General features: G+C 38.6%; 3 protein-coding genes across 7 annotated transcripts; 2 read left to right on the top strand and 1 right to left on the bottom strand.

Annotated features, from left to right (window-relative positions):
- Window positions 1-17,148: 17,148 nt before the first annotated feature.
- UBE2Q2 (ubiquitin conjugating enzyme E2 Q2) lies at window positions 17,149-85,694 on the top strand. Of its 3 annotated transcripts, none has more exons than XM_031956787.1 (13): window positions 17,149-17,395; window positions 49,762-49,866; window positions 52,487-52,591; window positions 53,913-53,969; window positions 55,923-56,063; window positions 66,335-66,419; window positions 71,750-71,810; window positions 73,861-73,951; window positions 75,682-75,740; window positions 79,841-79,889; window positions 80,372-80,467; window positions 82,346-82,412; window positions 83,917-85,694. In XM_031956787.1, the coding sequence occupies exons 1-13, from the start codon at window positions 17,222-17,224 to the stop codon at window positions 83,946-83,948; spliced, it is 1,122 nt and encodes a 373-aa protein (XP_031812647.1). In that variant the 5' UTR covers window positions 17,149-17,221; the 3' UTR covers window positions 83,949-85,694. The 3 variants fall into 3 exon arrangements, with proteins under 3 accessions (XP_031812647.1, XP_031812648.1, XP_031812649.1); XM_031956788.1 differs by lacking the exon at window positions 17,149-17,395 and adding an exon at window positions 36,127-36,456; XM_031956789.1 differs by lacking the exon at window positions 17,149-17,395 and adding an exon at window positions 36,128-36,450.
- Window positions 85,695-94,612: 8,918 nt separating this feature from the next.
- On the top strand, window positions 94,613-118,930 carry FBXO22 (F-box protein 22). Its single transcript, XM_031956791.1, has 7 exons — window positions 94,613-94,963; window positions 96,471-96,603; window positions 104,084-104,171; window positions 104,868-104,963; window positions 107,002-107,163; window positions 113,009-113,174; window positions 117,794-118,930. Exons 1-7 carry the CDS (start codon window positions 94,833-94,835, stop codon window positions 118,206-118,208), a joined length of 1,191 nt encoding a protein of 396 aa, XP_031812651.1. The 5' UTR covers window positions 94,613-94,832; the 3' UTR covers window positions 118,209-118,930.
- On the bottom strand, window positions 118,638-172,523 carry NRG4 (neuregulin 4). Of its 3 annotated transcripts, none has more exons than XM_031956792.1 (6): window positions 172,102-172,523; window positions 171,116-171,191; window positions 167,769-167,862; window positions 136,405-136,554; window positions 125,598-125,692; window positions 118,638-121,591 (listed from the first exon to the last, which is right to left on the bottom strand). In XM_031956792.1, the coding sequence occupies exons 1-6, from the start codon at window positions 172,444-172,446 to the stop codon at window positions 121,524-121,526; spliced, it is 828 nt and encodes a 275-aa protein (XP_031812652.1). In that variant the 5' UTR covers window positions 172,447-172,523; the 3' UTR covers window positions 118,638-121,523. The 3 variants fall into 3 exon arrangements, with proteins under 3 accessions (XP_031812652.1, XP_031812653.1, XP_012395422.1); XM_031956793.1 differs by lacking the exon at window positions 125,598-125,692 and adding an exon at window positions 129,244-129,323; XM_012539968.3 differs by lacking the exon at window positions 125,598-125,692 and adding an exon at window positions 129,244-129,323 and having other exon boundaries at window positions 171,126-171,191; window positions 171,861-172,189.
- Window positions 172,524-222,108: the final 49,585 nt, after the last annotated feature.

Here is a 222,108-nt window from a genome sequence, read left to right on the forward strand (position 1 = left end):
GCATATTGCCAATGATAATTTGTCTGCAAGAAATAATAAAATGAAAGATGATGAATAGAGAAGCGTTGAAAGATTTTTATCAACTGATTCAAAATCAACAGAACTAGGAAAAGAGTTTACATGATGGCAACAATGTAAACTGAATAACAACATAACAACCAAATAGTATGAAATGATAATAATCAAGGTTATTAGTCTACATACTATCAATAGTTAGAGATCAACCTAGAATGAAGTTTTAGCCTTATTCCTTGAAATCCCCAAAGCTAACTACCATATTCCTTTACTTCTCATGATTTCCATTTGAAATTCAAAATCTGTTCAGCTCAAAGGGTCGTAGGATCCCCAAGATCAGTCACATAAGCAGTAAAGCAGCAGAACCAGCATTCACAAAAATCACAGAACTTTAGAGCTAGAAGAAACCTTAGAGGTTATCTTAGAGGTCATCACTCCAACCTTCTCATTTTACCAATGGGAAAACTATGGTTCAGAGCTCAGAAATTCTATTCTTATTAACTAATCAATTAGTCGATATTTATTAAGTGTCAATTAGAGTCAGCATAGAGCTAAACCCTGGGAAAACAAAATGAGGCAAAAACCAGTTCCTGTCCTCAAGGAACTTACAGTGTAATGGGGAAATTTACCCAGAGGGTAAAGAAGAGGCACAAGATGATGAACAGGATTAATGTTAGAGAGCAAGATTGAGAGCCAGAGAGAGCCGAGAAGAGGAGGAGAAGGAGAGAGAGAAGGAAAGAGAGAAAGAGGGAGGGAGAGGGGGCAAGAGAAAGAGAGGGAAAGAGAGAGGAGAAGAGAGAGAAAGAGAGGGGGAGAAAGACAAAAGGAGAGGGAGATAAGAAGGAAAATTAAAGAACGTATCAAAGAAATGTGCTGCATAGTCTGGGTGAGATAGGGAGACACGGGAAAGGAAGGGAGAGAAGAAGGAAAGGAAAGAAGAAGGGGAAAAGGGAGAAAAGAAGAAAGGGAGGAAGCAGAGAAGTCTATTAATCTTTTACCTGTGTTATGGATACTATCTGCATCCGGTACAATGATCACTCAGAGCCAAGAGGCTTTAAACAAAAAGTTCTTTTGTCAAAAATCATTTTCCAGTGACCTCAAGTAGAATCAGCCCTGAGATCTTCTGTGCTTTCCTCAAAAGTCTGGAAAATTATTTTATATTCATCTTGTGCAAAAGGCCCATAGCTGGCTCTTAGATCAATCCACTTGGAAGCAAAGTTACTCCAAAACTTGGCTCTTATTTATTTTAATTTTTAATTTTTTTCTAGTTGTGCATGCACCTTCATTTTAAAACATCTCCTAATGATTCATGTTGGGGGAGAAAAATCAGAACAAATGGGAAATCATGAGAGAAAAAAAAAACAGAAGAAAAAAGTGAACATAAAATGTATTGATTTACATTGTCACTGTATTTTTCTGGATGCAAATGGCATTTTCCATCCAAAGTTTATTGGAATTGCTTCGGATCACTGAACCACGAGAAGAACCAAGTCTTTCATAATTGGTCATCGTACATTCTTGTTATTATAGTATACAATGTATTTCTGGTTCTGCTTGTTTCACTCAGCATCAGTTTGTGTACATTTTTCCAGGCTTTTCTAAAATCAGCTTGTTTATCAATTTTTATAGAACAATAATATTCTATGATATTCATATACCATAACTTATTCATCTGATGGGTACCAGTCAACTTCCAGTTCCTTACCACTGCAAAAAGAGCTGCTACAAATATTTTTGCACATGCGGGACCTTTTCCCTCCTTTATGATTTCCTTGGGATACAGGGCCAATAGAAACACCACTTGGATCAAAAGGTTTGCAGAGTTTGGTAGTTCTGAATTGCTCTCCAGAATGATTAGATCCCAAATTTGTCTCTTTTCAACAATGAGTTGATTCAAGGCAATTTCAATAGACTTCTCATGGAGAGTGCTATTATCCACATCCAGACAGAGAACTGTAAAGACTGAATGTGTATTGAAGCATAGTGTTTTCACTTTCTTGTTGTTTGCTGGGTTTTTTCTTTCTTGTGTTTTTTCCCTTTTGATCTAATTTTTCTTGTGCTGCATGATGAATATAGAAATATGTTGAGAAGAATTGCATGTTTGACCTACATTGGATTGCTTGCTATCTTAGGGAAAGGGGAAAAGGGGAGAGAGGAAGAAAATTTTGGAACAAAAGGTTTAGCAAAGGTGAATGTTCAGAACTATCTTTGCATGTATTTGAAAAAATAAAATACTATATAAAAGAAAAGAAAAAAACCCAACAAAGTTAACCCCAAATGCCCAAGATCTGTGTCATAACTATCTTGAATACAATATCCCCAGGTCAGTGTGTAGGAATATGGAAGGGGGTTAGCTCCCTCCTCCTCAGTTCCATTAATATCCTGATCCATAGCAATCTAATTGGTGAAATGAAAAGTCTTATTAAACTAAGGAACAAAAGTTAGAGTCTATTTGTGTTGACTTTGCAACATAAATGAGTCTTATCTAATATTTCAGCCATGCTTTAGGATTTTTTTTTTTTGCCATAGCCTAAATCCCATGAGAAATAAAAGGTGTGAAATTCAAACATATATTTGGGAGTTCAAACATAGTATTATTTACTTTTGGTTACCAAGAGTTTTAATATCAAATTGCTACAAAGCAAAAAGGAGATTTATCTGGGCAATAGAACACAAGAGACAGGTACAGAAATTGGACAGGACCTGAGATTTCTTTGATTTAGGGAAGTCTAAACTAAAAGTCAGTTTTCCATTGCCTTTATCTTCTAGGAGAATGAGCTAGCGGAGTCATGCACATGAATGTGATGGACAGCATCGTCCATTCTCCCACCAGCAGAAGCCTCTCTAGTCATTTTAAGTGTCCTTACTTTAGTAAGTAGCATTATCTAGCCGTCTCCAACTCTAAGGAGACCTAAGTTAGAGGAGAAAGCCTTCTTACTGACCTACAACAGAACCAATGATGATAACTAAGCACATGGCCCATCTCCTTTGCCGGCTATTTAGAATTTGTCCCTCTCAATTTCAGTTGTAAAAGGTGATCTTGAGGGACTGGGAGGTCCAGGAGGAGCCCAGATTAGAGATGGGGTGGTAGAGCAGCCAGCCATCTTAGCATGAAGTCCAGAACAGCCAGAAGCCAGAGTCTGGGACTTGACCCCCTGGAAGGCAGTGGGGAGGGAGATTCAGATTGAGATCTAGAACTGGCTCTAAGGAAACCCAGTGAAGCTATGAGCCTAATTCCCTTTTCTTCCCCAGAGAATGTTGGTGCAAGGAGGATTGTGCCTTCCATGATTTTTTTTGGGGGGGTGTCTATTTGTGATTATTTTGGGAAATAGATATTCCTCTTTGCAAAAGCCCCATTCTGGTACAAGAAGAAGAAGAAGAAGAAGAAGAAGAAGAAGAAGAAGAAGAAGAAGAAGAAGAAGAAGAAGAAGAAGAAGAAGAAGAAGAAGAAGAAGAAGAAGAAGAAGAAGAAGAAGAAGAAGAAGAAGAAGAAGAAGAAGAAGAAGAAGAAGAAGAAGAAGAAGAAGAAGAAGAAGAAGAAGAAGAAGAAGAAGAAGAAGAAAGAAGAAGAAGAAGAAGAAGAAGAAGAAGAAGAAGAAGAAGAAGAAGAGAAGAAGAAGAAGAAGAAGAAGAACAGCAGCAGCAGCAGCAGCAGCAGCAAGAAAGAAGGAGGAGGAAGAGGAAGAGGAGGAAGAAAAGGAGGAGGAAGAGGAGGAATTAGATGTGATGATTTCTAATCCTACTCCTGATTTTGTTCTATGATACTTTACTTCTTTTAATTCAGGGAAACTGACAAATGTTTGACTACATCAGAATTAAAAATTATGATTTACAAAAAAAAAAAAGGGGGGGGGAGGAATGGGAGAGAATAAAAATAGTTCTGTATCAAGATTCCTCCCCTCAAAATAGAAATAGAATTCGGGAATACTTCAGGGAGGGATGTCATGGAAAGCTAAAAAAAAAGTTTATTCTAAAAGGAATCAAATTTTAAATTATTTGGAAAATATAGATTTGTACACATTCAATACCATCAGGACAAGTTTTTTTTTTTCCCCCTCTTCTGAACAAGATCCCCTGGTGGCTAATGAAAATATAGCCATCCATCCTTAGGCAGCAGGATACTTTAATACATCACCTGTTTATAATGTAGTGACTAGGGAAAGCCATCTTAAAATGCTTTCCTCCCAGGAGGGAAGACAATAATATACTTCCCATTAAAATCACATTCTTTTCCATCACCTTTCATGCATTTGACATACATGTTAGGTAAAGTAGATGCACAGTTTGACAAAGCAATTTTTTTACAAAAGTATACAACAGAAAAAAATTATTGATACTCTTGTCTGTTCCACAAATAAGACATTCTCTCTTGATTCCAAGCATTTTCTCTGGTTGTGCCCCGAGTCTGGGATATTTTCCTTCCTTAATTTACCTTAAATATACCTCCCTGGTTTCCTTTAAGTCCCAACTAAAAATCCCATCTCCTACAAGAAGCCTTCCCAAACTCCTCATAATTCTGCCTTCCCTCTGTTTATTTCCTATTTATCCTAAGGGTAGCTTATGTGATACATATTTGTATGTTGTCTCCCCTTAAGAGAGATCTTCAGCATTTAACATAGTACCCAGCACATAGCAGACACTTATTAAATGTTTTTTGAAATGGGAACAAAAATAGTACCTACTTTTTAAGGTTATTGTCCCAGGATCAAATGAGAATATTTGTAAAGTACTTTGCAAACGCTGAAGTACCATATAAATAAGTGCTATTATTATTATTATTATTACAATCTATTCAGACAAGGATAATACAAACTCTCCATTTAGCAGACTGAGTATGACCTTGATGTTTGACTTCTTGGTGGAGAGATGATGGATAATAGGTACAAAATCATACATACACTTACATTAAAATGCAAATTTATTTTGTTTGATTTTACATTTGTTGCAAATGAAGAAAACATGAATTTATTAAGGATCTACTATGTGCCAGGTACTGTAAGACTTTATGGAGGGGAAGAGATAATAGAAGAGAGCAGGGAGGAGTTAGTATGGTGATACAAAAAAGAAAAAAAAAAGAAAACATTAATAACATCTTAAAACTATAGGAGAAAAAAACAGTTCAAAGAAGTTCAGAAGAGAACAAAACCAAAAAGAATTGTTTTGGTACAACCTGATAAAAGTGACATATACATACATACAGAGAGACAGAGAAAGAGACAAAGATAGAGAGACAGACATAGAGAAAGAGCAAAGTGTTATAATGGATTCATGGTTTCACATGCAATCTTCATTTCGTGCCTTTTTTTGGATATGGTAATGTTCACGTGTATTGATCTTTCTGTTGTATAATAATTTTTAAAAACTTACCCAAACCCCCAGAAAATAAAAATAAAACACATTCCTTTGATTTCCCCAGCCTGGGTGATTTTAAATACAAGGCTTATCGGATATTTGAGTCAGAAATATCACACCTCATTTTAGGGAGGTAGCCCAGATATGGAAAGTGGCCCATCCAAGGTCACACCTGCGGCTTAGTGGCAAAGCTGGGATTCAAAAATGTTTTCTGTCCCTGAGGTAAGTCTCCTCCAGTCCACCCCAGATGCTGCCTCCCAGGCTCTGATCCTGTGGGTACCTGCATTTTGCAGGCGGTGCACTTCTATGAATCTTAAAAATAAATCCTCATCAAAGTGCTAGGTCTTTCCTGATCTCAGCCATTAAGCCGGAGAGTTTAATGGGCTCCTCTATGGTTAATCTTTCATATCTTCTAAGATGAGGCCTAATTGTGACCAAATTGACTCTTGCAGAACTCAGGAACTTTGGACATTCCAAAGACCATAATGGATTCATTGATTATGGCAGACCCTAGGTTTTGAGTCTATTCTCCCCTGCCACAAACTCCATCTTCAAACCACATCCACTTTTGCTCTACATAGCAAGGCTGGATCAGACCTTCCATCACATCTCAGTCACTCTGAAGAGAAGGGCCAGAAGCACAAGGGATGTAGCTACTATAAAGCTGCCGTGACTAGCACTGTCTATAGGATACTTTACAACCTAATCCCACAGAGCAGAGAAGCCCTCCCTCATGCTACCTCTGATTGCCCTCCTCCTTTTGCCAACATCATTGTCCTTCCAGTCACCCGGGTTTGTAATCCTTGTGTCATCCTGGACCCTTCACCCTTCGTTTCCAATAGTTACCAAGATCTGGTATCAATCCTGCCTCCACCACATTTCACAAATCCTACCTCCATCACTTCTCTTTGGAGCCATTTAGAATTGGCTCTTCAGGGCTTCTACAAGGAAACACATATTCCTCCCTTTGGGCTTTTAAGTCTTTACAAACTGAGTTCAACCTGTTTCCCCAGGTTGGTTATAATATCTCCTCAAGAACTCTGCCTTTCAGTCCAAATGGTCAACTTTCTGTTTCTCCACATTCAACTCTCTGCCTCTAGAAATTTGCCTCCAGATCAATCCCTTATGTTGGAGGGCACACTCAATTATTCTAGTAGTTCCCATCAAGGTTCAACTCCTAGAGTCACCTTAGAGGAAGCTTCTCCCAGTTACTCCAGTTGTCAACGCCCCATCCCATCCACCCTGGAAATTACTTGGCAGACATTTTTTACTTACCTATATACATGCTAATTCTCCTAAGAGGTAGCTGTTATTATTATTATTATTATTATTATTATTATTATGTCTTTTATGGAGAACTAACACAGAGCAAGCACTTTCAAGGTGGTCAGAAAAAACACAGGTTTTTCTTAAGAACTTTATAATCGATTGGATGACATGGGAGACACTGGCACAGGATCACCCAGCACGGTGTGCTCCCATCAGAGAGAAATGTCTGTGCTCTATGAACAAAGCAGAATTGAATGAGCTCCAAAAAACGTGAGATGCACAGTTAGAAAGTCCATCCCAAATGTTCCTGGGGACTATTTGTTTCCAACCTGTGGCAGAGTGTTCAGAGCTCATATTGGTTTAATCAAACACAGTCAGACACACTATAGCTCAACTCTAACATAGTGACATCATTTTGGCTGTCTTTGAGAACGAAGGACTGTCCTCCAAGAGACTGTTCATTTTTGCCTGTAAGTATTCCTGCTTCTTCTCCAAGACTTCCTTAACCCAAGGCAGTCACAGATCCAGACCTTCTGCCCATTTCTCATCATATCCTGCAAATCCCAAGTGCATACTGGCACAGTCCAGTACATAGTAGATTCTTAATAAATGTTGAATTAAAATGAAGCAGCATTGGAATCACAATCCCTGGGTTTGAATGCTGTCTCTTGTCACTTACTGTGAGACTCTGGACAAGAGACACAGTCTCTGTGGCTCGGTTTCCTTCTATAAAAAATAAGGGGACTGAATTAGCTAGCCAGTAAGAGACCTAAGAGCCCATGAATTGATATGAATTCTCAGGGGATGGATTAGTCAGTACTGACCAGGTAGATGGATTCTATCTATAGCGTAAGAATGGATAACATTTATCTTACTATATGCTTTACTTTGTGCCAACCACTAAATACCTAATAATTATTATCTCATTTGATCCTCACAACAACCCTGAGAGGGAGGTGTTATTATCCCCATTTTATAGATAAGGAAACTGAGGCAAACAGAAATTAAGTGATTTACTTAAGTTCATACATTTGAGAAGTGTCTGAGGCAGGATTTGAAGTCAGTCCCAGACAGTGTAAAAGTAGATTTTGGTAGAATCAATCAAATTATCCTCTGTCACTTACTTTAAGAAATAATATACCTAGTTTTGAAATTTACCAGTTGAGAACACATTTTTTAATTTAAAAAAATGAAGTTTGAACAAGACCTAGGCATCTGACATTTTAGCTAATTTAGTAAGAGCCAAAGGACTTGATCATGCTCTTTGAGGCTCATTTCAAAGTGAGGGTCCTTAGGTGTCAGCGTGGAGTTGAAGATTTCAGCCCAGGAGAAGAAAGAACCTGGGAATTGGGGGAAAAGGGCCCCAGCTCCAGCCCTAGCATTAGCATGGGTGTGAGAAAAGGAAGACTCAAGGTTTTGCCAACAGCCAAGCTGACATGGCAGACCGGACCTATGGTTCAAGCACAATCTTTACAAAAGCTGTTGCTTTCCCTTTTGGGGAAAGTGTGAGCTAGATTCTCTGCATCCTTGTGGAAATCTACATCACAGACCGACCTTTGGCAAATGCCTTTAAATCAAAGTTAATTGAAGTCTGACTGATTGATGGACTAACTAATGGTTATGAGCAAAACACAAGAATGTGGGATTCTGAACTTTTAGCACCAGACAAATGCCTCCCAAGCCTTTTAGATCACTCTTAGAACCCTAAAGGGAGATGGCAGCTGCTGTCTGGGGTCTAGCTAGCCTGTGGGAGTGGCTCTGGGGCCAGCTAGTCCCTGGGCTTTATGAGTTTGCTTTCAGTCACTAGTCCAAGGGTGAGTCCCAGGGTGAAGTTCTAAAACTGAGCTTATTAACTCCTTTTATGGAAGAGGGATTGTTTCTGGATGCCTCGTCCAAAAGGTCACACTATTCCAAGTAGAGAGGCTTACTATGGGCGATATGCTGGAGCCAGCTAGAAGGGTTCCAGAGAGCTAATTGGTATATTTTTCGTGTAAATGGCATTTACATCTCAGAAATAGTCAAACTCTACAAATTGCGACTTGCTTTATCTTCTTGTTGATTGTCTAGACTTAAAATGCAGGAGAAAATGTATGGTGTAAGTAGAACTTAAAAGTGTTATGTTTATTATATAACATTATTATATACAACATATATTATATATGTAATTATAATGTATGTTATAAATTATAATTATGTAACATCATTATACATCAAATTATTATATAATTATGCTTATAATTTATATATATTTATAATTACATATTGATATATTATCAATAATACTTTTAAGTTCCATTTGCATTAGATATTATATATACATATACATACCTACACATACACACATATATGTATATATTCTCCCTTGAAAACAGTACATTAAATTTACATTCACACCCTAACTTATTCTCCACATTACTAGAGACTCCTTCCATTGATGAGACTGGCATTTATAAGGGATGATAGGTTTAGAGCTGGCAGGGAACTTAAGAGATTTTCAAATCCAGGTGCTTTATTTAACAATTAGAGAAGAGGAGGCCCAGAAAGCTAAGGGGCTAATAGGAGCATGAGCTAGTGAAATGAGACTCCAGTCAGCCATGTGTCGGGTGTACATTTCCACTGATCCCCTTCTCTCCCTGACTTTTCACAGATGTTATGGAGCTTAGAGGTTATTTGGTCCAAGCCTCTCATTTTAAAGATCAGGAAACAGATTTATTCTCGTTTACAAAGACAACTGGCTCTAAGCGCCTTGGGCACAGGAGACTATTATTTAATAGTTAGTAAATAGATACAGGAGTCAAGAAGATGACTCTTCCTGAGTTCAAATTCTGTCTCAGATACTTACTATGAACCTGAGCAAGTCATTTTACCTAGACTATTTCAATTTCCCCATCTATAAAATGAGCAGGAAAATCACTCCAGTATTTTTGCCAAGTAAACCCCAAATGGGGTCAATGAAGAGGTAAACAAGACTGAAACGACAGAATAATAAACCATATTTAAATATTGACAAATATTTTAAATAACAATCATAAATAATATAGCAAACAAATGCTATTTAAATCATATCTGCTATTATTTAGTAGTGCCTATTACTTGATACTTATTAATATATTTCTTTCATATAATCATAGATTTAGAACTGAATACGGCCTCCCGGCTTATCTGGTCTAAACCCAAGCATTTTACTGATGAGGTAACTGAAGCACATGGAGATTAACCAATTTGCCCAAAGATAGTAAGGAGCAGGTACTCAAATTCCAAATGTACTTCCTGCTACATGAGGAAACTGAATATAAAAAGATAAAGGGATTTGTCCAATGTCATTTATGGAAGAATCAGGGCTAGGACCCAGTTCTCCTGCCTTTCAATACAATGCTTTTCTCACTCTCTCTCCTCTGAGTTGGCTTGACTCAAGTTAAAATTTTGAGCCCTAGAAAGTAAGTGAATAAACTGAAAAAAAAAAAAAAAAAACCTCAACAAAACAAATGGAGCCTTTCTAAGCGTTGTAACATAAAAATAGATAATTATTTATAGCATCGGCTGGCTTTACAGACTTGTCAGTAGAAAGGAAAGTGACAGCTCTTAAGTCTACTCATCTAGCCAAATTTCTAAGGCCAAAGGTTTCCTCAGAAAATTTGAGTTTAGCAAAGAGTCAAGGCAGTGGCTGAAGTTTTGACTGCAGCTGACTGGTTGAGCCATTTCTTATTAGAGAGAAGGATACTTTCCATCTTCTGTGTTTTGAATACTTGGATTTAAAGCTGAAACTAGCCATTTCTGCAACCAGTGCAAACAGCATGCAATGCTGGAGATGGGGTGGGGGAGGCAGGAAAGGAGAACCACAGCAGAGCAAGCCTGCCTATTTTAACTAATTATCTTGGTTTATTGGGTAGCAAACTCAGTTATGTCTATCCTGTCAGACTACAAGTGTTGTCAATGCTTTTAAATGGCAGTCTTCTGGGAGAAAACCCCATTCACCCTGTCCTAGTTATAGCTCCACCTATGATGATCTGGATGTATGTGACCCCAGATGGTTTTTTATATATATATATATATATATATATATATATATATATATATATATGCTTGAGATAGGCAGCTATAAATGTATATGTATATATAACTATATATGAATATATGTATGTATATACATATATGTGTATATATATATGTGCTTGAGATAGGCAGCTATAAATAAGTTATAAATATTTACTTATTTTTACATTATTAATACTTAGAAAGGACTCTTATTTTCTTTTGTCTATTCACTTGCTTCCATGAGATCTAGATACAATTAAGAGGTTTTTTTTCCAATCTGAGATTCTTTCTAGATAAGACGGCAATAGGATTTCATCCCCCAGATCTTAAAGTTGGAAAGGATCTCAGAGACTATTTCTTGTCCAACCTATATCTAAACAAGAATCTCCTCTCCAACATACTTAACAAATGGGTATCCAGACTTTGCTTCAGGATTTTATTTTATTGAGAGGCAACTACTGCCTTTCCAGACAAGTCAACAAGCATTTATTATGTATCTACAAAGTGTGTCAGCCATTATGCTAAGCCCTAAAGATACAAGGAAAGGGAAATACCAGTCCAATGGGGAAGACAACACGTAAACAATGCAAACAACTATGTACAAAGATAAATAGTTATAGAAAGAAAAAGAGAAAGAGAGATGGGAGAGAGAAAGAAGAGAGATAAAGAAGGAGGAAGGGAGATAGAGGAAGGAAAAGGGAAGGATGAGGAGGAGGAAAAAGAGGAAGAGAGACAGACAGACAGACAGACAGAGACAGAGAAGAAAAGGGGAAGGGAGGGAAGGGGAGAAAATGAAATTGTAGATGATCTCAGAAGAAAGGCAGCAGTCTTGTGGAGAATCAAGAAGAGATTTTTGTAGAAGGTAAGACTTTTAGCTTATACTTGAAAGAAACTAAGAAAACCAGGAAGCAGAAAGAATTTCAAACATGAGAGGCAACCAGGGAAAATACAGTGTCAGATCAAGAGATGGAGTGTCTTATACCAAACAAAATAAAAATGATCAGGAGATGAGTATCTTGGGAGTACAGAGACTATAAAGGGAAATACAGAAAAATGGATAGGTAGGACTTGGCTGCCAGGTGATGAGCTTTAAAAGCCAGAGGATTTCCTATTTGATCCCAGAGGTAACAAGGAACCTCTGGAGTTTATTGAATAGCAGGGTGACAAGGTTAGATCTGTGCCTTATAAAGATCAGTATGCCAGCTGAATGGAGGAGGCAGGGAGACTACTGTGCAGGCTGTGGTCCATAGTCTGGATGGGAGATGGGGGCAGTCCATTTCTCTTTGAGACAGCTTTAATTATAAGAAGCCCTTTCCTTACATCAAAGCCACATTTACCTTTCTTCAAATTCCATCCACTGCTTCTACTTTTGTCCTGTGGGGCCAAGCAAAGCAAGTGATCATTTTTCTATTATAATTAATAATCAGTTATTATATTAAGGTTGCGGTTTTTCCTTTCTTTTTCCTCATTCAGAGACCAAGCATGCATTTAGGCCAGTCAGTCTCTGAAGAACATTGCTGGTAAGATGAGGTTGCCCAAATCCTTGGGATACATGCTCTGAAATTTTGATTTGGGGTAGGACAACACCAAATTAAAAGATCTTTTAAAAATAGCCTTTTATTTTCAAAAAATATGCAAAGATAGTTTTCAACATTATCCTTGCAAAACTTTGTTCCAAATTTTTCTCCCTCTCTTTCCCCACCCTCACCCCTAGCCAGGGAGTAATCCAAAATATATTCAACGTGTACAACGTATACATAGAATTGTACATGTTCAATGTACAATTCTAGAAGATCTTTGCAAACAGAATCTAAGCTAGATGAATTCTTCTGCTTAGGAAATAAACCCACATCACTGTACCCCTTACTTAGGGAGTAGGAGAATGCAGCTTATGAAAAGAACAAACCAATCAGAGGACAGTGAATAGAGATGGATTCCTTTGTCCAGAGTGCTGGAGGAGGCTGGGTCTCTTGATCAAATCACCTTATCAGTTGGCAGAACCTCCTCATTAATATATCTACCACCTCATTAATTGTTCACCAATCAGGATTGATTTCACCTGTCAGCGCGAATTTCCTTTTCCAAAGGTATGTAAGCATTCAGAGATCTCTGTGGTTTTATTTTTCATTACCAAGAAAAACCACTCTCAATTTATTGATTATTATCTAGTCTAATTAATAAACTGATTATTAGCTACCAAGAAATTCTGTCTCTTGGGCTTTTTATTCATCTCACCTTCTACCACATAACAGCCCTTAAAGTACTGGAAGACTGTGATGGGATTCAGCTAAAAATGTAAGAATTGTATTAGATGGTCTCTGAGGTCCTTGCAGTTTTTGGTCAAGGATTCTATGAGTCGAACTAATGGGAATCCCAGAGAAACCGAACCACAGAATTACAGATAATTTAGGGAGATAACAAGAAAGCATCTAACGGTGGCTCTGGGTATGCTTTATTTTGAAGGTACAAATGAAAGAAATACTAATACATTTAAAAGAACTGTCCTTTAGAGGTCATTCTGGGAAATGTAAGCTGCTTGCGAGCAGATATGGCCTTCATTTTTTTCTATATATCCCCACTGTGCCTAACACTACTAGATAAGTAGTATTGCTTGGTGAATTGAAAGATGAGATTAAATTCATTATGTTTAGCCCTGGATAGCTGAACTAGTAGGCAACTTTGGAAGTTATAAATGGAAAGCTGAAGTGTAATAAAAAGAAAAACTTTCTAACAATTATAGCTACTCCAAGGAAAATGAGCAGCTTGGAATAGGCTCCTGCTCAGCAGAGGTACTTGTACAGGATCTTGTAGGATTTTTAAGTTGAACTGAATGGCCACTAACCCATCCCCACATGTTCTCTTTACTCTTGTACAAGACACTTCAACTTCTGATTATGAAAGTGCATTTTTACTGGTCATCTCTCATTCCTGGATCATTCCTTTTCCTCATTTTTGCCTGGCTTCCTTCAAGTCTCAACTAAAGTCCCACTTCCTACCAAAAAGCCCTATTTGGTTTTCCTTAATGCTAACCTTCACTTTCAGATCATCTCCAATTTACTCACTCTCTCTCTCTCTCTCTCTCTCTCTCTCTCTCTCTCTCTCTCTGTCTGTCTCTCTCACTCTGTCTCTATCCTTATCTCTGTCTCTTTTTGTCTGTCTGTCTATCTCTGTCTGCCTGTCTGTCTTTGTCTCTGTTTCTCTTCTCTGTCTCTCTCTCTGTCTCTTTCTGTCTCTGTCTCTCTGTCAGTGATTGTTGTGGAGTCTAGATTGGAAGCAGAATTGGTCTGGAGGATAGTGCCCTGCCTAAGGTTTATCTGGGTATGCCTATCTCTCTGTCTCTGTGTCTGTGTCTCTGTCTCTCTCTCTCCCCACCTATTACAATTCTTCTACTGTCCTACATAAAAAGTCAACCTGGCTGTATGTTCTTCTCTGCTATGTCATTTGCTGAGACTAAGCCACCAAAGGTAGAACATGCCTCATTAGAGTGTGTAAACAGGGAATTTCATTTTATTTTTTAAAGTAAACTTTTATTGAATATTCAATATTAAAGGCATTCTTTTTGTTCATCAAAAATAAACTAAAATTTAACTAAGCTTGTGTTTTTAATTAACATCTAAAATTATTTTAAAAATACAAAAAATGAGGCACGAAATGCCATTTTTGAGACACTGGGACATGTCCAGGCAGAGCTGGCACATCTTAGGCAAATGGCCATAGAAGAGACCAATAGTTAGGAGCCACTTATGAAATACCTGTGCATTTAATATTTTGAATTACAGAATCCTATAATTTTAGGGTTATAAGTGGCTTAAAATGATCATCACATACAAGCTATATTCATAAAAGAATCCCTGTTATAACATATTTGACAAATGGTCATTCTGTTTTTGCTAAAAAAAATCTCTTAGGAAAACCTGCCACCTACCAAGGTAGTCCACTTTCCTTTCGGACAGTGCTTTTAGTTTTTGTCAAATTTTGTAGGATACCTTGCCTAGTCCTCCTCAATGTACATACCTTCCCTCTGAGATTCTCTCCAACTTATCCTGTCTGTATCTTTCTGTTTTGTGCATGTAGACTCCTCCATTAGGCTGAAGACTCCTTGACAGAGGGATCATCTTTTGCCTTTCTTTGTATCCCTAGCAATTAGCAAGGTGGTGGATGCTTAGTTGGAGCTTAATAAATGTTGACAACCAAAAAAGAGCAGTTATTAAGCACTGATAAAACTGTAACATCCCTATCCTCAAGTAGATTCATGGTTTAAGTGACTTGCCTAGGGTCACAGAGGTGGTGCTTAAATCTGGATTTGAACTCGGGTCTTTCTGACTCCAGAGTGGCTGCTCTGTCCATTGTGCCCGCCGCCTCCCCCCCAGCTGCACCTATGGCTTCCATTCTAACAGAGGGGAATACCACAGACACTTTGAGTTTATATGGAGTATTTGTGTCCCGCCTCTGGTATTCCCAGCCCCTTTTGGTCTGATCAGCCACAGCTGGACACATTGTAACTCCACTCTAACATGCTGATGTCATTTTGGTCCTCTGAGAAACAAGGAGCAACCAATCAACCACTGGACAGTTTCATCTCTCTAATTCTCATTTTCCTCTTTGCTAAACGGCGATGACGTAGTCCCTACCTCCCAGAGCCGTGAGGCTCAGAGGAGATGAGGTCTGCAATGTAGTTATCAGCTTTTGTCAGTCACTTGCTCATTTTAGGGAGGAGAATGAACCCCAGGGAAGCGAACAGCCCCTTAGTGACACCCTACACACCTGCACCTGGCTGAGATCAGAAAGAAACTATGGACGCTGGACTTGGGGTTCTCTTTAGACCCCACACATGAGGAACATATTTGCACCAGGAGAAGGCACCCGCAAAGGCGCCATGCCTTCGGCACGACCCCTGCCACAAGTGTTGCCACCTGGGAAGGTGATCAGAACCCTTCTGTTCTCTTCCAGATTGCTTAGTCTTGTGCCCACCCAGGTCCTCCCCCTTCAGAACGGGAACCCTTGAGGTCAGGGGCTAGTTTTGCCTTTTTTTTGGTAAGTGGCAGGGTTTATGTAGTGCCTGGCGAGTGCTTACACAAACGCTTGTTGGTGCTGATGGAAAAGGCGGTGACCTGCAGGAGGGGGAGTCGAAGGGGACCTTTCTAAAGTGGGGGAGGGGAGAAAGGCGGGGAGCAGTCACGGGAGTGTGCGGACTCAGGGAAGTTAAACGAGAGGAAAGTGGGGAGAGCGGAGCCAGATGATGGGGAAGAGGAAGGATCCAAGGAAGTGCGCAAGCATTTGTCAGGCGCTTTTACACACTTTGCTAAACGAGGCAGCCGTGCCCTCCGAGGGCTCCCATGCTAAGGGTTTTAAAGTCCCGGAAGGAAGGGGGTCTGCTTTTGGAAGGAAAGGGGCGCGGATGGTCCAGACCAGGGAGGACCTGCGCCGAGGGAAGGGGAGAGCTCCGGAAAGGCCAGAAGGGGAAGGCTCGTAGCAACTCAGGGGCTCAAAGGGAATTAGGTTTTAAAAGGAGAGGAAGTGGAGAAGTATCATCCCAAAAAGTAGGACCATCCTACGAGTGGGTCCCTGAAAAGGGAGAGGGGCAGCCTTGGGAAAGGTCTGGTCTTGGGCGGGGCCGGCGGCGCACAAAATGGGGAGCACATTCGGAGAAGGAAGGGGGAGAAGGCGGGGGCGAGGGAAGGGGAGATAATGGGAAGGGCCAGGGGGTTGAGGAGAGAGGAGGCGTGGTTTGAAAGGTGGGGGCGGGAAGAAATGGGAGTGAGGCGGGGCGGTAGGTGCGAGGTTGAGGAGGTGGGGCTCGGAATACGTGAGGGAGGCGGGGAAGATGGGGTGGGTCAGAGGCGGAGCTTGGATGGAAGAGGACAGAGAGATAGGGCGAGCCGCAGAGGAGGCGGGACTAGAAGGGTGGGGGAGGGGAGAAATAGAACGAGACGGTGAGAGAAGGCGCGGCTTGGAAGGTGGGGGCTGGGCGGTAGGGTGAGACGGAGCTCGGAAGGTGGGGGCGGGGAGATGGAGTGAGACGAAGAGGAGGCGGGGACTAAGGAGCAGGGGTGGGGAGAGATAGGACGAGCCGGAGGGGAGGCGGGGCTTGGACGGAAGGGGGCAGCGAGATAGGGTGAGACAGAGAGGAGGCGGGGCTCGGAGTGTGGGGGGGGGGCCCGGCGAGGTGTCCGTGCGTGCCGCCCGCGCCGGGTGCGCGAGGAGCGGAGGGGGCGGGGCGGGGCGGGCTGAGGAGGGCAGGGCCGGTCGGTCCCGGGAGGGCAGGGCCGGGCTGGTCGTCGAGCTCGTCGGTCGTGCTCCGAGGCTCTCCCGGCGGCGGAGGCGGCGGCGGAGGGCGGCAGGGGCAGGCGAGGGCTCGCGCCGCGGGGTCTCTTACCTAGGCCGGCCGGTCTCGCCACCTGAGCGGCCGCCGTGGGCCGAGGCGCGGGCGCCCCCGCCATCTTCGAGGCGGCCGGGTAGGGCCGGAGGCCGGGGCGCGGGGCGGTCGCGGCGGCGGCGGTGGGCGGGACGGCGGGGCTCCCCCTGCCCATGCCCCGGAGATGAGGCGAAGATGTCGGTGTCAGGGCTCAAGGCCGAGTTGAAGTTCCTGGAGTCCATCTTCGACAAGAACCACGAGCGGTTCCGGATCGTCAGCTGGAAGCTGGACGAGCTGCACTGCCAGTTCCTGCTGCTGCCCCCGGGCAGCCCGCACCCTCCGCCGCTCACCATCCACTGCAACATCACGGTGAGCCGGGGAGGGGGGGGGGAAACCCGAGACCGGGGGGGGTGGGGCCGCGCGGACCCCCAACGGCCGCCGAGGCCTGGCTGGGGCTCTGCGGGGGGGAGGGGGGGGGGTGGGGCGGCGTTCCCCCCTCCCGCCTTACGGCTGTGACCGCGGGCTGACCCCGGGGGGTGGCGGGGGGCGCCCCGGGTCCCGTCGCCCCGCCTTCACCCTTTCTAGCCCTTTAAAACCCCGGAGGGAGCCTAGGGAGGGGGAACCGAGCCCCAGGTCTGCATTCCAGAGGGGCGGGGCCTGGGGCGGGGGCGCAGCCCCCTCCCCGAGGCCATCGTGGCCAAGAAATGCCCGAGGGACCGGCCTGGGGCTGAAACAAAAACTCGCTTGGCCTGTTGGCCCCGCGGAGGGCTCCTTTCTGATCCTTTTAAAATCGCTCCCTGTTTGTGATTTAACCGGAATCCATTTTTTCAGCACCCAACTTTTTTTTTTTTTTTTAAATAATCCCGACGAGACTTTGAGGTGAGGTGGTTGTGTGCAGACCCCAGCGGGAGTCCGGGCTGCAGTCCCCTCCGCCGCCGGAGGGGAAGGCATGACCTCTGACCTTAGAGGCTAGTTGCATTGTGTCTGTGTTCGAGTATACGTGTGTGCATGTGTGTGTGTGTACACACATGTGCACACCTGCATTTCAAGATAAACGGAGCCCGTGTTGTGTGAGAGAGGTTGTGCAGCGTGCACTCTCATAATTAAGATTTGCAAAAGTACTTGATATATTAACTCGGCTTAATCGCTACAAGCCTTTGAGTGGGTATAGCGATTTTATCCTCCGTTTATAGGTGAGAAAACCGAAGCTGAGGGCCGTCTCGGTTGGCCCGAGGCACAGTTTGGGTTTGGGTTCAGGTCTTCCTTACGCCCGAGTACAGCTCTCTGTCCCCTCGTACTAGGAGGTGAGATCTGGGTTACTAGATTTGCATTTAACAAACTTAGAAGTCACTCTGTCATCGTCATCCTATAATAAATACCCTCCAGGATATTTCTGATTCACTCAGCGACTTGACTGCCCTGCCAACATTCCACTCCACCCCCTGTCATCATCCTCATAGGGTAAGTAGCCTGGAGCTGTAGCCATCTGATCCAACTCTCATTTTACAGAGCAGGACGCTGGAGCAAGGAGGCTTTGAGCCCTGTGCAGAAGTAAGAAACAATAGGGGTCAAAGACTGAACGTAGGCAAACATATCTGCATGTAAACCTCATAAGTACTTTAAAAAGAGGATTGGGAGGCCAGAATAATTGGCAAAAAAAAGTAAATGACTTTCTGAGTCAGGAAGGGACTGGTTACATCAGTGTGAGAATCTTTTCTGAAACAGTTGTCGGTGGTCTTTTTTTTTGTCAGTTTGTTAGAGAAAATATTAGTAGCATTCCAGACATGGAAAAAAGAATAAAAATAAGACACAGAATGTAATTGAGGCAACTCCATTGAAGCAACCTGACCTATTTTATTTAACAAGCTCTTAAAGCTGGGAAATGGATTGGCACAGACTACCACCATTTCCTCAGGAAGTTTAGTCATTGTAAATCAGTTATCACAATGAGGAGACAAAATAATCATTGAAAATACTTCATCTGGCAAATGTTTTGAGTTTTGCCAAACAAACATGGCACCCAAGGGCAGTGGTGCTTTAGAATCCCTTGGAAAACTGAATAGTGATTGGGGAGGGTGATATATCACCTCTTATCACCTTAAGGTGGAGGAAGATAGAAGCTTCAGTAATGGATGGTGAGAGACCCAAGGAAGCCCACTCGTGATCCCATGAGAGTTTAAAAATGAAAATGAAGTGACAGTGACTAGAGAAAAAATGAAAATGGCATCGCTAGATTTTTTTTTAAGGCTCTTTTTTCTCTATTAGTGACAGCACAGTGATCAAATTTGGGTTCTAACATCATAATGATTGTGCTGGAAGAGAAAGCTGAAATGCACCAAGGAAAACAAAGATGGAAGGACTCAGGGGAGGGAACTAGATCAACTATGTAATGAGGAAGTCTGCCAGAGGAGACAGTTTTGAGAGCATTGAGGGATTGAAGAGAGGGACCAAAACCTTGCCAAAAAAAAAAAAAAGTCATGAATCTCCATTTAAAATAAGGGAGTGTGAAACTACCAATAGTTCTTTACCCATATTCTTGCTTAAGCATGGAGGCTATCCTTTTATGAAGGTATGAGACTGAAACAGGAAGACTCTCAGGAACTGTGACTTAAGTTCCACTTTTCTTCACACACCTCCCCTCCTCATCCTCCCCTCTTCACACATTGGAGTTCATCATCATTCTTTAGCTGTCTCACTTCTAAGAAATTGATCCCTGACTACAGACTCCTACCTTCAACTTCTCTTCATCCCTCTGTTATCATAAATTTGTTCTTTTTCCTAATTGTGACCTTGTGTCTCTTGACTCATCCCTTTCCTCAAGTCTCTTACCCCTATTTTGGCTTTGCTTTTTGTTTCTATCCATTCTTGACCTAATCATCAACCAATTTTTATTGTTTAAGAAAAATTCATTCTTCTATTCTTGAATCTCTTATTCTAGCAAGGGTTCTACCTTTTTAATACTTAACATCTATGGACTCTGTACCTGAATTGCTCAGCTGTCAGTCACAGACTTTGCTAACTACATCCATTCAACATTTGTACTATCCTCATCTTTACCCAAAAGGCTGCTTCTACTATAACTATTCCAGGCCTTTACTTAAATCCATAATTCTACTCCAACTCTTCCCCTAAATCTTTAGAAGAGGACCTCTTACTTTTTTGAAAAATTAAAGGTCATCAGATTGTGACCCTTCCCTCACCTCCCCCCACTGCTTGCTTTCTGCTATCATCCCAGATGATGAAATAGGTCATCTTCCTTGCTGAGGTTAACTTCTAAACCCATATCCTTGATTTCATCCTATCCTTCAACCATACTCTTTGTATTCATACTTTTATTCTCTTTCATCTTAGATTTGTAGATTATTAGAACTGAAAGAAGGACTATAGCAGTTTTCTTGAGACCACAGCTTAATTTTACAGATGATGAAATTGAGATCTAACAGGGTTAAATGACATGAGTAATAACATGCAATATTACTACCACCATCACCACCAGAGATTATTTGGTGCTTTAAAGTTTGAAAAACTTTATTTACATTATCTCATTTGTAGTGGGACTGGAACACAAATCTCCTGCTTCATCCAACCTTTTTTAATTGTTCCATTTTCAGTCTCTCCCCTTCTATTCAGTCATTTTCTTCTGCCTACATTTATACTTAATAGTTCACATTTGGGTATTGCTTTGAGATTACAGAGCTCTTGGTTTAATTATCTCATTTGATCCTCACAGCAATCCTGTGAAGTAGTTGCTGTTTTCTCAGTTTTACAGTTAAATAATGGATGGATGGATGGATGGATGAATGAATGAAAAAGCACTTGTTAAGTGCTTACTGCGTGCAGAGTCTTGGAGATATAAATAGAAAGGTAAGTCCCTGCCTCCAAGAAGCATACATTCTAATGGGAGAGACAACACATAGGAGCTTTTACCTGGGGGGCAGTGGGAAATGTATCATATTTACTGTAATTTCCACTGATAAAATCATATCCAAATCTAGTGTTGAATCATTCAATAGGCCAGAGACTTTGATGAGAAGTTCCTTTTCTGGGCCTTCAGTAGTTACAGCTTAGAACCCCAGAAGTTGTCAGGTTGTATCTTCACAGGACTTGTGAACAGGCTGGCTTTGAGAGCTGCTGGAAGCAGGACAATAATGTAGGGGTGCTACCATTCCCAGGGTTCTTGGGCTTCGCTGCCATCACCAATAGTTGGTCAAAGGTTGGTGTTGGCGGCAAGAACAATGGTCCCCTTTCCTACAGTTATTTCTCCTCTCAGTGATTGTTGTGGGGTCTGGATTGGAAGCAGAATTGGTCTGGAGGATAGTGCCCTGCCTAAGGTTTATCTGGGTATGAGGATGCATGATTTGCCTAGCATGTGCCATCCTCTGGATGAGGCTCAATAATGGGAGGTCACATGGCTGGTGATGAGTTGAGGCAGAAGTGGCACTTGCCCATTACCAAGCTTCTATCCTGGAAAAACAAGAGGCGAATACCCCTTCCCTGCTGTCATCTCAAGTGATTTTATTATGTTTTTCTTCTCAGACACATAGAAAAATTCCATATGTGCTGGTTGCTTTCGATTATCCGCTTTTATATCTCCCTCAGTAGATGCATAATAAATATTGAGTGTTGAGTGTTCCCAATTCCCCTTATTAGGTTGTGCTTTTTCACACCTCAAATTATCTTGTATTAACTTATTTATGTGCCTATGCAAGCTTCTTTTGGACAGTCTGTCTTGTTTTTGTTTTATTTTGGATTTTGCCTTGCATGTAGTAAGTACTTAATAACTATTTATAGAATTGAATTCTCCTTCTGTGGTTACTTTTCTGCCTTCTAGGGTCTTGCTCTAAGTTAGGTCCCTGCTTCCACTTTCCCTTCCTCCCCCCATCTGATTCCTTGCATCATCATCTCTTTTCAAATCATCTCACTTCATTCTGTCAGTTTTAGTTGATGGTTCCCAATCCTCCCAATTACCTAGGTTGTAAAATGGCCATCACCTTTGACTGTCATTTCCTAGATCTCCCTACCAGCACTGCCAAGACCTGTGAATCTGCTTTTTTTCGTCTTCCTAGTGCATTCCCCCCAACTCACTCTTGTTCAGGTTTTACTACCTGAAGCCTGCCCTTCGAATGGGCCTTACTAGGTTCTCTGCTTTCATTCTTCAGACCACTTGATTGCATGTCCTCACCTTTTGCACCTCCGTGTGCAGAATGGTTTCCTCTACTTGACAGTATTTTTCTTCCTTTAAAGCTCAGCACAGAGCTAACTGTTCCCATATAGTCTTCCTTGCTTCCTCCCTTCCTTTCTTCCCCAATAAATGAGCTTTACTGTAATGAATCCCATATCACTTATCTTAGTATTGTCATTATTAGCTTTTATGTTATAAACACCATCAAGACCGAGATTTATTTTTGTCAGTTAGGACCTTCCATTAATGTTGCTTTGAATGAATTTTTTTAAGTTTTGAGTCTCGTTTCTTTATCTGTAAAATAAGAGGATGGGAATTCCATTCCATCTAGTTAAAGTTATCTCCTAGGCAGTAACTCTCATAACAGTTGAGAAATTAAAGTAAAAATAATGTTGTGTTAGGGCAGGGGTTGTTAAATTCTATCCTACAGGTTAACTTGCTACCTATTTGTTCTTAGGCAGACTGGATTTGGATCTCAGGTTGTAGTTTGCAGTCCCTTGTCTTCACCAAAAGAGGTGAGGCAGGAGCTGGATTTAGGAAAAAATAGAGGATTTATAATGATAAATAGGAAGGGGGGGGGGGGGAGGGCCAGGAATGAGAAAAGGATGAAAATAAGGAAGATATGTTTGGTGACATGAAGGATATGGATCTAAGTTTGATATTAAATAATCATGAAAGTAGGGGGTGAGTGAATCACATCAAATAACAGGCAAAGCAGTTAGAGAATTATAGATTGTTATCGGAAGGGTGATAAATGGTATTTTAGATTGGTGCATTTGATGTAGGACCTTTCTATCAAAGATTGGCTTTATAGTAGTGAAATTGTTGGATCAAAGGGCAGAAATAGATCTTTATTTCATTTACAAGTTTATTTTTCAAAATAATTGAAACACTGAATAATTCCACCAAGAATATATTATTAGTATATCTATCTTCCCACATCCCCCTTCATCATCGACTATTTTCCCTCTTTGCCGTTTTGGTGGTTATGAAGTGAAACCTCAAAGTTTTAACATTTTCCTTATTAATTATTTGAAGGGGGGTTTTATACACTCAGTAATAGTTTTCATTTCTCTTGAAAAAAAAGTTTGTTCCTCTCTATTGACCACTTTTCTATTAGAGATTTGCTCTTAATTTATGTTGATTGACAATATATCTTGACCATCAAACTTTTAGATATTGTGAAATTTTTTTCTCTCTCCAACTACCAGTTCTTCTTTATATTATAGTTACATTGGTTTTGTTTATGTAAAAGCTTTTTATTTCAAAATGGCCTCTTTTATTTTGTCTTTTGTGATCATAACTAAACATTTCTTGTTTGATTGTGAATTTTATTGCTAAAACCATAAATATGAAAGGAATCCCCTTCTGTCTTATTTTATTTTTTATTGATGTGTTCTTTTCTGTTAAGGTTGTCTACATATCTGAAGCTTTTTGCCATGAATAGTGTGAAGTTTTGCACTAACCCTTAAGAGGCTATCTTGCTCCAGGAAGTTGGTTTGTATAGGGAACATTTGGCTATACTATGTTTGATTGTTTCTTGGTCTAAACCTTGTTTATTCCTAAACCCTTAATCTGTACACAAGGAAATTGAGGTCCAGAGAGATGAAATGTTATGCTAAATGCTACAGACCCCTGACTGCAGAGGCAGGGTTCTTTCCACTGCCCCACATTGTATCTTGTCCTTCATAGTGTTTTCCCTGTGCAAGCCATCCTTGGCAATATACTGCATCCTATTTAGTCACTGTCATATTACCTGCCATGGGAATTATTCTGAAATCGGGGTGTGCTATGATCCTCAGCCCTAGAGCATCATGGAGAGATAATTGTGCTTCAAAAGATGGGCTTTTGTGATAGGGAACAGCTTGGGATCATTGAAAGAACAGTCCAGTTCCTCACATGTGCCTTAGGCTTGTCTCATTTTAGTTCTGGGCCCTGCTGTCCATTTAGAGTGCCAATCCAAGGTAAATGTACCATGGGAGTAATCATTCTCTGTGGAATCTTAACTATTTTAAAGAAATCACCCAAACCAGGAGACGAAAATAGCTCAGAAACAGCAAAGGTGTTTTTTTTGGAAATGTGGGGAAGGAGCATTTTCATTTGATTTTCACAGCCACCTGTGAAGTACGTGTTATTATTATTCCAGTTTTACAGATGAGGAAACTAAGGGTTGAAGAAGGTAAGTGACTTATCTGAAAGGCTATAAAATTTTCAAGAGAAGGGAGGAGGTAAACAAAAGTGTGGAGCATGGGAAATCACAGACCATAGTCATAATGTCCAGGAGAAGGGAGGTGACAGTTTGGGCATGTCCCATAATGCTACTAATTTTAATTAATACAAACCTTAAATTTGTGTAACACTTTAAAAGTTTTCAAAAGAATTATCCTCAGGTATTATCTTATTTGATCTTCAACTTCGGGAGTTATACAGTATAGGTAATAAAGGAAGGACATTAAGCTGGAGTGTGTCAAGAGACTTGAAATCAAAATGGAAGGTTAGATGTAAAACTAGGGCAGGTGAGTAACAGTTAAAGTAACAGTAGAAATTTATCTTAGGAGGAATGATGGCAATCTTTAAATATGGGAAGGACAGCCATGTGGAAGAAAGATTGTTTGTTCTGCTTGGCTCCAAAGGGCAGAGATTATGAGAGACTTATTTTGGCCAAATACAAGGAATTTTCAAAAAGTAGAAAGGGCTTAAAGACCTGATGACCTAGATGAATGAATATTAGTTGGGGATGGTAGAGAAGACAGTTCTTGATTAGACTTGGTGATCTCTGATATCATGTGATCAGAAATCTATTACTTATGTCAATAAATTGCTGTACTTTGGAAAATCTAGAGATGATTATCGAAAAAGGGTATATATGAATAAATTTGGTCATCAGACCTGATAACCAAGATGACAATTCAGTTTTCATTTTTTTATTATTTGCCTAGCATAAATCCTCTTCTAAGTAAAAGATTTTACTGCCATTAGAGGAATTTTAAAAAAGTTGTTAATCAGTTTTTGTATTCTTCTGTTTTCTTTTATTTCAAGATTATGTTTTATGGAAATGTTAGCTCATTGGGTTGGTTAAGTTAGTTATCTGGGTCTCAAACCTCAGGCCAAATTTTCTTATCTCTTCTTTCATAGACTCCATTAGCAGTCTGGTAAAGCCTATGGATTCTGTATTAGAATAAATTTCAGATGTGTGGAATACATAAAGTTGAAAAGGAAAATCATCGTGTTGAAATAGAATCATTAAAATATTTTTGAAAACCAAGTTCACTGCCACCAGGTTAACAACTCTGCCTTAGGCAAAATTGTTAATGCTTGTGAGCCTTAGTTTTCTCTGTGAAATGGGAATGATGATACCTTGCCTGGTGTACCTGGTAAGATTATTTGGAGAACAGAATGAGATAATTTACATGAAAAGGCCTTTAAGAATTCAGAGAAAGTATTTATCTATTATCATGATCATTTCTAGGCATTGCCGGAGGCAGTGGAGAGTTCTCATAAGTTGTTCTAAGTGGTCAAGGAGGGATCCTCACTGAGGAATTCCTCTGTATCCTAGCTATTTGTCATTTTCCTTTTACTGCACTGTCTTCATTCTTCAGTTTTCTTGTAAACCCAAGATAAGTAGTTTCATTAGAGCCATAAAAAGGAACTAAGAGTTTGGACTCAGGAGCTCAGCTCTATAGATGGCCATGGTTTAGTCCAGAATAAATGTTTATTATGAATAGTCTAAGCAATTTAAAGGTTATACTGTATAGACATAATCCTTAGTAACTCTCCTTGGCTCTGGGGGGAGGAGATTTCTCTGAAAAGAACAGATGGCTAATACCTTTTGCTCTTTCTTATGAAAAGTGTAATTATTGGTCCATTGTGAGGTTGTCCTGATACACTGAAAAATCTAAAAAAAAAAAGAAGTGCCCCTAATAGCTTTCATTTTAGTGATTAAAAAAGAGTTCACTTCGAAATAAGACCTGCCAGTCAGTGCAGAGCTGCCTGTGCAATGGGTGGAGTAACAGGATAGACAGAGGCTGGGTCTTTTGGTTTCTAAAATAATGCATCTGATCCCTCTGGGCTTGTCTCCCAAGGTAACAGAAGGCCTAATGTTGATCATTCTTTTTTCTGTGTCCTTATTGCTTTTTCCTTGCTGCTGCTTTGGGTACCTTTCAGTTCCCATCAATGAGATTAAATTGACCCTTATTCTCTAATACTGAATATTGAAAAGTGATTTTCTTATCTTAGGCTTTGCCTAGGAAATTACAGACACATATTTTCCAAACACTTTTTATCATCTATGCTTTTGTGGTCTTTACTCATAACAGACGCTGAGTTTTTTGCCCATGTAGAATAAAATATCAGGTTTCCTAGTCCCTGGATACATCCTTTACAAATGGTTTTTTATCTGTTAAGGATCTCCTGTTAATGAGGAAGGTTTCCACTTATATACCCCACATTTGTTAGGCAGTTTGTTCTTAAATTGCCTTGCTGCAACACCTCTCTGAGCCTCATATGGCTCTGAGAGCCAAATAGAAATAGGGCTAATTCCTTTTCTACATGAAAACTCTTAAGATTTCCCCAAAACACTAGCTCTATCAAATACCAATTGGTATATCTTAATCATTATTTATTGTAGTTGAGTTGTGTACTTGACTAGACTGAGAAATAACCTGTAGACAGCACAAGTTCCACTGTTAGTCTTCTGATATCAAGAGAAAGAGAAGAACACTATTGGATGAACGTGGTAGGAGCTGGACATGGAGGAGTATGATCTGGATTCTGGAGAGAATTGTCCCACACTGAAGATGAGATATGTCCACCTATTATTTTCTTGAGCATATAATTTTAAAAGTTGTCTTTATTGCCAATAGTTTGTGAACTGATTTTTGGCTTTTTTTTTTTTTTTTTTTTTTAATTACTGAAGGGCTAATAAAAGTATCAACTGGAGTCATCACAACCCCTTTGGAAAGGTGCCAGAAATTGAGCTTTGTGCCTGGCAGTTGTGCTGATTTTTGCCGTGAGAGCAATGCATTCTTTGTTCTGAATTATTGTGCTTGGTATGTGGAAGTCTAGAGATGCTGAAATCTAGTTACTGATGTTTCCAAACCAGGTAAATCCTGCTCTCCTTAAGCTTAGAGCAGTCTGTGACCTTTCAGACATCCTGGTATTTACTCAAGTAGCCTTGAGCAATGCTTCCTCTTACTTAGGGATTCTGTATGGGTAACCTGTCAGTTCTTTAACATATAGCAGTCCTAGGCAAGAAAGGTTCTTGGACCTAAGCCCATTGACCACTTGGTCTGTCTGTGAAGGAGCCATCTGAGTTTGTTTTGGTATTTTATTATTTCATTTTTAAATTTTGTTATTATTTTAGAAATCTGCCAAGAATTTTGTCCTTTTTTTTTTTTTTTAAGGTTTTACTAGGAATTTTATAAACAACCTCAGACACATTCTTTCTCTTTTTTAAAAATTTATTTATTAAAAGCTTTTTATTTTCAAAACATATGCATGGATAATTTTTCAACATTGACCCTTGCAAAACCTTGTGTTCTAAATTTTCCCCTCCTTCCCCCCACCTCCTCTCTTAGATGGCAAGTAATCCATCCAAAATATGTTAAACATGTTAAAAATGTGTGGTAAATCCCATATATGTGTATAAATTTATATAATTATCTTGTACAAGAAAAATCAGGTCAAAAAGAAAAAAAAATGATAAAGAAAACAAAATGCAAGCAAACAACAAAAAGAGTGAAAATACTATGTAGTGGTCCACACTCAGTTCCCACAGTCCTCTTGGTTCTCTTCATCACAAAATCATTGGAACTGTCCTCAATCATCTCATTATTGAAAAGAACCATGAACATCAGATCTTGTTATTGCCATGTATAATGATCTCCTGGTTCTTCTCATTTCACTCAGCATCAGTTCATATAAATCTCTTCAAGCCTCTCTGAAATCATCTTGCTCATCATTTCTTATAGAATAATATTTCTTTTTTTTATTATAGCTTTTTATTTACAAGATATATCCATGGGTAATTTTTCAGCATTGACAATTCCAAAATCTTTTGTTCCAACTTTTCCCTTCCTTCCCCCCACCCCCTCCCCTAGATGGCAGGTTGACTAATACATGTTAAATATATTAAAGTATAAATTAAATACAAAGTAAGTATACATAACCAAACCGTTATTTTGCTATACAAAACGAATCGGACTCTGAAATAGTGTACAATTAGCCTGTGAAGGAAATCAAAAATGCAGGCAGGCAAAAATAGAGAGATTGGGAATTCAATGTAATGGTTCTTAGTCATCTCCCAGAGTTCTTTTTCTGGGCATAGCTAGTTCAGTTCATTACTGCTCCATTAGAAATGATTTGGTTGATCTCGTTGCTGAGGATGGCCTGGTCCATCAGAACTGGTCATCATATAGTATTGTTGTTGAAGTATATAATGATCTTCTGGTCCTGCTCATTTCACTCAGCATCAGTTCATGTAAGTCTCTCCAGGCCTTTCTGAAATATTCCTGTTGGTCATTTCTTACAGAACAATAATATTCCATAATATTCATATACCACAATTCTGCCATTCTCCAAATGATAAGCATCTACTCAGTTTCCAGTTTCTGGCCACTACAAAGAGGACTGCCACAAACATTCTTGCACATACAGGTCCCTTTCCCTTCTTTAAGATCTCTTTGGGATATAAGCCCATAGTAACACTGCTGGATCAAAGACTGCTGGTTATTTCTTACAGAACAATAATATTCCATAATATTCATATACCACAATTTATTCAGCCATTCTCCAATTGATGGGCATCTACTTACTCAGTTTCCAGTTTCTGGCCACTACAAAGAGGGCTGCCACAAACATTCTTGCACGTAAGGGTCCCTTTCCCTTCTTTAAAATCTCTTTGGGATATAAACCCAGTAGTAACATTGATGGGTTTCAAAGGGTAGGCACAGTGTTGATAGCTTTTTTGAGCATAGTTCCAAATTGCCCTCCAGAATGGCTGGATGTTAGAATAATATTTCTTAACATTCATAAACCATAATAATTTATTCAGCCATTCTCCAACTGGGCTCCCAAAATCTCAAAAAGAGATCTCAAAATCTCTTTGGGATATAAGTCTAATAGAAATACTGCTGAATCAAAGACTATGCAGTGTGATAATCCTTTGGGCATAATTCCAAATTGTTCTCCAGAATGATTGGATCAGTTCACAACTCTACCAACAATGTATTATTGTGTCCCAGTTTTCCCACATCCCCTCCAACATTTGTCATTATCTTTTCCTGTCATCTTAGCCAATCTGAGAGGTGTATGGTGGTATCTCAGAGTTTTGTATTTGCATTTCTCTGATTAGTAGTGATTTAGAACACCTTTTCATATGGTTAGAAATGGTTTCAGTTTGTTCATCTGAAAATTGTCTGTTCAGATCCTTTGGCCATTTGTCAGTTATGGTTTGAATTATATTTATTTGGTATATGATTTGGAATTATAAATTTGAGTCAATTCTCAATTATATTTTAGGAATGAGGCCTTTATCAGAACCCTTGAATGTAAAAATTTTTTCTCAGTTTATTGCTTCCCTTCTAATCTTGTCTGCATTGCAAATGCAAACCAGCAGCAGCTGAACTTTGTTGGTAATATATAAAAATGCTGATGATTTCTGTGAATTTATTTTGTATCCTGCAACTTTGCTAAAGTTGTGAATTGTTTCTAGTAGTTTTTTAGTTGATTCTCTAGCACAGATAATTTTCAGCATTCACCCTTGCAAAACCTTGTGTTCCACATTTTTTTCTCCCTCTCTTCCCAACCCACCCCTTCTCCTAGATTGCAATCCAATATATATTAAATATGTGTAATTCTTATACACTTTCTACAATTTCTACAATTATCATGCTGCACAAGAAAAATCAGATCAAAAGGAAAAAATAAGAAAGAAAACAAAATGCAAGCAAATTAATTTTATTATTATTATTATTATTATTATTATAGTAACTTTTTATTGACAGAATCCATGCCAGGGTAATTTTTTTACAACATTATCCCTTGCACTCACTTCTGTTCCAATTTTTCCCTCCCACCCTCCACCCCCTCCCTTAGATGGCAAGCAGTCCTATATATGTTGAATATGTCCTAGTATATCCTAGATACAATGTATGTGTGCAGATCCAAACAGTTTTCTTGTTGCATAGGGAGAATTGGATTCAGAAGGTAGAAATAACCCGGGAAGAAAAACAAAAATGCAAACAGTTATGCAAGCAAATTAAAACAAAAAAAAGTGAAAATATTATGTTGTGATCCACACTCAGTCCCCACTGCCCTCTCTTTAGATGTAGATGACTTTCTTCATCACAGGATCATTGGGACTGGCCTGAATAACCTTGTTATTGAAAAGGACCATGACCTCAAAATAGATCATCGTATAATCTTGTTGCTGTGTACAATATTCTCCTGGTTTTGCTAGCGTCAGTTCATGTAATTCTCAAAGACATTCTTGGGCTACAGACTGGGCTGCCTACCAGGAGAGACTGGAATTCAGGAGGCCTAAATTAGAGGTTCCTAAGGTTCTGACTTTTGACTCTTTTTTTCCTTCTCTCATCTATTTGCAGTTTTATTTATTTCTGTCACTTTTGTTCAAATGACTCTTAACATTTATATCTCAGGGCTCTGAGGAAATAGGCATTGTAAACATATTGTGGGTAGAGTGACAGACTGTGTTAAAAACATTTTGGACAATATTATACAGGAAGAGACAACACTGTTAATATCATTTTAACCCAGCAATTCTAATGCTGGGATTCTATCTTAAAAACTTCTTTTAAAAAAAAACACATATGCAGAAACACTCATAACTGCTGTATTTGTAGTAGCACAAAATTGGAAACAACACATATGTCCAACAATTGGAGAATAGTTGAATAATTGTGGCAAATTAACATAATGAATTATGGAATTTTAAGAATTTATTAAAATGAAACATGAGGAAATAAAGGAAAAACCTATACAAGATGATAAAAATTGAAGTCACTGGAATTATAAATGCAGTGACTACAAGTATAACTTTTAAGTAAGGGAAATGACAGGTGGCAGGGAACATTGTTGCACATAACAAAAGCATTTTATTTTTTTGCACTCTATTCACTTAATAAAGTTTTCAAGTATGGCTCAGTAGAAAGGCCACTTTGGTGGCCAAGGATTTGACTTCATATCCTGCCTTTGAGGTTTACTATTTCTCAGACCTTGAGCAAATATCTTAATTTCCCTGGGCCCCGGACTTATTCATCTGTAAAATTAGGGGATTAGTTGTCTCCAAGGTCCTTTCCAGCCATGATCATAAGGTTATTTTTTGTATGTTCATTTGATTTTTTTTTTTTTGACTGATAGAGTTCATCTCATCTGATCTATAGACCCATAGTAATTGCCTTGAGACCAAGTTCATTTAGATATTCCACCAACACAAAACCATATACACACAACTTTCTTCTTACTCTATTCAGCAATAACCAGTTGTGTCTGACTCTTCCTTCTCTCAACCCAGTTAAGGGGACAGACAGCTCATCAATTCCACCACTGAAATTCCCTCCGGGTTTTCACTCCTGTGTACTGCACATCTACTCCAGGCTTTCATTGCCATCATTCTAGATTATTGTCCTTGCAGTAATCACCTCATGGCTTTTTGTGTTAACGCTGCTCTCCCCTTGCTCAGATCCATCTTTTAGTGTTTTTTTTTTTAAACTGTTATCATAATAAACATTCTTATACATGAATTGGTTATGTTATGCTGCTAAAAAAAAAATTTGGGTTCCTTATTATTTATCAAGTAAAATTCATGATCCTTAGCATTCAAGTCCTTCCATAATCTTACTTCCTTTTTTCCTTGTCTATTCTGCCTCCCTCACATTATACCCTGTAGCAATATTGGATTCCTCTCCTGGACAGAGTTTGTACCCTCTATTCTGTAGTGCCTCTGCTCTTCTGTACTTAAGTGGACCTTCCTTTCCTGTTTATCCTTCTACAGAATGGTATTTTTAGGCATCAGCTTTCCCACCATGAGAATAAAGTATATAATATAAATGATTTCTGCCTCTAGGGTGACCCTGCTTCACATAGCTAATTTGATATAAGAAAACCTGACTAGGCAAACTAATGTTACAGAGTGCACTTATCTCTGTAAAACAGTATTGCCAGGTTTTGTGAGGTTAGAGAAGATTGTAGTGCATTAATTATTGCCAAGCTCTTAAACAGGGTAAGGGTCTCTGTCCAGAGTTTCAGATGAGTCAAAGGAACTGTGATTTTATAGCTAAAATCTGGGCTGTTGCTGAATTTCTGTCTGCCTGTTCTTTCATTCAGTTGACCAGAACCTGTTAGTCACCTCCATGAAGCTTTCCCAGAATCTTTCCCCCACCCATAAATTATCTCCCTCTTAAAGTTTCACGTTACTCATAGCAGTTTGCCTCAACTCTGGCTTTGCTACTTACTTTGGTTTGTCTTGTACCTCTCTTACATCACAAGATCATTGTTATTTGTGCAATCCTCTACCTGTCTTTCTCTTCTTTCCCCATTAGATTATGAAACTTTTGAGTCAGGTCTGTGCCTTATGTGACTTTGCATCTTCAGTACCTTGGAATAGCCCCATGTAGGTAGGTGCTGGATCCCATACATCTGGGGCTTTTAGTGAACTGCAAGCTGCAGCATGAGTCACCACTGTGATGTGGACGAGACACAAGGTGGTGTCAGCTTGGACTGTGTTAAGAGGAGCATTGCTTCGAGGGAAAAAGATGAGCCGCACTCTGCAATCTGTCTTGAGCCAGACCCAGTCTCAGTGTCCCACAGATTAGAGGGCAGGAAGGTCTTAAATACTTGTCATTGAAGCTTGAGTGAAAGAACAGGGGGTGTTGAGGAAGGAGAAGAGATGGCTGGGAGATGAAAGGGGTAGCAGCAAAGGAGGTCTGAATTCAAGTTCAAGGGGCTTTCATGTGAAGGAGAGCTTAGATTTCTTCACTCTGGCTTTAAGAGTGAGGGATGGGGGGAGAGACAAATTTGTCTTGAAGTAACTTTCTAAAAATAGCTTAGGAGGTTTGGATGATCTGCCACTTGTTAAGAATTTTATAGTGAAGATTCCGTTCAGGTGTGTTTTGGACTAGAGAATTCCTTCCTAGGATTTGAATTGTTGAATTTAACTATTTGGAACCTTACTTCCTTTCCTGGTACTTTTAAAATTTTGATTTTAATGTTATCTTACATTTACTTTAAATTATTTTCTTTGATAAATTGAGGGAAGAAATAGTCTAGTATAAAGAATGCTAGATTGAGACTAAAGAGAACGGGGGTCTAGTTATTTCTCAGTCAGTATCTAGCTGTGTGAATCCATGCAAATCCTTTGACACTTCCTCATCTGCAACATGAGGGGATTGAGGTAGATAATCTCTACAAACTGTCTCTAAAATCCCATGGATTGAGAAACTATTAATTAAGATTTGGAAGGAATCGTGAAGTTTTTCAAATCCTACCCTCTTAATTTTATAGAGTAGGAACTAGAGAGATTAAATGATACCTAAAGTCAGAGAGACAGTCCATGTGTGTCCATTGTGGTATTGTGCCTCTGATGCTCTCCATATTTCTATCTTAATCTCAGCGTCTGCATTTAACTAGAGCTAGAAGAAAAGAAGGAAACTACCATTCTTTTCCTTGATAACTCTCATTCCGGTGTCTGGGTGTTGACTGCAGCAGTAGCTCCTCTCCTGGCTTTTCTCTGTGCTCTAATTTTCAGCATCTCCTGGCTTGTGCTGCCCACAATGCTGTGGCTCTGGTACCCAGGCCAAAGAATTTGATTTTCATGGTATTTCATAGCTGTTTTCAAAGGACTTTGGATATTAAAAGATTGCAGCAGGGAAGAAGACTCAATGAAGGCTCTATAGGCCTTATTTTATTTCTTCATTCCAAAAAAACATGTGGCTAGTGAAGGTTAGCGTCACTAATAAAGAATAGTTAGCTACTTATTTGGTATGGATTTGTTAATGGTTAAGCTAATGCTTTTAGAAAGCTGAACTTGTTCATTTTTGAAGGAAAAAACCCACTAATATAAAAGAAAATCAGTTCTAATTAATGTAAGCAGTTACTTTATTGTTATTTAATTGATTATGATCCATTTTGATTGATTGGCTTTCTATGGTTAAGGGGAACAATTTTCATTCCTTTTCCACTTCAGTTGGTCTTTTGAGAAGATGGGACTCAGCCTATGTAAATTGATTCCAAAGTAAGAGACCTACAGATGGACTTTTACAAAAAGTTTTTTTTGATTATTCAGATTCTACCATAACTACCTTTGAGTCAAGTCCCATTGGATTTGGGGAGCAGTATCCTAAGTCTCCTCTTCCCATGTAGTTTGGGCTAGTTTTTTCTTAGAAGGAATTGAGACCATCCTTGGGATTTGATTGACTTAGGGGAACTAAGAATTCTGATGGTTTACATCACTTCTTTAAAATATCCATGTGGGCTTCAGCTCTTTTTGAAGTTTGACTGGCAAACCTTGAGGGGAGTTTTACTCTGCTTAATCAACTTGCAATGTCCTTGACAGGCATCCTTATGGAATATCCTCCCCTGCTATGACCAAGTAAGTCTCCTTTTGTTAATTGTTGAATGACTTATTAGTGTCTCATTTTGTCTTACTATTTTGTACCTTAACCCCTACCAGCGCATTGACCCGAGCAAACTTAGACTAGAAGACCTTGGAAAGAAGCCACATTCTCTTGCATTGACTTTTGATACCTATGTGTTCTTTAGGATCCTGGGCCTCCAAGTTTTGAAGCATTTATACCATATATGTAAATGCACTTAAATTCACCTCTTAAGGGCATCTGAAATAGATTAAAATGTAGTTTGCTTTGGGCATAATTTCTTTTTTAAGAAATAGATTTTCACTGATATTTGCAGTTTTTATGACACCTACATTTCCTTCTCTGCTCCTTCCTTTTCTTCCCAAAGTGCCATTCCTTAAATAAAAGAAGTTGTAAGAGTAAGAAAAATTTAGCAAAAACAATCAATTCTTTGAAAAGAATGTAGCATCATATGTATTGTTATAATCTATAGGCTATTCCTTCTGCTGAGGGTTTAAGGAGAGGTGTCTCTTATATCTCTCCCTGGAGACCTATTTCTTAGATGTAATAATTTTGCAGTATTTAGTTTTAATTGTTTTGTGGTTCTGTATATATCATTGTAGTCATTGTATATATTGTTTTCTGCTTATTTCACTTTGCATGAGCTCATGTATTTCTGTGCATCTTTGGTATTCATCATGTTTGTTGTTCTTATTTGATAATATTCCATATTCATGTACCAGAAAATGTTTAACCATTCTCAAATTAGTGGGTATCTACTTTGTTTTCAATTTTTTTGCTACCACAAAAAAGTAAAGTTATAAATATTTTGTTGTATACAAAGCCTTTGTTTTTTGTCATTGGGATCTTTCTTAATGATATATGCCTAATAACAGAATCTTTAGGTGAAAGGGTATGGATATTGTGGTGACTTTTCTTACATAATTCCAAATTGCTTTCCTGACTGGGTTGGATTAATAGCACCACAACCAATGTAACAACAGTATGCTTGCTTTTCTTCAGCCCTTCTAGCATTGACTAAATTTCCATCTTTTTTCATTATTGCCAATTTGCTAGATATGAAGTAAAAACCTCAGGGTTTTGATTTGCAATTCTAGAATTAGTGATGGGACATTTCTTTCATATGGTTAACAGTGTGCAGGGTCCCAGAGCTAGTAAGTAAGTGTCTGAGGCTTATAGTTGAAGTTAGGTCCTCCTGACTCCAGTGCTGGTACTCTATCTACTGCACCACCCATAGAATATGAAGAATAGAATATGAAAAGAGCTCTACTGCAGTTCCAGGTGATTATGATGAAATTTTTAAAATTCTACATGGATTCACAAATAACTTGAGGGGAAAACATCAAGATCCTTGACTAAGCTAATGTGAAAGTTATCAGAGGAAGAAAACTTTTGTGGCTGTGGTTTACTTTAAATTAAAAAAAGACATTTTCCTCTCTTGCTAGCTTGCTCTTGCCCTCCTAGTTTTGCTTTTCTCTATGGCTTGGAAGCTGAAAGGACTTGAATATGTGGCATGTAGCTCCCAAAACAGTTTTACTGAAAGAGGCATGAAGTAGCTGGAGTGCTCAGCAGAAGGAGAAACAACAGCAGCAGCCATGGTTCGAGCAGGAGCCACAGGAGCCCAAGTGGAGGTGGAAGTGTGTGGTGCTGGTGCTGGTGGTGGTGGCCCCAGGAATAATGGCAGCTCCAAGCCCCTGGCTCTGTCCAGAACAAGGGTGGTAAAGGGCATGGGATCATAGCTTCTGCCTTTATATCTAAGCCCTTTCCTTTTCTCAACCCTTTTTTTCCCTCCCACCCCTGAAGGAAAAATGGATATTGTAAGTTAGGAAGAAGAGAGTAGGTTGAGGTTCCTCTCAGAAAGTGAGTTGGGTGAAGAAGGAAAAGAACTGAACTGGTCTAGGCTGGCTTGTTTCTCTGCATTTGGAAGCCCTACTTGACCCTTTGTGGGGATTGATTAGGGAGGGATATTTGGGCTAGACACTAGAGAAATACTCCTGATGGGAAAAATTTATTTGGTACTCACTGTTTTTGCTACTTTTGAGTCTCTGGCCTCAATTAACAAGTATTAAGGTATCACTGTATTTGTACTTATTTCTAGTTCTGAGTTTTAAGGTTTTTGAGAGCATAGGCTTTCTTTCTTATTTGTTCTCGCTCTCACTTAGCAGTTGTATATTGCATATAGTGGAAACCTGATAAATGTTTACTGAATAAATATATTTTGAAGTAGTATTTGGTGTTTCACACAGGCAGTTAAGATAAGGGATGGTCGAAGAGGACCAGTAGTTTTGGAAGTCTTCCTTGCATGATGCTAAAACTTAAGTGGGTTGTACTACGATTTTATTTGTTTGTTTTGCCAGAATTTAAATATTATTAAACCTTCCCAGTCACCTCTTTTTAATTATTCTGCATAATATAAATTATTTGGCCTATCCATACTTAACTATAGTCTAATATGCTAAATTACTTTATTAGGCTTTTGTGGAAATAAAAATTGTTAACCAAAATGCTTTTTTTCTCTTCAGATTTGGTATAAGATTCTATATGATATGCTAGTATTTAATTCCATAGCTTAGTGCCCAGTAAAGCAACGGTAAGGTAAAAATGTGACTGTATATAAATAGGCTTGGTAAGAAGGAGCAAGGGGATGCACAGTACCAGCTACACACAAGATTAAAGTTCATGGACCAATGGGAATTTTTAAAGGACAAATCTAGAGGATGCAGACAAGAACAGGTTTGTGACACAATACAAAAGTGTGGCACAATTTGATTTAAAAAAAAAAAGTATCAAGGCTGCTCTGAGTATGACAAAGCAAGTGAAGAACCACAGGAAGAGGCCTATAAAGCCATACTAAGGGGAAAGAGTTTTTAGAAAAATGATTCCCTTCCCTTTTCCACCATTATTTGCTTAGGGGGCCTGGGATGGTGGTAGCTATCAATCACAGCTAGCAGCACCTTACACATGTTCTCCTATTGGATGCTTACAACAATTGATTCAGGCAAAGGTGAAATGACTTGTCCAGGGTCATACAGTTAGTACTGTAGATAGGATTTGAAATCTGGTTAGAACAAGCATTTATTAAGTACTTTCTATGGACCAAGCTTTGGAATACAAATACAAGCAAAAATAAAGACCATTTCTGCTCTTAAGAAAACACGTAAAAAGACACCTGAATAATTGGGTATTCATGAGCTATATCTGATTGCTTATCTTCTCAGGGAGAAGAGAGGGAGAGGTGGAATTTTGAACTCAAAACTTTGAATTTTTTTTTTTTTTAAACAGCTGAAGGTGGATTTTCAAGGACCAAGATGAAAAAATCCAAAGTGTGTGGATCAGGGAAATGAGTGGCTAGAACTGGCTTAGTCACTGTAGGCATAGCAGATTACAGAGAGGTCTTCCAAAGTGAACTGGATTGTCTGAAGTGTCACTGTCAGAACTAGAAGGAGGGATATAGACAGTAATTAGCACTAGTTTTACAGAATAGAACAATGCAATGGATGTCAGAATCCATAAGACTGAGGCCTAAGTGTGGTCCTGAAGAAGAAAATACTTAAACTGACTCATATTTTAAATATATTTGGAAATTGAAACCAAATGTAAGGTTTTATTAGTATTAAGAAAATCAGGAAAGATAAACCATTTTCTGATTAAGGAAAAAATAATTTGGAGAGGGAAAACAGGTAGAAAAATAACTTTGTAAAAGTTGTGTATGTGAAACCTTGAGTTTTATGTTGAAGGCTACTTTTTTTTTTTTTTTTTTTTTTTTTTTTTCTGTTAGCCTGCTTCTATCTTTTGGCACTAACTGGCACTGAAGATAGTTCTTCACGACTGACTTTTCAGAATTAATGCTTGTTAGTTAATTTGACAAGCAATTTTTTGTTGTTATAAACAGCCATTCTTTCCTCCCCTACTCCCCCAGTCTTCATTCTGCCCTCTGACTTCCTCACATTGTCCTTCCTCTACTAGACTAATACACTCTTCTAGCTTCTTACCCTGTCCCCTTGTAACACACACTCAGCCTTGTCTCCAAATTTCAAATCCTGTGAGACTGAGCTTATCTATAATTCAGACAAACAACACACTCCTCCTTAGGACCTTCAAAAAAACACTTTAAAAAACATAAGTAGAATTTTAGGCTTATTATCATGAGGCAGATTTAAAGACCTGGAAGAGAGATCAAAAGCTAGATCAGTAGATTTACTTTAACAAAATAAGAATCCATATATATATTCTGTTTCCAATAAGTGATCTGCCTGGCTTGTTCTAATTATATTTTAATGAAGAAAAGCAGAAAAATAGCCCATGTTATGTTTTTGAAAATTTCTAGAAGCTATTTTTGATAGTTTGAAAAAATCCCTGATTTCATCTGCTTGGAGTATTCCCATCTAGGAGTTAGTTTCCTTTGGACTCTCTAGACATTTGCAGCTGAGGCTTTATTATTTAACACTAAATTCCCTCTGGGTTATAAGGCCAGTGGTCTAGAACTCATTGCATATTTTTTTAAAGTTAATATCATGAATCTATTTGCAGTATAATGATCTAAATCTTTGTTTTTCTTTGCAAACAAAGACTTGTTAATCCTATTAGGGATTCATCTGAACAAAAGGACAAAGGGCTACATAGATTTCTTTTCCAGACTCTCTGCTTGTGACTAGTAATGTCCTATTTTTAATGGAATTTGTTTTCTAAAGATACACAGTATATAGATATACTCGTGATGTGGTAAGTATAGTTTAGGATTGGTTTGTCAAGTTAGTGAAGTTGGGATTTGGTTTGGTTGATTTTTATATTAGTTAATTGTAGGGAAAAGGCACTCATGGTTTTTCTTAATATGTATTAAGTTCTTTCAGAGTTTGTACCATTGCCATAAGTTTTTTTTTTTTTTTTTTCAAAATTATTTTATAATTTATTTTGTCAGTGTTCAGTAGCACAGCAGTAGGATTAGAGGATGATAGTGGACTTGGAATGTGATAGATGACTGTCAGACATAATTATTCCTAAAATTCTTCCTTACCTCCCACATATGGGCGATTTCTTCAAAATGCAGGTGAAGATCAGTTTCTCTTTCAAGTCTTTTCCAATCCTTGTTCCCTCAATAACTAGGATACTCCTTCATTAATTAATGATTTTAAAATTGTTTTATTAACCTTAATTTTTATATATCAGTTCTACATAACTTACATATTTGCAAGCATTTGTATCACCAACTCTTAGTGCAGTGTTTGATACATAAAAATTGTAAGATTTTTGATGGCAGAAAACTACTTCTATTTTGTCTATGTATCTCCAGTACTTACCATAGATCCTGACACATAGTACAACTCATACAAATGCTTCTTGAATGATTGGTTAATAACTCTTTGTCACTGAAGAAAAAGGACCAAAGGTTTCAAAAGTAGAAGAAAGCTTTTTGGCAAGGTTTTTCAGAGTCAAAACGATAACCTTGGAGAACAGAGAGCATTGCCATAAGTTTTAAACACTAGCATTTTCTGTTTTCTTTTAAGCTGAATTCAGATGCTATCTCCTCCTTACCAGATTTCTTCTCCTCCCCACCCAAGTTGGTAAATGATTTTTACTGTCTTGGACTTCCAGCACCTGAATATCCTTACCACAATACTCCCATACTTCTCTTCTGTATTTCACATAATACTTTGCACACATCAGACACTTAACATTTATTGAAATTGAACAAAAGATGAAGACTCTCGAAAATTTCTTGAGCTGCCTATGAGTGTGGACTTAACTTATTCCCTGATGATCATGATCCATGACTAAATTATTTTTAGTTCAAAGTACTTGGTATCAATGCTTGTTACCACCAAAAAGTCCTGAATTGATAAGAAGGGGGACTGCACCCTGTAAGAGTCCAGATAGAAATGTCAATAGCCATTAATGGAAGAACTAGAGTAGGCAGTAATTGTTTTCTTGTTTTTTTTTTTAATTTTATTCAATTACACATATAGTTTTCAACATTCACTTTTTTGTAAGATTTTGAATTCCAAAATTTTTCTCCCTTAAGACAGCAAACAATCTGAAAAATAGGTTAAACTTATTTCCATATTAGTCATGTTGTGAAAGAAAAATAAGAACTAAAGGGAAAAATCATGAAAGAGAAAAAAAAAAAAAAAGCCAAAAAAGTTTTAAAAGTATGCTTTAATCTGCATTCAAATTCCATAGTTCCCTCTCTGGATACAAATGGCATCCAAGTCTATTGGAATTGTTTCAGATAAATGTATTGTTGAGTAGAGCTAAGTCCATCAGATTTGATCATCCCATAATCTAGTTGCTACTACAGTTTTCTCCCGGTTCTGCTCATTTCACTCAGCATTAGCAGTTCATGTCAGTCTCCAGGCCTTTCTAAAATCATCCTGCTGATTGTTAATTACGGAACAATAATATTCCCTAATATTCATATATCATAACTTATTCAGCCTCCCTCCAACTGATGGGCATCCACTTGGTTTCCAGTTCCTTTCCACTATGAACATTTTTACCCATGTGGGTCCTTTTCCCTTTTTAATGATCTCTTTGGAACACAGTCCCAGTAGAGACAAAGCGTGTTGGATCAAAGCATGTACACAGTTTGATAGCCCTTTGGACAGAATTAGGAGTGGGCACTTGTGAGATAGCTGTGTTTGGGGGAAGACTTAAGATTGAGGCTGTGTGAGCTTTTTGTTGGCAGAGATCATGCCATTGAATCTATGTTTCTAGAGCCCAGCAGGCCTGGAGTGTTTTACTCTGCTGATTGACATGTCTTCTCTGTGCAAAGTACTGTCTTGCCAGCCGTAACATGTTACAGATAAATTGAAATACAAAGTGTCTTCCCCCTAGGAATGTTAAACTCTGTGGTCGAGAATATAAAATAGCAAACATTATAACGCACTCTAAGGTTTACTAAGAGCTGGAAATGTCACCTCATTTGATCCTCACAATAGTCCTGTGAGGTAGGTTTAGTTATATTAACCTCATTTTATAGAAGAGAATAAGTGACTTAACAAGGATCACGCAGTTTATGAGTGTCTGCAGTATTTGAACAGGGGTCTTCCTAACTCCAAACACTGTGTGATTTATATGTATTGAATTTGCAGTATGTGTGTTTGTATGAGGCACACACATAGACAAGAGAACCAGCGATCCAAGAAGTCAATTGCAGTATCAGAAAGGCTGCAGAAGGTAAAGTGGCTTAGTAGATAGAACGCCACCCCTGGAGTCAGGAGTACTTGAGTTTGAGACACTTAACTAGCCTTGTGACCCTAGGCCTGTTTGCCTTAGTTTCTTCATTTGGAAAAGGGACTGACAGACCACTCCAGAATCTTTGCCTAGAAAATCCTAAATGGGATCACGAAGAGTCTAGGATGATTGAACAACAATGGACAATGTTATGAATTACAGAAAAGAAAAAGGTCACTGAACCTCAGCAGCTGACTTCATACAAGAAATTGGACCTGAAGTTGACCTTGGAAGAATGGGTCATATTTAAAAGGTGGAGTAAAAAATGGGGTGGACACTGGAAACTTTGTTGCAGCAATAAGACTGTAGTGGGAGATATAGTTGGAAGAAAAGTAACTTGTAAGATTTTGATTCAACAAATGTTTATTAAGTGTTTACTGTATGCATGGTTTTGGACCAGACTCCAGCGATGCAGAAATGAAATGCAAACTTTTTGGAGATTGTTCTCTAGTTATAATGCAAGTAAGGGAGAAATGGGATAAAAGTGATGGATGTTAGATTAATCTGGCAGTGGGTGTGCAAGATATACTAGTATAGGGAGCGACAAGAAGCAAGAAAAAGTAATCTTTAACTTTCCATGTATCAGATAAGCTATGCTATGTGTACCTGACACTTCTAAAAGTTATGGTCTTATTTTAATATTTGATTCTGGAACTGCAATGTGTATTATTGAGGCAGGTCAAGAAAGTATGCACTTAAGAAGGGAGGTCAACTTTTTCAGATGTCAAATAGGATGCTGGGAATAAACAGAACTGTTGCAATATGAGTAAATCACAGCTAAAAGATGTGCTAATTTATGGAGTTCTTCAAATGAAAAGAATATTCAAGGTGTAACAGTATGTGCAAGTTTGGCTTTTTCTTTTTTAAAATGTATTTAGTGCTTAGTCACCCAATAAATTAAAGATATAGCCATGCTTGTGTTTTTGTCAGGAAAGATTGATTTAAAGTAACCTTTACTTGGAAATATGGATTGTTAGCTCAGAGGAGCTTTTTTGGGGTCCTGTTAGGGTGAATGTATACAAGAGGTATATAAGTAGTATTTCTTGTATTGATCCCTTCCCCCCAACTCCATTCCTAAATTCAAAATTTTAGTTACAATTTATTGTAGTTTTGAAACCTTCCTAGATTAGTATTCTGGTACTCATTGATCAGAACACCCCTGCTTCTATAATTGTCTAGTTTCTCATCTTCCTGGAATTGCATTTGCATTCAAGTTACTTTGAATTCAAAAGTGAATAGGATTTCGAAGTTAGAAGACTGAGCCTACTAATTAACTTTGTGCCAAATCAAGCCTACTAAATTACCTTTAATGCCCTTGCCAAGGGGATAGTGTTCAATGTAGTGTGAAAAGAGTTGTCGTTGGAGTCCAAAGACCTTAGTTCAAATCCTTTCTTGCTTATGCTACTTACTACTCATGTATCTTTAGATAACTTCTCTGCCTAAATTCTAGTTTTCCTAATCTATAAAGTGCAAGAGAATGGACTAGGCTTTAAAGGACCCTTCCAACTCTAAATAGATATTCATGTTTCTTTGAGATTCTTGACTTTGGTTCCAATTAAGATTATCTTAATTTCTTTCCTGATCCTCTCGGGTTTTCCAAAACTATTTGTTTGTCTCTAGTATTTCTAAAATTATGTCCAAAAAAAACCCAAAAAAAAAACAATGAGGAAAGGAGGCATCCCTTTAAATTTTTCAGGATTTTATTTTTTTTTTATTCTGAACTTCAGATATCAATAAACATTTCTATGTAAAAAGGAGAACAAGAAAAAAGGATTGTATATGAAACCATTTTTATTTCAGAGAGCATGGTTTTAAAAATTATAATAAATCAGCCTGTTAGTTCCACAGCTGACCTGTTTATGTTATCCTCAGAATTTTTGTTCCCTTCTGTGCATTATTTTCAACACTCTTCTTTTTTGGCATTTCCATCATCAGTACTTTTTTTCTTCCCCATTTCCACAGATAATAAGCTCTCTCGTTTAATGAACAAACTAAATTAAGCAAAACAAATCCATACATTGGCCATGTCTGAAAATGTATATGTCGTTCGTTCTATGTCTGTAATCCATTATTCTCCAGAGATAGTCATGCATCTTGTTATCCATCTTCTGGAGTCATGGTTGACCATTTCTGTGATTAGAATTTTTAAGGCTAAAAAAGTTTATTTTCCCTTATGGTATTATGATTATTGTATAAATTATTCTCCTATTTCTGCTTATTTCATTCTGTGTTCATGTGAGTATTGCCAGGATTTTCCAAAACATTTTCTTCCTTATTTCATAACCTGTAGCACTTTACCAATACGTATTGAAGTCATAATTCGTTTATCCATTTCTGATGGACACCTCTTTAGTTTCCAAATCCTGCTACAAGAAAAAGTAGTGCTCTTAGTATTTTTGTACATAAGGGTCCTTTCCCCTTCTTTTCTTGATTTTCTTGGGGTATATTAGCATGATGGTAGTATTGCTGGCTCTTGAGCAGTGATTCAGTGATTTTTGTAGTATACTACAAAATAGTATACTCCTAGTAGTATACTCCTTTCCAACTCCTGGGAATATTCCCAAGTAACTCTCAAGAAAACTCTCTCCAGCTCTAAGAGCTGGGGAAGAGTTTCTTGAGAGTTTTCTGGGGAACATCGACTGGGGTCGGAGACAGAGCACTCTGGAAGAAAGCCTACAAGCCCTATCTTCGAGGCAAGAAAGATTCATCGTATCTTCTACCTTGGTGATGGCTGGAGTCGGAAGGACAAACCTTTAGATTTGGAGACATTCGGGCGGAGCTCTTGGAACCAAGCAGAGATATAGGCCTCTGAGCTAACCGAGCTATATTGAAGGACACAACCAATACGTATTGAAGTCATAATTCGTTTATCCATTTCTGATGGACACCTCTTTAGTTTCCAAATCCTGCTACAAGAAAAAGTAGTGCTCTTAGTATTTTTGTACATAAAGGTCCTTTCCTCTTCTTTTCTTGATTTTCTTGGGGTATATTAGCATGATGGTAGTATTGCTGGCTCTTGAGCAGTGATTCAGTGATTTTTGTAGTATAATTCCAACTTTACTTTTAGAATGGTTGGACCATTTTAAAGAAAGCTCCAACAACACATTAGTATGTCTGTCTCTCACATCTCCTCCAACAATTGCTCTTTTCCCTTTTTGTCATCTTTGCCAATCTGATAACTATCAGCTAGAGAACCTCAGAGTTGTTTTAATTTGTATGTCTTCTAGGAGTGATCTGGTACATTTTTCTTTATGATTGTTGATAACTTGCTTTTCTTTTTGGAAGACTGTAGGGATTGGTTTTTTGTATTGAGTCCATCCTCTGTTTATCTGAGAATCCGTGCTGCAAAGATGGTTTTCCACCTGTTTCTCTTTTCATTTTAACTGCATTTATTTTATTTGAGCAATTCTTTTTTTCAAATTTATGTAAACAGAATTGTCTGTTTTCTCTTCTCTGATTCCCTCTAATCCTTGGTCAAGAACTTTCACAACAGAGTTGTGAAAAATACTTCTTCCCTGTTCCTCTGATTTGTTTTTGATGTGATCTTTTATAATTAAGTGTATCTCTCTGGTACTTAAGATAATTGATCTGGATTTAATTTCTGCCAGACTGCTTTCCAGTTTTTGGTGTATGTTCAGCCCTTCTTCCTTTTGTGAGCAAAGAAAAAGGAGTTGAAGATATAGATAGAATATGAGAGTAAGCATGAGTTGGAAAAACAAAGTGAACCTCTGTGGTTTGGAGTGCTGAATATAGCCTAGCTTTGCTTTAGAACTGGAAGGGGCTGTAGGTAGCTCAGGAAAATGTTTGCAGAGGCAGCCAGCCAGCCAGTCTGCTGTTGCTGGGGACCTAGTACACATGCCACAAAGGGAGTCACCAAAAGAATTATTTTTTTTTAAATAGCTTTTTATTTACAAAATAAATGCATGGGTAATTTTTCAGCATTGACAGTTGCAAAACCTTTTGTTCCAACTTTTCCTCTCCTTCCCTCCACCCCTTCCCCCAGATGGCTGGTTGACCAATACATATTAAACGTGTTAAAGTATAAGTTAAATACAATATATGTATACATGTCCAAATAGTTATTTTGCTGTACAAAAAGAATCAGATTTTGAAATAGTGTACAATTAGCTTGTGAAGGAAATCAAAAATAGAGGGATTGGAAATTCTATGTAGTGGCTCGTACTCATCTCCCAGAGTTCTTTCGCTGGGTGTAGCTGGTTCAGTTCATTACTGCTCCATTGGAACTGATTTGGTTCATCTCATTGTTGAAGAGGGCCACATCCATCAGAATTGATCATATAGTATTGTTGTTGAAGTATATAATGATCTCTTGGTCCTGCTCATTTCACTCAGCATCAGTTCATATAAGTCTCTCCAGGCCTCAAAAGAATTATTTAGTTGGCCTTTCTAATCTTTTGTTAGGGAGCTGGACTCACATTGAAATTGATTATCTTCAGTGATGAGACCTTCATCTCAACAAATATCTAAGTGCCATTTAAGTACCTAGCCTTCTTAGAAAAGTTAGGCCCCACTCCCAGGCTGGGTATTAATAAGAATAGTTTGAAAGCCCCCACCACCATTCACTCATTAGCAGTGGGCTCCTGCTCTTGGAACCTGTGTTTACTCATTTATAAAACTGAGAAAATATTAGCACTTATTCCTGGGTTATTGTGAGGATTATGTTTCTTTAGATATTATTTCTAAAGTGCATTCCAAACCTTTAAATTCTATCAGTGTGAGTTATTACTAATACTACCAACATCCTTTGGCAGAGATGATTAAAATGGGACCTTAACATAATATTATGCACTTAGATAGCATCTGATCTTACTTCCTTGTGGTGATTCTTTTAATATGGATTGGATTGTTTCCAATACAGAAGAGTAACATCGACAATATAATTTTGCTTAAGTAGAAACTGTCTTAATGTTTACCAATTTTATATCCTAGGTTCCTAGGCTTAGTTAATATCATTTTAAAAATATAATACTGCAGCAATCAAAATTGTCATTATAAACTGAGAAAATAAATCTCAAGAAGACATAGTTTATTTTTATTATGTTCTGTCAAAAGGTTTGGATCATTGTGAGAGTTTATTGAAGATTTGGAAATGAGGCTGATAAATATCCTATGAATCATCTAGCCATCTTTGTTTAAGATAAATGGGGTATAATCTCCTTAAATGAGATTCAGATCGCATATTGACTCTTTTTTTGTTGTTGTTGTTAAATTCCACAAATTTCTAACCACCTAGTGCAAGATGAAGGAGGCTTTATTGTCAAATGTCATTGGACATGTTAAACGAGAAGAAGCTGTTTTTTTACTCTGTATCTGTTAATAACAAAGTTTGTTGGAGGAAGTAGTTCAAATTCTACTTCTCAAAGAATATCTATGTAGAATCAGATCAAATTGTAATAAAGGTCATTCCCTGTAGTAAATATTAATTTTGCATCTATTTTTTTAAAAAAAATAATAAATACTGTATGTGTGTATATGCAAATGTATTGAGAGCCTTGCCTTTACTCTGAAACTACCACGTGCGCGTGCACACACGTATTTGTATATTGTCTCCTTCATTAAAATGTAAGCTCCTTGAGGATCTGGTCTGTTTTTTTGTTTTGATGAATTTTTTGACCTTCCCTTTTATCTCTGGCACTTAGCTCAGTACCTGGCACATAATAAATGCTTGTTGACTGATTAACCTTCATCCTTCAATTTATCTCTCTTTCCTCTCCTAATACCCAAGGGGTGGACTCAAAAGAGAGAGCTCAAAAAACTGTTTAGTAAAAGTAAGCACATGAACAAAGTGTAAGCATTGGTGTTGTATGCCATACCTCCCTCACTACTAAATTTGGTCCTTATATTTAAATAGCTTTTAGATTCCCTTTCCTTTTCCCTTTCCCTTTCCTTTGTTTTGCAATTGGGGTTGGGTTAAGTGACTTCCCCAAGGTCACATAGCTAGGAAGAAGTGGTAAGTGTCTGAGGCCAGATTTGAACTCAGGTGGTGTTTTATCCACTTCACCACCTAGCTGCCCCTGTTTGTTTTTAATCCCCCCAAATCTTTACATTTACCTTGTTGTGTTTTTATTGTTTTCCTTTAATTGGCGTCTTCAGCCTGGTTTACATTTATTGATAGATTCAGGGTGGAATTGCTCAGAGACTGTTTGCAGTTCTTAATGTAGATACTATCAAAGTTTTCTTGCTAAATATTTATTTACTTTAAAAACTTGGGTATGTTTTCACTTTCTGAAAGCTACAGCTTTTCCCCCAGAGTTTAAGTAGAATGGGGAAATGGTTATTGGATTGGGAGAAAATAAAGATAATTAGGATTAGGATTGGTTCTTCCCTTCCCCCCAGGAAAATGTCAGTTAAACTATCTCTTGCTAATTGCTTATTTTCTGAAAGAGTTCAGAAAGTTTAGTATCACATTTCTGCATCTAGTGTAGAGTAGTTAAAAAATCCCAAGCATACCTACAATTTTAAAAAATAATTTCAAATAGACCTTTCTCAAACTGAACCTTTTTTTTTTAAACGGTTCATCTAAAAGATGAAAAGCAGCACAATTAATGTAAGTCTGCTGCAGATTCATTTTTGAAGTCTGACATGGTATTTCTTCATTTTGGGAAATTCATTATATTCCTCTAGAGATATGAAAGCTCCAGCTTTGGTAAGATTAGAGTTGGAAAGATGGATTTTTAATGTTCATGGAAGTTCCAGCATGAGCGCCATCTGCCCAGTAAAGGAGAGAGGCTTGTGACCTCATGTCTCTCACAGGCCTTTTGATGTAAAAAATTATACTGCCATAAAACACTGTTTCTATGGTTACATTCTCCTGTTTGTTTTAAAAGACCAATACATGGCAAAATGTGCCATTTGATGTTCGTCAAGGAAAAGAATTATTGTTTCTGAAGCACCCTGACAGTGGTGTAGTGTTTGTGATGAGGTCCTGGAGTAATTGGGTAGGGTTGAAAGAGAAAAACTGTGAAGTACTGATAAAATTACTCCCTGAGGCAAGTAGGGCAAGGCATTGATAGGGATCATTTCTACCTTACAGTACACCCTTAATGGAGATCTTGGGTAATCCCACTTTTCTGTGTCTAGTGAGAAATCCAAGTTATGTCAAACCCATGAGCTTAAATTTTGCCTATAAATCTGTCCATGGCCCATTCCATCTTTGCTGCACTTCTTTGGGATTAGCCCCAAAGGGCTAACTTTGTGGGGTTCTACTTTGTGGTGTCTTTCTCCTCAGCCATCTGCCATGACTCACGATGTCTTTCCTCTCACCTACCCACTGTACCTCATGGTATCTGTGTGCTCTCCCAACTCTTTCATATTTACCATTCCTGGTGTCTCTTGATTCTCTTAATTTTGTAAACTCTTCTAAGTAAATCTATCTTTTTCTAGTGAGATTGGCCATTGTGAATTTGTCACATGACCAAATCCTAACATTTGGTGCCCGAGTATCAGTCTCATCATTTGGTATTCCCAGTACATCATTAATATTTGTTCAGTGTTCAAGACCAGAGCTAATTGATCAAGGACATTTGTGGGGGTAAAGAAGCTTCAGTGTATGGCCATCATGAAGAGCCCTTCTTTGAGGGTTCTCATCTGTTTACATTGACCCCTCTCCTAATTTAAGGGTGTTAGACTCTAACTGAATCCCATGATCAGGATGTAACCAAATATATTAACTGCAAATCTTTCCATAATAGGAATCCTATCCTTCTTCATCACCAATATGGTTTGTGGAATCGGATGATCCAAATTTGGCATCAGTTCTGGAACGTCTTGAAGACATTAAAAAGAGCAACACCTTGGTGAGAACCCAAACCTAGTAATTTCTCTATTCATCATGAATAGAATGCTTCTCTGTACATGTTAAGAGTTACAATGGCCTATGAGCATGGTTGGTTCATCCTGGGGGGACTGGCCAATCAGCCTTTGCTTATACAGACTTTGGTCAGAACCTTCTCCTTTTACTTTGCTACCCAGAGTATTTAAGCAAAAGGAAGAGAAGGGAGGATTCTGGCCCTATTATGTAATTCTCTGATTATGGGCCTTGACCTAAGATCTTCTTCCTCAAGATCCTTCATGTTTTATGTAATTAAATAAGTTTCTTATCTTCAGTCTCTACCCTTTTACTTCTGAAGCCATTCAGGCATTCACAATGGCCATGTTTTAAACCACAGAAAATAAACTTGGATGTAATAGAGATGAAATATAGATATCCTATAAGTAATTTTATCATCTATTTGATCTTATATTTGCAAATTACAGACTCTTACAGGTCAGGAGCTATATATATTTAATTTGATTTGTACAGAGCTTTGTACATATGGAGATTAAATGCAAACATACTTTGCTTTAAGAAAATCTGATAAAAATTTGGATATACAAAAGATATAATTAAGGGATGGCTCTTTGCTTTATAAAAGTGGTAACCATGTAATTCTTAGTAGTGGGTTTTTAAAATATTTGAAGTAGAACAAGAAGAACAGTTGTACCATTATAGTAATTTTGTCCATGAGAATAACTTTTTACTGTCATCAAAACTCAGGGAGAAAAGCATTGGACAGCCTTGGTATTGATTTTGGAGAATATTTGAAAAATGTAAAGTTGCATGATTATCAGCTGACTGACTTCTGTGTTCAGTCAACAACAAGCATATGTGTGTTTATATGTACATACACACACATAATATGAAGACAAGAAATAGAATCATTCCTGTCCTCAGGCACCATATGTTCTGCCAAGAACTCAATGTCCATTAAATAAGGGGAAAAAATGTACACAATAAATATGAGGGACAGGATGAGGGACCCTAGTGGAGGCTGAGAGAACAAAGGATCTAGAAAGGCTTCATGTAAAAGGTGGTATATGACCAACATTTTGGGAAAACAAGCAAATCTAAACAGTGAAAGTGAGGTGGGAGAACTTTCTACCTGGAAACAGTCAGTACGGAGGCAAAGAGATGAGAGGTCTGCCTTGTCACAGATAAGAAATAGCAATAAGGCTAGTTAACCTGAACTGTGGTGTTTGGAAAGGTGAAAAATATATAATAAGATTGGAAAGATAGATAGCCTTATTTTGTAAAAGGGTTTTAAAAGCCAGAAATGTTTGTATTTGATGCTAAACACTAAACACTTTGCTAAACATAGGAGCCACAGGAATTTTACGACAGGGGATAAGGACATTGTCAGACCTCCATATGGTCATCCTTTTGACAGCATTGTGGAGAACAGATTGGAGAGAAGAAAGTTGGATCAGGGAGACCAATTAGGAGATCATTCAGGGTGGTTCTCTGAGTAGATAAGAAGTGGATTGTAAGAGATAGAATGGCTAAGAATTAGTACCCGATTGACTCTTGTCAGGTAAGGCACAATGAAGGGTCAAGGGACCTGGGTGACTGGATGTGGTGGCAGATATAGGGAAACTGAGAGCAGGGGCAGGTTTTCAGGAATAGATGAATTCAGTTTCAGACTTTGAATTTGAGATATCTCTAGGATATCCAGTTTGAAATATCAGTAGACAATTGGAAATGTCTAGCTAGACTCAGGAGAGAGACTGAACTGGATTTTTAAATTTGAAATTCATCTGCATAGATTTAATCATTAACTCTATGGGAACTGATCCAGTGAGATGGTTTAGAGGGCTCTGGGCAGTTTCATATACCCACAATGAAGGGTATGATGTGGATCAGAAGGCAGCCTGATTCAGCTGGGAGTATGTTGGGTATATGTGTGTGATGTGTTGCAATAACACAATATGTCACTAAAATTTTCACAACAAAAGTATTTGATATATAAACAATCTTTCAGTAGTTTTATTAAAATAGACATAAATTCCATAAAACGGTCATAAAACACTATATATAGCTTAATCTTGCAGTAATATACTGTTAACTGATTTTTTTTAAAAGGAAAAAATCAGGAGTTAATCTGGGTGTTACCTAGAGCAGGGGTTAAAATTTCAAGGGAGGCTTGTGAATTTGGATGAAAAAAAGTAATTTGTCTTCATTTAAAAATATGATTCTTAGAAGGAGTCCTAGGCTTGAGTAGATTGCCAAAGTGTGATCCAGGACAGAAAAAAGACTAAGAAAGATTTTCTAATCCAGAGATTTTTTTTCTCAATTCTTTTTCTCTTTTTTTTCCTCCTCTTTTTATTATATCTCACATAATTCATCATATCTTTTAGAGCAAAGTCCATATTTATATATATAGTAGCCTTCTCTAGTTCACCCTAAGAAAATATTATTAAAGATCATTTTCTTTTATCTATTTAAAGAAGTTGAATTAATATTTGACCAATCATGTTAGTAATGAAAGAGAATGATTTCTGTTGAAGTAATGTTGAACTTTTATCAGAAAAGTGTTAAATTTTTCCAGGGATTTTTTTCCCAAAAAATTCTAACACTGATTTGCCAAAATGTTTTCATAGCTTCTTCAGCAACTGAAGCGGTTAATCTGTGACCTCTGCAGATTATACAACCTCCCACAGCATCCTGATGTTGAGATGCTTGATCAGCCACTGCCTTCGGGTCAGGTAAATTCCTATTCATTGAGTACTCAGAATCTAAAGGGAAACACATTGATCTCTCCAGCAAAGCTTGCATTGGTGTGTTTTGAATATGTCTTGGTAGACTAACTTGCATAGATTTTTTCCTCCTGGATTTATATTCTTGCTTATAAGTGCTGAAGAATTACCTTTTTTTGGAATAATGATGAGGTTATTTTTATCCTAGTCCTTGATTTAGAATCTCCACACATTTTTGCAATCTCAGATTTTTCAGGCAAAAAAAAATCCTCTTCTGAATAACTGGAAGATTAGTATTTTCTTTCCTCAATTGTGTTTAAATCTCTTAAATTTCCAGCTTCTAAAGTGACTTAAAAGAATGTTTAGTTTCACCTGCTTACCAAATCCTTTCATTCTGAGTCAAGATTCTCTAAGTAGCATGAATTTTTTGAGAATAATTATTTCTTGTTAGGAAAATGTTGGTCTTACATTGTTTAATGTAATTCTTTGAATTAACTAGCTTTTTGGCAAGTCAGTTAACTCTTCTGGGGTCCAAGTGTTTTCTCCTATAAAATGACACAGGGCTAGATAGATAACAGAGTTTCAACTAAGGATCCTTCCATCTATGAAACTCTTAGGACATTTGTAATTAAGGGAAATAGGAAGTCTGTGAACTAAATTTAATGCACATTATAAAAAGTTTCAAGTGGAAATGAATTAGCTTTAGGAAGACTTTATCCAGATAATAAATTAAAATAACAAGTGAGATTCTTTCGAATATAATTTTAAAGCATTGGAAAAATTCTGGAAAATATTGATATTTCAGATAGAAAAATTAGAATATTTAAGAGCTAGTAGATTAGAAATTTTTGTGATTTTTGGTTCTTTAAAGAAAATCATAAGAATTATATCTGAATAGAATTTTTTTAAAGTAAATGAAAAGGCTAGATAGCAGATTGGAGTTTTTCTGGCAGCTGATGTGGATTTTTTTTAATTTGAATAGTCATTTTTCCTTATTGTTTATTCCCAAAGCATCTAATACTATTATGCTGAAGATAATAGGTTTTTTCCTGAAGATAATAGGTTTTTTTTTTTTTAAATAGTGTTTTGTAAAAACTGGTTTTATATATATATATATATATATATATATATATATATATATATCAAAACTGAGCTTTAAAAATTAATTCAGTGAAATTTGTATTATTTGTTTAAATGATGTCTGAAACAATGTTACTGAGAATCTGTAACTGAAGCAATATCTAAACTTTCTCATGCTCAGTGGGTGCTTAGTTTAATGTAGGATATAATGGAAGAATGCAGCAATTATTGAAATGTCTGTGTATTTCAGAATGGGACAACAGATGAAGTTACTTCAGAAGAAGAAGATGAAGAAGATATGGGTGAAGTAGGTATTTTATACAGAAAGCACACTATTTTGTTAATCATCTTATTAGTAAATATCTGTGTTCATTCTATATTTAAAAATGGAAATGCTCCTTTAACCTGTTTTGATCACCTAATAGTAATCATTTCTTCCCAATTGGCAGCTAGATGGCATCATAATGCACAAAACACTAGACTTAGAATCAGGAAAAGCAGCTTCCTCCTTCCTTACTAGCTTGGTAATTCTGGACTAGGCACTTAATCTGCTTCAGTTTCCTCATCTGTAACATGGGGATAGTAATCACACCTACCTCTTGATAGACCTCTCCTGGCTTGCTATTTATATCTCTTGTCCCAGCTGTTTACTACATAGGTGCCGACCCTCCTCATCACTGCTTTCTGGCTTCCTCCAAGTGAGATAAATCCTGACTTTTGCAAGATGCATATCCCAGGCTTTCTTTCTCTTAGTATCTTTCCTCTGAGACCATACCCAACTTATTCTGTGTATGGCGTTTGAACATAGCGCAGTGCTTGACACGTAGTGTTCTGTAAATGCTTGGTGACTGCTTGAGTTGACAAAAAACTTCAAATAACTGACTGAGGAATTTCAACTTGATCTGATGGGTAATAAGGACATTCTTGAGCCAGGGTGTAATGTCTGAAAGTAGTGTTTTAAGCAGAATCATTTTATGTTGGTCAACCTAATAGATTGAAATAAGGGATGCTAGAGATAAAGAAACTACTTAGGAAAATATTTTCAGTATTTTAAGTATTTGCACTATTTAAGCATGAAGGACTAAGATGCTGGCAGTAAGAAAGCAAAGCGAATGATTTAAATGGCCCAAAAGAAAAGTAAATGAAACCTGATCCTTGGTGCCATCTTTGCCTCTCTCCTGTTTTTATTTGCCGATATCCAGAGTTTTGAATCTAGTAGACAAGAGTTTCATTGAAAGAAATGGAGAAGCTGGGACATGCATAAGAGTATATTGAGAATGATGGGATGTTGGGAGATGCTTAAAGGTGATCTATATACAGAAAGAGAGAAAAGAGCTGTCAGACAAGGGCTGAGCTATGGGGATATCAGTGCTTCTACCAAAGAGCATTTAATGAGTGCAGTTAGAGAATGAAGTCTGTACCAGGAGGATGGAGGGGAACTGAAGAGGTGGTGTTAAGAGAGTGAGGCAGAAGAGCCAATGAACAGCAACAGTTAGAGGAGAATAGTTTAGCAGGAGGAGGATGTAGGAGACTGCCGATAGGTGAGAAAGAAGGTTGGTGATAGTCTCAAAGAAATTTCAGGAGAGTTGTAGACTGAGGGTATGGTGAAGAAATACAGTGGGTCTACATTGAGGAGTCACGTGATGGAACTGAGTAGCTATGGAAAGATGAGGTAAGGCAGTGAGAGAGTATAGAGAGGCATGCTTACAAAAGTGCCCTTTGTTACTGGTAGAGTTAAGCACTGGACTCGGGTTTTTATTGATTCAGGGAGCTCTTGAGGGACAGAGAGAGAGGACAAAGCTGCCTCAAACAAAACATGCAGGCACTTTGTTTCAAACTCATAGCTTCACCGTTTCTGAGATCCTCTGAGAGGTGTCAGAGTCAGGGCTTGAATCCAAGACTTCTTGGCTTCCAGCCAGCTCACTACCCGTGACATCTTATTCCTTTTGTCCCTCTTAATCTTAGATTTGAAAGCGCTAATATTTTTTTTTTTTGCTTTGTTACCATTGCATTTTTAACACTAATAATCTGCATTATCCCCATTTTTCTAAAACTCCTAGCCCTTTTCATCTCCTTTTTAAAGAGAGGGATAAAAGACGGTAATAGTTGAGCTGAAATGAAAACAAGTATTTTGGTTAGAAATTAAAGCCAAAGACAATCTGATGGTTGTTTTTAAAAAAATCAAAATGAAAGTGTCTTTTTTCTAGTGGAGTGTTGTCTAAAAACCACCTTGAATAAAATATTTTCCATCTCCTTAAAGGACATTGAAGACTTAGATCACTATGATATGAAGGAAGAAGAACCTATTGATGGAAAGAAGTCTGAGGATGAAGGCATTGAAAAAGAAAATCTGGCAATATTAGAGAAAATTAGGAAGAATCAGAGGCAAGACCATCTCAATGTGAGTATTTGCAGACTTAAAACTCATTCACATACTAGCGAGAGGGAGAGAGAAAAATGACAATAAAATATTAGTTATTAGAGAAAGGTATGCTTACAAAAATGCTTTTTGTGGTAGGAATAAGGACCAGAGTCAGGCCTCTATTGATGTGGAGAGTTCTAAGGGATAGAGAAGACAAAGCTTGTCGTGACCAAAACAGGTGGGCACCTTCCCTGAAACTCATGACTTTAGAGTTTCTCAGAGTCACACAGGGAGTAATAGAGGCAGGGCCTGAATTCAAGACTAAATGCCTCCTCAGGCCAGCTCTATGTACCTACATCATGTAACACACAAGTGTATGTCAGTACACATATAGTATACATGTGTATACATATATGTATGTGTGTATACACACATGTAGGTACTTGAGTTCAGAGTGATGTACTTCTACATCTAAGTAAGTTGTCTGAAACTTGTGCCTTTAGGCATTTTGTTCTTTTGTTTTCATTCATTTCTTTTTATAAAAATTTCGTTATAATCCTTCCTTGGTGAGTTTAGTTCTGACTTAGTTTACTTAAGAGTTTAAATAATCATACCTTCAAGTTTATTTCTTCAGACATGAGATTTTAATAGTATCAAAAAGCTTCCCAATAATATCAGACAATTCTTCCATGGGGTGTCACATTCACAGGACAGACACTTTGCCACAGAGTATATGACACATGGGCTATCAGGGCGAGTTCTGGGAAAGAAACAGCCTCTTAGCCTACTACAATATCACAAGTAATAAAACAAGGGGAAAGGACAATGCATGTGTGTGTGTTTGCATGAGGAATTTTTTTTTTTTTAAATAAGGAATAGATAAGAGATCAGCCTAAATTTTTTTTGATATGTCTGATTTTTCTTCACAGGTTATTAATTCATTAAAACATTCATCATAGCTTTCTGGAATGGGGAGAAAATAGGGGAATGAGAAAATGTAGGCAATGTAAAAGTTAAAAGATAAAAAGGAAGGTGGGATCATGGGTCAGAAAACTTTTAGCTCTTCAAATTTCCTCTACAAAAGAGACAGAACATTGCTTGAGAGGAAATGTAGAGCAGTGGAAATAAAAGTCAGTGTAAAGCAGTTGTTCTCTTAACACAACCTAAGCCCACCCCAGGAAAGACCTGACCTCCAGGAGAAGAGGTTCTGCTTCACTGAAATATAAGCACCTCTGCAGAATCAACAAACTACAAGCCCTGGGGGCAGCTGGAGTTGGGAGGCAGCCTCAGCCTTAGAAACTTGCGTTTCAAGGGATAGTGGGGGGGGGAGGGGGGAGATGATGGCTGAGTAAGAGAATATTGTTGAGGAATGCCAAGCACAGCTATGCCGACCAAATGCATCTCATACTGGGCTGCTACTGCCAGGGGGGAGCTGCTATTACATACCTGGTTAGTGCCTTAGCAGAAGGGCAGGAACCCTGTTTGGTTATGGATACTTGCAGGAGAACAAGAGTTCCTGGTTTTAGTTCCAGGGAAGAGAAGACAACTGTAGTTTGCAGCCCATCAGATAAATTCATACAGAATAGAATAATATGATCATGAGTTCTAGCTGTGTCTTAGCAGTGGAGAGGAGATCCCATAATTGAGCTCTAAAACAGACCTCAGAAAATAATGTTAAAAAGGACCTGAGGCTTTAGGCATTATTTTCCAAACCTTGGGACTAGAATTTGATCATATTAATAGCTGCTAACAATAAAATGAAAGTAAGTAAATGAAAATGAGTAAGCAAAGGAGAAAGAACCAAATCAAAGATAGTTACTATGGAGATAGAGAATGTCAGGATTTATATTCAAAGGAATATAGTGGGGCTAAAAAAGCTATTTCTTTTTCAGTGGGACATATCATATAATCACAAACTCAGAAATATTTTTTTAGGAGAACTTTGAAAGGAATTTAAAAATTAATTAAGAGAAATTGAGGAAAATTTAGAAGAAGAAAACAATCCAAGAAAATCAAATTATGAAAATAAAGTCAACTAACTTGAAATACAGAACGAACAACTTAAGGAAGAAAATAATTCCTTGAAAACTAGAATTGGACAAAAGGAAGCTAATGACATTTTATGACACAAAGAAATATTAAAACAAAATCAAAAGAATGAAAAAATGTAAGGGAATGTGAAACATCTCATCAAAAAAGAAATTACTTTAGAGAACAGATCAAGGAGAAATAAGAGTAGAGTGCTTGAAGATTATGATTATAAAAAGAATCTTGATACTCTCTATTACAAGAAATTATCAAGGAAAATTACCCTGAAGTTCTAGAGCAAGAAGGCAAAGCAGAAATAGAAAAAAATCTACTGATCAACACCTGAAAGAGAGGAGAAAAACTTTAAGGAATATCATGGCCAAGTTTCAAAGCTGTCAGGCTAAGGAGAAAATATTGAAAGCAGCAAGGAAAAAAAAATTAAATATCATGAGGCTACAATAAGGATTACATAAGACCTAGCAGCTGCTACATTGAAGGACTGTAAGTCTTGGAATATTATATTTTTTAGAGCAAAAGAACTGAGGTTATGACCAAGGGTACATATCCAGGATTAAGTATAATCCTGAATTTAAAAAAAAAAAAAAGATACTTTATAATCTGAAAGACTATTAGGTATTTGTAACAAAAGCAACAGAATTTAAGGGAAAATTTAACATATAATATCCAGAAGAAATATAAATATTAAGGATCAAATATAAGGGGTTCAGTAAAGTCAGATCATTTACTTTTATATGAAAATATCAGTTCTTTTATGGGTACTTTTATATGGATACTTTTAAAAAAAAGAAAGGCTGAGCTGAGTATGATAGTGATTTAAAAAAAACTGTTGAGAAAGATGAAATGGAGCAATTATTTCATACAAATGAGGGGAAAAAAGGAAAGATTGATACAGAAGAAGTTAGTGAGGAGAGGATGGGTCGTGTTGAAATCTTGCTCTCTTTGGGAATGGATTAAGAATAGGTAAATTGAAGATATAAAAATCTTCTAATTCAGACAGTAATAAGAGGGCAGTAGGCTAAGGTAAGGGAGAAGATAATAGAGGGATTCTTGGAGAGATGGCTAGGTTAAGAAATAGGGCAATATAATGGGTAGAAGTAGAGGAGTGAGAAGGCCTAGGAATAGGAAGAGAAGGGTAGCAAGTGAAAATAGGAAAAAGGAAAATATGTAACAAATAAATATAACTCATGATATGAATGGAATGAATTTACCCATAAAATGGAAACAAATAGTAGATTGAAAGTTTGAATTCAACAGTATGTTGCTTTCAGGAAACATTACAAAAATGAGAAATACACACAAACATAAAATAAAGATCAGATGTAGAATTTATTATGTAAAACAGATTATAATCATGATTTCAGACAAAGTTAAAGCTAAAATAGATTTAAGCAAAAGAGAAAAATGGAGAAACTACACTATACACCAACTATATTAATAAGAATTGTTTCAGACTATTTAAAATAACTAGACAGTATAAGGTTATAATATTGCTGTGATATAGAAAGTGATAAGTCATGGATTGAGAAAAATATGGAAAGACTTAAACTTAATGCAGAGAAACAGAGGACAACTAGAAGCGTACATAGTATGGTCTTGCCCAAATGCATATGAATGTATGTTTATATGTATGGTCATAGATATCTATATAAGTATGTATATATGTGTAAGTATATAGATATCTGTGTATATACACACATATGGGTGTATGTTTGTCTTCATGCTTAATTTTAGCATTCTAGGGAAGGAAAGAAGCAAAAAATAAAATCAAAAGTGCACAGCAGAGAACTAAAGAAAACCTACAAGGAAGCAAAGATGGACAACTCTGAACACAATGTGTAATATTTATTGTATATGCTTTCTTGAAATGGAAATTTTTATTGCTTTATATTTTGAATCCTTAAGTTCTGCTGTGCAGATGGCAATTTTTTTTCTTATTTTGTATGTTTAAAAAGTAAAAGCAGACATTTGTTCAGAGCCTACTGTTATGTTATATTCAAAGAAAGATGCAGACATAAATAATACATAGTCCTTGTCTTTGGAAAATTACAGTCTTGTTGGAATGGTGGCAAAATATACTAAAATATAGTACAAGTTAAAACCTGATACAAGCATGATCCAAAACCTAAGTGTCCTTAAATTAGAGGGAGAAGAAAATGCTATAGAGATAGTAGACTGTAGGGATGGTGAGAAGACATTACGGCATCTTCTTTGGGCCTTGGAACAAACATTTAATGTAAAAAGGTAATGATTGGACAAGGAGGAAGTAAAGGCATTCAAGGTGTATGACATAGCATGAGCCAAAGCAAAGGAGGGAGAAATTATGGAAGGGGTTTTGGGAAGTTGAAGATATTCCATTGAAGGCCAAGGGACATGATTTAATTTGTTCTTCAGGATGGCTGAAGTATGGTAGATAGGAAAAAGAGGGAGACTAGGTTGATGAGCTGTCACAGTGATCTAAGTTAAAAATCATTAGCATGTGGACCAGGATGATGAAGGGGCAAGATGGAGTATAAACGGGGGGCAGAGGAGAATGATTACCTAGAAGCAGTCTCAGTCCTAAAGTCTGGGTGAATGTACAAATAATGGGAAAGCAGTACTGATCTCACAGACTAGAAGAATCAAGTTTTAGACATGTTAATTTTGTCACATCATAATTTTGATCCTCATGAGGGGCAGGAGTGCCAAATGAATCAAGAATTTTACAATTGGAGAAAATGAAGCCCAGGTTAAGTGACTTATCCAAAGTCACAAAAGACCTTTGATTTGTGTCAATTATGTAACATGCAGATTCCTTCTATAAGTGAACAGATGTTGACCACTTTACCCTTAAATGTAAATGTAGTCCCTTATTTTTTTCACTGAGTTGTAAGACTAAGAGGCCTTCTGTGTACTTGGTCTTTGTTTTATCTTCAAGGACCAATTCTAAAGCCAGGAGCAGCCATCTTTCTGTATAAAAGAAGTCTGTGATCCCCATCCACTGTTTGTTTTTTCATTTAATTTTAGTCCTTCATGGCATTTTATTAAAACAAATGGCAGTCAGGTACTTTATTTTCTTTGGCCTTCTGTTTGATGTTTAATTCAATGTGTTCCTTAAGGTATAAAAATGTTAAAAGCTGTAGTTTTACTAGAATATAACATTTTTTTTACCTTTGTTTGGTTTTCTGATAACAAAAATTAGTAGTTTTCTTTTTAGCTCATAGAACTTAAAGCTTGGTTCTGTGACCTTGCTTAAATAATTAATTAATCTTGTCAAATGAAGGAGTTGATACAGGTGACTTAAGGTCCCCTTCAGCTTTAGTTCTAAGATCTTACTGGTAATTGTTTAACTTGTAGTTATAAACATCAAAATATTGTGCTCCTCATTCAGCAAGCAATTATTAAATGCTCACAATGGGGAGGGTGCAAATAAGTATAGAATATATATATATATATATATAAAGAGAGAGAGAGAGAGAGATACAGACAGACAGAGAGTATACTATTGTATAGTTGGCCCTAGAGAGCTTACTGTCTATTTGAGGATAGAACATCTCTGTAAAGGGAACATTGAAGGAGCAGCCCATGAGGGTTAGATGATAGATGCGAACAGTCCCCCGACTGTTTTGGGGGAGTTGAGAGAAAGCAGAGATGACTGTGTGGAGCACCAACCAGGGATGGATCACTGAGAAAAGGGGCCTCTTGAAGACTGGACAGGATTTGGATTCTTGGAGAACAGGGGAATAGCTCATCAGCCAGGTGCCAAGGTGGCGCACTGCCTCAAGGGACATGGGAAGATGCTTCTGGTTGGAGTGACAGACATTAAAGTGAAGACCAGAGCATAGAAAGCAGCAGGCCAAAGAGTGATGGGCAGGAAAATCATTGAGTTCCCAAATACATGATACAGGTGAGAATCTGATCTGTTGGGATTGGGGGAGCCTCCTGGAGGAGACTGACAGCCCTGGCTTTGCTTCTTCTGCCAGCATACATTGCTGCACCCATTCTCCTGACACCTTCCTCATCTCTCTTCCCTTGGTTACCCCACCTGCATGCTGAGGCCATACTGCCATGGTGTCTGTCTGTCTGACCAGAAACTTCTTGGCTCTGATGCTCTGGCATCTTTCTTGGTGGTAGTTCTCTGCCCTTGGGTTGAATGTCCTCTTCTTTCCTGCCTCTCACATTTGCTGAATCTTCCATTTTGCCCTTTTATTCCTAGCTCCTCCCACAGTCTTCTGCATGGTAAATCTATTGGCAGTTTTGAATTGAGCTGAACTATGAACATGAATAGGATTTGGACAAGTAGAGAGAAGAAGGAAAGGGTTCAGAAATGAAAGATAGAAATGAGCACAGTGTGGCTGGAGTGGAGGATTCACATCAGTGAAGAGTGAAAGAGGTTGTGGACTTGATAGAAAGCCTGGGATCTTAGGCTTCTCTGGGTGCTTTTCATCCTACTTACTTAGTCATCCCTTTCTACTTTGGCACACCTTTAGGTGTTTTTACTTATACCAGGGCTCTATTACCTTTGCCCATTTCTTCTACATCCTGAGGCCCAAGAAAAATAAATCTAATGCCTTTTCCACATGATAGCCATCTGTGCTTCAGGTTACTCATTTTTAAAGTGAAGATACTGGACTTGGAGGCACTAAAGATCCCCTTTGACTCTAAATCTCTGATCCCATGATTTCCTCAAATACTTTTTCAGTCTGGAAAATGAGGCTCCTCAGTTCTCATATTTTATTGTATTATCTTCATCATGTTTATGTTCTTTTGTACCAACATTTTTTGTTCCGATATTTTAAATGTTTTCCCTAAAATACAAGTCAATTTTCTAGGCAAACATTTTATGAGTAGCAACAGAACTTGAGTTCCCTTAGGATTCGCCCAGCAATCTTTTATAGATGAGGAATTTGGGTACAGAGATCACACAGTAAATGAGAGAGAGAATCCAGTCCCCAGACCATGTCAAAAAACATTTATTGAGCACTCATTGAGTCATTTCAGCATCCTGGAACAAAAATCTCTATTTTTGGAATTTTTAAATGCTTCTTTCTTTATTAAGTTTCCCCTATCTTCTGATCAGTTTCTCTTCTTTGCATATAAGCCCTACAGCTCTACAGGTTTTATATTAAAAAGCACATCAGTGATCAAAGCAGTTTGAGAAAAGACAGAAAAGTGATTTTTGCAGTGATTTCTGATGCAAGATGTCATGCCGACTTCATTTTCAGGAAAGTTTGAGGGTTTTTTTGTTTTTGTTTTTGTTTTTAAAGCAAATTAGCTTTAAAAGAATAGTCCAGGAGCAGGAGCAGCTAGATATTGCAACGGATTGGCCCTGCAGTCAGGAGGACTTGAGTTCAAATCCATCTCAGACACACTTCCTTGCTGTGTGACCCTGAGCAAGTCATTCAACCTCAATTGTCTCAACAACAACCAAAAAAATTGACCAGATAAATTCCCTCTTTGTTCAGTAGTCACACACAGACTATTTTCCCCTCTTGACTGAAAATATATAATTTATATTGTATGTGTAAATATTTTTCTAAAGAAATAAGAAAAATTGGTGCTAAGGATAGAGCCCCATTCCTGGAGTCAGGAGGACTTGAATTCAAATCTAGTCATAGACATTTGACAACTTATTAGCTGGGTAACCCTAGGCAAGTCTTAATCTGATTGCCTTGCCAAAAAAAAAAAAGAAAAGAAAAGAAAGGAAAAAGAAATTAATTTATATTAAAGTGTCTGAAACTTCTTGATTTGCATGTCTACCTAGGAATTTGACACTAAAGTCAAACTAACATGGAAGCAAGGAAATGAACAGATACCTCTCTGGATTTTGCTTGAGAATTATCCCTTGGAGTAAAGCTTACAGGACTGATGTTTGAAATGCAAATGATTGAGGTAGCTTTAAGGAAAAGTTACTAGAGAGAATAGTATTCAGCTTTTCCTTGAAAAACTACCATCTAGATTTTCATAAGTACAAGGGTTTTTACCTATATATTCATTTGCTGAGGTATGATCCTGCTAACAATCATAGACTAGAATAGAAACAGACACAGTTCACTTTTTGCATATTTAGATTTTTTAATTTAAAAGCTGCTTAAAAAATCATCAAAAGGCTTTGTTTAAGCACAGAAAGAGGACCTGAATTAAGTAAAGGATTGGCTTCTCTAATGTGCTCTTGTTTGAATTCAGAGAACTGTTTTGACCAACATAAGTGAAAGAGGCCTTAACACTTAATTATCTTTTCACTAGATTCCTGCCTTTGATAAACAAGAGAGACAAGGACCAAAGTTTAATCCAAAAGAGACTCCAGGGCTTTGGCTGCAGCATAGCATGGCTGGATTTGACTGTCCAGGAGTCTGACATAGTCAGATTAATCTATGTATTTGTCCATAACTGCAGATTAAAGTAAGATGATTGGATGAGATGAAACTAGTATGAAGTAGTGAAGACACATTGATCATTTCATAGAAAGAAAGAATAAACTGGTGCTATATTTTGACTTGTTTTTTTTTTTTGAGATTTTTTTTCCTTGTTTGTTTGTTTTTTTCCTGGGGTTATAGATATGTTAATTTTTTTAAATACACATTTCTTTTATCAATCTTGTTGGGAGTGAAAAATCAGAACAAAAGGGGAAAATCATGAGAGGAAAAAAAAAAAGAAAAAGGAGAAAAAAGTGAACATAGTATGTATTGACTTACATTCAGTCTCCATAGATCTTTCTCTGGGTGCAGATAGTATTTTCTGTCCAAAGTGTGTTGGAATTGCCTTGGATCACTGAACCACTGAGAAGAAGCAAGTCTTTCATAGTTGATCATCGCCATCTTTTGACATATTTACTTAGTACAGGGGATTGACAAAGGAAGAAGGATCTCGACGTTTTTTGCTAGAAAGAGACAAAAAGAATGATATGGAGGAGAGATTATTTGACTTAACAAAATTAGAACAGTCTCCATTTTTATAGTTCTCTAGTCTAGAGACAGAGAGCCTGTCCTTCTATTCATTCATTATAGTGTTTTGTTTGATCTTTATAACCTTATGAAATAGAAGTGTTAGCCCTGTTTTACAGGTGAACAAATAGAAACTTTATTAAAAAGGTTCAGTGGGTGTTGGAGATGGATTTTGAACCCGGGTGATCAAAACTCAAAATCCAGCTCACTCTGCTTCTGATGTCTCCTCCAGGCACTGCACTCGTGAGCTGTGGGACATTGAACAAGTCTCACTAGCTCTCTTGGCTTGAGTCTCCCGATTCTGCGGAATGAGGGTGTTAGAGCTGATAAACTCCAAATTGTTGTTATCCATAGTTGTTTCTTGGAACAACTGATCGGACCAACACTGAGCATCTCTTATACTAGGGGAATTTCATGTATTTGTGAGAAAAAAGTTCAAATTATGAAAAATCTGCATTTTAATTATCTCTGTGGAGCAATGTATCAACAGTCCTCTAGTGACTGGTCACCAGGCAGCTTAGCTGGGACAGTCTTTGTAAGGAGGACAGAGGAATCTATTGCTAGACCCATGCTTGAAGCTTTATAAAGCTGTGAGCCCACAGAATGCTTGCAGAGTGTCCTGGTCACCCCCACGCCCAGGGAGGCTCTGTAAAAAACAACCTTTGGAGATAAACTGCCGTGCTTAGCATCATCGAAGTTCAAATACTGCCAGCACATATCCATATCACTCAGTTTATCCTTTGATTAGAAAGACACCTACTGTATAATATAGATAAGAGCCAGTTAAGTTTCAGTCATTCACACCCCACTATGTACAGTTTTCTTACAGTCAGTCAGGAATTGGGCTAAAATGTACACTTTTATAGTAAAAGAGTTTGCCAAATAAATTAACATTGTAAATAAAATATTTGAGGATATATCTAACTTTTTAAAAAACTTATTTTCAAGTATCTTAATACCTAAACATATAACACAGATATATTAAAAAAATGCAGTAATGATTCAAAATCCTATGGAACACAGTTGTTCAGTTTTCTGTTAGGCAACATTTTGTCACCTACTTAACTCTTAACTATATTTTTGTGTAGTTTGTAGTGTGCAAGACAGATTTGTGTCATTCTGGGCATTTGTCAGCAAATATTGGCAGAATGTTAAAGACTCCACCTTATTTCCAGGGCCAGCTTCCTATTGACATTTGCTTTGATTTCTGACTTCTTTGTTAGCATTGATCTATTCCATCTTCACATGTGCTTATGGTATGTACATTTTTGTCAACAGCCTCAAAGTGAGAATTCTGGATGATTGGTCCATATAAAGGTTGATTTTGTTTTTCTGTTTCAGGGTGCAGTGTCTGGCTCAGTGCAGGCTTCAGACAGACTCATGAAAGAGCTCAGGGATATATACCGATCACAGAGTTATAAAACAGGTAAAAAGAGTTTTATTTGACCCTTCTAGACTTCTTCACCTCACTCCTTAGCCTACTGCTCTTTCTAGTATTTATGATAAACTAATGAAGGCAGATTAGACATTTTCATTAATTTTGTGTTTAAAGCTGTGAGACCCAAGTTTTAATATTTTTCCAGCAAATATAGGTAATTGAATAGTATGAACTAAACCCTTCTGTTGTTTTCATGGTTATTGTTCCAGTGGTCTGTCTATAGCCTATCTTAATCATAACTGTTACCTGTTTTTACTCTTTGGAGGATGAAAAATTATTATGCAAAGAATGATCCTTCCATCATTGAGCAAGTAAAGCAATTATAAACTTCATTAACTTTCCATTGGTTCTGTTTTGTGTACTTTCCAAATAAGTTGACAGCTTTAGTTTTTACTCATTTTTCCATATCACTTAGAATTGTGGTATGTTGCTCATTTAGAAGAATTTAGTATTTTTCCTCTATTGTCATCATTTACAAAACAGTTCTTCCATTTTACCCAACATATTATCCAAGAAAGGTTTATAGGAGTCTACATTAGAAAATCTGTACTGGCATATTTTGCTTCTAATAAGAGATAGGAAATCTGAAAAACACATAAGGATCTGAAAGCAGAAGTGAATTGTTTGGTTTAGTTATGTAGAGAGAGATATGATTGAAACACCATTAGAAAGTTTGTGTGACCAAATATAAATCATGTCGCCTTTTGTTTAAAAATACAAAGCCTACTCAACAAAGGATCAGATCTATCACTTCTCTGGAGTTAACATTTTGAATTCACTGATCACTTTTTCTTTGGGATGCTTTATGGAGGTCTTAAAAATGCATGTTCATCCTGAGTGATCTTCCTTTTATATTTTCTAAATTAATAATCTTTATCTTGGGAAATATAAGACTTTTAATTCTTCTTAACCTTCCCCTTAAAAAAATACTTAGAAAATTGTATGCCTGAGAAACATCTGGCTTGAAATTTTTGAGCAACCTTTTTTTTTTTTTTTTTTTTTTTTTTTAAGGTTTAGATGAAGTCCAAGGAAATAAAGAAAATGCCTTTACTTACTGCTCTTTAAAAGACAGGTGTTTTATAGCTTAAGTATCATTTACATAGTTCAGTTATTTTCTCCTGAATTTCAGAGGCAAACAAGGTCTCATTGACCATCTGGTCCAAGTCATGGCTGAAAAAGAATTTCCTTTGCCTTATAGCTCACAATTGGCCATTTTTCCTGTGCCTAAGAGATCTCCAGGATGGGGAGGGAACTCATTATCCTGGAGACATCAACCTCAGGCTGTTTTCCTATTTCTAACTCCTGTCTTTGCTCTATCTTGCTCTTTGGCATTTTATATTGGTGAAGCTGATTTTTTAATATTCTTAGAAGACTTGACATGTACCCCTTTTCAACTTGATCTAACTTTGTGTAATGTTCTAAATGTTCAACATTTTAAAAAAATTATCTTTTATCACATCACATATATAGCTGCCCCTCCCAGCTTTGTTTAAACCTTTCATTTTTGCCTTTATCCTGGATGTTGACAAAAATGTTAAACAGCCCACAACCAAACACAAATCCCTGTGGCACTCTAATGGAGACCTCATCAAATACTTAAAGGCTCTTTTTTTTTTTAAAGTTTAAAAGTTAAAAGTTTTAAAAGTCTTGTCATTCAAGCAGTTTTGAATCCATTTAAACATACTATCTTCTGGCACATATTTCCATGGCTTTTTCACAAACATGATCCAAGAGACTTTTATAAAATATTTTGTTTAAATCTAAATAAATTACACGTCTATAGAATTTCCATGTTCTATTAAAATAATAACCCTGGTAAAAGGAACCGTTAAATTAGTTTGAATGGCCTGTGATAGATCAAAGGCAGTTTTTTTTAATGGATGCTTTTTATTATTATATTAAATTTCTTTTTTTTAATACTAATAATTTTTTATTTTTCAAAATACATGCAAAGATAGTTTTCAATATTAACTTTGCAAATCCTGGTGTTCCAGTTTTTTCTCACTTCTTCTCCCCTCTCCCCTCCCCTAAATAGTAAGTAATCCAATATAGGTTAAACATCTTCAGTTCTTCTAAACTTATTTCCACATTTATCATGCTGCACAAAAAAAATCAGATCAAAAAAGGGGGGAAAAAAGAGAAAGTAAAAAAAGGGAACTTTAAAAAAAAGTTAAATTACTATGTTGTGATCCACATTCAGTTTCCATAATATTATCTCTGTCTGCAGAAGACACTCTCCATCACAAGTTTATCATCAAATTTATTTCTGACTGTATCCTTTTCCTACCCAGTAAATGTTCCTTTTTAGCTTAGATTTTATAAAACAGGAAAATCAACCAATCCACTTGCCTTCATCTGACATTGTATGCAAAATTCCACACCAGAATTCTGCACTTGTGCAGTGAAGAGAAGGAGGTGCATTTTCTCAGCTCTTGTGTAGGGCCAAACTTGGTCATTTTAATTATGATATTAACTTTGAGTTTTGTGTTCTTTTCTATTTATATTGTTGTCATGTATATTGTTCTTTTTTTTGATGATTACCTCATTCCACATTAGTTCATAGAAGTCTTAGTATATTTCTCTGAGTCTTGTTGTGTTTCTTATCCAGATGCTGCTATAAATATTTTGGTGCATGTGGGACCTTTGTCTTTAATCATCTTGGGCACATTCCTGACCATGGATCTCTGGTTCACAGGCTATGACCTAGTCACATTTTTTAAAGCACAGTTCTCAAGTATTTTCCCCTGGTTGATCCAATTTAAAAATATATATATATATATATTTTATTAAAGCTTTTTATTTACAAAACATATGCATGGGTAATTTTTCAACATTGACCCTTGCAAAACTTTCTGTTCTTAATTTTTCCCTCCTTCCTCCCACCTCCTCCCCTAGATGACAGGTAGCCCAATACATGTTAAAGATGTTAAAATATATATTAAATCCAATATACGTATACATACAGTTATCTTACTGCACAAGAAAAAATCAGATCTAGGGGAAAAAAAAACCTGAGAAGGAAAACAAAAAGCAAGCAAACATCAACAGAAAGTGTGAAAATGCTATGTTGTAGTCCACATTCAGTTCCCACAGACCTCTCTCTGGGTGTAGATGACTCTCTCCATTACTGAACAGTTGGAATTGGTTTGAATCATCTCATTGTTGAAGAGATCCATGTCCATTAGAATTGATCATCATATGATCTTGTTGCCGTGTATAATGATCTCCTGGTTCTGCTCATTTCACTTAGAATCAGTTCATGTAAGTCTCTCCAGACCTCTCTGAAATCATCCTATTGGTCGTTTCTTATAGAACAATAATATTCCATAACATTCATATACCATAACTTATTCAGTCATTCTTCAGCTGATGGGCATCCATTCAATTTCCAGTTTCTAACCACTACAAAAAGGGGTGACACAAACATTTTTTGCACATGTGGGCCCCTTTCCCTAGTTTAAGATCTCTTTGAGATATAAGCCCAGAAGTAACACTCCTGGATCAAAGGGTATGCACAGTTAGATAACTTTTTGAGCATAGTTCCAAATTGTTCTCCAGAATGGTTGGATCCATTCACAACTCCACCAACAATGTATCAGTGTCCCAGTTTTCCCACATCCCCTTCAATATTCCGCATTATCTTTCCCTGTCATTCTAGCTAATCTGACAGGTGGTTGTAGTGGTATCTCAGAGTTGTTTTAATTTGAATTTCTCTGATCAATAGTGATTTGGAGCACCTTTTAATATGACTAGAAATAGTTTCAATTTCTTCATCTGAAAATTATTTGTTCATATCCTTTGACCATTTATCAATTGGAGAATGGCTTGAATTTTTATAAATTTGAGTTAATTCTCTATATATTTTTGAAATGAGACCTTTATCAGAACCTTTGAATGTAAAAATGTTTTCCCAGTTTATTGCTTCCCTTCTCATCTTGTCTGTATTAATTTTGTTTGTATAAAAGCTTTTTAACTTAATATAATCAAAATTATCTATTTTGTGATCAATAATGATCTCCTGTTCTTCTTTGGTCACAAATTCTTTCCTCCTCCACAGATCTGAGAGGTAAACTATTCTATGTTCTTCTAATGTGTTTATAATATCATTCTTTATGTCTGGGTCATGAATCCATTTCAACCTTATTTTGGTATACGGTATTAGGTGTGGGGTTGACCCAATTTGTAGGTGCACCGACAATTTTATTTGTATGCCTTGCTTCCTTTAGTATCTCAAATATAAAACTATTCCCTGCTCTTGTTATTTCTGACAATCTGCTGGGAATGAGGTGGGACCTCAGATTTGTTTTGATTTGTGTTTCTCTTATTAGTTTGGAACCATTTTTCATGTAATTGTTAATTCTATGAAATTCATCTTTTGGAATTATCTTCCTTTAATCATATTCTCTACAGTTTTTTCAGGAATTGATGTTGACTGACTCCTAATAGTTTGCTGACTGCATACTCTTTCCCCTTTTAAAAAATATCAGGGCCTTGTTTGCCATTTTTAGTTCTTTACTACTGCACTTTGCCTCTTTAGAGATCACCCACAGTGGCTCAGCAACCATATCTTCCCTATCAGTTAACATTGATGCCTAGATGCTCTATTGTCAGAAAGAATATTAGAACTATTTCTCATTATAAAGAATTGGCAATATCAATTATAATTTTAGGACCTTGGGGCCAATTGTCTTAAAATTAAACTGATAGGGGCAGCTAGGTAATGCAGTGGATAGAGCACCAGCCCTGAAGTCAGGAGGACTTGAGTTCAAATCTGGCCTTAGACACTTAACACTTTCTATCTGTGTAACCCTGGGCAAATCACTTACCCCCCAATTGCCTCAGGAAAAAAAAATTAAACTGATACTGATATTTTAGTTTCCTTAATGATTTGCAACTTTCTGATGCAATCCTAGAACCTATTCCTCAGATAAATTCTACTATTTTATAAGAATAAAAGTGTTTACAAATTAACATGGCATCAGATTGTACTTAGTATCTTTCTAGTGGAGTGCTACTATTTTGTCTGTTTTAGAAACCAAAAGACAGAAAAGAAATAAGCATGGCTATGTATTTATTCATACATTTTCTTTTCCCATTTCTTCATTTACTTGGCAATTCATTTGATAGTAGTTAAAGTTGAAAGAATACCTTCTTCATCAAATGACCTAATCACCTGTTTTATATCAGAACAGTCGTGACCAATCCTTGTTTGAATTGTAGTCTCTCAGATGTTGATGAATGTTTTCTAGTATTAGTTTCTGTCAATTGAAATAGTTTATCAGATAAAGAATCATGAATTTATTTTAATATTTCTACAGGAATTTATTCAGTGGAACTTGTAAATGACAGCTTATATGAGTGGCATGTTAAACTTCTCAAGTAAGTATTTTTGTATGGTTTTATTTGCCCAGTCAATGGCTACCCTAGATTTTATAAAACACTTAACTTATCCTTACTGCTCAACTTGTGATGTCTTATTTTTAATCATTCCAGTAAATGAACAAGTGTTTTAATAATGTTCACCCTGTGCTAGGCGGTTTCCCAAATGTGAGCAATGAAACGTCTACTCTCGAGAAGCTCATGGTCTGTGAGGAAAGACAATGTGTTTATATGTTTGTGTGTCTGTCTGTCCATTCTTCTGTACAAAGTAGGTAGAGAGAGGGAAGGCCCTAGTAATTGTTGGGGATCATGTAGAAGGCTTTATGTGGAAAGGATGATGGAGTTTGGATTTTTATCTTGAAAGGAAGGAGAGATTCTTTGAGGCAAAGGTGAGAAGGGAGTATATTCTAGGTGTGGGTAATGTGGGGATAGGAAATGCAGTACAGTGTGTGAACTGTAAGCTCCCTGAAGGCAGCAGACCATGTTTTATCTAGCTTTACATAATTCCCAGTGTCTAGTTCACTGCTCTTGGGACAAAGTAGCAACTTCAAAGTAAATGTTCATTTGATTGAATACTAAATGATAATGCTAGGTACTGTAACTTTTCATATTTAATTTTAAGGCACTATAATTTTTTTTTATTAAAGCTTTTTATTTTTTTTTTTTTTTTATTTTTTAAAACATATGCATGGATAATTTTTCAACATTGATCCTTGCAAAACTTTGTGTTCCAAATTTCCTTCTCTCCATCCCCTACCCTAGATGGCAAGTAATCCAATATATGTTAAACATGTTAAAAATATATGTTAAATCCAATATATGTATATATATTTATACAATTATGTTGCTGTGCAAGAAAAATCAGATCAAAAGGAACAATGCAAGCAAACAACAACAAAAAAGAATTAAAATGCTATGTGGTGGTCCACACTCAGTTCCCACAGTCCTCTCTTTGAATATAGATGGCTCTCTTCATCACAAGATCATTGAAACTGGCCTCATGATCTCATTGAAGGCACTATAATCTTGTAGCACCTCTCCTTAAATATTAGAACTGTGCTATATATGGAACTTGGTACTCCTTCAGATTGAAAAAAGAATTTGTTCCTCAAAATTAACCAGCAAAGTGTGAAATGATGGGGGGAAAAAAGGGGTGGAGTTGTGGACTACCTTGATAAGATTTATACTTGAGAAAGTAGACGGGAGGTGGGGCAAAGTTGAGAAACCAAAGTATGGGATCATTTGCTTTCTAATAAGAAGATAATAGGCTATAAGCAAGTGCTCTTGGAACTGGAACCCTGGCAGTTGTAGGCACTTTTAGGGATGGAAGCTGGACCTGTGATCTCAGTGCTAGAAAGATTCCCTTCCACCAATAAAAGTTTAGAGTACACATAAAAGATTGAACTTCCTCCATGGTCATAGCCTCTTTGTGGCCAAAGTACAACCCAACCAAAAATTGGCTGCTAAATATACTGTTAGGCAGCACCAGACAAAATGTAGGTAGGAAATGCTAAGGGCTTCCAGTTACTTTATGGAATTAATTTAGTTCTATAATTATAGTCTTCCTCAGACTTTTTCTTTTCACTTTTAGTCTCTGTTAGAAAGAGGAAAAGACAATTGTCATTCCTGGGTTTGTTTGTTTTTTTGGACCTAGTTTTAAAAAAAAAAAGGTACAGAAAAGCTGCATGTAAAACAATGATGTTTGACTTGTTAGTGGCTCTTAGCAGCCTTAGAGATCCTCCCATTAATCAGTAGCCCTGTTGCTGATACAGACAGAGGGGTTGACAAAACTCAAATGCTTTGTGATAGAGGCAGGAAGAATTCTTGTACTTTGGGCTTTTAAGATGACTTTTAGATAGGCTAAAAGCAGTGAGACTGACCTTGCTGGCCACAGCTTCCTCAGCAGCAAAAAGAGCAATTTGGACTTACCCTTGATGCTGTGATCACTTGTCTGAAAGAAGCTGGAAAACCAGCTCAATTAGAAGCAGCCTGGATGAGCATTAAGCTGTTCTGATTTGTCCTTACCTGAACTGTCCTGTTTTTACCTTAGGGTTGATCCTGACAGTCCATTACATCATGATCTTCAGGTCTTAAAAGAAAAAGAAGGGGTAGAATATATTTTGCTTAACTTTTCTTTTAAGGTAAGAAAATCTCACTGAAATCCAAATCAGATATCATTATTTTGATGCAAAATCGAGATAATGTTTTGCTTATGACCATGTTCTAGTCACTGATTGTTCTGACCCTGTTTACTCATTTATAAAGTGGGAATAATATTCATGCCCCTTCTGTCATAAAATGCTTGTGAGGAAAGTATTTTGTAAACCCAAAAGTTCTATGGCAGGGGTCCTCAAACTACAGCCCACGAGCCAGATGCGGCAGCTAAGGACGCTTATCCCCCTCACCCGGGGCAATGAAGTTTCTTTATTTAAAGGCCCACAAAACAAAGTTTTTGTTTTTACTGTAGTCTTTGCTTTACTGCTTTACTGCAGACTTTGGGTTGTTACTGTGTAGCTATAAAGATTTCCCAACAGATTTGTGAAGCTATCACTTGAAAATGTTGAACAGTTCTATACCCTTGACTTAACATCAAGTTGAGTTAGTTCTTTGGAACCAACATATTTTAGAGATGTATTAGCTTTTCTGACCTGCAGCAAAAATCTAAGCAGAACTTATCTTTGATTTATTTACCTTTATATTTTGTTCAATAAGATTAAACTTTTTGATAGTTTAATTTGTAGCTTAAATTCAATATATTCATCCTCTCAGAAGAGTTGATATTTATATTAATGAACTCATTGGATCCTCAGAACTTCCTGGTTAAGTTTCTAGTTCACATATTAATTTATAGTTTTTTTAAAGTTCAGAAGCACAGGAAGGTTATTGATTTGATATCATACAGCTATACATACAACAGCTAAGAGAATTCAGACCCAGGTCCTTAAGTATTTTGTACTCAGAAATTTCTGTCCCATTTTTTTCTTTTTGTTTTCAGCATGTGTTCACTTGACCGAGTGTCCACTCTGGCTCTTTCCAACTGAAATTATTTATACAGTGATATTGGATGGAGGGGTTGTAAACAGATTATTAGATTTTTCTTCTCTAGTCAAACTGTTAGCAAGATCATGGTTATTTTTAAACCTTTTTAAAACCAATTTTCCTCTTTTTATATTAATAGTCTTTGTATTTTGTGTTGAATTTTTTCTTTCAATGAACCCACCAAGTCTTAAGAAAGTGAGCTAAAGGGAAAAGAGCACTAGGAAAGCTCCATATAATAAAAAGGAGTCAGGAGGGAGATGGAACGGTGCTTGCTGAGAAAATAAAGTCTGGTCTTCACCAGAGAGGAGGGCTAACCTTCTTGTTTGACTTCCTGAGACCCCCGGAGCAAACTTCTGAGTTCTGGCCATTGTTCTCTGTACTCTTCTCTTTGGTTCCCCAGTCTTCAAATGTATGATCTGATTCAATCCTTTATTCCTGGGAGTTAAAATCATATACTCTGGAGCCGGAAATATCCTTTGGTTATCAGGGCAAACGGCTTTTTATTTTGGTTGGGAGAGGTAGCAAATAATAATTAATGACAGTGATAGAGTGGAGGGGAAAAACCTTTTCCTGTCTTGGTGCACCTTGGGCACTAGCTTCTCCCAGAGTTCAGTCCCAGTGTTAAGTAGCACTGATTTCCCTGCTACTCAGTTCATGCTGAAAACATTTTAATCTTCCCATTATTTTGTTTGACTTTCACTTACTGGAAAGTGACAAGTTTTATCAGGCTGTTTGTTGAAATTTAACAAAAAACAAAACAAAAACCTCCAGTTTACAGTGTTTGTTTCTTCAAACTGTATTGTAATCTGTGCTACTGGTGCTTTCTTTTTAGGATAACTTCCCCTTTGACCCTCCTTTTGTCAGAGTGGTGGCTCCCGTCCTCTCTGGAGGGTAAGTTGCTTTAGATTCACTTACTTCTTGGAGCTGGATTTTTTAAAGGGTTCAGAGTGTTTGTTGTGTCTATGGGTGTTTGTCAAAACTTGGTGGGCCTTCCATTTTTCACTCCTTTGTGATGGGGGGGAGAAGGGGAGGCAGAAAAAGTTGTGTGAATGAATGGCTCCCTCTTTTCCTCTCACCTAAAGAATCCTCCAGGGTACAGTGAAGAAAACTTTGAGGAATAAATGACTTCGTGTTTGTAGCCTTGGCAATTTGGTCCAAATATTTTACCTTTTCTGTGTTATAGACAGAAGTCACAGAAAGCTTATGAAAGTGACCATTCCTGAATTTACTTCTTTTAGGGACTATGTTAATGCTTTTGAAGGGTTTTCAGGAACCTAGAGAACTAATAGTCTTGTTGGCTTTGGAGAATCTACTAAATTTGTTCTGAATTGTAAACACTGCATATAATTCTTCAGGAATACCAATAATTAATTACATGAATAGGAATTAGTGTCACCTTTGCCAATTTTCTGGATGTGATTTGAATAAACTGCAGAAATGCTATGATATGCATTTCTCTCATTATTAGTGATATGGGCTATTTGTTCAGGGTTTGCCATTCTTTTTTTGAAGAACTATTTGACCTTGGACTACTTTTCCTGTCCTGAGGAAGGGCAAAGCATCAACATATTTAGGCTATTTCTTTGCTCAAAAACTTTCAGTGATTTCCCTGCTACTCGGCTCATGAGCTATGAGCCTAGTTTTCAAGGACTGCAGTCTTGATCTCTTTAGATCATTGTGTTTCTTTTCTTTTTCACCTTTTCCCCTTTCCATGCTCACACTGCAGCCAAGCTGATCTCCTGGGTCTTGGATCCTACCTCCTTCTGCCTTAGGGTCTTTGCACTCATTAACTTTGATGACAGAGCTGCCAGCCCAATACCACGTTTTAGCAGGGGGTTAGCTTCGAGTGCCTTCTCCTTGGCTCTGTGGCCAGAACTGACCCATTGTCTTAAGTCTGGCAAGTCTGCTTGATCTCTTTTCTACCTGGGATCATTGTCTATCTTGTTTTATAGTTCTGTGTGTCTATGGCTAATTCTCCTGGGACTTTAGAAGCTCCTTGTAGTCAAGGGCTATCCTCTTACATCTTTATCTCCCCAGCACCTTACTTTGGGAAGTCTGTAATATAAACGCTAATTGAATGTGCTGAATGTTAAGGTGGGGGGAGTATTGAGCTAATGCATCTTAAAGAGTTTGTAAATCAGAAGGCCCTACCCAAGTTTTGTTTCATCACTCAGTACATGAGAACAAAAACCATAAGTAAAAACTGAAGGCAGGAAGGGGCAAAATATGTACTGGAGCAGACTCTGGTTAAGTTGGAGTAGAAATATGAACAGATATACAACATAGGCAAGGGGAGAAAGGGGTATATAACATAGGCAAAGGGAGAAAGGGGTACTCAGAGCTTTGGTGGCTGGACTCAGGATTTCTGCCCATCTTTTTATATCTAGTCATGAAAGAGTTAGTGGTGGTTCTGTGCCAGGCAGTGTTGACTCTGCCACATACACTTTCTGATGACCGTGGAACACATTGTATTTTGCCTCATATTTTCCTCTTCCTCAGTTCTAAGTCAGTCACTTTTACCTTCTCTGTATGTCAGTGCACAGCTATCTCATCTTGAACTTTAAAACCTTGTCTTCGACAAACACGTTGCTGACTGATCAGAACTGTTTTTGCTACTGGCCCAGAACATGACCTGCTTTGAAGCTTGTAGCAACAATCCCTGATTCAGAACTTCGCTGCATGCTTTAGAAATATAAACTGCTCCTTACAGAGCTCATTGGAATATTGCAAAGATTATGTGACGTGTATCACCATTCAGCAGAAGAGTGCCTCACTTGGACTGGTATAAGAAAGGAGACATAGTGGGGGAGAATAGAAAGAGTTTTAGAGTAGGAGTCAGGCAGACCTGGGCTGGCTGTGCATGTGCCTCAGACACTAGCTGGGTCGTCTGGGGAAAAATCTTAGTGCCCTTCAACCTCAGTTTGCTCATCTAAAAGGAAGATAAAGACTACTTTACCTCATAGGATTAGGAGGGTCAGCTTCTAGGAGATAAAGCTGTTTTTGGCATCATTCCTGCATTGTGGTCACCTTATAATTCTCCACAGTGTAGACTATCAGAAGCTATGGGGATGACCCTTAGTGAGCCGCTGTTGGACTTGCCAAGTGGCCTGGGCCTTTGCTTCTCCTTTGGAAGACAGCACTGGGTTGAGCTGGATATAGAATAGCTCCTTGTAGCCATCTGGGGGACTGGACTTAGCCCTGTCAGTGCTAGAATATTGGTTCGAGGTTTCTATTAAGTACTCATCAAAAACCAAGGTAGTTTATCCTCTTGGTTGAGGAGCAAGGCTGACCACTTCCTCCTTTCCCCAACCATTTTCTCTTCAATGGAATGCTTGTAACTGAGCTGAGAGTCTTAGAGATGCTGCTTTTATCCTTATCGTGGTGGAGCTGTATGTGTGTTGTAGCTGACAGTGTGTTGGCACTGTCCCATAGAGGGGACAGAAGTCACAGGGAGCAACCCAGGCTTTAGCATGAGATTTTCTAATCTATCTCCCCACCACATTTTACAAATGGGAGAACTAAGACCAGGCATGGGAGAGCAATTCACTGTGAATCCTGTGGCTACAAAGTAGCCAAATTAGAGCTCAGACCTTTGGGGACATTGGCATGTATATAAGAAAGAAATCACTCAACTTAGATTCCTTAATTTTACAGAAAAGGAAACTGAGGCCCCCAAATCAGAAAACACCCAGTGGGTACATGGATACTAAGCAGTAAATTCAAACTTCTAGACACTTTTCTCCCTTTGCTATCATGCATTCCCTGTTATTAAGAAATATTGGGGTTATTTTTCTTCTTAGTAATCTCTCTTGGTTCCATTTCCTGACCAGGGAGACTTCTGCTTTAGATCTCACGTAAAACCTGTGAATTCTGAATGACATGAAATGGGAATGGGGTAGGGAGAAGAAGGGGACAAAGAAAAAAGGAGAGAGACAGAGATAAAAGACACACTTCTTGGTAATTATTCACCAGTACTGGAATGACATCTTTAATTAGCACATCTGTTTTCACAAAACAGAGCTTTTCCAAAGTTTTTAACCCTCAAAGGATGCTTCAAGTTTGTTTTTGTTTGTTTTTTCTGTTTTTTATTGGTGGAAGGCAATGAGGAATGATTGGAGCTTTTTTTCCCCCATTTGCATAAGAAACTTCCCCCTAACTAAGCTAAGTATATGCTATATATTGATTTGTTCAAGATTGTTTAAAAAAAAAAATCAGGCTTCCCATTTTGAAACTGAATTGTCCACGTGTTGAGTTCTATGACATTTATGGATGATGAACACCACAAATAGGGGTTCAGTTATTATTCTTTAGTAATAGAACATGATTCGTAGATCTTAGAGCTGGAAGGGGGCTTTATTGAAGCTAACTCCCTCACTTTTCAGATAAGGAAACTGAGGCAGAAAGAATGTAGTGATTTGCCTAGGATTACACAATTAGTAAGTGTCTGACTTAGGTTTTTCACTCAGGCCTTCCTAACTTCCAGTTTGTTGCCCTGTTCATGATGCCAGACTAATTCCTAGGGGGTGCTGGGTCAGGCTGGTTTCCTCAAGGTTTTTTTTTGTTGTTGTTGTTGTTGTTGTTGTTGCTAAAGAGTTCCTCAGGGATAGAATACACTTAAATAGGCCTAAGAGTTTGGGAAGGACAGGTCAGAAAGGAGAAAAATAACCTAAACTAGCCAAGGTAATGTGAAAGTAAGTAGAAGAGAGTGACATTGTCAAAAGCAAATGCAGTATAAGGAGAAGACAAATTGTAATAATGAAAAGGGAAGTCTGAAATTTAATTAAATAATGAGAACATTTGGCCTTACTTAAGTAAGGAAACCTTATTTAAAATGTTTTTGTTTGTCTCTTCCTAAAATTTTGATTGGGAATAATTAAGCTCTGATATAATATCAGCCTAAGTAAAAAGGGATTTTAGTGTAATTTTTTAATAAAGGCAGAAATAAATATGACAAGTCAAAAATCAAGACTGACTCTTAATCTCTCTTTAAGGTATGTGTTGGGTGGTGGTGCATTATGCATGGAACTTCTCACAAAACAGGTAAATACATTTCACGTTACATTTCTTTGTCATGAAGAGTATTAGGGTTGTAAATGATATAGCCCCAGATAAGTTCCGATGGAGTGAATGTGGGTCCATGGAACATCCTGGTGAGAGTAGAAAACCGACTTCCTGTGGTTATAGCAGTTAATCTCTGACCTCTGTGCCCTGGCTACCTGGTAGCCAAGAACAAGGAAGACCTCTTGTTTGGCCTCTGGGGCCTTAAATCTGGCCTGCCCTGGAAGCCTTCGTGTTCTTTTGTGTTGGAACAGAATGAGGCCTTTGATAAGGACCTTCATGTAGGATTGTGGGAACTTTTTAAATGTGAAAAGTTAGCTTTAAACGTGAGTTTAGTTTTCAGTTATTTATGTGTCACCTGCTTATGATAAAAAGTCGAATTTATAATAATCAGCATGTCTGTCAAATCAGATGACCAAATTGAATCGCCACATGTTTATAGATGTATCTACTTCTACTTTTAGGGCTGGAGTAGTGCCTATTCAATAGAATCTGTCATCATGCAGATCAATGCCACTTTGGTCAAAGGAAAAGCCAGAGTCCAGTTTGGAGCTAATAAGGTAATTTCATCCAGACTTGCCTTGACCTTCCCACTCCCTACCCCTATCCTCCCTCTTACATGCAGAATACAAAATGATAAACATGTTTCATGATAAACAACAAATGTAGTTCTGGAAAGTTATATATGTTGATCAAATTGTCGGTTGAATTTGGTTTTCCTTGACTTCGTTCACAACAGAGATTTTATTTCAGATTGGTTTTCTGTTGATTACTTTGTCTTAAATCAGTCAAGTAGTCAAGGTTAATCATAGTAACTTTCATTTATATATTACTTGGTTTTTCTAAGTGGTTTTTCATTGATTATCTCATTTTATCTTCAAAACAACTCAGTGAGAAAAATCTATCGTTTGATCCTCCAAACAACTCTGTGAGGAGATCTCAGTGCAGATGAAGAAACTGGAACTCAAAGAATTACCAAGTAATCTGCAGCTTGGAAATAACTCAAGCAGGATCTGAATGCAGGTCTTTTGGACTGTAAAATTTAGTGCTATCTTCACCAAGCCACAAATAAGCAATTCAGTGAGGAGGAAGTGCCCATTTAAAGTCACTTTTTAGTAAGGCCTTCTGCAAAGAGAAGAGTCTTTATGAGTCAGTCACCCTGTCTTTTAACTTTGGATTTCCATATAATGTTGTTTTGTAAAATAGGACTTCTATGACCTTTACCTTTATTTTGATTTCCTATAAATATCAGTCCAAAGAGCTATTGCTCTAATGAGCAATTTTAGACTAGACCTATGATGTCTTTGGCCTAAGGAATACCTCAGAAGAAAACTTTCCCCAGGAAGAATGGGATGCCCTGCTCTGGATTGCTTGGAGAGAATTAAAGCATTTCCTGGGCCTTGTCCAGGGAGCACACAAGCAGAACTTGAAAGCCAAGTTTCAGGCTATCTACTAGCCCACAATCTTTCTACATTTATCTTACTACCGTTTAGTCATTTTCAGCCATCTCCCGAGCCATAAAGAATAAGTATTTGAAGAGATAGAAAATTTAGTATCTTTTTCATATGTTCCCCCATTTCTTTCAGAGATTTTTTTTTTTTAACAGCAACTTGAAGTGGAAGAACAGAGTATTTTAAATGAAAAGTTCTGTTGAGTCCTTAATTTCATGAGTGCATGTACCTTCTCCACAAAGAAAACAACTTCTAATCTTTTATGTCATCATAACTCCACAGTAATCACCTTGAAGAGGATCAGCCTCCAGGTGACAAGCTGTTCTTCACATGTTAGTGAGGCCGATCCTGGCATTAGAGATGTTCAGGCCATCCCTGGGCCAGAACTTGGAACCTTTCCAACATGAAAATTTGGGCCTGCCCCTGAACTCTTCTCCTGTCCTGACTCGGGGCTTTGGAGCAGACCACGGAAGTGATGATTGGGTGACAGAGGCTGGATTTTGTGGTGAAGTGAAAGTCTAAAGACTTGGATTCAAATCCTAGCTGTGTGAACTCAGCAAAGTCACATCAACTTTTGGGACTAAGTTTTCCCATCTCTAAAATGGGGTTGATGATAGTAGTTCCACAGCCTACTTTCCAGAGCTGTTGCAGGGAAAGCATTTTCTAAAAATAGTCAAATGAGGTAGAAGTTCTTGTAAAGGGAGATCCTAAGTTGTACTCATTTTGAGGAATTAAGAGGTAGGTGAATTTGAGGGAGGAAATTATATAGCTTGTGAGCTGAGACCTCAGGTTACTAATGTTTGGAGCTATATATTCAGTCTCCTGTCTGAACCAGATAAGATATTTGTAAACATTTAAAAGCCTCTATGTGCTACCTGTTCTTTGGCGAGTGTGAGTACTCTTGGTTATATGTCATCAATTGTGTTATAATGAGTGATGCCCTAATAACTTCTTGGTCTAAAATATGTTTAAAACTCTTCCTTTCAGAATCAGTATAACCTAGCAAGAGCACAACAATCCTATAAATCCCTAGTACAGATACATGAGAAGAACGGTATGTCAAATTGTCATTTTGGAGCTATGTGTTTGTAAATATATTCTTTGTGTGAACTTTAAAATGTCCTGAAGAAATTTCAGCAAACCTCCTAACTCAGACTGTGGCAGTTTTGTAGTTCTGGTAATCAGGATAACTTTGAGCCATTGTTTACCTTTGTAGACAAAAAAAAGCATTTGTTAGGTACATTAATGATAGAGGCAAAATTCCCTTCTTCATACACTAAGGTGTTGGATGCGCTTCAAGGATAGAAAGAAAAAGGAGAAGCCTTCAGAGAGTTTCTCTGTTCCTGAAGGTCACAGTATGCCATTTTCAGAGGACTGAGTGCAGATTCTAACTCTGCTATGTAAAACTCTTTCCTTCTCTTCTTTAAAATGGAAAGAGTAAGATTAACAAAATGCTGTATAAATGGGGGGTGTCAGTTATTGTCGCTTACTCCCTGTGTGACTTGGGGCAAACCCTTTCTCCTTTTTGAACATGGACTCGCTACTTACCTCCTCAGATCCCCAGGTCTTCTAATCCTAATTAAGTGAACAAATTAATTTAAAACTCTGAGATGTGTAAGTTTCTATGTAACTCAGTCCTTTTACAGATTCGGGTTGGTCTTAGTCTAAGTGAGAATTGTTTAGTATTTACAAAAGAAACTATTTTATTTTCATATATTACTTGTTTTTAATGGCTCCTAAACAAAAGCCAAGGCTTTTCTGATCAGAGTAAAATGACTGTGGTAAGAAGTGACATCTCAAGTGTCACACCAATGTTACCTATCGTGATCTTTCTCTACATACTGATTGGTCGTCCTATAGAAAATAAGACTAAACATATAGTACTATTTTGTAATTGAAGAAACTTTTTAGGTTAGGAAGGAGCCTCAACTACCAGCTCTTAACACCCACCAGCTAACACAAAAAATGTCTGTCCTGCCTACCACCACTCCTGGCTCCCCAAAATCCCAGTTCCGATGACTCCATTCCTCCCAAATTTTGTATTTGTACACCTCAAAAATCTTGCATTTTGCTACAGTTGTGATCCAATAGTAATATTCTGGCACAATGGGCATTCTTAACTTTTATTGGTGGGTATGAAATTAATAGCAATAAAGATGAGTTCTAGAAAGCACACTGTATTTATTATCGCTGATGAGTTGAAAGCCCATGGGGGGGCGGGGTGGATAGGTATGAAACTCAGTAGCAGTGGGACAACAGTGGAGAGACTCTGGGCTGAGAAATGAATATTGTAGAAGTTTTATTTTCCATTATAATTTACAATCAGTTGATAATAACTCTTTTATAGTCTGTAGGCATTGCATTGCTTTTGTTATCAATATGGGCAATGGTTTCTACAAGTTTTATAGCAAGTTTAAACAGTAATAGTGTTTAGATAAAATGTGATAAAGTGAAAGATAAAGGTGGCGGTTAAGCTTTCCTTTCTGAAAAACTAAACAGAAGCCTGGATTTTTTTCAAATCACCAGCTCATCAAAACTTTTGTTTTCCCCTTTCCCAGGCTGGTACACACCTCCAAAGGAAGATGGTTAAGTGGATGGACCGTTCTTTGCCTGGACTGATGTCACTCTAATGAAATTTCCTGCCAGCGGATAATAAGCTACAAGTGCCCCTATAAACAGTCATACTGAAGACTTTAGTTATTAAATTTGTTAGTGGATAAAAAATTATTTGACATCCAGTGTAGGTTACAGCCTTTCTATTCTGCTCATCATAGGTATCTTGAACTGAGCAGTTTGGGACCTTTATTGGTCCATTTCTTCCCACCTCCCTTTCATTGAAAGTGAAACCTCCAAAGCAGGCAAGTCAGCATTAAATTATACACACACAACTTGTACACATGCACACATACACTCTTACACATACATACACACACAGCACATATACATACACACAGCACACGCACACACACACACACACACACAAGAGTTCGATGAGTTGCAATGGGGTTTGAGATTCTTACCTTTCATAGGATAATGGACTACAAAGACTTGCAATATATGGTTTCATTTAAAACCAGTAAAGCTTCAATCATTGTTTAATACTGTTTTAGAGATTTCAGGTCTTGTAAAATCACAGGTTTGGGGGTCTTTTTCTGGTCTAAAATGAAAACATTTGTAGTATTGCCAAATTAATGACATAGGAAACCCCACATATATGTTGTCAATTACACTTTTTAAAAATGGCTACATGAAGATATGAACTGTGTCTCAAAGAGATACTTATAATTGGATTATGTTGTATTTGAGCAGAGCAAGGCTGTGCCAATTAAAAACTTAGAACTTCTACTGGGGCCTGTCTTGCTGGGCTGTACCTGCTACTTGTTGGTTCAATTTACCTTATAAAGAGGAACCACAGTTTAAAGCTTGAAGTTATTTAAAATACTAAAAGCCGTTGGGGGCGTTCCATTTATTAACGGGGTGTTGCAATCATTTGTAAACTAATGAACTTCTAAAGTGATTGGCAAAATAAAACTTAAGTCCTTGAGCAAAATCTCTCATTCATCAGAGAACAAAAAGGCATCACTTCTGAAGAAACTTAAAATAATGTTGCCAGAGTCATAGCCGTGGGTTTGATGTTGAAAGACTGATGGAAATACATACATGATGTGAACGCTTTTTTCTCTTTCTTAGAAGATGGTATGGATTGGTGTAATGTCTTCATTTTATTGCCTTACTTGAACCAGTTCTATTTGGTTACTAACAGACCTTTTATACCCCAGGTTTAAACTAAAGGTATAATTTAAGTATTAAGCACTTTTTAAAAGAAACCCAGGAGCAGCACATCTTCGTATTCCATACCTGTCAGTGAAAACATAAAATGGTTTTTTTCTTATCAGGCATTTGCTTTAAGATCCAATTTTTAGCTTTGAAAACCACATTGGAAAGACTTGGCACTACTTCTGATAACTTGTTTTTAATTACCTTTTAGGTTGTTTGTTGTGTTCTTCATTTTAAATTAAAGGTAGTTGAAGATGTCCTAGCCTCCTTGCTTTTTTGGTTCTATTTGTATAAAGTCCTGATATCTTGTTGCTCAGATAACAGCCTTAAGTGTTAAGGCAGATCTCTTTTTAAGCATTTTAAAGTTCCTTAAACCTGAGGCTAAAATATTGAATACATTATTGAATTCTTTAATACTCAGATGGATAACAGGTTGACAGCTGTGCATTTGGCATGCTTAGTTTTGGATTTCATTTTTCATTGCAGAATTATTTGGCAATGTAAAGTCAATTTGTAAACTTGCATCAAGTTTATGAATAAAGAACCATTTTAAAAATGACATGTGTCTTCATTTATGCTTCAGAAGATACTCTGCTTTATGCAAGGCTGAGTTCACGATAAAGGTAAACTTAAGTCAGTCTTCATATGTGACATTTCAAGGCCATTAACCACAATGTACCTGCCTTTCAAATTTCAATACTGCATACTCAGGTAGAATAATGTAGTTATGTGGTAATATATATCTCTCAAATACTCATTGATTCTCCCTGAGTTACAAAATATCTTTTTCTAATTTTAGACTATAGTATGTTAAATTTATTTATATAAGGGGTAAACTTTTTTTTTTGGATGAGGTAATTGTGAATAAGTGACTTGCCCAGAGTCACACAGCTAGGAAATATTGTCTGAGACCAGATTTGAACTCGGGACACAGCTAGGAAATGTTAAATATTTGAGGCTGGATTTGAACTCTTCTGACTCCAGGGTCAGTGCTCTATCCACTGTATCATCTAGCTTCCCCAAGGGGGGATTCTTATGTCTGGAACTCTCAAATCTTGGACCAAGATAGAAGAATATCATACAGTTGCTGTATCAAAAATGTAGCTTACACTTCCTCAGAAAGGTCATATAAAAGGGTCATGTTCCTCTTCTCCAGTGCCGTGGGGAGATGCCAGACTTAGGGGACACACGGATACCTGAAGGTTGATTCACCAGAACAGACAGAAAAAGATGCATGTCAGGGAAACTTTGTGAAGATCAAAATTTCCATGCCCTTCCAGAAGCTGGGAGCTTTCCTGAATCTGCCCCACAACCAAGCTACTTCAATAGCTAATGAGCATTTGTTAACCATCTGCCAAGTGCCAGTCACTACTGGAGACACTGATGACATCAGGGTAGTGGAAGCAAACCTTTCCCTAGAGGAGAGATAGCTCATATATATGAGCATATGTTAAATATACATAAGGTAATTTGGGAGGGGAGATCACTAGCACATGGTAGAATGTGGCATACTAGAAATGCTAAGGGATGGGGGTGAGGAAGGATCACCCCTCAGACAAGGATGGTTGCCTATGTAAGGACATCCAGCCAGCTGTGTTACAATCTTGGAAAGGTTAATATTGACCCAGTTTGTGAAGAACTTTAAATGCTACACAGAGGAATCAGTGTTTGATCTTAGGCTTGCCATGATCAAACTTCAGGGTGGTCACAGCAGATGGATCATATTAACTACATGCCTCCCCATTCCTAGGATGGCAAGGGATTTGCCAAAGCGTCAGCCTGCTTGCAGTGTTCACTGGCCATGGTGCTGATCATGTCTTAAGATTCTGAAGTGCTCTCCTCTGCATATACAGAGAACGATGACCAGAAGGCAGCATAAACTGACCAAAAGGAAGACATCTCTATAGCAGTGTACATAAAAGAAAGCTACTTCTGACTGTAATACTGCCTACACCTGTTAGTCTCATCCTGCAGAGAATATATAATTGTAAGTATTTTTAATAATGTAATCAATAACTGGGCTTTTCTTACACTATAACAAAGAAAAAGCTGAGCAGAATTTACCAAAATAGCCACTAGATCTGGCAGAATGTGCAGTTTTCTTCACCTGTCTTCTCAAACGTGACTGATAACAAGTTGAACAAAACTTGAACAATTTGATAGTTTTTTTCCATATTACAAGTAAATGGTACTGTTTACAATTCAACATGCTTTCAAAAAGCATTTATTAATGACCTGTTATGTACTACTATCTGGATACAAATTCAAAAAACACATTTGAAGACTCCTGTTGTGAAAATTTTGTGTAGTGCATCATAAGTCTTTTTGTTAAACCCAGATATTTGAATAATAAGCTTGCTTGAAGTGAGATAACACCTACAGTCACTCTGCAATTGCTACCTTACTAGATTTTGATTGGCCAGAATCTAACAGCGTATTGTCTAGCTTCCATCTCCCCTCAAATCCTATGCCATTCTCGGTTCATATCCACAGATTTTCCTACTTTCACAGACTCACAGAACATAAAAGGCCAAATCTTTATGATATAACTGTTTTAGTCCAGTCTCATTTTGTAGATGAGGAAAACGACCCCTAGAGAGGTAAAGGGAGTACAGTAAATAAACTGAAATCAAATTTGAATCCAGGGCTAGTGCACTCAATACCCAGAGAAAAGTCTCTGTAAAACATATCTAACAAACCAAACAGACTTTGCTTAAAGATGGCTGCTGAAGAAAAACCTGTCTCCTCCTGTGTCAGTCCCTTCCTTAATGGACAGTTCTGCTAGAAAATTGTTTTCACTCCTAGGTCTGCCCTCAGAGGCAGAGAACAGATCTAATCCCACTTGCCTTGGATATTCCCTTCAAATAGGCAAAACCACCAGACACACTTGCCTAAGATCACACAGCTAATGTGTTTGAGGTCAAATTTGAACTCAGATCCTCCTGACTATAGGGCTGGTGCTCTATCCACTTCATCATCTAGTTGCCCCTACATGGTTTATTCTTGAACTCCATCATCCTCACTGCCGTTCTGTGGAAAATCTTGATATTGTGTGCTGCCTAAAATGTGACAAACGGTCTCAACACATTATTACACATGTGGGCTGACAGCCAGCTGAGGGCAGTGGGCTTAATTCCTTTGGCTTAAATGATAGGCCTCTCATAATAAAGCTGAAGGCTTTGGTTGCCATAGCACATTGCTGATTCATTCCGGTCTCAATGCACTCTGGGTAAGTGAGTTGAGGATCTCAAGTACAGCACAGGGACTGCAGAGAAAGGCAATCAAGCCAGCTTTTTATGTGCAGAAAAGAGAGTTGGAAGGATGAGAATAGTTAAATACACATGTAGATATAAATAGATTTTATCAGGTGTTATTGATGAAACTCTTCATAAGGGCTGTTTCTAATCAAAAAATCTGTTACTTTTTTTTTATCCGATAGAAGATACATGTTTTTGTGTTGAACCAGATTTTCTAGGAAGAGCATAAAATACTTTTTCGTTAAATGGAATGTTTTTAAACTTGTCTGACTTAACTCAAATCTTCACCTAAAGATTTATGCTTTCCAGTACCAATCTTTAAATTTTCCAAAACTCTTATGCATAATACATTTAATTTTTTCTTCTTCTATATGTGAGTTGATCTTTTTTTTACAGTATGGTGGAAAGTAATGAAAATTCCTCAAGTCATTAAAACAAGGTCCTATAAGAAATTAATATTAGCTAATCTCTTTACCAAACCAGAAGAATAAAGAAAATTCATATGTAATTCAGATTATGTACGCCACATAGCAGTACACATGCCACCTCTCTGGGTTCAAGGACTTGATCAATTTGAATAATTTCAAGTTCTTTTTAACTACAGTGTTTAATTCAGTTTTGTTTGTATTACTTTGGTAATAAAGAATGAATTTTGTCCAGAAATAGCTTAAAAATCAATCAACTTTTCTTTACTTACAATGTCAGTCAACAAATGTCTACTATGTGCCAAACACTGTGCTAAGCACTGGGGTGCAGACAGGAAAAAGTATATAGCCCCTTGTCTTGATGGAACTTACAATCTAATGAGGAAAGACAACACACAAAAAGCTTAAGATAGATTGGGAAGAGAAGGTACCCAGCATGAAGACAAAATGGAAAAGCCCAAAGGAGTACAGCTGAATGGACAATGAAGAGATGGCTGATCTGTATACCTACCTTAAATGGAAATTTTGGGAAAGAGCTCTCCAGCTCCCCAATCAGGAGGGTCCAGGAAGACTGGATGATGGGTGAGTATCAGGGCTGATGCAATCTTGCAAGATGATGAGGTTCCAGGGATCATGATGGAAAAATCCAAAGGAAATGTAGGCAGATTGAAAATGAAGAGGATATCTTGAATACTGAATCATGCAAAAGATAATTGCAATTGATGATTTTAACAATGCCAAATGATGATTTGGAGAAAAATTTCTAACTCTGTAGCTATTCCAGACTTTTCTTCCCAATATTGTGTTAATACCATGAGAATAAAATGCAATTAAGTTTGCTTTCAAATATTACTAAAGCTACACTCATTTGAAGTAGACAGTAATATATTGAAATATGTTCCCATGGTTGACAGCAATTCTGAAATAACAGCTGATCAAATTCTACTACAGAGAAATCATTAGAATACTTCAAAATTGTAGATGCTTCATCAATTATGATACAAATGTTAGTGTTCTCTTTCATAATATTCTTAGATTTTATCTTTATATTAATTTCTTTTGTGATATGTTCTTGCTATTGAACTTATGTCATGTATGTAAACAAACTCTTAATTTAGTATGGGCTTTAGAAACATCATGTTCTGTATTTTTCTCCCAGAGAAGTTGGCCTGATAGTTTTATTCCTGCCACTTGATAACCATAGTGTTATCAAACCTATCCTCCATTCCTGAGACACTTTGGCATGTTTCTCTACTATGACTCTTAAATGCTGACCTGTCAAACAATCCTTATATCCTGTATTGTTCTGTAAAAAGAAAAGATTATTTTTCGTTCCAGTAATCTGGAAGTGAAACTATTTCTTCCTTTGGGAGACACTGAAGAGGGAGGGAAACTGTTCCCTTTACTGAAGCTGTGTTCCCTTTAAGATTTCCTTTATTGTGTCTCCTGTTTTATCTGAGAGATCAGGATCTCCCAGGCTCCAAGGAGTCTAGAGAAGGCTCTTCTTCCCAAGATGAGAGAAGCAATACTATTCAAGGGCAAATCAACTCTCATAGATCTTTTGGAAATTCTAAATTCTCATTCGGTTGAGAAATCCTGGCCCGATCAGCTCAGGCTGTCCCAGCCCCCTCTCTCCCCCCAAGATACCCATATAACAAGCTTCCTTCAGCTAAACTCCTTGCAAAAGGCCCAAGCATTTGCCTAGGACTCTTCTGCTTACTGAGAAAGTATTCTCAGTGCCAAATTCCATTTCCCCAATAGGACTCTGCCACTATAGAAGTTGGTCTCTTAGGAAACTAGTTCCTATCCAACAATAAACTTTCATTTTGCAATTAACAATTCAGGAATAAGTGAATTCTTTCACTGAGGCCAATTAAAAGGGCATTTTTAACAACTTATTGCCACTAACCTCATCACCACCAGGAATTGAGGGGATTCAAACCTCATCAACATAATGAGTTTTCTTAGATGATTGTTCAATAGATTAAAAATGTGGTTCTATTAATTTGGGCACTCCATTGTTATTTTTGTTCTTACTTTCTGTGCCTATTTTTATTTTCTTCATATTTAAAAATCCCAACAGATTATACTACCTACAATTGGCTTTTTAGGGAACACAATATGAAAAAATCAAATTTTAACTTGGAATGTTGCAATTTTTCAGTTTATACCTATACTTTCAGTATTATTTGGAATTTCTTGAAAAATCCACCATCAGTGACACAGTACATTTGAGTGGAAAATGAATAGTGTCACAAATCAGACTAACCATAAATGTTTGCTTGCTAGATTCATTTCAGCAGAACAGCCACTTGAGTAGTTTTTCCATTTTTAAACAAAGTTTTATTGCATTTTAAATTGTAGTGTTAGTTCCCTGAGTTGCATACAAACAGGCTGGGTCAACCCCTGGTCTAGACAATAAATCAAGTCTTGTTTTGTGGCATTTACCAGTAAATATTTCCACTAAAGTGGATTTCAATCTACCAATGAAGGCAAAATTGAGAAAAGATGCATAGTAACATTATCATCTAGTATTTACACTATGCAAGTACAGTGAACATGATGCTGTTTGAGTGGTCTAGATCTAGAGATGAGTGGCTATAAGAGAGTTGTTAAGAATCCCCTTTAAATGAGCCGCAGGTTTTAGGAGTAAAAGAATTCACTCATTCCTGAAATATTAGTTGCAAAATGAAAGTTTATTGTTAAATAGAAATCACTTTACCAAAAGACTGACTTTTATAGTGGCAGATCTATTGGAAAATGGAATTTTGCACTGAGAATGCAGTTCTCAGTGGACAGAAGGTCCTGGCAGTAAAGGGAGCTACCAAGGTCCATCTGCAAAGGACTTTAGTTGATTGGAAGCTATTATATTGGGTGTCTTGGTGGGGGGGTGAGACAGCCCGAGCAGAACAGATCAGACTGGGTTGGGGCTGGGATAGCCATGATCTCTTATTGGAATTAACACTTCAAAGGATTCAAAAAATCCTTGACCAGGATTTGTAATTGAATCAAAGGCTCTGGCATCTTGGAAAGATAACTTATCTAGGGAGGCTATGCCTCAGCCTGGAGGGACTGAGAATCTGAAAGGGATCACAGATCAATGGGAAATAATTTCTTAAAGGGATCACAACCTACTTCAGACATAAATCACTTCGAGAATATAGATAATAGTAAAACTAGGAAGTGATTTGATTATCTTTATTTTAATATAATTTACTTAATTATAAATTTAAGTTTAAATAATGACTGTATTTAAGAAATGGCTCAGAGGCAGCTAAGTGGTGCAGTGGATAGAGCAGCAGCTCTGAAGTCAGAAGGACCTGAGTTCAAATCTGATCTCAGACACTTAACACTTCCTAGCTGTGTGACCCTGGGCAAGTCACTAAACCCCAATTGCCTCAGGAAAAAAAGAAGTGATAGCTCACAAAAATCCTTTAAAATTTAACTGGCTCCAGCATAGACACTGCTTTTAGTCCATCTAATAGTTATGAAAAGGAAGTCTACTTAGTCTTAGTAAAGAGAAAATATTTAACAAGAATTCAGTGTTGGTTCAGTTGGGTATGGATTCCCTATCTCTTAAATTGTCCATGCTCAGAGACCAGTGCTGGAGGGAAAGCTCTTCCCTGACTTTTTTTTTTTTTTTTTTTTTTTTTTTTTTTTACTTAAGACACAAGCAAATTATTATATCAGTAGTCCAAGCCTTAACTTTTTGAAACAAAGGCAGTTTCAATACTTCTTAAGGAAAGTATACCTTTAGGGCAGTGGTTAAATAATTGTGATCTTGGGATACAAGAATCTTTTGGAAGAAGACAATGAAAAACCAAAACAGAGACAGCAGACCAGTAAAAAAAAAAAAAAAAAAAAAACCTAAAACAAATAAACAAAGAAGTGCTATACCCCTATGATGGAGTGACAGAATGAGGGGAACCAGAAATTTCAGGTTTCATTCACCTCCCCCCTTCAGAAAGCACCAAGCCCAGAATCATGCTGCTAAATCTTTGTACTTCATGCTGTCATTGATGGGGCCTGAGTCCTCTTCTCTGTTGGCCAAGTCCTGCCAGCTGCCACTATTGAGGCAAGTCCCTTGTGCTGGGGCTCCTCAGTGACTCCTAGATCTCTATATCTAATCTCATCTCTCTATAATTTCACATAACCCACTGCCTTTTGAATATCTTGAAAGTTAAAAGAGTGATGATGAGCAAAAACAGCACCTGGGATACCACATGGATTACGGCCCTTCTCACATGGAATCAGGATCATCAAGATCACTAAGAGGTGCAATACCCAGAATTGCCACACTTGGTTGATTGTTCCCTGCCATTGTCCTCCATCTCTTCCCCCTTTTCCGGCTAAAGTCTGTGATACAGCCACATTTATGGAAGCCTCTACTTCCTTTGCTCTTACCCCTTCTTAATTCTCTGCTGTCTACTTCTGACAGCATGATTCAACTGAAACCTCTCTCTGGTTACCAATGGTCCATTGAAACTGCCAATTTTAATCCACCCTCATCCTTTTTGACTTTTGTGACCTCTGAAATGGCTGCTTATCCAATTCTTCTTCATACTCTCTTGTCTAGGGATTTGAGACCCTGCTCTTTTCTGGTACTTCCCTTCTCTGACTGCTTCTTCTCAGTTGTCTTTGCAGGATCTTCATCCAGGCAATATCCAATAACTATTGCTATCCTCTTCAAGTTCTGTCCTGGGCCCTCCCCTCTCTATACTGTTTCACTTAATGGTTGCATTATCTCGCATGGGTTCAATTGTCATTTCTATGAAAATAATTCTGATTTGTTGATCCAGTCCTAATCTCATGCCTCCTAACATTTTATTCAGAACCTTGAGTTCTAACATTAAAGAATAATATCATGCCATGAGCAAAAAAAGGTTTGGAAACCCTGCCCTAATCTCAGTTTAGCAATCATCACTTTCAGAGTTCTCATCAGGACCCTCTGCTGTAAACGTGCTAGGAAAGGGGCTTTCCCGGGAGCACAGAAATGTCTCCTACCTACCACACCCTGCTATTTACCCACTTGCCCCTAGATTCCAGAGTCTGGATTCCAGTTCTTGGCATCCACTGGTTCCATTAACATGGCATGTTTAAAAATTAAATGTCAGTAAAGGATGAAAGCCATGGTGAGTGGGGAAGTGAGGGCTGCGGAGACCCGGACAGGAGATGTGACCCTGGACAGACCCTTTCTGCCCTCAGCAGTCCCCAGAGTTAGAAAGGATCTGGATGACGGACTGACTGGTGGCAGGGTAGTGGATAGCGGTGGAAAGCCCAGGGGGCAGGGGCTGCCTTAGCAGTGGGAGGGGTCCCACATTAAAGCCCTTTCAGTCACACACCCGGATCCGGGTTCACTAGCACAGGTGGTTCCCAAAGGGGCAGTTGCAGATAGGGTGACCAGCTGTGAGGTCCAAGTGGGAGCCGGGCTCACTGCCAGCTGAGAGGGGCGCCCGAGGGCCTGTGCCCCAGGGATGAACAAGGTGCCCGCGGCACAGAGGACTCTTCCCCGTGGGCAGCCTTCTGCACGCGACCCCGCGCCCCTCTGCCACTGCTCGTGAGCGGCTAGCAGCTTCCAGGACAAAGTGTGCCCGGCATGAATGTCTGCCCGGCCTCTGGACAAGCGTTATCCCATCGAGGGATATGCTGCCAGGATCGTCCCTACTCTACAGGCGAGGAAAGTTCGGGAAGTGAGGGTCACCCGGGTATAAGGGTCTGAGGCTGGATTTGGGCCAAAAAGCAGCCAAGGAGCCACCCCTGGGGGTGCTGAAGGCAAGGGGGGCCCCGGGCGGGAGGACAAGAGGAAGGGACACGTGGCGCAGCCTAGACTTCACACCGGAAGTGAGCGGCTGGGGGGCGGGCCCTCCGTGCGCGTCCCCGCCGGGCCCCGCCCCCCGCGGGCGCTAGCGGAAGTGGCGTGGATGCGCGCTGGGCGTTCAAAGCGGTGCGTTGGAACGCTGGCATTTGCCGTTGTTGCGGCGGGACTGACCGAGGGCCGGCAACAGGGAGGCAGCGATGGAGCCGGCGGGGAGCAGCAGCTCCTCCTCCGTGGACTCTCAGGCCGCCTTCGTGCTGAGTAACCTGGCCGAGGTGGTGGAGCGCGTCCTCGCCTTCCTGCCCACCAAGTCGCTGCTGCGGGTGGCCGGGTGAGGAGCTCCGGGGGGCACGGGGAGGGACGGGCCCGCGCGGCGGCGGCCTCTGTCCTCCCCGGCGAGCCCGCAGGGTCCGGGCCCGGCCGCCGCCTACTCTTCTGGAGCAGGCGCGGAGCCCCCGCCGGGCTGCACCTGCCCCGCCCCCCATCCGATCCGCCGCTGTTGCCGCCGCGCTTGCGCACCGGGCGCAACCGCCGTATCCCCTCCCCCACCCGCTCTGGGCTCTAGGCCCGACTCTGTGAGTGTGGGGATGCCCGCGGGGGGAGGGGAAAGAACGCTGTGCCCCACGTGATCCGTGGCCTGAGGCCCGGCCCTCGTGCCTCCCGCGCTCCTGGAACGCCTTGACATCCACTTTCTCCTGTGCCCCGGGAGGTGTTCCCCGCCCATTTTCACCTTAATCGGAACCACTCTCATTTTTGTGGAGCTTAAAGCGCTTTGCAAATATCCCGCACCCCCGCCACATTTTACAGATGAGAACCTTGAATCTGACAGATGCTCCCCATAGGTGAAAAGGCAGGTGGGGCCTCCCTGGTTCAGGGCCTCGGTGTTCTTAACCAAGAACTTCGAGCTGCAGGAGGCTGGAGATGGCGTCCTGAGCCCAGGAACCTGGGATCCTGGGGGGGGGAAGGGGGAGCGGGAGAGGAGCTGACACACAAGTATGACCCTAGTGCTAGGGGATAAGCCATACCCCCGGGAAGCGTTCCCGGGAGCCATAGGGGTGGGCTGGGCTGGGCTGTCCTCTCCTGTCCTGGGCTGAGCTGGGCTGTCCTAGGCAGCCTAAGGGAGGCTGGGCTGGGCAGGGAACAGAGAGTCCTGTACAAAACAGAGTGATGGGAAATAGACTGGAAGGATACATTGTGTCCCTACTGGGGAGTGCTTGGAGTGCGCCAGCCTGAATCTTTGATGCACTGCGTGGTAGATAAGGAGAGCCCTGCAAAGAGGAGCAATGAAGCAAGATCAGTGATGTAGATTTCATTTTCTGAGGGGAGATTCCGGAGGCAGCAAATATAGTAAAGAGGTTGTGGTTGCATTTTTATTAGGTAAATGCTAAGAAAACCTAGAGGAGGTGTTAGCAGCGTTTGTGGAGAGACAGGGCCAGAGGTGATGTACTGACACAATCTGAAGCCTTGGCATTTGAATGGAGGGAGAAAGGGAAGAGTTGATGCTGAGTCAAGAACTGGTGATTGGGAGAGTGATTGGTGTTCTCATCCAGACACACAGAGAAGTTAGGTTGGAAAACAGTTTTGGGAGAAAGAATAGCAATGGTGATAAGTTCTGTTTATATAGTGCTTGAGTACTCTACAGTTTTCATATGATACCCGCCCTGGGAATTACTTGTGTTGTTAGTTACCATTTTACAGATGAGTGAATTTTTGGATGCCGTGGTCACTTTTGAGTTAGAAATACCAACCTGATACTCGGGTGATAGAAATTTCCAGAAAGCAGTTGAAAATGTGGTATTGGGATCCATTTGGAACCTGTCATGATTTTCTTTTTCCAGTGTATCCCGGTTATGGAAGGAATGTGTGCGTCGAACCCTGAGGACCCAGCAGAGCGTGGCCTGGATCTCCACAATGGAGCCTGGGCCCCCAGAGATGCACTCGCTGGTCCAAGTGTTAGCCAAGGAACTTGAGGCAAGTGATGGTCAGCCAGTAATGAAGCACTGCATTTTCCTATGGTGTCAGTCTTTAATAGACTGAGCAGTCATTCTCCTAAGATCATGGCATCTTCCTTGGGATGGTTGTGCTTAAACTTTGTCTCATTTCTTTTTGATGTGTTTGTGACATGGTCACTATTAGTTACGTTATTAATCTTTATGGAAATGTTTCCACTAGCTAAACTTAATATACCTATATACAGATCATTAAAGTACAAACTCTTTCAGGGAATTCTTAGTGATACATTTCCAATTAAGTTTTATTGGTCTGAACACACTTTTAAAATGACACAGTGATGACTTGGTAATAGTTTCTGTAGAAATTGGGCCAAAAAAAAAAAAAGTAAGTGAATTAACTTTTTAAAGTCCTAAAGCATGAGAAGATGGGGATCTGTTCAGAAGCAGTAGAGAGTAGAAACACTCCAATGGGACTCAGTGTACCACTTTGAAAGAAGCATCTCTAAACTTCCTCATCCTATCCAACCCCGGAAACCATTGTGAGGAGATGTAGACAAGCTGAGTTAGGACTAGGGTGGAGTAGAGGCAATTCTCAGAGACTTCAGGCTAGTCCATCATTCCCAGCCTTTCCCTGAAGTCAGTGGCTGTGGGAGCATCTTCAGGGCAGCTGTGAGAAAGACCCTAAATAAAATTCAGCCTGAGCAGTCTCTGAAGCTTGTGGAAGGACCCCCAGTTAAAGTTTATAGCAGTGAGAGGTCCTAGAATCCTGTCACAAGTGGCATTCCCCCTTCTTCCCTTCTCTCTATCCATTTCACCTCCTCTCAGCCCATTAGAGCAGCTCTCAAGTCCCTTAAAAGAAGGGCCTAACCATGCCATTTTTTGGTGGAGCTTGACCCAAATGTAGCACCCTTCACTTCTCATCCTTCAGCCTAAATACTGAACTGTTGAGCACTTCAAGGTAAAAACTAAAAATATCAAGAGGAAAATAACCTTGGCTTAAGAGATATACATGTAAGGCCCAAGGAAAGTGGCAGCTCAACATATATAAGATAAAGCTTGGAAAATCTTTCTTAGCTATAGGGACTGCAGCAGTACCAGGAAGAAGAAATAAAATGATATATAGAATAGAAAAGGGAAAGAGGAAAGAATGGTAAGGAAAATTGACATAGAGATGGTAGAAATTCATGCCCTAGATGTGCTGAAAATTAGGATAGGCCTCACAGAAAACAAGGACTGATTTAAGACAAGAATTAGGCAGACCCAACCAAAGAACTGAAAATAAAATGTAAGAAATGTAATATCAAAAACATCTGGTTTAGAAACCTGATAAAGAAGGAAAAAAACCCTTAAAAATTATATCTGAAGACCATGATGGGGGGGGGGGGGGGGGGGGGGGAATCTATATGGATACTATAATAGAAATAATAACAATAAAAAACAGCAAATCAATCCAGAACGCTCAGGACCACATGGAAAAAAGAAAACAGAAACCCAATATGGCCTCCTCTGGAAGGAAACCCCAAATGAAAAACCCAAAAAAATTATAGCCAAAATTCAGAGCTTCCATCAAAGAAAAAAATACTACAAGCAGTTGAGAAGTCCCAAGTACCAAGGAACCACAAGACTGCTAAGAGGAGAATTTGGAATACAGTATAAAAGTCAAGAGATAGAAGGTTTATAATCCAAAAAAGAAGTTTCCTAGAAAACTGTCTATAATCAAATGGGAAAGGGTTGGTGAATGCATCTTTAATGACATAGAAGTTTTCCAAGCCAAAACTAAGTTTGTAGATATTTTTAAATAGAATTCAGGTTCCAAGAAAAATAAAGATGGAAAGGGAATATTTGATGATGAATTATTTCATTACATAGGGGAACAAGAAATGTCTGGTCAGAATTGTAATATTTTTAAAGGTTTGTAAAGAAAGAGTAAAATGATAAGAAGGTCTATGAGTGATTTTCTTCTAAAAAATCCTAGAAAACAAAAATGGGAGAGACAGAATTCTATTGGGGATGAAAGAACTTGTAAGGGAAGGAAAATTCCATAAAAGAGATGACATAAGATGAAGATTGTATAGTTATGAAGAAAGGTGTTGGGGAAATGGCATCCTATGAAAATATCAGTTTCAGCTGAACATGATAAAAGAATATAGAAGGCATTATACCCATACATAAACAGATCCTCTTAGAGAAATACATTAAAATCAAAGGGTAAATAGAAGATAGGGAGAAGGGGAGGGAAAGAAAGATCTAAGAAGGAGGGCAGGGTAGACAAGGGAGCAATCATAAGCAAAACAGACTTGGAATATTAGAGACTAAAAGGAAAGGAAGAAATAAAAATTTAACATCAGAATTGAAGACCAAGAGAAGAGCTTCATTATAGGGTGTTGCACATAACACATATGAGATGACAAGCATCAGACAAATTCCCTTCTACATTTTAAAGAGGTAGGTAGGGACAAAGAAGAAAAAGTACAAGACAAATTAGAGGGAAATAACTAATCATAACTGAGCTAAAGTTGTACATAAATCGCAAAAGGCTAGCATGATACAGAAAATAAAATCTTAAATCTTATAGCAAACATTTGGAACACTAGGATTCATGTAGGGTTGAAATGAAAATCTGGAGCAAAATCTAATGCTTGAGCTGAATTAAAAAGTTAAAAAGAGAAAAAACATTTTACATTGATGATAATGTGTTGATATTCATATCTGCATGGCTATATTTTTAATTTTTTATCTTCCTTTTTTCCCTTTTTAAAAATTGAAGCTTTTTATTTTCAAAACATATGCAAGGATAATTTTTCACCATTGACTCTTGCAAAACCTTATGTTCCAATTTCCCCCCATCCCCTCTCCTAGTTGGCAAGTAGCCCAATATATGTTAAACATGGTAAAATATATGTAAATCCAATATAGGCATGCATATTTATAGAATTATCTTGCTGTACAAAAAGAACCTGATCAAAAAGGGGGGAAAAATGAGAAAGAAAATAAAATTAAAGCAAACAACAAAAGAAGTGAAAATCTATGTTGTGATCCACATTCATTTCCCACAGTCCTCTCTCTGGGTCCCACGCATGTCTTCATAAACTAAAAGTAGAGAAGGCATTAAGATGCCCCTTCTGAACCTAGACAAATCTAACCAAAAAATAAATGGGAAAGACATTAAGAATCTGAATAGAATTCTCTTGTGGTGAATGAATGGGATTAAAATGGAATTAACATACTTTTCAGGAGTACCAGGCACCTTAAAATTTGGCTATGAATTGGGAGGCATAAAAACAAACAAACAAAAACTAAATACATTTACAATTCAATTAAAAATTATATTAAGTAAATTGGTGAATTAGGAAATTAGATTTGACTACTGGATCAAAGCAAATTACAATTTCACCCAAAAAAAAAGACAAACCTAAAATTTATGCAACATAAGTAAATCAGTTTTGAGGGGAAATTTTATATCTAAAAGCTTTCAGCAACAGAAGAGGAAAATAAGTAAATCGGAAACACACATATAAAACTTGAAATGGCAGGTCAAAACTCTTCAACTAATGCAAAATAGAAATTGTGAAAATTAAAGAGAAAATTTAAAGTAAAAACTATTAGGTTGATAAAGTTACTTTAAAAAACTAATCTGATGATTTAAAATGGAAAAAAAATATATTTGTATCAAAAGTAGAAAACTTAAAAATTTAACAGAATGAACAAAATGCCAAAAACCATTTTATTCAATTTTATGCTAACAGAACTAATAAAAGAAATAGATGAATACTTATTTTTTTAAAATCCAGACAAATAAATAGACAACTTATTAAATAATATCAGAAAAAGAAGATGAATACTTATTTTTTTAAAATCCAGACAAATAAATAGACAACTTATTAAATAATATCAGAAAAAGAACCTGAGTGAATCATAAACACCTCAAGGAAAAAACTCCAGTAGCACATGAATACAAACATTCAAAGAATAATTAGTCCCAATACTATGTAAACTGCAATAGTAAGGCACTTTCTTTTTTTTGTATATGCAAGTATGATATTGATACCTAAATGGAGAAGAAACAAAAATAACAGACCAATAGCACCAATCAATCGATGCAGACAGTTTAAGCAAAGGAACATACAAACTGTAATATTTTATGAATATTGACCCCAAAATGTTAACTATCAGGTAGATTGTAACATATTTGAAACCTAGGTAATGAGCAGGTTTTATATGATGAGTACAGGCTTGATTCACTTTAAGGAAGACTATAAATATAATAATCCATTTTAATAATTTGTAAAAATTAACAACCATATAATTATGTCAGTGCTGAAAATTTCCAACAAAAATCCAAAATTTGTTTCTATTTAAAAATCTAAATCATGGAATAGACCTCAGTATAATAAAGTGTATCTTAACTGCAAGAGTGTAAGACAAGGAAAAAAAAAATTGAATCTATAACAGGCAAAAACGGAACAGAATACTTTTTGCAGGTTAGATGGTGTGCTTGAAGAATCCTAGACAGTCAACCAAAATTAATTGAAGCTGCAAGATACAAGGATATGTGATACATTCATTTAAGTCATCAGCATTCCTACATGTAATTAATAGAAGACATCAGGTAGAGCTTAAAAGAGAAATTTCATTCAAAATAATTACAGAAGCTGTGAAATTTTGGGGAATATGCTGGGATTCGTGCAGAGACTATAGGAAACTCAATTCTATAACATTGTAGAAATACAGACCTAAATAAGCAAAATGTTATAAATATGTATAGGTAGGAAAAGATAATGTAATAAAAATGGCTATATTTTCAAAAATTTTCTCAGTGTTGTACCAGAGAGGAAGATTTTTAGAGAATTAGCAATAATAATTTATATGGCAGAAGAAAAAATTAATCTGAAGGGCAGTGATGAAAAAAAGCATGAAGGAAGTATTATTATCATTACCAAATCTCAGTATGCTACAAAGTAATTAAAGTGATTTGGTACTCATTTTAAAAATTAATGGAGTAGATTTAGGCATATGGAATATTATCAGTCAGATAATCTATTTGATAAGCCTAAATCCAAAGACTACAGTTACTGGGAAAAGGACTCGGTATTTGACAAAAACTTCTGGGAAAACTAAGCATCAGCTAGCAAAAATTGAATAAACCAATTGTTGCATACTAAGATAACTCCCAATAGATACATGCCTTAAACACAAAAGGTAACATAAATTAGAAGAATAAAGAAGTGAACTTTTAAAATCTCTGGAAAGGGGAAGAGTTTATGAATAAGCTAGTGATAGGATGATGTCAGACATATTAGTTTTATTTAAATTTTTTTCACAAATTGTAAAAACTGGGGGGAAATCTTTAAAACAAATTTCTCTGATGAAGATGCTATATTTAAGTTTGAAATCAACTTTTATAAGATTAAAGCATTTATACAATTAAAAATTATTCTCCAAAGATAAATGATTAAAGGATATGTGCAAGTAATTTTCAGAGGAAAAGGAGAGACTTAAGCTAGGTACACTAGTATGTTTATTGTTGGTACAGCTGTGATAAATCTAGCTATGTATTGTGGAAAAAATTTAGAACTATGCTTAAAAAGTTCTTCACCTGTGCATATTGTTTGGTCCATTTATACAACTTCTAGGTCTATATACCAAAGAAGAATATGGAAAAAGGTGTCTACATATAAAAATAATTCATAGAAGCTCTTTTCCTGATGGCCAAAGATTGGAAAGTGAGGTGGCCCCCTATTGGGATTAACAGTTGAAACAAATTGAAGTATGTGAATTAATAGAATCTTAATGTGCCATAAGAATTGATGAAATGCTTATACATATGGGGGGAAGGGGGCATGCATCAGCATTGTAGAAAAAGATAGCTTTGAAGAAAAGTATCCAAGAGACTGAAAATGAAGATTGTTCTCTTTCCTAACAAAGGAAAATCATGAATTTCAAAGAGACATAGGTTTCTGGACTTGGCCAAGTGTGAGAATTTGTTTTTACCAAATCATGCAGTGATGTGTTGAGAATGGGGATAGAATTGCTATTGATATTACTGTTCCTAGGATTAAAAAAGAAGTTAAATGAAAAGTGTAAATTTAAGAATTTAGAATAAATGCTATTTGTATTTTTAAATCTTGGTATTGCTATGAAAATAGAAATAGTTTTTTTTAAAAAACTAAAGTCCTCAATCAGCTTTTTAAAATGGCATATCAGTACATTAAAAAAACCAAAAAAGATTAATGGAGTAGATTAGACATATAGCATATTATCTATCAAAGCCTAAATCCAAAGACTTCAGTTACTTGGGAAAGGATTCAATATTTGACAAAAGGTTCCAAATCATGGATTTCTGACTGTTGACTGCATATGCCTGTGGGAGCTTAAAGTCAATATTTATTAATGACTTTTTTAGTATGATATAGCAAAATAAAATGTTAGAAATACTTGGAAAACCTGGTATAGTTTTCTAAAATATTTTTCTTAGAATTTTTGGTTAAAGAGAAAGCTCTTTGAGCTTCTAGTTCCTGAAAGCCTTGTTTTGAGCAACATATAAAGAATAATGTTAAGTGTAAATATTGTATAGTGTGAAGATTAAGATGAGAAATAAGTGGATAATTTTCCATTTTTCAGATTTGGTCTTTCCCTTTCTCTGTGAAATGTGAGTTTATGAAGATGCTCACCCAAGCATTCTCTCTTTCTCTGTCTTTTTGTCTGTGTATCTGCAAAAACTATAAAAACATCCTGTCACCAAATTTTATATTTTGAACCAAAAAATATGGGCAGTATGTGGATAGATTGTCTAGAAGAGGGATTCTTAACCATTTTGTCAGGAATCCCTTCCAAGAATATCATGAAATAAATTGCACAGGAAACCATTATGTTGAAAAAATTTGTCAAAATATTAAACAAAAAGCAAGTTCATGGATCCAAAAATCTTTTATGAGAGTTTTGTACTCATCAATTCAAATTTGGAAACTAATAGAATAGGAAAGAAGGTAATAAACATCTTATTCCCACATATATTGTAAACTGAAATTATTCATAGCAATAAATACAAAATATTTTAAATAGATCCCTTCTAATTTTAAAATTTTAACTGATGATAATCATGTGTTCATTTGACATGTGTTTTGTTTCTTAATTTATGGTAGCATGTAAGCTTTTTGAATAAGGTACTGTCTCACTTTTATATTTGTCTCCCCAATGCTTGGCACAGTCCCATGTACATGTAAGCTTTTAATACATATTCACAGATCATATTTAGGTTCCATTGTGTTCTTGACTTCTTTGAGGATGACTGAGCTATAACAAGTAATATCTTTAGGTGGCAGAGCTTTTTTTAGCAGAGAAATCTGTGTTATAAAATAATATGATAAGAAGAAGGTCATTGTGGATGAATTGAAGGAATGTGGTCATCAGAAAGTTAAAAGAACTCCGAATGTCCCAAGCAGTGCCCATAAGTGGCTGTGTTCTGCTAACTTTAGTTCTCCCATTGTTTTTTTTTGCAGAAGGTTCATGCATTACCACAGACTGTCCTCTACATGGCTGATGAGGATACCTTCGTTGGAGAGGAGGATGGCCATGGACACAAGAAAGGTGACTATCAGAACATAAGGGGATAATTTTTTTTAAGGTTCTCTAATACTGAACCAAACTTGAGAGTTGACAGCATTTCAGCTTAGTAGGCATGTCATATAATGCATTTTTAAGTCATTATACATGTTAACATTTTGTTCCAGATAACTTAAAATCCAGTATTATCGCTCATCCCAATTATTTAAAGTATTTTTTCTCCTGAAATAGCTTATATATGTACCTTAGTGTGGATGAAATCCATAGTTACAAGACTGGATGCATGTTAACCAAAAGAACTGTAAGTGGTTAATTTATTGATTCTCTTTTCCTGGTGGAAGTTATTAATAAAACATTCTATAATAAATGATACACATATTGAACCAAAGAGTCTTATACAGTGTGATGACTGTCCAAACTGTGTATATAACCAAAAAAGTAATTCCATGACATGGTCAGCCAAGTAGAATTAGAAAACAGTAGGTCTTGCTTTGAAATTCATTAATGACTTCCTTATTTGTTAGTAATGTGTTAGGGAAGGGAGAAATATCTCATGAAAAGTTTTAGAACTTAAAGTCTGAAATGTTGTCAGGAGGAGACATTATTTATTGTTACATTATAATTTTTTAAATTTAAGCACTCTTAAAAACCCGTACTGCATTAAATGAAGACTTCCAAGAGATTCTTTCACATCTCAGTTTCTTTATCATTTTGTTACAGCACGAAAGAGAAACCCCCAGGAAATTGCACGTGCCATTGAGAAGTTATTTCCAAAACGCTGCCATGTTCTTGGGGTTATTACCCCAGGAGTCATAGGTGAGAGATCTCCCCCTGTCCCCACCAAAGCTCCAAAAACAATGTCTCGCTCTTTTCTCAAAAGAAAAAAAATCTGATCAATAGTGTTTTTTTTGTTGTTGTTGTTTTTTAAACAATTCCTTCTTTTCTAACCATGTCCCCTTCCCTTCCCTCATCCTTGGGTAGCACTACCCTATGATAGAGAATGACAGAAAAGAGGAGAAAAGGAGTTCAGCCAAAGGAACACATTGGCTATACTTTGCCATGTGAGTGGTGTTGGGTACCTATCTTCTACCTTGCAGAAGAGTTGCATATTAAAATTGGGGGGAGGGGTTTAATTGGCCACCCTTACATAGCAAAGAGGTGGTTTTTTTGGAGGGGGGAGTATTTATATTATTACAATTAATGAGCTTATTGTTATTCTGCTTATTTCACTTTAAATTTCTGTTCTTGGTATCATCATTTTTGATGGAATTATACTGCCTCTTTATCTCTGTTGAGCTGGGGAAGTGTATAGGTTTTTAAAAGCAAAATTATTTTGGTCTAGAAATGATAATCACATTTGTTAATGCTATTACTCTACTTGACCTAAAATGATGTTTTTGAAATTATGACTAATTTGTTTTTAAAATTAGCCAGAGGGACTGGTAAATGTACAGTGTAAATTAAAATACCGACTTGGAAAATTTAATCAATGATTTGGATCAAGGAATAAATGTCCTGCTTATCAAATCTGGGTATGATCCCAAACTTGAAGATCATGTATTAGATTATGGAGTTGAGATCCAAAAACCCTTTCTGACAGGCTATAATTCACTGAATTTAATAGAAATAAATATGAAGGCTCTGATTCAGTGGTTTAAAAAATTAGTTGTACAAGTGATGCAAGGATAAACCACTTGTAAACTCCCCAGATTTTAGTGGGTAGAGTGATGGTTTTAGTTTACTTTGGGTTTAGTATGTGTCAACAAGCATACCAAGGTGACAAAAGAAAAAAAAAAGCTAACAACCATTAGTCTAATTTTCATTAATAGAGAGATGGTGACAAGAACAGGGAGGTATTTTGCCTTTATCATCCTCCATCAGATCACACACCATATAAATAGATCTCTTAAATTGTCATCCTCCCTCTTTCCTTACCCCTTTGTCAAAAAAAAAAAAAAAAAATCAGATTAGCCTCATTGATTTTTTTTTTCTTTTGCTATAGCTTCTAAGCAATCTTTTATGGGTTTTCCTGCAGCTACTTATAATCTTTCTCATATGGGACATTCACTCTCTAGGTGATTATATAATTGTACTTGGAAATAACCCCTCAGTGGACCCAAACTTCAGAAGCTTTAAGCAATGTGTAGACAGAGAGAGAGCCTGATTTTGTCTCACATAAGGAAAAGCTTACTATGTTTGTTTTTGAACTTTTTAACTGTTAGGTTGTAGATGTTTTTATTTGTTTACATTAAATAGGTAACATTTTTCAACTCTTTGGATTAGTTTTGCATATTACTTTAAATAGATAGCAAAGTTTATGGTCTTTTGCATGTAGAAAATGAAGCAATTTGATTTAAGTAGGTAGAATTGACTTCAATTATGAAATGTTTCTAAAGAAGACAATTTTAAAAGTCTGGTTCAGTTAGGTATGTTTAATACAGGTATTCAGATGCCTTTTAAATACAATAGTTGTCTCTGAAAACAACTATTAACTTCTGTCTTGCTAGCTTTTCCCTTTTCAGAGGAGGCAGGATGGGGATTCATTTGTGAGGTTAGGGTTATTAATCCATTCAAGTAAGCTACTTAATTTATTTCATTTTAAATGTTAAAAAGAAAGTGACTAAGAGTTTTTGGAAAAATAAAGATGAAATCTTTAATAAAAGTGATTGTTGACTGAATTTGAATCAGAAAAGGACCTTAAAATAAAAATAACTTTCCTGCTTTAATGTTGTCTAGATTGTTTAGCAATCTGGTCTGAGAAACACCTCCAGCAGAAGGTGGGATTTGAAGCTGAAAGGTAGAATAAAACTAAGTGTGAGAGAACATTCTTTGCAAGTTGTGATTTATTTTCTAGTAACTCCAATGGGATCAGGTAGCAATCGACCTCAAGAAATAGAAGATGGAGAAGCTGGTTTTGCAATATTATTCCCCAAAATTGATGGAGTAAAAATTGAGACTTTTCATTTTCTGAAGGATCTGAGAAAATGTATCCATGAAAGCAAACTAATTGAAGCAGGTAAGTTGCTGTTCATGTTTTTATCAGTATTTTCATATTTGATGAAATCTCAGTGTGTCTCCAGGAAAGTAATTAAACAAAATAACTAAGGGCTCCCATCCAGCAATATGCAGTGATGTTTTTGTTATCCAGATGACAGTGAGCCTTCTGGTAACATGAAGATTAATGCAGAACAAAGTGTTTTTGGAGAGTACATTGCTTTGATGATAGAAAGGAAAGGAATGTACTCATTGACCTGGTACTGGTCAAGTACATTGACCTTACCAAAAAAGTAGCCTGGAAAGCAGCTAGCCAAGGAGAGGAAAGGGATGTGTGAACCCAGAGGCCAGAGCACAGAGCCCTACCTTTCTGAGAAGATGGAACCTCCATTCTTTCAAAAGCCACTGGTGGTTACTCCAAAGTTAAATTCTTCAAGTCTATTAGTGCCTTGGTTTATATGGCTCTGAGAACTCAATCTAATCAAGGGAATCCTATCTTCTCACTTATCTTGGGTTTCAGTTTCCTCTTAAGTCCTTTTTGTTCTGCCCTTTCTAGTTCATGTATCATTGTTCTTGGCAGAGAACATTAAATCCATGTTAAAGTTGAGCAGTTCTTCCTTCTCTCTCCTTTGTGTCTCTGTTTTTTCCAACTTAACTTTTAAGAACTTTTTTTTGGTTTCAAAGCAGATATATTGTAATAGTATGTAATATTAAGTTTATGATTATTTACATTTTAAAGAAGATCCCAAAGAAGAAAGTCTCCAATACATTGGGTTTTATGGAAGGATGTGGACAGTAATTTTATGGGATGGAAAGACTTTGGTGGATGGAGGTGGGGCTACCTAGCATCAATGTAAGGAAGACTTTGAGACTCAGCCAGGGCTTTTTGAGGGGTCTTCACTTATAGTTAGTATGACAAGGACATAACAGTCCCTCTTCTGCTGCTTCCCAACACCTACTGCAAAAAAATGTGAGATGTTTTCACAATGAAAGTGCATCAGGTTTTTTCTTTTTTCGAACATTTGAAGGAGGCTACTTTCTCATATTCTGTTAATAAGAGTTTGGATTAAAGTGTTAACTTATGATTTTGTTTCTTCTAGGGGAAGCAACTCCAAAGAATTTTAATATGTTTTATATCATAGGGAAGTATGTTTTTCTTGACCCATTAGGCCTACTTTCTAACAATTTCTAATCAAGTATGTTTATTTTATGTTCAGTTTGATATGGGGGTCTTTATTTTGTAGGCATATTTGAAGGAACATGTATTTTTAAAATGTTAGTTGAATAGCTTTTGGATGATAACTAGTCAGTGGAATATCATAGCCATTTCTCAGGGTTTACTTAGTTTTTTACCTCAAAGTTTATTTTTCCCCTCTGGGGTTTAAATAAAATTATTTTTAAAATTTTGAAGTTCAATACATTTATCCTGGGATATTTGCATATACCAAATAGAAAGGATTATATATAGTACTATAAACTTTTATTTATAGTTTTCTTTTTTAAGGGGTATATATTTAATAAAATGAACAACCTATTAACTTTTGAAATCAACTTGCTTATATGTATTTCCTTTTAACTTCTTTCTGTTCTCTTCTTTGCATTTTTAAAAAATGCTTTAATGATATTCTCTTTTATTCCTTTTCTTTTCCTACATTAATTGCAAACTTCCTTCTCTTCACCTAAATGCCTCACGTAAACACTCAAAAAGAAAAAACAGAAACTCTCTAAGAAACATAATCCACATATTTGCATATCTTACTCTGCAGAAGTCTGTCACCTCTTTTAGGAGGTGAGTGCCATGCTTCATCAGCATTCTGAATTGTCAATCATTATCTTAATTAGAGTTCTGAAGTCTTTGAAAAAGTTTTTCTCTGCAATGATGATAAATCATTCTCTTAGTTCTGCTTATTTTACTGTATGAGTCCTCATTTGATGAGTACTGCCTTAAATATTCACTTTTGTTTGCCACTACAAAAAGAATTGCTACAAATATTTTATATACATGGGCCTTTTTCTTCATTCTTTAATCCTATTGGAATATAGGTCCAGTTAGTAGTGTTGCTGAGTTAAATAGTATCAACTTTTTGCTCTATAATGTTAAATTTTAGGTAGGGATGACTTTCTAAGTTTCTGTTCTGTTTGTGGAAGTAGAAGTTCAAATTCAAGAAATTAGCTATAATCATTTCAAAGCCAGAAAAAAAACTAGGTATTTCTGACTTAGGCTGCTGAAAAGTAGAGTGACTTATCCAATAAAAGGCCATTAGTGTGGAAACAGAACAGAAATCCCACTTGGTTTTTAATACTTGATTTCTTTTTATTGAATGAATAAGGTTTTAGATTATAAGTGAATTCCATCTGACACAATTTTAGGAAATATTTGTAGCATGATCAAGTGAGAAACTGGTATTTCAGTGACAATACTAAATTCTTTTAATGTCTGTCATTTAGAAAGAGAGCAGGGCATAGTGGCCAGAGGGCTCACATTGGAATTAGGACAATCCTAATTCAATCCTGCCTCACAGTGCCACAGGTAGTCCTCCACAACCTTTTGAATCAGATTGAATTGTGAAATTGCATAAATAGAGGAAGTTTGTCCATCTGGAATTCCTTTTGTGGATGAATCACAGATCTAACTTTCCTATCTTCCTCCCTTTCCCACTCATCCCCCAAATCCCGTATTAACAGCTTCCCAGCACTTAAGGGCCTTGCAGTTGGATAATTCTTTTACTTTTTGAAGATGTATGTCTCATAAATTGAATTCAGATATTTTCAAGTTTGCAAAGAGCTCTGCTCAGTAATATGGGGGAGAGGTGATAAGAAGATTTAAAAAGTTTAGTTGAGAGAATAGCCTTGTCTTTGTGAAGTTTATATATAGTTTGTCATTCTGGCTGCCTAGTGGACTCTGGGAATGTTAAGAGTTGGAAAGAACCATTCTACATCCAGCTCCCTTAACAGAGGAAGAACCAGGAAGCTCAAAAAGGGAAGTGACTTGAAATAGCTTCTGTAGCCAGGGTTGATATCACTGTAGAACTGGAGCTCCTTGAGTCTTGAAGGGATCATCTTACTTTTGAATTTGTGCCTTGAGTATCAGGCACACAGTAGGGCATAATAATAAATACATGTTAATTGATGAATAGTCTCTTGTTGAAGGGCCCAAAGTAACTAGAACTCAACATCAGATCATAAATTTGATCAGGATTCATTTGTTTTCCATAAGCTCTTTCCATAAGTACCAATACTACTTGGTAGTGTTAGAAACACACTTGATACTGAAAATTAGATATCAAGGAACACTTAATAAATAAGAATTTTAAGGAATTGTCTTAATTGGTCAGAAATGGGCTCTGCTTCTAAGAAAAAGGGAGCACTGAGCACTTAAGGAAGAAAAGCTTTGTACTTTTTAGCTTGGAGCAGTCCTTCCCTTCAGAGATAGGATTGGACTGTTCTCTTCCAAGTTACAATCTTTTCTAATACACCCACTGTATGTTTCCCCCTAAATATGTAAAAGCATGTCCCCCCTTCCTTGTTCAATATCCCATGTTCAAAAATAGCAGAAAACTCCTCCTACAGGTTGTGAAGTTTAATATTTAATTAACCTTTTAAGTAGGCACAATAGTGATTTGGTCAAGTCAGTCTATTGATCCCAACCAGTTTAAGTTGCTATTATCTTAATCTTGTGGTTTTCTCAAAACCACAGACTCTTTCTGATTAGCTGAGTCCACCTGTGCCTTCCTAGCTCCCCAATTACTTGTTTGCTCAAGGCTTCTGAGAGATTGCAGCTTAATTGTATTGTGGAAAAGTAACCTTCCTTATTTTCTCAAATCTGAGATCCCAGTGGTCAGCGGTACAAGTGGTATCTGACATTACTTTGAAACTTTATTTATTTATTTTATTAAAGCTTTTTATTTATAAAACATATGCATGGGTAATTTTTCCAACATTGACCCTTGCAAAACCTTTTATTCCAAATTTTCCCCTCCTTCCCCCCAACTCCCTCCGCTAGCTGGCAATACATATTAAATATGTTAAAATACATGTTAAATCCAATATATGTGTGTGTGTGTGTGTATTATACAATTATCTTGCCGCACAAGAAAAAATCAGATTAAGAAGAAAGAAAAAGAAAAACTGAGAAAAAAACCCCAAAATGCAAGTAAATAATAACAGAGAGAGTGAGAATGCTATGTTGTGTTCTACACTGTTCCCATGATTCTCTCTCTGGGTGTAGATGGCTCTCTTCATGACTGCACAAGTGGAACTGGTTGGAATCATCTCAATGTTAAAGAGAGCCACGCCCATCAGAATTAATCTTCATATAGTCTTGTTATTGCCATGTATAATGATCTCCTGGTTCTGCTCATTTCCCTCAGCATCAGTTCATGTAAGTCTCTCTAGGCCTCTCTGAAATCATCCTGCTGGTCATTTCTTACAAAACAATAATATTCCATAACATTCATATACCACAATTTATTTAGCCATTCTCCAATTGATGGGCATCTACTCAGTTTCCAGTTTCTGGCCACTACAAAGAGGGCTACCACAAACATTTTTGCATATTTGGGTCTCTTTCCCTCCTTTAAGATCTCTTTGGGATATAAGCCCAGTAGAAACACTGCTGGATCAAAGGAAATGCACAGTTTGATAACTTTTTGAGCATAGTTCAAAACTGCTCTCCAGAATGACTGGATTCATTCAAAATTCACACCAACAATGTATCAGTGTCTCAGTTTTCCTGCATCCCCTCCAACATTCATCATTATTTTTTCCTGTCATCTTAGCCAATCTGACAGGTGTATAGTGGTATCTCAGAGTTGTCTTAATTTAAATTTCTTTGAGCAAAAGTGATTTGGAGCTCTTTTCATGTGGCTACAAATAGTTTCAATTTCTTCATCTGAAAATTGTCTGTTCATATCTTTTTACCATTTATCAATTGGAGAATGTATGTTGAAGCTTTTATAACATTCTGTGGAAACCTAACTTTTCTATATTTCTTACAGTAGCTTTAGCTTTTCAAATAGGATGGGAGTGAGGATAAAATCTATGATATAAAGTGTACGGCATTTCCATGGCTGAAGAATTAATTCACTAGACCATTTATTAAATACCCAACTGTGCTAGGAATTATTTAACTGTGATTAAATTATTTGATGAAATGCTTCTTTAAAGCCCTTTTTTTCATATGCTTGGGTTAAATTACTTCAAAATGAGTTCTTAAGTAGTTAACTTCAGAATTGTTCCTCTAAAAAGAACATAAATTCTCTCAGATGTTAATAAATCCTTGCTTTGACTTTAGGCCTGGCCATCCTTGAAATACTTTTGCATTTGACTGTCCTAAATCTATATAAGATCTTAATGTACAGCGATTTTATTTTTTAACAATGAATATTGAAGCTCTGCCATTTTATTAAATAAATTTAGTTCTACATAAAGCTAAAGTTAAGTCATTCTGTTTCAGACAGAAAACAGTTGACAATCTGATTGATCCAGTTTTCCTACATGTCGGTCAAATACTGACTCCTAAATTCCCTGTGAGTGCCTTTTTGTTGCTGATGTATTTGGTCTTAGCTTAAAAATGGTCTCCAGTATTTACTGCATCTTTTTGTTTTGAATCTCAGTGGCCAGTCCCATTCCAGCCCCCATGTAGGGATCCACAAGAGCAGAGAAAGAGCACTGTCTGAAAAGGGATGAGGTCATGGGGCTCTGCCCTTGTTTCTGCCACAGACTTCTGCTATGACTTGGGGAAAATAATCTCTGCTCTCGGGGCCTCAGTTTCCTTGTCTGTAAAGAAGAGAAGGTGAGACTAAGCGATTACCGAGTGTCTCACCAGGCCTGTGACTGACAGTTGATTCTCCTTTTGTCCGTTACAGGCCTTAAGAACAATCCTGAACTTCGGGTAGTCCTCATATTTGGCTACAATTCTTGGAAGATAGGAGCTGCTGGATTTCTTCAAAAAGTGGTCAACATTCTTAACGAAAAAAGCGTCATGCTGGCAGGGGGCCAGGTGGACCGCTTGACCTCCCTGACGTCAGAGAGGTTCGTGCTCCATCACTGTTCTGTCCTGGGTGGGGAATTGTGGCCCTCGGGGGGAATTTTTGCCTCCAGACTTGTTAGCATCATTTGTCTAGTTTTCTAATAGAAAGGGTGGTATACTAAAGAAAACAACCCAAGTAGCTAGCATTTTTGTGGTGGTTTCAGGTTTGCTTCCTTATCCCACTCTGTGAGATAGGTACTATTATTATCCCCATTTTATTGATGCAGAAACTGAGGGTAAGAAAGGTAAAGCATCTTGCCTAGGGCAACATAGCTAGTAAGGGTCTCAGGCTGGATTTGAATGGAGGGCTTCCTGATTGCCAAGTCCTCACCTCTAGTTTCTGTTCCATCTACTTCCCTAAGAACCCTCACATTACATACAAAGGCTTGGTTTCACCTCCCAGCTCCTAAGCTTGGTGGGCATCTTGACTTGGGGATCACAGAGCCAGAGGACCCTTGAGAGTTGTGGCCCTCTATCCCCTTCTCTGCCATGCTGCCGCCTTCAGGTCTGCGATGTCTCTGGATTAAGTCTGTTGGCAAAGGTCAGTGGCGTGGGCTCAGTGAGGGAGTGCTCCGAGTCACCCCTTTCCAGGTCACTCATGTCCCCCTCCCCCTCAGATAGTTGTGAGTAGGTGGATGTTGTACTTGCCCTTCACTTAAAGAAGTCCTTCTCCTTGCCAGGACAAAGCTCTCAGCCTGCACAAGCGATCCATTCCACCCCACATCCCCAACAGACTGCCCACCTCCTTTGTCATCCCACATGTGCCCATATCTCTGCCAGCCTTCAGAAACCATCCCTCCCCCCTTTTGTCCTGTGTCTGTCCTTCCATCAGCCAGGCTTGCGTATTGAGAGCCGGGGTGATAAGTACAAGAGGGGAGCACATGCAGTACATAACGTCTCCATGCACAAAAGTGGTTTAAGTTAGGAACATTTGTGAGAGATCCCCAAACTTGTCAGAGGGATCAGGAAGGGTTTCCTGCTTGCGTGGCCTTACAGGAAGAAATTGGGGACTCCAAGGCAGCGGTCAGAGACAGACTCAATCCTCAGCAAGCATTTATTCAGCACTTGCTTTATGCCAAGCCCTATGCTAAGTGCTTGGGATACAGAGAAAGGCAAAATCCCTTGAGAAAACTCTCTCTACCTGATATTTGCCATTCCTCTGTCCTGCCTGATCCCTCTGCTGTCTGGCTTCTGACCTCCTAATTCACCTGAAATTGTTCCCGGTCATTGTGATGGCCTTTGCTCAGCTCCATCTGACTTCTCGAGCCCTGGCAGCCTTTGTTCTGTCTGACTATTCCTCAGTCTCATTTCCCACCATCTTCCCTCTTGAGCTCTCTCCACTGCTCCCTCTAGTTTCTCTTCCCTCTCTGTGCAGATGGCTTTCAGATTTCTGTCTGCCCCCCATCTTCCTCCTGAGCTGCATTCCCACTTGCCCCTACCATCTTTTGGATATCCATTAAGTTAGACATAGTACTCGTTCTCTTTCCCTTCAGATCCTTTTTAGGACACCATGACCCTTCTGCTCACCCGAACTCCACTTCTCCCCCTATTTCTAATTAGTTGTCACATCTTGTCATTTTTACCTTCACAGTATATTTTATATATGTTGCCTTCTCTCCACTCATGGTGCTGACTTTGGTGCTAGCCCTTTATTACTTCCCACTCTCTGGGCAGTCCCCCTGCTTCAAGCTTGTTTCCACTCTAATGCTGCCAAAGGAGAAGGTCTGTGAGTGGTACCTCCTTGTTCCCACTTAATAAGAGGATATTAGTTGGAGCTGGTAGGATTAGAGACTGCTTCATGCAAAAAGGAACAATGCTTGAGTTGAGTTGTGGGAAGGGACACAAAGGGGTTAGCCATGGAAAGACCTGCATCGCATGAGAGAGGGTCATGGATGCATAATAGTGAGTGAGCCTAGAGAGCATGAAAAAATAGACAGAGGCAGCTTGTCAAGCTTTTTTCATAGCTTGACACTTCCCTGAGACAATGGGAAGCAAGTGGGGTTTATGGAGAAGAGAGCTGGTGTGGTTAGACTGGGCTTTAGGATAACTTTGTTAGCTAAAAGGAGTGAGGAAACCAAATGAGCAGCTCTTCCAGAGTAGATACGAGAAGATGGAAGCCCAAAATAGGGTGGAAGCTATTTGAGATGTTGAACAGATAGAAATGGCAGGGTTTAGATACATGGAGGTGAGAGAGAGGAAGGCTTTGGAGGTCCCAGGATTGCTGATCTGAGTAGTAATGATCTTCTTGGGAAAAGGAGAATTCAGAATAACTAGGCCTGGGGTTAGGGGAACAATAGCTTTTTAAAACTAGAACGTCATGGTTCTGAAAGGTTTTCTTCCCTAGGGTCTCATCTTCATTTGGTTCTCATCAGGAACATTTTATTACAAGTTGTTTTTTTTTTTTGTCTTCAGACATGTGAGCATTTGCTTGCAAGTAGTGATTAGTTGCTAATCACTACTTGTTTCTTTTATTATAATACACTCCAGAAAGTGAGTAGTGATTTCTTGTGAAATGCTAGATATTCAACACAGCTTCCTGACCCTCTAGAACAACTGTGCAGTCATTGCGTTGCCATCAAATCCTCCTGATATCTAATGCATACTGTCAAGGCATTTGAGGATCCAAAAACAGAAAATTCAAGCTTTTTATTTCAGAACACCATCCATCCAGAGAGATTTTTTTACAAATTAGTTTTCATTTTTGTTCTAAATGTAATTGGCATTTGCATGTAAAGAGAAAAAGAAGGGTCTGTATGATCTTTTTTTTCTTTAAATATGTTAGGATCAACCTGTAGTTCTCTTCCTTTCCTGGAATTCTCTGTCTTCTCTCTCTCTTTTTTTAAAGAAATATCACTTCTTTATTGCTCCTTCATTCCATCTTCATTCTGAACCCTCCTCCCTATTTGGGGGAATGAAAACAAAAACCAAACTTTTGTAACAAATAGACTTGGGCTACAAAACATTCCCACTTGGCTTTGAACAAGCTTCATTTTGTACCTTCTCTGTCAGGGATATGATGCTGGATTTCATCAGCTGCCAGGTAAGCTTCAGCCTCTGAAATTGTGGTGATTCACTGTACTGATGAGAGTCCTTAAGTCTTTCAGTTATTTTTCTTTGTAATGTTGTTCATGTATAAATGGTTTTGCTTTTATTCACTGTACTCTGTTTCAGTTCATAAGGGCTTCTCATAGGGAATAGTTTCTTTTGCTTCCAATATATTCATATTCCATAACTTGTCTATTCCCCAGTTAATTACCATCTCTTAAATTCTAATCCTTTGCATCTTTTAAAAAAAAAAAAAAGCTGCTACAAATATTTTTGTACATATATGGGTCTTGTAATTTCTTCCTTTTTTTGATAAATGATTATATTAACAGAGTTGGTTATATTTTCTCTCCCCTTTGCACAAAAGCGAAGTGATGCTCCTAATGACCCCTGTGGTTTGAATAGTGATGGAAAAGCAATTTTAAATCAAGTGTTAGAGTCAATACTTTACAAGGAAGTGGACAGGAAGGAAGAAGAAAGCCTGAAGTAACAAATTCTAGATAATAGAATACCAAAAGCCCAAATTCTTGACTCACATAACACTGGGCAAGCAAAGTTGGAATTTCTGTGCATTTTAGGGCTTGGGCCAGATACTAGTTCAGAAATATATCTTTATTAATTGTAACTATTGTTACCACCATCTTCTGTGTAGCTGTTCCTGCTTTTTACTCAGTCCATGCACTCTTTTTGTTACTGTTGTCCAGATGTGATCATTATTACTTTCCAGTTCAAAACTGCAGGTAATTTCTTATCTGAAGCCAGATTGTGACTTACTCGTTATATACACTTGGAAAATCCTAGAGTGAAACTTGTCAGTTGTAATATGTTCACACTCCAGTGTTGTGTGTCATTAAAAGGGAAGGCAGAGACAGTGCTGACTCTCTTGTCAGGTGGCGTCCCAGACCATAAATTTAAGTTTCTTTAGCAGAAATGCCCTTTAGAACAGATGTATCAAAACGCCTTGGGGAAGGTGGCAGGAGAACCAGATTAAAATGTAATTGGGACAATGTGTAACAAAGTAAAGATACACAGTGTAGCATAGATAATGTTAATTTGTGGTTTTCTGTAGTTGCCATCAGGGAGCTTGACATAGTTGCTTTAAGATTGATGCGGTAGTTTGACATCTACCTAGTAGTAAGAAATGATACAAAATAATTTTTCTCATTCCATAGGATATGTGTAGAGGTAAACAGGAATAGGCAGATTGTATTGTAACGTAAAATATAACTTGAGGGACAGTAGCAAAATTTCCACTGCTAGCTCTTTTTTGCCTGTATATATCAGGAAAAGAACGCAGCGATGATCATTACTACTTACTGAACTCCTCTTTTCCTTCCCACAAACGGGACCCGAGATGGGTTAGAGTTTCCCTGCTGGGCCGCAGGGCGGGTCGGATTCAACTGTGCCCAGTCGGACTCGGGGCCGGCCCCTCCCTGTGGAGCTCAGGGCAGACTGGCACGGGGGCTTGGGGTGGGGACGGTGGAGGTGAGCCTCCCGGCCCCGCCCCCAGCCTAAGTGCCTGCGGGTTTCTGCCCCGGTGAGGGAGCCCGGGCTGACATGTCCATTGCCTTTTCAGTAACCCCCCCACCAACGAGGCCTGCGGCGTGGTCGGCCTGTCCTTCAGCGGCCCCCAGATCCAGAGCGCGTCTGTCCTGCTGAACCAGGACGTGAATGACGAGAAGACGGCGGAGGCCGCCATGCAGCGTCTCAAGGCTGCCAACATCCCTGAGTACAACACGTTTGGCTTCATGTTCGCCTGCGTGGGCCGAGGCTTCCAGTACTACCGCACGCGCCGGAACGTGGAGGCCGACGCCTTCCGCAAGTTCTTCCCCAACGTGCCCTTGTTCGGCTTCTTTGGAAACGGAGAGATCGGCTGTGATCGAATAGTCACCGGGAACTTCATCCTGAGGGAGTGTAATGAGGTAGAGGATATTTTGCTCCATAGCTACACCACTGTCATGATTCTGATCCACCTGGGCCCGACCAAGTGAGACACTCACGCTCCAGGGTGCCCACAGGGCTCCCCCTCCCCCCCCAACCTGGGGCATGTACATATTTCAGATGGAAGTACCTTTAGAAGTATCTGTTTTATAACTTTGTTTAATGCTCTCAAGATAATGTTGGAATAGGTCTAACGATGTCCAGTGTGTGTAAGATAATCCTGTGTGGGTCAGCTCCGGGAGGTGGAGGGCCAGTTTGTGGCCAGGGAGAGCTGGATCAGAGTCTGAGCCCCCTGCCCCTCCCCTTGTGTGCAGAACCTTTCTGAGCCTCCGCTTCCTCATCTGAATAATGCAGAGAACACTTGCACTACCTAACTCACAGGGTTGTTGTGAGGCTAAAATGGAATGTGTGTAAAGCGCTTTGTAAAGCCGAAGTGCTACAGAGCTGTGTAAGTGATTATTGTCAGATACATGATCATCTTGGAGCCACAATCATGACGTTTTTTGTTTTCTTCAAAAACATACATTGGTCTGTTGTCTCCTTAAGGGAGACCTTTTCTCAACCGCACCTGTTTTTCAGACACTTTAATAAAGTTATTACATTATTTTTACTCATTGCATAAAAGTTAAAATAAAATATTTTGTGGTGGTAGTTGGTGCTTTGAAATTATTCAGTCTGAAGAACAAGTTTGCAAGACTAATCAGCAGTATTACTTTATACATTTAAAGCTATTCCTTTCCATTTGTCAATAAAGAAAACACAAGTAACTCTTTTTTGTTCCCCTTTTTTTTGTAGCTGAATGGCAGGCACCTGAGAGTAAATTCACTGTTCTCACTTTTGTTCTTGGATATAGATATGACAACTTTGCGGGTAGATGGTATAAGCCGTTAGGGAGAAAGGGGGGGATTAATACCCAAGGCTTGCACCAAAACACTAAGCAGCAGCAAAGCCATGGTTATGGACAGTACCAGCAAGAGGCAGCGTACCAAAGAAAGGAAGTGCTCATCTTGTCACTCTTTTCCCCAGCCTGTGTGAGCAGGCTTGAGCAAATCAGTTCAACTTTGTGACTATTAATGATGGGTTCACACTAGACTGACAAGATTCCTCCTTCTGAACCCTAAAGAACTGTTTTATTTTCTCCTAGGGGTCCTAGCCTCTTTGATTAAAATAGGTCTGGGCCATTCCTTGATGTTTTAGTGTTATGTGGGACCTAAAGAGCTGCCTTTCTGGAATAGAGGCAGCTCGGCTCAGACCCAAATATCACATTCAGTTCTAGGTCCCACATCTTGAAGGACACTGACAGATGAGCTCATTAGGAGAGATGTCGCCTGTGAGTATTAACTGAAGAGAAGAAGACACTTAAGGGGAAATCACTTGACAGTTTGCAGATTTGAACAGGGTTGTCACATGTTCCACTTGGATTTAAAAGGCAGAACTTGCAGCAGGAGAGGGAGTTGGGGAAGCTGCTTTTAAATTAAACCAAGAAAGAAAAAACTTTACATGAACTCTCCACAAGTGGAATGGACTGCCTTGTTAGGGTAGCAAGTTGTACACCACTGACAGTGTTTGAGTGAGGACTGGATGACCACTGGTCCCTTTTCCCTTCTAGCTCAGATTCTTCGAAGTGGGTTTGGAGTTAACTTAATATGTAGATGCTGGCTTCTGCAGTAACTAACTCTATGGATCAATTAGCTTTTAGCTTTGCTAATTTTCTGTATTCTTTATGATGATGGTTCTGCTAAATTTGTTCTACACCCAAAAGCAAGTACTCCACAACCACATATCTCCCCTGACCTTTTTGTCTTTTTGCTTCATCAGATGAATACATTTTCATAAAATTCAACCCCTCAACCTAAGCAGATTGTATTACCTAGAAAGTTCTATACCAGGAATAAGGCCAAGAATTGAATTGGTCATTATATTTATACAAATCAGCACATATGAAGAGTTTGGGGGCATTTCCCAAGGGATCTTCATTCCGCTGTTCCAGTAGGATTATTCAGAGGATTCTTTTCCATCTGAGATCAAACATCTTATGTTTACAATCTTGTCTCAAGGCCAAAAGGATTGTTAAAGAAGCTGAGTTGAAAAGAAAATGAGCTTTCTGGAGAATGTTCTCATTGTCCATCTGCTTCTGAGAGATATTGTCCCTGGAGTTCAATGGTTATGTAACATTTGGTTTCAAGCTAGGATTAGTTTAGATAAGAAAGACCACCAATAAAGGAATAACTACTATGGTCTCAGCTAAAAAATAAGACACCACTTATCACAAGAGAGTACATGTTAAGAAATTGCAGACAAATAGAGAAAGAAGACAGAGGAGGTGACAAGAGCCCTGGACTCCAGATCAGAGGGCTTGAGAATCAGCTCTGTGTGACTCATACTAGTCATAGTTACACCTTCTGCCCCATTTTGAACCTGGCCATAACGAATGAACTGTTTTTATTGGCCCCATCTGTCAAATGAGGTGGGTTTGGAAGGTCTCCAGGAACCTTGGGCTTAGGTTTAGCCCAAGCCTATGTCGCTTTTGAAATCAGAAGCCAAAATGGCATCGTACCCATGGATAGAGCATGTGAAGAAGGCAAAGCGAGGACATCACTGAATACTTTTTGCAGGAGTGAAGCCTCGGGCTCCCACGGTGCCGGCTGTTCTGTTGGGCTGTTGGTTACTTAAGACTCATCCATTCAGCTACTTTTTCACTTGAGGGTTTTCTTCCCAAAGGCTACTGGGTTGAATTGTTTTTCATGACCTGATTACACTATAGCCTCGTTGACGGGACCTCCATAACACCATCATCCAAAGCCCTATCAGGGAGCAGTCAGAGCCCTGAACTCGGAATCAGAAAAGAGCTTTAAGTCCTTGCTTTGTCATTAACTGCATATGGTCTTGGACAAGTCAACACTGAGCCCTCTGTCAAATGGGGCTACAGGTATGTCCTGTTTCCAAGAGCTGCACTAAAGAAAATATTTAGAAACAATGAATTGGAGAAATGAGTTATTAGGCAAATGGGAATTTTCTACCATTACTCCCCTCCCCCAAAGACCAAGCCCTCTAAGTGACTCTTAATAGATGGGAGTCTTCCCTTCCTCCCAATCCTCTTGAGTCTCAGCTTGAACTTGCAGTAAGATCAGAAATCTGAATTTAGGCCATCCAGCATAATGAAAAGGGATACAGTACAGAAAGCAAGTTATGACCGATGCTGAGGGCAAGGTGGCGGGAAACCTGAAGAAAACTTCCAGAAGGATAAAACTGAATTTATGTGGGTTTGGGTGTCCACCAGATGTCCTTGGCTAAAATGTTGCAGTGAAGTGTCATTTTTACAGATGGATACACGTGGTCACAAACACTTGAAGAAAAGCAGAAGACTAGATGCAGTCAGCTCTTGTTTTTGAAGCACTTGCAGATTGGCTCAGGATCTGCCTTGATGAAACCCCTAAACAACGAAAAATACAATAAGAAATTTTCATACATCTTGTCAGCTAAAGCATTTTTCTGTTACATTTAGACTCATACTAAAATTGAAACTTATCTGTGGAAGAAAGCTTCAAAGCATTTTTCACATAACTTTTAATATCAGTCAGACATGATTGTCTTCTCTTTACAATATTTACAACATGCTTCAGAGCACAATTAGAGCTGAAAGGGACCATTGAGGCCACTGAGCCCAAGACCTCATTTTGCATCTAAGTAAACTGTGGCCTGGAGTAATTATAAAGGTCACAGATAGTAAACTCCATAATCGGAATCCAAACCTCTGATGCCATGATAAAATAACTTCCACATTTCTATCCACTATTACCTTCCGAGCTTACCCTTTCAAAAAATCATGGATCTCTTTTGTCAATTCTGTTTCAAAAATTAGTTGTAAAAATTTAAGTTTGTAGAAAAGTAAGGCCCCTTGGAAATCCCTGTCCCTAAGAATAGGTCAGCAAGCCTAGTACTTTACCCATGCAATCATGAGCATGCAACAACCTGAGCTGTAAGATGAGATGATTTTAGGAGCTGTCACCCTAAATCTATGATTCTCTGGTCTTAGGAGGTATATGAAAAGATTGTTTTAAGTGTAGGATATAAGTAGATTAAATCAGCAATCATTTTGCAGCTTAATGCTTGATGAACAGCTTACATGGAGGAGAATAAGATAGGGGTGTGTGTGAGAGAGAGAGAATCAGAGACAGTTCTTTCGCTCAATCTGGATAAGTCTGTGGACCCCTTTCCCAGAAAACGATTTTTAATGCATAACATATTTATGGTTGCAAAATCAAAGGTTTACCTCCTCAAATTTTATAGATCCTTTGGGAAATCTGTGAATCCTCAGTTAAACCCTCAACTAAAAAATAAAGTATTCAAAACATTTCTTAAAATGTCTAATGACAATACATGGCTTATTTTAATGAATAAAAGATGGAAATTCGAGATAAAAATGTTTCAGTAATTGAAAACCTAGTGATGGTTTTCCATCACTAGCTTTTCAATTACTGAAACATTTTTCAGTATGATATGCAAATGATAGCAAATTATATACCCCCTCCTCAACCAGAGAGCAGGGATTGTGAGGCAGGTTGGGAGAAAAGAAATTGTCTCCCTCCTCTTTTGGCTCACTTCTCTCCTTTTAAACCCCCTCCATCTTTAAGATGAGAATTTGAAAGTGAGAGTAAGATTATCCCTTGATTCCATTAGCTTCCAGAAGAGAAGGCCCAGCTGGATCACTGACCCATCCCAGTCTAGAACGGCAGCTGTTCTAGGCGCTGCCCCGGGCATGCTTCGTACTTCCCTCCTCCAAGGCCTGGCCCAGAGTCCCTTGGCTGCTGCTGAGCTCCGATGGCTTCCTTACAGCCTCTGCTTATTCTTGCCCTGCCAGGCTTGGTCTCTCCCTTTCTCACCTACAGTTCAGCCTCCATCCCCTCTCCCTCCTCCCACCCACCCCAGGTCAGGGTCAAAGACACTCCAGGGGGGTTGCCCTCAGGTCTGTTCTGATGAGAATTCTTAAGAAGATAATCCACTGAAACCTGTTTCTCTGTCTTCCTTGTCCAAGTCTTTGGGTAAATTCCCCCCAAGTGGGGGGAAATGACTCATGTAAAAAGAACATCCAAAGAACCAAACCTGAATTTCCATTGTGCCCAGGGATTCAAATATATCTATCATCTCAGAACAAACTTAGTCAAATTCAGAGGCTCATCACCTTCTTGGCCATGAGGTGAGGAACTTTTTCCTCTTTCCCTGTACTAACCCTTTGGGAGGCACCGGCACAGGACCTCCCCGCATGGCGTGCCCTCATCAGAGTAGGGCCCAAAGGAAATGCAAAATACATAAAACTAGAGAGTCCCCCCCAAATGTTCACAGGGACCATTTGTGTCTGACTTGTGGCAGAGCATTGGTCTGATCAGCCACAGTCGGACCTGCTGTAACTCAGTTCTAATATAGGGATGTCATTTTGGCCTTCTTCCAGAATGTGGGACAACAATCAACCCTTTGCACAAAGGCCATTGAAGGTTAATTTGATTTAATCTGGGTGGTCATAGAGTGTCTCTACCCATCAGTCTCTGCACAAACTACAGTTCCCTCATAGTGTATCCTATGAAATAACGTCTCTATATTGCCTTGGAGTGGGCTTTCTTTGCCTCCCCAAGTAGACTCTGGGAGTCATCCTGCACTTGTTTGCATCTTCCTTCTATGGTTCCATTTATGGCAAGAATGTTAATATGACACGATTCAGCTTCCCTGGGAGTAGGCTCACTCATGATTATTGGATCTCATATTTAGACTACAAATGGCCAAGTTGATGTTTATAGGTGTCTAATTAAGGGAGTGTGGTTCTTCCACTCTGTCACCACCATGGGAGAAGCAGAAGGGCACAGCACTTCGGAGCACCATTTTACTTCCTGGGTTGCTATGAACAAGGAATTGGCTAGTAGCTTATGTTCTGGTGATTACCCTCCACTGGTCCTTGGAAGGCAGAGTCTTGTCAGGCCCTGTACCCCAAATCTCTCAAGCATGACAGAGCCTTCTAGATTCTGTACTACAGTGGCTCAGCTTTAGGAACCCATAGCCAATTCCATGTCATAGCAAGGACATCAGGAAAGCATCTCTGTGCAGTATCTTTTATACATCTCTTAAATTTTTATTGGTATCTTTTGTTTTCCATCATGTAAATTTCCTACAGCATCATGTACATTTCTTTCCCCCTCATTATAATCATTTATAACAAAAAATTTAAAAGGGAGCAGTTAAGTCAAGATGTTGAAAAAGTCTGGCATTATATATAATATTCTGTTACCCATAGTTCCCCACCTTTGCAAAAGGCAAGGAACCTTCTCATGTCTCTTCTGCAGGACCATACGTAGTTATTCGTTATTTTTTTCAGCATTAAATTTTGACTCTCGTCGTTCTTTCCATTTCCATGTGGAAGTCATGATATGCTGCATATGTATATATAAAATTGTATGTGTATGTGTGTTTTTCCTGGTTCTACTTTGCATCAGTTCATACAAATCTTTCTGTACTTCTCTGTACATCATTTAAAAACTATAAATTGGTCATTTATCTTCCTGTGCATAACTTTGGATCTCTTTTCACCTCATTGGAATTGTTTCTCTTTGTGTCTTTGAAAGTTCATTTGTGACTGTATTCCATCATTCCTGGGATGATTTTCTCTGGAGAATTTTAATCCATGGAATCCTTTCAATGAATCCCTTGACATCTGTTCTCCTTAAATCTAAGGTCCAAGTCAGATAATCCCCGACTCTTCTCTACTTTCCCTACAGGCTTCCTATCCTTTCTAATGCAGTACCCAGTTCTCCCTTGCTGATCATAATCATGTCCAGTACTGTACTTCCTTTTGTTTGCTCCACTTTTAGAAAAAATAAGATTATAAAGGCAAGACAAGACTTTATCAGTTGCTCTGCTTTTAGCAGAATAACTTATCTCATAGAGGATCCAAGCCTTTAGTCAAAAAAGAATAACCCTCATTCCCAACTGCTATTAAAAAAGACACCTCGCCTTTCCTCTTGCCTGTGTCACACTCCTATCCCATCTATCCTGAGGACTCATTGAGCAGTAAGGGGACCCTGGGTTCTGAAAGGCCCAGAGTCCAGGTCTGTGTACCCAGTGTTCAGGTCTCAGGCTCTTTCCTGAGCCAGAGGAAGGTGTCGGTAGCTACGGACACTCACGATGACCTGCTATACTGAAGGCTGGAGATACGCTTGCAGAAGGTACTGAAAGAAAATTTTCCATCAGTTACATCTCAGTGTGATTTTAAAGAGTTACCAAGAGATTTGGGGATTTAAAAATAATCTCCTTCCTCTCCCCTAATTGCTGATGCCTGCTTAGATAGAGAAACCTGACCAGTATGGACTTTATTCCTATCAGGTAACATGATGCAACATGTTCCTTTAATGAAGGAAGACAAAAGGGTTAAACAAGCTTTTTAAAAAACATACATCCTATACCTTCTGTGGCTTCCTTTATTTCCCCTGCAGCTTGGATGTAATATCTTGGTTCACTTGGCTGGTGCTTCTTCAGTTTTCTCCATGTTCTAGGGAAAGTAACATTTTACCGATCAAAGGCATTTTCTTTGCCTCTCCAATCATTTCTCCCCTTTCTTTTACCTACAGACTCCAGAGAGCTGGGTCTGGAGTCAGGAAGATGTGATGGCGTTAGAGAAGGAAAAACAGCCTGGAATCTTACACTGGAGCTGTATTCAGTCATGCTTTGGGGAAATGAGTTCATAGTCTTGCTATGTGTGTGTATGCAGCCAGCATTGTCACTATTGTTTGAGGGTTTGCAAGGCGCTTTACACATATGGTCTCATTTCATTCTCACAGCCACCTTGGGGGCAGGTGCTATTATTATCCTCATTTTACAGATGAGGAACCTGAAGCGGTGATTTGCCAAGGATCATCACACAGCTAGTTAAGTATCAGATGCTGGATTTGAATCCAGTTTTTCCTCTTTCTGACTCCAACTCCAGAGTCTGATCCCCTGGGGGCCCCCCTTACTTGTATCTTTTCCCTTAGTAAGTAGAACTACACAATTTTTTCTTTAGGAAGGAAGGAAATGAACATTTATTGAGCACCTACTATGTGCCAAGAGCATAGTTAAATGTCTTACAATTTTTACCTCATTTGAACCATATAGTAACTCTGCAAGGTAGGTGTTATTATGATCCTTTTTCTACAGGTGAGGAAACTGAGGCAGACAGTGTTAAATAACATGCCCGGAGTCACACAGCTAATACGTGTCTGAGGATGGATTTTAACAAAGATCCTCCCACCTCCCACACCAGACCTAGCTGTCTTAGCATGGGACTAAATAAACGTTTGTTGACTGATTGAATCTGGATGGAATTATTAAAACAACCATAAAAAGGTCATAAAAGTTACTAAAGCTTTGTAGTTTAAGTGCCTCCAATCAATAGATTGAAAGCCTCTTGGGCAAGCTTACAATCCAAAGGCCCATAAGGTGCCCCAGCCAAACCCATCATAGAATAAATACCCTGGGGTCTGGAGAGGGCTGCCAGACCTTTGGTAAAGGAACTGATTCTAACAGGAAATGTCATCTCTTTTGAAACTCTGGTCTGGCAGCTTTGTTTAAAAATAAAAGCAACAGAAACTGAAGGCAGTTCAGCGTGTAGGGTTGCAGTGAGTTCTGTACAATGTGAACAGGATCGGATGGAGAACTTGTACAAAGTATCTTAAAAGTCTGGCTGCAGTTTAAGGCTTTAATTGCTTAAAACTGCATTCAAATTTTGGGGGCATCCTGTATATCCTCCACTAAAATTCTCCTCTAAGACCTCATGGTACAAAGGTCTCAAAGGCTGTTTCAGCGGACAATACAAAGAAAAAACTGTTAGTTATGGGTCTTCAGACTAAGTTGTTAGGAGTCATTTGGTTTGGTTTGGTTTGTTCTTGGTTTTTTGGTCCTATCTTAATTAATTTGAAATAGGCTCACCACCAGGAGGTGGGCCCGAGATGATAGATTTCTTTAGTTAATTATGAAGCCGTGAGCCAAGCATGGTGATATCGTTACCCCTTTCTACCAATGGAAGACAAAGCAAAAATGAGAATTACAAACCCCTTCCTGACAGCAGGGACATACTTTCCCACAAAGAGAAGGAAAGGATGAGCACAAAGCCAAATCACCACAGAAGGCCAATGTAGGAGAACTGCATCCCAGAAGGGCAAGGCCCTCTTTAGCCTTCAGAGACATCTGGTCTCCATTTTGGGCTGCTGCTTAGGATATTTGGCAACTGTCCTTGTTCCCTATCGCAGAAGAACCTCGGCCAGCTTAAGAGGCAACCCTAAAGACCTCACACCTGGAATCGCTAATTACCTTCGGGGAGAGTTTTTCCTTTTTGACAAATTTTTCCTTCCTCAAAAGTCTCTTCCTTCTGTAAACAGCTCTTTGTGCCTTTAGAGTGATCAGTGTTTTTCATCCCTCATATTCCTTTGGGAGTCTTAGGTTGTTGACTAGGGACATCTATGGAAAGGAAATTGGTACCTGGAGGCTGGTTCCTTGTCTTTCTGGCCTTTTCATATTCAATTAAGCTTTTAAGTCTCTAGGGTGGAGAGTGTCTGTTTTTCATCTGAAGGCTTTTTACCCTTGGCAGATTTTGTAGAAATCTCCCCTCACTACACAAAGTCTAACAGTTACTCTGAGAAAGCTGAGGTTCTTGCTACTTTAAAAATGCTTCCTCACTCCTCTTTCTCTTCTCTGTGATAGACAAAAGGGGTAATAATTGTGTCCTCGGCAGGAAAGGCCCGTCCCTCTTGGGATGACCCCCACCCTAATCACAAAGAGAGAATGGATCCTTCCTAGACTTGAGAAGAGCTTGGCCACTTTGGATCCCAGGGAAGAGTTTGGACTTTGGTCACTGGGGGAATAGACAGATGCTCTAGAATACAGATGAGGCATATTTGGGCACAGCGTGTAAAAAGCAGAACTGAAGTGTGCAAAGGATGGACCGGCAACGATGCAATACAGGATTGAATTACTCTGGGAGTAGGGCTGTATATGAGTCAGTGCTGCCTCCCTGCTCTATCCGACGTTGTTGTGTGCATTCAGTAAGCATTTCTTAAGTCCCTTGCCAAGCAAACCTGGTTTCTAACCTGAAGAGTTCCTTCTGAGGGAACTCCTCAGAATTCTAGGGATTTCTGCCACTTTCTACTGGGCAATAAAAAAAAGATCCATTTTGAGGAACATCCATCAAAAAAGGACATCTTGGGTCAGAAACAACACAAAGCCCTGACCAGGACTCCAGTGCAACATATCCTCAACCTGTGCTCTGAAAGAAAGCCCAAGAGGTGACCCAAGCCCAAGAAAAGTCCGACGAAAGCAGACAAACCCACGAAGCAGATTTTGCTCAAGCTGTGGGTTAAGGAAGTCTGAAATAACATGGATATCCTTCATTCAGAACCACCGGGGAAGCCTGGAAATTCATCATGTGACTAAATGTCTACTTAATGGCATCTGTAAATCATCCAGCTTGTGTAATTGATGTGATGTGCAGTTAACTATCTCAGCAGTGCTTATGGAAAATATTTGGGGGCCATTTATATTATTAAATTTCTTTTAAAAAGACCTTAAAATACCAATAAATGCATTGTCAATAATTATTATATAAACACTTCCTTGCAAAGCTGTTCACTTTGCTAGGCACTGAAAGGACAAATGTAAAAAATGAAACAAATCCTACCTGAAAGGAGATTACATTCTAATGAGAAAGAAGAGGGAGTATGATGTGATAAATGGGGCACTGGACTTGGAAAGACCTGGGTTCAAATTCTACCTCAAACACACTAGTTGAATAATCCTCAGCAAGTCCTTTATCTGCCTTAGGTTCTTCATCTGTAAGGTGCAGGGGGAAACCCTCCCTCCATCTCTTAAATCTTCCCCCAAATTAAATGACAGACTCAGTGTGTGGAAGGGACTCTTGTCTGAAGCGTTCATGTGGTTGCAATAAATACATTCCCATGAAATACGAGTGATTTCATTACTTAGTACACCAAACAAACCCACTCTGGTGGGTGCCACACAGGAACAAATCTAAATGCAGATGGATGCTAAATAAACTTTAAATTTACTTACTGTTGTAAATGTTGATGCTGCTGGTCTCTACCAGGCCAACGTCATACTGGGCTGAGCTAGCCCTTTGGAGGTGGCCTTTCCTGACCCAAAATAGGAGAGAAAAAGGAAAGAAGATGAGAGGATAAATTTAGATTGAACTCTTTGGGCTGTCCCTCCCCGGCTGCTGAGAGTTTGTAACATATACTGGGAGACTGTCCATACTTGAAGACACAAACTCCGTGAAGGCAGAGCTTCCATGCCCTAAAGCACGACAGAGTTCCTGGCAGACACCCCTCAATAAATGAACCAGGGCTTAGCTGTCTTGCTGTGTCCTATCAGCTGAATTCAAGAAGTGGTCATCAGATGTCGGCATTGGATGAATGACAGAGAATTAATTTTGAGAATTCACATTGATTTAGGTCTGAAACGGACCTTAAAGACAACAAATTCCTCCTTTTTACAGATAAGGAGACTGAGGCCTATAGAGGTTTGAGTTGTCAAGGGTCACACGGCTAGTAAATGTCTTGAGACTGGATTTGAAGTCAGGTCCTCCTGACTCTATCCACAACTCCATCCATTGTGACACCCATCAGCCTCCGTGAAGGAAGTCTTTATCTCCTCTAAGAGATTGTATTATGTGACTTCAGATTTTTAGACTCATCCTTTTGGGAAATTTGAGAAGCAACAATTACATTTCCATTGCAGGGGTCCTCAAACTATGGCCCCAGGATCAGATGCAGCAGCTGAGGATGTTTATCCTCCTGACCCAGGGCTATGAAGTTTCTTTATTTAAAGGCCCACAAAACGAAGTTTTTGTTTTTACTATAATCCGGCCCTCCAACAGTCTGAGGGACAGTGAACTGGTCCCCTATTTAAAAAGTTTGACGACCCCTGTAGAGAATCCTAGATTTAGAGCTGGAAAGGAACGGGCAGCTTGGGTGAGATCACACAGGGAGTGAATGACAGAGGTTTTGAACCCAAAAGCAGTGGTATGCTTTCCCCCTCTCACATGGCAGGGATTCAGTTACCCTCTACATAGTTAGATTTTGTATATATTGATTTGCATGTTGTTTTACCCCTTCTCCCCATTAGATTGTAAGTTCTGGGGCAGGGGATGTCTTTTGTCTCTATGTGTATTTCCAGTGCCGGACTCATAGTAAACAATAAGTACTTATTGAATTGAATAGATTAATTTAAAAATTGCTTTTATTACATGCATCTACTTCTGGGATCTTGTCATCTTTCCACTAACATAAATCTCAACTCCTATACCACTGAGAAACCACTAAGTTTATACCACTCAGTTTTCCATGGAGAAAACTAAGGTCAACAAGAGAATTGCCCAGTGCAGATAGGTAGTGAACAGAGGGAAAACTGAAGGCCCGTCCTCTGAGTTCAAATTTACATTCCTACTGTGGTGACCATGAAGAGAGAGGAAGTGGAAACAAGAGGGGACAGACTGAAAAAATGGAAGGAAGGATGTTGGGGAAATCAGCTCATCCAGGTTCATGAGAGCTTGTTGGGGTAAGTTTTATTATTAACCTCACAAATCAGCAAATGCTTCAGATCAGGGTTTAATTTATTGTTTTCTTAATGATGTAGACTTAAGAAAGTGAGGTAATGTTAATAATAGAGATTAAACTTTAAAAGTTCTTACATGAATTTTTACAAGAAAGACAATTATTAAAAACATTTAACAAAAAATCCCTGGATAAAAATCATATCATTTGACAACTCACTAGAAGTTTTGGATGAGAGAAAAAAGAAAAGTTAAATATGGCTCCAGAATTATAAATGAGAGGAGAACTGGGGTACTATCTGGAAAGCTGGGGGGCAGGTCAGGTTTAGGGAGAAGATAAGTTCTGTTTGAGTTCATGTTGAATGCGATTACTCTACTCTAATATTTCTCTTTATCTTACCTCTTTTAAGATTCAGATCTGGGATCTAGTGAACATTCTTGGATCGTGATATGACTAGATCCTCAGAGAAAAGCAGTTCTCATCTTTCTGCCCAGATACAGGTCCTTTATCCCTACCCTTTGCATTATTTGTGGCTTGATGCCACTTAAGAATAACTTGAATCCCCCCTGCTCCTTACCTCAAATATCTCTGTCTCTCTATAACCTTATATAATTCCCCTACTCTGGCTGGCCAGTTTGCTTGGGAATAAGGAGGAAGGATTTTCTCCAAGCTCGGGGGCCCCATTGTTAGAACTAAGAGATGGGGAAGCCCAGTGCCTGACACATCTGAGTTTTTGCTCCATAGAATCCAATAGTTTCAATAACTAATCTCACATCTAGCTTAGATATGATTAGGTTGGCTCACTCTGAGCACAAGATAAATGATAATAAAGCAATTGTGATTTTATTTTTACAAAGCACTTTATCTAAGGCATCTCATTTGATCTTCACTATGATGCTGGGAGAGAGATTCTATAGGTTATTTTGTTCCCATTTTAGAGATAAGGAAACTGAGACTCAAGAAAAGCTCATAAATATTAAAATCAGGATTTGAACTCAGGTTCAAATATAATGCTCCTTCCAAACTACAAGATGCTGCCCTTTGAGTAGAATAAACCAGCTTTTATTTCACCAATTCTTTTTCTAAATCTTTTCTTTGGAATACAAGGATGAGATCTCAAAGGATAGAGGTCAGTTTGACGGGAAGAACTTCCCTTTAAGTAAAAATGTAAGAGGAGGATTAATTGGGATTATCTCTATTTACCTTCCCCTTTGATTGTTATACTCACCCTGCATATTCCCCTGTAGTACTCAGTGGTTACTCCCCATTCAACCCCCTCTTTTCTTTTGAACTGAATCTGCCATTTCATTGGTATAAAGAATTCCCAATGGAAAAACTCTCATCACCCAATGTAGATGAGCTCTTTGTAGGCCTGGCCTAGAGTCACCAACCAATCTGAGTTCTTTCCTGTGATGTTGGGGTTCTGACAGAACAGGCAGTGACAGCTAGAAAACAGGAGAGGGCACCAGAAAGCTAAGTCCTAGAACTTTTGAGAAGAAAAGAAGGGAGAAAAGTGATGGGGAAGGTGACAGGGGGCCTGCTGGGTGTGGTATCCTGCACTTACTTATAGTGAAATTCATTCTCTTCAATCTCTATTCTTTTCTGCTTCCTGCTCATTTAAAAAGGCCCTAGAGGAACATACTGTTGGTCCTTCTCTGTCCCTTACATAGCTACTATCTGCCCCGTCTTGCCCTATGTGTGACAAACATTCCTCACAATCTCACGGTGGTCTCAACATTGTTATTGCTAGTTTTTAGTAAGAATCTCCAAATCGATTCTAGCCAATGATCCCCTATCTCAACAAGCAAAAGACAGAATAATGCCATCCCAGAGGCAGTGTTTTTGCTATTTTAAAAACCTCTGAGTGAAATCTTTTTTTTTTGCTTTGATTCATTAATTATTTCAATATATACTTAATAAACACCTTTAGTAAGTTACATTGAATAAGTATTTGATATGTTATAGATGAATAAGAATATGTTAATAAGTATATTAAACTTGACTAAGTTTAATATGCTGTACCTGGTAATGAGAAGATGCGAAGAGAATCTTCTTTTTCTAATAGCGATCATTATCCGTTTCTATCAACAGTCATCTCTAAGCCCCAGATCTCCCTCTCGAGCTCTGGCCCCACATCATCAGCTGCCTGATAGCAATCCTCACTTGGATGCTCCACTGGCAAATAGAACTCATCATGTCCCAAATAAAAAACCAAGTGTCGTGCTCACTAAGCTGGAGCTCTTCCTCTTTGTGCTGAAAGCACCGTCCTTGTCCTGGCCATCCAAAGTCATGACCGTGGCCACTTCCTTAACCGTTGACATTCGTTCATCCATACATTCATTCAACAATTCATGTATCAAATGCCCACTACAGGGCTTAGATCCCAGAGACACAAAGACAAAACAAACAGCCCCTCCCCTCCACGTGTGTCCGCGGCTCCGTCAGAGCCATTTATAACAGCACAAGGTGGAGGGCAAATTCCTGGAGCACTTCCTTAGGGACCTCTGCTTAAGCTGACATCAGTGACTTCTTTGGGCTAGAGACATGTTACTCTTTTTTAACTCATCCCAGGTAGTACCATTTAGATTGTATTTCTCCCTTCTACTCACAATAATATCATTAAAGCCGCAGATTTCAGCAAAGCAATTGACAGTGCATTCTCTGTCAAGATATTTCCTCATTGCCCATCTATCACGCTGCTTTTGGTGCGCCTAACTGTGGGTATTATGGTTTAGGAGGGATACAGACGAGACTGACCCCTGTGTCATATGGACAAGGAATGGAGGAAAGCAGCTGCAAAACAGAGAGCTGAGTCTCGATGGTGGCCTTCAAAAGGCTGCCATGTGGAAGAGGCCTTAAAGGGCAGAACCAAGAACAATGGGAGAAGCCCAGAAAGGCAGATGAAGACTTAAGGCAAAGACAGACTTTGGGCAGCTGAGGGGCTCATCTTCAGCCTCAGACACTTAGTGACTGTGTCACCCTGGGCTCATTACTTTACCCTGTTTGCCTCAGTTTCCTTATCTGTAAAATAAACTGAAGAAGGAAATAGCCAACCACTCTTAATGTCTCTGCCAAGAGAACCCCAAATGGGGTCACAGAGTCAGACATGACTGAAAATGACTGAACGACAAAGATTATGAACACTCAGAACTCCCCTTCACTGGAAGTCTTCCAGCAGAGATCCGTTCTTGGGGAACATGGAGAGATCTTTTGTCACATATAGGTTTACCAGATGGCTTCAAAGTTCCTTCTAGAGTTGGGATTCTTGGATTCTAGAGTTAGTCTTCCTGGATTCCTTCCCTCCCTCCCTCTGCTTTTCCCTCTCTCCCTCTATCTCTTCCTGCCTTCCCTTCTTTCTCCCTCCTTTCTCCTTCTTCCTTCCTCCCCCTCCCTTCCTCCCTCTTTTCCTGCCTCCTTCCTTTTTTCCCTCCCTCCCTCCCTTCCTTCTTTCCTTTATTCTTCCCTTTCTTCTTTCCTTTCCTTTCCTTCCTTCCTTCCTTCCTGCCTCCCTTCCTTCCTAACTTCCTAACTTCCTTCCCTTTCCTCCTTTTTTCCTCCCTCCTCTCTAAAAGACCTTCTTTCCTTCCCTGCTTCCCTTCCTTCTTCCCTCTCTCCCTCCTTCCCTCGCTCCTTCCCTTCCTTTTTTCCTTCTTTCCTTGCTCCCTTCCTTCCTTCTTTCCTTCCTTCCTCTCTTCCTTTCTTCCTTCTTCTCTTCCTCCCTCCCTTCCTCCCTTCCTAACTTCCTAACTTTTCCCCTCCTTCCTTCCTTCTTCTTTTTCTTCCTAACTTCCTTCCCTCCTTTTTTCCTCTCTCCTTTCTGAAGCACAAACAACAAGGGAGTCTAAGTTTGAAGATGAGCAGAAATGCGACACAAAATTCTAGCTCTAGAGAATAACGCAAGTAGAGAGTTTTAAACTTCATTTTCTCATGGGTTTCCTCTTCCTTTATCCCTTCTTTTCATGATCCATCTTCCCCCCACCCCCAGCCCTCATTTTTCCTCTCTCCTCATAACATCTTACACCTTCCAGCAGGTGATTTAGGGCCTCTCAAAGAAGTCGCAGTTCAGACCACACATGGGTCCTTTGATCCAGGATAGAAAGGATCACAGATTCCCCACGGGAAAGGACCCGAGCAGCCCTTTGTTCAGCCCCCTCATTAGAGAGATGAGTAATGGAGGCCTAGCAAGGGGAACGCTGAGCAGGTTTGCCTGAAGGCACCCATCACTCAGTGGTACATAGCTACCCAGATAATGAAAAGCACCAGCCTCCTGATGGTGAAGAATGGGGTGGGAAAGGTCCCAAAGGAAAGGAGAGAGAGGAACACCACAGCACCACAATGTAAACATTCTAATCATTGTTTGAATGTGTAAATATTGGGTTACCTTAAAATCCCTTTGATAACAGCTATGATGTTTGCTATAGAACACCTGTAAGGGCTGCTAATATTGTCTCCCCGGGAAGTTAATAGCTAGATTCAGGAGGGATTTAGATTTCTGGTTTTATTAACGTACTGAACTTGGGGAATCACGGAACCTCAGAAACTGGAAGGGACTCAGAAGTCATCCAGTTTTCCCTTAAATATTTCCAGGCACTCAACACGCCATATCCTTGTCCCTCTCCCCATGGCAACCCATTGTGGTAATAAGTGTCAGGAAGTATTTGTCTTAAGGGTGAGCCTTGAACCTTCAGGTACATTAGCCTGGCCAAGGCTATGCAGAATTGGGCTTGAACATTTGCTTCCTATGTGACATTGGAAGTCAATAAACTTCTGTCTGCCTCAGTTTCTGCCTTTGTAAAATGAGAACAATAATAATACCTGATTCACAGGGTTGTTGTAAGGGTCAAATGAGATCAGTGCTTTTCAAATTATAAAGTACTATACAAATGCCAGTTATTGCTATTATTATGATGATTAAAAATATGTAAAAGGGAAGATCCAATTCCAATTTCTGTGCCTAATTTTACTACATGTAAATAATTTTTCTTTAATCTTAGGGTCTGTTCTTAAAATTATTTTGGCCATGAATATTAGTGGTTCATGCTTAAATTCTTAAAGTATTATAAAACTTGTCGGTGATGGGAAACATGGTCTGCAGTTAGTGAGATAAGTGGGGATGAGCCAAGTTTTGTACTTACTCTTTCAAGTATCACAGATACATCACACACACACACACACACACACACACACACACACACAAAGAAGTGAATCTGCTCAGTCTGAGGGGCTGAGCTGTCCTAGAAATTGAATGAATGACATGGGATTGACTGACCACAGAAAGAGCAGAGGGTAACAGCTTCCCATGGCTTTCATTGCTTTTATAGCCATTTAAAAATAACCAATTAGGGGCAGTTGGGTAGTGCAGTGGTTAGAGCATCAGCCCTGAAGTAGGAGATCCCGAGTTCAAATTTGACTTCAGACACTTAACACTTCCTAGCTGAATGACTCTGGGCAAGTCACTTAACCCCACTTGCCTCACCAAAAAAAGAGAGAGAGAGAGAGAGAGAGAGAGAGAGAAATTTAAAAGAACAGCAGAAAGACTTGGGAGGAGAAGAGGGTGGGGGGGTGTCAGGACCCTTCCCCTACACAAAGGGACAGATCAGTTCTGACATCTAGGCAAGCACAGGTCATATTCTCTCCCCTAAGAAGCAGAAGCGGAGTTTACCTGCAAAGGAAGTAGACAGCTCCAAGGGTCAGTACTCCCAGGAGCAGGGCAACGGTCAACAAAGCTGCAAACGGCTCACTCTCACTTTGGGTCTTGGTGCTAGGAAGGTAGACCTCTTCACACCGGGCTCCTGTATAATTCTCAATACATCTGTGGAATAAAGTGCGACAGACAAATGACCTCTCCTGCTGCAGCAGCTCCCCTGAAAACCCAGGGCCACCACCCAGAGCTTACGAGAAGGGGTTTGGTCTGAGATTCAGGCAACAGAAGTATTCCCACCTCCCCAGGCAGATTTTCCTATTCCTAGTATAAGGGACATCGCAGACAGTGACTTATTTTTTTTAAGACCAAAGGAGGTTGGAGGGGTTGTAGAGAGATTTTTAGCCTCGGTCCAGACTTGGTATCTGACACATTCCAGTTGTGGGACCCTCTCCAACTTGGGGTCATGGGAGTAAAGTTCGAAGGAGCAGAGGCTGTCCCACAAGGCCCCAGGAAGCTCTTCCAGACCTGAGGGCCTGCACTGCTCAAGAGATCACAAGGCTAGTCACACACACACACACACACACACACACACACACACACCTGAAAACCAGCCAAGTTCACAGAATGAAGGATCACACTAAGTTCTAGCTTTGATTGTCACCAAGCACCCCCATTCACTGATTGGGACAGTAGGAGTTTTTGGACATTAAAACTGGGTGATCATTGGGCAACAATGCAGAGCATTGTTGTTCAGGGGGCACACTTGTCCTTTACCCCTGAAGAAGTCCCGTGTCTTCCTGAGGCTGAAGCATTTCATTGAGCCTCTCTAATAAATCCTTGTGGAATTGGCCATGTGAAAGAAAACACAGTGAGAAACTGATTAAAATCTAGCATTCGGAAGATTAAAGCTCTCTACAGGCAGATCTACATGAGCTTCGACCCAGCCGGGGCATCAGTGACCAGAGAGAGTGTCCCCATGGCACGGGCTTCCATCTAGAAAGAGAGAACCCAAAGATGGGGGAAAGACTCAGCTACTGAACAAGAATCCTTTCATGGCTTCAGGGACAGGATGCTGATATTGGCGAGTTTGGGGACCCAAATGACTCCATATCATGACCAAAAAGGCAGCGATGTGGGAGGATGCATTGAGACAACTTCAGGAGGGATACCACAAATGGACAGCCATAGGAGCACCAGCCCTCTGCCTTGTCTCAGGGTACATGGCGTATGAGGCGATACCAGGCACCCTGCGTTCTGCCTTCAGGAGCAGAGTCTCGGAGATCTGAGCTAAGAACTGACCCTGTAAGATTTTGTCCATCACCCTTAGGGATTTTATAGCAGAGCTGAACCGAGCTTCACAAAGATCTGTGATAGGGCTTGGGTCGGAACAGGATTTTGTATTAATAGGCAAGTCATCCGTGGAGGCAGTGGGGGAAAGGTTGGAGTAGATCACTCCAGTGAACTCTATCTCTAAACCTGTTTTCTTTTTTTTTTTTTCCTAAATTTATTTTCTTTTCTTTTTTTTTTAATTTAATAGCCTTTTATTTACAGGATATATGCATGGGTAACTTTACAGCGTTAACAATTGCCAAACCTCTTGTTCCAATTTTTCACCTCTTACCACCCCCCACCCTCTCCCCTAGATGGCAGGATGACCAGTAGATGTTAAATATATTAAAATATAAATTAGATACACAATAAGTATATATGACCAAACCGTTATTTTGCTGTACAAAAAGAATCAGACTCTGAATTATTGTACAATTAGCTTGTGAAGGAAATCAAAAATGCAGGTGGGCATAAATATAGGGATTGGGAATTCAATGTAATGGTTTTTAGTCATCTCCCAGAGTTCTTTTTCTGGGCATAGCGGGTTCAGTTCATTACTGTTCCATTGGAAATGATTTGGTTGATCTCGTTGCTGAGGATGGCCAGGTCCATCAGAACTGGTCATCATATAGTATTGTTGTTGAAGTATATAATGATCTCCTGGTCCTGCTCATTTCACTCAGCATCAGTTCGTGTAAGTCTCTCCAGGCCTTTCTGAAATCATCCTGTTGGTCATTTCTTACAGAACAGTAATATTCCATAATTTTCATATACCACAATTTATTCAGCCATTCTCCAACCGATGGACATCCATTCAGTTTCCAGTTTTTAGCCACTACAAAAAGGGCTGCCACAAACATTCATGCACATACAGGTCCCTTTCCCTTCTTTATAATCTCTTTGGGATATAATCCCAGTAGTAACACTGCTGGATCAAAGGGTATGCACAGTTTCATAATCTAAACCTGTTTTCACATGAAACACTTACCAGAAGGGATGCCGATCTTGGCAGGGCTGTTAAATGAGGTTTATAAAAGGGATGGAAGGAATGGACATGGTAAACAGTGGGTTGGAGCAAGCTGAACAGTTGGTGCAAATACGAATCCCATACCCCTAGATAAAATCTATCAATATAAGAACTTGGAACTGTGATGGACACCTAGATGCCCTGAGGTTCTAACAGAAGAAGAAGCCACTTGACTGTACCGGCCCACTATACTTGGAATCTTTTAATACGACCAGTGAATATCAATTAACCTATTAAATGAATAAAACCTACCATGAGAGTCACTGTAGTCATCAAAGGAGTCCTATATTTTCCTGAAAAAACCATCTAATTTCGAGGGCATGTAGAATATGGGCGCAATATTAGTTACATTGCTATAACTATCACAGGTCCTTCCCTACCAATTAGCAACCAATGACTACCCAGTGGACCAGCCTAACTGATGTAACAAAGCACCCTGAGGGACAGACAAGAGGCAGCATATTCCAGACAAATCAAAGTACCACCTCTCCATCAAGCAATAATGGAGAAAGCCAAGACTCTGCTCCCAAGGACATTGGGAAGAGCAGTATTCCCAAGCCCACTGGGCCTTATCAAGCCATTATCAAGGGAGCCAGTATCTATGGAGAAGGCATCCACCTTCCTTGCTACCACCAAGACAACCGCCGCCAAAGGGCAGGAAATCCTCAGGATTCCTGTCAGCAGCCCCAAATTGTCAGCCATTGTCCCTGAAAGCAAATCCCTCCTCCAGCCAACGCAGGGTTTCGGGAGGTGGTACGGCCACAGCTACTGAAGACCCAAGAGGGAAAAAGCTCTCACCACAAAAGTACTTGGTACTGTCGGATCATGAAAACATCATGGAAAACTGATAAGATCTTTTCTTCGTAAATGACATTGAGTTTGAATCATCCTAAAAACCAAGGGACCTTCCATCTGACTTGCAGATGAAACCTTCCATATATATTGTCCCTTCCATTAGAATGTTGCTGAGAGCCATCCCCAGGATAATGTTTTGCATACAGTAAATACTTAATAAGTGTTTTTTTTTATTCACTCATATCCAGAAAAAAATTCTAAAATATAAGCACCTATTGTAATTTACTGAGAGATGCATAAGTTAGGGTCAGTTAAATAAGAATATGTGAATGACAAAGTTGTTAAAAAAAAAAAAACAGCTTAAATGGGTCAAACACCAAAGAGAGAAAGATATAAAATGAAAAGTTCTACCAGTCAATATGAAGACAGTCACAAAGTGAACACCTGGCACAGAATCCCAGGGTTGCAAGAGACCTCAAAGTCTCTTTATCACTACAAAACAAATAAGAAGGAAATGAGCTCTCAACTTAGTCAAAGAGCAAACTCCTAAGTTTATCTTTAAAAGCAAAAATGGATAAATAACCCCTCCAACTTCTCACAATTATCAAAAAGACAGCAGCCTTGGATAATGCAGAAATGTTATTTATACTTTCAGGGGCCTTAAAAGAAATATGTTAACCACAAAAACAAAATCCCATTACATATTTAAAATTTTAGAGTTATGAAATGAAGATTAAAATGAAAGTGATGTTCAAAATTGAAAATGCAATTATCAAAGAAACCTATTTCTTCAAAGAGAAAATTTGTTGTTGCCATTGTTCTTAATAAGGAGAAGTTCTGAAAAACAGCTTAAGTGAATCAAACACTCCAATGGGGAAAGAGACTTATAACATATACAAGGAAACTTATAATGTTGGATTTTTAGAACTCAGCAAGTTTAGGAAAGATTCGAAGGAAATGCAGAAACATGACCTCATGCCAAAAAAAAAAAAAAAAAAAAAAAAAACAAAAAAAAAAAAAAAAAAAAAAAAAAAAAAAAAAAAAAAAAAAAAGGCAACCTAAACCCTAACTAGCTGACGCAATTATTGGTAAGTAATGTTCAACAAAGATGAAAAAACACGAGAAGGAATCAAGGGAATGGAAGACAAATAAACCATGTAGTCAGAGCAAGAACTGATCAAACATTCAAAGGCACATAAAGAGAACCAATGAAGAATAGGGTGTTCCCTGATCTCAGATGGTGCAAAAACAAACAGAAATGTTATGCCTGCTCTTTGTCCAGAAGAAGGAATTCAACTAAGGAAAATTAAAATAAGCAAAAGTCAAGATAGGAAAAAAGGAACTCCTGATATTTTAGTCAATTGAACCAAGACACAAAGAAAAGAAACCCACAGATTTCAAAATATTCAATACTTGCTAGTCCAGATATATGATTAATAATCAACGAGAAACATGTTATTTATCTAGCTTTTAGCAAAACTTTCATTAAAGTATCTCAAAATATTCTTGTTGAGGAGATGGAGACTTATGGATTAAACAAAAATGCAATTAGATAGAGTCAGAATTTGTCAGCTGGCCGGACTAAAAGAGAAACTTGAAATGGTTCCATGGTAATGGAACTGAAGCTGAGATGTACTATCAAAATAATAAGTAAATATGTCTAGTTGAGGATATTAACCACATATTCACCCTTCCCAGCCTTGGGTTCAGGCACAACAGAAATACCAAACTTAAGGAGCTCACAGTTAATTTACTATATTTTACAAATCAGAGAGATATCAGTGCTTCTGAAAAGACTTAATGTTGACACAAAGCTCTAAATATGTTTACGCCTTTATGTAACCTCCCATTATTTAATCCCTAGTCTGCCCTTCAGCAGAGAGGTGTCCATAGTGTGTGTGTCAACCTGAGAGGGAGCATGGTATAGTGCAAAAAGAATTGGCTCTTGATAAGTGACCTTGGAGTCTTCTCCAAGCTCAACATGCTCATTTTCTTCAACCAGTACTCGTATGATGTGGACTCAAGGTCCTTCATAATTCCAGCTGCCCTTCTCTAGACAATCCTCAGTTCAAAGGATCATAAGATCATGGATTTGGAGGTAGAAGGTAGATTAAAAGGCTACTGAGTCTAATCCTCTCGTCTTGTAGATGAGGAAATGTGAAGCATAGAAAAGTTAAATGACTTGTCTAGAGTCACACAGACAATAAATGTCTTCCCAACTCAAGTCCAGCACTCCATCCACCACATTACTCTGCCTTTCAGTGTTAAGCTTATCAATATTCCTCTTGAACCTTGGTGCCCAACCCTGAACACAATGCTGCAGATGAAGACTGACAAGGACTCTCACCTACCTAATTCCTGGAAGCCGTCCCTCTCTTAATGCGGCCCATGAGGAGCTCTTCTGGCTGCCCATAACCCTGATGACTTCTGTAGCATATGTGGTCCACCTAAAATCCTAGATCATCTTCAGAATTGCTGCCTCTCCATACTTCCCCCATCTGGTACTTGGGAAGTTATTGGGGGGATTTTTTTGGACTCAAGTTCAGACTTTACATTGATGTCTTTTGCATTTGATCTTACAAGATGCTCCAGTCTGCCAAGAGCCTTTTGAATCAGATAATATTTGGGATTAGTTATCTGGACAGACTAAAAGAGAAGATTGGAATGGCTCCTTCCTTGTTAATGGTGCAGATCTTGGAGTATCACAGAGATCTCTACACTTGGCCCTGGCTGATGGACATTTTCATCAAGGATTTAGATAAAACCATGCTTCAGCTTTGTGTCACATGGCAATATGGGGAGTATAGTATTATCTAAGTCTCTGATCAAAAAACAGTTCTAAATCCATTTAAGTGCATTTTTGTTTAATTAATATGTCTTCCTGTCCTCTGCAAAAATATTTTGAGATCCTGTGACAAAAGTTTTGCAAAAATCTAGGTAAATCATAGTCCCAGCACTTGGCTCCTCTACCAGATTAGTCCTCTTAGTACCAGATTAGTGCAAAAAAGTAAATGAGGTTGATGTGTCATGACCTGTTCTTTGTTTTTTTTTTTTTTAGGGTTTTTATTTTATTTTATTTAATAGCCTTTTATTTACAGGTTATATGTATGAGTAACTTTACAGCATTAACAATTGCCAAACCTCGTTCCAATTTTTCACCTCTTACCCCCCACCCCCTCCCCTAAATGGCAGGGTGACCAGTAGATGTTAAATACATTAAAATATAAATTAGATACACAATAAGTATACATGAACAAAACATTATTTTGCTGTATAAAAAGAATCAGACTCTGAAATATTGTACAATTAGCTTGTGAAGGAAATCAAAAATGCAGGTGGGCATAAATATAGGGATTGAGAATTCAATGTAATGGTTTTTAGTCATCTCCCAGAGTTCTTTCTCTGGGCGTAGCTGGTTCAGTTCATTACTGCTCCATTGGAAATGATTTGGTTGATCTTGTTGCTGAGGATGGCCAGGCCCATCAGAACTGATGACCTGTTCTTTGTAATGACCACTTCCCTATCTACATTGTCCAACCATTCTAATGATTTGTTCTAGAATTTCCTCAAGGGATTGAAAAACCCACTGGTCTGTAGTCCATAGATGCTGTTCTCTTCCCCATTTTGAAAATTGGGACATTTGCCTTTTTCTAATCTTGTGGTACCTCTCTTGTTTCTCCTGATCTTTCAGATACTACTGAGAATATCTTTTAAAAAATACAACTGCTGATTCTTTCAGAACCCAAGGCATAATTTATTTGGGTCAAGTGACTTGAATTCATTCAGGGCAACTTGGTACTCTCTTACCTTCTCCACAGCCTGGGTATCAACACTCTGCTGGACATTTTTGTTCTGTTGTTATTTCTTTCCCCAGAGAAAATAGAAGCACCATTCCCTCTCTTATAAGCAATTGTCTCAGCCATTCCTAGCAAAGCTCCTATCCCTTTTTGGATATTCCCTCCCCCCCACCTCCATATATCTAAAGCAAACCTCTATGCTGACCTTGGCCTCCCTTGCCAACTTCTGTTCATCCTTAGTTTTAGCATTTCTGACATTATTCCTGTAGGACTGCACCACACTCAGATTCATTATCTATTCCATCTTTTGTTTATACCTCTTTATCATCTATATTGATTGGTGAATTGCCTGTGCACCTACACTAATGCAGAGAGATCTCCTTTTTCCTCCTCGTTGTAATTATTCCCCTTTATCATCAGAATTTTATTCTTGAATATCTCACATGCCAGCTGGGCTGAGTTCCCCTGTAATATTTTCATCCATGAAACTCTGCATGTCTTTCCTTTGAATCTAGAGTGCATATTAGTCTACAGCCAGATTTCTTCTCTATCACAAACTCTAGAAACCAATTTTTCTTTCTTAGTGAGAACCAGATCCAAAATAGAATTTATCTTTTTTTGGTTCCTTTAACCTTTTGAGGAACAAAATTATTGCTAAAACAATCCAATAAGATATCAGAGATAGGAAACTGGAAACTGAGTGGATGTCCATCGGTTGGAGAATGGCTGAATAAATTGTGGTATATGAAGATTATGGAATGTTGCTGTTCTGTAAGAAATGACCAGCGGGATGATTTCAGAAAGGCCTGGAGAGACTTACACGAACTGATGCTAAGTGAAATGAGCAGGACCAGGAGATCATTGTGTACTTCAACAACAATGCTGGATGATGACCAGTCCTGATGGATCGGGCCGTCCTCAGCAGCGAGATCAACCAAATCATTTCTAATGGAGCAGTAGTGAACTGAACTAGCTGTGCCCAGAGAAAGAACTCTGGGAGATGACTAAAAACCACTGCATTGAATTCCCAGTCCCTATATTTGTGCACACCTGCATCTTTGATTTCCTTCACAGGCTGGTTGTACAGTAATTCAGAGTCTGATTCTTTTTGTACAGCAAAATAATGTTGTGGTCATGTATACTTATTGTGTATCTAAGTTATATTTTAATATGTTTAACATCTACTGGTCGTCCTGCCATTTGGGGGAGGGGGTGGGGGGGTGGGGTAGGAGGTGAAGGATTGGAACAAGAGGTTTGGCAATTGTTGATGCTGTGAAGTTACCCATGTATATATATCCTGTAGATTGAAGGCTATTAAATAAAAAAAAAAAAAAAAAAAAAAGATATCAGAGATAAAGTAAGACCCAGCAAATGTTGGCATAATTGAAATTCTTTTGGATTATTTAACCATTTTGAGATCCTGTGACAAAAATTGTACTAAAATCTAGGTAAACCATAGTCACAGCACTTTGCTCATCTGCACTCTCGTACAAAAAAAAGTAAATGGGGTTGATGTGCTCTTTGCAATGACCACTTCCCTATCTATATTTTCCAACCATTTTTTAAATGATCTGTTCCAGAATTTCATCAAAGGATTGAAAAACCCACTGGTCTGTGGTCCACAGATGCTGTTCTCTTCCCCATTTTGAAAACTGGGACATTTGCCTCTGGGTTAGGCTTATTATCTCTTCCCAAAATTCATTATTTATTTCCTCTTTCTGTCCAGGTGGTCTGTAGAATGATCCAATGACAAAAAACCATTTCTGCTTCTCCCTCTATTGACTTTTACCCAAATATTTCCCTTCTGTTTCCTGGATTTCCTCACATGTATACAGCTTCTTTATAATATAATGCCATTCCTTCCCTTCCTCCCTCCCTCTCTTGCTTTTTCAGTTTTAAATAAGGTATACTTCCCTAGAATCAGAGTACACTCATGAGCCTCATCCCACTAAGTATCAGTGATATATTCTTTTAATTTCACATTTGCTTTTAGTTTTTGTTTGTTGCTGAAACTTTAGATATTTGTATATAACATCCAAGGCCATGAGTTTTATTCTTTTGTTTGTAGATGCTTCAGCTCTCTTCTATGTAGTTACTCTCAATGATATCTAACTTTAGGAATATATGTAGGCAGTTTTCTCTCTCCTCCACAGCTCTTTTGATTAAATTTGCAATTACCCAGAAAAATACATTCTTCCTACCCTCAGTTGGGTGTACATCATCTCTGGTCAGGAATCTGTCAAATTCATATTTTAAGCCACAGTCCAGAAATCCAAATCCCTTTCTTAGATGCCACCTTCTTATCTATCTTTTCACTTCGCAAATTAATTTTTCTGATTATATTCATTAACAAAACACAACCTCTGCCCCTGTAGTCTTTAGTTTCTCACCCAATTGATTATTGACAATTGTTGACGATTCTTTTTAATTCCTTTTTAGTTCCTTCTAATAGTTTTTATTTGTGCCTCCTATGGATCACCAGGAGTGGGTAGTTTTCATCTATTCTGGTAAATCTTGGAAGAGGCTTATGGGAGAGTTATGTCTTCATACTGGAGGAAGACAAAAGACTTCTGTTATTACTGTCAAATCAATAAACATCAGCCTTAGTACCTCAGAGAAGGGAACTACCAACTACTATTACCCTTCTTCCCTTTCTCTCCCCTGATACCGGGTACATGGCTCTCCTCTTATCATTCTGTGGAGAAAAAGAAGTCCAAGCCCCATCTTCCTCAGGAAGGTCCCCAAATTTGTCTTTGAGCCTCAGTTGTATATTTGCCCATTTCCTTCATTTCCTCCTCTGTTATAACTATAATTCTGAAGACATGATAATACCTTCATTCAAATGAGGCAGGTAACCTTGCACAGTCCTCCCTCACTTAAATCCAATTCACTTGCATATCACAGCATCAGCTCCCTGATGTCATGGTCCTCTTTGGGAATTAAGAACAAACAATAACCCAAAAACATCCATACTGCAAAAACCCAACAAAGGCCAGATTTTCCTTTCCTCCCTTCAGATCTCTGTCCCCATGGGCATCTTGCTTCTATTTCCTTTAGGAACTTTTCATTGTCCGAATGAGCCGGATCAGTTTACCTTGAAACACAAACAACAAACTGTCCCTTCTCTTTGACAGAAATACAATTGTCACTTATTTCTAAGTCACTGAACATGTTTCTCCTTTCTCCATAAAGTTGAGCTTTTCAGCCATAGTTTTCCTCACTATGTGTGGGTTTTTATACCTCATTCATGAGGACTTGATTAATCTTTTTAGAGCCAATTACTGGGCCATAACAATCCAACTCAACTCCCCTTACTTAGTCTCAGCCCTTCCCAAAGTTATCCCTACCTCTCTTTGAGCCTCTTACCAACTTCTGTTTCAAGTTTTCCCTATTATCCAATCTATTCTCTCAAATTGTTTTCTCCTCTAATTATTCTACTTATCTTTTCCCACCATACCTTGTTTTCCCAACTACCTTCTTTTCTTTTTGAGTATTTCTTGGGGTTCTACTCCCTAATTCTCCTTGATCTTCAGGAGAAAGATGAAGGCTAGAAATATTATTTGGGAGTCATCTACATAGAAATGATAGCTGCACCCATAGGAGCAAGTAATAACACAAGAATACTTGTTATGTCTTCATATTGAGGAAGACAAAAAACTTCTGTTATTATTGTCAAATCAATAAATACCAGTCTTAGTACTCCTTAGAGAAAGGAACTACCAATTACTATTAGAATGCTAGAAGAGAGATGTATACCTACACATAGGAGATGGAATGATGATTAAACAAAGGATACTGTGGAGTATCAGAGTCATGGCAGAACAATCAGGAGAGAAGAAGGTCGTGAAAAACCAGGAAGGAAGCTATTCAGAGATTGGGTACAGTCAACAGTGCCATAGAAAGTCAGGAGATACAGCAGTGAAGAGACTTGTGGTTACCTGGGAGAGAGCAGTTTAACTCGAATAGTAGAACTGGATGTTAGACTGCAAGAGAAGAGAAGAAAGTGAAGATAGTGGATGTAAGCTGGTGTTTCTGGCTGTGAAAGGAAAAAAGAACATGGGTGATTTGGGGATCAAGTGAAAATTGGTCTTTTTAAAGGAGTGGTAATATCTGGTATATTTAAAGGCAATAGGGAAGGAGCCAATGGGAAGGGAGCAAACACCTGAAAAAAGTGGGAGGAAGTGCGATCAAGGGCACACTTTTAGAGGTTAATGTTGACAAGGAAAAGGATGACTTTGCTATCTGAAAATGAGGCAAAGGAGAAATTTTAGGTCTAGAATTAGATGGCACCAATATTCTCCATCAAATCGGAAGTAAGGTCCTCATCTGATGGGAAGGAGGTTGGTGGAGTCTTAGGTGATGTTAGGAGAATAAAGAAGGTATGAAATAGGCAGTTGGGATGTGATGGACAATTGAACATTAAAGGTGGAAAAAAAGATTATTTGCAAATAATTGTCCCTTGACCTATTTTTTTTCAAACAAACATATTGAAGTTCAATTTCTAACTAAAAATGACTATAGATATTCATGGCATTTAGCAGTGGTCTCCACCTCAATAGTCTGAACTAAAATTATAGAAGAATTATAGAAGAATTCTGATAATGACATTCTGGATTGCCATCTATACATTTGAAAATGGTCACCTAAAGGAGTATAGTTTTTTTCCCAACTTCCAAATTGACAACATTCATGTAATACCACCAGATTTAGCTAACTCTTTTTCTTGTACTATTTCAGTAATAGAAAGGTAGAAATTCATTCAAGGTTATTTTACAAAATACTACACATGTAGCTGATATTTTATGTGAACAATTTTCCTAATTTATGTACGCCTCAAATTCAAGAGTGAAAAGATTGATTTTCCCACATCCTCCCAGCTTGTGCTTTCTCCCTTATGATTACTTTGTTTCTACTCCGTATGTATCTTGCATATGCCTATTTACTTTCTTCATTAGAATATAAACTCCTGAAGGCATGAAATGATTTCTATTTTTTCTTTGTATCAGTTCTTAGCACAGGATGTGATGAACACTTAATAAGTATATATTAAGCTTATCAATTAATTGGCTGACTTGCTACTATATCCTGGATAATATGATAAAGTTCTACCTAGGTTAACATTAACCAGATAATGTTAACAGTATCCATGGGAGTATGGTGAACAACAATTTTTAACATAATTATTATTGAAGTATCCAACTAACGTCCTAACCTGGCATCTCTTTTTGTATGATTTTTTCTATCTGATGCTTCTCGGTGATACAGATGTGACCTTGGGATCTTGAGGGCTGTATTAATGGGATGTAAACTCTGTCAGGTCTCATTGAGTTGGGAAGGTATTATGGATGATTAAGCATTGATTGTCATCCAAATGCAAACCTTCCTAACTTCAGAGAGATGCAGTACAAATCCAGTTTGGAAATGATAAATGTTTTGACTCAAGAAACTCACTAGTAAAGCATGTGTTACCAAAGGGAATATTTACACCAATAAAAATCATAGTTCTTTTGATATATTCCTAAATTAGCAACATTAAATACCAAAAATTATTAACAAGATATTACCCACTTAGCTAATGAGCAGAAATTCAGGTTTGCTTTTCTCAAGATTCAAGCTCAAGACTGCACTTCCTCCAAATGTTGATTTTTGGTTGGAGTCTGGACTTTTAACGTGTACATAGATGCATTACAGAATCCTCCACAAAATAGGATAATCATGGCATTCATTCATCAGGATACCATTGGCAGTTCTATTGTGGAAGATAATCATTTGTCAGCAAAATGAGATCTCATTCCTCAATTATAAGTGTTCATGTGAAACGGTGAATTAAAGCTACTACTTTAATGAGGGGTTTTTAAATGTAAATATATTAGTGACAATTTGAAAATATTAACATCATTTATATTGCCAATATATAATACCAGAAATCTGTAGAAAGGTTGGCAAGCCATTTGTTAAAACTGGCAAGAGAAGTGTAAACAGGACCTTTATTAACTGAAAGCCCTTCTCCTTAGAGGAAGTAAAGAGACACACAAAAGCCACTACTTGTATTATCAGGGTAACAGCTAAGACAAAATCGTACGTTGGTTATTTTGATTTCCATGAATTAAGCCCTATGCTTTTGCAGCTTTCTTGTCTATGATTTTCCCCCTCCACTCAAAATGGACATGTCTATTACTACCTGTGTACATGCTTCTGTTTGGTCTGTTCTCTGTGTCTGGTATTTCCTTTCCCTCCATCTTTATAATTCTATTTGTAGAAATCTTAAGCATCATCTAAAATCCAATTCAAATGGCTCCTCCTCTACCATGCTCCTCCTGATCCTCCTAGTCTAGAGTATCCTCTACCCTCTTCCCTGAAGGAATTAGTTTGCATTCTCTCAATGGTACAGGGATTGAGAATGACTGGAGTCCTAGGCTCTAGAGTTCACAGAAATTAACATTTTGCTCTCATCTTTGAGAGTGATTTGGGACTCTCATGTTGAGCCAGAAAGCATAGGTCACTATTTGTAGTTCCTAAGCTTATACACGTGTATGAGACCAACTGAGAAGAAGGAATGGGGGACTTTAAGAGCTGAATAGTCCTACCAGCACTTGGGGACAGGCTCTATAGATGTTATAATTTGTAAATATTATGCCAGAAAAGCCTGACACTTTAATTACCTATAGATTTTAATTTCTAAAATGAATCTCAACCAGTTCCCACTTTATCCAATAGAATTTTCTTCTGATCCACATCTATTTTCTCGACAAGAAAAAGATGCAATACTTTAACTTACTAAAACTCAGCCATACTATATTTATAGCATTCCCCTCACTTACTGTTTTAGTAATCCTGTCAAAGAAGGAAATGGGCTTCTTTAGCATCACTGGCTCTTGCTGAAACCTGACTGGCTTTCTGAAATCAATGATTCCATTTCCATCACCAATCATTTCCTTAATGATCTAGAGCAGTGATCCTCAAACTTTTGTTCTCAATATTTTTATCCTATTAAAAATGATTGAGGATCTGTCCAAAGAGTTTTTGTTTATGTGGGTTATAGTTATAGATATTGATCACATTAAAAATAAAAACCTATTGTGAATTTGTAAACTCTCTAAAAGGATTTCAGAGATTCTGAGGATGCTCTGGACCAGACTTTGAGAACCACTGATCTAGAGTTTCTCAAATCAAAGTCTATAAATTGCAGACACTGTACTCTCTGCTTTTATTTTTGTTTTTGAAAACCAGGACAAAATATTACTAAAGAGATACAGAGTTGGTAAACCATTAATGATTATTCTTAGGGTCCTGTTGTTTAACCAATTCTAAAGTTACCTTGCATGACTATTCATGAGCCTACTACAGCTTTCCCCCTTTTCCAGAATAGCATAAACTCTCTGCCAAATGTTTTTGTGCTAAAATCTAGGTGAACTATAGTTATAAACAACATTCTCAGACTTTCCTGCCTGTTGGGGTAGTAATTGAGAAGGGTTAGCTGCTTTATCAAAAAGGCAAATGAGATTGGTCTGGCAAATGGTCTTGATAAAGTCATGCTGACTGGCTCTATGTGACCACTTTTTTCTTTTGTAGATGTTCACTGACCTTTAATAATCATTCAAAAATTTGTCTGGTAGGATCAATGTCAATTCAGGGGACTGTAGTTTGAAGACTCCATTTTCTTCCCTTAAAAAAAAATCAGGATAACTTTGGCCCTTTCCCAGTCCTGTAGCCTTTCTCTTATTGTCCCCATTGTTCCCCAGTCTTTCAAAGTTTCCAGAAAAGTTCTCAGCAATCACATCTGCCAATTCTTTCAGTATCCTGAGATGTAGCAGATCTGGGTCTGGTGAATTGAACTAATTAAAGGAAAGCCCCATGCTGGGATAGAGGGCTTCCTATTAGAGACTGCTAGGTGGTGTCACACTACACAGAATGATGGGCTTGGAATCAGGAAGACCTGAGTTTAAATGCGGTCTGATACCTATTATCTATGGGACTCCAGGCAAGTCACTTTAATCTCTATCTGCCTCAGTTTCTACATATATAAAATGAGGATAATAACAGTACTTGCCTTTATGTAAAGCTAAAAACCACTAATTATTAATCTTCTTAGCATTCATCATCAGCCTTGGCTCAGAATGAAACTTAGTATCCCTGCCATTCTTTTTAACAGGGCCACGCCAAATTTTGCATTTGTTCTGTTATTTGTCCTGTCTTTTAAGAAGCTAAGTTGGTTAGTAAATACCCTGTGATTTCACATTTATTTCTTTGCACAGTCTTTCCATTTTTTGCCTTCACGAAATTCTTTTCTTTATATCTAGAGATAGCCAGGTGACCCAGTGGTTAGAGTACTAGATCTGAAGTAAGGAAGATTTGAATTCTAAATTTGTCTCAAACATATACTAGTTGTATGATCCTGCACAAACTCTGTCAGCATCAATTTCTTAATCCAGACAAAGGAGATAGTAATAGTACCTACTTCCCCAAAGTTGTTATGAAGATCAAATGAGAAAATACAGGTAAGGTTCTTTATAAACCTAAAGTGTCATACTTAGCTATTGTTATTGTTACTGTTGTTATATTCTTTCATCTGAATTTTATTCTTGACAGCTTTCCTCTTTCCTCAGCTTCCCTGCAGAATATTATGCAGAATTCTATCTAACCTTTTTCTGAACCCTTTGAAACCTTCTTTCTAAAGTCTAGGCTACATGCCCAACTCATATATATTTTTTAAATCTCCTATCTGCCTCTACTAAGGAAATTATAAGTCCTGCTAAGCATTTGTAAAAGTACATAATAGAAAACTTGAAACAGGTTTCATCTGTGCTGATCTAGAATATTCTTCTAACTTATTTCTCAATTCTATTGTTTTTTTAAATTAGAGACTCTTTATTTTTCTTCTCCATAAGGGAGAACAGAGAAGAATGGGTAAAATTTACAAGAAGATGGCTTTCTCCCCAACATGTAGGGAAAACTTTTTAGCAAAAGCTAGAAAACCCTCCTAGGATGGAGCTCATTGCCTTTGCAGATAGTGAGTCATTACTCCAAAGGTTTTTGAGGAGAAGTTGGTTGGTAACTTTTCTGGGATGCTCTCAAGGAGACTAATACTTCAGGGAAAAGTTATTCTAGAGCACAATTCCAGCACTTTGACTCCATGATTCTATGATAATATGTCATGGCTTGGTAAAGAAATGATAGGATCTAGTGTAATTCGCAGTCAAAGTAGTGTTTTATTTTTTGTAAGTGACCAAAATTTATAAGTTCATAATGTTCTTCTAAGTTTGACAAGAATGAAAGGCTAGATATAGGTATGATATGCAAGTAAGGGGGGAAGGCCTCTCTTGCTTCATCTTTTTAGTTATAATTTCAATTCCCAGACTTTTGATAAATATATAGTGATGCATTATGAATCATCCAAGTGTGAGTACGTTCCCTTTCTGCTCTTTAGTAAAACCCAAAGGGCCGACCAAGAATACCATCAGTGAATAGTGATTTAAGCTGGTCAACGAGTCACCAGATAGTTACCATGGTATGGACAACATTCAGGCTGGCATCTTACCTTCCCAGGTTTCACGTCTCAACAACCTTCTAAGGCAGGGAAAACCTCATGCCCCAACTTGGAATAAGACAAAGATAAGCCAGCATCAGTTCACTTCCTGACAAAAGAAGTTAAGCATTAGAGCTGGGCAAGTCACAGTTCTCACTCTGCGTGGCTTTCCTGTAGTGGAAATAAACATTAAGTGTGAGCCAGTGGAGAGTTTCACCCTCCCCTTTCAAAGGCCAGAGGAGATCAAGGAGGTCCTGTGGTTGGCTTGTCATGGGCTACATGGGCAGCCAGTTGCCAGAAACAAAAGCCGATGCTGGCTAAACCTCTTGGCTTGAATGAGAGGAAGAAAATGGATGCCCCAGAAGTGTTGTCCTTTCTGATCACACCCCAGATTTACTCTTGGAGCTCCAAGGCACACGAGTCAAACCCACAAGACTGAGTCTTGGTGAACAGATGAGCAGAATGAAGGTAGCCAAAGTTTAGTCTTTGTTTTCTTTAAAACATCCCACCGTTATTATAATGTAGTAGGAGAAGAGAATGTTGATGCGGTCAAAAGTCAAAACTTTCCTCAAGTTCCATCTTCACTGAGATTTGTTCTAATTAACATGATCTGAGCAGAGAAGATATGTGTTATCGCACCTCACGGCTAAATGAAGAGTTAGCTCAGGAGGTGTGTCATTGTGACTATCACAGCCTTCAAGACAGAAACATTTTTTGTGACAAAGGAAAAGTAAAGACCTGCCTGAGTTCTGCTGTTTCCCTACAGATGATGCAAAAAAACAAAGCCCATACAACAGAGTCCAAAGTCCCAAGTACACAAAGTAATATTCTTCACTCTACTTGATCTCATGCCAAGATTATGAACTTTAAATTTTCCCTTCAACTTCAAAATCTGGTCTCAGTTTAAAGTCACAAACCCATAACTCAGCTGGTAAAGAAGGAGAAGTCAAGATGGCTGTCTGTCCTTCTCATCCATCTGTCCCCCAAAAAGACAGTGCTATGATTCTCAGCAAGGATGGAAAATATCCTATAAGGGAACTTGGCAGATACTCCTTTTGGAAGCAAGTTTAAAAAGACATGGATTCCCAAAGTATTTACCAAATTCAGTTACATAGCAAAATTTAACTATAGTGAAACAAGAATCACATGCAAACGCTGGCTCAAGTTGTTGAGTCCAAAATGAATTCTTTACCATTGACTTCTCCGAGTTTTAATCATTCTAATGCCTAGAATTAACTTCAAAAAATGATACATCTTCTTTAATTATAACAGCATTGTTTAACTCAAAGCAGGTTAATGCAATCAGTTTGGGGAAAATGGCCTCAAATAGTTGGAAGGATCTATGTTCTAACCAGTAGGGGTACTGCCTTGACTGGGATAATTCACAATTAATGATATCTTCTCAGACATGAATGTTAGTATCTCTGTGCTCCCATAAATCTTCCAAAGATAACCCACTACATTTACTGGAAGCCTTCCTCTGATTCTTTTAATATTTCATGGATACCTGTGCAAAACTCAAGTGGCTGTTATTCTTATTCTGACATTACAACACATAGCTGGGAAGGAGCCTAGAAGCACCTCCATTCATATATAGGCATTCCAAGTGGGCAGCAATCATAGCGGGAGAGTTAGAAGGGCCTTAGAAGCCATCGATCCAATCCCCTCATTTTACAGACTAAGAAACTGAGATTAGAGCCATTAAGAGACTTGCCTAAGTTCCCTTCATCAATATCTCAGGTAGAAGGCTAGGACTCTCTTCACTCACCACACCACGCTGCCTTTTGACTCAATTAATCAAGTTCAGAATCGAATGGGAGGAAGAAGATGAGAACATGTACCTTCCTTATACTTGGGAAACTGCATGGTACTCTGGGTGCTTCTACAAAAGAACCCATTTTAACACTAACGCTGACCTTTTGCACTCTCTACAGCTGAAGTGTTAGGCTAGGAGAGTGATGGCTACCAGGAGCCGATTGTACTTAATGTCACTGAGACCTGTGATTCCAACCAAAGTGGAGTTCTTTGGTTTGAAACTGGCTATCTCTGATGAGTTCCTAGATCATTTATATATCATGTGACTTCAAGTTTGGATGGACAATCTTGCCCACATATTATGACAAGCCTTGGGCTGAGCTAGCTTGAGAAATAGAGCAGCAATAGAAAACTATGAATCTATCATATATTGTTATCCAAGGAAGATAAACATGGAGCCCACTGCCCTCTCTGCAGAAGAGATGAGTGTGTGTGTGTATGTGTGTGTGTGCATGTGTGTGTGTGTGAGAGAGAGAGAGAGAGAGAGAGAGAGAGAGAGAGAGAGAACAGAAAGACAGAGACAGAGACAGAGACAGAGTTGCTGAAGCCATGGTGATCCCCACAGAAGAGATGAGTGTGATCTGGCAGCTGAGCTACATGAACTTGGAGCAGAAAGCTGACATTTCTCTTTCAGAGAGCTACCTAGTGAATTTCAATTCTGGAACTTAAGGCTACTATTCCTCCTTCACCTGTATGTCCTTCAGTGACTGGCAGTGGGGACAATTGCATGCTGCAAGTCTATTAAAATTAACAAAGGCCAAAAAATGAATGTGACTTTTGTGGACTCAAGCTTTGTTCTGAGAGGACATCTCTCACTGCTAAGAAAGTGGAAAACACTGCAATATGCAATGGGATTCTATGTCAGACCATGACTAAGGCAGAAGAAAGCAACTGGTCCCATGCAAGGTATATCCATAAAAGAATTGCCCGAAAAACCAGAAGTTTGGGCCAAGAGAATTCTGTAGAGCTGGTCATACCATTTTACTGGCTGGTTACCAGACATCTGAAGGAAATATAAGGCTTGTGCCCACTGGGTTCAAAGAAAGTGCTACTGACCCATATAGCTTATCTCAAGAGATAAGGCACAAACAGGCTTTCAGCTCTGAAAAGAGATAAGACCATGACCAACGTCCTGGTGGGGACACACTATTTCATCCAGCATAGACAGGTCCGACCTGGAGCCAGGCAGTTTCCATTGCTTCTAAGGTCATGGAAAAAGTATTTCTCTGAATGGCTTCTCCGCCAAGATCCACCCTGTCCAAGATCAAGGTTTTTGGAGGACTGCTCAAGGAGGCCGGAATGAGTAAGTGGAGAACTGCACCTTACCAACTTGGGTAGAGCCAGAGCATTTTAACCACACACAGTCTGGAATCTTAGAGGAATGAAGAGGAAGCTCAATGGAGTCCGCAGGTGAGATTTCTACCGCATGTGGTCCCACGTGACGAATTTGCCTCCTTTCTCGGGTCAAACATCTCTCAGGATATCATCCCCCTTTTTGCCATGTATTCCAACCTGCTCATCCTGCCACATGCATCATGACTTTGGGTGACCGATTCCACTGCAGTTCTCTGGAGACCGTGCTATTTGGTGGCTTGGGGCCATGAAGTATCACTGTAAGAATACTGTTTTTAAGACACGGGCCTCTGTTTTGAGGAGAAACTTTGGGGGTAATTTAAAAAAAACTGTCATTTCAAACACAATTCAGCATGCTTTCCCCCCTCATGTTCAATTCTAGATTCAGCTAATTTCCTATATGTTGAGTCAGATCCAACAATAGATTAGATAGAGATAGGTATAGAGAAAAGAGAGCAACCAAGACAGAGAGACGATAGAGATAGATAGATGGATGGAGACAGATATAGACAGAAGTGGAGGCATAGATACAGACAGGTAGATGACATAGATGGAAGAATGGATGGAGAGAAAGAGGAAAAACAAAGTGAGAAAGCAGTCTGTGAGTACAATATATCAAGTTGTACCATGAAGGAGGGATTGATAAAACAATCATATGTGTGTGAGAGAGAGACAGAGACACAGACACAGAGACAGAGAGACAGAGACAGAGTGAGAGTGTGAGAGCCAGAGAAAGATGCAGGCATGTGCTGGAGCCAGCTCAAATTCACCCCCAAAACCAACCGGTAAATGTTAATGTGAGCAGGAATGAAATAATGAGTACCAGAGTGTGCTAGGACTGGGGTGGATATGCTGCAGCCAGCTCCACCCAGCAGCTTTCTGAGAATCAGTCGTTAAGTGTTTGGTTTGATTATTTTACATCTTGTAAATCAGCAAACACCACAAATCAGGATCTGATTTATTATTCTGCGGATTGTTTAGACTTAAGAAAGTAATAGGAAAATGTTAATAATGCAGATTAACCTTAAAGGTATTCCAGGTGTGCGTTTATTTATTCAGAGTTGATTTGTAAGCATTTCCCAGCAACCTAGAATACATCAGGGTGGCAAATGGCTCTGAATGGAGGGACAGAAGAGTGGGAAGGACAAGCTTAGAACACTTCACAATTTGGCTTAGGAAGGGTCCTAGGACCGTCCTGCTGTCACATCAGCAAAATCCTGGGGGAAAAAAAATCTTGATTTTATGTTCCACAGCTTTCCTTGTACCCTTTAAGAACTTTCCTAATGGCTTAATGCTTTTTAAGTATCTGGGTTAACTTGTAATTAAGCATTAAGGGATTTTTTTTTGTTAAATCACACTACTGTATTTAATCAGGGCCAGTTTTGGGCCTGAATTTTTAAAAACCTAGTTGCTAATCAGATATTGAAACAGTACGTTGGCAAATGAAATTTAGAGAAAATCCCATTGGGCCTTTACAGCTAGACTAAGTATTATGAAACACATCTCAGTGATTACATAAAATCTTAGAGCCCTAATATAAAATCGGGGGGAATGTGATTGTTCTCTTGTAATCAGGCCATTTTGGAAAACATTTTTTTCAGTCCAGCTCGACATATATCTCTGCATTTTTTTTTGTAGACTCTTCATCATCTAGATTTGAGGGTTGGGGGAAAGAGCTGTCAGTATGCGTGTGTGCCTTGTTCACTTTCCAGGGATTGTTTAAGCCCATTTCTTTGTGGTTAGTAAAAGTTTCTGCTAACAGGCTGATGCAATGATCATAACTCACTCTACTCTTGATAAACTGTTTACTGCTTTTCTCTAGTGCTAGATTAGAAAATTTTGGAAGCAGAACCATTACTATCTTTTACAGATGCCCTGATTTATGCTAAGTAGATGTGGGAATTTTTTGTCAAATGAAAAGTGGTGAATAAATCCTTGTATGTGTAAAGTACGCAGAAGATTTAAGAGATGGCATATAACTGAGGAAACTCCAACCTGGTCTATTTGAAAATGAGAAATGAGTAAAAGAACAACCATCAACATAGGCTGTTTACTAAGGAAGCTTAAAGGTCAATTGAAGAGAACATAAGAGCTCAGAAATCACTTCAGTTAGCAAATGCTTGATTGTTTGGCCATATACAGTGAGATGACAATCAAGGGCAACACTGGCTAGGACAGGGGTTGGCCCCTTTGACCCTTCAAGTCTTCTTATATCTTAATCTCCTGCAGAATCCAAATAAATGAGGAATTACCTATTGAAGGTGAGGTCTTTGAGATGCTCTTTTTTGCAGATGACATCATGACTGAATCAGCCTTCTGAATGAGATCTGTAGTCACTTTCAAGAGTAAATCTAACTATCCACATCAGAGGTGCAAAATGGCTGAAGAATATCTGTTACATAGGCAGTTATACAGTTGGATAAAAGCAGAAATCTCTGTTTAACTGGCTCTTCCAAAAAATGGATGGACGACCCACTTTGATGTTAAATTTGCACTAATATTTTCTCCATTATATTTTTAGATATGCAATACATATATAGTTTAGATAGATAGTCCACAAAACAATAGTTCAGGTCCTGCTTATAGCGTTTCTGATTGCCCAGGTGTAAATGTTCACATTTAACAATCAGCTCTTAGGTGAGTTTTCCTGATTCCAGGCCCTGTGCTCTACTCACTGAACTACCTAACTGTGCTGTGTGGTTCTGGACAAATTAATTACTCTCTCTGAGCCTCCTTCAGTCTGCTTCCTCAGAGGAGCTTGGTCTTCAAGGTCCTCTCCAACTCTAAAGATTCCATGATCCCAAAATTATGTGTGACTCATTCCTTCCAGTTATCATTCCAAAATCAGTCAGATTTACGTATTTCAGAGAGTTTGACAATTTGAGGAGTCTTTTGTCTTATGGCACTCACAATGAACACGAACACAAGCTGAAAGGCTGCCAATTTATATTCCAGGATCTGTGACAGCGGGTAAAGTAGTCGCACATTTTATGAATTACTTCCACACCAATCAGAGGAAATTTTGTTCCTTTGACTTCATTCCCCTCCTCGCTGCACCTCTGATTCTCCTTGACTTTCTTTCCAATATCCCAGAAATCTCTTCACTCAGCTCTGAACTTCAGTCACTGAAAGTATCCTCTGCCCTTGTGGCCCCTCCTTTGACTGACTCCTCTTGGACTTTCCATTTTAAGGACGTCCAAGCCTGCCATGTTTTCCTTCTTCTCCCAGACTTCCTCTAAAAAGCCAAGTAAGACCACAACACTATTATAATAATGAACTCATTTTAAGCTAGGGGGCAAGAAATGTCCTCTAAGAGTTCCTTCTCTTCAGCTTTTTAATTTATGTGTATTTATGTGTATACATACATAGCATATCTTACTATTTAGTGCTTAGTATGGACATTTTTTCCTATACTCCTTTCAAGTATATCACACATTGTTGCATAAAATTATTCTTTAGAAAAATCCTACTCAAAGGATAATTGTTAACTGGACCCACTTACTAGTTTCAAACATTCTTTCCAGGATTCCAGGAATGTGTGGGGAGTATTTATCTATATCATATCTGGTAATTTTAGACAATTTGGCAGAACACACTGAAACGATTCTTAATGAAGGTCAAAAATTCTGACTCAATCATGCCGTAGGAATAAACATTAACTTTATAGAGAAACACACGCCACTTGAAAGGCAAGATAGAAGTGAGTTTTATTCAACTGAAAGTTAATATTTGTGATTCTACAATTCTAAATACATTCTCTAAAAATATAATGACGATAATAAACTGCCTTATTATTTTTGAGAGTGCCATCTCTTTCCAGTGACCCAGGTTTACAACCTTGGTATGGTCTTCAGCTCCTCACCCACACTCCCTCCACATTACTGAGTGGTTGCCAAATCTGGTCATTTCTTTCTCACAGCAGTTCTCAAACATATCCCATTCTCTCTGCTCCCACAGCCACTTCTGTAGTTCAGGGCTCCATTACTTCTCACCTAGACTTATGAAATAGTCTTCTAATTTACATCCTTGCCTCAAGTCTCTCCTTGCTAAAAATTTTTCCTCAAATCATGAGTAGGATGCTCTCAGGGAAAAAATACCTGGAAAGTCCTCCATGAACAAAGTGAAACATACTATATGCAAAGTAATAGCAATGTTCTGGGATGACCAGCTGTAAATGACTTTGTTATTCTCAGTAGAACAATCACTCCCACCTACTCTGAAGGACTTATGATGGAAAATCCTATCCATACTCAGAAAAGGAACTGCTCAAGTCTCAATATAGATTGAAACGTTCTTTATACTCTCTTTATCTCTATTTTAAAATAATTTTTGGTGGGTTTTTATTTTCATGAGGGAGGGTGATCTATATTTTCCTTCACAACTTGACTTTTATGGAAATCTTTTGCATAATTTTACATGTGGTTTCTTAATTGTGGGTAGGAATAAAGGAAAGAACTTAGAACTCAAAAATCTTAAATAATATATATCAAAAATTGTCTTGAATGTAAACTGGGGGAAAATATTAAATAAATAAATTATAAAATCTTTCTTCTCCAGAGCTGCCAAAGTGATTTGAGCATAGATCTCATTGTATTATCTTGTACAGCTACAACGCCTCTGTTTTACATCTAGATCAAATATAAGCTCCTGATTGGTGTTTAAATCTCTTCCCAAGCTGTTCCTTTTTATCTTTCCAGTCTTAACATATTTTTCCTATGTCTTCTATGATCCAGCCACATTGGCCCAAACTACTGCTTCTCACACAAGACATTCCAGCTCTTGCCTCAGGAGCTTCCTCTTGCCTGGACACCCTAACCTTCACTGCTTAGAATCACTAGCATCCTTTAAAACTCAGCTCAAGCACCACCTCCCTTCCCTATCCCTCTAACTGCTTGTGTGCTTCTTGATAAGGTTACCTCCATCCTATACAAAGCTAATGAACACAGAAGGCTCATCCCTCCAAAAGATCTTCTATAGAAATAACACATTTGTCTACAAGAAGACTAATAGATGTTTCCAAAATATATGATAAATAGGCTAAAATATGTAGAAATATATTTCGGATAGATAGACCTCATTTCAGAAAGCCAAAGTAAAGGCTGACAGTAAATATGAGGTAGTAGAATGGTTGAATGTGGACAAAATGATTTCTTTCTAGATAGAGCCTATGAAATAGCTAAAAGCCAAGAGTGGAAAAGATACTTTATGAGTGACATTGTCATTAACAGAACCAACAATACATTGATAAAGGAGCATCAGACAAATGACTGAGTCATATGGATTTGTTGATAGAAATGGAGGAGTCTATGATTTCTTTTCAGGGGAGGTATTACTACCAAAAATTACAGGAAAGAGCTATCCCTAAAGCGTATTGATCCATGTGGACTGGGGATGACATGATGGAAATTGTAACATATTACTGCATGTTGAAAAAATTTAGCACCTACTGGATACCTTGGAAGACACAACCAAGTGCCTAGAATTATCCATTCAAAGCTTATTATCCTTTTTAAACTAACAAATGTCATTTCTCCATTCCACAAATATAAACCCACAAACATCCTTGAGAATCATTAAAGATAGTATTATAGCCCAGAACATCCAGATGAATCAAGTGACTCAGTAAGGACTTCACAGCCCATGATTGTCAGAGGCAGAAGTAGAGCCTAGATCTTCTGGAATAAGAGCTCAGTATTCTATCCACTTTTAATCCATATTAGAATATGCTTTTAAGATAATCAGAAAGAAATTTGCATTACAATACTATGTGAGTCAATATGTAAAAATTGAACCCAAAGAAATTTACTCCATAAATCTTAAAAGAAAACTTTTATAAAAGGTTCATTTGTGACATTTTAAACATTTATTTGATTCAAAATTTAACATGATTCCACATTAAATTAGCTTTAGCATAAGCTTGCTAAATGATAAAAGAGATTCAAATCAATCTGTGATATCATTGAGGCAAGAGTTTCTAGGAATGATGCAGGTCACAGCCCATTCACACTTGCCCATCTTGGATGACTCTTGTCTGTAGTCTCACCTAAGTTCACTACCAGGGGTCTACCATGAGCTGGAGACCTTTCTTAATTTTTTTTTTTTATCTAGCAGAGCATCCAGCTATTTACTTGTCATCCTTTCCCCTTACTACATGACCAGTCTGTCTTCTTCCTATAATGCAATTCAGTGATATCTTTTACTCCTGTTCTTTAGAATTCATCAGTGGTTGCATGCTGCAACCTGCTCATATTCACCATGCACTTCTCCATCACCCCCATTTTTAACTCTCCAGAGGCTGTTTCATGTCTCACCAATATATAGCAACACTGGTAACTTCTTGGTGGATGGATGGCTATATACATGAAGAAATAACACCTACACCTTGAATTTTGAGGGACTTGCCCAGGCGAGTGCTGGTAGAGTCCACTACAGTATAGTGTAGTATAAAATTCAACTGACTATAAAAATAAGTGCAAAATACACTTTTAAATTTAAATGACATTAACATTTTCTTTTTTATAATAACTTTTTATTTTTCAAAATACATGCAAAGATAGTTTTCGACATTCACCCTTGCAAAACCTTGTGCTCCATATTTTTCTCAGTCCCTCCCCACTTTCCCCTCCCTTAGACAGCAAGTAATCCAATATAGCTTAAACATGTGCAATTCTTCTAAACATTGCATTAACATTTTCTCCATCACTTCGTTAAGTCTAGACAATCAACAGAACAATAAATCAAGCCCTGATTTGTGGTGTTTACTGGTTTTCGAGATATAAACTCACGATGAAAATTTAATAATTGATTTTTGTGATCTGGTTAGAGATGACTCCAGCATACCCCAGATCTGACCAGTGTGACCACTCTTCCCAGAGCACACTTTATTTCTCCCACTGGGAAATACAAGTGGTTTGATCTTCCCTTGGCTTTATTCTGCCCCTCACTCTAGATGCTGGAAACTTCATTGAAATGATGGCTACTCTGCATAAGGCACAGAATCTGGCAGACTGATGCCTTCATAGACTAGGGGCGAATGGTCCCAGTCATGTAGTTTATCCATTTCTGTTGTTTATGAGCTTATAGGAGTTATTAATAAAATCAATACCACATATTTCTCTCTCCACTGGCTCAGCCCCTGCTTGATGGGGTTTATGGAGTGGAAAAGAATAGTCGGACCAGAATGCTCATTCTCTCTGCTCTCATGGCTATTGACTGGCTTCCTCTATCCCAAACCTTTTTCATGCAATCATTGAACTGATAGGAATCATAAAGAAGTTAGAACGGATCATAGCTTTATGTAGCGAACATGTTCTTAGGCTTGCTTTGAGCCAAGTCAGCTACATCTCTCCCTTAGGGCTCTACAGCTGCCCCTTAGAGGTCTGAGTGAATTTTCTCTACTGCCATTGGTCTCCCCGGGGGAAGCTCTATGACTGTTGGGTGCTAGTCACTTCCATTTGACCAATTAACACCAATTAACTTTTACAAAGCAACATTTACTTCAAAGATATAATTAGAACAGAAGCACACTACTGTGGAAGGACATAGGTTCCCCTGTGCCATCTCTGACTCAGAATAGAGTACACGGTTTCAATATGGTGCTGGTCCTACCAAGTTCACATCCAAATGAAGTACTGCTGCCTGATGAATCTACCCTCAAACTCCCAGGACGGGAGAAAGCCAAAGTCCCTCCCAGGATGAGAAGAAAATATTATCTGTTCAGGGCTACAATTCCCAGTATTCACAATTAGATTTCAGAGTTTTTCCCTGCCTATAGTCTAGTTACCTCATTACATTAGCATTTAAAAAACAGGCTTGGGGTCAACGAAGAAGAGTTACAATTTCCTGAAGAAAATCTAGCCCTCTTCTCTTCTATACAATCTGGGGCCCAACTCAGTGTTCTTCTGTACTGTCCGTCCCTTCTCTACCTATGGATGAACAAGCTTTAGAGGACACATCCATCTGAATGCATATGGAGACTTAAATGATAAGCAGTCTTCATGTACTTGATCTTTCCTGGGTAGATGGCCAAGCCAAATCCTTTACGGGATTCTTGACCTCTTTCAGGAAGTTCTGCAAGGATGTGATACAATCAATGCAACATTATCTACAAAAACAAGAGTCTGAGGCACTACAACATGGATTCTATCATGGATTTCTTCCAGCATCAACGAGGGTTATCTCTAGTGTTCTGTCTTCTAAGGAATCTTGTATGATTTTCATGAATGCATGGCAGTGTATACATCTATTGTAAACTATATACATGTTATATACATCTATAGATATATAATTGTTGCAAAAGAGCTTAAACATATCCTTTTGTTCTATTGAATCTATATGAATAAGCATATTAGAATTTTTATCACTTACAAAAAAGCCTGCTTAATTCCAATAGATTTGTTCCTTTAACTTTCTCTAGGCAGCCTAGCATAGAAAGACAGCCAAAGTACCGAAAACCTGGATTCAAGTCCCACTCTGACATACCAATTATATAACCATGAACAAGCCCTTGAAGCACTCAGCATTCATGCCCAGTTCTAGAAGTCACTAGATTACAATCAGCAGCCTATTTACATTTTTGGAAGGACTGTCCATACTGAACACACTTAACACCAATTAAACCAATAAGCCAGAAAAAAATATAAACCAAACCTCCCCCCCAAAAAACAAAACAAAAAAAATTGCCATCACATTACTGTGACTTGAGCAGTGTGTGTCAGAGTATGTTCATTGAAACAGCCAATGTGTCTATTACTGTCATTTAATAAAAAGGCCCTATAATCTCTTAAAATAGGCACATCTGGTAGAATCAACCAAGCAACAGTATGTATTAAATACCAGAGTGCTTAACTGTTGGGGATACAAAAATTAAAGTCTCTGCCCTCAAGAAGCTTAAATTCTCTAGAGGGAGGCAACATATACACTCAGAGGGACACGCAAAAATAAGCAAGGGCAAAACACCTACAGAAATACAAGATAACTTCTGGGGAGATGGCTCTGGTCATTGGGGGGTCAAGAAAGTTCTCCACCAGGAAGTAGAGACTGACTGAATTTCTGAAGGAATGCTGAGAGATGGAGGAAAGAAGGGTGTGCCTCCCATGTCTGGGGACACCGGCACAGAGAAGGCCAGTCTGGCTGAATAAGGAGGATGTGATAAAGAATAATGTATAATATTAGTGTGGAGGGGTAGGTTGGTGAATGGTTTTAAAAGCCAAATAGAGGACTGTAGAATAAGGAACCAGTGAATTTATTTATGGAACAGGTAGAAAATGCAGCTTAGGGATATGGCTTTGGCAGCTGTACCGAAGATGAATAAGAATGGGGTCTTATGGTGATGTCAAAGATGCAGTGGTAGCTGACCTTATAAAATAACCATCATGGGGCAACCAGGTGGCTCAGTGGATAGAGCCCCCCCCTGAAGTCAGGAGGACCTGAGTTCAAATCTAGCCTCAGACACTTCACACTTCCCATTTGTGTGACTTAACCCCAATTGCCTCAGGGAGAAAAAAAACACAACCATCACTTCACAGCCATTTTCTCTTTCATCTAGTGTAGAGCTCACAGTATATGGACACATCCAGCACCATAAATATTAACCCAAAGAGAAAGCCATCTCAGCAGCTCAGAGCAGCAGGGCATTGCCCCAAGACCTTACCCAGCCCTCACATCCACTTTCTTCAGTCGCAGTGTATACATAAGGGCAGTTTAAGGAGCCTCTCCCTGCTTTTTCCCACTCTCTAGAGGTAGCCCCAAGTGCCTGCCCTCTCTGAGGTCCCTGGCAGCGGCAGCTGTCGCCTTCCCACCCTCACTGCCGATCTCATCTGCCTCCTTGATTGTGGTAACGATTACATTATTCTAATTCTGAATCCTTCTGGAGGGGATTGGCCAAATGGTTTTCATCAATATTTCTCTACCTCTCCAAGAAGCTTCAATTAAAGTAGCTGCTAAAAATAAACTGGAACACTTACGAGAATGAGAATAGTTAAGACTAAAGAGACACTTAAACAGAGAGAATCAAAGGACTGAGAGAAATCTTAGGAAGTCACTCTGCCTTTGTAGAGTAATTAAACCATTCTGGGCAGATGTGCTTCTCTCCGATTTTTAATAAAGCCTTCAAAGAAGGAGGTTAGACAACTTCCTCCATGAGATTTAACTTAACAACCCCCTTAAGTACTTTCAAATATTAAACCGAAGGAGATGCAATTAAAATTCTTTGTAGTTCTATCCTCTTTAGAAATACAGGACACGATTATCCATAGGATAGACCCTAAACTATTATTGAGATAATGATTGGGTGATTTCTCTTTCTTTTCCCTCTCTAGTCTAAATAATGCTACTTTCTTTAACTTTTCATGATTTCCTTTTTTTTAAGTTTTCATTATTATCTTCCCGGCCCACACCAAACCCTCTAGAGCTCCCCCGAGTAGAGGAATGTAAACCTAAACAGAATATCTGCGAGTAAGTGCTTGTCTACCGCCAAGTAGCATGCTATAAAGAACCTGGGGGCACTTAGCTACGATCATCTTATTTATATCCTGCTGTATTTCATTTGCCTTTTTTTGGAACAACAGTGCTCCATTGTTGAATCGTATTATCTCGTCAACAATGTCTTAAACCTGTTTCTACTGTGTTCCCAGAAAGCCCTTCTGTATTTTCTAGTCTGTGCCCCACTCTGTTCCTTAAAAAAAAAGAAATCCCAAAGAAAAGCCTATTGTTTAAAAATACATTAGCTGCTGAGGCACCAGGCTGCTTTTCTCTACTGCTGACAATCAGAGATGCAGTTACTTTTCCTCTCAATTAATTTTCTTTCTGAAACAGGCTTTTCTTTTTGTATTGATAAATAGTGACCACCAGAGGGCACTTCTACTGATGAATACTAAACAGATGGGAAAATTACTCACTCTGGGCCCGTCTGCACTGCTGAATTCTCTCATGGGAAAATCATTAATGCCCAAAATAGTGTGGCTTTTGGAAAGTGCCAAAATCTACAGAGATTTCACTGTAACCGATGATAAAACAATTTGATAGTACTGGTAAATTTCCACCAGCAGTTTTCAAAGAGCATGTGATAACAAGGGAGAAATAATTTTTGTGTGATATTTCCTCCTCCTTCTCTCACCCCCACCCAAAAAAAATCCATTTTACTCTAAAGAAATGTCATAAATAACCTCTTGTATTTTTCCTTCTTGGCCTTCATTTTGTTACTAGAAATAAGAGTTCCCAGGCTCATACTGCTTCATGATTTGCTGAGTTTCCTTCATCATAACCTTTGTGGGTAAATAGTAAAACTATTACTATTCCCCATTTTAAAGATGAAGAAACTGAGGCTCAAAGGAGTAAAAAATGACTTGGTCAAGGTCACAAGAGCTGGTAAATATCAGAGCTGAATTTGAACCCAGGATTCCTGATTCTAAACCCAGAGCTCTTTCCCTTTTGCATAGGAGAGAAAGGCCGAAAGGGGAGGGGAAATCTTCCCTAACATATATTATCTGTATGATCCTGGGCAGTCACTTCACCTCTATGCTCCAGTCTCCTCATCTATAAAATGGGTATGATAATATCCAGCCCTACATGGTTGTCAGAAGGGCCAAATAAATGGTGTTTTGTGGTGCAAGATTTCAGTTGCTATCTAAATGCCCATTATGATTTCTAATTCAAATTTCCAACTGATCAAGTTGCTTTTTTTAAAGAAAGGTAAAAATATAATGTTATAAAATACACTTCAAAAATACCTTTCACTCACCTACAAAATGGGCTGGGAATAGTGGGTATCACATAACAAATCCCCCCATTTAGGCAAAACGACTTGTGACTGGGGCCACAGGGTTCTTCATGATCTAGAAAACAAACATATATAAAACAGGGCAATTAATATTTTTTTGGATACAGAGAGAGAGAATTTATTTTTTCTTGACACAATTGTAAAAAGCATTTAATCTCTCAACAAACATTTATTAAGCACCTATTATGTGCCAAGCATTGTGCTAGACATTGGGATATACCAAGAGGAAAAAAAAAAGGAACCAGTTCTTGCCTTCAAGGAGCTTACATTCTATCAGGAGAAAGAGTGAGCTGTGAGAAAGGGACAGGTGTGAGCTATATTGTGGGCATTGACAACCAATCAGATTTCTACAGTGAAGAAGAATAAGAAGCTGTGGACAAGACCAGGGTTGTAAACTTGATGGTAATCTTGAGAGAATAAGAAAGAGGGAACAGTTTATGGAGAAAGATAATGAGCTTTGTTTTGAATGTGTAATATTTGAGATGTCCACCGGACATCCAACTGGAGAGGCTCAGTAGGATGCAGGTGATGTGGGACTATGGCCCAGAAGAGTGACTAGGGCTAGATGGATCAGAGTTATCTGCATAAAGATAATTATGGAACCTTGATAAGCTGACTAAGAAAAAGCCTTAAAGAGAAGGTCCAATGTATACTTAGTTTGTATTTAATTTATACTTTAACATATTTAACATGTATTGGTCAATCTGCCATCTGGGGGAGGGGGTGAGGGGAAAAATTGGAACAAAAGGTTTGGCAATTGTCAATGCTGTAAAATACCCATGCATATAACTTGTAAATAAAAAAGCTATAATAAAAAAAAAGAGAAGGTCCAAGACAGATCCTTAGGGGACACCGAAACTGAGAGCAGAGATCAGGAAGCCAAGAGAGACTAGTGTCCTGGAAACCAAGACAGGAGGGGGTGTCCAGAAGCTTAGTGTCGTCTCCAGTACAGGCAAGGAGGTTGAGGACTGAGAAAAGGCCACAGGATCTGGCAATTAGGGAATCTGTGGCAACTTCTGCTCCAGTGGATCAGTGATGGGAAGCCAAACTGAGGAGTGAGTGAGAGGAGCCGGAGGGCAGACACTCTGTACATGGCTTCTTCTAGGAGTTGGGTAGGAAGGGGAGGAGGGACATTGGACTAAAGCTTGCTTCTCTTCCTCCTCTCTCACTCACCCCCCCACTCTGTTCAATCTGACTTCTGGTCTCAGCATGAGACTTTTCTCTTCAGAGTTTCTAATGATCCCTCAGTTGCCAAATCCAATGGCCTCTTCTCTTTCCTACATTTCTCAACTTCTGTACAGTATCTGTTCCTGTTAACTACCCCCCTCTTTCTGGACGTGCTCTTCTCTCTAGAATTTTATGGCATTTCTCCCTCGTTTTTCCTCTTACCTCCTCGCTTATTATCCATACTGCCCCCTACCTCAACTGTGGGTTCTGTTGTCGGCCCCCTTCTCCTCTCTCTACATTTCCGTCTTAGTGACCTCATCGGCTCCCCAGGGTCAATTACCTCTACACAGATGACTCCCAGATCTACACATCCAGCATTATTTTCTCCCTGGAGCTTCAGTCCCACATCACCACTTGCCTATTGGACATTTTGAATTGGATGTCCCGTAGGCATCTCAAACTCAACATGACTGAAACAGGAAACAGAATTCATTAACTCCCTAACCCCCCACAAACCAACCCTTGCTCTGAATTTCCCTCTTCTTCCAGGGACCGTAATCTTTTTAAGTTTTCCAGGTTTGCAGTCTTGGAAATCGACATTTCCCTCACCACATAGATCCAATCTGTTGCCAAACCCTGCCAGATTTACATCAACAATATATCTCCCATCCATCCCCTTCTCTTCACTCATAGGACCACTATCCCAATTCAGTCCCTCATCACCTCTTATTTCAAGAGTCTATTTCTTAATCATCCATTCTATCATACATCTCTCTCTCCTCAATCATGGTTCATATGGATACCAAAGTCATATCCTAAAGTACATTTTTGACCATATGACATCCCTGTTCAGTAAATCCCAGTCACATAACATACCAACTCTCCTGTCATTCTCCACGTCCTGGAGTTGCTTTTGCAGGCTTACTCTACTGGGTGTCCCAAAGTCTTAGTGCAGCTTTAAACTCTAATAACAAAACTGTACTAAGACTTTGGGAATATCCTGGATGTTTTGCCCTCTCCGATCCAATACTCCACACTTCCTGTCCTTAGGCCCATGCACAGAATGCACAGCTCTGCCTCTTAAGAATCGGTAGCTTCTTTCAACCCTCAATTCAAACCATACTTTCTCCTTCCTACAAGAGACTTGTCCCGATCTCCAGCTTTCATTACCCTGAGTTTATTTTGTAGTCATTGGTCTATCTATTGTCCCTCCTGGTAGAACACAAGCTCTGTGGGTAAGGTCTGTTTTCTTTTTGAGGTTTGTATCTAACCTAGCCTAACCCAGCATCCAGCACATAACAGCACTTCATAAATACTTATTGATGACTTGACTGGTTTATAATTATTATTCATGGAAAAATCTTCCAAGTTTTGAAAAGTGGATGATCTCTGGTGGAAGACTAAATTAAAAGCTGAATACAAGAAAATCCTAGGCTTGTGCCCTAAGGAGGATCTGGTTCGTTAGATTATGAATGGAAAGTGGTAAAAATATAAGGAGAAAATACAAATCAATTCAGCAATTCCACAAACAATGTATATGTTGCCTGGTCAAAGTTACTAAAAAATTAAAAGTGAGGAGAGGAAAAGCTAAATGAGCAACTTTTAAACAAATTCTTAATTGAATGTTTTTAACAATCCAAATAGGTAACTGAAAAATTGCCGAGTAGAGGGAATTTTCATGTGGAATCCTAGAAGCCAAGTCCTGTAAGTGTTCCAGTGAGGGTGGAGCATAGCTATACAAAACTTCTCAGGCAAAAGCTGCGGCCTTTTTTCCCCCAGATCACAACCAGACATGTCTGAACATTGAATATTTTCCTGACAAAGAAAACCAATCTAACCTGAATCGCTATCTCTGAATCTATTTTTATTCTAATTTCATTAGCCTGCTGATTAGGAAGCTAGTATCAGAGACAGAATAAGCTCGAAGTTACTTTCATAAGTAAGCCCAATAAAATACCTAAATCTCAAATATTCCTCTTTATACCTAGGATTATTCTGTAAACCTTAAACACTCCAGCTATTCCAACCCACTTCACCTTAATGTGGATTTTCATTTCAAGAAAATGTTTTTAGTTTTATAAATATAGCAAATGCACACAGAAACATTTTACACATTTGATTTGAAAATGATATAAACTTACAAGAAATTACCTGTTGGCATCTTTTTTTGAAAGTCGTATCATTCCTGGTCAGAAGATTTGGGTTGAAAAACAGCACCTGAAAAAGTGTTTAAATTTCAACACTTTCCTTCTCTGGGGTGATAAGATGGATAATGCATTAAAAATCATTCCTTAAAAGCTAATTCATGCAAATCAGTAGCCCATTTGTATCCATAAAGTTAGAAATAATTAGATGGATTGAATAGTATATATTAAGTACTAAGCAATACAGTTCATCCTGATAAGGAAACAAAAGGCAAAATTGTCTCTCTAAAGGCACTGAGAATTTGAAGAGAATCCAGAAAATATTTAGCACTCTTTTATCTAATAGCAAAAACATATGGAATTATACCAACAATTTGCTTTCACTGCTAAAACCAAAGCGTTTAGCGGCTGCTACTTGCTTTCTTAAGGACAATTTAATTTTACTTTCTGCCTTCTGATAGAACGGTCCACTTTTCGTTTTGAAAACATTTCTTAACTCTTCTACTTTACTGCAAAGTAAACTTGTTTTCACAGTCCACTTAAGACTCGGGTCTTATGATTACAACCAGAAATTATGAAAAAACAAAAAGGGTATATTTCACCAGCCCACGAACATGCTTTCTTTTCAAACTTTTCTGGCCCCTAGCAAAGCAAGGTCCCTAAGGAGAAAGCCCAGCCAAGAGCACCTTACACACAAACCGAGGCCCTGAAAAGCACATTTGAGATGATGGTCTGTACTTACATTAGGAACATTAACGGTCAATTCTACTTAGTAAGGGGGGTCCCGTCTTTGTGTTCCTTGCTAGGGCTTAAGTAAGAAACTGAGCCAGCAGCTCCAGTCCTGACCCAGGTGGCTCTCCCAGGTCTCCACCCAAAGGCGGGCTTCCTGTCCCACACAGGCAGCTGCCCCAGCTCTGAAAAGAACTCCCTGCCCAGGAGCAGATCGCTGCGGAGCCGGGAAGTTTTCAGCAGAAGCAGCTCACCTGGGGCACGGAGGAGCCCGGCTCCGGAAGGCAGGGCTTCAGAGGTCGCCACAGACTGGGGACTCGGGCCGCCGGGGTTTGCATTTTGTAACAGATGTCAAAGAGCCGACTCTCATGACGGCAGGGTTCATTGTGGGCGAGGCCGGGAAGCCGAAGGTGGAGGTCTGCACAGAGGTCGGCCACGGGCCGGGAGGAAACGCCCCCATTTCTGTCCACGTGCTCAGTATTGCCACAGCACCCAGAGTCACCTTCGGGAAAGGACGTGTGCTGGCCCGGGGGACTCCCCCAGCTGCCCGGCAGCGTTTGCGCGATCTCGGCTGTGACCCCGCCGGGGGGACCTGGCATTTCGGGGAGTCTCCGGCGGGGAGGGGGGGGGTCCTGCCGCGGGTGGGGGTGGAGAGAAATTCGGGAGAGAGCCTGTGCCAGATGCTGCTCATTTCCACGGGTCCTTAAAAAAAAGAGACAGAAAATTACACAAATGTCAGATCTGGCCCCCAAATGAAAAAAGGTGATTCGTTAAGACGCGGTTGGTCTGTTTCTAACAGGAAAAAAAAAAAAATGGGGGTGGGGGTGGGGAACAAAACATTGATTTATAGGGTCACGTGGGAGGCCAGATCACCAACTTGGAGCTGAAAGGTAGCTTTGAAGCCATTAAGCTTTACAAGTGTGGAAACTGCAGGCTGGAGGGGGGACTTGGCCAGGGTCACCCAGCCAGTGCAGGTTTCAGGCAGGATTTGAAGCCAGGCCTTCCCAACAGTCAGGCAGGGTTTATGAGGTGTCCGGGCAGCCGTGGCTTGCCTCTTGTGATCGCTGAGAGCCGCCTCCGCTGGTGGTCGGGCACAGCGGGGGGTGGGGACGGGCACAGGGAGGTCAGGGACGGGTGTTCCCGGTGGGCACACAACAAGGGCTTAGTAAGTGCTCTGGGGCTCCCGCTTCCCGGAGACCTGAGCCGAGCCGGCATCTGCTCCCGGTGGCCACCGAGGCAGGGACTTGGGCGAGCCTCCGGGCCTGGGAGACCACAAGCCCGGGGATCTCCAGAGGTCCAAGGCCCGGAGCCCACATCACACACAGTGGCTACACTCTGTCCCTGCTCGCTTCTGCAAACAAGGGAGGGACTTTGGCCTCCGGCCGCCCCGCGGTCTCAAGCGACTGAGGGGGACAGGAGAGGAGAGACTATGAAATTCGAGCCCAGGCAGAGGCGAGAGCATTGGCCCTGAAGTCGGGAGCTCTGTCTGATCCCCCTTAGCTTTTTAAAAACCCAGGCAGTGTGAGCCCCCAGGACCCAGGCGCTCTTGCTTGGAGTTGGGGGTGCATATGGGGGGAGGGGCGGCGTGTGCTGTGTCTCTGTTCTCGCTACATTTTCCCAGTAAGTATCTCTTTTGTAAAAGCAAACTTGTTCCGGCCTGGGTAGCAGCGTTATTTCATGAGAGTCATACAGAGCAAATCCCCAAAGGGCCAGCTCGCTATAACACGGGCCGTCCCAAAAGCTTGGGTGCCTGGGCAAGCTCTTAAAGCTTTCTAAATTATTGATGCTGGTGCTGAGGGAAGCACTGGCACCGAGACTTTGGGGACACTTTGTGAGGTTGGATAGTTAATTATCCACACGCATGAGCAAATGGGACAAGAGGCTGGACCTGGTGCCGGCAGGAACGTGGGTTCAGATCCTGGCTTTGCTATTTGCTCCCGGGGTGCAAAATCACTTGACCCCTGAACTTTAGCTCTTCCTCTATAAAATGAAGGGACAGGGACTAGATCGCTTTGAAATCCCTTCCAGAACTAGTTCCTTGATAGGATTCCATTCATTATCTGTAAAATGAGAGAAATGTTATCAATCAATAAACATTTATTAAGCACCTACTATGTGCCAGGCACTGTCCATAGTGCTTATCCCACAGGATTGTTCTGGGGATCAAAAATGACCACGGAGAGCTTTGCAACTTGAAAGTGCTGTGTGAATGTTTACTATTTAATCCAATTAAACAGTCATTTATTGAGGACCTACTATGTGCCAGCTAGGGATTGGGCATATAAAGACAAGATGACAAAAAGGGAAAGGTCCTTGCCTTCAAAAAGATGTTTTATTTAGAGGGGAGGGTGGATGGTAACAGTGGCAATACTTACACAGAAAATTCAATATGAAATCTAGAAAAACTTATTTCCCAGATGCAGGTAGCAGCAGTTGGGATAGGGATTCAAATGAGTGGCTTCCCTGAGGAGAGGGCACTTGAGCTGATCTTTAAAGAAAGCTAGGGGTTAGCAGAGGGAGGTGATGAGGGAGTGCGTTCCAAAGAGAGGGGACAAAGGAGCAGCAATGACACATGAGACACCGTGCCCCTGGGAGAGTACGCGGACCAGTTTGGCTGGAGCATGGAGTGCATGACGGAGAGTGATGTATCTGTCATCAGCATGAACAGGCAGGCTGGAACCAGGTGGTGAAGGACTTCAAAGTAGAATCTGCATTAAACCTAGAGGCAAATGGGAGCCCCTGGGGTTTCTTAGGCAGGGGAGAGATGGAGATCAGATTTGTATTTTAGGAAGGTGAATTTAGCAGGAGTGTGCAGGACTCCTTGGAAGGGAGGGAGACTGTGGGCAGAGATGGGGAGCTAGTCCAATGGTGCAGAAAAGAAGGGAAAAGAGGCTTAACTGGGGTGGTAGCCATGTGAAGGGAAAGAGTAGATGAATGTAAGAGAAATGATGGAACCACTAAAACCAGGATGCCCATCAGTTGGGGAATGAATGAATAAGTTATGGTATATGAATGTAATGGAATATTATTTATATGATGATCAACTATGAGAGACTTAGCTCTTCTGAGCACTACATTAATCCAAGACAATTCCAGTAGACTTGGATGGAAAATACTATCTACATCTAGAGAGAGAACTATCGAGATTGAAGCCTACTGTTTTCATCTTTTTTATTTGTTTGCTTCTTCTCGTGGGTTTTCCCTTTTGTTTTGCTTTTTCTTCACGGCATGACTAATATAGAAATATATTCAAAATGGTTGTACATGTATAATCTATATCAGATTGCTTGCTGTCTTGGGGAGGGGAGGAGTAAGGAAGGAAGGAGAGAAGAAACTTTGGAACTCAAAATCTTACAAAAAATGTTGAAAGCTATTTTTATATGTGATTGAAAAAATAAAATACTATTGAAAAAAAATAAATTAAAAGTATGGTCTGTGGATGCCTGGGGGTCCCTGATCATGTCAAGGGATCCATGAGTTCAAAACTGTTTTCATATAGTTTCATAGTTTCAATACTAAGATGTTTTAATTTCTAATATAAGTCCATATATATTCCACTTAAACAAAAACTTTGGAGGGAGTTCTTAATAATTTTTAAGATTGTAAAGGGGCTCATTGATAAAAATGTTTGAGAACTCCTGATTTAGATAGATATGATCTAAGATCAGCCCATTCTCTGAGGGAGACTGCAGTTTGGATCTTTGTGAGGAGTAAGAGGAGGCCCAGGATTGAGTTCTCACTCCTTCAATCTCCTTATCTATGAGACAGTAATTGGGCCTAAATGATTTCTCTCCACTACACATCAGATCCTTGCAGTCTGCCAGTTTGATGTTCTTTTGGTGAGGTTCGGAATAAAACCCACTTGTTACCTTGTCCTCTGGGAAAGAAACAGGCCCATCCAAGATTAGAAGGATAAAAGCTGGTTTACTCTTGACCATCTTAGCATCTTTCCAACCAGAGACTTATTTCACAAAAATATGCATGAAGAGCAAATAAACATTTTTCAAAGGCAATTGGGAAAGTTAATATATAATTTAGATCAGACAACGGAATACACAAGAGCCAGGAAACTCTGTGACGCAAGATGGCATTTTAACCAAGGAGATTATACAAGTCCACTCTCTGTGTCTGAGGCGGGGGCAAGTGCTGGGAATAGAGAGATGGGGCACCAGCTTTCCCCATAACCCAGTCTCCTTGAACTTAGCTCTCCTCTTTCCCCCATTTCTTCATCAATGAAGAAGTCACATGTCCTTTCCAGCCCACAACCTCAGAGAACTGCCGCATGTTTACCTGGATGGGTTGTTAATTAAGTTAGATATTGATTTCCTGATGTTCAAAATTTATCTGGATGGGCTGTTATATCTAATTTATTGATATTCAAGATTCATTTAATGATTTCAAGATTTATTTAATAAAAGAACCATTATGGTCATTTTTTACTCTATGCAATTAAGCTTTGGGCCCAGGAAAAAGGACCTACTGCAAATCCTACTGCAAAATGATGATGATGATGATAACCATGATAATGATGACCATGATGATGATGATAATGGCAGTTGACATACTTTGCAAATTGCTTTACAGATTTTATCTCATTTATTCCTCTCTCTCTCTCTCTCTCTCTCTCTCTCTCTCTCTCTATATATATATATATATATATATATATATATGTATTTATAAGTATATCCCTACGCTAGAGAGTAAGAAATTGAGTATGAAAAAGATTAAAGGACTTGCCCAAAATGACACAGTTAATAAATGCCTAAGGCAGGATGAGAACTCAGTCTTCTTGACTCCAAGTTCAGCGCGTGGTCCACTACTATGCCCCTAACTGTTTGGAATAATAAATACTTGTTGAATGAACAGGTTTTCTCATGTGTTTAAAGGCAATAAGAAACATAATTACATGGGCCACGTGGCTCTCTCATTCTGTTGTGTTCATGATAAGCACTTGAAGACAGATTACCATGGAGATAATTGCTGCTCATGTACCAAAATCTGTTGCAAAAAATGAGGAGCTGGAAAAATTCTTTGAGGACCCAATAAGACCCTCTAAATGAAGTCGGCATACACTTACTTTAACAATCAGTGATTTCAATGGAAAAGTAAGCAGAGGGAAGAGGAGGAAAATATCAATATATTTAAAAGGTGATGGGAGCCTGCACCAGGATGGTGAGGAAAGGAGTGAGAAGCTAGCTAATGAGGCTGAAAGGGTAAGCTGGAGCCAGATGCTGAGGACTTGAGCTGCCAGAGGAATTTGTATTTGAGTCTTGCTCTTAAGGAACCACTGGAATTTACATAACAGGGGAATGACATGGACCTGTGCTCTAGGAAAATCATGGTGGATGGATTGGAGAAGGGAAACGATTTGGGAGACTCACAATAGTTCAAGCAAGAGATGATCAGGACTAGAATGAGGGTGGGGGGTATGAATGGAGAGGATGGATCTTGTGTGGGAGCTGTTATGGAGGCAGAAACTCCAAGATGTGGCAGCTGATTGGATAGTGAAGGAGAATGAGGAGACAAAGACGACACCAAAGGTGAGTAGCCACATGATTAGAAGTATGGCAGACTCCATTGACAGAGGTGATGTAAAATAGAGAGGAAAGATCGGGAGTTCTGTTCTGGGCAGATTAAATCATGTGCCTGCAGGATGTCCTGTTGGAGATGTCCAGATGGTCATTTTAATAGAGGATGGGAGCTCAGAAAAGATGGTAGACTTGGAGAGTCGGTTTGGGAGTCATTTGCATAGAGGTCAGGATATCCCCAAAAGTTGATGAAGATCACCTGAGAGGATGTAAAGAAGAAAGCTCAGGGCAGAACCTTGGGTAGAGGACGCCATGATGATCTGGGCAAAGAGTCCATTTAGTAGATGGCAGGTAAGAGGAAGACCCAAGAAGCAGAGGGAAACTACTAAAGGGGCAGTCAGTAGTTTCAGATGTTAATAAGGATGAGAACATAGAAAAACACATTGTCTTCCTTTCCTTGAAAATACATTTGTCCTTCTGCTGCTCTCCTATTGTCCAAGATTTTAGTGATCCCATAAAGGTTCACCAATTATTCCAGGTCTCCATGGACTATCTATAGTTCATGGAGCCAGTCACTTACATTCATCAAGAGTAGCTAAGTGCTCTTTTGCTTTGGACTTTGGTTTTCAAGGGGAAAGGATCTACCTCCTCTATATTTTTGATTATGAGCACTCCATTCACCTTGAGCAATGGTCCCATGCCTTCTTTGATCCTCTTTTTTTCAATATGGCTTTTAAAAAACCCGCAAAACCCAACAACAAAACATCATTTTAGTTGTCTTTCAATTGTGTCAGCTCAGGTTAGCTCCTCTTTGGATCAAGCTGACTATAGTATGTGCAGATGTGCTGATAACAGGGTTGCTTTTGTTCTTTATCCATATCCTCCAACCTACTTGGTCTTCTGATACTTTTCATTCAAATGCTCCTTATTGTGCCTTTCTACTCTGATTCCTGGCTTCCTCTACATTTGTGTATCTTTTTTCTTATATGCATTTATGTATCTATACTATTCTGCCATTTTGTTATATTGGAGTAGGTAAATCATTACAGTTTTCCAGTTCTAGGTCTTATCTTACCAAATCTCAGTGATACCTAGCAGGTTAAATTTGGATCCTTCTGTTACAAACTCTAGTTTATTCTTTCCTGCCACCTATTTATACCCCGATGTCTTAGGCCATGAGTTTTATTGTTAGCTCCTTTCTCAGATTCTGCTCTGAATTTCTGGATGAATAGTTCTCCGGACTATTCTTTCTACATTTTAGCTCCCCTCCCTGTTATCTGGTTTGGAGGATATACATACAGCAGGCAGTTTTTTTTTTCCCTCTCTTATTCCTTTTCCTATTTAAATCCCTTTTAATTAGATCTGTGAGATTCCAGGCAAATCCATTAAATTTCTTTTACTGACATCTTTGGTTTTTATATCACCTTCATTTCCAAATATATCTCTCCCTGAACCATCCCTTATAATAATGAATAAAAAATAGTTGGGGGGAAGCTTTTCAGCCAAACTAATCAATACTTCAGCCCAGTATCTATCATACGAAATAGTTCACACTCTTGCTTCTCTACCTTTGAGGGGAAAAAGGGGAATAATGGGGGCATTTCAGGGGCATTTTTTCTGGGAGTAAGCAAGGTCATTATAGTTTTGCAGCATCCAGTTTCACTTTTTTTTTGTAATTTCTATTGACTTCGTTGTAGTCAATATGTCTATGTTATTGTCTTGCTTCTTTTTTTTTAAACTGTATTTGTCTACATTTGCCACACTTCTCTTAATTCTCCTCATTTCTTCAGGAACACTACTGTTTCATTACATTAACAGATCATAATTTATTTAGCTATTCTCCAGTTAATGGAAAATTACTTGTTTCTATTTCTGGCAATCCATCTTACCAATCACTTAACAAACATTTATTAAACACCTACCATGTGCCAGGCAATGTGCTCAGTGCTAGGGATATAAAAAAAGGAAAAAGAGTCCTTGCCCTTAAGGAACTCGCATCAAATAGATATCTATAAATTAACTATATGTAGGATAAGTGGGAAATAATTAGGAGTGAGAAGGCACTAAAATTAAGAGGGGTAGGAAAAGTCTTGCCAGATCTTGCTGGGTACATTCCCTCCCTGGCCAATTCTGTCTTCAGTTACCATCTTCCTAAGTAGCTGCTCACTCCCCAAACTGCCTTTCCCTTCTGAAGCCCTTGCTCCTGTCAGTGTCAGTGTTAAAAGAAGCATCCCCCGGTACGCATCATAAGTTTTCTGCTCCAAGCAATTCCTTCTTGTCATAGTATTGGTGCCCATGTTTACCGCTGCCCAGTCTGACAAGTCTTTTGAGATCCTCTCTCTGGTCCTGATCATGTGCTTGGGAAAATCGTAAGCTTTTCCCGTTCTATTACTGTTATCAGCGCCAAAAAGAGCTTCCTCAGGGCCTCTCAGCCAGAAGTCACCAATCTCTACCAATTCTTCTTACTAGAGATTCTCTTACCTGATGGCAAACACCTATTAAATACCTACTGTATGCTTAAGCATAAGAGATACAAAGACAAAAATGTCAAAATAATCTCTGCTCTTGAGCAGCTCACATTCTATCATTGTTCCTTGGTACAACAGCCCCTGCTTTCTTCTTGGAGGGCCAGCCCTCTCCTCTTCAAAAAGGCCCTCTTATCTGTTACCTAGCTTTCAAGTGCTCAGGGAGAAATCCTTTTTTTTTTTTTCTCTTCTTTGTCATATTTTTTCACCCTCTAATCTCTTAATACATGTCAGTGACTCCCCTCTATCTGTTTCTTTATTTTCACAGAAGCACTTTATTATTTATTAAATTAATTATTTTTAACACTCCATTCTCCCTCTGGGGTTGCCCCAATGTGGCTGACTGGTCAAGCCTTGAGGTTCACAATGCTTAATCTATTTTATGTTTTTACCTGAACTTGTCATCTCTGGAAGCCCTGGAAGATTGAAAGAAGACAAAGACTGTAAGAGACAGAGAGAGAGATAGAGAAAGAGAGAGAGAGAGAGAGAGAGAGAGAGAGAGAGAGAGAGAGAGAGGAGGAAAAAAAAAGACAGAAATGTATTTTAACATGAATACTTACTCTGTTTCAACATGGGTCATGAAAAGCTATCCCAATTTTTCCATATGGAAGAGCTGAACATTTTCATTTTGTTCCCATGTATAATAATGGGTAAAGAATTGAAACTGGATTTTAAAGCAGTTCCTGTACTGTATGGAGTGTGAGATGGGGAAACAGATTCTGTCTTTCAAATTCTGTCTTTCACATTTGCCTCTGTGGCCTTAGGCAAGTCCTTTGTTCTACATGGACCTCAGTTTCCTGATCTCTAGAAAGACTACTTCATGGACTCTGAGGTCATTCCAATGCTAGGTCTATGATCCTATTGGAGCCAAAATAGACTCTGGAGATCATCTTCACTTCACAGATAAGGGAACCTGGTTGACGCTGAGAAGACCACAGAAGCTGATATGTGTGGTTTGTGTTGTCTTTTGTTCTCCAGTGCCATTATTGTATCCTTTCTCATTAAAGGTAAAAGTAAAACATGCCATAAAGCTTGTAGGTAAATGGAGGAATTTTTCATTTCTATGTATTTGAATGAGAAGCATTTTTACCTGAAAACATTCAATAGTATGTTAGAGAGAATCTTACTCAGACGGCTGCTACCTCAAAAAAATCAATAAAATTTCGAATTACTTTTGATTATATTCAAGGTATTTCTTCAGGAATTTGCCATGGGGCCAAGAAAGAGCCAAGACTTGGAAACACAGCTGGTCAAGCCAGAAGACAAAATGGAAATTCCTGATAGTGGGATTGCAATTATGCCATATGGGCTTTCTCTGCTACGCTGGCTCATCTGCATGAACCACTGGGGCAATTTTGTGCATTGTGAAGTCTGGTCACCAAAGGCAGCTGGGTGGCACAGTGGGTAGAGCACCAGCCCTGAGGTCAGGAGATCTGAGTTCAAATCTGACCTCAGACATTTAACACTTCGTAGTTGTGTGACTCTGGGCAAGTCACTTACCCCCAATTGCCTCAGCAAAAACAAAAAAAAGTCTGGTCACTATATAAACCATAGCTGCCTATTTGGTTTTAAAATCATTTAGGTTAAGTTGACAATCCACATGAAAGACCAAGTAGAATTGGAGAATAAATGTTCAGCACCATAAAAATATGAATGCCTTCATTTATATAATGGTTCTCAAGTTTCCTTCTTTCTTTCCTTCCTTCCTTCTTTCCTTCCTTCTCTTTTTTCTTTCCCTCCTTTCCTCTCTCCCTTTTTTCTTCCTTCCTTTTAGCTCTCTCCTTCTTCCTCCCCTTTCCTTCCTTTCTCCCTCCCTTCCTTCCTTTTCTTCCTTCTTTCCTTTCTTTCTCCATTAATTTCCTTCCTGTCCTTCTCTCCTCCTCCTCTTCCTAATGTATCTTTTGTTTCCCCCTCTCTCCATCTCTTTCCTCTCTCTCTCCTCTATCTCTTCTCTCTTCTCTCCTCCTCTTCTTCTTCTTCTTCTTCTTCTTCTTCTTCTTCTTCTTCTTCTCTCTCTCTCTCTCTCTCTCTCTCTCTCTGTCTCTCTGTCTTTTTCACACACACACACACACACACACACACACACACACACACACACACATTTCCATTCCCTTAATACAATGAGATACAAATTGTGTTCCTATCCCAATACCAACAAAAAAAGCAACCCAGTACCGTGGAAAAATCAGTTGTCTCTGGAGCCAGGGGACCTGGTGGAATCCCCTCCTCTGATGTTTTCTACCCATGTGACTTTAGGCAATCAATTTCTGTGGCTCTTTTTCCTAATCTATATAATGATGGGGGAGAGATCTGTGATCACGAGGCAATCTGAGAAGAGGAAAGCATGGATATCATGACATTTTTCGGCCCTCCCTACTTGCTAGTCCCCAGACCAGTCAGTCCCACAGCTGTCCCTCAGAAGGCTATTCCCAAGCATTCTGAAGCAAGGGCATAGTTTATCTACTTGATTCTACCATAAGCTCTAGAAAATATGTCTTATACCCATCAACCCCAAGCACAAAGTAGGTGCTCAGTGAGGTCGAGCACAACTCACTCTTATGTAAGACTTGCAGGTTTCCAAATCACTTTCCTGGTTCTGGGAGGTAGGAGGTGGGAGGACTGCCATCCCTATGATGCAGCTGGTAGCCTAAGACCAGAGACGCCCACGGACGGCTTCAGAGCATCAGAGCAAGGACCAGAAGCCAGTTTGGCTGCCTCTGAATCCAGTTCTGTTTCCAACACTGGCTTATTAAAGCCTGGATCTCTTGGACTCATCTGCTCCTCTGTTTTACTATTAGCAAGAGCCCTTGCCTGACTGTGAAGGACATTTTACTTTTAAAAAAGAATTGCCAGCATTTCCATACATTTTCATTTCATTTGTGAATTAATCAAGGGCAAAGTGTAAGGATCATCACCACCCAGCTCCACAAGTATAAATGACCCTTTTAAAAATACCAAGAAGATACTGTTCTTTATTTAGCACAAGCTTTCCTAAGCAGATGCTAAATTAAAAGGATGGTTTCTTGCTTCACACAAACACTCAAAAATCTTGTATGGAATGACAGGAAGAGCCACGTAGAAAAAAATGTCGGTCATGGACACTCCCAGCAGCCTCCCTCGGACAGGTTCCACAGGTTCTTCTGGTTCATGCTGGCTGCTACCAGTCTTATATCTTATGTCAAAAGGGTAAAGTTCAGCAAGAAAAGCCCTTCTGGAGTCTCATGTTGCAAGGGAAAAGCTATACTCTTGCCATTTCCCACATTAATATAGGTAACTGCCAATAAGAAAAACTAGGAAAATATCATATCTAAGAGATCCTGGGAAGATGGAGAGCAATCTAAGTCATTACTGGTCCTTCTGTCTACATTCTCGGGACTCTGGGTTGTAGTCATGCCTTTCTGCCATTTAGCACAATGCCTGGAATATAGTAGGCATTTAATACTTATTGAGTGAATGAATCAAAGGCAAGCCCAAGAAGAGAATTTTTTTTTTTTTTTTGCTGAAGCAATTGGGGTTAAGTGACTTTCCCAGGGTCACACAGCTAGGAAGTGTTAAGTGTCTGAGATCAGATTTGAACTCAGGTCCTCCTGACTTCAGGGCTGGTGCTCTTTCCACTGCACCACCTAGCTGCCCCCAGGAAGAGATTTTTAAAAAACATCTCCCATTGAAGCATGGAGATCAGTCATCTTTTAGCTGTTTCCCACCTTGAGATTCCTGTTTTTAGGAAGTCTTTCTCTCTTTTTTCTTAGCTATGTGTATATGTCACAATATGATGATGACAATGCAGAAAAAGCATTTTCCAGTTATACAATTCAATCCTACAAATATTCCTTAGACACTTGCCATGTGCGCTAGACTGCAGCAAACCTTAGTGAACTACAGGGAGAAATGTGATGTAGCTATTGTCTTCAAAGAGCTTACTCTAGTGGGGAGTTATGGGATGGATCGATAAGGCAGGCAGATGGATAGGTCTATAGATGGAGGGATGGGTAGATGGGTAGATAGATACCCAGATAGACAATAGGTATAAAGACATGGATTGACAGATACAAAGATGGCTAGATAGATATGAAGATAGACAAAGTAGAATATAAAAACTTTTAGCACTGTAGATCTGTGATTGTCCAGATAATTGACCTTTAATTAGCTGATAACAACCAATAGGCAAATACTTAGCAAGCATTTGCTTTAGACAGAACTCTGTCTCTCAAAATCTATCTATCTATCAAAATTGTAGGTGATGAAGCATGGCTAATTAAACCAATCATTTTGTACATTTGCAGTCAGTGCTTTATATTACCTGGGAATGGGATATTTAAAGAACTTCTCCATCACATGGAAAGCCAATAAGACAAAAAGCACATATTAAATTCTTACTAAGTCCCACATAATATGTTAAATGCTGGGAATACAATACAAAGAGACAGAGAGAGAGGGAGAGAGCCCACCAGGAGCTCACATTCTAATGAGGAAAGAAAAAGGAGAGGTAATAGAAGTGTTCTGGCAATTTTTCCCCTGAGGCAATTGGGATTAAATGACTTGCCTAGAGTCACACAGCTAGGAAGTATTAAGTGTCTAAGGCTGGATTTGAACTCAGGAGCTTCTGACTTCAGGGTTGGTGCTCTATCCACTGCGTCATCTATCTGCCCCTCTAGCAAATTTTTAACAACCAGCTCTGGAAGTACAAATCACTTAAGTTTAACTTGTATTACTAACAGTTTCTCTATTGCTTTCTTATGTCTAAACAAGCAACAAAAACTAAATAAATAAATAAGCCTTGATGTATAGTGTTTCCGGATTTCAAAGGTGCAAAGCATCATACTGGAAATTTAACAATCAGCTCTCTCTAGCCAGTTCAAGCTGGCTCTAGCACAACTGGTATTCTCACCTCTGGAAAAAAATCATGTTGGGGTATGGTGTTGAACTCAAAGAGTCCAAGGGAGATTTGAAAGGGGATTGAGGGATAACCAACATGGGTCCCAAAACAGAGGCTCTGGAAGGACTTCCCCAATGGGAAAGGGAGGTTAGCATGGTGGAGGGATGCAAAACGGAGAGGGGGAGATGAAGGGGATTCCTCATTTGTTTGGCTTTTACATAGGGTTCTTTCCAAGTGAATATCTGTCTTCCTGTTTAATACCTCCATCTGAGATCAGCTTTCCGAAAACACAGTTCTCAATAACCAGGATCTCACTAAAATATTATTTGAAGAAGCAAAATTTGCTATCTCATGATTCTACCTCAGATCAAATTCAAGAAGGTTTTGTCACTGAATACCAAAAAGTCCTAATTATAAGATAGTCTGATTTACAAGATGCCCCCCCATCTAATATTCTTTAAAGAGATGCTTCAGCATAACAGAAGGCTTCACATGTATTTAGCCCTGTGCCTAGAACACAGTAGGTGCTTAATAAATATTTGATTGATTAATTGATTGATGATATGTCATTTACCAGAAACACTATCGGTGGCAAATTTTGTGACTCAGGCAGAGAGGGTCCTTGGGTATTTGATATTGCCTGCTATTTGTGCGAGAATAGTATCTGAAATAGGAGTATGCTAATTTTAGCAACTCTTAAAATTTGTCTCATGAACACAGCAGAGAGATGTTTTCTATCTTAATTTTTTTTTTTTTGCCTAGAAACAGGTAATGTGGATGAGATTTTCTTCCTTCAATATTACACCCACTACGTCTGCCTGATAATTTTGATTTTGTTAAGCTATTCTACATGACCGATCATTAAATTTAGAATTTTCTGGAACGTAAAGACTTTTCCCATCTGATTCTCTTGATTTTCTATTTGACCGTATTCAACCCAATTCTGTTTTTAGGATTTGCAGAAACAAATTTCTTCTCTTTATTTCTGGCTGTTCTGAAGGGGCAAAGGACAAACTAGCAGATAGAGTTCTATTTTTAAAAAATACCAGCTCATATGCAGGGTTATTATTTTGATGGAGCATCACCCCTGACTGATATTTAGTTCTAACTTTGTGACTGTGAATACTTCCTGTGATGGATATCGCCTTGTTTGTGATCTAGAATCCGAGGATAAGACTTAGAGGTGATGAAGGAGACACATATTTTGCCATGTCTAATAGAGCTTTCTTTTAAAGACTTTTCAAATTATCTAACAGATTCTCGAATTCTGAATATTTTTATTTTGTCTTATTGATATTTTTGATTTCTGCATGAAAATCGCCATTTAAAAACATTACTTAAAGAACCTATGATTTTATTGATAGGAAATATTGAGTATCCCACAACAGAAGGATTAGCTTATGGCTGGAACTGAAGTGAAAGAAGGAAAAAAGGGTTATGCAAAGACAACTGTATAAATATGTATCCATATGTTGTATTTAACATATACTTTAACATATTTAACATATATGGGACTACCTGCCATCTAGGGGAGGGGGTCGAGGGAAGGAGGGGAAAAACTGAAACAAACAGAACAAAAAACAGAATTGGGTCGAATACGGTCAAATAAAAATCAAGAGAATCAGATGGGAAAATTCTTTAAGTTCTAGAAAATTCTAAATTTAATGATTGGTCCTATAGAATAGCTTAACAAAATCAACTTTTGCAAGGGTCAGTGTTGAAAAATTGCCCGTGCATATGTTTTGTCAATAAAAAACTATAAAAAAAAATAAAAAGAACAAAAAAGGTTATGCAAGTGGAAACATGGCCAGGGCTTTTCCTAAAATGGAGGTCTGGGAGAAGCAGTCACCAATCAAGAACACATGAGTCCCAAGTGAAAAAAGCTTCTTGAGGGTGGCAATGTGGTTCAGGAAAAGAAGATCCTTCTCAATAGTACTTGTAAAATACATGCTGTGGGTCAGGTACTGAGCTGTGGGATACAGATACAGTGAATGAACCTCACCTACATCCAAAGGGTTTAGTATCAGAGGGCACTTAAAACTCAGGTCTTCCTGACTCCAGACCTAGCACTCTGCCTTTTATAAAGGATCTACCCAAAGTGCCAAAAGCCCTCTTGAGATTGTCTAACATTTCATGAGTACCATGGCCAAATCATTTCTTATTCCTCACTCTCCCTAATACACACAACCCACTTCTTTGTCTAATCATATATTTCTTGGATGATAATTTTATGTTACTTTGGATGGGCAATTATGTAGGTACACTTTATAGCTAAATATTAGGAATTTGAAAAGTCAAACAAAAATTTATTGCTTTAAATTCCATAGTAAGTGATTTGCTGTGACAGCACATAAATCAAGAGTGACTCAACATTAGTGTCTAGAACATGTAATCATAGAATGCTAGTGCTAGAGGAATCATCTAATTAAAATCCTTCATCTCAAGAAGGGGAAACTGAGACTCACAGAATTAAGTGATTAATATCAGCAAATCATGGCCATGAGATTAATAAATTCCAAATCTATTATAGACAATGAATAAGCAGCTATAACATTCTATAATAAATTCAGATATTCTACAATAGTCTAAGAATAATAATATTCACTAAAGCTTGCTGAATTTGATAGTAAGTCTATTGTACCCAATGAAGAATATTGGTATGGGGAAACACCTTGTGGATCACTCACAGAAAGACTGACTGTGGCCATAGAGTGTACTAGTATCCAGGCAGTAGAAAATGATCTAAAGGGGGTGAGATCCTCTCTCCTTTTGGGTAGATGTTCTATGGAATTGATGACAATAGAGTAACATCTTGGACTATATTGGCCCATCCCCCCAAATGTTTTTGATTAAATTTTTTAAAGTGCAGTTTATTTTCATTTTTATGCAAGGGATTCATTCTCACTATTATCTTGATTCATCCCATCATAGATTGTGTTGAATCTATAGGATTCATCTTTTTTTAGTTAAATCAGTTTCTATTAGAATCTTCTGCATACTTCACTTGCCCGCTCACAAAGAGTAAAAAAAAAGTCCAGCAAAACCAATTTCCACATCAAAAAGGTGTGATTTGTCTGGATTGCCCCATACTGGCTGTCTCCAGCTTCTTCAAAGAGAGTGGGAAGTATCTTCTTATTTCCCTTCTTTGGCACCAAGCTTGGAACAATTTTATTGTTCAACTTTGATTATTTTGTTTACAATTATCATTTTTCATAAAGTCTTAAGATGAGAAGGAAGCCAAGTGACCATCGAGTGCAATCTCAACAGACAAGAGTCATACCATGGCAACATCACTGGAAATTATCCAGTTATCCCTCCCTCCCCTCAAGGACCTCCAGCCAAGGGCAACTGAGTTCATCTGCTCGACTTTAACTGTTGGGAAGAATTTCCCAAAATAAAGTCCAAACTTGTCTCTCTGTGATCTCAGAATGCTCCTTCTAGCACTGTCCAACTATAAGTCTGCAGAGGCTCACCACCATGTTGGCTGCAGGAAGTCATGACATTAGAGACAGCCGATGCTCTGGAAAGCCAAGGTCATCACCATGAACAAGGAAGTCATCAAAAATGGCGACAGAGATTGGGGAGACAGAGTTTGGTCAAAGTACTGAGGAAGAAGGGAAAAGGACCCGGAGGTAGCCAGAATCTGGATGAGGAGGTTTGGTCAGACGGTATGAACCTCCAGGGAAGAGCTTGTTGGCAGAAGGAAGGTCTGAAAGCATCAGTGGGGGAAGTAAGGGGGAATCACATCCTGGTTTTATGGTAGAGACATGAGAGCAGGGGCAAGTGCTGGAGAGGGAGCCAAGGGATGTGTCTTCGTGAGAAAGAAAGTCAGATTTTAATTAGGAAGAACATAGAATATAATAGATCAGGGGAGAACTGGTGCTTGTCCCCCACAGAACAGGACATGAATGTATGAGAAGGTCATCTTTAAACAAACAATCTAAAATTAGTCCGCAGAAATGTATTGACTTTGAATAACTCCAGACCCGTCCTTAGGTGGGAATCAAGAATCTGAGATGAGACAAGCTGCTGAATCTGCAAGTGGTTCCCGCTGCCACATGCAGACGTCCAGGAAGCAAAGGAATGGTTTTCTCCCCATTTTCAACCCAAAATATGGAAGGAAGGGTTTTTGACGAGAGGAACAAAAGCATTTAGAAGGACAGAGGATGAGCAACGTGGTTCCAGGAAGACAGCGCGTAGGGCACTGAGAGAGACCCGTCACTCCAAGGCAAGTCTCCTGTCTCCCAATGGGGCTGAGCTAAAAGGTTCGGTTCCAATGCTGAGAGAGGATTGAACCGATTCCCCTGGAGTCAGCACATTTCAGCTGGGGCCCTTTTTATTTGGTGGCAACAAGTCTGAATATTGCCTCCTGTAAAGCAGAGCATGGGAAACCCATTTTAGAAGGTGTTGGATGATTATAATAGAAATGTAATGCTGAGCCATGCTGATGATCTGTGCCAAAGAGCAAACTGGGCCAGGTCCTAAGGAAGTGCTTGCCAGCAGGAACCCTGTCAAGGACAGGACTAACTCTGTCTTTCTCCCCTTCTTTCTCTATCTCCCTGTCTCTCTCTGTCTCTCTCTGTGTGTCTGTCTCTGTCTCTCTGTCTCTCTGTCTCTCTCTCTCTCTCTCTTTCTCTCTGCTCTCTCTCTGTGTCTCTGTCTCTCTCTGTGTGTCTCTCTGTATCTGTCTCTCTCCTTTCTCCTCCTTCTCTCTTTTGTTCTCTCTTTTCTCATTCTCTTTCTCTCTCATTTTCTCTTTCTCACATCCATTTTCTCATTTCTCCTCTCTTCTCTCCCTTTCTGTATCTCCTCCTCCTCCTCTTTCTTTTTTCTCTCATTCTCTCTCTCACATTCACTACCTCATCTCTCCCTCTCCTTGTCTCTCTCTGTCTCTGTCTTTGTCTGTCTCCCTCTCCTTTTTCCTCCTCCTCTTTCTTGTTCTCTTTCTCCTCTCATTCTTTCTCTTTCTCATACTCACTTTCTCATTTCTCCTTCTTTTCTCTCTCTTTCTCTCCTTTCTCCTTCTCCTTTCTCTCTTGTCTTCTTTCTCATTCTCTTTCTCTCTCTTACACCCACTTTCTCATTTCTCCCTTTCTTACCCCTTCTCTCTGTATCTCCATCTTCTCCTCTTCTTTCTCCTCTCTCTTGTTCTCTTTCTTTTCTCATTCTCTTTCTCTCTCTCTCTCAAACTCACCTTCTCCTTTCTCTCTCTCTCTCTCTCTCTCTCTCTCTTTCTCTCTCTTTCTCCTTTCTTCCCTCCCTCCCTCCCTCTCTCTCTCTCTCTCTCCCTCTCCCCCTCCCTCCTCCTCCCTCTCTCTGTCTCTTTTACTCTCTCAGTTTTTCTCTCTTTCTGATTCTTTCTGTCTCTCTGTCTCTGTCTCTCTCTGTCTCTCTCTCTCTCTCTGTCTCTCTCTCTCTCTCTCTCTCTCTCTCTCACACACACACACACACACACACACACACACACACACCACATGGGCATATGATTACAGTGAACAGATTCTTTTCATCTTTTCTTAATCTGACACAAATGTGATGTGCCAGCTGCTAGATGCACTTTCACCTGATACTGAAGAAAAGTGTCTCTGACACTGCAAGATTAAAATGAGATGCAAACACACTGTGTCGTAATGCCAGCCAGCATTTCTAAAGCACTTTAGGGTTTGCAAAACACTTTACAAATTTTGTCTCATTTGATCTTCACAACAACCTTGGGAGGAAATGGCCAGTGTCATTTCCATCATTACAGATGGTAGAAGACAAAGGTTAAGTGGCTTGCCAGCAAGGATTTGAACTCAGGTCTTACTTCTTCCAAATCTGGCTCTCTATGCACTGTACCTCCTGGCTGCCCCATCAGAATCTGTGCTTGTTTTCCAGCTCAAGCCAAATTTATTTTATTCTCACACAGGGGCTGACAATCAATAGGCACTTGATAAATGCTGGTTGGTGCATGATTTGGAGCTAGCTCTTCCCTCCCTGCTGACCGTATCGGCCAGAAGAAGAAACAAACTAGCCCATTTTCCCATGACTATTTTGGTGATGACGATAACTGACATTTATGTTACTTTAATGGTTACAAAGCATTTTTACTGTCACAGTGAATTCTTATAATATCCCAGAGAAAGAAACTACAGGTATTATCTTTCAGATGGAGAAACTGAGCCTTGGATTAAGTGATCAAGTCTGGATCACACATCAATTAAGTGTCAGAGGTAGAATTTGAACTCAGGTCTTACTATTTTATCCACTGTATTTCTTACTACTGTCACCATGACACTATCCCAAAGTAAACACTCTAAGGCTTAAGCACAGATAACTGGGGGACAAGTAAAATGGATGGACAGAGTTGGGGGGATGCTGGATGCAGGAGATGGAGCCCAAAACATCATGGGGGTGGGAGTGCCCGCCACAAGCCAGCAGCTGAAAAACAGGGGTATGAGCAGGATGGTAGCAAATGGTCAGGAGCCAAGATCAAGCTGGCTCTCTCTGGGGCAAAGGGAGCCACCCAGAAAGGGGCTAACCCTCGAAATATCTTTCGTCACTCTATTCGGGCTTTGCATCAAGTTCCCACCTTGAAAGCCTGGTTCCCCAGAGGAAGAAAACCGAGTCTCACAGGACAAGAACCAACAAGAGCTGGATACTAATGTTCCCAGAAGGACTTCTGGGTGGGGGTAAACAACCTCTACAGAGAAGAGTAATCACTGAAGAGCATCTTCCACACAGGATCCAGAGTTTGGGTTCCAGGGCCACAGATTAGAGAGTCACAAACTTCTTGAAAGCTCACCTAAAGCAGTCAGGCCACAGCAATATTATCAACGGCCTAAGTTCTGACCAAAATGCCAATCTGCTAAGCTGGAACAAACCCAGGAGGGGGAGCGACTGAGCCGGGATCCAGAAGCATCTCTACGGGGACAGGCCGTCACTTATTGGGCCATACAGACTATAAGCGCGCATCAGGGTGGGTGCTTAGTCGGAAGACTCAGGAATAGCTTTGAGGAGAGTTTAGAGAATCCAGGCTGATGTTAATCAAGTGAACCCAAGCTGACACTGAGCTCACACTTTCCTCGCACTTTACATACTCGATGATGGGCATGCAGGAGGCTTGCAAACAGCCCTGTGAGTCTTACAAGCAGAGCTGTGCGAGCCAGACTCCGGCAATTCATCGTTAAAATTTTAATGTGAGCGTTTATACCTGGGAAGCTGACGAAGAGCTTGGTTTATTGTTTTGTCGATGATCTTGACTCAAGAAAGGGGTGAAGAGAATGCTAATAATGCAACTTAGATCTAAAAGTGTCTGGCACATTTTTTTCCTGCAAAGATGGTTGTTCTCCATTCACTAGTCTGTCTCCACTTACAATAATCCTCTGGGGTGGGCACTATAGGAACTGTGTCAGAATTTAAGGATGGGGGGAAGTGAGGAGGTGCAGTGGGTAGAGCACCAACCCTGAAGTCAGGAGGACCTGAGTTCAAATCTGGCCTCAGACACTTAACACTTCCTAGCTGTGTGACCCTGGGCAAGTCACTTAACCCCAATTGCCTCAGGGGAAAAAGAATTTAAGGGTGGGAAGTGACCTCAGCCACCACATCACTCAACCCATAATCCCATGACAACAGATGTCCCAAAAGCTCATTCAGGATTCATTTGGAAGACTCATGACATAGAATCATTCTCAAATGGATCCATTGATTTTTTTACTGACATGAAGTCTAAACTTGACCCACTGCAACTTAAATCTCTTGTTCCTAGTTCTGCCTTCTGGGATCAAACAAAACAAGTCTTCCACATAGCAGCCATACTAGGGCTAGACCCCCAGTTATCTTCCCCCATCCCACCCCTTAGATCATCTTCCAATCTTAAAAAAAAAAACAATAACAAAAAAACCTCTAGCAAAGGGAGGAATGGGATGGCAGTACATATGAAGAAGGCATGATTGTTTGAGGAAATGTAGAAAGAAGATGCAGCTAGGTGGTGGGACAGTGGATAAAGCCCCAAGACTGGAATCAGGAAGACTTAGACGCCTTAGTTCAAGTCCAGCCTCAGACATTTACCAGCTTGTGACCCTAGTCACTTAATGCTGTTTGCCTCCATTTTTCTCATCTGTTAAAAAAAGTGAGCTGGAGAAGGAAATAGCAAGCCATTCCAGTAACTCTGTCAAGAAAACCCAGATGGGGTCACAAAGAGTTGGATGTGACTGAAGAAAGAAGATGGAAGGGAGGAGGAAACAAGCCTTTATTAAGCTACTATGTACTTGCTAAGAACTTTGTATATATCTTCTCTGATCTTCACAAAAACTCGGGGAGGAAGGTGCTATTATTATCCTTATTTTACACTTGAAGAAATTGGGGCAGACAAATCTAATGACTTGGTTAATATCACAAATGAGTGATTGTCTGCAGATGGTTTGAACTCAGATCTTCCTAATAGCAGAACTAGCATTTGGAGGAAGATTAATGGAAATGGGGTGAGGAAAGCAATTTGTCAACATTATATTATAGAACAAATTGATAAACATTTATTAAGTCAAGCATGTGTTAAGAACCTGTTCTGTGCCTTCCATAAAAGGAAAGGGGGAAGGAACCCTGGGCAGAAACAGGAAACATAAGGACTTTAGGAAAATAATGAAATGCCTGGCACAGAGACAAGATAGAATATTGATGTAGTACTTCAATTATTAAGATGTTGGTTAATGGACTCTGTTGGCCAAAACCAGAACAGCTAAACTTTCTTGACTTGCTTTAATTTCATCCCTCAAAAGGTGGAGAAACCATTAAAGGGAAAAGTCTACACTGGATTGTCATTGACAGGGAAGAACTGGTCACTGGGGTCGAAATTATGTGAACTTTGGGGGGAAATGACCCATGACCTCCTAGAGTTTATAACAGAGAAGAGCCTAAATTTTAGGAAGGCAGGTTTCAAAAGGAAAGACAGATCATGAGGGCTAAAACTCTACAAGGGAAACCAGCCCAAGAGAGAATTCCATTAGTAGCATGGAAAAATGGGAGTTGAATCAAAAGTCCAATGTGGTTCATGGGGAACTCTCCAACCCAATTTAGATTTTTAAAAGAGGGAAAAGAATTTAATGGATCAAGAGTAAGTAACAGAAAATGAATATGAGCATGTCAAAAGAGTGTCAGGAATTCAAATGCTCAAAATGACCTGAAGCTGGAAAAGGAAAACTGAGGACAATAAAAAGTTAGTTTTTAGAGCTAATTTTGGGGAAAGAGGAAGTTCACAGAAATAAGTGGGACTGATACTTAGGCCAGATGGGAAGATGATAACTACAAAAAAGTGAGCCAGAGATACCCAGTTCACATTTGGTTTCTGTTTTTTCTTCCAAGAAGAATGACCTTGCATCGGAAATGGTAGGACAAAAAATGGTCAACAAGTTAATGCCCAACCAAGGAGAGCGATAAAAAGAAAGTATTCAATTGGCCTTGAAGAATTAAAACCTAGATGAAGCACCATTTTGAGTACTGAGAAAATTGGAGGACATGAATATTGAGTCATCAAACTACCAATGATATGTGAAAGAACACGACTAAATATAGTACAGGAATATAATGGATTACTTTAATGATGTAAGAAATGATGAAAGGGATGATTTCATGGAAACATGGGAAGAGTTGTATGAACATCAGTTCATACAACATAGATAGAAAGAAAACTTTACTGGGAAAAGAAGTTCCACAATAACGATAGCATTGTAAAGACGACCAACTTATAGACCAGTTGATGAAACACCCAACCACAATTCCCAAGGACCAGTGATAGAGAGTGCTATCTATCTTCTGACAAAAAGGAGATGGACTCAGGATAAAGGACGAAACATACAATTTTGGACAAGGTCAACGTGGGAATTATTTTTGCTTGATGACATTTATTTGTTACAAGGATTTTGTGAGAGGCAGAAAAAAATAGATACTTATTAGTTTTAAAAATTAAGGTTGTGGAAAATAGGATAATTGATTCAGGATTGGAGAAGGCACATATATTAATTTTTTAATGGAAGAGGATAATGAAAGAGAATAAAGTCTAAAAATTATAGGCCAATGAGCTTGAATTTAATTTCTAGGAAAATTCTATGATGGATCATTAAAGAAATGATCAATGAACTTTCAACAAACATATTATTGATTTAAAAGAGGCACCATCCAGGACAGAGTATTCAAGGTTAGCTTTATTTTCTTATTTAGCATTTATTAAAACTTGAAGATGAATGCCATGGATATAATTAATTTAGATTTTAACAAAATATTTTTAAAAGTATTTCATACTCTTCTTATTTTATTTACTAGTTGCCTGGTACAAAGTAGGTGCTTTAAAAATTGATTAATTGGTAGAAAAGACTGAGAGATGTGAACAAGACAGTAATGCAATGAGATAAATTCAAAACTTGCTAAAAAGCCAGCTGCAAAGATTAATCATTAATGATTTGAATGTGGCTGGAGATAGCCAGTGGAGCATCCCAAGCATCTGAGATCAGCCCTGAACTGTTTAACATGAGTATTCTTATCAATGACTTCATTAACGAAGGCCATTAAATTTGGGGCCAACACAAATTAAGAAGAGATAACATAATAAATGATAAAACTAAAAAATAACATAAAAATGATAAAACATAATAAATGATAAAATTACGCAAAATTATTTTGACTGTAGAGCATTGAGAAGAATCTAAATTCAATAGGAATTTTTAGGAGTCTCACACTAGGACCAAAATCACTTTTATGTGACAAGGTGGTAGAATCATGGCTAGACGGCAGTTTCTTTGTAAAGGAAATGGGGATTTTTGGTGAACTGACAGTTCACTATCAGTCAAATGTGTGGCAGCCAAAACCACTAATGGAATTTTGAGCTGCACTAAGAGAAACATAGATTTCAGTAATAAGGAGGTGGTTCTTCCCTCTAACTTAATCAAACCACATCTAAAACACATATTCAGCTCTGAGCAGCCCAATTTAAGAAAGACATCAATAAGATGAGGAGTAAGTATCAAGATGGCAACTAGACTTCTGCAAACAAGGCTGGATGACCACTCCTTGGTATATTAGACTAGACCACTGGTTAAACATGGTAGCTACTGAGGACCTTGCCAACGTTATGAAATGGAGGTGGAAAGTGATGAGGAATGTAGAGCCTTGAAGGCATTATTTTTAATTTTCAGGAAACAAAGGCTGGGGAAATTTAAGTAGCTTGCCAGGGGAACATAGTTAACATATATCAGAGGCAGGCACGGGATCTTTCCATGTTCAGAGCGGGAAGGAATAACAGCTCTGTTCCTATAGACATACAAAATGGGGTGACAGACTCAGCAGAGGGGCAGGGAAAGTTTATAGACTCCAGGTCCCAGTGCTGACTATCATGGTAGTTATCAGGACTTTGCCTCCAAAGTATGGTAACTTTGATAACGAAGTAAATGGAAATATTTCACTAGTGTAGTTTTGAGCCCTCATATACTTTCAATATTTAAGAAAAAGTATGAGAGTAAATGTGGGCAAATTTGGATGTAAGAATAATTTGTGGATAGTAGAAAGTAAGTGTGTGTGTGTGTGTGTGTGTGTGTGTGTGTGTGTGTGTGTGAGAGAGAGAGAGAGAGAGAGAGAGAGAAAGAGAGAGAGAGAGAGAAAATGTTATGGATTCCTTATGTTTACTCCCCCTTCTGCTGGACTCAGATCAGAAGAACAGAACTGAGGCTTCCTGCCAGAGAAGGCGGTCTGCCATTTAATTTACAAGGACACTAGATGAGCTCTGGTGCTCCACATTTTATTGTTCTTGGGATATAAGCTGTGTGAGATGGACAAGTCATTTTATCTCTGCTTCCTCATTTGCAAAATATAAATATTCTACTTCTTTCATCGAAAGTTGTGAAGAAAGCATTTTTAAATTAAAATGACAATATGAGTTATTAATTATTATTACTCTGGAGGTAGAAATTCAAAGAAGAGATCCTAAAATAAATGCCTTTTAATTGACTTCTTCAACACTTTAAAATATCTGCAATTCCATTAGTCCTCTCTTCCACCAGCTCTAATAATTGCAAAACAATCTTATGGCAAAAAAAAAGCATGTATAAGCAATCTCCAACTAATGAAAAGGTTGTGTTCCAAAAGTTTGTTGGCAAATCAGTTTTTTGGGAACTTGGAAACATTTTTTTCCCCATAGAAATAATGATGTTTGGCATCCTAGGCTGGCCCACAAAAGTCTTTTTAACCTTTACTATAGCTGAATTATCATATTCATTGTACAAATTTCAGGTCATATGTACAGAAGATTTAAAAAAAAAAAGGACTATGAATTTCTTCCTCCTTTTCAAAAAATAAGGCCCAGACAGTATAAAATTTTTAAATATTTTGTTTATGGTTAGCTTCCTCTTACCCTCCTTTCTGCCCTGCCCTCTTCTCCCTAAGACTTTAGGCATGCAATTCTACTTAGTCCTTTACTGGGCAAAGCTACCCATACCTATATTTCACCTCTCAAAATATTCCATGCTCCAAAATTGCCATTCATCCCCTCCTTCAAAAAACTTACTATTCTTTACAAGACATTCTCCAATTGATAAATGGTCAAAGGACATGAACAGATAATTTTCAGGCAAAGAAACTAAAGCCAATTCTACTCACATGGAACAATTCTCTAAATCACTATTCATTAGAGAAATGCAAATTTAGATAATTCTGAGGTACCACTTCACATCTCTCAGATTGGCTAAAATGAGGAAAAGATAATGACAACTGTGATGTGGAAAAACTCAGATACTAATACATTATTGGTGGAGTTGTAAACTGATCCTACCATTCTGGCGAGCAATATGGAACTATGCCCAAAGGGCTATCAAACTGTGCATACCCTTTGATCCAGCAGTGTCTTTTTTTTGTCTGTATCCCAAAGAGATCATAGAAGCTGGGAAAGGACCTACGTGTGCAAAAATGTTTGTAGCAGCCCTTTTTTTTTGTAGTGGCAAGGAACTGAAATCTGAGTGGATGCCCATCGGTTGGAGAATGACTGAATAATTTATGGTATATCAATGTTATGGAATATTATTGTTCTGTAAAAAATGACCAGCAGGATGATTTCAGGAAAGACTTATAGGAACTGATGCTGAGTGAATTGAGCAGATCCAAGAGAACATTGTGCACAGCAACAAGAAGATTATGTGATGATCAATTCTGATAGACATGGCTCTTTTCAACAATGAGGTAATTCAGGTCAATTCCAATTGACTCCTGATAGAGAGAGCCTTCTACATCCAGAGAGAAGACTTTGGAGACTGAATGTAGATCACAACATAATATTTTATCTTTGTTATTGTTGTTTCTTTGCTTGTTTTTTCCCTCTCATTTTTCCCCTTTTCTATTTGATTTTTCTTGTGCAGCATGATAAATGTGGAAATATGCTACTTAATTTTTTTAAATTTAATTTTATTTAATATTTTCCCCAGTTACATTAAAAATAATTTTTATATTTGTTTTTAAAATTTTGAGGTCTAGGTCTCTCTCTTATCCCCACCCCTAATTAAGAAACCACATGTGAAGTTATGCAAAACATTTCCATAAAAGTCAAGTTGTGAAAGAAATCATAGATCTCCTACCCCAAAGAAAATAAAAACCCACAAGAAAAATTAAATATATATATATTTATATAAAGAGAGACAGAGAGAGAGAGAGAGAGAAAGAAATAGAGAGAGAGAATGCTTCAATCTGTATTCAAACACAACCAGTTCCTTCTCTGGGTATGGGTAGATTTTTTCATCTTAAGTCCTTCAAAGTAGTCATGATTGATTGTAGTGCTGAGAATTGTAAACTCATTTATGGCTGGTCATTCCAGAACATTGCTGTTTCTTTGTATACAGTACATTTCACTTTGCTTGAGTTAATGAAGGACTTTTCAATTGTTTTTTTTTCTAAGAGCATCCAGATCATCATTTCTCATAGAACAGTAATATTCCCTTACAATGTAGAAATATGTTTAGAAAAATTGTACATGTTTAATCTATATTGGATTACTTGCTGTCCAGGGAAGGGGGAAGATAGGGAGATAGGGAGAAAAATTTGGACCACAAGGTTTTTGCAAGGGTTATTATTGAAAACTATCTTTACATGTATTTTGAAAAACAAAAAATTGAAGGTGGCCTAGCTGTACCTGATCTAAAACTATATTATAAAGCAATGGTTACCAAAACAATTTGGTACTGGCTAAGAAATAGACTAGTTGATCAGTGGAATAGGTTAGGTTCATAGGACAAAATAGTCTCAATAACTATAGCAATCCAGTGTTTGACAAACCCAAAGACCCCAGCTTTGGGGATAAGAATCCACCTTTTGACAAAAACTGCTGGGAAAATTGGAAATTAGTATGACAGAAACAAGGCATTGACCCACATTTAACACCATATACCAAGATAACATCAAAATGAGTTCATGATTTAGGCACAAAAATGAGATTATAAATAAATTAGAAGAACATAGGTTAGTTTACCTTTCAAACCTATGGAGGAGGAAGGAATTTGTGACCAAAGAAGAACTAGAGATCATTATTTATCACAAAATAGAAAATTTTGATTGAATCAAGTTGAAAGCTTTTATACAAATAGAAAGGAAGCAATAAACTGGGAAAACATTTTTATAGTCAAAGGTTCTGATAAAGGCCTTATTTCCAAAATATATAGAGAATTGACTCTAATTTATAAGAAATTAAGCCATTCTCCATTATCCGAATTGATAAATGGTCAAAGGATATGAACAATTTTCAGATGATGAAATTGAAACTATTTCTACTCATATGAAAAAGTGTTCCAAATCACTATTGATCAGAAAAATTCAAGTTGAGACAACTCTAAGCTATCACTACATACATGTCAGATTGGCTAAGATGACAGGAAAAGATAATGATGAATGTTGGAGGGGATGTGGGAAAACTGGGACTGACACATTGTTGATGGAATTGTGAACAGATGCAACCATTCTGGAGAGCAATTTGGAACTATACTCAAAAAGTTACCAAACTGTGCATACTCTTTGATCCAGCAGTGTTTCTACTGGGCTTATATCCCAAAGAGATCTTAAAGGAGGGAAAGGGACCTGTATTGGCCAAAATGTTTGTGGCAGCTCTTTTTGTAGTGGCAAGAAACTGGAAACTGAATGGATGTCCATCAATTGGAGAATAGCTGAGTAAACTATGGTATATGAATGTTATGGAATGTTATTGTTCTGTAAGAAATGACCAGCAGGATGAATACAGAGAGGCTTGGAGAGACTTACATGAACTGATGCTGAGTGAAATGAGCAGAATCAGGAGATCGTTATACACGTCAATAACAATCTATCTTCGGCAATGAGAGGCTCCACATCAGTTCCAATCGATCAGTGATGAACAGAACCAGCTACACCCAGAGAAAGAACACTGGGAAATTGAGTGTGGACCACAACCTAGAATTTGTACTCTCTCTGCTGTTCTTTGTTTGCATTTTTGTCTTTCTTCCCAGGTTATTTTTACCTTCTTTTTAAATCTGATTTTTCTTGTACAACAAGATAACTGTATAAATATGTATACATATATTGTATTTAAGATATACTTTAACATGTTTAACATGTATGGCACTGCCTGCCATCTAGGGGAGGGAGTGGAGGGAAGGAGGGGAAAAGTTGAAACAGAAGTGTTTGCAAGGGTCAATGTTGAAAAATTACCCATGTATATATTTTGTCAATAAAAAGCTATAATAAAAAAGAAAAAGAAAAAGTTATAAAAAGAACTTACTATTCTCTCAGCCCAAATGTTTCCAAGTGGATGTTAGGAAGCATTCTCTCATTGGCCCAATTTATACTACTACTTGAATAGAAATATTTTAGAGGAAAAAGCTTAGAAATCCAAAACAAACTCTAATGAGTGGAATTGCAAATAATCACAAGAATGAAGTAAGGGGAAAAATTGAGTCAGTGAGAGGTGGGGTATTGGAAACAGAAAATATAGCTAGGCCAGTCCAGCCTCTAAGTTTCTACCCCAATAATCCTCACTCTAACTCATTTGTCTTCCCAGAACTAACCCTGCTTTTTTCATAGTCAGACAGGTAGGAAGTTAGTCAAAAAGCATTTAATAAGCACTTTCTGTGTTCGAGGTGCTAAACATACAAAGAAAGGCAAAAGCATAATCATTGCCTCCATGGGACTAAAAGTGTAATGGGAGAGACAACATGCAAACAACTATGTACAGACAAGCTATATATAGTATAAATGGGAGATTGTCTCAGAAGGAAGGAACCAGCTGACAGATGGAAGAAAGACTTCCTAAAGAAGGTGGGATTCTTGCCAAAATTCGGCAAAAGCCAGGAGGCAGAGATAAGGAGAGAGACCATTTTAGGCATGTGGAACAGCCAGTGAAAAGGCACAATATGTCTGGCCTGGCCAAATGGAGATTCCCTGCCTCCACTTACCAAGGAACTCAGCAATGGGAGAAAGATGCTGTTATGGCTCCAGGTGAGAGTGTCCCGGCATAAAAGCAGTTTCAGGATGAGAGGCAATTAGGTCATGGGGTTGAAGCCTGAAAAATCAGAAGTACAGCAAATAAGGGAATGATCCTAAGGATGAGAGGAACTGATAATCTGTACATTTTTAGCAGCAATCAGTGACAAAATACTAGAGGAAGTTCTGAAATCAATAATCATACCCTGAATATCCAGGAATATTCAAGGAGGCCACAAATGAATTTGCTTTTCAGGTAAGCTACACACAAAAGCCATTCTATAAGGACAATTCATAGAATCCATAGGATAATGTCGCTTTTGTCACTCTCATTCATCCTTCCACTAAACAAACATTTATGAAAAGCCGACTGTGTTCCTTACTTAATCGAGACACTAGGGGAGACACAATGAATGGCAAGTTCTCAGGGAGTTTAGAGCAGTATCTATAAACTATTAGTCCCATTTCAGCTTCAAAAGACTCTTTTTTTCAGCTACCTTTTAACTCTTTGATTTATATCTTTTGATTTTGTATCATCTTCCTACCTTCTCCCCTACCCAATAAATCATCCCTCATAACAAATATTTTAAAAAGAAAAATCTCCCAATTATTAGTTTGCCATGAGCTATTTAAAAAGAACACACATCTTAAGTTAGCAAAATAGTCAAGGCAACAAGCACTTATTAAGCACCTACTATTTGCCAGTCATAGCATGGAAAGAGAGGAAAAAATATTCCTGCCCTCAAAAAGCTCACAATCTAATGGAAAAGATAATATGCAAACAGCTATGAACAAACAAGGCATATACAGGATAAACTGTATATAAGATAAGAAGATAAACAGAGGGAAGGTAATATATTCTATAATTATTTCTATCGTACATATGAGCATCAACAGCAGATAACGAAAATGAATTAAAAATGAATTTCACTTCTACTTCTGCTCCTCTAGAAAATCCCTTTCCTGAAAGTTAGAGGGTCAATCCTGATCTTTTAAACTTTCCCCCAAAATTTCTCTTTCCTTTACTCTCTTCAATAGCTCTAGATTTACCTGTCCTTCCTTAGCAGAGATGAGCTGGAGTTAGCAGCTAGCTCAGAAAAAGTTAATTGTTAAATTTTCTAGAGTGAGTAAATTTCCAAGATTGTCTCATGGAAATCAGCAAATTGGGGCTTGATTTATTATTTTGTTGATTATCTGGTCTCAAAAAAGTTGACAGAGGAAATGGCAATAATACAATGGGTCCTATGTACATTCCTTCCCACCCTGAAGGGTTGATTGTTAAATATTTACCTGCATACCCCTATTCCTTGGCCAAATTTCATTTAAATGCTACATTCCTAACTTTTTAAGTCTACATAATGATTTTTTCTATATTTAATTTTTTTTGGTAGTTCAGCCTTGATGATTACTTAACCATCATCCTTCTATACCAAGAAGGGTAAATTCACTTAACTCTTTGAACCACAGATAGCCAGACAGGTCCCCTTTCTTATCTCTGTCTACATAGTACAAGATAAAATCAGGCCTATTTGAACTAAAGGAGATCACACTTTTCCAGGAAGCTTTTTTTCTTTAGTCCTTTGTACTGGCGGATTTATTTGAATAGATCTGCTTGTAGATATTGTTTCCAACTCTAGACTTAACTCACACTGTAATTCACATAACAGGTCTTATTTAAAGGTTTTTAACTTAAGATTGTGGTACCAAGATAAATAGATTTACATTTGTATGGCATTAGTAAGGAGGTTCCTAGCCAGATTGGCTGAAAGCTGATAAGTTTTCAATACAGTAGCTCTTAAAGACCAACTAAATTAACTGGGGGGCTGCAATCTGCTTCGGTGGAGAAAACAACTATACTAAAGAAATAACTGAGCCTTGGAGTAATGGATCAGCATTATCTAAAGCAACAGGACTAATACTATTCAGAAAGGGAGACATCAGAAGAGTTGGCTAAATACTGTAGGCACTGAACACTTATTATTTAGGAAGATGATAAGGTAGAACATTAAAAAGGGAGTTTATTAGGGAGCCACAAAAGACAATTTCATTAGTACACATCTCCTACCTCTCAGATTGACTAAGATGACATGAAAAGATAATGATAAATGTTGGAGGGGATGTGGGAAAACTGGGACACTGGTGCATTGTTGGTGGAGTTGTGAATGATCCAGCCATTCTGAAGAGCGATATGGAGCTATGCCCAAAGGGCTATCAAACTGTGCATATCCTTTGACCCAGCAGGGTCATTATTGTATCCCAAGGAAATCATAAAGGAGGGAGGAGGATCTACTATCTGCAGAAATGTTTGTAGCCTCTCTTTTTGTGGTAGCCAAGAATTGGAAAAGGAGTGGATGCCCATCAACTGGGGAAGGGCTGAATGAGCTGTGGTATATGAAGATATTAGAATATTATTGTTCTATTAAAAATGATGTTTTTAGAAAGTCTTGGAAAGATTTACGTGAACTGATGCTGAGCGAAACAAGCAGAACCAGGAACGCATTGTGCGCAGTAACACCAAGGATGTGCGATGATCGACTGTGAGAGACTGGTTCTTCTCCTGGTTCCGTGATCCAAAGCAATCCCAATAGACTTTGGACAGAAAACGCTAGCTGCCTCCAGAAAAAAGGAGACTGAAGGTAAATCACTGTGTTCACTTCTTTGTTGTTGTTTTTCCCTCTCTCCCTTTTGTTCTGATTCATTCAGTCATTCAACAAACATTTATTAAGCGCCTACTACATGCCAGGCACTGTACTAAGTGCTGGGGACAGAAAAGGGGGCACAAGATAATACTGCCCTCGAGGAGCATGCAATCGAATTCATCATTTATTGGACAGGGGCTATGAACAGAACGCTGTGCTAGGTGCCAAGAAAGTTAAAAACAAAGCGAGACTTAGTATCTGTCCTGAAGTAATTCTTCAAAGAAGTTGTGGTTTCCTGATTGTTTCATAAGAATACTTTTTTACCCCCTTTCCCTGTGAAAAGCCAGGTGTCAGGTCATTGGTGCCCCCTTCAGGTTCCTGGCTGCAACTGCTCCCCCATTGGAAATCCAGATTTCTTGCCAGGGGGATTCCCCACTTTTCTCCCCATTCCCAAAGAATCATCCTCAAACCTCTTGGGTGATTTAAAGGAGATTTGCTTGAAACACTTTCAAAGACCACAGTAGAATCATGGCCTCAGAGTTGGACAGTCGGAGTTCAGAAGGTTTCTACTCCAACAATCTCGTTTTACAAATGAAGAAAATAGGCTCAAAGAAGAAATGGGACTTGCCCAGGATCACACAGCTAATAAGCAAGAGGACCAGAATTCAAACCCAAGTCCTACAATGGCAACTCCAGAAAAAGAATTTACCTGTTTACAGTCAATAGATCAAAAAGATCAAAGCAAGATTGGAGTCATATCTCCTCATGAGTTAATCAACTAATCAATAGATATTTATTAAGCACCTACTCTACATATCAGCAGTCCTTAATACATGTTAAAAAAAAAAAGAAATTGTGCCTCCTTACAATAGCATTTATGCACCGCTTAAAGTTTTGGAAAACATTTAAAATAGCTCCTTTGATTCTCTAATGAGAGTGTGATGGGAGCCATGTTGTTTTTGCCCATGTAGGTTATGTTTGTCCAGAAGGAGTTCTCAAGGAGACAAGAGTAAACATCTCTAACATTTCCTCCCTCATACTTTGCCAAGAGAGACTGATACCTGCCAAGAGAAAAGCAGGAGGCTGGGACCAGAGGCTGGCCTCTGTTCTCCTCAGAGACCAGGGGTACCAGGATAAAACTTTTTCTGTCTGCTGCTTTAGATGTTATTAGCTTAGGAGAAGTCACTTTTAGATTCAAGCTAAAGTGCTGATCACTGCTGCTCAATAGGAAAGGCTGGCAGGGGAAACTCCACATCCAAGAAAGGCTCTACTCGTTTCTCACCAGATACTACAACGACCATATATAGCAAATAAACTCATTTATCCAAGTTGATAGCAAAATAGAAATCAGAATAAGTATCCGTAAGAGAATTTATATATCATACAATACAAATTGAATGAGCTTTCCCTTTGGGAGTGAGATAATTAAGCTCAACTAAGAGAGAGAGAGAGAGAGAGAGAGAGAGAGAGAGAGAGAGAGAGAGAGAGTCCCAGATTCTCCAAAGTTTGTAGTGTAGCCAGCTAAGGATGGGAAGATAATAGAGATTTCCACTCTATATTCTGGCTTCTTCCCAGTGTCTTTCTTTCCCTTCAGGGACTTGAAGAGAGATTGGAATGGTGTATCTTCTTTCTTGAATCTGGAAGCCAGAAGAACCAGTATTTTTTCTCTGCCCCCCAACTCTCACTAACTCTGACTGCCCCCACTTAGGCACAAGTCTCCCTCAATGAGGAATCTCCTGGAATTGGCTCTTATTATAACAACCTTGTAGATAGGTGCTGATAACATTCTCATTTTACTGATTAAAAAGAACACAAAGGCTAAAAGAAGTGACTTGCCAAAGGTAATACAACTAATAAACTGGAGTTCAGATTTGAACTCAGGTCTTCCAATTCCATTGCTCTATCTACTGTTCCATCTTTTAAAAGAGAGAAGGAATCTGTGATTTCACTATCTTAGGGGCAGAACTATTACAATACCTCCACTCCCCCATCCTGGTGTTCAGTTTGAAATGCTTTTCTTCTTTGTCATACATTCAAGCCTTCATCACCTATGTTTCCTTCATTTTGGCAACCCAGAGACTGGATTTGATCCAATAAATTTTGGATGGAAAATGTCATTTGCATCCAAAGAGAGAACCATGGAGACTGAATGTGGATCAATCTATACTATTTTCACCCTTTTTTTCCTGAAGTATTTTTTATTTCATGGTTTCCCTTTTGTTCGGGTTTTTCTCTCCCAATGTAACTCATATGGAAATATGTAAAAAGCATGAATGCACATGTATAATCTTAATAAACAAACAAATAAATAATTCTTGGGGGGAAAATATATAGCTTAATACTCAGATAGCTTTTACAAAGGAATACATTTTTCCAAAATATAACAAGAAGAAATGCATAAAGTTTTACTTCTGTTGTGATATGCTACATTTTTAGCCTACTGGAATTTTCTTCTCTAGCCCTCAATGTAATTTGGGAGGACAGGCCTTGGGCAGGGACCTTTCACCTACTGCCCCAACTTGTTCATCATAGAATACCTTACCTTCAATTTACTGGTCTGTGAAAGCTTGTCTCCTCCATCTCAATTTCCTCCTCCCCCCCCCCCCCCCCCCCCCCCCCCCATCTATTCCTATTATAGCAGACTCTCCAGGTATGGTTATTCCCTGCACTGGTACAGACTAAAGTTCTTCAGGTAGCTTTCCATATTCCAGGGTTACCTCCATGATACATTGGATCATCAGAGAAGGACTTTGGTGGAGGAAAAACTATTTTATTATTCATTCCAAATTCTTCAAAGGAAAGATATTTCTTTTGTTCATCATTCTTTGAAATTTATATTGTTCCTTTAAGCTATGAAGGTTCAAAGCAGGGATCCATGAGATGACAGATTTCTGTTATTAGGATAAACTTTTTTCCTAATTTAAATTTCTTTTGTATTATTCTGAATCTGACAAACATCTGCAACATGAATAATTCCTTCTATAAAGAACAGGAAAAAGAGTTTTGTGTACCCTGCCATGAAATTCTGTCAACTAATAGTTAATTTAAGTATATGTAAAATTTAACACAGCATTTCCAAAACTTCCCTACTTGTTTTTGTCCCCTTCTGAACTTCTTTCTGTTCTTTTCTGTGTGTTTTAAAATATGTTGTTAATTCTCTTAAAAAAACATTTCTTCTTCTTTTTGTTAATCATTACCAGTATGCACATGGTGTGACATGTTAGTCTGAATCCAATTTCTGCCAGACTTTCTAGTTTTCTCAACCATTTTTGTCTAATAGTGAGTCCACTAATGTATTCCATTCTTTTGTATTCTTAATTGGTTCTACCGATCACATTTTTTTCTTTTAAACCATTTAAAAATTATTACTGCCTTGTAATACAATTAGAGAACTAGTACTACTAGGCTTTTGTCCTTATTTTATAATTGGCTCTCTGCTGTACTTGTGATATTTACTCTCCCAATATACCCTCTCTCTTTAACCTCTTTCTTTCTTTTCCCTGTTCCTACTTATTTCCTTGTTGTTTTATGTATTTTTACAACAAAAGCTGAGTGTGTAGTATATATAAGTAATTGTGTATGGGGGTTCAACACCCTTTTGTGTATTCAGATAAGAGGATCACAAGATGCCCTTTCTTGTTCATAACCTCTTATTTTTGCATATCTCAGTCATCAGTTCATTCTTGTTCTGAGCCAGGCTTACCTTAGGTCATTGTTGTGGTTCAGGATCAAGACTGAAGTTCAATAGACACTTAGGAGTCATAAAAGTAAATTCACTCACAATAATATTTTTGAAAATACAATTTACTGAGTCATGTGATGCTCTACTCCATCTCAAAATGGAGGACATTTGCCAGGGTAGTGCGACAATGTCAGAAACATTCTCCATAGAATCTACAGTATGCTGGAGTCACTATGTTTCAGTTCACAATAGCTTATTGTTAACTGTTTGCTATAAGCATTTATACCTTGAAAACGGGCGAACACTAAAAATCAGGGTTTGATTTATTGTCTTGTTGATTGTGTAGGCTTAAAAAATCGATGGAGAAAATGTTATCAGGCAAATTTAAAACTTATGCAAATTAAATAGATACACATGGAGGGGCAGGTGGGGAGCTCAGGGTAAAACACATTTATGAGGACATTTCTTGTATAATGCCAGTAGGAACCGTAGGAAAAGCAGCTCACCCTAAACTGGGCTTCTCATGCCTGTGGAAAAAAAAATTCTGTAGGAGGAGATCTGGCTGACCTGCATTGGAGAAACTGCATAAGGCTTTCAACAATCCTGCCCGGCTCTGTGCTGCAAAAGCTCAGTTCTTGAACACCAATAATCTCCCAGTGATGTTAAATGGCTGTGAATCACGGAACATCACGAACTTGGAAGAATTAAATTACAAGTGATCCAAAGAGCAACACAAAGGTACAAGGTGAGTCTAACTTTTATGCAAGAAGCTGTATCAAGGCCATTATCAAGGACATGGATGATTGGAGAAAGGGAAAAGTTGGTAATGCTCCAAGAATGCATAATTACAAGAATATAGTCAGTCCAAGTGGTAAACTGATCCTCCTGAGATACTGAAAACCCAAGAATGACTCGTCCAGCATTGGCAGATTTTACACGTAGGATTTATGGAAGAATGGTTCAGCAGGAATAGGCATGGGAACAGAGCCCAAATAGATCAATTGGGGATTTGCCTAAGTATCAAAGTTCTGCTCTTTGTAGTGAACCTGAAAATAGGCGGGATAGGAAGTATTCTCCTTATTTTATAGGTGAGGAGAGAACACAAGGTTAAATGACTTATCCAAGGTTATAAAGTGAGAGAATGTCAGAACCAAAGTGAGAGTCCAGTTCTCCTGCCTTCTCCCCTCAGCACTTTCCATTAGCCCCCATTGTACCTTGAACCACATGTTGATTTAGGACCACATAAGTATAAAGCAACTTGCTAGTGTCCTCCATATAGTTAGGTTTTTAGTTAGGAAAGCCAGAAATAAGGCATTTTCTTTGAAGATAAAATTATTTAGAAAATCCTAGTGAGTAAAATGGTACGGCTATTCAATTTTTGAATATTAGTTATCTCGTGCATTATCAATAAATATTGGGATTATGTGGCTAAGTACTCTTTTGAGGACAACTAGGTGGCTCAGAGGAGAGAGCACTGGACTTGGAATCAGCTGAAGGGCACACGTCAAGAACCTATTGGACCAGGAACACACTTGGGGGATGTCTAGTAGTCAGGGTATCCAGGTGACTAAGGAATTGTAGGAACTAGGAATGTTTAGTCTAGGGAAGAGAAAAGCTGGGATGGGGTAGCTCAATAATACTTGAAGGGGTTTATATATGTTCTCCTGAATCCCCAAGGACAGAACTAGAATTAAAACTATAGAGATACAGATTTAGACTAGAAGAGCTTCCTAGTCCTTGCAGGGGTTCAAGAGTAAAATAAACTGCTTCACTTGAGGTTTGCAAGGGAAGGGGATGCTGTAGAAAGGATGCCTATTTGAATATAGGTTGCTTTCAACTTCCCTTCCACTTTTTAGGTTCTCTGATGTCATTTGCAACTCCTATTTATCTTGAGAGTTTCATATCTGTGTCTTTCCAAAAATTCTCCAAGGAGGATGGACTGAATTTTGAGGCTTTCTTTTGTGTGTCACAGTCAGCTCCAATCTTGACGGCTTTTCCACCTTCTCCACAGGAACCTCATCCCCTTGGTGAAGCTTCCACTTATGCATTCCCTTCCAACAACTGGTGAGTTCTTCCCCAGAAAAGCCTCCAGTGGAGGAAGTACTCGGGCCCACCAAGTTCCTCACTTCCACCCCAGCTCAGCTGCTGAATTTCACTGGATTATTTCCCAGTGACCTTCCCCACCATCCCCATTTGATGCATTTCCTTTTTAGATGGGAAAGGAGACACTTCAGAATTCGAAATGTAACCAAAAGATAAAAGAATCTAAGTTCCTTGAGGGCAAAACTCTCTTGTTTGTATTTGTACTCAGTCTTTAGAGTTTCTGGAGTATAGGAATGGATGTGTATTTTGTTGTGATTTTTAATATTTCTTGAATGTTGCCATCTCTCTTCATCTGCCTATCATTTCTCTGAGTCTATCGTTCCCTCACTAAGGTCCCCCTAACTGATTACTCATTTCCTTGATGTTTTTTACAACACTGGATTGGGGCAAGTCATTATTGGCAATATGCTTCAGCCTACTTTACCTACCATGTGTCTTTCTATTGTTTATGTGTATATATGATCATATACCATTATGATTTTTCTGACTTGGGCATTCTATGAAGATGACATCAGTGTGCATCCCTGGGAGAATATTGGTTTTAAAATAAAAGTTCAGTTGCAGCTTTCTTTCTTTTTCTTTTTTGCTGAGGCAACTGGGGGTAAGTGGCTTGTCCAGGGTCGCAAAGCTAGGAAATATTAAGTGTCTGAAACCAGATTTGAACTCAGGTCCTTCTGAAGTCAGGGCTAGTGCTTTTTCCACTGCACCACTAGCTGCCCCATGTGTAACTTTCAAAATATGAATCATCCTCTATGAACCACTACATAGAATTTCCAATCCCTCTATTTTTGTCCACCTGTATTTTTGATTTCCTTGACAGACTAATAGTACACTATCTCAAAGTCCAATTCTTTCTGTACAGCAAAATAACTGTATGGACATATATACATCTATTGTATTTATATTATTGTACTTATACTTTAACATATTTAACATGTATTGGTCAACTTGCCATCTGGGGAAGGAGGTGGGGGGAAAGGAGGGGAAAGTTGGAACAAAAGGTTTTGTAATTGTCAGTGCTGAAAAATTACCCATGCATATATCTTGTAAATAAAAAGCTGTATATTTAAAAAGAAACCCAAAATATGAATCATCCTAACCCTGACATTCTGTATATTCTGCTTTTTTTCTGCTCCTGGCATGCACCCAACGATGAACTCAATGGACTGCCCATCTACCTTCATACCATTAGGGTAATCATTATTAAGTATCCAATTATATATTTTCTTATACTCTGTACTAATTATTTCTCCATCCTCAACTATATTGTAAATTGGAGAAAGACCATGGTTTATACTTCTGTATTCTACATAGCAACATATTCATGAGGAAACAATAAATATTGACTGATTAAACTTCAATTATTCAGATGTAACACAGAGAAAATGAGGAACTGAAGAGAACAGAAATAAAGGATAGAAAAAGATGGAATAGGCAAGGGCAAAGGATTACATGAGGATAGCTGTGATATTCTACCAGAATCTTTGAGCTGCCAAGAGAATTGGAGAACCTTTTAAAGCAGAGTTTCTTCACTGCTCTGGGGCAGTCTGGTTGAGAAGCCTAGGAATCCCTTCTCAGTAACATGTATTTAAATGCTTAAAAGAAAATATCCAGGATTACAAAGGAAATCACTTACATGGAAATAGTTATCAAAATATAAATTTTGAAAACCCACAAGTTCACAGATCCCAAAATTAGATGGGTAATCAATGGAAAACTTATGAGAGGGCATAAGTAAAAGTAAAAAAATGATGGACAGAAGTGGTTTTACAATTTGAACTGTTGGAGGGAACACTGAAATTAAGAAAGTAGATCTACTTTAAGCATGTAAAACTGATTAAAAGACTTCCAAATCACTAGGTCCAAAGAGCTATCAAACTGTTCATACCCTTTGATCCAGTAAGATCTCTACTCAGCCTATATCCCAAACAGATCATTAAAAGGGAAAAGGACTCACATGGGCAAAAATGTTTGTAGCATCCCTTTTTGGGGGTGGCAAGTTACTGGAAACTGAGTGGATGTCCATCAGTTGGAGAATTGCTGAATAAGTTATGATATATGAATGCTAGGGGATATTATTATTCTATAAGAAATGATCAGCAAGATGATTTCAGAAAGAACCACAGAGACATATAAACTGATGCTAAGTGAAGTGAGGAGAACAAAGAGCACATTAAACACAGCAACAAGAAGATTATGTGATGATCAATTCTGATGGTCCTGGCTCTTTTCAACCATGAGGTAATTCAGGTAAATTCCAACAGACATGTGATGAAGAGAGCCATTTATCTCCAGAAAGAGGACCACGGGGACTGAATGTGGATCACAACATAGTGTTTTTACCTTTTTGTTGTTACTTGATTGCTTTTTGTTTTCTTTATCATTTTTCCCCTTTTTGATCTGATTTTTCTTATGCAGCATGATAAATGTGGAAATAAGTATAGAACATATATTGGATTACTTGCCTCTAAGGGAGGGAGTGGAAGTAAGGAAGGGAGAAAAATTCACAACACAAGATTTTGCAAGAGGAAATGCTGAAAACTATCTTTGCATATATTTTGAAGACAAAAAGCTATTATAAAAAAGAGATTTTTTTCCAAACTTATTTAATGTATGTTCAGCAGAAATTTATTTATTATTAAATAACTATTTTTATTGAGTCATTCAGGAACCTAATACACAAATTTACAAAATTATGAATAAAATATGTGAATAACTCATCTATAATACTTGAATTTCTCACTTTCTGATAAAACATTTAGAAGTATTCTCTATAAAAATTAACATGTGCTATTAGTAAAACAGATTTTTCCATGAGATTTACTATTGTAAGACCAATGCTAATAACATGTTTAATAACTGATTCTTCGGGGAAAAAAATGTACACACAACACACCTTTACGTTTTATCTGCATTGTTAACATTTTCTCCATCACTTTGTTAAGTCTAAACAATTGATAAAATAATAAATCAATCCCTAATTTGGAGTGTTTGCAGGTTTCTGAGGTTTAAATGCTGAAACAGAAATTTTAACAATCAGTTTTCCTGAGCTGATTAGAGTTAACTTGAGTATATCCCTGCTTAAGACAGAATTTTTTTAAATATACTATTCTTTAAAAATATATTGTACAAGTAATATGGAAATATATTACATGATTGCACATGTGTAAACTAAATTGCATTGCTTGCTATTTCAGGGAAGGAAGGCAAGGAGGAATAGAATTTGGCACTCAAATTTTTAAAAAAATATATTTTAAAAAATGTAAATTGTTTTAACATTTAATTGGGCAAAAAATAAAATATCACCAAAAAAAGAAAAGATATTGTAAATCATAATCTGGAAGAACCTTGACAAGTCAGTCCAGTTCTTATATGAACAAATGCGGTCAAAACTCTCTTTTTAAATTTTTCTAATCAATCAATAAATATTTAGCACTTACTATATGACAGACACTGTGCTAATTACTGAGGTCACAATAAAACAGACTCCCCAGAATCCTAGAAATAATTTATTCCAGTGTTAAGAATTCTACTGTCAAGAAGCCCTTTCAGATTTTACCTGATAAATTTCTCTCATGTTATTATTTAAAGAATTTCTTCTTATTCAGTTCCTTATTTGAACCAGGGTACAGAAATGGTGACCAGCTTCAGTATAATAACTACTGAATTACCTGAAAACCATTATTATAATCTTTCAGCCTTCTTTTTCTAGGCCAGATAAGCTCAGTTCCTTAATATTTCATCCCGGATCCTAGTGACCATTCCTGAATCTGTTAGTGCTCTTCTAAATCTTCTAAAATCTCCATGTTATATATTTATCATGTTTAACATATATTGGATAACCTCTAAAGGAGGAAGTGGGGGGAAGAGGTGGAAATTAGAACAAGGTTTTGCAAGGATCAATATTAAAAAATTATCCATACGAATATTACTGTTCTGTAAGAAATGACCAACAGGATGATTTCAGAAAGGCCTGGAGAGACTTACACGAACTGATGCTAAGTGAAATGAGCAGGACCAGGAGATCATTATATACTTCAACAACAATACTAGATGATGACCAGTCCTGATAGATCAGGCCATCCTCAGCAACGAGATCAACCAAATCATTTCTAATGGAGCAGTAATGAACTGAACTAGCTATACCCAGAAAAAGAACTCTGGGAGATGACTAAAAACCATTACATTGAATTCCCAGTCCCTATATTTATGCACACCTGCATCTTTGATTTCCTTCACAAGCTAATTGTACAATAATTCAGAGTCTGATTCTTTTTGTACAGCAAAATAATGTTTTGGTCATGTATACTTATTGTGTATCTAAGTTATATTTTAATATATTTAACATCTACTGGTCATCCTGCCATTTAGGGGAGGGGGTGGGGGGGGGGTAAGAGGTGAAAAATTGGAACAAGAGGTTTGGCAATTGTTAATGCTGTAAAGTTACCCATGTATATATCCTGTAAATTAAAGGCTATTAAATAAAAAATTTTAAAAAAAAATTATCCATACATAAAATAAATAAATAGCTTTGAAAATAAAAAGCTTTAATAAAAACAAATAAATAAATAAAATCTCCATGTAACTTGATTTGGCAAAACCCAAAGTTCACCATTATATTCTTGTAAAATTGACTGGTTTTCAGGAATATGACTAGCACATTTTGTAGTTCTTGCATATTGTAGACTTACTGGTCTATTTGTTGTGGTGGTGATGGTTGTAATCTAGAACAGTTCTGCTAGTACCGCTCCAAGGACAACATCAGAATTTTGAAATTGTGGGTATCTTTTTTGTGTCTTCTTCATTTACAAATATATCTCTGTCCCATCCAGAGAAACATCCCTTAGGAAGTATCAGCAAGCTAATCAATTTATCGCCTGCATGCTGTTGTACCTGTAACCCCAGCTCTGCAGAGAAAGGATGGGGGTGATTCTTATAGTGTTTCCTCCATGGCAAGTTAGATCCTTGTGACTACATGGAATTCAGGCTTCTATTTTTGTTGCAACCCTTCCTATTTATTATAGTCACGGTGTAGTCATCCAGCCGCCCCGATGTATTGGAACTTCTTGTCATTTGACTTGGCACTGCTCTGCTCCAGAACTCTGTCACTACCCCATCTCAACCTGGAGCCATATTTTCCCTCTCTGGGTGAGTTAACCCAATCACTCAGCTTTAAGAACCCACCCTGAGACTGAGCTCAACTGAAGAGAGAGTGATGAGCAAGTGAACTGATGAGTAAACTCATCTAGTCTATTTAGCTGGCCCAGCTTCTAGAACTTGACCTGTTCCCCAGACATCTTGGACAGGTTGCCATCTGCACTATTACCTCTTTTCATCTCTCTGAGAACAACAATGAAATCAACACATCCAGTACTTCCATCCATCAATAAACATGCATGAAGCACCTGCTGTGTGCTAGGCTGTGCTAAACACTAAGGGATACAAAAAGGGAAAAGAACCTGCTCTAAAGAAGCTTAGGATCTAATGGCTCAGACAATAGGCAAACAAAGAATGAATGTATACACACACACACACACACATATATATATATATATATATATATATATATATACACATACATACACACACACAGGATAAATAGGAAATAATTAAAAGAGGGAAGGTGCTAGAATTAAGAGGAATTAGAAAAGGTTTCTTGTAGAAGGTAGGATTTTAGTTTGGACTTAACAGAAGCCAGCGAGGTCAGTAGTCATAGCAATGGAAGAGTGTTCCAAGAGGGTGACAGCCTGAAAATTAAAATGCCTGGAGCTGAAAGAAAAACCAACTTCCCTTTGGTTCCTATTTAGGGTACCTGTGACTTCTCAGTCAAAAACATCCTTCCCTGGCTATGATTCCTCTCTAAATGTCAGGTAGAAGGTATTTTAAAATGCCTTTTCATTCATTTAATTTATGAATTCATTCATTCATATTTCATTTATTAATTCATTTTTCATTCAATCATATTATTTGATGATATCCGAATTAAGCTCTGGTGATGCATAAAATGAAACTACTATTGATTATAGATCCTCTGTTAAACTAGACTAAGATAATGCCCAATAGAATTACTCTTATGTCTCCCCAAATATTAAAGGCAAAAGCAAAAAAAAAAATACTTACCTGTTTAAATTGTATTTTGGCAGATGAGAGTTCTTCTGCAGAAAGTAGAGTTCTCTTTGTCCCTAGCTTACTTTTTTTTCCCTTTCATGGAAACCACTGTTCTTATAAAGGGGATATTAATAGAAAATATTTTGCATAACAATGTTTGTGATCCAGAATGAGGAAGAGGATAAATGTTTCCAGTGACACCTGTACATGAATTCCAAATGAGTATTTATTTTCCCCAATGGAATTAAGAATTGTAATTCGGAAGAATTTCTGGGGGGAAATTTTTTTTAAACCTTAGAAGCTTAAGTTATATTACTGAGCTTATTTTCCTTCCCTTCTTGAAATCTGTTTTTGTTAAGCTTAGAATGACTCTGTTTGGCTCACACATTTAACTAAAAGGCCAGCAATTCAGTTGAGAAATAATGCTACCAAAACACTTCTGGGCTAAGTAAGAACAAGCCTTCAAGGGGAAAGATACAACCATCATGCCCTCTACAGCTACAAATGAAAATCAAGTCACATCTCATCCTACCCAGGGATTAGGTTATAAAAACAGTGAAAAAAGGAAGATAAAAATTGCATACAGTCAAAATCATCCCAGAAAATTCCTTAATCACCCATAAAGGAGAGGACAGTTTCTTTAAACAGTTATATATGGAGAGGTACTAGGATAGCTTTAAAAGAAGGCAGAATGTATCAGAAAGAGGATGGATTTTAAATGGTTGTTATGGAAACAATTGAATGCAAATTTTATTTTTCATTATCCTTTGCTTAGCTAGTTGATCAGAGAGAGGCAGGAATCAGGACATCCACCTCAGTAGAAAACAAACAAAAAAAGTAAAAAAAACAAAAAACACCTCACTGCTGGAAAAAAAAATGATAATTAGGGGAGAATGACTTTAGAAAGGCTTTATACAAAAGTATGATTAAATGAGAGGGTTGATCACACCACTTTACAAACATTATTTGACTAGTAAGCAAGAGAAGACCCAAAAATGTCAAAGGGGAAGTCTATAATCCAGCTAGCTCTACCTGCCTAAGCAGAATGAATAGATTATGGGTGTGATGAGGAGGGGATTCTAGGATCCCAGACAGCTGATGGTCACACTCCAAGAGTTTCTGGAGAAATGGAGATTGACTATGAGGAAACAGGACATTCACATCCCCTGTCTCCCATTCACAGAGTAGCAGGCTACCCTTAACTCTACAATAAAATGCAAAATCTTCATCCCAAAATTTAAAGCCCACCTCAAATTGATTTCCACTTACCAATCCCTTCTTATTTCATAAAGTCTTCCCCTTCACACCCTCATGTGTTTTCATCAACCTGGTCTACAAATGATTGGCTGTATTCAATATTCTATTTTCCAAACAAGAAGGAAATGGCCTCCATTTTAGAGACCAATCACTAATGTCTGGAACGCACTTGATTTTCATTTCTGCCTTTTAGAATTCCCAGCTTCCTTCTGAGACAGGAAAGGACGGAATAAGCATTTATATGGCACCTACTTAATGCGAGACACTGTGCCGAGTATTTTACAAATATCATCTCATTTGATCAACCCTGGGAGGTAGGTACTATTATTATCCCCCTTTTACAGATGAAGAAACGGAGGCAAACTTGCTCATGATCACACAGCTGGAAGTGGCTGAGGCTGGGTTTGAACTCAGTGCATCCTGACTCCTGGCAGGGTGCTGTATTCCCTGAGCCACCTAAATGCTTCCAAGCCACAGCCCTTTTGACGTGACTTTGCAATAATTTGCATACATCTTATATTTACTCATTTATTCACATGGTATATTGACTACCTCCCTACCCAAGTAGGTCGCAAAGTTCTTGAGGGCAGGGTTAGTCTCATTTTTGCCTGTGTATTCTGATGGTTAACTATGCTTTACATACACACGCACACAGAAAAGGGGGGGGGGGAGAGAGAGAGAGAGAGAGAGAGAGAGAGAGAAAGGAAGAGAGTGTGTGTAAATGCTTTATAAATGATTGCTGAATTTAATTGAATTGAGATCCCTCAAAATATGTAAACCCATTGTGTAAAGGTTTGAAAAGGAAATTAAACAGATTATAAAAGGTGATAAGCCTGATAAAGAGGATCCAGACAATAGCTCAGGAGACTACTGTTATAAGAGGTGTCCCAAAAGTTTCAGTGCAGCTTAAGCTTTTTTTTTTTTTTTTTCTTTAATAAGCTTAAAGCTGCTTATATATAGGATGCCCGTTTTAAAGATGCTGCCCGTTAAAAAGTTGTTGCTAAGAATTTTTATATCTATCCAATTATTTTACTAAATAAATTAAATTTTCCAAAAACTCCGTATCTTTTTGTAGTCATACTGCTACAGTGGATAAAGTGCCAGACACAGGATCAGGAAAACCCCTCTTTGTGAGTTCAATTCTAACCTCAGACACTTATTGGCTGTGTGACCCTGGGCAAGTCACTTAACCCTATATATCTCAGTTTCTTCATCTGTAAAGAGGAGTTGGCAAACCACTCCAGTATTTTTGCCAAGAAAACACCAAATAGGATCATGAAGAATCATAAATGACTTTTAAAATGACTGAACAATAACAAAGCAAAAAACAGATAATATTTACTTCTCCCTCATTTTGAAATGACAAAATATTCAAATGTATCAATTTTCCATCCACACTATGCCTAAACCTTCTTTAATTTGTTTAAAAAGTAGAGGGGAGGGAGAAAGAAATCATGGTTTCCTCTTCTCGAATGAAACAGATTTCCCAAGACATGCCTGAGTAAAATTAATCTACCCACCTCTGGAGAAGTTTTTTTAGTTTGGAAAATCATCTAGTGACAATTTGGATTCTGAAATCATCTGAAATCATGCTGATGATTTCACTTGATATATGATTTCTCCTCCTTTTCAATATGAATAGGAGTGGGAGCCCTGTAGGATGTTGGACTGTTAGAAAAGGGCTGGATTTGAATCCTGCGTCTAACATCATGTCCAGGGACATATCAAGCAAGGGTCTTCCTCTCTTCATCTAGAGTAGTGCTTGATCAAGCCTGGACCAAGGTCATCCAGTGTAGCCCCAGACAGGGAGATTTGCCTTGACTTTTCTTCAGTGACTGGAAGAGAGAGTGAGGTTGATGACTTTGTACAACTCTGCCTCACTTGATCCAATTCACAGGCAAGTCAAGACATCTCTTGTGATGACTTCAGTTTTCTTGGAAACCAAAGGATCAGCAATAACCACTTCCCTAACATGAATGATGTGAAAATCATATGGGGGACTGTAGGGAAAAGCCTATTGGAAATCAGTCGGAATTTGTGATCATTTGACCTGAGTGGATCTGAAATTTACTCTTTTGAAAGCTTTCCTCACAGAGTCCAGTACCTAGGCCCCCAGTAAGTGTTTGTTGAATGAATATCAAAATATTTGTTACTAGAGTGTAAATGAGAGAGCAGGAAGTACTTTCTCCCAATGAGGAGGATAAATCGGTCTTAAGGACATTAGCCCAACAAATCAACAAATATTTATGGAGACAAAGGCACTGGGTTGTCTGAGCTTCATTTGAGTTTCAGCTATTGTACGAAAATGAATTTTGCCATTCAGAAATCTATTAAGGCATGACCAGTAAAACTTCTACTTAGAAATATTTTAATCAATATAATTATTGTAAAGATGTATATAACCTTACATAATAAAATTGCATTTCTTTTTAAAATAATCTCTATTTTAAATTTTTCATTAACTCAGATTGACTTTCTCCTCACCTTGAAATTTTACTTTAATTCACTGTCCAGAGGGATAAGGATAAGGGCTGGAGTTGATTGCATTGGCTCGGGGAACTCCTTAATAAAGAAACTCCCTCTACCAAAGCAAGACCTACCCCTTGTGTATAATTTAAAGTCTTTGAGAAGCATTCAGGGCATTGAGGGATTAAGTGACTTCCATATAAGTCAGAAAGTTATTAATTATGACGATTCTTCATGACCCCATTTGGGTTTTGTTTTTGTTTGTTTGTTTTGACCAAGATATTGGAGTGGTTGGCCATTACCTCTTCCAGTTCATTTTATAGATGAAAGAAACAGGGTAAAGTGACTTTCCCAGAGTCACACAACTAAGCGTCTGAGGCTAGATTTGAACTCAGGAAGAGTTCTAAATCTTCCTGACTCTAGATTCTGCACTCTATCCACTGGGCCACCTAGCTGTCCCCAAAAACTTAGTTCTAATCTGATCTCACACTTTTGTGCTCCAAGCAAGTCACTTAACCTTGTCTGCTTCAGTTTCCTCATCTCTAAAATAGCCCCTGTATAATAGCATCAACTGCCCAGGATCAGTTGAGATAATAATTATAAAGTACTGGCACACCATAAGAGTCATATAAATGTTATTGACTTTTGTTATTGGTAGTACTTGAACCCAGCCAGTTCCCTATCTACTAAAACTCCACAGCCCCTCAAAACTCACTGCTTGGAGAGCCCTCAATGATGCAAACACATCATGGAAGAGTTAAAGATAGTTTATTTCAATCAGTTTCATGCAGGTTTTAAATGCTATTTTAGTTTTCACCAATTGGGTTTCAAAGGATTCATTTATTTTATTTCCACCGATAGTTTGCCCCTAGAAAAATGGGTATTCTTTAGCTTTGATGGTATAATCTTTTCAAGACGGGATGTAGACAAACATAATCTCTCATCTGCCATCCCATCGTCTTGCAACTGGCCCTCATGCACGGATTCTCTTATTAAATAAGTGTATAAAAAGTCAGGGCTCATAATAATCTAAGAAGAAAACAGCCTGTCCAATAAAGGACATTTCAGTCTGAGAGACCAGATCTGGAGTGGCCACACTAGGATGCTAACCGGTGCAAGGACAGAGAAAAAAACCTGAAAACTGAATTCAGCCACCATTGTATTTCCTTTTTCACTTACATTACCTTGTGGCTTTATCTCATTCACCCACTAGGACGCCTTGGAATCAGTCACCTGCTGCCTGTTGAGGCAGCACCTGGACTATTTATAGCCCTACACCAGGGCTAAAGAGGTGATTTTTGTTCCTCTGGACCAGCTGCATTGCTTCCCAGGCTAAATTTGGAGGCTGGATGCAAGGTGATGGTGGTGGTTGCTGTGTGTTTGGGAGTCTGGTTGCTTCTGGTGGTGGTGGTGGTGAGAGTGGGGCTGTGTTCTATTGATGCTCGTCCACCCTTTTCCTCCTCTCTGAGGGGCTCTTGGATTCCATTCCACACCTTTAGGAAAGTGATGTTGGTGGGAAAGGTTTTAATGGGGGAGAGAAGGGTGGGGGACATGGGGGAGGAATGTATGCAGCAGGGCCTGACACCACCAGGGGTCAGCACAAAGCTGCTCCAGCCTCCATACAAACATACACCCCTGAGGACTTTTACCCAAGGGCAATGTCTAGCACACAATAAGTGCTTAATAAATGATCTCTCTTCGACTGCTTGAGTCTTTAAGACCACACATAAATTTTGTACCTAAAATCTCCATGATATTAAGAAGGCAGATGAAGGAAATGAATGCTTTGATTGTATAAACCGTCCTGATTGCAATCCACAGGAACGATAGTCCCTGGTTTTTTTTGCAATTTTCAATTTCAAGGAGCAAGGTGGCTCCTGGGGAAAACAGGATTTCATTTTAGTCCAGACAGAAGACTACAGAGATATCAAGGTGAATGGATGTGATATCCATCCCCCTCCTTTGGCAAATCCCAGGACACCTTCACCTCTCTCGGCTTAGCCTCCAAGTAGGATCAGGGATTCAGATCAGGGAACCAAGAGATCATCGAATCCAAAGCTTCTTAAACTGTGGGTCTCTATTCCATTCATAACTGAATGTGAGGGGAGTCACAAAATCATGATCTATTATCAGCGAATGTTTGATTTGTACGCCTATTCAAATACCTATGTACCTGGGGTAGAGAGAAAAAGAGAAAAGGGGTCAAGAATGGGGAAAGCTCTGGGTTTATCCAACTCTCTTACTTTAGAGATCAAGAGCTATGGCCTAGGGAGTCAAAGTAAATGGTTCTACATCAAAGAGCTGCAATTTGAACCCAGGTCCTCCAGCCCCAGAGCCCTGAAGCTTTCCCCTATCTTATGCAGTTTCTCATAGCACCAAGGAGATTTGGGGAGTCTGTTTTAATCACACTGTGCTTGGAGCAATGTTCTAACTCCCTGCTCAAACCTTCCCCTTCACAAATCCTAGTAAATAACAGGCCAAGGATATAGCAAGAAATAAGCAAACTATGACCAGAGCACATTGCTTAGCATACAGGAGGTGTTTAATAAATGTTGGTGGATTGAACATCGGAAACTCCAATGCAAACATTTTTTAAAGGTACATTATCGTCTCCTTTGGGCC

This window comes from Sarcophilus harrisii, chromosome 2, assembly GCF_902635505.1.
Source record: "Sarcophilus harrisii chromosome 2, mSarHar1.11, whole genome shotgun sequence".
Classification (NCBI taxonomy): domain Eukaryota; kingdom Metazoa; phylum Chordata; class Mammalia; order Dasyuromorphia; family Dasyuridae; genus Sarcophilus; species Sarcophilus harrisii.

Excerpts from the sequence above, each read along its gene's own strand:
- FBXO22 (XM_031956791.1), top strand. The coding sequence starts at position 94,833 with ATGGAGCCGGCGGGGAGCAGCAGCTCCTCCTCCGTGGACTCTCAGGCC. Across the intron at positions 94,964-96,470 it reads TCGCTGCTGCGGGTGGCCGG|TGTATCCCGGTTATGGAAGG; the intron begins GTGAGGAGCTCC and ends TTCTTTTTCCAG. Across the intron at positions 104,172-104,867 it reads TGGCCATGGACACAAGAAAG|CACGAAAGAGAAACCCCCAG; the intron begins GTGACTATCAGA and ends ATTTTGTTACAG.
- UBE2Q2 (XM_031956787.1), top strand. The coding sequence starts at position 17,222 with ATGTCGGTGTCAGGGCTCAAGGCCGAGTTGAAGTTCCTGGAGTCCATC. Across the intron at positions 49,867-52,486 it reads TTAAAAAGAGCAACACCTTG|CTTCTTCAGCAACTGAAGCG; the intron begins GTGAGAACCCAA and ends ATGTTTTCATAG. Across the intron at positions 66,420-71,749 it reads ATCACAGAGTTATAAAACAG|GAATTTATTCAGTGGAACTT; the intron begins GTAAAAAGAGTT and ends ATATTTCTACAG.
- NRG4 (XM_031956792.1), bottom strand. The coding sequence starts at position 172,446 with ATGCCAGGTCCCCCCGGCGGGGTCACAGCCGAGATCGCGCAAACGCTG. Across the intron at positions 171,192-172,101 it reads CGGGCTCCTCCGTGCCCCAG|GTGCTGTTTTTCAACCCAAA; the intron begins GTGAGCTGCTTC and ends ACACTTTTTCAG. Across the intron at positions 125,693-136,404 it reads GCTGTCTACTTCCTTTGCAG|AACATGGAGAAAACTGAAGA; the intron begins GTAAACTCCGCT and ends TACTTTCCCTAG.